Source organism: Rhinolophus sinicus, linkage group LG07, assembly GCF_036562045.2.
Source record: "Rhinolophus sinicus isolate RSC01 linkage group LG07, ASM3656204v1, whole genome shotgun sequence".
Lineage (NCBI taxonomy): Eukaryota > Metazoa > Chordata > Mammalia > Chiroptera > Rhinolophidae > Rhinolophus > Rhinolophus sinicus.
Window position 1 is genome coordinate 50,213,549 of NC_133757.1, and position 219,202 is coordinate 50,432,750.

The 219,202-nt window shown below is 37.5% G+C and overlaps 7 protein-coding genes and 2 pseudogenes across 18 annotated transcripts; 3 read left to right on the top strand and 6 right to left on the bottom strand.

Moving 5' to 3' along the window:
• The first annotated feature begins 5,647 nt into the window (after positions 1-5,647).
• NUDT13 (nudix hydrolase 13) lies at positions 5,648-20,669 on the top strand. 2 transcript variants are annotated; one of them, XM_019745876.2, is made up of 9 exons: positions 5,648-5,797; positions 11,165-11,256; positions 14,031-14,170; positions 15,410-15,538; positions 16,368-16,474; positions 17,263-17,388; positions 17,551-17,662; positions 18,374-18,528; positions 19,591-20,669. In XM_019745876.2, exons 2-9 carry the CDS (start codon positions 11,174-11,176, stop codon positions 19,789-19,791), a joined length of 1,053 nt encoding a protein of 350 aa, XP_019601435.2. In that variant the 5' UTR covers positions 5,648-5,797; positions 11,165-11,173; the 3' UTR covers positions 19,792-20,669. The 2 variants fall into 2 exon arrangements, with proteins under 2 accessions (XP_019601435.2, XP_019601436.1); XM_019745877.2 differs by lacking the exons at positions 5,648-5,797; positions 11,165-11,256; positions 14,031-14,170; positions 15,410-15,538 and adding an exon at positions 16,065-16,215.
• On the bottom strand, positions 20,300-44,589 carry ECD (ecdysoneless cell cycle regulator). The gene is made up of 14 exons (XM_019745866.2): positions 44,378-44,589; positions 42,932-43,149; positions 39,428-39,545; positions 37,220-37,307; positions 36,926-37,104; positions 35,866-36,058; positions 35,183-35,311; positions 33,382-33,510; positions 32,198-32,283; positions 27,179-27,285; positions 26,871-27,048; positions 25,560-25,627; positions 23,748-23,962; positions 20,300-22,324 (listed from the first exon to the last, which is right to left on the bottom strand). Exons 2-14 carry the CDS (start codon positions 43,134-43,136, stop codon positions 22,094-22,096), a joined length of 1,926 nt encoding a protein of 641 aa, XP_019601425.2. The 5' UTR covers positions 43,137-43,149; positions 44,378-44,589; the 3' UTR covers positions 20,300-22,093.
• Positions 39,767-41,146, top strand: LOC109454842 (selenoprotein K; annotated as a pseudogene).
• A 57-nt stretch (positions 44,590-44,646) lies between the features above and the next one.
• On the top strand, positions 44,647-91,584 carry FAM149B1 (family with sequence similarity 149 member B1). 6 transcript variants are annotated; one of them, XM_019745874.2, is made up of 14 exons: positions 44,648-44,875; positions 49,005-49,109; positions 50,075-50,198; positions 59,879-60,021; positions 61,001-61,117; positions 68,658-68,741; positions 72,505-72,692; positions 81,714-81,838; positions 83,435-83,541; positions 85,676-85,897; positions 87,176-87,299; positions 87,536-87,661; positions 90,028-90,103; positions 91,217-91,584. In XM_019745874.2, exons 1-14 carry the CDS (start codon positions 44,829-44,831, stop codon positions 91,288-91,290), a joined length of 1,662 nt encoding a protein of 553 aa, XP_019601433.2. In that variant the 5' UTR covers positions 44,648-44,828; the 3' UTR covers positions 91,291-91,584. The 6 variants fall into 6 exon arrangements, with proteins under 6 accessions (XP_074195680.1, XP_019601433.2, XP_019601429.2 ...); XM_019745870.2 differs by having other exon boundaries at positions 44,649-44,875; positions 68,583-68,741; XM_019745872.2 differs by having other exon boundaries at positions 44,649-44,875; positions 68,583-68,741; positions 90,028-90,082.
• An 852-nt stretch (positions 91,585-92,436) lies between these two features.
• On the bottom strand, positions 92,437-97,847 carry DNAJC9 (DnaJ heat shock protein family (Hsp40) member C9). Its single transcript, XM_019745878.2, has 5 exons — positions 97,172-97,847; positions 96,860-97,000; positions 96,030-96,284; positions 94,090-94,173; positions 92,437-93,719 (listed from the first exon to the last, which is right to left on the bottom strand). Exons 1-5 carry the CDS (start codon positions 97,349-97,351, stop codon positions 93,600-93,602), a joined length of 780 nt encoding a protein of 259 aa, XP_019601437.1. The 5' UTR covers positions 97,352-97,847; the 3' UTR covers positions 92,437-93,599.
• Positions 97,848-97,997: 150 nt separating this feature from the next.
• MRPS16 (mitochondrial ribosomal protein S16) lies at positions 97,998-101,339 on the bottom strand. Its single transcript, XM_019745879.2, has 3 exons — positions 101,136-101,339; positions 100,398-100,658; positions 97,998-99,906 (listed from the first exon to the last, which is right to left on the bottom strand). Exons 1-3 carry the CDS (start codon positions 101,146-101,148, stop codon positions 99,773-99,775), a joined length of 408 nt encoding a protein of 135 aa, XP_019601438.2. The 5' UTR covers positions 101,149-101,339; the 3' UTR covers positions 97,998-99,772.
• Positions 101,340-101,831: 492 nt separating this feature from the next.
• On the bottom strand, positions 101,832-171,609 carry CFAP70 (cilia and flagella associated protein 70). 5 transcript variants are annotated; one of them, XM_019746009.2, is made up of 28 exons: positions 171,495-171,609; positions 169,396-169,498; positions 168,048-168,234; positions 159,239-159,337; positions 158,989-159,068; positions 155,493-155,672; positions 152,711-152,893; positions 151,576-151,670; positions 148,232-148,331; positions 146,454-146,588; positions 143,300-143,425; positions 142,990-143,067; positions 141,319-141,410; positions 137,629-137,689; positions 137,114-137,308; positions 135,635-135,766; positions 133,290-133,415; positions 128,543-128,676; positions 128,307-128,422; positions 127,885-128,106; positions 122,366-122,524; positions 121,698-121,819; positions 120,075-120,227; positions 119,408-119,569; positions 116,098-116,187; positions 108,324-108,425; positions 104,215-104,262; positions 101,832-102,787 (listed from the first exon to the last, which is right to left on the bottom strand). In XM_019746009.2, the coding sequence occupies exons 2-28, from the start codon at positions 169,456-169,458 to the stop codon at positions 102,707-102,709; spliced, it is 3,321 nt and encodes a 1,106-aa protein (XP_019601568.2). In that variant the 5' UTR covers positions 169,459-169,498; positions 171,495-171,609; the 3' UTR covers positions 101,832-102,706. The 5 variants fall into 5 exon arrangements, with proteins under 5 accessions (XP_019601568.2, XP_019601567.2, XP_019601570.2 ...); XM_019746008.2 differs by having other exon boundaries at positions 142,990-143,070; XM_019746011.2 differs by lacking the exon at positions 155,493-155,672 and having other exon boundaries at positions 142,990-143,070.
• LOC141572803 (UPF0729 protein C18orf32 homolog pseudogene) lies at positions 104,731-107,969 on the bottom strand (annotated as a pseudogene).
• A 6,523-nt stretch (positions 171,610-178,132) lies between the features above and the next one.
• On the bottom strand, positions 178,133-212,094 carry ANXA7 (annexin A7). 2 transcript variants are annotated; one of them, XM_074339582.1, is made up of 14 exons: positions 211,956-212,094; positions 197,940-197,994; positions 195,492-195,696; positions 192,486-192,587; positions 191,660-191,724; positions 191,178-191,243; positions 187,370-187,472; positions 187,057-187,151; positions 184,305-184,418; positions 183,900-184,070; positions 181,652-181,822; positions 181,499-181,574; positions 180,316-180,428; positions 178,133-178,569 (listed from the first exon to the last, which is right to left on the bottom strand). In XM_074339582.1, exons 2-14 carry the CDS (start codon positions 197,991-197,993, stop codon positions 178,447-178,449), a joined length of 1,458 nt encoding a protein of 485 aa, XP_074195683.1. In that variant the 5' UTR covers position 197,994; positions 211,956-212,094; the 3' UTR covers positions 178,133-178,446. The 2 variants fall into 2 exon arrangements, with proteins under 2 accessions (XP_074195683.1, XP_074195681.1); XM_074339580.1 differs by lacking the exon at positions 191,178-191,243 and having other exon boundaries at positions 211,956-212,083.
• Between the last annotated feature and the right edge of the window lie 7,108 nt (positions 212,095-219,202).

Sequence of the window (219,202 nt, forward strand, 5' to 3'; positions counted from 1 at the left end):
GGGGAAAGAACAACGGAAGCTCCACATTTAGTATTTCCCTAGACTCCACCTATGTGCTTCTCCCCATGGCTGATTCTAACCTGTACCTTTCCCCTGTAATAAGCCATAACCATGAGTATAATAGCTTTCAGTGAGGTCCGTGAGTCCTTCTATTGACAGTGGTTTTGGGAACCCCTTGAACATGCAGTTGGTATCAGAAGTGAGGGTGGTCTCTTGTGGGGACTGTTCCCTCTAACTTTGTAGTCAGCCTAAACCCCTTACAACACCCTTCGCTACATTACCTTATAATACTCTCCCATTTAACTCTGGGCCTGACCGTATGCTATGCTTTGACAGTGATGTGCAAGCAGACTCGCATGTGTCCACTTGTGCTTTTGCCCTCTGCCATCATCATCAAACGATGTGCACATGCTAGCTTGCTAGGAAATGAGAGACACATGGGGCAGAGCCCACTCATACCCAGTGTCCTAGCCAAGACCATGTTAGATTATCAATAGTGCAGTATTCCTAGTCATGTAAAGATCAGCAGACTCACCTAGCCAGGCATGTGAGTAATAAACCCTTGTACTCTGTGAGTGTGTGGTTGCATTATTCTGACAACACATAACAGATAATCTTTATATTATAAAATATTAGAGATTTAGGACTATTTCCAACTGAGGCCTAGAGAAGTGAAATAATCACCAGATTAAGTAACAGAAAAAAATTACATTTGCTTTGGAAATATAACCACATACAGCGTACACTTTGTCTATACTCAGAACTCCTCTGGATATTGGGATAAAGATGAAACTATACAAGACACTAGAGAACTGAAATTTAGCTCTAGTTACAACTCATTATAGAAAGCCTTTTGCCAGACCTTTTAACTGATAATGAAACTGACAATTTTATATCTTTTTCTTTTTTATCTTCTGCCAACTTTCTGATGGAATTACTAGTGACTACAATGAAATGGCCCACGGGTAATCATATTTTAAAAAGGAGGGGACCAGGAAAAGCAGAGTTCAATGAACAGGAGACAGAAACTGTCCTCAGTCTAGTGAATGCATCATACTGTCAAAATCATGTATTCAAATTCATTTTGACCTTGGTTTATACCCTGATTGTTCTGTTTCATCTTGTCTTCCAACTGAGCATGGTGTTTAGTTTTGGTTCTATTCACTGCTGCGTGCTAAGTGTTATTCCATATTTGAGAAGATGGAGGAAGAACCCTACTGTACTTTGCTCTTGAAGAGAAACATAAGGACCTCCCTGTGTTTATGGTACCACTGGCTATGTAAACAGACAGGGCTCTTTGCCTGTGGCTTATTATTTAAAGGGCCCTCATGTAAACCCCTTCCCACCCGTCTGCTAAGATCAATTTCTTTTTCCACATGAAGTGAGACAATATCCAACTATAAGCCTGCTTACAGAGTGAACTTGTAATTTCTATCCAAGTTTGCTCAGGTATGCCCTACACCCTAATGTCGACTCCTGTAATTGGTCAAAGACTACTCTGAGTAAATGGGCTGTTGCCTCACATGCTTGCATGCTCATGCACTCGCACACACACACACCCGACACACGTGCATGCATCATTAATTATTATGGCAGAGACAATATGTTATTCACCACCGTCTCCCCAATTCTGACATGATACTTGCCACATCACAGGCTTGCACTATGTTCAATGAATTAATAAACACATATCTTTAAATACATTATTACTTTCACCACCTAAAGCTAGACTGGGATTCAATGGTTTGAGGCTCAATTTGTGCCTTTAAAAGAATATACAGGATTGATCTATTACATGATTAACACATGCCAATGCTTAGAACTTAAGCATGTCTGAGGAAAGATGATTGTTACCTCATGACCAAAAAAAAAAAAAAAAAAAAAACCTGAGGATTATAGTTATTTATGCCATACTTGTTATATTTACTAATCATGCACTATAATTGTTTAATACAGTTAATGATTTGGTTAAATATTTTCAACAGCTTTATTGAGCTATAATTAAAATAACACACCACTTACCCATTTAAAGTGTGCAATTCAATATTCGTTAGTAAGTTCACAGAATTGTACAATCAGCACCATAATCAATTTTACAACGTTTTCATCACTTAAAAAAAGAAAACATTCAAAAACATCAGTTCCCATTAGCAGTCACTCCCCCTTCTCCTCAATACTTCCCCCACTCCCTCCCCTAGGCCACCACTAATCTACTCTCTGTCTCTATAGATTTGCCTATTCTGAACATTTTTATATAAATGCAATGTATCATCTTTGTGAATGGATTCTTTCACTTAGCATAATGTTTTCATGCTTTATCCATGTTGTGGCATGTGTCAGTACTTCATTCCTTTATATTGCCAAACAAAATACCATTGTATGGATATACCAACATTTTGTTTATCTATTCATCAGTTGATGGACACTTGAATTGTTTCTACTTTTTGGCTATTTTGAATGATGCTATGAAAATTTGTGTACAAGTTCTTATGTAGACATATGTTTTCAATTCTCTTGGACATAAACCCAGGACTGGAATTGCTGGGTCAATGGTAACTCTATGTTTAACTTCTGAGGAACTGCCAGACTGTTTTCCAAAGCAGCTACACCATTTACAATCCCACAAGCAGTATATAAGGATTCCATTTTCTCCACATCCTCACCACTCTTTGTCATTATCTACCTTTTTCATGTGGCCGTCCTAGTCGGTATGCAGCAGTATCTCATTGTGGTTTAGATTTGCATTACCCTAATGGAGAATGAAGTTCAACATCTTTTCATGTACTTATTGGTCATTTTTCTATCTTCTTTGAAGAAATGTCCTTTGTTTATTTTAAATTCAGTTATTTATACTTTTATTACTGAGTTTTAAATGTTCTTTATATATTCAAAATACAAGTCCCTTATCAAATATATGACTAGCAATAATTTTTTCTATTCTGTGGGTTGCCTTTTCAAGTTCTTGATGATATTGTTTGTAGCATAAAAGTTATTTTAATTTTGATGAAGTCTAATTTTTCAGTTTGTTACTTGTGCAAAAAAAAAGGTAGCTGGGATTTTGACCAGGATGCATTGAATCTGTAGATCAACTTGGGGAATACTGCCCTCTTCACAAAATTAAGTCTTTCAATCTATAAACATGAGATTATCACCATCATTCCAATATATTTCAATATATTGGTTATATCTCTGCCTCACAAATCCAGTCAGAGATATAACCATGTCTACAGTACATTATGGTAGTCGAAGTATAGGTTCTTTCTGGAGTAAGACAGGCTTGGATTAAAATCCCAGTACTGAGTAGCAGTGTAAATATGGACAAATTATTTTACTTTTTAAGCCTCTGTGTTCTCATCTGTAAAGTGCAAATAATAATACATATCTCATAGGATGTAAAGATTAATGATAAATATGTGGAACATTTTGCATAGTGCCTAGAACACTGTAAATACTCAGTTAATCTTAGCTATTTGTCTTAGTCTGTTTGGGCTGCTGTAACAAAATACCACAGACTGGGGTGGCTGATAAACAACAAAAATGTATTTCTCACAATTGTGAAGGCTCGATGGTTGGGTTCTGGTGAAGGCCCTCTCCCAGGTTGCAGCCTGCAGACCTCTCCCTGTATCCTCAATTGGTGAAAGGTCCAAGGGAGTTGCCTCAGGCCTCTTTAATAAGGACATTAATCTCATACATTAGGGCTCCACCCACGTGACTTAATCACCCCCCAAAGCCTCACCTCCTAATAGTATTGCACTGGGCATTAGGGTTTCAACATACGAATTTTGGGAGGATTCGTACCATTCTGACCATAGTGCTATTTTTTATTATTATAACACTTAACACTTAGTTGCTCAAGAATACAGTTATTTTGATTAAAAAAAAATTATTATAGCCCTAATTTTCTCTAAGTATACTTCCCCATCTCTTTGAAATTCATTGACTTTATATCATGTTATCCTCAAATTTTCTCTGCCTTCATTAAGGATTGTCAAAAGTATGCTTCTGGGGAGCCAGCCCGGTGGCTCAGGCGGTTAGAGCTCCATGCTCCTAACTCCAAAGGCTGCTGGTTCGATTCCCACATGGGCCACTAGGCTCTCAACCACAAGGTTGCCCGGCAGTTCAATTCCTCCAGTCCCACAAAGGATGTGGGCTGCGCCCCCTACAACTAGCAACAGCAACTGGACCTGGAGCTGAGCTGTGCCCTCCACAACTAAGATTGAAAGGACAACAACTTGACTTGGAAAAAAGTCCTAGAAGTACACACTGTTCCCCAATAAAGTCCTGTTCCCCTTCCCCAATACAATCTTTAAAAAAAAAAGAAAAAGTATGCTTCTGTCACACTTCCCAGAATTCTCCTATAGATGCACTCTGATAAAAAGCTTGGGTGTTAATGCATAGGTACAACGACACTCAGGATTTAGTAACTCTTACCTCCTACAGTCTAATCTCCACACCCAGAGTGATTCTTTTAAAATGTAAGTCAAATAATCTCACTTTCCTGTTCAAACTCTTCTGTAACATCCTATCCCTCTCAGAGTAAAAACCAAAAGCATTACAATGGCTCTGTAACAATTGTAAGACTTGTAAGTCTTATTTGTAAGGCCCTACGTAATGTGGCGCTTGGCTACTTTTTGACCTCATGTCTGACACCCATGCTTTGTCCTAGCCTTTCCTCAAACCTGCCAGGCTCACTTCTCCATCCCAGAGCCCTCGCATTTGCTGATTTTTTTCTGCCTACAAATCTTTTCCCATAGATATCCACTTGTCTTTCTTCCTCAGTTCCTTCATGGTCTTTGCTCAAATATCACCTTATCAATGAGGCTGACCACCCTACATAAAAGAGCAAAATCCTCCCTCCTGTTATCTTGCTTTATTTTTCTCCCTAACACTTATAACCACCTGACACATTGCATATTTACTTGTTTGCTTGTTTGTTTCCTACTCTAGAATGTAAGTTGCACAAGGACAGGAAATTTCATGTTTTGTTTGCTGCTATATCCTATGCCTATAACAGTCCCAGAGACATTTGCTATTCATTAAATATATGTTGACTGAATGGTCTTCAACACAGTCTAATTGTATAAGCAAGTAACTTTAGTAGTAAGAAGAGAGCAATACCAAAGCAGTTTTGCTGGGACAGTGCTTTCAGTCAAATGGAATCCTCTTGCCCTGGTTGATAAAGGGATGCAATCTATCACAAGTTTAAACACATCTAGACACGGTGTTGTCCATTTAAATCGGCAGAATTTCATGAAACGTTAGAGCTAGTTCTAAAGTGGGCAGTCAGAGAACTAGAGATACAAAAAGGTTGAAAGGTATGGGATTTCCTACCCCAAACTCCTCCTCTCGCATCACAAAATATGTTTTCTGTGTATTATGATGTGTTTAACGACTTTATCCTTTTGTTATGCAAAATGCTACTCTATCTTTTCCAAAGACACAGTAGTTCTCCTGGTAATGTTTTTAGAAGATCTTAGAAGTTCATGCTTTTGACAACCACAGTTAACTTTGCAGTTGGAGGGCATAGCAGCACACCTACAGATTGAACTATAATTCCCAGAGTGCAGCTCTAGGAGGATTCTGGGAAGTGTGGCAGAAGCATGCTTTTGACAAGTGTGGTTAACTTTGAAGGGCTTAGCAGAGACGTAAAGCTTAAACTACATTTCCCAGAGTGCATCTCTGGGAAGATTCTGGGAAGTGTGGCAGAGGCAACAATGGGAAAGGGCAGCCTAACTTCCTAGGAGTTTCTGGTTTCTGCTGATTATTGAGGCCTAGGACGGCACCCCCAACAAATTCAGTGAGTACAGGGGACAGAAACCTGTCCAGGTTCTAAGTGCAGGAGGGATTATGGGGAGGCATAAACAAAACTTCAAAGAAAACTCTCGGTTACAGCATTTTGCGATTTTTGCTTAGTCCCTCTCCCTTTTGCATCATAACTTGTGGAACTATCTTATTCACTACAGCTAATAATTTTCTGATATTTTTTGGAGAGTTGTTTAAAAGTGGAATTTGCTAACTTCTCTACATTGTGCCAGAATTATTTTTTGAATTAGGGAGGAAAAATTAGTTTTTAGAAAGTAAATCATAAAGCTTGTCAGTGAGACCCTAAAATCTGTATCCCAGTGACTCCTCAGGTTTGCGTATTTCCCCTCCCACTCTGGTTCACAGTAATGAAAAGACAAACTCTCTGTAAATGACTCTCTCAAACGTTACCGAACTTGGCCTCTTGGTAAAAGTACCACGGAGATTCAAGGTGGGCCTTTTTTGTCAAGCTGTATTGCTTTATAAATTAATCTTCTGTTAAGATGACTAGGATGAGAAACGTATGAATCATTCATCACAGGGGATTCAGAGAAATTGTTAATCTTAAGGGACTTGTCTCATCATTTAATAGTTTTCAGTAAACATTACCTTTCATCTCTGTCAGTCTTTGTACTTTTTAGAAACATAAATAATAAATGAATGTTGGAAAATGCTTTCTCATATATTTCTTACCAAAACATAAACTTTGGAGCCAGAGAGCCCTGAGTTTGACTTTGTTGCTCCCTAGATTGTGATCTCAGATTGGTTAACTTCTCAAAGCTTTATCTTACTGTAAATGGGATAAATTCATTCATTGATTCATTGATTCATTCATTCATGTATATTGTGTTTCACACTGACAGGGACTGTGCTAGATACTGTAGATAGGGAAGATGCAATCCTAAACTTTAAGGATTTTACAGTCTAACAGCTCTGAGAATTAGGTATACAAAACCTGACATAGTTATAATATACTTTAGATCCATATTCTCTCCTCCTGTGAGAAGTGAAACAGAAACCAAGCTCTGGTGACAGCCCTAGGTCACACATTCAGTCAGTGGGAGAGCCAGTAATAAAAGTCCGAGTCTCTCCCAGCACTTTCTTCCCCATCCCTTCCTTGCTTTGGAGACATGCATTTGTACTGTAAACAAAATAGAAGGCAGTCCTGAGCTTGTCATCTAAAGCAAAATAATGGTGTTGGTATTTTCTGCCAAATTTATTTTGCGAATAGTGAACTTTTATCCTCAGTGTACCAGGCATAAAATGTAATAATAGTTGCCAATTCAAACAAAAACAACTATTCTGTTTGTAATGTGGCATGTGAGCAGCTGGATGTGACTATGCTTGTGTGTTTACCAGAATGCTTACCAAATGTGAGCCTTTGGCCCAATACACTTTGAATAATGCATCACACTGAAGATCACCAAAAGACAGTGAAAAATTACAAACCATTTCAGAAAAAAAGTAGCAAATTTTCCCTGCACTAGATTTCTAAGTAGTACAGGGCTATAAGAAATTATATTTTCACTCTAAAAGTAATCTCACTTATCCTGTTGACTGTTAAAAGAGCCTCTTTTTTGTACTAAGGAGATTCTATCTGAATGACTGCGTCCCAGAGAAAAGCAACACATGTAGCAGTTGTTTGTAAAATACGTTTTGGTGATCAAATTGTGGAGAATACTATAAGTGTACTATAATATTTAAAAAATTAGAGTGGTCGAAAGTAAAGTAAAATCACAATTAATAAATGAGCACAGAACATCAGACATTTTACAAAAGGGGAATAAAGATATTAAATCTGAAAACACTTTCAATTTCTATAGTGATCAAAGAAATATAAAAGTTTGTGGGTTTTTTTTTAAACCAAATACTATGGAATCTTGTAAGTTTAGCAATGTGTAGAAAGAGCCATGTGACTTTAAAATACATTTTGTCCTAATAATTTTACTTTGGGGTAACTTATCTTAAAGAAGTAACTTAAAAATATTAGCACAGAGGTATTGAGGTGGTATTTTATTTCTGGTAATTTAAAATCAGAGCAACCTAAATGTCTAAAATCAGGGAATGTTTAGCAAAATCAGGAGACTCTGCTTGAATGTAATAATTATGTAGCCAAAAAAATTATGAAACTTCTATAAAAACATAGAAAACTGCTAATAATATGTTTCACGAAGCAAGTTGAAAAATACATATCCTCTGACTATAAATATGTAACAGTTGTATGTTTAAAAAGACTAGAAAATATGTATTAAGTTACAAGTTATATTTATGTGGTGATATGGGCGTTCTCACAATACTATTTTCCAGATTCCCTGTAATATAGTTATATTAATTTTATAATTTAAATGATCTACTTAAAAGAGAAAAATACAGTGAAAGCTGAATTTTAAGGCAATTGTTTTCTCTCCTTTTGACTTTTAAACAGTCGTTATCCTACTTTTATATAAGATATATATAAAAAATATACAAGGGACCATTCAGAAAAGGAATTAGACTTAATCTTTATCTAGTAGGCTTATGACTACCAATGAAGGTACAATTCTCAGTTCAATTAAGTCTGTTTTCCTCTTGATTATTGATATTTTTCAAAGCTGTATTAAGAAATTTCCGGGCCGGCCCGGTGGCTCAGGCGGTTAGAGCTCCATGCTCCTAACTCCAAAGGCTGCCGGTTCGATTCCCACATGGGCTAGTGGGCTCTCAATCACAAGGTTGCCAGTTCAATTCCTCGAGTCCCGCAAGGGATGGTGGGCAGCGCCCCCTGCACTAAGATTGAACAGGGCACCTTGAGCTGAGCTGCCGCTGAGCTCCCCAATGGCTCAGTTGGTTGGAGCGCGTTCTCTCAACCACGAGGTTGCCGGTTCGACTCCGGCAAGGGATGGTGGGCTGTGCCCCCTGCAACTAGAAAACAGCAACTGGACCTGGAGCTGAGCTGCGCCCTCCACAACTAAGACTGAAAGGACAACAACTCGAAGCTGAACGGCACCCTCCACAACTAAGACTGAAAGGACAACTTGACTTGGAAAAAAGTCCCGAAAGTACACTATTCCCCCAATAAAGTCCTGTACCCCTTCCCCAATAAAAAAAAAGTAAAATTAAATAAAATTTAAAAAAAGAAGTTTTCTACAAGCTCTGTGACCACCATTCCGTGAGTCAGCAGGTCTTACTACTACACAGGGGGCGAGGTTAATTTAGTAGCAGAAAGCAGGCAGAGCATCAGGCAGCCAAGTGCAGTGGGCCATACAGATCAGCTGGTACTCATAACTACAACCAAACAGCTCGCACAGTTCTCAGGATCCAGGGAATTCACCTGAGGAATTCCTTTTGGCTCCTAGGAAATGTGGTGAGGTGCTACTGGGAACAGTGGCCTGGAAATAGCCTCGTTGTGCAGCTAGTCCCAGGAACTACGATTTATTGTACTTTATTGTAGTAGGAGTAGGGTCACATGGTTAAACATTTTTTAAGGACGGAAATGTATAAAATAAGGATTACAGGTACCCTTCTCAATCTCTATCTCCATCCCACTCTGGCAAATTAGTCCCTATTACAGTTTGGTATGTATACTTCTAGTCACTTTAAAAATACTAATAAATATGTATCTAATTTATTTGTTCTGGTATGTATATGTCCCTTTCTTTATAAATTAATTAGATCATGCTAAACCAACTAAATATTTTCTTACTTACTATCTTTCCCACTTACTACATATATATATTTTCTACTGTTACCTTATTTTCTATTTATTTTTAACAAATGTGTGTTGTTCCCTTTTATCATAATTTTCAGTTAACATTTCTGTACATATCCTTTCCTTCTTAGGATAAATTCCTAGTAGTGGAATTGCTAGGTGAAAGGAATGTTTACGTAACATTTTGATAGATATTCCCAAATTGCCTTCCAAAAATGTTGTACCAATTTGCGTTCTCAGAGCTGTAAAAGAGACAGAAATATTGACTTTAAATACATTTCTTCCAGTATATCACACAAGTCTTTGGGTTAGTAAAATAGTGATTATACTTTTAATACTCTCCAGGAATGCTTTGTAACCCACATACCACATATTGACTTCTGTGAAATTTGTTTGTTTTCTCTCTCCTGAGGTCCCTTGACGTCCCTTGAGGTCAGGATTTTCATCCTGTACATTTTTGTATTCCTTAAGGGCCCTTGTATAAAGTCAGTACTCAATAAATACTTTGTTGAATGTCATTTGCTAAATTTACCCTCGGCTAGGACAAAGGTAGCCAAAACTGTCCAAGGATTCGTCATCAGTGTTTCATAATTATGCAATTAAGAAGTAGGCCTAAACTTTAGACGTTCCTGGGTGGTTCAGTATCAAAGCTTGCTTTCCTTGGGCACAGTTAAAAGGGTGGTTTGTTATTTAACTGTTACTGCTTTTCTCGTTTCAGTGGAACTTCTTGACTTTTTTATTGCTAACATGAAATGTACTTTGCATGGAGAATAAAATACTTACTGATATACAATTTAAAATGAATCTCACTGTCTGCAGAATGTATTCTTAAGATATAGCATTTTTTTCTCTCACACTGAGATACAAAAAATAGGAAATACCTTAGATCCATGGAAATTTACAGAGCTGCTTTATGAAATATTTTCCTAATGGCCATGATTTTATATTTTTCTTTTCTACACGATTTCTCCTACTTCATATTCAGAGGGACTTTGGTTTTCATGTATTCTGAGAAACTTGGCTCCATTACTCTGGAGACAGGCCCAGGCTTACAGCAAACTTTGAAATTTTAGTGGATTAATATGGCAGAACTTTCTCACTCACAAATTGTCTTTGGTTAGTGGGTGGCATTTCTCCATGTAGTGAGTGATTCAAGTTTCCAGGCTTCTCCATCTAATGGCTCTGCCATTCCTATCTTCCAAGCAGAAAGGGAAAAGAGAATGGAAGAGGTATACCCACTTCTTTACTGCTTCAGCCTAGAAGAAATACACATCACTCCATTCACATTCCATCGTTAAAACTTAGTTTGGGCCCTACTTAGCTACAAGGGAGGAGAGAAATACAGGCAACTACCTCCCACCAATAAGTCCACAATAATAGAAAGACAAGCATGTATTTCTTTGGATAGTTAGCTGATTCTCACAATAACATTGGGTAGGCAGAACAGGTTTTAATTTTGTAGGTTAGGAAAGAGATATTGAAAAGTTAAAATCCCACAGCTAGTTAGTGGTAGAAATACAATTTAGAAGCCAGATCATCTGACTCCTATTCAGTTTTTCTTTCTTTAATATTAAAAAGTAATCTTGTGCTGGCTTAAAGGATAACCCTCTTGGTGATTCATTATTTAAATTGCACTCTGATTTTTTTTTGTTTTTTATAATTCCTCTTTCCTCTAAGGACCTGACAATGTCCCTGTATTGTGGAATTGCTTGCAGGAGAAAACCTTTTTGGTGTTACAGGCTGCTGTCAACCTATGTCACTAAGACCCGGTGAGTTTTGACCAACCTGAACTCTGATTTCTATCTTTGGCCCATTTAGTTATACAAATCTCAAAATCCTGTATTGAGGATTAAGGTTCTGTGATTAAGATTTACATATAAAGGATGGTCATTGAAAATTATAATTGGAAAAATTCTACACTACATTTCCAGTAGTATCTATTGGGGGGGGTTATCACTTTGTGAGGGGTGTAAAGGTCTAACTATGACATGGTTTTGTACACCTGAAACTTAAAAAAATAGGAACTTTGTCTTTTCCACTACGGTACACTTAGTGCATAAAACAGTACCTGGCAGATAGTAGGCACCAAAGTATTGTTGAATGGATGAACAAGAGAGAAATTAATTAAATTATAGTGCACCCATTATGACAAAATTAAATTCTGAATAATATTCATAAAGTTTCCCAAAAATAAGGTAGATAATTCCAATACCCCTACCCACCCCCACCAAACAACTAAACTTCTGTGAAAGGTAGACTAGAAAAAAGAAATCTACATCCATACAGGAAATTGATAAAGGACTTCTTTGTCTCAGCCTCAGCAAATTTGAAATCTGTGAATTTGAAATCACTAGCCTGCTCTCATACAGTTTTGGGGGTTATATTTGCAACATCTGTATGGTGTGGTCCAAAAGCCCCCTACCTAAGGAAAGAATTTAAGTAGTAGTTCTAGACTTACAATACCCTTGGGGCATCTTGCAGAAGCAAATGTAAAACTCCTCTGGAGGGATACATTCACCACGGCTTCCCATGTAGAAAGCTCTGCCAAACATGAGTGCCTTGTTCAAAATTTAAAGGCACATAAGCATACAATCTTACATGAGCAAGAATGATAACACAGCAAAATCGCAATATGATACTTGTTTGAGGTATTGTTTAGGTTATTTGCAGTTCTCAGGTTGAGATTCTGAGAACAGTAACAGAAATATTGAATAGTCTAAAAAATGAGTATGTTAAAGTAATTAACTATATTTAAAAAAATGAATAAAAAATCATGAGGAAAGAATAAAATTCTATTAATATGGAATATGGTGTGAAAAAAATGTTAATATGTCTAAGCAAAAAGGCTAAAAATTAGTAGGTATGATTCTAAAGAGACCTATATATGTGTAAATGCATAATATTGATAGTTTGGAGAATTCTAAGATGAAAATAGTGATCATCTCTGATTGGTGGGATTCTTGATGATTTCCCTTTTTTAAAAAATTGATAACTGTATTTTCTGATTTTTATAGAATGACTTTTCTACTTTTATAATAAGAAAAAAACATTTAAATTTGATCTGAGCTTTGTGGTTTCCATGCTATTATAACTAGAGGACAATAAATGAATTTTTTAAAATAGTGTGTCAGAAGAAGAATGTAAGAAATTTTTTGGATCTCAGTTCCAGTTCCAGTGAGGCCCGAGGTTTAAGACCTTAACCTGCGTGTTTTGCTTTTTAGGGTCATTAGGGCAAAGTACAGTTTGTACCACTCTTTTTGTTCTTTTACGAAGGCAGCTGTGTTTGTTCTATTATTTATATTTGGTAACTTCTGAGTGGCACATGTCTCTCTTTTGACATACATTGAGTCTTTGCCCTAGGAGGCTGCAGTCACTCAATAAGTTTAAAAACACCACAAGTATTACTATCTCAGGTTTCTTTTGTCTTCTGTTTATAAAGAGATCATTGTAACCCCTTTTATCACAGTCAAAAATAGGTTCCTAAAGATGCCACTGGGGTGTGTTTAGCACTTTGCTTTGTAGTTTCATGTTGAGCCAATTCTGCCTACTGGTGGTACAAAAGCTCCCTGGTCCTACAGAACATATCTGTCAATCGTGTTTCCACGTAAGTGACAACATATGCCATATACCCGAGAGTCTGTTTCAGGGCTAGGCAAAAATGGTTATTCCTAAGGCCCCAGAAGGAGAATCCACATTCAGACCCCCTGAAATGAGGCTCTTGAAAGGATAGTTTTACCATCCTTCATGAAGGTACCAGAAAAACCTAGAATGTGCCCCTCTACTATTTCTTTTAGAGAAGCTAATTATATAATGTTGTCCTTTCCACAGTTTTACTTTGAAAATATTATACTTGTTCAAAGTAAGTCAAGTAACGTCTTCGCTTTCCCATCAGTGGTCCATTCAGTAAAGATAAGGAGCAAATGGTGTCTACCTGGGGGACTAGATGTTTGAAACAGGGGTGCATTGAAGATAAAATTTGCTCTTTATCTTCCCTAGATTGAATGAGAGTTACTGAAGGTATAGTGTTTGCTCTTTGTCTGCAATAATAAAGTCCACTCCCATCTCTAGGTATTCTGTGGTTGATGTTTTATCACTGTACTTGTTTTCCTTTCAATCCACTGCATGTAAATTCTTGCCTCACAGTGTAATATTGGCAAAGTACCTTGAGGTTCAATTTAGTAAATATTTATTGCCCTTGAAGTTCAATTCAATAAATATTTATGAAATTGAGCCATCAATATTCTAATTACTGGCAATACAGAACTAAGGCAGACCCTACCCTTAAGGAGACCATAGTCTTTAGGGCAGAGAGACAAGTGAACAGATAATATAACTTATGTGTGCCCACAGAAGTATCGACAAGGTATCCAGTAAGACAAAGGAGGGAGAGATTGCCTACAGCCACCTCAAGTCCTTTATAGAGCAATTCAGGGTATAAAACAATAAAAGGAAATAACTGTGGGAGAGGGAACAAAATTCTGTAAGATGAATGCTGTACAAGTAACTAAAGTGGTTTTGTAATGCTTTATTTCCCAAAATACAGGTATTTATTTGAACTGAAGGAAGACAATGACGCATGTAAAAAAGCCCAGCAGACAGGAGCATTTTACCTCTTCCATGGCCTGGCTCCTTTGCTTCAGAAGTCTGAACATCAATACCTGGCCCCCAAGTATAACCTATCAGGTAAGCCCAGAGTGGACCAGGAGAGACCAGCCTGTGGCCACGAAGCCGAATTCAGTCCATACTGAATCCCTGAGAAGGATCCTTCAACCTTAGTCCAGACTTTTCAAACTGCTTCTGCCAATTAATTATTTAGTGTACAAACCTGTGTAGCCCAGTCATGTTATTTGGTGATGGTGTGAACCGCGACTGGCTTATACCGGGAGCGGGCAAAACTGCTTTCCTACTTTGAACCCCACCACGTTTTGTAAATAAATTCTTACCAGAACACAGCCACACTCATTCATTTACAGATTCTCTATGGCTGCTTTCGCACTATCATGGCAGAGCTGAGTACTTGTGACAGAGATCTTATGGCTCAAAAGCCTAAAAGATTTTGCCAACCCATGCCTTAGACGGCAGCCTCCATGGAGTCAAACATTTATATTGGCCAAGATTTGCATCATGACTATTTCTCCCAGAAAGGTCAAAATTAAAAGTGAATTAAGATGAATTTGTGTCTAGAACTCTTTTGGAGTATATCAGTAGAGATATCTAAACCACTGGGATTTGGCTTTCGAGATACTTTTAGTTTTATATAATGTCACTCACTATACACTAACTTCTGAATACATTGCCATGAATTTCCTCCAAGGGTCAGATGTTGGAGCACTTGGATAGGTAGTTTCTAGCAGCGCAGAAGAATATAAGGAAGCCCACTAAACATCCAGAGATTTAGCAATGTTATGTTGTATTATGAACAAATAAATATGAGCCTGTCAGGCCCAGGATGACAGGTTTTCTCCCTATACAGCACTTGTCTTATACAGACTGGGATCTCAGATGAGTATTCTACTCTGGCCCACAAAAGCAGCACGATCTGGAGACTAAATTATATTATAGAACTGATTTGGTCTCTACCATTTTAAGCGTGACACATCTTTTTTCAGTGCCATAACAAACTGTCACGTATCTTTTGAGCTAGGGGATATGTTCCTTTCGTGATCCAACCATTGAGTAATACAGCGTTACCCAGAAAGAATTCCTTCTTTAGTCTAAACTCAGATTGTTGATGAGAAAATGGAGGCCTAGAGAAGTTAAGTGATTACACCAAGATGATATAGCTATTTAGCTGCAGGCCAGTGACTGGAAGCAGGTGTACCTACTTCGAGTTTAAGTACATTATTTCCTATACATTTAATATAGATCTGGTGGTTCAATTAAAGCCCTTGTTTTTCTCCCTTCTCCTTTTCTGTCTCTTAGAGTTGGAAAGACTCCTGGGTAAGTTTGGACAGGACACACAAAGAATAGAAGATTCTGTGCTGATTGGATGCTCCGAACAGCAGGAAGCATGGTTTGCCCTGAACCTAAATAGCTCCTCTTCCACAAATGGTACATAGCATCATTCCTAATGGGTACTTCCCAGGGGTTCTCAGACTTCGGGATTTCACATGACAGTAAAATTTCAAAGACAATGTTGGGAATACATGAAGGTTATCAACTTTCTATTATTTTAAAGTTAGGACGGAAAAAATGTTACCATCTATTATCATCATCATTTAAAAGAACATAGAGGACATTTTAACGCTTCTTTCTAAGCTAGGTGGTGGGTACACAGATGTTTACTGTATTATTCTCTGTACCTTTATACATTTTTTTATGTCTTCAGTATTTCATAAGAAATGTTTAAAAATTCGTGACATCATTCTTATTTCTCCTATCCATGCAAGTGAATAAGCTTGTTACCTTGGCATAGCTCTGGGTCTTCAGACCTGCATTTGGGAACCAGCTTGCTATAGGCTCATGGCTCCTATCAGGCTTTTCTTCAGGATGTGGGTGCAAATGTAATGATGCTGAATGAGGTTCAGAAAGCTTAGCGGTCCCATTTCGTCTCTTTTCCAGGGTTAGAGTGTGGCTAGTGCCAATGTTCTTATTGCCCCGAAGAGGATCTTGTGAAATAGTACTATGCTCTAATGTTTCCTAACTTTGCCCGAATATAAGAATCACCTGGTGCTTGTTAAAAAATAAAGATTTCTGGGCCTCACTCACCTGCTGTTCAGAATCTCCAGGTAGGGGCTTCAGAACCTGTTTTTTTAATTTTCCCTAGTTGAGTCTTACTAGGTGAGTCTGGGAAACACTGTTGTAACAGGATACACTTGAGAGGGGCCCCGAAGCAAAGTTTGGCATTTGTTTCATTTCATTCTCTTTTCTAATTTTCCAGCTTCCTTACAGAAACTGGAAATGGAGAGAGAGCTCCAGGGGTCTTTCACTGAGTTGAGGAAGGCTCTGTTTCGGCTGAATATGAAGGACGCCTCCTTGCTATCCACGGTAGAGTCCGATTTCTCAGCTCTGTAGGAAATTTAGCAAAGCAGCGTGTAAGGGCAAATGCATGCGTAAGAAGGCCAGAGCTACACTTGATTTCTTCTTTTGCAAATTATAGTTCTTCCTACAAACTTTGGCAGAAGAACAACGTGCTGTAGGGAGATGGCTTCTTCTTCTTCTTTCTTTGGCCCTTGTTTTCGGCAGGATCGCTGTCAGAACCGTTTTCTCCTAAGGACATGCAGATCGATGGCGATGGAATCTATGGGCCTCATAAACAATGTTAATGGCCCACAGCATGACAGACACAGCAGCATGTCCTTCTTCTGAGAAATCAGTTTTTATTGCTTTAATGACTCGTCCTCACAGCTTTATCTTTCACTTGCTAAAGTGCTTTCGATTGTCCATTTAAAGAGATATCTTCAACCATTTTTCATTTGCAAAAAAATTCCAGTTTTACTGGGGAGGAGTCCATGTTGGGGTGTTCAACTATATTGGAAGCTGGATCATAAGTACTTGGATGTTCATTATAATACTTTATATGTTACATAAATTTTAAATAATTCCTAATACATTTAAAAATATGCTTTCTTTTATTCCTATTTCAGAGGCTGGAGGAATATGTTCAGATAGTTTCCTTATTTTAAAGTTCAAATAGTTAATAACTATTCAAAGCAGGTGAACTGGGAAAGGACTGGCATTTCCCTTTGAGTTGCTCTGAATACTAGGCCCAGCACTGTGACAGATGAGCTCCACGTTCCCTGCAAAAGAACCCTAGCCTGTCTTTGTATTCCTAGGCTCAGGCTCTCCTCCGTTGGCATGATGCTCATCAGTTCTGCAGCAGATGTGGGCAGCCCACCAAGAAGAACGTGGCTGGCAGCAAGCGTGTGTGTCCTGCCAGTAAGAGCATCTATTACCCACAGGTGTGTCCTGCTTGAAAAGGACAGTAATCCAAGAAGGCTGTGCACTGCTCTGTCCTGGGAATGGAAGCCTGTACAGCTAAAAGGCTTTCTCAGTCCCTCGCTCCCTCATCCCATGAACAGACCCTGAAGCCTGGTCTGTAAGTGTCCGTCTCTTTTTCCTAGATGGCTCCGGTGGTGATCACTCTGGTGTCGGACGGGACCCGATGCCTGCTTGCCCGCCAAAGTTCCTTTCCCAAGGGAATGTATTCTGCCTTGGCAGGTTTTTGTGATATAGGTAAGGAGTTTAGAGCATGTACACATAACACAAGAGGGCACGAAAGCTTATCAATAGTACTGATTTTTTGTCTTGTTGTCCTAGTACTTGGAGTCTCAAGCACCTTCTTCCCTGTAGTGCCAAGAAAACGGCCTTCTGGAACTGTATTTTTCCAATACTTTACAGGCCAACTTTCAAACATACAGCATATTTGAAAGAACTATACAGTGAAAACACCACCTAGATTCTATAATTTTTTACACTTACTTTCTCATGTACCTGTCTATCCATTCCTCCATCCATCCAGCAATCGTCTTATTTTTTTGATACAGATTGCAGAAATTAGTACTCTTCTCCCTAAATATTTCAGCATGCATCATATTTACTAGGATTTAATATATACAGTTTTGGGATTTTCTTCTTTTTCTTCTGTGTATCTGGATAAAAATTGCAAATGGTGGCATTAGAATTTTATTAAAGCTGAGGGCAGCAGTAACCTCTCCCACTGTCACTCGTATTTTGTGTTATGATTAACCTAGTAGGTTTAAGTACTGTAATTCAACACCCAACTCCAGACTTGATTCCTGCTGTGGTGGAGATGCAGAGATTTAAGGCTCTCCCAAGAGTAGTTCATGGAAACTTTGGAGCCAGTTTCACACTCCTTTCACAAATGGGCATTTGTATCACCCTTCCTGCTGCAGGGCTGTCCTGAATTAATCTGAGTGCTTGTAGGTGAAAGTCTGGAAGAGGCTGTCCGGCGAGAAGTTGCAGAAGAGGTGGGACTGGAGATAGAAAGACTGCAGTACTCTGCATCCCAGCACTGGCCCTTTCCGAATAGCTCACTCATGATTGCTTGTCATGCAACTGTGAAACCAGGACAGACAGAGGTAAGTGCTGAAGCTTGCCTCCTGCTGTGATATTTCCTTTGCCTCATCCAAGCTCCACAGTAGGTACTTACTCACTAAGCCTGTCTCAGTCAGCATTGTCTAGATTATACAAGGATGTGTAAGATATGACTTATACCCTTAAGGAATTTGCAATCTTGTAAAGGAAACAAATAATCACCATGAAAATTGGGAGTGCCATCATGATCACCATTCTTCTTTGTATATATCTCAATCCTGAGACAATTTATCTTTCATCATCAGGACTAAACAGAGCGTCTCGCATAGAGCAGGCACACAATAAATTACATCAAATTTAATGACTGATAGCAGGATTGATCTTACTGCTCAAGTCAGTCAGGATGTTGTAGACTAGTAATTATTCTTAATAATTATTATCAATTACATAATAACGATTATAGGAACTTCTGCTTGAAAGGGACTTAGCCGTTGTATTATCCGACCTCATCTTGCTTTTCTGTGGCCTCCCTGACAGATGCCATTGTGGTCCCTATCTGCCAGTCTGTCCATTGTCTGTTTTGGTTTCTATAGAAGGATTAATATCTAATCTGTCTTAGCTTCCGGTGGATGCAGTTGTATTACTTTGCTTCTTGCAAAGACGATACTATGATTTTGATTATCATTAATTAACCTTTATCCTTTAAAGAAGAGTAGCATTTGTATGTTCTTTTTAAATTGAAAATTATGCAATCAATAGAGGCACAGAAAAAATAAGTATTAGTCATAATTTACCCCTCAATGTTTGTTTAACCACTCTTAATATTGTAGTATTTGTACTTCCAGGATTTTTTAAATGGGGTATTTTTTTAACTATTAAAAAAAAAAATATATATATATATAAAATGTCTAACTCTCATGTTTTAATTATGCCTCTTTTGTTCTGGGCAATATACTCATGTAGAACTGATTATCTACTAGCCTGTGGATCCCAGGTATTATCTTGTAAGATTGTTCAGTTCTGGAACCATTTTCTCACCTTTGGCCATGTTATTCTAAATACTGTAGCTCTTAACCTGACATTCTGTTTTTCCTTATGGCTTTCAGATCCAGGTGAATTTGAGAGAACTAGAAGCAGCTGCCTGGTTTAGTCATGATGAGGTGGTCACAGCCCTGAGGATAAAGGACCCATATACTCAGCAACAGAATGGGACTGTCCCATTCTGGTTGCCCCCCAAGTTAGCCATCGCCCACCACCTGATTAAGGAGTGGGTGGAAAAACCGACCTGTTCTGCAGTGCCTGCTTAGCGCAATCAGGCCACGAAGATCCCTCCTCAGTACCCCAGAAGCACATATCAGCCATCAGTTGATAAAGGGGAGGTGACAAAAGGCCATCTCCAGGCAGAAGATGAGCGAGCCTACAGCAAGACACCTCTACCAGCAATGTTAATGAAAGAAGTGCCGACTCACAGGCAATCGAAAATGCCAGTGTGAGAAGAAAAACTGATGAAATGACAATTGTCAAAATCAGAGGGAGAGCTGAGCATTAGTTTGGATGTAGGCTCTTGTTTGCCCATTTTCTCCTAGGCCTGGGAAGCAAACATCTTTTGGCATGTGGCCTGTTAATGCCGGGTTTATACTAACTGCTAAAATGTGCCTGGTACCATTTTGGTTAAAACTTTTATCTTAGTACCGAAAATATGTAGCAAATCTCAAACCACTGAGTTACTTTTTATCCCCATAGAATTAAGAAAAATAGCACACCATAACATTTTGAATTCATGTACAGGTAATTATTTTGTACATGGTGGTTAAATAAGTCATCTGAAAGGATGAAAAGTGGGAGCTACAGTAGTCTTCAGTTGCAGTGATGGTCTTTTGAGGTAATTGCATCCCACTAGGGCCCAAGATGGTCAGTCTTTTTAGTTGTTACTTGCTCGATTTGTAAATCAAGGAAAAGATGATCACTTTGCCATTCTTGTTTTCCTGAATGTAAAATGGTTGCTGCCATTGGCACATCCAGTAAATGTTGTAACTTCAACTAAAGAATTCGTGAGGATGAACCATTTCTTGAGTTTTATGGGTTACACTAAATTTAGTATTTCTTATCATTTATACATGTCATTCTGTACCTTGTCATAAGGGAAAATTTATCTGAACGAAATAAATTTGCACACCTTTGTTCAGATGTGTTTTTCTGTCTTATGAAGTGAGGAAACAGCAGAAAGTGAGAATTTGGAGGGGGAGGCAAGAAAAAAAATCTATTGGTGTGACAAACGTTTAAGTCCAGGTGCCAAGTCTGAGAACAACTGAAACAATGTGCAGAAGAAATACTGTTAGAGGTCAGTTTGAAAAGACGAATGGCTGGGGAAAGTTGTATCGTCAGATAATTTAGGCACTAACTTGTGATGAAAAACACAAATGCTAGAGAGCCTAAGATTATTCACACATCAAGGTCCTATAGGACTAAGCAAAAGAGATTCTAGAACTAGAAAAGTTGAAGCACTGAATTTCCTTTTGATCCCAAAAGGTCACTGCTCTTTCTTGCCAGCAAACCATCATTGCTTTGGGGGAAATCGAAGTGCCTTCATCAGGAAATGTTGAGGGATAAGTAGTATGTGATGGGACTTGACTGTCCTGTTAGATTGGCAGCTTGCCCTGGCCTGAGCTGAACCCAGCACGTAGAAGGGAAAAGCACTCTCGAAATAGAGGTCCTGAGATTTCTTCATATCTTGCAGTTAGAAGAAAACAGTTCAGGGTCCATGTGTATTACCATCTCCCAATCTTTTCTATCTCTATGTGGGTGTGTTTGTGAGCACATGTGTACACATCCCCAATCTGAAAATACAGATAGAAAGGAGTGTGTGGGATTCCTGGTTATGAGTTTCTCAAATTTACCATGGAGTAATTGTTTGTTTTTGGATTAATGTGTTGTTTTAGAAAAGAAAAGATGAGAGTGGCTTACGGGAGGACCTGTGACACTGAACTTTGTTTTGCAGCAGTGAGTGGGAAGAGGGCTTTGTTTTTTAGAACTCCAAGGATATTTGAAAGCTGAGGCAAAAGAGGACATGATTGGGGTGCTGAAAATGGCAGATAAATAAAAAAAAACTTTGGTACAGGGCTTACCTTGCTGGAGAATATTTATGTAGCAATGAGTTATGAAGGTGCTAAGGATAAAAAGAACCCACTGGGTCCATGAAGTAGAATAGTAAAAACAGATAAAACATTAAAACAAATGTATTTGTCACTAGAGTGAGCCTGGCTCAAGGTCATTGCTGGTACCGGGAATAAAACAGCAACTCATTCATTCCTTATTTTTGACTACCTTCCTTTTCTCTACCCCATGTTTAATCCTCAGTAAAAAACACTTAATATTCTAAATATAGAGTGTGTAAATCTCATCTTGGGAGCTCTCTTCTTTGTGTGCACTCCTGGGAGATCACAAAGACTTTTGCAGAAAGGGCAACATTTGGGGCTCACAGAGGAAAAGTCTCTGTGAAACTTGGAACAAAGAAACTTTACTAAATGAGTACTCTAAACTAGAAAGGAGCACAATCAGACTCAATATTTATTTGAAAAGAAAAAAAAAAAGAGAGGCTAGGTTTGCTGGCTAATCTTTCCCTGGCTTACTTGTGGGCCTGTGCTCCGCGTCGTCAGGCAGCCACACACCCATGCTCTGTAAAAGGTTGGAGGCAGGTCCTGCCAGGCCAGCTTGGCAACTATATGATTCCAATATATTTGAAACCAGGTTCAGGTCTACATCCACGGGTGTCATAACAGATCCTCCTGCACCGGAATCTTCCTCATCTGAATTGCTTTTGGTAGTCTGGGATAGAGGTTCCTTATTCATGGAGGAAAAAAGAAAATCATGGGATGATACCGTTAAGTTAGATGGTAGTTAACAATAAAAAGCTAACTTAAGCAACAATGTAAAATTGAATTCCAAATTAAAAAGAAAATATCTTATCCTTGTTGATAGAAAGTAAAAATAAAGTCTAGTAAACTACATAATTTAACACACAGTAAAATTTGGTTCCCAAGATTAGAACACACTTCTTCCTAGGAAAAGTTTCTACAAATTGAGTGGGTTTCTTCCCTATTTTGAAATAGCCCAATGGAGATAACCAGGGTTAAGGAGGTACACTTACAGGTTGCCTAAAAGTTTTTAAAGAAATAAACATAAAGATGAACATAACAAAAAAGAATCAATTTTTTTCTAAATGAAAGATGCTAGGTTCCCCTTGCCCCCACCCCAAAGAAAAATCTTAAAGTAAAAACCTGAAGCTTTTTGAGGTCAAACCACAAAGACTCTGAATTGTTAACTTGAGCCTCTGAGTTTCGTGGTTTGGGAAGGATTTGAAAAGCTGCCGCCTGATATATAGACCTTTGTATCTTTGCTACTCTAAGTGTGGTCCATGGACCAGCAGCTTGTGCATCTTTTAGGAGCTTGTCAGAGATGGAAAAATCTCAGGCCACACCCCTGAATCTCTATTTTAAGGTCTTTATTTGGCTCATATTCACATTAAAAGTTAAGAAACACTGCTTTAGATAAATCTAATGTATGGTTTCTATCAGGTTTTGGTAATACTGGAAATGACTATAGTTTTAAATGTGGTTTAGGTGATGAAAGCAAGGGAGTAACATTAATTAAAGGCCCATTATTGGTTTCACCGTTATTCCATTTGGTTCTCATGTTAATTCTATGACATGAGGATTATTAGTTAATGGATACATTCACAGTGGACAGCTGAGATGGATTTCAAACCCTAACCCATGAGACTCCAGGGTCCATTCTCTTTCCGTAATTTCTCTATCCAGAATTAGACAGTGCTGGTATAAAAAGTAGGATTAAAAACATGAGTGGAAGATGAATTCTAAATTTGGCCCTAAATTAGGGAAACACACAAAACAAACACTATTAGCACTTGAAAGTTATTAGGATATTTAAGATCCTTTTTAAAAAATCGACTTAAGCTGTTAGTAGTAGTATACAACCATATATGAATTTCAACACATCACATGCCTTTTTATTTTAAATCCTGATGGATAACATAGAGCAAGCAATATAATTAAGGCTTATGTTTAGCAAAATAAAGTTAATAATCCTTCATCTTATCAGAATCAGGAAAAATCAGCATTCTTATGTATTTCAAATCAAATTCATTACAAAAACATTTATCATAAATCACGAAAAAAAGATAAAATATGGTTTTAGCTATCCTTCATTATAGACTCAGAAAGGGAAAGAGGTTAAACACACATACCATTTGCTTCTGGGTGGTGAAACTTTTGCCAATGCTGGTATGTGCCAGTTCCTGGTCCATCTGGGCCATATATGACTTGAGATCATCAAGAGTTCCTTTTACAGATGCTTCTCCCCCGTGTTCCTGGGTTTCAAGATCCACGTTATCATCACTATCTAAACTTTCAAAGTCTTCTTCATCCAGGTCGTCGGAGTCCGATTCTTGAGGCCCTGGCCCTACAGCCCAACACAGAAAAAGCCACTTGGTAAATTTTTTTGAGTGATTAAACTTCTCAAAAGAATTCGAATTATTATCTGCAGGAAAGGACCGATATACATAAGGAAACTACTTCACAAAAATCACTTCCAGAAAATGGTACTGCTGGAAGATATTTGCAGAAACGTACACAGATTGAACTGAAAGATTCCTCCTTTATTCTATTAACTATGAATTAAAAGTTTGTACTTAAAAAAATAAAAAAATCTACATAATACATGAATACATTTTGATGTAAACATTCAAGCCACATGGAATTACTGTCTCACATTTCACTTTCTTCCCAGAGGTAAGCACCTTCGAACAGTATGGTGGGTACCCAGACCTTTATCTATGCAGTTCTGTACATATATATAAACATACAGTTGATTTTTCTTTTTTACAGATACACATATTGAACTATGGTTGCTTTTCACTTATTTATATGTCTTGGAGGTCCTTCTCTGCCAAAACATATAGATTCTTTATTAAGACATTCTTAATTATTTCATAATATAGGTGTACAGTTGACCCCTGAACAATGCAGAGGTTGGGATGCAACCCCTGTGTAGTCAAAAACCCACGTATAGCTTTTGACTCCCCCAAAACTTTACTAATAGCTCACTGTTGACCAGAAGCCTACCAATAATATAGTTGATTAACACATATTTGGTATGTTCTATGTACTATATACTATATTCTTACACTAAAGTAAGCTGGAGAAAATGACATGTTATTAACAAAATTACACAAAAGAGAACATACATTTACAGTATTTATTGAAAAACATCCACATATAAGTGGACCCACACAGTTCAAACCCATGTAAGGGTCAATTGTACAATGATGTATTTAACCATTTCCTTTTTGGTAGACATTTAGAATATTCCAATTTTTCACTACTACAAAGCTGCAATCACTATCTTAGCATACATATCTTTTTCAAAGATTCCTGGAAGTGACATTGCTAAGTCAAAGGTTATAAACATTCTAGAGTACCAAACTGCCCTGTGAAAAGATGATTTACACTTCTCACCTCCAATTTGAACAGTGCTCATTTCTCCGACCCTTGAGAAAACTGGTTATTATCAATCTTTTAAGTCTTTGCCAATATGATGGGCAAAAAAGTAACTTTTTACTTTTATTGTGTATTTACTTGCTTATAGTTAACTATTTTCAAATATTTATTGACTATATTTCTTCTTCAAGGCACTGCCTGTTTATATCCTTGGTTGACTTTTTCAACTGGGCTAGCTGTCTTTTTATTATTAGCATGTAAGTCTAAACAAGAAAAAACAATGTAATATGGGAGCCAAGGTAAACCCTGTCTAAACACACAGCATTCACTCATTCAACAAATATTTAATGAACAGCTACTACGTCAAATACTGAGCTAACCATCCTCTGCAAAATCATTCAATAGGGCAATAATTCATGGTTGAAAGTAACTCAAAATCATGAAGAGAAAGCAAATATTTTGTCTTCCAAGAGATCCAATGCTCCAATGCTCCAATGCTCTAGCAACAACCATACTACTTACAGTTTCAAAATGAAAATAAACATCACACTATAACTTACCTAAAATCTTATCAAAATAATTAAGAAAAGAATCTGCATCAAAAGTGATTGGAGCCTCAGAAGGTTCTCTGCAAGATTAAAGGAAAAAGACAGTTTATCCCAAACACAGCTTTTTGAAACTTTTCCTAAAGTGGTGCCACTGTGAGGACCACCACCAGAAATAGAATCTCAAATGAGGTGCAGCAAGCAGAGTTACAGTTTATATTTTAAAAATCCTTATAACTACTGGTCTTGCAGGGTAACAGAAATGGGAGGAAGACTGATAAAATAAAAGTAACAATTATACTTTGTTTATGCACATTTAACTTATGCTGATTTAGAGCTCGACCCACCCTCCATCTCCCACAAGATATATCTAATATTAGCAAAAGGAGTTATTTATCCAAGTTAATTTAAATATAGTCTATCTCTTTAAGAATCAAATCTTTAAAAATTAAGACCAAACCGTCCCTTATCTGTTTTCTTAAAGAGAGAATATTGAACATAAATTTTAATTTTCACATGAGCTCAAGAGCATCAACAATAAAGATATATTTGTTGGGCAAGTAACAATTCCATCTACTTTTTCCCTCATTACTTGCCAAATGTAACTTTCCCCTTCTTCTGTTATTATTTCTTCCTCTGATGAACCCTTTTATCCCACTCTTTTGAGTTTGAAGCTTCCAATTTGCTTGCGGGTGGGAGATCAGAAGTCTGAGCTTGCAGAGAGCTAGATGTTAAGAGCCCACAAGGTACTGAGTAAAAGTCTAAAGAGTAAATAATGCCTGACCAATGTGATATATGCCTGAAGCTGAAGTAGAATAATATTGAATGTCAACTATAACTAAATATATAGGTATGTATAGTCACGGGATGTGGAGTACAACATAGGGAAGATAGTCGATGGTATTGTAACAGCTGTATAAGATGTCAGAGGGGTAGTAGGGTGGGGGGTGCGTTATCACTTTATGAGGGGTTTAAATGTAATTATGCTGCTTTGTACACCTGAAACTAATTAAAAGAATGGAAAAAAATAAAAATAAAGAGTAAATAAAGTACATAGTTGCCCTGCATAGCTCTGGGATGGTGGCATTGAGATCTGCTGAGTGGTCTCTCTAGCTTACTTCAATGATAGCGAAGGATAAGGTGACCAGAAATCTGCCACCAGATAAGTAAGTTATCATGGTAATAGGCACCAAAAGAGGGAAACAAAGCAGTACAAATAAAGCAGTATGAATCATTAACTAAAAAAAAGTGTGGAACTGGCAGTGATCAATGACTTCAACATCTGGGTTATAACTATTTAAATATTTATACTTTAACACAAATTACCGAGGCAGCTCTGCTCCTTTGTGGGTTGAGACTTTGGATATGAAAGCTTTCATGCTCTTTGAGACTTGAGTTAAGTCATAGCTCTCCTCCTTGGAAACAGACTCTGGTTCTTTTTTGCCAGCAGCTTCCTCCAGTAGCTGGTCCAGCTGATCTGGTGAGAGATCTAACCACTGGTCATCTAAAAGAGAAAGCATGATACTGCCATACTACATTCACACGACAGGCATCTTACGAAAGGACCCTGTGAGACTTAATGGAATGTTTTCATTTTTTCTAACCCTTCTGCTCTATCCTGGTCCATTACTTACCATCTTCTGGGGGAAGATCAGCTTCTTCCTTCTTAAGCATTTCAATATCAAATGGTATTGTCTGTAATAAGGTTAAGATTTCTTCACCTGGGCTCATAGTAAGAGAGCTATGAAAAAAGACATAAGTATTTTTTATAAGAGTGCTCAGAATAATAATCACAAAAATATAGTATTTTGAAGTCAAAAGGAATTATCTAATTTGTTTGTAAACATTTGTTTTAGGATACAGATCCCTTTCCTCAAATAAAATTTTACCAGGAACTGTAAAATTTAAGAGCTCAAAGAAAAACTGCTGGGGCCGGCCGGTGGCTCAGGTGGTTAGAACTCCATGCTCCTAACTCCAAAGGCTGTTGGTTCGATTCCCACATGGGCCAGTGGGCTCTCAACCACAAGGTTGCCGGGTCAACACCTCGAGTCCCGCAAGGGATGGTGGGCTCCGCCCCCTGCAACTAAGATTGAACACGGCACCTTGAGCTGAGCTGCCGCTGAGCTCCCAGATGGTTCAGTTGGTTGGAGCGTGTCCTCCTGAACGGCACCCTCCACAACTAAGACTGAAAGGACAACAACTTGACTTGGAAAAAAGTCCTGGAAGTAGACACTGTTCCCCAACAAAGTCCTGTTCCCCTTCCCCAATAAAATCTTTAAAAAAAGAAAAAAGGAAGAAAAACTGCTTTGCACAGCAAAGGAAACCACCAACAAAATGAAAAGGCAACCTATTGAATGGGAGAAAATATTTGCAAACCATGTATCTGACAAGGGGTTAATATACACAATATATAAAGAACTCATGTAACTCAAAGGCAAAAAAAATCTGATTAAAAAACAGACAGAGGACCTGAACAGACATTTTCCCAAAGATACAAACGGTAAATAGGTATATGAAAAGATGCCCAACATCATTAATCATCACAGAAATGCCAATCAAAACAACAATGAGGTATCACCTCACATCTGTTAGAATGGCTATTATCAAAAAGACAAGAAATCAGAAGTGTTGGTGAGGATGTGGAGAAAAGGGAACCCGTGTGCACTGTTGATGGGAATGTAAATTGATGCAGCCACTATGGAAAACAGTATGGAGGTTCCTCAAAAATTAAAAATGGAGTTACCATATTGATCCAGTAACCCACTTCTGGGTATGTATCCAAAGGAAATGAAAATAGGATATTGAAGAGATATCTGCCCTCCCATGTTCACTGCAGCATTATTCACAATAGCTAAGATATAAAAACAACTTTAAGTGTCCATAAACAGATAAATGAAGAAAGAAGATGTGGCATATATACTCATTAGAATATTATTTAGCAAGAAAGCAGCAAATCCTGCCGTTTGCGACAACATGGATGGAACCTGAGGGTGTTATGCTAAGTAAAATATGCCAGACAAAGAAAGACAAATACTGTATGGTATCACTTATATGTGGAATCTGAAAAAAAAAAAGTCAAACTCATAGAAACAGAGCAGAAAAGTGACTGCCAGGGACTAGTGGGTGAGGGAAATAGGGAGAGGTTGGTAACAGCATAGAAACTTTCTGCTATAAGATGAATAGTCTGAGGTTCTAATGTAAACCATGGTGATATAGTTGTTAACACTGTATTACGTAATTGAAATTTGCTAAGATAGTAGAACTTAAATGTTCTCAACACAACAAAAATATAAATATGAGGTGATGGACATGTTAATTAACTAGATAGTAGGAATCCTTTCACAATGTATACATATAGCAAACCACCACAATGTACACTTTAAATATCTTACAATTTTGTCAGTTATATCTCAGTAAAGTGGAAAAAAAAAAAGAAAAACTGCTTTTATTGAAATGGAGGCTGGTGGCTCAGAGACCTACCCTTTGGCACTGCAGCAGGCTCCATGGAACACTGTCATGAAGCTACTGGTCTAATATAATTCTTTCGATCTGTACGTATCTTACACAGAAGAAAAGAAAATCCAGAGGAAAGTATGAACAAAAATTAATCTGTTAGATTAATTTATATTAAATTATATGCTAAGCTAGCACTTGAAATACATTTTCTTATTTAGTCCTCTAATTACTATTATGAGGACGTATATTATTTATATGTAATAATCCTGTTTTAAAGATGAGAAAACCAGTACCCAGTAAAGTTCTACAATTTTTGTAAGGTCATTTAGTTAGACTGAGCAAAGGCTTGAGATCAATTCTTCTGATACTATTTTGTGCTCTTCCTATTATAAACTGATGAGGAAATATACAGAGATCATTTATATGATGAGTGAGTTATTTTATGATGGTGATGTGACTTGTTATATAAATTGATGAAACTCTGTCTGAACTAGTTAGAAAGGAGCAAATCAAGTCATATAATGAGCTTGCATTCATGTAATAAACATTTGCATACCTTGCGAAATCATGTAGGTGATAAAAAAAAATTGTCCCTACTCCATATTAGTAGGAGAGAGAAATTAGTAGGAAGGAAGAAAGAAATATACAAATAATCATAATAAATTACAAATTATAAAGTTGTATAGGAATACCAAATACTACAGCGAGTCATAGGAAAAGGTAATTACATTCATTGGGGGCAGAGTAGTTGAGAGACAGAGAGAGAGAGAGAGAATATGGAAGAGCAGATTAGGCCTTAAAGAACACGGAGGATTCTGACAGGTAAGGCATGGTAGAGAAACTTTAGGCGGGGGAAATGAGCAGTTGCATAGAGGCAGGGCAGTGAGGAACATGTTCAGAGAGAGAATGGCGTTCAGTTTGGCTGAAGCGTGGAAGCTGAGGCTGAACAGAGGACTGGGATGAGAGCACCGTGAGCCTAAGAGGGCTGAGAAGTTTGGGTTCCATGAAACAAGCAGTGGGTGACCACTGATGACTGCTTTGCTATTTTTAATTTTTGTTTTAAGAGATTTAAACAATATAGAGAAGTTCTAAAGCTAATACAACAAAACCATATACTTACCACCCAGAATAATATTGTTATATAAACTTCTCATCAAAATATATGATTACATTTATACTTTGAACATAAAAAATTAAACTAGTAACATGTGCATGTACTTTAAAAAACATATTCTAGATAAAGCTAATGATTCCTGTGATGATCAGCACTAGCAGTTCCAATCCATTCTCCTGCTGCCCAGAGGTGACTGCTCTCACAAGTATCATTCTGGGCATGTGCGTGCATGTATGTGTGTGCGTGTGTGCGTGCATGCGTGTGTGTGTGTGTTTCTATGTTGTATTTGCAGTTTGTTTTCTTTACCTGGAATGTTATTCCCCCAAATACCTGATACCTGTACACCTCATTCCCTCACTTCATTCAGGTCTCTTCTCACTGGAACTACTATTATCATATATGTTTTCCTTCTTACATCTTTCTGTATTTGCTATAATGAATGAATATGTTAACTGTATAACAAACTTTATTATTTAAAAAGAACTACCTAACCACCAATCTATCTAATTTTTGGGAGAAGACCTAACTCTCCTACATATGACTCAAATTTCTTAATTTCTCTTCAACCCAAGACTGTAAGGTAACAGTTCTCAACAGGAGTGGCCTCCTAGATGCAGAGAGGAATCATCCCGGGGAGATTCCCCTAATCTGAGGGCTATCTCCCTTACTCTCCTGACTCCATTTCCCAAGTTTTCTTAAATGATACCCTAAAAAGGCATCCTCTTTTCCATCAATTACTGACATAACACTGATGGTAATGGGACAAAGCTGCCCCTACATACTTGGGGAAGAGTAAAGACTGCTCTAAAGTCATTACCACCTCACAGACAACTGATCTCTCAGCATCAACTTGGCTTCACAGTCTTCAAAGAACGTTCTATTACACAAATACGTGGTGTTTAAAGTGTTGACAATGTGGTTCAAAACCAGATCAGTTTGACTAAAAAAAAAAAAAAATAGAGCCCACAACAAAACAAAAACCACAAACACACAACTTGGGACCTTTTTATCCATAACATACACAAAGCTATTTCTTTCATTTTATCTTTAAGTATCTCAAATTCAATTTTGCAAACATAAATTATAATTTTTTTCCACTATTCGAATTCTGACCTTTGATTCCTCCATGCAATAGACTTCTTGCTTGAGCTGTATTTTCCTTGTGCCACACTGACAAGGAAGTGTCCTCAGCGGACAAAGATAAAGCAGACCTCACCAAATGCGATTTTCTTCTTTCAAGGGTACTATTCCCTCCAATTTTTGCCTGATTTTTGTTGTCTTCAAATTATTATTTTTTATATTCTGCCCAGGGTTTGTAATTGAAATCAGCAGGGGATAGTCCAATATGTTACTTCAATACTACCAGAACTAAAACTCTACTAAATTTTAAAGGGGTACCATTTCCTTCCAACCCTGTGTTTGTTTCTTTCCTTCCCTAGGAAATGTGTGGTAGGTTAGAATGAGATTTGATTTGGAAGCTGAATGTCTGCTTCATCCTGTGCTTCAGAACCACTTAAAATAGCTAAACACAGCCTAGAACTCCTATAGGAATTAAGCGCTTGGCTCAATACCAGGATTGCCTGAGTTTGAATCCTAGGTCTGTCATTTATTTGCTGTGTGACCTTTGGCAGATTACTTACTCTCTCTTGGCCTCAGCTTCTCAGCTGTAAATAGGGAACAATAACAATTGTACTTATTTCACAGGGCTGTCATGGGGGACTAAACAAGTTTAAAGTGGCCTCTGCTTTCTAAGTACTCAATAAATGTTAGCCATTATACAGTGGTGGTGGTGGTGGTGCTGGTGGTACTGGTGGTACTGGTGGTGCTGGTGGTGCTGGTGGTGCTGGTGATAAGTGCTGCTGCTGCTGATGTGCCGATGATGATGATGATAGATGCCAGTGCCAAAGATCTTCTGTCACAACACCTCTCCCCCAACCCCAACCCTGTCAGTAGTCGTGACCCTTGCCATTAACTGTTTAAACATGTAAACTCCAACTTCTGCAACTATCCTTAAGAGTAAGTAACTCCTTAACTTCTGGCCAGTTACCACTCCGCTGCCATGATTAAGTAGTGCTAAACTCACCTTTCCGGCTGGTTTACCGAGAGTTGGAAGTAGTTCTTTGCCATTTCTACTCTTTCCTGGTACTGTGCAGAACCTTCTATGAGTCCCTAAAAAATAAATAATGGCCTATCAGAGCATTATTTACATGCTGTTATTAAAATAACATGCTCACCAGCAACTTTCAGGGAGGTGGTGTATGGTATACAATATATTGTTCAGGAATCATGAGGCCTGAGTCCTAGTACCAGTTTTGTCATTAATATATCTGTTTGGGCCTCCATTTCTTCAAATAAGAGGACTAGGTTAGATGTAATGATTCCTAATCCTTTTCACCGTTAAGGGCCTCTTTTCAATTTGGAAGATTTTCTATTATTTAATTAGTTATTAAGAAACAATTGATTAACCAGTATTAATTTATAAAACAAAGTACAAATAGAGCCAAAAAATAGCATAATCCCACCTTAACTATGATTTGTTTTTCACATGCATATTTATAGTGGCATTCGTACTTAATATTTTACACTCTTTAAAAAATATACTACATAAATACTTTTCCATATTGCTACACACAGTCTTTATAATCCTCATATCCTTACAGACTTTTCTACTTCTTGGATGTTTCCTTAAAATAGATTATTGAAAGTAAAGGTTCTGAGTTTGACTCTTTCTATAGCTCTTGGGACACACTACTACGTTACTTTCCAGGTGAGGTTCTACCAGTTTACAATGTTATCAGCAATGAATAGAAGTATTAATTTCACCATACTCCCAACAGCACTGAATAACGTTCACATCCTTTTTTACATGCATGAGAAACAGTCTTTATTATTGTGTTCATATGCATATCTTTACTACTTGTGACAGTGAATATTTTAAGGGAAATTTACTAGCGATCATTCTGTAGTATTTTAAATCCCCGTCTTTGCTAATTTTGCTATTTGGAGTCTTCACATTTGCTTTATAGATTTGTGAAAGTTGTTCACCTGACACAAATAATAACTTTTATCATTTTATAAAAATGTTATGTCTTTCTAACACTGGAAACAGTTCATAGACACCTCCTCATCACCACTCAGCTAGAACAGTTCCTTTAAATTCTAGCTCCTATAATTATGTTACATGTTAAAAATGGACCATAGGACTTTAAATCATTGGCTTGATTATCCCTGGATAGTACAATTTTAAAAATGCATTGCAAGTCCTACCTTAAAGTAATCATTCTTTTTTAGACTTTCAAGAAAGCCAGCCCAGAGTGGTGAGGTAGTCACAGCGGATTTTTTGGAGTCAGAAAAATGTGGGCTACATTTGGAGCATAGAATCTCAAATCCGTGAGCCTAGAGGGAATAGATAAAAGTTTTATTATTAGGTTACTTTCTTTCCATTTAGTCACACTCAAGAATTAGGTGACTGGATACATGGGCATGTGGACATTTATAACACTTTGAATTTTATAAAAAATATGACTTTATTTCTAAGCTTCTTAATCTCTGTAGATCACTAAAAATTATAAAGAGAAAGCAAATAATACAAAACAAGGATTCTTGTTCTCTTCAGAGAGATTTATTTTCTCGCTGATTATAAAACCAGAAATTTAAACTTATTTCTTATTTACTTAAAAAAGGCTTGTAGAAGGTTTCTTGTCTGTCTAACAGAAATTATAAATTAATTGAGGGTGGTCTCAGACATATTAAAGGGAGAGAATCACTTCATTTTAAGAGTCCTTTGATTAAAAAATATAATAAATGCACGTGGCAAAATAATTCCAACAGGAAGCTTCCCTGATCACTCCAGAGGAAATGACTTTTACTGATTTCTTCCATATCCCTTTAGAAGTAATCTGTGCACTCAAGCAGATATGTGTGTGTGTCTGTATAGTCTCTTACTCCATACCTTTTATTACTAAATGGCAACATACATAGTTCTGAACCTTGCTTTTTCACTTAGTCATATGCTTTGAAGATCATTTCATATGAGCACACATAAATTTAACTATCTCATTTCATAAACAGACCATAATTTAACTATTTCCCTACTATTTATTAGACATTTAGGTAGTTTTCAGTCTTTTGCTACTACAAACACTGCTGTCATGAGTATTGTCATATATCTTTGTGCACATGTAAACTACATGGAGGATAAATTTCTGAAAGTGAAGATGCTGACCAGAAGGGTCTGGCATTTTAAATGCTGAAGAATATTGACAAATTTTGTTCTAAGAGATTGAATCAATTATATTCCTATCAATAATGTTTGTGAGTACTATCTCTTTCTCTACATATTTTCACCAAGCCAGTATATATTAACATACTTTTTAATACTTGCCTATCAAATAGTAAAAATACTATTTTGTAGCTTTAAATCACATTTGTTTTATTATATGAGCAAAGGTCAACATATTGCATATGTTTAGATTAAAAATCAGTTGTATTTCCTGTTCTATGGACTATCTTTTCATGGTTTCTGAACATTTTTTTATTAATGGATTAGTATTTTTTTCATATTAACTTGTAGAAACTCTATATATTAGAGAAAGCAGCTCTTTGCTACTTAAATTGAAAATAACAATACTTTCTCCATGTTTATGTTCTTTAGACTGTATTTATGGGGTTTTTCTTTCCCACACAAAAATGTTTAATTTTTATATAATCAGACTTATCAATCTTTTCTTTTAGAGCTTCTGGTTTCAAGTCATGCTTAAAAGGCCTCTTTCATGCTCAATTATCAAAAGTTGTTCCGTGTTTTCTTTCAAATTTTATGGTTTCAATTTTTTTTTATTTAAATATTTGTTCCAACTGGAATTTATTTTGGTTTAGGTGTGAAGGAATTAATTTTAATATTTAAATGGCTTCACATTGTTCTGTCATTTATCCTTCTTATTTGAAATGTCACATTTTACTATTTTCACATAAATAGGGTATATTTCTAGACTTTCTATGCCATGCCATTATTCTGTTAAAAGTCCTTTTATATAAAGGAAGAAAATAAAATTTCCTGGTTCAACATTACCAACTTCATGCCCAATTCATGGGCTCGGTATTGGGGATGAGATGGAGCAGGCAGCTTGTATCCACTCCGCCGGTCTGGCATAAACTTTTGTTGCATCAACTGTGCATATAGACATTTAGTGAAGGTGACCTGGACATTGGGACACAAAAGAAATGAGTCTTTTCCCGAAATTAAAAATTTGAATATCACTTCATAGTCAATAACAATAACTTCATTTGAGCTTCACATTCATATGAAATGTAAAGAAGATCCAACCTATTCACTGCCTGCATTTCTTAGTCACGGCTTTATTGCAATATAACTCATATGCCATAAAATTTACCTTCACAGTCTACTTTTTAGTTATCACTAATGGAATTCTTATCATTAGTTACATAAATGACAATTTTTATGGGTAGAACATAAAAAATAATTCTTATTTCTCTGAAAGAAATGAAATGTTAGGAAGGAAATTATTCAAATAAGGAAAATATGGTCAGAAATAGCTAGAAAACATTGAGATATAAAATAGGGAGTCAGGTCTCTTGAAATCATCCTCTACTGGATGGGAGAAAAAAGGGGAAAAAAATGTATTAACTTACTGTGAGGAAACAGAATATTTCCAATTTTTTTTCTAATGAACAATTAAAATAACGTTCAACTCTTCAGTCAGAGAAATTAAATGACCAAGGGGGATATCTTACCGACGTCATTATTCGTGTCTCAGGCAAGAATGTCTTAAAAATACGACAGGCACGCAGGTCAATGGGGTCCCTTAGGTAAAATGCCTGGACTCCTGCAGCCACCAGTCTGGGCTGCTGCTTTAGCACTGCTGCAATGCCAGCTGGAAGGAAGCAGTGTGCTCGATGAAGGGAGGCTTGAATTTTGTCTGGGTATCTGTGACAGATAGCATAATTACTTTTATTTTATGATACGATATGTAAAAAAATTTAGAATGCTTATACCATTTACTTCCCCCTTAATAGCTATCTTGTCTTGGTTCATCAAGAGATGTAGAGAATGACAACAGTGGTGAAGATAAAGATACTGTATATACTAAAGACTACAGGAAAGAATAGAGGAAAAGAAAAAGTGGGAACAAATGGAAAATTTTAAAAAGGGTTAACATGGTTCAATAAAAACACAACAAAAACTCTATTATACTTTGGAAGAAGTTTATTCTTCTAAACTCGGATAAATCAGAGTTTATTCTTCTAAAAAAAGTGCTACAAAGTATACTGAAACAAAGCTAAAAGAGATTTTTAATATTATTAAGAACTGAATGGTGCTAAACATTTAACAGGTACTCAAATTTGAATGGGTGAACCAATATGTTATTAGGCTAAGGCCTTCTCTTCTGAATAGAGGCTAAAGTACTTCACATAGTCCAAAGAATCCCATAAGTAGCACCAGAACCACAGGAAAAAAAAACCTGAGCATTGTGCTGCTGCCTTAAGTTTTCATTTCTAAACGTCTCAAAATTTTTATCTATATATATAGATGATATTCTGCCACAATATCTAAGGTAAATAAATGCAAAAATATTGGGACTGGATTATAATACTTTTAAATGAGAATTATAAGACATACATTTTCTTGATTTTAAAATATATAAGTATTATTTGTTAGTCAATTTCATGAAGGATGAATACAGAATGAAAATTAGCATTAACCTAGGTGAAAGAAATTCTACATTCAATGAAAGATTTGAGCTGCACTAAAGCAAAAGGTTCCTCAACTAGCAATGAAAGGTGTTTTTTTTACCCTCTGATGCGCCTATTCACAGCAGCTCGGATAGATTCTGAAGCCAAAACCTTTTCAGGGTGTGTTGAGATTATATTCAATGCTTGTGGGATTGTTGGGGGTGTGGTGGGTAACCAGGATACTGCTCCAGGTTTCCTTGGTGCAGGAATAATGCACAACTCCCCATGGCAGAAAAACACCTGGAAAATGATACACTTTACTTTTCATACTAGGCACTGACGTATTCTAGGTACTATGAAAAATGCTGCAACGTGATTTCATCTCAGTAAATTTTCGAAACTTGGGAATACTTACTCTATTGGTACTATTATCAGGATCCAACCATTTAGGGAGAAAGTCAGCAGCTTCTATTAACAAAAATTCACCATCATTGTCTTCAATCCTAATGAAAAATAAATTCTAATTTTGCATTCTGCTGATAATCAAAACATGTTGTTTGCAATATACATTTTCATTCATCTTAGTAAATATCTGAGTATGTACCATGTATAGATTGCTATAATAAAGCAAATGTTTAAGATACCATTAAGTACGGAAGAAGACAGTAAGACTGTATGGAGGAGGTGAAGAGAAAATAAGCACACAAATAAATAAGAGTAGGCAAAAACATGAAAAAAATACAAAGTACTATAGGATTTCAAAAGAAAAAAAACAATCACATACAGCCAAGATTAAGAAAGCCTTTGGGGAGGAGGTGTTATTTGGGCTTTGAAAGATAATTTTGTTTTGCATCATGTTTTTTAAATTTAAATTTCTGAATAGATAATAAAGTCAAATGGCTAAAACTTAAAAAAAAAAAGATACATAAAAAGTTACACAATGAAAAATCTTCCTACTTTTGTAGCTATATGCCCAACTCCTACCCCTCCACCACTGTTATTTCTTATTTACCCTTCTAGAGTTTGCTTATGCATAATCTGGCTAATAGGAATATAAATTCTTATTTTCTCCTCTTGTCACACAAAAGGGAATATATTATATACACTGTTCTAGGTTTTTTCACTTTTAATGGAGAGAGATGTAGGGAGAAAAGGAGAGACGTTCTTGGGAGAGGGAACAACATAAGCAAAGCTATGGAGAGGGCAACTGAAGCTGGATATTTGGAACGACAACTAGTAAAGAACAAGATTAGAGAATCGCAGTTACATCATTTTGTGAAGAGCTTTAAATGTTGATAGAATCAATGAGAAGGAGCTCAGTTTCAAAGACAAAAACAATAAAAGGTTTTAGAGTATGGTAGTAAAAGGGTGAGGGCTCTACCTTAGGAAGATTAATGCAGAGACATAGAGGAACAACTTCTTCCTTCTTCTAAACTTTTTTTTTAAACTTCCAAGACAGTAGATGTCTATTATTTAAAGAGCTTTTACAGGCCTGGTGTGTCGGCATGCACCATCACTATATAAACATCAAAATCTGCATACAAAAGGTATTGCCCTCTCCTTATTATACTTGTAAAGACAGAAACTGATATTTTTGCATTTGTTCATTTAAAATTCTATCATTTATTAAGAAAATATTGCTAATTATTTTAGGTATGGTAACACTAGTGTTTAAAATAAAGAGTTCTTACTGCTTAGATTTACATCCTGAAGTATTTAAAGATCAAATGGCATAGTACTGGAGATTTGCTTTAAAATAATCTTGCAGTGTAATGGGGAAGTAAGGGGAGGGTACACGAGTAGATAAATAAGAATGACCATGAGTTGATAATTGTTGAAGCTGGGTGATGGGTTCACGTGGATTAATTATCTCTACTTTTATGTGTGTTTGAATTTCTATATATTAATAAGTTTTCAAAGCTGTTGTTGTTGTTTTTCTTTTTGCTCTTCTGAGAAAGAGGTTGGGTGGGTAGAAAAAGATGAGAATTCGGGGGCTGACTGGGAAGGAAAACTAGGGCATGTGCAAATGGGTGGAATGCCCTCTGCTGGCAAAATTTGGTAATTACAAAGAACTATCAGTTCACATTTTAAAAACGGAATTAGAATTTATTTTCCTCCTATACAATTGTTCACTGATTTCTCTTTAAATTTTTCTGTATACGACTTATCAAAAAATATAGATATGGCCTAGTAGAGGAAAATATGGTTAAAAAAATCTGTGTAATATGTAATATGTATGTATATGTATACATATGTATGTATTTTTAAATCCACAAGAAATTTGATGATGGATTCTAAGAAGTCAGAGCAGTACACCCTTTGTATTGTTTGGATTTTGTTTACCATATGTATTTGTTCTTTCATAATGAGAGTTACAAGAAAGAAAACCTAAAACAAGCAGGGTTTTGAAATTTTTTAGAAGTTGAACTCTCCAATGATACTTTCATTTTTCCTCAAGAAAGTCACAAGAGAAAAGGAAGAAAACACAGAAGTCATTTTAAAAATCTATGTCCCAAATTTGTGCAATTTCTACTAGACTACAGAAAAAAATTACTAAATGGATAAAAATGTTATCCTTTTCAGGAACAGAATTCCTTTAGAATTATTAAAATAATTATAATACCTTGCTACCAATTCTGGAAATTCCTTTGTAATTTGCTTTACTATATAAACAATAAACCATTCATCCTCAATGTTATCCCCAAACTTTGTCATGCCAAACAGATGAGCAGGAACACCTCCTAGAAACAAGAGAAAAGCAATCATATAAACATAAATTTGTCACTACAAATAAAAATACAAGTTAATCATTCAATTAAACACACATTCACTGATTATGCTCTAGTTTCTATCCTGGGAGCTGGGGTTGCAATCCTGAACAAGATACAAGAAGCCTAATCTTGAGTAGCTGAGGAGCTAGACAGAAGGAGATAGACAAACAACTAAGTCATCTCAAAACAAGATGATGAACAGAGGTATGCACTGAGGACTATGGAAACACGAAGGGTATGGTATATATTCCTCTGGAAGATTGACCAGTAGTATGCTTTCCACAAAGAGAATAGTATGTGCAACGGCACAGAGGTATGACAGACAATTGAGTGTTCTGGGAATATGAGGAAGTAAGATTAGATGGAGTAGAATTTTCAAACACATGCATTATCCAAAAATATGTAGAAATTAAACAACATACTCTTACACAGCCAATGATCAAAGAACTCACAAGGGAAATTACAAAATATCTTGAGACAAATAAAAACAAAAATGCAATATACCAAAATGTATGGGATGCAATGAAGCAGTGGTAAGAGTTTATAGTAACGAAAGATCTCAAATCAACAACCTAACTTTACACCTTAAGGAACTAGAAAAAGAATAAACGAAATTCAAAGCTAGCAGAAGGAAGGAAACAATAAAGACTAGAGCAAAGATAAAAGAAATAGAGAACAGAGAAAAAGAACAAAATCAACTAAACTGAGTTGGTTTGTTGAAAAGGTCACTGAAATTGACAAAACATTAGTTAGATTAAGAAAAAAGAGCAAAAACTCAAATAAAATCAGAAATGAAAGACAACACTGTGAACAACTGTATACCAATAAATTGGATAACCTAGAAGAAATGGATAAATTCCTCAAAACATACGACCTATCAAGACTGGATCGAAAGGAAATAGAAAATCTGAACAGACCTATAACAAGTAAGGAAATTGAATCACTAATCAAAGTTTCCCAACAACAACAAAAAAGCCCAGGACTAGATAACTTCACTGGAGATTCTACCAACCATTTAAAGAATTAACATCAATATTCCTCAAACTCTTACAAAAAATTGAAGAGGAGGAAACACTCCCAAACTCATTTTATGAGGTCAGTACTGCCCTAATACTAAAGCCAGACAAAGTCAATACAAGAAAACCAGGACCAATATCCCTGATGAGAAATCCTCAACAAAATACTTGCAAACTGAAGTTCCAGAGGCGGGAATAAGATGCAAGACGGTTTACATCGCAAATGGACAAGTTTTGGACAGCTGGCGTTAATCCCCAGGGAGATTATCTTTGATCATAGATTTCTTCTGGAATAGCTGAGTTCGTGGTGAAAAAGAGAAAAGGCTACAGACACTCATCTGATTGCAGATACGATGATGGAAGAGGGTCCCCAGGAAGCCCCTCCCCTCCCCCGGAAGAATGAGTCCAATTAATCATCTGCATGGTCCTAATCCTCCTCCGATGGCTGGTGATGAGGAAGGTAAATGTGCTGTAAGAAGCAGACAACTGGACATGCACATTCAGAGCAGAAGGAAGCCATCAAGCAGAGGAGGGCTGCCCAGGCTGGACAAGTAGATGAATGTGTACGTCTAAACAAGGATTGCTCTGTGTCTCCACACACGAATGAGGTCGTGTGGGGAATTCCTTCACAGGGATCTATCTGGCATGCCTCACAGGCAGTTCTATAAATGCACACGTCTGTCTCATTCTCTTTCTGTATAGTTTATGAAAGTAGTAATATAGTTTTAATAAGTAAATATTTTTAGGTTACAAAACTGACTTCTCATCTTTATATAATTAAACAAAGGCAAAAACTCTGAATTTGAAGAAAAATAAGTCTGGGTATTTAGTAAAAAAACAAACAAACAAACAAACAAACAACAACCAGCAAACTGAATTCAGTAACACAGTAAAAGGACTGTACACCATGACCATGTGGGATTTATTCCTAAAATGAAAGGACAGTTCGATTATGAAAATCAATCAATGCAATATACCAACACTAACAGAATGAAGGTCAAACAGTGCATTGTAAAGTGTCTCAAGGGCTGCTGTGGCAAGAAAAAAGGAAGAAGAGCCCAACCACCTCTTCTTTTCCCCACCCCAGATCTCCCAAGTTTCTTAAACTAGAGAAACTCCAATTAGAGTATCTATTTCTATTTATCTTATATATTAAACTTCAATTTGAATTTCATCTGGAAGCAATGGACACCTGTTCAAGTATGTTAGGCAAAGGAGTGCCATGATCAAATTTGTGTTTCTCAAAGATAAATTTAATAGTGTGAGCAAATGGATTCTCTAGAACCAGAAAGGTTAGGTGGCTGTTATAATCTTCCAGGTGAAGAGCTAAAGAGAGGGCCTAGACTGCAGCCAAACACATGTAGAGAATGAGTCACATTTTAGAAGAAAATCACACTAGGATTTAATGCCTGACCGAACATGGTGAAGTGAAGAGTTGAGTATACTTTTCAATTACTAGCTAGTTTGGATATAACTATGTAGATGGCGATGCTATTAAGCAAGATTAGAAAACACTGGGTAAAAATTATTTTCCAGAAAAAAGAGAAGTTGTTTTTGGATGTGCTGCACTAATGTGACAGTGCTCTTACCAATAAATATCACATGTATTTTATTGAACAGGAGTTCAATAAAATTATAGCAGGGAAGACATGTGGCAACTGTTAGCCAGAAGGTAACAGATAAGCACTAGATTGAAAGCCAGACTAATGGTATCATAAGATGCCTCATGATGAAACAAGACCTCACATAAGACTCTACATGAGTGGAGCCTTGGTCACCAAGCCACGTTTATTTCTTTAGTAAAGCTAAAGAAATTATAGGACAAAATGCCGTATTTGGCCAGAGGTCAGATCTCAACAACCAACAACACAGAGAAGACAGTGAAGGAACCTCAAAATGCTTCTGAGCAGCAAATAATGGTCATAAAGCCCAGTTACTTCTTGTTATAAGCCAGGCAGAGCCACTCTTAGATCCCGACCAAAACAACTTTGTAAAAAAAGGCAGCCTACTAAACACATCATCAATAGAGAGGAATGCAGAGTAATAGCTAAAGATACATTATAGCACAGAAAAGTTCAAAAGAATAGCCACGAGTTTAATAATGTTGTATATGTTAGCTCCTAAGGTAATGACTATTAGAAAGTTTTCATCAATAGGAATAAAAAATAAAATTTAAGGGCTTAACTGAATATAAGGAAGCATCACTAATCTGAAAAGCATCACTAATCTGAAAATCTCCTGATAACACTGAATAAACTATGGGCTATTATACATCACTGTTGTCAGAATGACATTAAAGGCCACACAGATCAAATCAAAATAAGTAAAAGTCTTCCTAACCTTTTCCAGGTTTGTATTTGAGATTGAAAGGCTGATTCTGCCAGATATAAGGAAACAGCATAGGTGCAAACTGGGTCATTATTCTCTCAATATACTTTTGAAGAATCTGTTTGTGTTTTTCTGGGTCCCTTGGTTCATCTGGTATCAGGAACAGGCGGTACTCCACAGTGTCTTCCACTGTAGCGAGCTTCATATTTTCCTCCATTCTTCTTTGAAAACTACATTTAAAGTTTCAACAATATAAACCACACAGTACAATGAAGAAGTAATATCCCATTCCCTGAACTATTCTAGGTGATTCCATTAACAGTTTTCCAAAATTCAGTTATCCACATATCATCATCATGATTTTTGCCTTGACCACGTACCAACTATGGTAATTTATTAAAGTTCTTTTAATAACATTTTTGTACTTAAAATTGCTCTTTATACTTAAAATTACATTGAATTTTTAATATAATACAACGAATGGAAATCTAGTATCACATTCCCAAATTAACTAATAATTATGTAAGAAAAAATAAAAAATTGCCTTTGTAGATGCAGTGGTATGTGTAACACACTTTGAGAACACTGCACTAACATATTCTATTTAGTCCCAGTTCTGCCGCTAATTAGTTGTGTCATTTGGGCACTTCGCTTTCTCTTTCTGGGGCTTTTTCTTTAATTGTAGAATTAGAGTGTTATTCTACCATCTCTAGAATCCTTCCCCGGTTTTAATGTTTATTATTTAAATACTCTTAAGAGCAATCTCCCTTACTCTGCAGAATTTCAATCTCTCCCTTTTATAAACATTATAAGGCATAGGGGAATTCAAAACTATGAAACATTCATGTCCTGTCATCTCATCCCAAAACAATTAGCCCATGGCTCTTGATCCTCCAGCTCTGTCCTAAATTTGCCCCTTTTTCAGGTCTCGGGGAGGGGGGCACAGCTCTGAAATACTAAGAAGTGGTAGATATCTCTTTATTTTCTAAGGGTTTCCCTTACAAACAAAAGTACTACAGCAGTTTATTATCGCTGCCAGGTGATGCTTGATAAAGAAAGGCATGGCACTAGATGGTCCACTCTAAGGCAGTGAGTGATTCGATTGTCTCGGCTTTCTAACGGACTAGTAAGACAAAGTCGAGAGGAACCTGCCATCCAGGCAGCCATTCACCGCAGGCTGTCCAAATCATTATCTGGCCTTTCAACCCAGAGGGACAGACGAGAATTCTACCCACTCACCCACCCCCATAATACCAAGCACACCTTATTGTGAAGAATTTAGTGTTAGAACTGAAAGGAAGTCTGAGGTCAGTCAGGCTAACTCTTCACTGTACAAATGAGAAAATCGGGGGCACTCAGAGACGCGCCCTAGCCCCGAGGCCTGACTTGGAGTCTGGTGCTCTTCACTCACACAGGCTCTCTCCTTCCATCTGACAAAATGAAGCCAATTCCGCTTACGGTTCTAGGGCCTCTCCAACGCTTCTCTGCAGCAGCACCTCTCCTCAGTCGCTCCTCCCACCACGTGCGGTAGTCGGGAGCTGCTTTAGCAGCCGCCAAAGCCTTTCCCAAACTCGGTCCAGTCGCCTGTCTGGAACCTGAAGCTCTTGAGAAAAAGTCGGAACCTGCTCAGCGCCGGAACCCCCGGCGTAGTCACTGCTGCGCGTCGGCGGGATCATTAGGCTGGTGCGTGGATGCCTTCGTCACTTCCGCCCCCGCCGGGAAGCAGGGAGGGCGGAAGACTGGAGAAGTGGCAAGTCTAGGGAAGTGGTGGTCGGGAGTCTAGGTGACAGGGCGAGACGGAGCTGGAAGGTGGTGGGAGGCGGCCGGGCAGGAGCCAGCGGGAGGGCCAGGCCTGGAGGCCCCCACCCTGGCGTGCCCGCTCCGGCCGCGATTCAGGAGGAAGAGGAGGATGATTTCCAGATACACTCGGAAGGCGGTGCCACAGAGCTTGGAGCTGTGAGTGGACTGCTCAACCATCCCAGCCGCGGCCAGGGGAGGCCGAGGTGGGGTGCGGGCGCTCTGGGACTCTCCGTGACCAGTCCCTTGCTCCTTTCTTTTCCCAGGGAGGGAGAAAGAAAATTTTCTTCGGAATTCTCTCCTCCCTGCCTTGCCGGACGCTGTCCCTTCCACCTACACCTCCAGCTGAGGGTGTTGTCATCTGTGCTATACCAGGACTTGGTCCTCCTGAGCTGCACTTCCCGAACTCAGGGACTGGGTCTCCTAAGGCATCTGTAGTTTTTGCAGTGCTTCATGCCCCACTGTAATGGCCACTGACGACTCAAAAAGTTATTAACAGCTGACTGGGTGCTACAATAAAGTTGACGATATCTAGTGCCAGACACCATGCAAAACTGCTTACATGTATTAGCTCATTTAAACCTATCAACAAGGATAGCAGATGCGGACTATTATTTTGCTTTTACTATAGATAAAGAGCCCAGATTTAAAGACTGTAGCATGCGAAAGATTACGTAGCCAGAAAGTGGAGCTGAAGTACAAACCTGGTGTCAATCTGATTCTGAAGCCTGTGGTCATAAGCATTACACATACGTACTGCATCTCCACCTCTGCAGTTAAGCATCAGAATCCTTAAGGATCAGTTTTGTTTTGAGACCTAACAGCAAATATTTCTGCCTAAAAGACACACCTCCTACCCCAGTGAAGTGTTGTAATTTAGCAAGTAATGATAATGTTGCACATTTAATAATGCTTTACACTTTCAAAAAGAATTTCACATATTGATTCTTGTAACTCAGTAAGACGGGTCTGATTATCTTCAGTTTTTCAGAAGAAAAAATACCAGAAAAGAGACACATCTTAAGATTATATAACCAATAGGTTTTTGAGGTTGGGCTTTTTAAACACCAAATCCCACCCACCCCTTATTTTCTCTACTGAGCTATGTAATTTTAGCAACCACATATTAATAAATATTAACTATACATGGTAATTACAAAGCTTGTTATTTTTCAGTTACACCTGGCTAGGGTTTTTTCCTAGCTGTGTGACTTCTAGGCTAATTACTAACTTTGATCCTTCAAATTCTATAATATAGGAATAAGACCTTATCTACAAGCATATGTAAAGTGATGGCACAGAGCTTGACACGTAGTTGGTCCTCAGAAAATGGTAATTTCTTTGTCCCTTCCCACCTTTACTTGGTATAATAGCCATACAAAGTTCAGTCTGTGATCCCATCTTGCCTTTCAGAAGCTTATCTACTAAGTACTAGTATATCTACACAGTAGCAATTCAGATAAGCTTTTTAGGAATTAGGAAGAAGAAAGTTATTTCCTAATAAAGCAAACAGGGCTTAGCTAGAAATCTTTTATAATAAATTCTGATCACTTTGATAGTAAAAAAAATCATCTTTTATGGAAAAAATTGTTGATAGGCCAGAATTATTGACCCAACATAGATATGTTACTTGTTCTCTATTGTTAATTTGATACTCTTAAAGAACTCTCCCAAAGATGATTCTCTAGGGGAGCCAGGATGATGGGAATAATGAAGATAACGAAGATTATATCTAAAAGACTGTAAATTAAAAGCAATTTTTAAGTGTTATAATGGTAATTTGCTTTGAAGCAGTAGCTTTAGTTTTCTCCCTTACACTTCCAAATTATAGATGTTGAAAAGAGTGGAAAAAGAGTGATTTTCAACATACAGCTTAACATGTTTTAATGATAAACTTTAAACATAAATATATAGTAATATAATGAATCACCCACATTCAACAGTTACCAAAATTTTAATGTATTTGCTTTATCTTTTTTTTTCAGCCTCACTGTTCCTCATCTGTAAAATAAGGAAGCAAAACTGCAGACACTATCATTTTACCCTTATATACTTCAGTATGCATCTTTAAAAATTATACACATTTTCTATGTAACCACCGTGCTGTTATCAAATTTAATATTTCTTCATTATTATCTAATTGTTTCTTCGTAATTCAGTTTCTCTGACAAACTGAAAAATGTCTTAAGTTTCTGTTTCATAGCTGGAATCCACATGTTTCATCCTACCACTTCCTCACAGACAAGTTTTTGGTTGTAGGATCATTAAATGAGAGAAGTACAGATAGCTCTATACAAGTCCATCCCCACGGTTTGAGAAATAATTTAAAGTACAAGCTCTACTGACTGGGCCCCTAGCTTTATATTTGTATACAAAAATGGTTCACTGAAATTTCAAACTATTTGTTTGCTCTGCAAAGCTTCAGAGCCAGACTACTTAAGATTTGACTCCTGGCTCCAGCACTTACCAGCCATATGACCTTAAGCAGATTAATCTCCCTGTGCCTCAGTTTCCTCTCCTAGAAATAGAGTATTAGAGATTTATAATATACATTTGCATATTAAAGGCCCCGGGAAGACCTCTTGTAAAGAAACCTGTATAACCTTGTTTAACCTATCATGCTTTCTAAATTTATTTCAGTACAGGATTTTGTGGGGAAGGAAAGTCTATAGATGATCAGGACTAGAACATATAATAATTGATCCCATAGTTTATTCTCATGCACATATTGAGCTTTCTATAGCAGCATTGTCCAATAGAAATATAAGCCACATCTATAATTTTAAAATTTCAGGTAGTCACATTTAAGAAAAAAAGTAGAAACAGGGTGGCTGGATGGCTCAGTTGGTTAGAGCACGAACTCTCAACAACAAGGTTGCAGGTTCCCTCATGGGATGGTGGGCTGCACCCCCTGCAACTAAGATTGAAAATGGGCGACTGGACTTGTTGCTGAGCTGTGCCCTACACAACTAGATTGAAGGACAGTGACTTGGAGCTGATGGGCCCTGGAGAAACACACTGTTCCCCAATAAAATTAAAAAATATATATATATTATTTGAAAAAAATAGAAACTGGTGAAATTAATCTTTTTACCTTTTTATTTTGAAATATAGACTAACATGAAGTTATAAAAATATACATCGAATCCCATGAACCCTTCCCCCAGCTTCCCCCAATGAAGACATCTTATGTAATTGTAGTAGTATTTCAAAGCCAGGAAACTGACATTGGTACAATACTGTAAACTATAGACCTTATTCAGTTTTCACCAGTTTTTATATCCACTCTTTTTTGTATGTGAGTACATAGTTCTGTGCAATTTGATCACATTTACAGATTTGTGGAACCACCAATACAATCAATATAGAGAGCTGTTTCATCGCCACCAAGGAATGTTCTTGTATACCCTTTTCTATTCATACCTTTTTCCATCTCCTGACAACCAATGATCTTTTCTCTACCTCTATAGTTTTGTCATTTGTGGATGTTATATAAATGGAATCATATAGTGGATAACCTTTTGAGATTGGCTTTTTTCACTAAGCGTGATATCGTTGAAATCCATCCAAGTAGTTGCATATATCAGTAGTTCACTCCCTTTTAATTGCTGGATCATATTCCATTGTGTGGATATACCAGACTTTAACCATTCACTCATCAAAGGACATTTCAGTTGTTTCTAGGTTTTTTTAAATTATAAATAAAGCTGCTGTGAACATTTGTATATGGATTTTTGTGTGAACATAAGTTCTCTGGGATCAATGCCCAAGAGTGCAATGGCGAGGTCATATGGTAAATGCATGTTTAAGTCTATAAAAAACCGAAATTATTCCAGAGTAGCTGTACTATTTTACATTCCCACCAGCAGTATATGAGACATCCAGTTTCTCCATATCCTCGCCTGCATTGTGTTATCACCATATTTTATTTTAGCTGTTCTAATAGGTGTGTGGTTATACTTTATTATATTTTCAATTTGCAGTGAAATTTTAAGAATATTTTAATTCAATATATTAAAACATTTCACTTTACAATATAATCAAGGTAAAATAATTAATGAGATCCTGTATATTCTTGTACTAAGAGTTCAAAATCCTGTGTTTTACACTTAAAGTGCATCCGTGCATCTCATTTCTGACTAATCACATTTTAATTGCTAGTAGCTAGTGTACTTGACAGTGTAGTCCCAGAGCAGCAAGAAGTAGGTGACTAACTTCTAGATCAAGTTTCTGAAAAGTATCTATGTTTTGTTTATAGGAAATGTACCTTTCTTTTTATCTTTCACAGGAAAGGAATAACAAAATATGCTCTTAATCATCATCCTCTTCCAGAGCAGCTGGATGAACTGTCTTCTACCAATGGCAGCCATGAAAAAGATACAAGTTCCCAAAGGTAATAACACAAAGTGTACTTGTTTGCTTATTATACTTGATAATGGCAAAAGTTTTGTTTTTTGGTTTAGGATTGGTATCAGGCCTTGTAGTAATGAAAGAAAACAAATTTCTTTTTATCACATTTTCAGTACCATTCAATTTCATTCTGGAATAGCTAATGGAAACACATCATACTTATTTTCATAACCTTTGCAAAGTAGTATTATAAAGCAGTTAAAAGCATAGACTCAGGAGGAGTCCAACAGATCTAATTTTTAATCCTGGTTCTGCCATTTATTAACTGAGTAAAATTGGGCAAGTTACTTACCTGATAATAGTCTCTCTTAAAGAGTGTTGTGAATATAAATGAGATAAAGTATGCAAAATTTGGCACAATGCTTGGCATATGGTAAATGCTGAGTAAATATTAGATGCATGTATTATTTTAAGAAATAGAACATAGGGGACTATAACTTCAAAGAGGGTTCTGAGAAGCAATGTGTTTGTCACAGGAAAAATTATAGTCATAAAACTTAGTTTCAAAACCTACAACTAAACCTCAAATTCTGTGTTTTGAAAATGAGGTTAATTGAGTTCTGCATCACCAGGTTGTGAGGATAAAATGGGATTAATATTTGCAAAAGTTCTTGGTAAACTGTGCAAGTGCCATACAAGTTCAGATACTGCTAATATTTTTGAAATGTCTTTAGTTGTCAAGGGTATATGTTATAGGTGGAATGTTACAGTATTCATTATAAACTGTGACTAGAATTATGTACAATGACTGCCATCAGTTCTATAGAAATAAGGTAGGACTTTTCCATGATGCTTAAATTTCAAGCATCTGTGGATGTTTTATTTTTGCTTCTGTGGATATATTTGTGCACATGCTTATCATCTACTAAATTGCTGAGTAGCTAATGCAGAAACTTGAGGAAATATAAGACTTTTTCTGTTTTCTCTCCTTCTACATTGTGCATTTAGTGAGTCTGACATCACACAAGAATCACCTTTTACATCAGCTGACACTGGGAACTCAAGGTCTGCTTTTCCAAGTTATACAGGGATCTCTACTGAAGGCAGCTCGGACTTCTCCTGGGGATATGGTGTGAGTTGTATGTTACTGGTCTGATGGAGCATGTGGGAGACATTCTGGGAGTTTGGATTTGTCTGTGTTGTCAGTATTTTTCATTCCTTCACTCTCCTGCATTGTTTCTTTACATTTTACTACTTGAATTTGTCACACTTTATAAGTTACAAAGAAGCATCAGTCTTCACCCTCTCAGTGTTTGCTTTGTCTTATAGTAGCTAATTTGTAGAGCTGCTCACTTAGTGTTTGACTTAAGCAATTGCAGATGAGTATGGATCTGGGCCCTGGCTGTACTGCTTTTGCTGTGCTCAGTCCACTGATGTGTCTCTTTACCAATGTAACACTCACGTGACCTTGCATAAAATATTTTTGAGGGGTCGGCCCGGTGGCTCAGGTGGTTAGAGCTCCATGCTCCTAACTCCAAAGGCTGCCGGTTCGATTCCCACATGGGCCAATGGGCTCTCAACCACAAGGTTGCCAGTTCAATTCCTCGAGTCCCGCAAGGGATGGTGGGCAGCGCCCCCTGCAACTAAGATTGAACACGGCACCTTGAGCTGAGCTGCCGCTGAGCTCCTGGATGGCTCAGTTGGTTGGAGTGCGTCCTCTCAACCACAAGGTTGCCGGTTCAACTCCCCCAAGGGATGGTGGGCTGCACCCCCTGCAACTAGCAACAGCAACTGGACCTGGAGCTGAGCTGCACCCTCCACAATAAGATTGAAAGGACAACAACTTGACTTGGAAAAAAAAGTCCTGGAAGTACACACTGTTCCCCAATAAAGTCCTGTTTAATATATATATATATATATAAAATTTTTTTTTTTTGAAAGTCTCTTATTAAGCCATCTACACTGGGAAAATGTACCCTAAAAATGTGATCTATTGTTAAATGGGAAAAAAGCAGGTTAAAAAGAATATGTATAGTGTGGTTCTAATTTTATTTTATATATATTTTTGCTTATATATGTTAGAAGAAAGGACTAAAGATATTTACCTGAAATCTTATTCAGTTCTTATTAATTGGGTGTTGAGACAGGTAGATTGATTCCTTCCTTCATTTATTTATTTATGGCTATCTCCCATTATAAAATACTATTTTTTAAAAACCAACAACTTGGGGCGGCCGGGTGGCTCAGTTGGTTAGAACGCAAGCTCTCAACAAGGTTGCTGGTTCAATTCCCACATAGGCCAATAAGCTGCGCCCTCCGCAACTAGATTGAAGGATAATGACTTGGAGCTGATGGGCCCTGGAGAAACACACTGTACCCTAATATTCCCCAATAAAATTTATTTTAAAAAAACAACTTAAATGAAAATTTTAAGCATGTCTATCACCTTGATGCAATAGGAATTTTTATTTCTGTATCCTCTTTCAATCTATGTTTAATTTGGCCTAGCTGTAATCATGGTATACATAGAATATTATGCTCCATTTTCCCACTTAATATTATTTTGTAAGCACTTTTCCAGAACACTGACTTTATACAATATTGTCGTTAGCAACCTGCTTTGTTTTCTTTATTTTTTTAAAGGTTTTATTGGGGAAGGGGAAGGACTTTATTGGGGAACAGTGTGTACTTCCAGGACTTTTTTCCAACTCAAGTTGTTTGTCTTTTCAATCTTAGTTGTGGAGGGTGCCGTTCAGCTTCAAGTTGTTGTCCTTTCAGTCTTAGTCGTGGAGGGCACAGCTCAGCTCCAGGTCTAGCTGCCGTTGCTAGTTGCAGGGGGCGCAGCCCACCATCCCCTGCGGGAGTGGAACCCACAACCTTGTGGTTGAGAGCGCACTGGCCCTTGTGGAATCGAACCGGCAGCCTTTGGAGTTAGGAGCACAGAGCTCCTACCGCCTGAGCCACCCAGCCGGCCCCAAGCAACTTGCTTTCTTTACGAAAAGTCTGCCAATTATTAAAACCAATTATTATCGCCATGAATTATTTTCCATATTTAAATTTGGATGTATGTATACTTCCCTTACATTGTATGTGCATCCTATTTTGTGGTCTGATTTTCATTCACTGTTATTTCATATAGACATTTTCTTTTACTACTTTCATACCTGTCAGTTGAATAGTTATATGTAGTTACATAACATTTCCTTGTTTTAATGTATCATAATTGATCTTTCTCTAATTATCTAATATTTAGGTTTTCAGTTTTTCTTCATTCATTCAACAAATATTTATTGTGCACATTTGTTTTTAGACACTGTGCTTGGGAATATGGGGGTGAGACTTATGTGATTCAACAGTCTAATAAGGGAGATTAACAAAAACAAATAAAACTACAAAAGGCGATAAGAGCTCTAAGGGTGCTGACATAGGACATTCTAAGAAGGATTCACTTTAGGTAGAGTCATCAGGTTGAGTAGACCTGAGACTTGAGGATTCAAATGTTAACCACGTGAAGAGTAAGGAAAAGAGTTTTCCAGACAGGTAACCAGCAGCAGATGCAAAAGCCCTAAGGAGGAAAAGAGCTTTATATTTTCAAGGGAAAGTGTTTGATATGTTATTGGAACTAAAAAAAGGTTAGGGTGATGGGAGAATAGTGTACAGGGGGAGAAAAGCACAAATGAGATTGGAGAGGTAGGCAGTTCTAGATCACATTAACCACTGTAGGCCATGGTAAAGAATTTAAATTTTATCCAAAGGGAATGAATGAATGAATGTGATCACTTATTGTGAGGTTTGAGTGTACTAATTATGTATTTCCATCAATTGTCTCTATATTAGAATTAGTAGATGCCAGACACTGTGCTAAACACTTTCTCTACTAAGTCAAAATCTCTTTATACGTCATGAATGTATCACAAATGTTTCCTATTCTCTTGTTTTCCTTTTCTTTGGAATTTATTGTGTAACAGATTTTTCAAAAATATTCAAATATAACCTTCTCACTATTGACCCTCATTTCTTTACTAGTCAGGATTTTATCTTTAGAAAGATATAATATGTTCTTCATACCTTTTTAATAGAATTTTACATGTTTTAGTTTTTAACACACCAGACCTTTTTTATAATATATGGTGTGAAGTATGAATTGTTCTTATGCTGTTGAATATTTTATTTGACTCATTTTTCTATATTTGACTAAATGTCATGTAGTCTTCATGATATTTTTTAAATCTTTAGGGATAATCTACTAGTGTTCATTAAACAACATATAACATTAAGTATTTGCATCCTCTTTACTCTTCCAGATAAATTTTATTTTCATTTCTATCAAATTTTATAAAATATTCATCAGGGATTTAATTGGTATTGCATTATAACTTTATATTAAATTAGGGAAGGTGTAGAGAGAACTAACATTTATTGAGTATTTAGTAGATGCCAGGCACTGTGCTAAGTACTTGGTATACACATTTCAATCATTTGTCATCTTAACTGAACTTAGTATTCTAGCCAGAAATATAGTTATTTTATTTAGACCTTCCTTTAGTCTTGTTTAATTATTTCCTTTGAGTAAATCTCCTGTTGTAAGTTACAAGTGATATTAAAATTGAATTTAGAATTTAATTCTACATTTTACTTACTTTTGAACTATAATATCTTAGTGTTTTTTAACTATCTCTGGTCTATAGGGATATAGTTTCCTGTCCCAATGTAATGGCCTACTACTTTGCTAAATATATTTATTATTTATAATCATTCTGGAGGTTATATTCTTAGGTTTATTTCTTTTGAAATAGTGTTTTAAAATTCAAAGTTAATATATAATGATATGAAGGAAGACATTCCTTTTTTTATTCTAATTATATCTATTATTTAAAATTTTATAGCCAACAGTCATAAAAATAGCTAACCAAATTCTGTTCTATTTTAGTTTTATATGCTTTGGGTTGATTTTTTTTTTTTACATAATCAAGTAAGGTTTATTCTAGGAATACAAAGATGGGTCAGTATCTGCAAATGTATTGGTATGTTTTTGTTGTTTTTTTATTTTTATTTTTTATTAAAGTTTATTGGGATGACAATGGTTACACAGGTTTCATGTGTACAATTCTGTAATACATCTATATATCACATTGTGTGTTCACCACCCAGTCAGTTCTCCTTCCATCACCATATATTTGATCCTGTTTAATAACATCAGTGATTCAAAGGAAAAAATATGATCAAACCAATCGCTGCTGAAAAAGTATCTGGTAAATTTCAAACACATTCCTTAAAAAATTCTCAATAAGATGGGAGAAGGAAACCCTTAAGACCCGATAATGACTATTTGCCAACTGAATAGCAAATATCAGTTTAAATGACAAAAACAATAAAGTTATTTCAATTAAAATAAGGAACTAGACAGGAATTCTTTATTAACACATTTAATTGATTCCTTTGCTAACTCTGTACATTTTAATTATTTTTATTTTTACATAGTTTGTCATTATACACTGTTCAGTGCCATTTATTTTTTCACTTAACAATATATTTTGAAGAATTCTATATTTAAAAAATTCTTTGTTCTTTAATGGCTGCACAGCCATTGCTATTACCAAAAAATGCTGCATTTATATACCCTGTACATATGATGTTTTACATAAATGTGAATATATCTGAGGATAAATTTCTACAGGTGGAACTGCTGTTCAAAAGGCATGTGCTTTTGTAATTTTGAAAGCTGTTGCCAAATTGACCGCTATAGAAATTATTCCAATCTGCAGCCTCACCAGCAACATACTCGTATGGAAGGGCCTGTTCTCCTACACTCTTGACCAGAACAGTGAATTATCAAAGTTTTTCATCTTTGCCAGACACTGAGTTTTCAAAATAGGCTATTCTGACTTCTATCACCAGTTTTGCTTTTCCTTCTTCGTGTAAGTGGAATCATACAGTATATAATCTTTGTATCTGGTTTTTTTTGCTCAGCATTATGTTTGGAGAGTTCATACATGATGTTGCACATATTTGTAGTCTGTGAATTGCCTGTTTATATTTCGTTCTCATTTATTCTTTGATTTGTTTATTTCATGTTAATTAGTAGGAGTTCTTTATCTTTTAGATTAGTAGGTGTTCTTTCCCTGTAAAGACAGTAAATATTTTAGGCTCTGTCAGGACCCGCAACTCTGTCACTGTAATGAAAAGGCAGCAATAGACGATGCAAAAATAAATGGGTATGACTGTGTTGCAATAAAACTTTATTCAAATTCAATACATAAACTATTATATTTATGACACCTGATTTCGGGATATAAAATGAGAGTCCTCTCATCCCATTATAAATAACTAAATACAGATTTTTTTTTAATCTTTTATTGGGGAATATTGTGGAACAGTATGTTTTTCCAGGACCCATCAACTTCAAGTCAAGTCGTTTTTCAGTCTAGTTGTGGAGGGTGCAGCTCAGCTTCAAGTCAAGTCGTTTTCAATCTAGTTGTGGAGGGTGCAGCTCACTGAGCCATATGGGAATCGAACTGGCGAAAATGAGCCAACTGGCCACCCCTAAATACAGATTATTTTTTAAGATTTTATTAGGGAAAGGGAACAGGACTTTATTGGGGGACAGTGTATATTTCCAGGACTTTGTTGGGGAACAGTGTGTTTTTTCCCAGGACCCATCAGCTCCAAGTCAAGTTGTTGTCCTTTCAGTCTTAGTTGCGGAGGGTGCAGCTCAGCTCCAAGTCCAGTTGCTGTTTTCAATCTGGTTGCAAAGGCGCAGCCCACCATGCGGGAGTCGAACCGGCAACCTTGTTGTTGAGAGCACGCACTCTAACCATCTGAGCCATCCGGCCGCCCTTCCAGCAGCTCAGTGGCAGGTCGTTGTCTTCAATCTAGTTGTGGAGGGTGCAGCTCACTGGCCCATGTGGGAATTGAACTGGCAACTTTGTTGCTCGGAGCTCGCGCTCTAACCAACTGAGCCATCTGACCGCCCCTAAATACAGATTACGTTTCAATTGTGAAGAATACTTTTTGTTACTGTGTTTTTTATTCATTGAATAAAAATGTAATTCTAGTTAGCCTCAAAAACAAAAAACGGTGAGAGGGGAGTTAGAGAAGAGGAAAAACATTAATCCTTGGAAAGTGGTGTTTTATTTTTAGATGAAAAGACAATTTGCCAAGCGAAATAAGTCAGACAGAAAAAGTCGAAAAACCGTATGATTTCACACATATGTGGGACATAAAACTGAAAGCAACAAGTGAACAAAACAAACATACAAAAACTCATGGACACAGATAACAGTTTAGTGGTTACCAGAGGATAAAGGGGGAGAGTGGGTGGTAGAAGAGGGTAAAAGGGGTAAAATACAGAGGGTGCCAAAAAAATGTATACACCTTTTAAGAAAAGAAAAAACTATTAAAATTGTAATACTCAATATGTACCAATAGCAAAAGATGAATACAAGTCACGTTTGACTTCTGCAATTACAAGAGGTGCTCAAAGTGGTTACCATCAGCGTACAGACACTTTTGATTACAGCAAACTACTGCTTGAGCAATGCTGACCAAAGTGTCCACTTGTGTACATTTTTTTTTGGCACCCCTGGTATAGATACAAGTGTATATGTGTGTATATATAGTCACAGGATGTAAAATACAGCATAGGGAATATAAGTCAATGGTATTGTAACAGCTATATACAATGTCAGAGGGGTAGTAGACTTGGTGGGGGGTTTTCACTTTGTGAGGGGTGTAAATGTCTAATCATTACGTTGTTTGGTACACCTGAAACTAAGATAATAAAAAAAAATGTTTTATATAATTGGATTCTCGTTCATTGTCAAAGTGATGAAAGATGCCTCAAGCCACTACATCCCTTTCTGTTCCTGTCAATACTCTTAATCCTGTAAACTGGAGAAGGGAGGGTTTAGACTAGAAAGATGGCTTGTTGGGCATTGTCCTTGTTAGTGGCTTTCAAACTTTTTAAACTGCAACTCACATTAAAACATGTAGTTGACAGTGTGACCCAGTGTGTGTACGTAAAACAAAAGACAAAATTCCACAAAGTAATAACCTTTATATGAGTGATCACTGTGATGTTTTACATTCTGTTCTGCTTGATTCTATTTCACTTTTCTTGGTATTATTTCATAACATTTTAAATTGATTTCATGATCCACATGATCCTAAAGCTTGAAAAACACTGGTAAGAATGTTTCCTGAGAAGTCCTAAGTGTTTATCTCTCCTGCTTTAACAATTGATATGGTATGATACTAAGTCTAAAATTAGGTCAAAATACAAAGTTAAATGAAAAAAGATATGACAGAGATAGGTTAGTTAGTATAAGGACCTTTGAGAACTTCTCTGTTAAGAATATTTTATTTGATGAATGTCCACTATTATTACGAGTATCTTCCTTTCTATCACCCAGAATAGAGGGCTTGGATTTCATTTTCACAACCACCTCTCTTATAGAATAAGTCATCAGGTTCTGTGGATTCTATCCTCACAGTGTGTCTCATATCTTTGTTCTCCTTTTCTATTTTCCTTTCTTAAAATTGGAATATAATTTGCATATAACATTGTATTAGTTTAAGGTGTACAATATAATGATTTTATATGTATATATTACAAAATGATCAAAGTTCTTGCTTTGTTTCAGTGGAGGACTGAAATACTGACAATCTTCAGACTTTGTTAGAAAAATAAGAGAGTATGGATGTTAAAATTTTAAGTATAACTACTAAAAGACTATAAACTTAATGAATAACTTCCAATTGATAGGGGAATAAGGAAAATTCAGTGTAGCAGAAGGAAAACAGGATAATAAAACAAGAAAAACAAAGTCAAGTAGAAAACACAAAATAAATGGTAGAAATAAGTCCAAATGTTGCACATTACAATAATTATAAGTGGATAAAATTTACATAATAATAACAGATAGACTCTGAAATTGGATTTTAAAAATCCAACTACATGCTATTTAAAGAAACATGTCAAAAATGGAAAGACACCCAAATGTTGAAAATTAAGGGATGTGAAAAGTTATAAGGCAAATACTAGCAAAATAAAGCTGACATAAGTAGAATTTAAGTAGATAAATATTTAACAGTAAAGAATAACAAAGTTCACTGATACTATGAAATTCTCGTCACACACACATGCACCCCGAGGAGCTTAAAAACATAAGAAATTTAAAAATATATATTTGTATTGTTTTTACAGTTAACCTTCATATCTACCTAGCAAGCCCTTTTTATTCTGTAGAAGCTGACTTTCATTCTTAGAGTGAAAATGTGTATTTTTCATCTTATACTTTTAAAAGAAAGTATAACATTTCTTACACTGGAATGTAAAAGGGTGCATAAACAGGTGAAGTAGAGAGCAAGCAGAGCATCAGGTAACATGATCACCTGTCAGAGTCACACTTTACAGCCATCCCTTTGGCTGCTGCTAAAAGATAGATTACACAGGACAAAGATATAACCTAAATTGTAAAGTGAAAAAGTGCAGGCTACAAAGTAATACACACACACACACACACACACACACACACACACACACACAACTGATTGTCTACCCTAAGCTTTAAAAAATACTGGCATGACACCAAGAAACTATACTAAAATTAGCAATCATTATCTTAGAATGGTAGAATTATTGGTAGTTTTTATTTTTTTAATACTTTTCTGGATTTTTCAAAATGATTACAATACTGTATTTTTATTATGAAGAAAATGTTACTTTAGAAAAGTAATATTTCTATACATTTTCTTTAAATAGAAATAGGGAGCACATCTGAATGTTCTAAGATATGAAAACACTAACTTAACTTTTTTTAAAATTTATTGGGGTGACAATTGTTAATAAAATTACATAGATTTCAGGTGTACAATTCTGTATTACATCATCTATAAATCCCATTATGTGTTCACCACCCAGAGTCAGTTCTCCTTCCATCACCATATATTTGATCCCCCTTACCCTCATCTCCCACCCCCCACTCCCCTTACCCTCTGGTAACCACTAAACTATTGTCTGTGTCTATGAGCTTTTGTTTCTCATTTGTTTGTCTTGTTCTTTTGTTGTTTTTGGTTTATATACCACATATCAATGAAATCATATGGTTCTCTGCTTTTTCTGTCTGACTTATTTCGCTTAGCATCATACTCGCAAGATCCATCCATGTTGTCACAAATGTTCCTATATCACCTTTTCTTACCGCCGAATAGTATTCCATTGTGTATATATACCACAACTTCTTTATCCATTCATCTATCGAAGGACATTTTGGTTGTTTCCATGTCTTGGTCACCGTAAACAAAGCTGCAGTGAACATTGGAGCACACGTGTCTTTATGTATAAATGTTTTCAGATTTTTTGGGTAGATACCCAAGAGAGGGATTGCTGGGTCATATGGTAATTCTGTTTGTAATTATCTGAGGAACCTCCACACTGACTTCCATAACGGCTGCACCAGTCTGCATTCCCACCAACAGTGTATGAGGGTTCCTTTTTCTCCACACTTGTTGGAGAAAACTTGTTACTATTTGTCCTGTTGATGATAGCCATTCTGACTGGGGTGAAGTGATATCTCATTGTGGTTTTGATTTGCATTTCTCTGATGATTAGTGATGTTGAGCATTTTTTCATGTCTATTTGCCATTTGTATGTCCTCTTTAACTTAACTTTTCTTTCATGGACATTCAACAATATTTCAAATGGACCAAATATTGAAAACGAAACAAAATCTTATTGCTTTCAACCTTTATGATTTTTAACAGATACTGAAGTTCACCTAAATATTTTGGGGTGTTATTTTTTTTTTCTAGGAACTTGATCAAAATGCCACTGAAAAAGTCCAGGCAATGTTTACAGCCATTGATGAGCTCTTGTATGAGCAGAAGTTGAGTGTACATACCAAGTGTCTACAAGAAGAGTGCCAACAGTGGACATGTAGTTTTCCTCACCTCAGGTATTGAAGCCCTAGAGTTAACCTGTATTCATGGCTAATACTAAAATTTGAAAAGCAGATTTCCAGAAAAGCTTGTATTCTGAATATTTACAGGCATGGTTTTGATGAATGGAAATAAGGCCATACAGTATAAAGCCTCAGTTGAGAGTAAACTCAAGTTGATGGAAGTTTCTTGGAATTTTCATAACTACCAACATGTCATCCTAATCCAGTAAAATAATTTCTATACTAGCAGCAGATATCTGTGTATTATGGCTGTCCAGAGTCCTTCTTTTGAACAAGAGGGTCAGAAAATATATTTGTTCACACTCTTATTTACAGGTAAATTCTTATGTATAGTTGAAAGCAGACATAAGTTGTTAGGAATCTTCTCTTCAATAGAAATTGTATTAGTGCACTTACTACACATACATAAAATTTATAAAGCTTCATGTTCTTAAGAATATAATTCATGGTTTTCACTAATTTGGCCTGGCTTTCACCCATTTTGGCAGATTTAATGAAGATTATTATAGAAGATGGAGGGCAAATTACAAATGTTTGCTCAACTTCCTTGAATTTTTTTTTTTGGGGGGAGGAGGGGTGGAGACTATAGCTTTCTCTTTTCCATGTCTATTCTATGGAAGAGAGATATAACTGTGATAAGGCTCTATATTTCTGTATTCACATTTTCTCCTAAAAATCTTTTTTTGGTTTTTTTCTTAAACAACAGAAATTTATTTCTCACAGTCTGATATCAGAATGCCAGTAGTCAGGTTCTGTTGAGGGATCTCTTCCTGGCTTGCAGATGGCCACCTTCTTATTGTGTCCTCACATGACAGAGAAAACTCTTGTGTTAAGAACCATTCTTAGTCAATATCAGACTATGTGTGTATTGGACTTCTATGTAGAGCCATCAAATTTGTTCCAAAAATATCTACATTTTTGTATGTATGCCCAGTGAAGGTGCTTAATAATCTTTTTTATGTTCACTCTGAAGGATTCTGGGTAAGCAGATAATCACTCCAAGTGAAGGTTATGAACTGTATCCTAGATCCCCTTCTGGCATTTTAGCTTCACATGAGGCAACACTGTCTCAAGAAAGAGAGTCTACCATGTAAGTATTTATGTATCCGAATGCCCAAGTATTATAGTCTACCAGTTATACAAAGGGATTAAAATATTTCTTCCTACTTATTGGTATTTAATAAAACACAGCAAATTCTTTAAGACTGACCATAGTCTTTTTGCATATTCAATTTTGTTATAAAATTTTTTGTTCAATAAGTAAGATATTACTTTGGGTTTAAGGATGTTTTTGTTATTTACACACACACACACACACACACACTCACACACAGGCGCTTCCCTCTTGGAATAAATGTGTACGTAGACTGGTTTAAAGAAATCTAGGGTCTAAGAAACAGACCTTAAAATTTTTTTTTAAAAAGTGATTTTGTTTAAACATGTAATAATAATTACATCTTAATTTCTCTACAGAAGTTAAACTATTAGTTTTTTAGCTTAAAAAGGGTAGTATAGTATGGGTAATTATTTTGAGCAACTCAAACTCTTTAAATAGCAACAAAATATTCACAAATAGAATTATTTCAAAACCTATGCTTACCTTTATTTAAATCTATTGTAAAATATCATATTTTTAATTGATTTTTTTACTTATTCCTATACTTTTTCCTAAGACTACAGTTTTACTTATTTGATACCATCTAAGAGTTGTGGTAATACTTGCTTTTGATGCCTTTTTCACTTGTAGTGATTTGACCAGACCAAAAAGTAAAACAAATACCTATCTATACTTTATACCCAGATATATACTTACATGAAACAAATTACCCAGCTATATCAACATACCACTACTTATGGAAAGCAGTAACAAATTAAACATAATCCATGATATTTACTTTCATGTAACTACTACTTTGTGCATACTTGATATTTTCTCTCTTGAGTACCATTATGAACTCGTAGCATTTCAAAATCTTTACATGTTTTAATTAACCATGATTATTATTGATGCTTCAATTGTTACAACTTGGCCATATCAAGCTAGTTCCTTTGTTTTGACTGTATTCTTGCTTCCAAGATACAGTAGGATGTTCCAGGCCCATCCTAAATTTTTCTTCAAGAATCAGCTGAAATTCAAGGAGATCTAATTCCTTTGAGAGGCTAATAGTATTTGAGAACCAAATTTGGGTAGTGAGGGTACATAAGTTGGTGGTGCTGATGCTATCTTGCCATTTTTTGTAGTAAGAAGTGTGGGAAAATGTGTCATGAATTCATTTTTATTTTTTCAGTTTAACAAACTAGGTTGCCATAAAATATGAGGTTTATTAAATACTGAGACTTTCTACAAAAATAACATTTCAAACTATATCCATTCTTGCCCCTCCACATTACATCATATTTTCCTTTTAAAATTCAAGGTTGATCCTTTCTGTCTCCCATTTAAAAATATTCAGTAGCTTCCCATTGAATTTAAGATAAAAATCTAAAATTAGGTTGGTGCAAAGGTAATTGCGGTTATTGCATTTATTTTTAACCTTTTAAACTGCAATTACTTTTGCACCAACCTAATATATCATAAGCTGGCCCCAGAGTACATCTCTATCTTGATCTCTCTCATTCACTAATCCTCCTACACTGGCTTTCTTTCAGATCTCAAACGTACTAAGCAAGGTATTTGGTCCAGTTTCTATTCTTGAGGCATTCTTGGGCCAGAGGCAAGTGGTACAATGAACACAAAATACAGTATCTTCTTTTTATCTCGAACACCTAGCACATTGCCTAGAACATGGTTTTCCTTTTTTTTTTTCACTAAATTAAAACAGATCATATTTATATGATAACAAACTACATGAAAATGAATTAATGTATAAATTGTTATTTTGGTTTCAAAACAATGCTATCAATTAAAACAAATATTAGTGTCTATGTCAAAATGGAATTCCAGGAATCGTAAACAATAGAAGGTGGTGGCAGCATAAGGAGAAAACACAGGCCAAAAAAAGGACTCTGAAAAGATGAGTTTGAGGACATTTCCACTTGAAAAACAACCATGCATTCTATTGCTTCAAGTTAGCTTGAAGGGCTTGTCTATCCCTAGCTTAAATACATACCTCAACAAAGATTAACTATAATATCTAATAAGTAGCTAAAGTGTATGACTATATGCAGAATTATAACCTTTAAAAAAATCATTAAAAGAATAGAGTCCAGAAATAAACTATTGCATATATGGCTAAATGATTTTCAACAAGGATGCCAAGACTACACCATGGGGGAAAGGACAGTCTCTTCAACAAATAGTGTTGGGAAAACTAGGTATCCACATGCAAAAGAATGAAGTTGGGCCCTTACCTTACACCATATATAGAAATTAACTGAAAATGGATTAAATGCCTAAAAAGACCTAAAACTATAAAACTCCTAGAATAAAACATAGGGGGAAAGCTTCAGGATGCTGGATTTGGCAATGATTTATTGGATATGACACCAAAAATGTAGGTAACAAAAGCGAAAACAGATAAATGGGACTATATCAAACTTAAAAATATCTGTGCAGCTGAAGAAATAATCAAGAGTGAAAAGGGAACCTATGGAATAGGGGAGAATATTTGTAAATCACATATCTGATAAGGGGTTAATATCCAGAATATATTAGGAACTTCTACAACTCAACAATAAAAAAACAAATAACCCAATTAAAAAATGGACAAAAGACTAGAATAGACAATTCTCCAAAGATATACAAATGGCCAACAAACCATGAAAAGATGCTCAACATATCTAATCATAAGAGGAATGAAAATCAAAACGACATCACTTCACACCAATCGGGATATCCACTATCAAAAGAACAGAAAATAATAAGTGTTGGAAAAGTAGAGAGAAATTGGAAACTTTGTGCACTATTGTTGGGAATGTAAAATGGTGAAGCCATTATGGAAAACAGGATGGAAGTTCCTTAAAAAATTAAAAATAGAATTACCATATGATCCAGCAGTCCCACTCCTGGATATATCTATATATCTGTATCTATATCTATAAAATTGAAAGCAGGATCTCAAAGAGATATTTGCACATTCATGTTTACTGCAGCATTATTCACAATAACCAAGAGGTGGAAGACACCCAAATATTCATCAGCAGATGAATGGGTAAAGAAAATTTGGTATATACATACAATTAAATATTATGCAGCCTTAAAAAAAGAAGGAAATCCTGTCACATGCTACGATAATATGAATGAATCTCAAAGAGATTATTCTAAGGAAAATAAGCTTGTCACAAAAGAACAAATGTACTGTGATTTCACTCATATTAAATGCAGTAGCCCACCCCACCCCCCCTTATCTGCAGGGGATACATTCCAAGACTAGTGATGCCTGAAACCACCAAAAAAACCAAACTCCATATATACTGTTTTTTCCTATACGTATATACCTATGATAAAGTTTAATTTCTAAATTAGGCATAGTAAGAGATTAACAACAATAATAATAAAATAAAACAATTCTAACAATATACGTAATAAAAGTTACGTGAATGTGGTCTCTCATGCAACGTCTTACTGTACTGTCATCCTTGTGATGATGTGAGATAAAATGGCTACATGATGAGATAAAATGAGGTGAATGACAGGCATTGTGACATAGTGTTAGGCTACTATTGACCTTCTGACGATACATAACAAACATTTTACAGCTTCTCTTTGGCATATCTGAATTGGCAGCATCACTACTCTTGCTCTTTGGGGCTATTATTAAGTAACGTAAGGATTACTTGAACACAAGCACTACAATACCACAACAGTTGATCTGACAATAGAGAAGGCTACTAAGTGACTAACTGGGGGGTAGCGTGCACAGCATGGGTAAGCTGGCCAAGGGGATGATTCAGGTCCCGGGAGGGACGGAGCAGGAGGCTGAGAGAGTTCATCATGTTACTCAGAACCGCGTGCAATGTAAAACTTATGAATTGTTTATTTTTGGAATTTTCCATTTAATATTGTTGGACCATGGTTGACCCGGGTAACTGAAACCATGGAAAGTGAGACCATGGATAAGGAGGGTCTGCTATATCTAAAGTAGTCAAGATCATGGAAATAAAAGTAGGGTAGTTGCCAAGAGAGGGGGCGGGGAAGAGGGAGGTATAATTAGTGTTTAATGGGTATGTCAGTTTTGCAAAATGAAAAAGTTCTAGAGATCTGTTGCACAATAATGGGAATAACTTAACACTACTGAACCGTACAGTTTAAAATGGTTAAAATGGTAAATTTACCATGTTTCCCCCAAAATAAGACCTAGCCGGACAATCAGTGCTAATGAGTCTTTTGGAGCAAAAATTAATATAAGTCCCGGTCTTATTTTACTATAATATAAGACCGGGTCTTACACATAATATCATATTTTTTACCACAATTTAAAAAAATCATTAAAGTAATATGGTATGGCTGCTGTTTGTCCTAAGCACACCTCCTCATGTCACTCATTACACGTTACAGTTTTTCCTTTCATTTCCTTTTTTTTTTAAACCATTATCCTAAATGCAAGAGCCAGTCAAGCTAAATACAAATCAGATTTTTTTTCTGAAGCTCTCAAAAGCCATGGAAAGAGCCTCTTTCAGTTCTCCTAGTAGGGCCATCCACATTTGTATTTCCTTTCTATTGCACAGTACTACATTATGTTTTCTTTCTTTGGGCATCATGAGATCACATCTCCGTGTAAATTTCCTCTATTCCAGTCATTTCTGGGTACACTGGGAGATAAAGTGGGTCCGAAATGGAGCTGAGAGTGGTTAACTGTACTTTTCAGCTCCTAGTCCGGAAGGTGACCTCTTGGCCACGTATTCCTCCCAACCGCCCAGGAGGGCCTTGCAGCGACATCTCCGTGAAGGCTACAAAATTCCACCTTCTACAGTCTCCACCCGGATGAGCTGACTCTAGATTAAACTCTGTTTAAATAAGAAACCTAGCAAAGTCATTTTATCCTCCATGGATCTGGGGGAAGGAAAAAGTGCCAATGATTTTTTTCCTCTCAAAAAAAAAACGTATCTCAAGTATTACTACCAGGGCAATACATTATTAGGTAAGACCACTGTTATTCTTTCAGTAAGTAAAAGAATTATGAACACTTTAGAAGTTAAAGGTTATTTTTCAGACACAGTAATCTCTGAAGTCTGATAATTTAAGATTCCTTTGTTAGAAATAACATTTGCAAAGACAGTTTTTTGATGTAGAATACTGTTTTTTTTGCTGCAGCATTAGGGAAACTGGAACATTTCCCCTCTCACCTAACTGAAGTTTTTTTTTAACTAAGAGAAAGACCTGTACTTTGTCAGAAAAGCCTTTTTTTTTCAAAGCAAATAATTCCATTAATTACCACTGACAACAGAAATGACTGGCTAACAATACAAATGGAATGACGCCATAGCACAGTAACATATGGAATACTGAATATGCAGTGTTTGACAGCTTTTAATTTTGTCATGTTTCGGTTTAAAAAAACTACTAACACCAGTATTTTATAAAAGAAAATACATTTTAACACAAAAGAGCATGAAGTACATAATCTCAAAATAAGGACAGTTCTTTTCAAGAAAGGATATTTGGCAGTCTTACTGGGCATTTGTCCTTACTTGGCTCATTTTGGTGTAGATCAATAAAAATGTTGTCATGGACTATCATAAACTTGTTGACTACAATTTGGGAATCACTATTTTAGAATTTCAGAACAGAGACTTAAAAAATACCTTAAGTCTCAAACTTAGAGACTTTTTTAAACAATAATGCCAGCCGGTTTAGATGTGTTGGTACTCTAAACTGTTTCTCTCCTGTCTTACCATCTCTCCATCCCCATACCTCCTGCCACACGTGGTCCAGGCTCTCTCATCAGCTTACCAGCTCTTTCTTCTGTTTTTGCTCTAGCCTCTTAACCTCATTATCCTCTTCATCACCACCACAGTGATCTTCTAAAGCAAGGATCTCGTCATTCCATCTTAAAAAATTTAATTACTTTTCAATGCTATGAATTAGCCCAAGTTAATACACAAAGTACTTAACAGTCTGCCTTCATCATACCTTCCCAATCACTTCCTATGAAACCTACACTTTATTTAATGGCTTACATAACAGAGAAGTTTATTTCTATTTTAAAAGAAGTCTGGAGAAAAGGTATCTAAAGATAGAATAATGGTGGCATAGTATTTTCTGGGTCCTAGGCTCCTTTCATCTTTCTACTACACCATACTAGCTGACGATGCTTTTCCTGAAGCTGTTTTCACAGTCCAAGATGGCTGACAGAGTTCCAAACATGACATTCACTTTCCAGGTAGTGAAAAGGAGGACAGGCAGAAGGGTAAAAGGGCACCCCTATAGCCAAGGCAGTTCTCTTTAAACAGACTTCCCAGAGTCCCACATAACAATTCTGCTATCTTACTGGCCACATCTGGCTGCACGGTAGTGGGAAATGTAGTTTTTGAGGTGGGTGTATTGCGCTCCTGAATTAAACTGAAGTGATATACTAGGAAGGAGAGAATGGCTATTGGGCATCCAGCATTCTCTGCCACATATGTATATAATTTTTTGAAATTACATATTTTGTATTCTTTTTATATTTACCATTTTATTGTGGGCATCTTCCATTTTCTCCCACATTCATTTAATGACCTCATACTATTCCATTGCATTAGTATACCATTAATTAAACAACCAATTCCCAATTCTGTATTTTGAAACAGTTGGGCTTGTTTTAATTTTTGGAAATTATAAACAATTCTGTGACAATAATTTATTTTTGTAGCTAAACCTTGCAGGAAATATCCTTGGAGGAAATCCCTACAAATGAAACTACTGAATCAACAAGTATATTATTTTAAGACTTCTAATACATTATTTCCAAAATGTCTTCCAGTAAGCTTTTCCCACAAGCCTTGCTGAAAAGTGCCATAGGGTTATTTTTTCTTCCCCATTAAAAAAAAAATACTTAAGGTACAAAAAAAGTATAAATAACACAAAGCATACATTGGTTATATGTGATACTTAGTTAAACTAAGAGCCATTTTAAGAAATTGTATTGCTCAGATTGGACTGACTTTGTCCAAAGTAAACCAACTGATATGAGTGAGTCATCCCATATTCACTGAATACCTGGGTTGGAAGAGAAATTTAAATATAAATAAGAGAAGATCTTTGTCTTTAAGGAGCCTGCATTTTGAACAATGATGGATTGAAATAAGTATATAACCTCCTGAGGTACCTTTAAAGATGCAATTATGAATGTAAATATTCTTAGATTTTTATTTTTTTAAATTTTTAGCCATAGCTGTTGCATCTGAAAAGATAGCAAGCAGAATTCGATACTGCATAATACACCTAAGGAGAGTAGGTCTGTGGGTAGTATTTACACTCCCTATTCTGAGAACGAAGAGGCACTGAAGCTTAGAGTAGTCCAGGAAGGTGTCGACACACCAGGGCGAGGCACTTTGAGCTGGAACTCGCCTGACCGAGTTGCTGTGAGAACTGTTTACATTGTACATAATGTTTGCTTTTTTTTCTCTCCCAGATTTGGTATTAGGGGAAAGAAGTTACATTTCTCTTCTTATGTTCATAAAGCATCTTCCATTGCCAAATCCCCTAGCTTGGGTTCTATGGAAGAGGAAGATTGTGTAATCTTCTCTGAAGGAATAATAGAGGAATACCTAGCATTCGACCACACAGATATGTGAGTATTATGTCTTTTATGCTTTTTACTCCTCTACTTAAGTATTAATATCTATTTTTTTCTGAAGAACACTACCAATATCACCTATAATTAGATTACGTCACTTTCTGCTACTATGTATTTTCTATTACTTCTCAGGCATCAGAGTTCATGTGCTTAGTTGATATAAATTCCTATTGCTTCCACATTCCAGACTTCCCTGCGTATTTTCTTCCTGTACATGTCATTTGCCTCTTCCTGAGAGTAAACATTTTAAAATGAGTTGTTTTCTCCACATAATTTGATTTTATCCTTTGTAAATCTCACCAGTAACTCATGGAAACACTGAAACTTTTTTTTTAACACTGAAACTTTTTATACAAGCAGTTGAAGAGGTGTGAACTTCATATACATAAATCCTGTTTGAAAAAGGTGTATACAATTTATATAAAAGCCTTATATTCAGCACAGACTTTATAATTAATAATGCTTACTTAGACCTATTCTTACTGTATCCCGACAATAGTCCTGTGACATAGGTATTTACCCCCTTTACAGGACAGGTGAGAATTAGAGTAGTGAAAAGATGTCTGAGGTAAAGCTAAAACTAAAACTTTATCTGATTCTAAATCTAGTCTCTCTTCTCTGTTCCATGCTACCTTTTTGAAACATTAACCTCTTAAACTATTGAATTGATAATCACAGCAGCACATCTGAAAGTGAGTGAGAATTCCATTTTAGGCTATGACGGTGTGCTTAGGTCTAGTTATTATTGTGTCAAGTGATTCTGAACTTCTCTTCTTTCCATCATATTTCCTGCTGAGCCATGTTTACTCATGTGCTCAATGTACATATCATAGCGTCAGCTAAACATAATTCAGATTTCTGTACATACCACCACTGAGCTAGCTCTATTGTTGCAAGAAAATCATAATTAGGTTCTTTTGGTTTTCCAGAGACTGCCCCCTTTCTCTTTACTTTATCTGCCCTTTTCCTCAAATCAGTCTTCCCCCTTGGTTTTAGCTTATGAAAATAAAGCTGATTTAACTAATTTAAAATGAGATGTAGTTTTGGCCTGGTGGCTCAGGTGGTTGGAGTGCCGTGCTCCTAACGCCAAGGTCACTGGTTCGATTTCCACATGGGCCAGTAGCTGCGCCCTCTATAGCTAAGATTGTGAACAACAGCTCTCCCTGGAGCTGGGCTGCCCTGAGCAGCCGAAGGTTGGCGGTGAGCTGCCATGAGCTCCTGCGGCCTGCTGTGTGCTGCGTGGGCTTGAACCGGAGTGTGTGGGGGGAGGCGGAAGACAGGGGGAAAAATAAAAAGAGATATAAATGGCTTATATGTGTTCCCTAGGGCATTTCTTTCCCTTTTCCTGATAGTAAACACAAATGAATTTTCAGGTAATGCAGGGAAGAGTTACAGAAAGGCAGCATTCACTTTAGAGATACCACTGAGATATTGACTGAAAAATGACAGAGTAGTTGAAACTTTAGAATGTTCCTAATTTAAGATATTGATGGCCCTGAAATAAACCAAAACACCTATAAGAAATTAATATATACAACAATTTCAGCAAATGATTTTGGTGCAACATGGAAAAACCATTTAGAAAAAAATAAGTTTCCTAACTTATTCTTTACAGAAAACAAATTTCACACATAAAATATTTAAAGGTGACAGATTAAATCATGTAAATTTAGAAGACAACAAATTATGAAAGATTATTTAAAAAATAATTCAGAAATGGGGAAGGCCTTTCTAATCATAGCACAAAATCTACAAATCATTTAAGAAATTCTTAAAAATAACTACATAAAATGAAATTTCTATATAAAAAAACTCAAAGTCAAAACACAGGTGACAAACTGGCAAAAACATTTGCAGTTCACACATACACAAAGACTTAATTTCCTTAATATGTACATCAATAAGGAAAACAGTAAGGACAAAACAGGCAAAGAACATGAATAGTTCACATAAAAAGAAAATGGATTTTAAATATATGAAATGAAATTCAATCCCATTCAGAATTAGAGATATAAATTACAACTATAATGAGATACTATTTTATCTGTCAGATTGGCAGAGAACAAAAGATAATTTGATAATTCCTTCAATAAGAAAACAGACATATTCTTTCACCATTGGAGAATTATACTACAGGAAAGTGGGCATTATCTTTCAGATTGAAATGCATATACCTTTTGACTTAATAATTCTATTTATAGGAATTTAGCCTACAGATATAATCTCATGTAGCTAAAGACCTATGTACATAGAAAGATATTAACTACAGTATTGACAATAAGAGCAAAAGGTTGGTTGATCGATTACTGACTAGTTAGATATATTACAGTATATCCAATGGAATACTCTGCAGCTATTTTTAAAAAGAATCAAATTTACATGCACTGATTGGAATCCAGGGCCAAGATACATTGTTAAGTAAAAGAGCAAGGTGCAGTACAGTGTATAATGTAACTATTTCTCCAGACTTATACATAATGTCTACTTCTGGGAGTGGGCACCGGGAAGAGAGATATAGGAGACTTATTTTTCATTATATAAATACATTTCATTCTGTACCATCTGATTTTTTTCATCATATGAATGGATTATCTCCTCTAAAAAGAAATATAAATTTAAATACAGTTAATACTAATCAGCCTTCCTTCCCCCACTTAATGCCAGGCCAACTCTCCCTCAGGAAAGGAGCAGGAAAAAATCTTTGGCACCCTGCATAAACCTCTCAGCATCCTTCTTTCCTGCCTACAGTTCCTATTTAGTTCTTGAGACCTCTGCTGCCCTAGGCGTAACTGTCACTCGAAATTGGGAGGTATTTCTCCCCACCCCAAGCCAGTGCCAGAATTTGCTTGTTCTTAGTTTATAATACATCTATCAGCTACCATGTTTCCCCGAAAATAAGACCTAGCCCGACAATCAGCTTTAATGAGTCTTTTGGAGCAAAAACTAATATAAGACCCAGTCTTATATAAGACTGGGTATAATATAATTAATATAATATATAATACAATATAATGTAGTATAATACCAGGTCTTATATTAGTTTTTGCTCCAAAAGACGCATTAGAGCTGATTGTCCTGCTAGGTCTTATTTTCAGGGAAACAGGGTAGGTTTCCCCCATAGAATTCTGGGGCTGCTGGCACTCCCTGCCAGAGAAGAGACAGACTTGGCCAATTGGGAGTTTCTGGGTTATAGATACACAGTCTCCAGGAGAGCGTCAGAGTAGCTTCCTATGCTGCTGTGCTCCCCTCCTTTTCCTTTCCAACCAATTACCAAATGTTTATTTGGATTAGTAAAAGTATTTTCATAATCTACATGGACTATTTTCCTAATGAATCATTGCCTTAAATAATTATAACATTTCATGATGCACAGTTACATGCACATCATGAAATGTGTCACATTAATATTAGTCTAAATGTTATCCAGTTACAACAAAAAGCTTACTTCTGTATGCGTTACTGCTGTTCAACTGACAATGCCCACTGAGTAAGGTAAAAAATTACAATGATTCTCTCTCTTCTTTTTCTTGTTCTATTTTTTGGCAGAGTAGTGGGGTGGGTTAGGGGTAAACAGGGAAATGCAGTCTCCTCTGTTGAGAATTCCCTTAGTTCACAAGGCAGCTTAATCCATGTGCTCCATATGCTGGGGAGGAGAGGGGAACTGGGCACATAGCACACGCCTAAGAAGCACAAAGGACAGTGGTGAACACTCAGTTTAGAATAACCATGAAATCTTTCCTTCTTGCTTCTGTTACAGAGACGAGGGGTTTCCTGGAAAGAAATCAGAAGCAGCTCCAGAGAAACAGAACTTAGGGTACCCTCCCATTGCTCCATTTTACTGCATGAAAGAGGATGTCCTTGCTTACGTGTTTGATGACGTGTGGAGCAGGGTCCTGAGCTGTATGGAGCAGTTGACACGTAGCCACTGGGAGGGATTTGCTTCTGGTAAGGATCTTTGTAAAAACGGCAATATAAAAAATAATTGTCTAGGATTCCCAAACCCTAACCAGTCTATTAGATTAGATGCTTCATGAGTGCAAAAGATTCATATTTATGTTTCCCACAGAAACAGAAAAATTTAGAAAATACTTGAGAGTGAGTGGATGAGGAACCAGGCCTAGTGTATGATGACTACACAGAGATTGTGCTTCCTCTTTGAATATAATCATCTGTGAGAAACAACCCTGTACAACTGGCAAATACATTTTTAAACTGCTTTATTAAAAATATTTGATAAACAATAAACCATATATACTTGACGTGTACAATTTGGTAAGTTAACCAGTGTATATATCCTTCGCCCCAAAATTACTTTTGTAATCCCTCCCTCTTGCCCCTGCCTGACCCACCATTCCCAAGTGACACCTAATGTGCTTTCTCTCACTATTGGTTAGATTATATTTTGCAGAATTTCGTATACATAGAATCATATAGTATCGATCTTTTATCAGCTTCTTTCACTCAGCATGATCATTTTGAGATTCATCCATGTCTGTGTGTGTGTCAATAATTTATTCCTTTTTATCACTGAGTAGTATTCCTTTGTTCCACAATTTGTTAATCCATTTATCTGTTGATGGACATTTGGGTTGTTCTCAATTTTGGACTATTACATGTAAAGATGTTATGAACACTAGTGTACAAGAATTTGTGGGACATACATTTCCTTTTCTCTTGGAGTGGAATGGTTGGATTACATGGTTAAATGTATATTTAACTTTTTAAGAATTGTTTGTATTAGTTTTCTATGTTGCACAAAAAAATTATCACAAACTTAGCAGCTTCAAAAAATATGTGTTTATTATCTCACAGATTTGTGGGTCAGAAGTCCAGGAATGGCTTAGCTAGTCCTCTACTTACAATCTCAACAGGCTTTAATCAGGGTTGGCCAGGGCTGGGTTCTCATGTAGAGGCTCAACTAGGAAAGAATCCACTTCCCCTTCTGTGTATTCTTGGAAGCATCCACTTTCTTATAGCTGTAGTAGTCATGGCAATTTTTTTCTGCCATGGGTCCATATCAACTCTGAAACCCAGGTGGAAAAATACTGGGAGTTCCTTTATAAGTTTCAAGGCCTGGAAAAAAATCCTCTTAGCTATCTGTTCCACCCTCTGGGCTCTTGGTTTCATCTTCTGAGTGATCCTTCCTTTATCATGAAAGGTAGCACATGTCTGCAGCTAAGTAGTTTTATCATGCTGCTTCCTGCCAGTAGAATTTTAGGGGTCTGACAGCCTTCTTTCATTTAGAATCTTTTGCCATCTAGAGAGACTGAGGATTTTCAGAATTGTCAAATCCTGGTTTCTTTATGTTTAATAGTTTTCCCCTAAATTTATCTTTCTCATCTCATGTTTTATTATAAGCAGCTTGAAAAAAAAATCAGGCCTCACCTTCAACACTTTGGAAATCTCCTTAGCTAAATAACCAAGATCGTCACTTAAAAGTTCTGCTTTTCATATGACCCCAGGAGACCATTTCACTACCTTTCTGCCACCAAATAACAAGTAGCTCCCTTCTTCCACTTTCTTATAAAATGAGCCCTCCCCTACATCATCCTCCAAATCCAGATTTCTACTAAGTCTGTTCAAGGCAAGAGATGCCTTCTCTATCATGCTTCTCAAAATTCTTCCAGCCGCTATCAATGAAAATTGAAAATAAAATTAAGAAAGTAATCCATTAACAACATCATCAAAAAGAATAAAATATTTAGGAATAAACTTAACCAAAGAAGTATTAGACTTGAACACTGAAAACTATAAAACATTATTAAACTTAGGGGAGACCTAAAGAAATGAAAAGACATCTGTGTTTATGGATTGAAAGACTTAATATTGTTTAGATGGCAATATTCCCCAAATAGATCTACAGGTTGAGTGCAATCCTTATCAAAATTCCAACTGACTTTTTTTGCAGAAATGGACAAGCTGATCCTGAAATTCGTATGGAAATGCAAGGTACCCTGAATATTCAAAACAGTATTGAAAAAGAACAAAGTTGAAGGAGTCATACTTCATGAATTTAAATTTAATACAAAGCTACAGTAATAGAAACAGTGTAGTACTGGCATAGGACAGAAAGATCAATGGAATACAATCAATAAAAAATAATAAACCCACACATCTATGACCAATTGATTTTTAACAAGGGTTCCAAGACCATTCGATGGGGGAAGAAGAGTCTCTTCAACAATCGGTACAGGAACAACTGGATAGCCACATGGAAAAGAATGAAGTTGGAACCTTACTTGACATTGTATACAAAATATCAACTTAAAATGGAAACAAGACAGATATTTAAGAACTAAAATTATAAAACTCTTAAAAGAAAACATGGGAGTAAATCTTCATGAGCTTGGCATGAGCTTGTGCCTTGATGTAATTTTTCTCATGTTACTTCTGCTTGGAGTTTGTTGAGCTATTTAGATTATTGTTTTGTTTGGCAGTGGATTCTTAGATATGACACCAAGTCCACAAACAACAAAAGAAAAAATAGATAAATTGGACTTCATCAAAATAATAAACTTTGTGTATCAAAAGACATTATCAAGAAAGTGAAAAAAAAAACACCTACAGAATGAAAGCAAATATGTGCAAATCATACACCTCATAAGAATCTAGTATCCACAATATATGAAGAAATACAACTCAACAACAAAAGGACAAACACCCAATTAAAAAATAGGCAAATAACTTGAATATGTGTTTCATCAAAGAAGACATACAAATGACCAATAAGCACAAGAAAAAGATGTTCAACATCATTATTCATTAGGGAAATGCAAATCAAAACCAAAACCACAATGAGATACCACTTCATACTTGCTAAGATGGGGAGATAGATAGATGATAGATAGATAGATAGATAGATAGATAGATAGATAGATAGATAGATATGTGTGTATATATATGTATATGCATACATATACATATATATATACACACACACATATATGTGTATATATATATATATATACACACTTTTTTATTAAAGGACAGTAACAAGTGTTGGTGAGGATATGGAGATACTTCATACACTGCTAGTGAGAATATAAAGTTGTACAGCCATTGCTGCACTGGAAACAGTTTGGCAGTCCCCAAAAGATTAAACATAAAATTACCATACAACCCAGCAATTCCACTCAGAGGTATACAACCAAAAGAACTGAAAACATATGTCCATAAAAAAAGCCTATGCATGAATGTTCATAGCAGCATTATTCATAATAATCAAAAAGTAGAACCAACCCAAATGCCTACCAACTGATGCATGAATGAAGAAAGTTTGGTATACCCATGTGTTATGGACTGAATTGTGACCCCCTCAAAATTCATATATTGAAGCCCTAACCCCCAATGTGAATGTGTTTGGAGATTGGGCCTTCAGGGTGGTAATTAAGGTCAAATGAGATCATAAGGCTGGGGTCTTAAGCCTATAGGGTTACTATCATTATAAGAGGAGAGATATCAGAGCTCTCTTCCTGTGCACACAAGGACACAACAAAAAGGTAGCTGCCCACAAACCAGGAAGAGAGGTCTCACCACAAACTAACCCTGACAGGACCTTCATCTTGGACTGCTAGCATACATAACTGTGAGAAAATGGACTTCTGTTGTTTAAGCTATCCAGTCTGTGGTATTTTGTTATGGCAGCCTGAGTAACTAATAGACCATGCAATGGAATATTATTCATCCATAAAAAAGGAATTAAGTAGTGATGCATGCTACAACATGAATGACACTTGAAAATATTATGCTAAGTGAAAGAGGCCAGACACAAAAGGACATATATGATTCCATTAAAATGAAATGTCCAGAACAGGCGGGTCCATAGAGACAGAAAGTAGTTTAGTGATTTTAGAGTGATGGAAATTTTCTGAATTAAATAGTGGTGGTGGTTGCACAACATTGTAAATATAATTCTTTTAAAAAAAACTAATTGTATACTATAAAATAGTTAAAAATGGTGAATTTTTTATGTGAATTTTCTCTCATTAAAAACATTTTTTTTTTTAATTTTTCCAACTTGAAGGATGTCCTCTAACATTTCTTGTATGTGGGTCTGTTGGGGATGAATTCTTCCTTTTGTAGATATGAAACTTTCTTTATTTTGCTTTTTTTTCAAGATAATTTTGCAGGGTATGGAATTTTCTCTCAGTACTTTAAAGATGTTTTCCACTATATTCTAACTTGCATTTTCTGACAAGAAATCTGATGTCATCCTTTTCTTTGTTCCTGTGTACATGTCTTTTTGTTCTCTGGCTGCTTTTATGATTTTATCACTGGTTTTGAGCAATCTTAATATGATGTGCCTTGATGCAATTTTCTTCATGTTACTTCTTGGAGTTTGTTATTTGGAGATGCACATTTATTGTTTTGTTTGAAAAGTTTTCAGCCATTATGTCTTCAGGTATTTTTCCGTCCCCCCACCAATCCGCAGAACTCCAGTTACTCATACAATAGTCCATTTGACCACTTGTCCCCCAGATACTCTAATTTTTTTCGATTTTTGTCTCTGTGTATTTCATTTTGGATAGTTTCTATTGTTGTGCCTTTGAGTTCATTCATTCATCTTTTCTTCTGCAATGTTGACTCCACTGTTAAGCTCATCCAATGTATATTTCTACTCATTGTTTTCTATGAAATACAATTTGGGTGACTTGCTATCTCCCATGTTGCTAATTTTTTGAAAACGTGGAATAACTCAAACATCTGTGTGAATTCTGAGTTGGTTTCAATGATTGATATTCTTCTCATTGTGAGTTATGTTTTCCTGCCTGGTAATCTTTGGGTGCTAGACATTGTGAATTTTATCCTACTGGGGGTTGAATATTTTTTTTATTCACATATATTTTCTAGGTCTTTTTCTGGGATGCAGTTACTTGGAAAATATCTGATCCTTTCAGGTCTTGCTTTTATGACTTGTTAGGCAGGCTGGAGCAATATTCAGTCTAGAGCGAATTATTTACCAGCTACTAAGGCAAGATCTTCCTGAGTATGCTGTTCAATGCCCCAGGAATTATGAGTTTTTCTAGTATGGCTAGTGGGAGCAGGCACTATTCTTGGTCTCGTGTAAGCAGCAGGCATTGTTCCTTCTTTCTTTCAGTTGGTTCTCTTTCCTAGCTTTAGGTATGTTCGAGTCAACTGCTTTGTTTGTAATGGTAATTTATTTTCATTGTTACAGTTTTCTATTGTATGACTATATCACATTCTACTGTTGGTGGACATTTGGGTAATTTCCGGTTTGGGTTTTCCTGTGTATAGTGCTATTATGAACATTCTTGTATATGTCTTTTGGTGAACGTATGTACTGGTTACAGAATAGTAGCATTGCTGGGTACTGTGATATGCTATTCCAGCTTTGGTGTATACTGCCATAATTTTTTCCAAACTGGCTGCACCTATTTACACTTTCTCTACTATCATATGGGAGTTCCAGTTGCCTTACGTTTGCCACAGTTGATAATGTCTACATGGTTTTGTTTTAAGCCACTCTGTTGTATGCATGTTCTCTTTTAAAGCTGGTATTGGAGAATAGGACTAAAACCCTTTAAAAACTAACTGATTTATATTAAGTGAGGTTAAGGTTTTGGAGATAGAGGACAAATGGTAAAGTCCAGAATCATCCAAACTCCCACAATAAACCCTGGTGATAAAGGAACTCCCTCAGTTTTCAGTATCATCCACTGAGGTATCAGAGAAAACTTCAATTTCACCTTTCACAATTTACCAATGTTGCGCTGTGAATTAACATCCTTCTAGTTTATTTTTCTGTGCATACATAAATTTAGGTTATTTCATTATATTGTAATTGTGATTTAGTCTAAAACCAAAAACATTGATCTTGAAATGGAGCTGGAGAATCTCTAACTAACTGGTTTAGTGTGTTCACCGAAATGCATCAAAACAGCAAACTTGGTGCATAAAGAGCCAGGCAGCAAATATTTTAGTCTTTGCCAGCCATCCAGTCTCTGTTGCAATGACTTGATTCTGCCCTTGAAAGCAGCCATAAGCAATACGTGAGTAGCTGTGGACACGCCCATGAACTCAGTATGTATGTTCCCCAAAAGACATACATAAGAAGGTCCATAATAACACTAGGTGCTGGAAAACAAACTGGAAACTACCCAGATAGTCAGCTGTAGAATGTGATATATTCATACAATGGAGGACTATACAACAATGAGAATATACAAACGACTGTTACAAAAACAGATGGTGGTAATGGGCATGAGGGTTCCCTTTGGGGTGATGAAAAAGTTATGAAACTGGACAGAGGTGATAGTTGCGTAACACCACGCATGTACTTAGTGCCACTGAATATACACTTTAAAATGGATAAAATAGTAAATTTTATGTTATATATATTTTGCTACAATAAGATATTTTTTAAAAAGTAATGGGTCCTATTTGGCCCACGGGCCACAGTTTGCCAACCAGTTCTAAAATGTCATCCCCATGACAAGCCATGTAGTGTGATGGTTAAAAGCAGTTTGTTACCAGACAACCTGGGTTCAACCACTGGCTCTGACACAAACTTTATATCCTATGCAAGTTGCTTAACCTCACGGTGCCTCAGTTTCTTTATAAAATAAGTATAATACTAATACCTATCTCAAATGGTTAAGGTATAAATGAGTTACATGGAAATAAAAGTAGTTCCCAGAATATATAAGAACACAATAAATGTTCGCTATTACCATTACTTTTTAAAAATAACACCTTATGGAAAAAGAACTCTTGAATTTTTGGCTTTGGTGTGGACCAGTTGGGTAGTTGTTTGTTGTTAGGGCCAACCTGCAGGTGCTGGTACAAACCTATCTCTACTATCACAACAACTTTTTCTACCCCTAAGGGAGGGAAAAAGCCAACCTGTATGCTAGTCACATATACAATAGGACCATGTGACAACTTGTGGTATTTTAAGATTTGTTAACTATAACCCAAAAGTATATAAAAGTCTGAGTATATGTAATCACTTATTTTTATAATTTATTTTTACAATCATTTTAACTTTTATTCAGACCAGTTTAAAAATCTAAATTATGGAGGAATATTTATCTCAAAATTATTTTTAATCCTTATTTGCTAATGGGCAAACAAGCTTCACTGGACATTTTTGTTGAGAAAAGAAATACCTTCAATGAAAGAAACAACAATAAACAAAATGATGATGGAAGTGATTTAGAAACAATGATGACCAAGAGTTATTAGTTTTACTCAGAAACATGATTCCTTGAGTTCAGTTTTGGAGCCAAAATTGCTGGTGAGGAGTGCTAAAATCCCAGTGTTTTAGAAATGCCAAAATCCATTTGTTTTGCGATTATGATTAATGAAGCTATGAACATTCTTGAACAGTCCTCCTGGTATCCATGTGCAAGAGTTCCTCTAGGGCTCACAGGGAAATGCATCTTCAGTTTCACTAGATAATGCCAAATTGCCCAAGTGATTGTACCAGTTATATATATCCACTAACAGTACACAAGTCCCTGTGCTTACAACCTCAATAGTTACTGATCAATTTTTTGTCAACGTGTAAAAGAATGTTTTCCGTGTGGTTTTACTTCTCCATTTTAAAAAGTAAGGTATAATTTACATATAGCAAAATTCACCTTGTTTAGTGTATAGTTCATATTTCCCAACTCTGTTCCTCTGGACCAAATTCAGGATAATTTCTTCAGCCCTTTTCTTCAAGTTCATTAAGTGTCTTCAGCAGGATCTAATCTACTAATTTTTGCTCTCTTTCATAGGTTTTTTTTTTCCCCCAAGTCATGTTGGTGTCCTTTCAATCTTAATTCAGCTTTAAGTTGTTGTCCTTTCAGTCTTAGTTGTGGAAGGTGCAGCTCAGCTCCAGGTCCAGTTGCCGTTGCTAGTTGCAACATCCCTTGCAGGACTCAAACCAGCAACCTTTGTGGTTGAGAGGATGCGCTCCAACCAACTGAGCCATCTGGGAGCTCAGTGGTAGCTCAGCTCAAGGTGCCATCTTCAATCTTTAGTTGCAGGGGGTGCTACCCACCATCCCTTGTGGGATTTGAGGAATCGAACTGGCAACCTTGTGGTTGAGATCCCGGCTCCAACCAACTGAGCCATCTGGGAGGCAGCTTAGCTCAAGGTGCTGTGTTCAATCTTACTTGCAGGGGGCACTGCCCACCATCCCTTGCGGGACTCGAGGAATTGAACTGGCAACCTTGTGATTGAGAGCCTACTGGCCCATGTGGGAATCGAACCGGCAGCCTTCGGAGTTAGGACCGTGGAGCTCTAACTGCCTGAACCACCGGCTGGCCCTGTAGTTTTGTTTTTACAAATCTACTTATTTTTGTCTTACTCTTTACTCATATTTTCAACTGTAGCATTTGTTTACATTTTGAACCTGATTAATTCCACTTTCTTTAGTCTTTGCTGACCTAATTATGTTGTTTCTGCTTGTTCTTTCTCATTGTTTCCTTGTAGCATCATGTGATTTTTAACAGTGGGTTTGGATCTTGGAATTTTACGCATGGGAATTCTTTGAGGCCTGGATTAACAATCTGAAGGTCCCCCCTAGAGCTACATTGTCCATTATAGTAGTCACATGTGGCTATTTATTAAAATTAAATTAAAAATTCTGTTCCTCAGTCAGACTAACCAAATTTTAAGTGTTCTAGAGCCACGTGGCGAGAGGCCACTATACTGGACAACGCATATGTAGAACATTTCCATAAACTGCAGATATTCTGTTGCACAGCTTCTCTCTAGAGATCCTTGCTTTTCCTCCTGTCAGCTATCAACAGGCACTGCCGACCTGGGAAACCGCTTTAAATAAAATTCTTGGTTTCTGGGGTATTTTTGAACCATGCATATGGTATGAAACTGGGCTGCAAAGATGACTGAAGCCTTGCTTGAGACGATGAATTCTCAGGGGAGATTTTCTGTCACAATACTGTTGCTGTGGGTCTGGAGATATTCATGGGTAACAGATTCTGTTCCTTTGCTCAGATGATGAGAGTAATGTTGAAATCACCAGATCAGCTTCAGGAAGCCCCTGTGTGCCGAGTGAACCACAACCTTTGATCTTACCTCGAGTGCCACAGTCTAAGGTGCTGTCCATCACCTCAAATCCGGTAAGGCCCACAGGGGAATATATGGGAGGACCTAGGGCTGTTCTTGCCAAAGGAAATTTGCTCACTATTATTTCTCTTACTTGTATTATTTGACTGTATTTTGTTGTTGTTATGTGTTTTGTCACAAAAAGCCTGTTACTCTATGTATTGACATATTTAAAAAATTAATAGCAAATTAGGTTTGGTCAGTTCTTCTCAGTGAGCTCTTTTGAAAAGGCATCTATAAGCTGTGTAATCTAGAATCAACTATGTGGTCAGCCTAATTCTATTCTGGGAAGAATGAAGGATATGATGAAAAGAGGGACCAAATCTCAGATTTTTTATGGTCTTGACATTCCGTCCTTTAAATTTCTTTTTGACTCCTTCCTTCTTTTTTCTTTTATCTCTGCCTCCCTGGTTTTTGTTTTTTTAATATTTGAATCTGTTGACATTTTTGCCTTTTGGATGTTCAGTACTCATAACCCAGGTGTAAAAGGCAATTTTACAGGACAGAGGAGAAACGGTCTCAATTAATCTATGGACAAGCATAAAGCTGGTTATTTTTTGCAGAAGACTGATGAGCCTGGTCTCATCCCTGTGTAATGACTTATGTAGTACCAGTTCCTACATGATAGTTTCCCAGTATTACCTGTGACAAGACTTGGGGGTTGGAGTGTAGTGGGGAGGGAGAAAAAGAAAAGGGACTCTAATCCTTGGGTCATGCTCATCATCTGAGTTTTACTACCAGACCTAGTATTTGCTTTGTTGGTACACTGGCCAGATAGCGTACAGCTGGATTTATACAAAGGTTTTCTAAAAATACAATCAGCAAGGCCCATACCTTATCATATTAAAGGATGAACTAGGTGAACTAATGTTCCTTTGGTTGTAATAAAAAACTTGACATGTTGAACTGGTTTGGCTATGATGTACAAAACCTAGGCCCTGAACAGTTAGTTAACTTAAATGGTTCTGGTTGTTAATGATAAAAGGAAGAAGTATTAATCCAAACATTTCTTCAGAGAAAGTCAGAGGAAAATGCATGGTAAAGGAGATGGCCAAAATGATGATCTGAGAGAGAAAAGAAACAGGACTCTGAGGTAGTATGTCAGTGCAAGTAAGATGAAATCCTGCTAACATTAGAACAAAATTAACTCCTTCTAATAAACAGTATTCGGAAGTTAGGTTACCACTGAGAGCTGACTACTCCAGCGGTAGTGAAGGAGAAAGGATTAGTTTGTGTAGAATGTAGGACTGTGTGATGGTAAAAGAGATTAATTTTTGTTGTTGTTGTTGTTTTTAGGGTTTCTTTTCTAATGCAAACAATAATAAAGGTCCTGTCTCCCCTATGACAGTGGCTAAGTGCTTTCATCTAGGTTGATCAGGCTTCCCCCACCTGCTGTCATTTAGGAAAGGAGAGGAAAGGACTATGACCCTGTCATCTTGACACTGAACTTGAGGCCCCAGCTGAGCTATTGGCCAAGATACTACAAAAGTTAAGGCATAGGAGAAAAATGTATAAATGACTTAATTTGGAAATAATGACTTTTGGCAAAGTTGGGAAACTAAGCAGGTATCACCAAGCAATAATGAATAACGTCTTCTTTTAACATGTAGATGAGTTTCTGTCAAGCAGCAAGTGGTCATCAGCCAAATATGAATGGTCTCTTGGTTCATGGGATGCCTCTACAGCCAAGAAATCTCTCCCTAATGGACAAACTCCTGTAAGAAGTATAAAATTTTAATCGAATAAATGAAGTAGATCACTGAGAAATAAAAGGAAAGTCAATTAATATGCATGTATTGAGTAGCTACCAAGCAATCACAGACATGTAGGGAGTGAAAACATCTAAGGAGAAGAGCAGCAAGGCTACTCTAGGTAGGAGAAATGGTGTGGGAAACGGTTTGGAGACAGGAAAATGCAAAGTATTTAGAAGAGAAAGACCTGTTTTGCTGTGGTAGGATAGGAGATAGGTCAGAACTTTAATGCTTCCAACTAAAGATTATTGACAATCTTTTAGAATTAAAATAGACCATGGTCTGATTAGTGGGAAAGAGACTATGAAATTAATGAAGGTTGGGACCAGACTGTGGAGGGTACTGAATGCCATGTTTCTGAGATCCATTCATGTTGTTGCATGTTACCTTCTCTTATTGCCAAGTAGCATTCTATTCTAAGCATATACAATTTGTTTACCCATTCTTCTGTTAATGAACACTTAGTCTGCTTCCAGGCTAGGGCAGTTATGCATAAAGCCATGATACATATTTTTGCACAGGTCTTTTTTGTGGACCAATGGTCTCATTTTCTTGGATCATTATCTAGATGTGAAACTGCCATCCAGTTTTCCAAAGTAATTGTACCATTTTACATTCCCACCAGCAACATGAGTTTCAGCTGGGGAGCACATATATTTAGATCAGGAAGTTGAAAGACGGATTTCACAGCAGTAGAGCATAGATTGGAATGAAACAGGAGGAACTGAAGGTGAGGAATCTAATGCAGGAATTCAAGCATGAGCTTCTAAGGATCTGCACTCAAGTTGTAGCACAGGATGAGAAAGGAATGAAATATATTAGGAGATATAAAATAAATCAAATTCTATAAAAATGGAGGAATAACAGTCAACTCTGAGATTTCAAACTCAAGGGAAGCGTTTTGGGGCAGGGGGAAGATGAGCTTGGTTTGGGGTGTGTTGCGTTTACAATGATGGGCCATCTTGTGGGAAATATGGAAGAGGTCAGATTTGGCAGTTGATCTAGAAGTTATTTGGCTAGGGGTGAATCCAGAATTATGAATGAGTAGTCCAGAGGGCAAAATAAAGATTAGCATAGAGTAGCTAAGGCCAAAACCTTCTATAAGTAAAGAAAATGCGTAAGTGAATGAGGCGGGAAGACCAGAAAGATCTCGTAATGCTCAAGGCATAACCCTGTTCCTTGATGGGCACTTTCCCTTCCAAGTTCTCCAAACACTGACGTATATTTTGCACCCAAGGACACCAACCTGTCCTGAAAGGTTGAGGAACTTGCTGAAAGCCAAAGAGCCCATGGCAGAGCTTTATGCTTTCATTTTCCCTCCATTTCATGGTGCAAATACTGCCTCTTAGGTGCCTTACAATAGAGCCAGACATTCTCTCATTCTGCTTAAAAAACAAAACCAAGAAAACCCCTGAAGCTGTAGGGTAGAGTTTAAGCTACTGTTTGGGCAAGGTGGTTGATTTATCAGAGTGCGCACATCAATTCTATTTCACAGCTGTTTACGCAAATGAGGACCTCCTGTGATCCTACTGCCCCAGCAGCCCAGGGTTCGAGACTCTTTGCTGCTCCCAGTTTTCCAGGGAACCCAAACCTCTACCCCTGCAGGGTCCAAAGAGCTCAGCATTTTAATCTTTGGAATGGGAGCCACGCTGGGGCCACACTCCTCCCACTGAGCAATATTTGCCTTTCAACTAGGTCTTTCTGGCGACATTCCTTCAGCACAAAAGAATGCCTCAAATATGGTAGGAATCTCAGTCTGAGGCAAACTTTTGGGAAGTACTTCAGAGAAGGTACCCTTCAGCTTAGCCTTCACTGGTAACTGAAGAAGTGACTGGGATGGCAGGTGAATGAGGGACTTGATTTATCACATCTCCATTCTAGTAAATTATGTGTATGACTGAGATGTCCTTTTAAGGACACGTTCCCATGCCTGAGCTAGATTACATAACTTCTGGAAAGCAGGTTACTTACTGAATGGTTTTTACTTTTGTTTTCTACCTTGAATATATTTTATAGTCTAAGGCTTTTTACCCTTTTGAGGCCTGTCTCCCGGTACAGAGCAATCTTGATTTCACTATGGGTTTCTGATTTGGACACTAGAGATCTTGATGACAAGCTACTAAGGCCTGGGTCCAGTTCCATCCTTTCAACCCGAAATTGGTCACATCGAGCCCTGGAGCTTTGTACATCATCTCTGTCATATACAGTGCAGCCCACCAGGAGACGCAACCCCCCACCACGTACCCTCCATCCCATCAGCACAAGCCATTCACGCTCCGGAACGCCAAGACCTATGGAAGAAATTTTCAGAGGATCCCGACCGTAGGTTTCAAAAGTAGAATTTCTAGAAACTGTGTTAAAGCTAATTAAGAATTTTACATAGAAAATGAATTTAAATATAACATTGAAATATATGCCTAGAAATTAATCATTACATATTCTTATGATGGATTGCACACTGGTTTAAATCCAATACAGAAAAAAAATGAATTTAAATTTCAATTAAATACAGATACTGTTGGCTAGAATACTTCAGTGACACCAAAGGAATAAAAGAGCTATGCATTTTATTAAACATTTTCCTTAGTGGGAACATGCTCAGTGAAATTCATCCCAAAATAAGTTAATTCTCCTTGAATATTTTTCCGTACCATTGGGAACTGTTTATTCCATTGACAATGAAAACTTCGTAAACCTCAGAGAAGTTGTTTATATACCAGAAAAAATATCCCTTAGCACTTCTTAGGAAATAAGACAACACATAATCTTCCTTTTTCCCCACCCTTCATTCACTAGACACTCTGAGCCCCACTGTACAATAACCCAGAAGCCAATTTTTTAAGTAAAGTTCTTTTACTAGTTGATTTACAAAACATCTTAGGATGACAAACTAGTCACAAGGATGTAAAGTACAGCACAGGGAATATAGTCAATAATGTTGCAACAACTATATATATAGTGCCAGGTGGGTACTAGACTTATCAGGGGAATCACTGCATAAATTATATAAATGTCTAACCACTATTCTGTACACCTGAAACTAATATAAAATAATATTGAATGGCAACTGTAACTGAAAAAAAATAATTAAGAAAATCTTAGGATGGTTGATATCTAAAACTATGATCAAGGGTATAAGGCTGTAACTGTTTTCAGTTCAGCTTCTAAATTAAGCACATGTCACTATACTTCTCTCTCAGCATGTTATTTCTTGACTTTGATTTTTCAATTTCTTGTTATAATGTATCCCAAGAGATATCCATTGAATTTATGCAGTGATTCCCCTGATAAGTCTAGTACCAGATCTTATAATATTATAGTAAAATAAAACCGGGTCTTATATTAATGTTTGCTCCAAATGACGCATTAGAGCTGACTGCCCGGCTAGGTCTTATTTTCAGGGAAACACAGTACTATGAAAACACCAGAAACTCTAGTTTTCCAAAATCCTTTGAGAGCTCTTTACTTAAAAACTTAGGCAGCTTTAGGCTTTCTGTGCATGACATTAAGCTCACCTGCTTCATTTATTTGATTCTAATCAGTTTGCTTGTATTCTTGTAACTATTCTCATGGCTTGGTGTTCACCTGTGGGATCTGCAGCCTGGTGGCGGCCGACTCGCTCTCTTCTCCCTCGCCAATGCCCCTGAGTCGAAATAACCTGCTGCCACCTATTGGCACAGCTGCAGTGGAACACCTGAGCCCCGTGAGGCCACAAAGACAAACGGTATGTCTTCCCTATGGCCTTCCCACATGCTTATAAAACTTCCCGGACAGTAACTCTGCAGGATCTGTGCTCGGGTCTTCATTTATACTTTGTCACAATTATGTACTGAATTCTATTTCTGAGAATGGAATTGGAGGTGCTTGGCCTGCAGTTACCATACCTGCAAGCGGTGATATAGGACACGCACGGCTCCCAGTACAAATTGTTTTACCTGTTCTGTAACCCTGTCTCCACAGAAAAGCCATGGCAATACCAATCGAGCTCGAAGTGCGGTGGTAGATGAGCCTACCCATCAGCAGCCCCAGGAGAGGCTCCTTTTACCCGACTTCTTCTCCAGGCCCAACACAACTCAGTCATTTTTGGTAGAGTGACATATTTCCTCTATTCTGACAGTTGGGGGGCAGAGGGAAGAGTGGGAAGGGAAAGAAAAAAACTAGTTTGGTAGACTTAGACTTTACATAGTGGCTTAATGAACTTTAAATTTAAAAATTGAGGTTCTAACAATAAAAATAGTGTTTTAAGTACATTTTGTTGAAATGCTAACTGGTCTCTGCTATTCATTCTTTTAATGTGTAGAAAGAATAAGGTAAAATGCAAATTAAGCCTGAAACGTCCCTGGAGGCAAAAATGACAAAGCTGAAGCTGTCCTACTTCGGGCACATCATATGGCAGGGTTCTTTGGAAAAGACAGTAATGCTGGGAAAAATGGAAGGCAGCAGGAAAGAGGAAGACCACATATAAGATGGACTGACTCCATAAAAGGAGCATAGGCGTGAGACTACAGGAGCTGAGCAGGCTGCAGAGGACAGGGCATGGCGGACAGCACTCATTCACAGGGTCCCCAGGAGTTGGAGCTGACTCAGCAGCACATAACACACACAAAATGCCTTATACATAAATTACAAATTCTAAACAATGTAAAGTTTAGATCTTTCTGAGACTAAGAAAACAAAACAAAACGTTAAACCCCAGTGCATATCAGATCAGCATAACTTCATTCTCTAATGCTGCTCTCATGGAGTTATACCAACAGTAGTATCCGATTATGATGTGGACTGCTTGGTGGATGGGCGAGTCAGGAATTTCATTTTGTTGTTGTCTGAGATGCTGACATTGCCTTACCATTTCATGTACATTTACTAGCCCCTTTACTTTTAACCAAGTGATAGAAAAAACCTGGTTGGGAGATTCAAGGTCCTGCACTGACCTTGCTCAATTGTAGGCCAGGAGCTCAGCCCAACCTCATTTTGCTTTGTGGCAACAGGGCTTGGAGAGCCTGGAAAGTGAATGGGGCCACACTTAGTGCCCAGGAATTGGGCTGCACAATCTCTACCAGTTTTCAGGGTGGTGGTGTTTGCAGCCCACTTAGCCCAACTCCTAAATAACTCTTGACCTGTTACAGCCTAAAGCACCATAGGATCTTTCCCCACTAGAATAGTGAGAATAATAAATGAATAGGTCACTGTATTGGTTTCCTAGGCTGCCGTAAAAAATTACCACAAACTGGGCAGCTTAAAACAATAGAAATTTATTCTGTTCCAGAGCTTAGAAGTCCAAAATCAAGGTGTCAAGCAGAGCCAGGTTCCCTCTACAGACCCTAGGGAAGAATCCTTTCTTGCCTCTTCCTAGCTTCTGGTGGTTGCCAGCAATTCCTTGGCTTGCAGCTGCATCACTCTAATTCTGCCTCTATCTTTACATGACCTTCTTCCCTGTGTGTCTGAATCCCTCTTATAAAGATACCAGTCACTGAATTTAGAACTCACCTTAATCCAGTATGAGTTATCTTAACTTGATTACATCTGCACAGATGCTATTTCCAAATAAAGCCGCATTCACATGATCCAGGCGGACATAAATTTAGGGGGTACACTAACCCAACAGACCTCAAGAGGCCTAGTTTAAGGCAAGATTCACCCAAAACATGGGCAAAAAACAACAACAAACATTTCAGTTTCTTTTTTCACAGTTCATAACAGTAAGTAAACATGTCTTACCTTAGCCATTTCTCTTCAATTTGCTGTCATGAAAAGGGAGATGAGCTAGTAGCTCAATGTAACTAAGAGCGCTAGAGCTGGGGCCTGGGCTGGCACTGCCAGACTAGCACTCTGTTCCTTGGTGTTCTCATCTATAGTAGGACTCAGCAAACTATGGTTCACGGACCACTTGGCTTACTACCTGTTTTTGTAAATAAAGTTTTATTAGGGCAGAGCCAGCACACTCATTTTTGTGCCGTCTGCTTTTCACTACAATAGCAGAGTCGAGTAGTTCCAACAATGGCAATATGTACCACAAAACATAAAACACTTACTATCCTGCTCTTTACAAGTAGTGCTGACCCTGATCAAAAACATGGGGCTTCACCAGAAAAAAATTCCTGAAATCTCAATTCTAGTGCTCTGACAGGGAACTGAGTGGTTTTTATTCCAGAAGCACCAGCGAGATGACGATAGCTCTATTATTGATATTCTCCATTTTAATATTTTAGGCATATCTTAAAATTTTTTAAATTTCTTGAGGTGATTTTGAAATGTCTGAGTTTCATATTGAGAGTTACAGTTCAATTATGGTAGTCACAGGTGTTTCAATACTGCTGAAAAAGCTGGATTGGCAGGTGATGCCATATACAGTGTTGTCCAATTTCAAGTATTTTTCTCCCTTGTAAACTTAACATATTATCCTTTGGGAGACACTGCATTGTAAGAAGTGTCTCATCTTTTCTGTTTTTCAGCCAGACAGCCAGTATTGTCATTCATGCGCTGAGTATCCACATCAGGCCCGACCCGGTAGGGGACCTACAGGGACAGGTGGGGCCATGGCTCTTTATTTTACTATATGTGGCTATGTTAAGATTCTACCTTTGTTTTATTTTTCATTTCTGTGCTTAGTTTTCCCTCCTCCACGTTTTATTTTGTTTTCCTACATCTTTGTAAATCACCTCAAATTCATTTTGGAAGTTGGGATATAATAGAACTCTACTACTCAGAGCCAAAAACTTCCACAAGTTTTCTCATATGTAAATTAACTTCTGACCACTATGGCAAAGTAAATAGTACTTTTTTAAAATCTAAAAAATTTCAGCCAACTAAGTCATTTTCATAACATTCAAACACTGCATTAGTGTTATTATGTAGGCAAAATCCACATGGCTTTAAACTGCTTTGGTCAGTTAACCTGCTAGGCCAAGGCAAGACAAAAGAAATTCTAAAATGTTAAGATATGTCAAGTCTGATTCTATCCCACTTAATTTTTTGATTTTTAAGTTATATTCTATAGCTTCTATTTTTGTAAGAGCGATAAGAGACAATTTAATTTTAAAGGATATCTTAACTCTTCCTATAATGGTCTCCTCACCATCATCAGGGTCATTCTTATTAGGTTATAGGTGAAATTTAGTACAAGTACCGGGCAATTGACATGTTTCCTGTAAACAGGATTAATCAGCAAGTACATAGGAAATTAATCTGCCTCCAACCCTACTCTGTAGTCCAAGTGAATTATTTTATTTAGTTCCTACTTACAGTTTGGAAGTTTTTGAACACTTTCAGTGGATTCTGCTCTTGGATCGGTCCTCATAGAGAAGTCCTGACTCTGAGCTAGTTATTACTTTCAGCCATGTTTGATGGTCAGGTATAACTAGTGCAACATTAAGTGAAACAGACATTTCAGTCCTTTTCAAGTTATAGAGTGGGCTCTTCTCTATAACTAGGTTACTGCTTTCATATCTTATTTTTGTTTTTACTTAAAACATGCAATATTTTTACTGCCTCGGTAAATATATACTTTACTACTTAGTTCCCCTCTCCAAATGTAAAGTCCAACTGATTATTAGAGCGAAAAAGCCTTTAGATATGAATTTGAGATTACCAAATCTAGAATGTCTACTAATGTTACCCTATGATGTCATTTTTGTTGGACAGGTCCTCAGTTACATGCATCTACAAAATCTCAAAGCAGAAGTGGACCAGTCTCTAGAACCAGGCAGGGACCATAGACAAAAGAGAGGAACCTGCTTTAGGCTGCAGGGAACACGTGGGAAGATTTTATGAATCAGTGTTCACTCATTCTGTGATGCAGAGCTTGTATACGAGAAACAACTTGAAACTATCTTCATGAAGAGTTATATTGGTACAACTGATGGAGAAAACAAGAGAGTATCTGCCAAAGACTACATGGGTACTGTTTCTATCTCCACTTACTGTTTTCTTTCAGCATAAGTTAACCTATTCCATTGGACAGTAAAGTTTGTACCCAGAGATGTAACAAATGAATAATTACCCCCAAATCACTGCTCTCGTTGTCTGTTAGCAATGATCAGTTCATTATAGGATTCTATGAGACTGTACATAACACAAAAAGCAGCAAATGATTAATAACATTAAGTCATCACTGGTTTTGGAATACTTATTAATACTTGTATTAATTTATGTAGTTATACTCAGCTTTAAGTCACTTTTTAGGAGATAGTACTGTCAAAACTCTGAGCTACTCATCAAATAGGTATCATTCCTAAAGCTTTCTCTGCAGATGTCCAATCCCAAAGACAAATATGAAGGGCTGAGCAACTGAAGACATAAATGTTGAACACTGGTGTAAAGTAACATATGTAATAAATCGTAATGGATATTTTTTTCAGGTAGGACAGCTCAACTTCACAATGCCTGCTTGATATCAGGTTATGCTGCTTTTCTTCTTCAAGTACTTTTCTTCTTAAAGTACTTTACTTTTCCAAATAAACTCAGCTTGCCAGGTTTTCTCCTGCAGTTCTAACAAAGTCAATTAAAACCTTTATAGATTTTTTCTATTAGTGAGCCAGCAAGATGCAATTCCTTAAAATTTCAGAAACCCTGGCTATTAGTCCATTATGAACATATCCTAAGAGCAGAAGAGAACTTTGACATTTTTCTGATTTTACCATGGATCTTTTTCTGAGTGCACTCATAAATGCAGCAATGGTTTTAACTACGGCTTAAATTTATTTAAATTTCATTGAACTTTAATTTTGATGATCATACTGGTTTTAGATCTTACTGTTAACCCTGAGAATGGATAAATGCAAATGATCGTAAATTGAGGTAATTTTTTATTACAGGAAAGTATTCTAATGCTATCAATATGAAGACAGATGCTTCAAACAACCTGCATTAAATTATATTTTTAATAATTAAAGAGCATATTTTAACCTGTTTACAATCAGAAACTGAAAACGTGTCATGTGCTTACCTCAGATAAATTATGATACATACAACTCAGTAACAGGTTTATTTTATGCACGCGGAACTGAATGTATTAGTCTACAAATCAAAGATTTTAAGTTGAACAGTCCTTAAAAACTCCTATATATTCTAATGCATACCAATTCAACTAAATACAAGTGAAAACCTCTACACTGTTCTCACATATGCGAGTGCATGATGATAAACCACTGGATCAAGATGGCTTGCCTTTTAAAGTGAGAGTTAAGAGTCACAAGGAGCCACTAAGAAGTCATTTACCCAAACTCCCAGATAAGAAGACAAGTTCCCACAAACTCAGTGACCTGCCTAATGACATTCAGCAGTTACAGGCAAGACTACAACACCCCTTTATGCTACTTAACCCAGGCTATCTGCTACAACACTGACTAGGACTTTTCTTCGCTCTTCTCTATCTTAACACCATATTTTTTCTAGATCACATTTTAAATGATCATTTAAAACTTAGCAGTCATTTTTTTACTTGTTTATTTCATCATGTAGAAGTCTTATAAAGATGCTTGAAGTAAAAGAACGCCTGTTTGTCCTATACTTCAAGCAAAGAGTAGAAAACCTGGTTGAGTAAAAACAAAAAGAACATTAAGACCAAGAATAAAGTATCAAGTATTTGGAAGACGTCCAGCAAGAGTTCTGAAGGCATTCTAGCTAGGAAGAGTAACTGTTCTAATAAACACGAGTATACTCTGTAGCTCACTCCTGTGTGGCAAAATGACAACTGGTAAAGGAAGTATGGACAGACCAGCACTCTAAATAGTTTCTTGTACAGAATATCTTACAGAGGCAAGTGCTGTCAGGAAGGAAGTATACCAACCTCCTCTTCCCTCAACAGTCACCACCAAATTCCTTCAAATGGGGACTTCATAGAATGTCAGGGAATTTCTAGGCTATACTAAGATCAGGTTGAAAGATTCTGGTTTAGTCAATCTGAGTGATTTAGGCAGGAAAGACAACTTAAGAGTTGGATCAACTTTTGTCTTCAAATCTTGACTGTACCTTGCCTACAATGACACCAATTAACACCTAAGGACTTTTGAAGAGAAAAATCCCATTATTTCTTTTCTTTCTTGAGAGCTGTTTTTTTCCCTCCTCGACTGGAACGTTTGCAGTACTTTGCTTCCATCTGAGCCAGAAAACTGTCCATTTCCTTTTGCCGATCCTTTTGTCTGCTCTGTTTGAGAGTTAAAACACAAGCTTTCAAAACACAAGACTATCCACAGAGACAAAAGTACTCAGTGATTGCCAGGGGCTGGTGGGAATGGAGAATGGGGAGTGAATGCTAATGGGTAAGGGGTTTTTTTCTTAAGGGTGATGAAATGTTCTGGAATTAGATAGTGCTGATGGTTGTACAACTTGATGTATACTAAAAACCACTGAATTGCACTTTAAAAAGATGAATACATGGTGTGTGAATTGTCTTAAAAGAAAACCAAAATACCGACAATGCTATTCATATACTCACTCCAAAGAAAATATTAGCAGTAGGAATCAGAACATGAAAGAAATGGCAGCAACCTTCTCAGACAGCCTATCAAGTTTACCTGAATGACTGCTTTCAAGTTATCCACTCCTTCAAGTCCCAACTCCTTCCTGCTCATTTCTGCTTCTTTAGCCTCTTCCTGAGCCTAAAAAAGAAACTCAAATGAGACTCCATGACAAGCGAGCAAATGCTAAAAGTACACCCTTTTCCCAAACCAACTCTATGCTAAGACCCTTTCAATTTGAGGATTATATCTAGGATAAAATTACATAAGGTCATTCATTAAAAGGCAAAAATGCTGAGAGCAAGCAATATATCCTCTGATTCCAATAGGCATTTCTGAGTTTTCCCCGTTTCTCCTTGCTAGGGGTAGCAAGTAGTTTGGTATTAATAAACCACATGGTGATAGAAAGGAAAACAAAATGCTAGAAGAGTTAAGAAAGGCCAGTTAACTAAGAATGCTCTCAAAAATATTGCCAGAATACAGGTACCTCAGATTCCTCCTCTGGAAACCCAATTTACTGCATGTGACTAGTGGCAGCCTTGAAAGCAACCCTGGTTTAAAATTCCCCAAGCCAGAATAAACGCTAATAAATTCAGTTTTAACTTTTCTTTATTGATTTCGAAGCCACCTTCTTTTGCCAAATTTTCCTAGGGCACTGATGCCAAAATACCAGAAGAATACTTTGGGAAAGGTTATTAAGTTTTTTTTTTCTCCCTCAGGGCAACAACTAACACTATTAAGAGGCCCCAATCCCCAGTGAATCTTCTAAATAGCAATAAATACTATTAATACTGAAAATTATGACACATTAGGACCTCGTTATTACAATAAAAACACAGTTTCCATTGTCTACTTTCAGTCCTTAAATCCCATTTCTCTCTTTTAATACTGTATCCCTCTCCCCTAGCTTGCTGGGTGGAGTCTCTCTCAAAACTATGCCAGCCACCCACCCCCATTCTCTAGGGAAGCTTCTCAAGCTAACAGCCTATTACTGGATACAGCTGTGCTCAGTTTCACCTGAGAAAATCATTACTAACAAACTTAGACTCAGCTTGAGTTTAAGCAGAACCAAAACGATGATAATACACACTCCACTTCTCTCAACTCAATACATATGTCAGCTTTCCCTTATGTGTATCTTGCATCTAAAAGCTGCAGACCTACCTCCACTTCCAATTCAGCCATGTAAGGTAAGGTATTCAGCTCAGGTACCCAGCAAAGATCTAAACTCTTACACTGTCAGCTCTCCATGGAACTCCCATTATAAAAGCCAGGCTGAGGCAATGGCTACTTCAGTACCTGTCTGTCCCAAAAGATCAGAGGTGCAGATATTTGCTTCTTGGAATTTATTCCCTCCCAGAACCCCAGCTGTCCTTAAGCTCCTTTCCCTTGCCACCATCCCTACCTCCACCAATTCCACAGTTTAATATGGGTGTAAAGGACACACAGGCCTCAATCCTTGATTCTCCATAAAAGTGCTCCTCAAAGTGTGTTTGGAAAGACACCATCAAAAGAAACTAAATAGTTTGTTTAAAAAATGTATATTCGGGGCCCAACTCAATCAATTTGGGCAAAAGCAAAGGAATCTGTATTAACAGGACATTATTTTTTTTAAAAAAGTCTCTGTCGCCCTCTCCCCACACTTTAACCAAGTGAGAACCACTGTCTAGCGTGTGTATCTGGACTCCAATACTTTCTCTCCCAAGAAATGCCTGAAGAAGCGACAAGAATTGGCCCATATGAAGAGTATTTCACTGTTACTTTAAGATGACATTATTCAAATAACCTACAAATGCTCTTGAGCACAACGTACTAGGGAAAAAAGTTTCCCTTGGTGAGCTGGTATGCTCATTTTATCAGATGAGAACTACACAGCAAGTTAATCCTTATCCTTAGTATTTTAGCAGTCTCGTCTGTATTTCCATTTTTGTCAATATCCTCAAATTCTTTCTGGAAGCAGTCAAGATATAAATAATAAATAGCGTTCACAATCTTACCCTCCTTTTCCTTGCATTCATCTTTTGTTTTGATTCTTTGACAAACGCATTATAGGATGGGACCTCTCCGGCATCAATGGCTTGTTGAATAATGTTCCTTATCCTGGGTTCTTCTGTGTACTGCACACACAGCACAGACTCCATGATCCGACCTATGTCCCCCTTGAAGTCCAGATAGGCTTGTTTAATATCAGCCAGCTCTTCTTCAGAACCTTTGTATGTCTTTTCAAAAGCTTGAATGTCTTCTAGAGATATCTACACAAGAGACATACGTTTAACTTGGACAATTTTATTTTAAATAAGAGATACTCTAGTAAAATTAAATTCAGGTGTTGAAATGTTTCTCCCCAAATACAACGGCTTCTTGAATTGAAATTGTTGCAAAAAAAAATATTTCTATGCCAAAAACTTTTCCAGAGTTCTCCCTAGTCCAACCTTCATAACTGCTAAACTACAGACCAGTAAAATTTAAGTGAAGTTTCCAAAGGTGGGAAGGGACCAGAAAAACACTCAGGACTTACATTTAGATGTGTAAGATAAAGCAAATCTTGTAATAAATTAAACCCCCCTTTTCAGTACAATCACTCTACATCAACAGATAATTGAAGACCCATTTCACTGTGTGTACACACATGGTTCAACTTAAGGGTTAAATACATTTGTTTTTCAAGATTACAGTACACGTCTCCTGAGGAATGCCTGTGTATTTACATTACGAGGCCAAAGAGAAACTGGTCATTCCTAAACAACACAAAATGCAAAGCGTTAGAGGCATTCGATAAACACTTATTGATGAATAATGAGAAGTCCAAGCCTCCGGAGTCCTCTACCTTTTTAAAGAGTAACCTCCAGTACGTTTCCCAGTCCCGATCTTGGTTGAGCACATCGGAATCCTCGTCCACGGTTCCCTGCTCATCGTACACCGCTCTCTGCTCTTTGTCACTCAGAACGGAATAGACTTTCCCAAGGATCTGCGGAAAGAGCATCCAAAAGTCACCCCGGCCTCTCACTGAAACCGCGAAGCGAAAAATAAAAATTAGAGAGCGTGCCAGGCCGGGTTCTGACAACTCCACCCGGGCGGGGCCAATCGGCCAAGAGACCCTGAGAAGCCCGGGCGGCCGGTGGAGCAGGGACGTGCGTACCTGGAAGCGGCGGGTGGCGTCCTCCTTGTCGCCCTCGCCCACCCGGTCCGGGTGCACCTGCAGGGACACCTTGTGGTAGCCGCGTCGGACCTCGCCGTCGGAGGCCTCACGCCGCACGCCCAACACTCGGTAAAGGTCGGCGGTGCCGAACACTTCCTCACACAGCTCCAGCAGCCCCATGGCTGGCAGAGGTGCAGAGCGAAAGGCGGCCTCTAGAAAAACAGGTCCCAGCGATGCCGACTAGGGCTCCGAACTGCTTCCTTTTCCCGCGCAAAAAGCCCAGGGCGCCTGCGTCACAAGAAGAGCGGAAGGGGCGTGGCCACGCCGCCGCACTTTACGGCGGCTGCAAACCCGGGCGTGGAAAGGCTGTCATCCACCGGGAGCGAAGTGTAGAGCAGGTGTGCCATCTCGCCCAGCGCGGGAACCTCTTTCCGCGGGATGATATAAGCCCGGTAGCCACCACCCCTCTCCTGGCTGTACTCTGGAAATCTGGCGCCTATCTTCTCCCCAATATCCCGGCAGAAAATTTTTCAATGTTACATGGAATGTCCATATTAGGTTGAACCTATACATTGCTGGTTTTTTAAAGTAAACAACAGCATAACATCAGTATTTGGCAATTTCACATGGTTCCTAAACATGTTTTTTCCCCAGAGAACAATGGTTAAAGAGATTTATTCTTTTTCAGAGATGATCCTGACAAGTACCTCCAGCTCTTAAAGCCCAAATAATTTTGCAACCTACAGGGTGGGTCTGCTGGATAGGTACTTGCCCTTGAGCCCTGCAAGAAAAAAGCCTACTTTAAACAAAAAGCACAATACCAGTCTTTCAAAATTTCTTATTTGACATTTATTACAGAATCATTCCCATTCTCCTCTGAATCACCTTCTACTTTGGTGGAAACGACATGACCCAAACCTTCATCTTAATAAAAATACAAGCTGCTGAAGCAAAGGCCTTTTTGTTGTTATTGTTAACGCTTTCGAAAGTGCAGAGCTGAATTTTTAGCACCTTAGATTTGAAGGTGGTAACAAGACAGGCTGATACAATCATCTAAGACATGATGACAAATCCTGTGCCTGGAGATCCAAAGGCTAAGGCTAGAGAAATCTCTGGAAATCAGGGAGAAGCGCTCACACAGGAAATATGTGTATACAAATTTTAGACAAAGGACAGATAAGGGCCCAAAGTAAATACTTGAGTTGGCAAACTCAGTAGCTCAAAATACTTTACCTTAACCCATTTCACATCAGTTCCTCTCACTGATCAATATTTTTCAGAATCACATTCTCCCCTGCTGTACCAATTAAAGCTTTTCCCAAGACCTCAAACTCTCCAGGGTAGTATCTTTTAAACTTGCAGAGTTCCTACCATTTTCAAAGCATTTCTCTTTCCTATACCCAAGCTCAAACTCAGGTAAAGTTATTTCCTCTCTGCCTGCCTGCCTTCAAAATCTCCTCCAAGCAAGTGGAGGCCAACTAGTAATAACCCTTGGGGAGCCTTGATGACACCAGAATTTGAGGTGGTTAATTGTTCTCAGACTATATAACCCAGAGAATAAGTTAGTATATTGATAGGGCTTTAGAATCTCCTCTACAAATCTCCTATATGCTAGTCTTAAGACAGAATTTGAAATCTGTATTATCCAGAGTGCACTAAAACCATCTAATCCACACTTGTGCTTGTAGACTCCTGAGTGAAGCAGATAATGTGGTATTTTGTGGGGATTTTTGGCATAGCCAGTCATTTATATTACCAAACTCACAATATCTAAACCTGAGTCTATCACTGACTTTTTAAGTGGACATTTGAAAAGCCCCTCATCCTTGCTCATTCCCCACTCCCTACTACAGACAATACATGTTGGAAAGGGCTCTCCAGGTAGGCACATCGGGGTCTGAATCTTAGCTCTACCAATATTAAAACTGTGGCCTTGGGCAAGTTTCTACCTCTGAGCCTCAACTTATCCATTTATAAAATGGCGATAATCCTACCTACTTTCATACCTTATTATTCTCACAAATAACCTTGCATATAAAGGGCCTAGAATGTATGTAGGTACTTTACAATATTAGATCTCGTCCAGTTTCTCACTCTTAAAAGTAGACTATTACAGCCTAAAAACTTGTAACAAATCTACCTTTGTAAATTTGAGATTGTGTTAAGCAATACAAACCTACAGTTATAACAACAATAAGCAAAGTAACTGTGTCTTGAACTGGTGAGACGACAATAAATTAAGAAAAGAATTACTTGAACGGGCCATGGACATCCTGATTTGGGGCTTTGAAACAGGAAAGTCTGGAAGGCAGCAGACTGTAAAGTTGTCTAAGAGACCCAGGGCCCAACCCAAAAGTCAAACCCATCTCACAGCCACTGTGTTTCGCCACAAGAAGGCTGAAAAAGCTAGTAAGTTCCCAGACCTAGCTCTCTATCAGACAAGAACAAATCTCTCCCTGGGCCCTGCTCAGGCCAGGCCAGAAGAGCATGGGTGACACAGAAAACTCCATTTATTGACCCCTAACTCTAACAAAACCAGGAACTCTGCACAAGCGTTTTAAGAGAACTTTGACCTTGTTCCTACTACTATGCTCACTGGAGTCAGTTCGCTTTTGTTTCTGTAGCCTCTGTTTCTGTTTCCTGAGATGCTAAGAGGACTTCACGTGTCCGTTTCCGTCGCAGCCTCTCAGCATTTGTGATCATCATGGGATGCAGAGGGAAAAAGCCAGAGAGACCTAAAAGCAACAGGATTTTCATTCATTATAACAAAGTACAAGCAAACGTTTCCTTGGGAACTCAGCCTCACAGAACTGAGGTCTAACAGAGACTTGACCTAGAGGATGGATATAAAACATGCCATGCTCTTAACTTGCCAAACTGTCTTACCTCTTCCCCCAATTCCCTCCCCTCCATTCACTGCAAGGAGACAACAGATGTTGTCAACTTCCTAACACTATTTTCCTTACTTGAAATAAAGATAAAGTGACAGATGGCCATTCAAGACACACTATTCCCATTTTTAGTATGAAATCTTAGTCACCCAAAAAGTCTCATAAAGAAGTCCTCAAAAGGGGTCTCCAGATTTAAAATGACAATTAGATCACAACTTCACTTCTCACTCCAGTTCTGAGCAGCCTGGAGGCAATGAAAATCATTCATTCTCAACACCCTGGAACTGCCTTCAATTTAAAATTCCCTCAATGAAGTATGGCTACAGCCGAGTTACCCAGAAGCTTTTCCACAGGTTTAGAGAGGTGGGCTCCACAGCCGATCCAATGTCGGATCCGGTCCAGGTTGAGAGCAACGAGTTTCTCTCCATGACTGTTGGGCAGTGGATCATAGGAGCCCAGCTGCTCCACGAAACGACCATCCCTGGGAAACTTGTTATGAGCAGCCACGATGCGATAGAAAGGCCGGTTGGTACAGCCTCCCAGGGCAAGACGAATGGTTAAGTGGCCTCCACGGTAGGCCTTGCAGAGGACAGTAGCTGTAGAAAAACAGTGGTTAAGACACAAGAACCGAGGGCACAAAATGGGCAAAATGAGGTCGATGAAACAATCTCCTTCCTCCAGTGAAATGTCCTTATTTCCAATTAATTCTTGTCAATCTGGTTGAGATATCATCTTTGCAAAGACGAGTCTTTGCGAAACTCCTCTTATGCACTCCATTCAGAGAAATAACTTCCTCCTGATTCCCGAGTGCACTCAGCACAGGCTTGACATTTACTAGCTGTGACCAAATGAGAGCCTCAGCTGCTTCATCTATCCAATGAATGCCACTAACCTCATTGGGTTTCAGGGAGGATTAAGTGAGAAACACTGAGGGGACACTCAACGTAAGGCAGTGTGGCTGTGTCAAGTTGGGGTAGCCTCCAGCTGGCCTAGGTACTCCCTGCTCCACACGGTCCCACACGCCCCACAGCCCCGGCGACCTCCTGGGTGGTCTCTCGGGGCCCCTCACTCACTGAGCTGGACCATGGTGCAGCCGGCGTGCGCTGAGGCCCATGCGCAACTTGCGGCGCCTCGGAGCTTCCCGCCGCCCGCAAGGATCAGCTCTACCTCCTCGGGCGGGGCGGAGGACGGACGCGCGGGTCAACCCTCCCGAAAAGCCGGCCTCACCCCGACGCAAGCCAACCTCAAGCGCCTCATTGCCGGAAGCGAACGGTCCACTCGCCCCGCCCTTTCCGCCCCTGCAATCCCGTAACGCAACACGGCGAAACTTAACGTACTTTACTTAAACTGCAGCAATAAAGGCGCGCTGCAATTTGCGTATAAAGGAGGAGGCAGTGCATGCAGAATCATGTGGGTGTTCCGGTCCCTACTGGCCTGTGAGCTCCTGGTGGAGTGAGAAGTATTTAGAGTATCCCGGGAGCGGCTAAGAGAAGCGCTAAAGTGCTCCACAAATCCATCCTTACAGCAAACGTTTTTTGAGTACTTGTTAGGGCTAAGGTGCAGTGCTGAGAACGCAGAGGTGAAAGGGATCTGTCCCTTCCTGCAGGAAGTTCACAGTCTAGTGGGGAGACTGAGAGGTTACACCAGAATAACTGGGGGAGGGGGGGTCATTACACAGTCCTGGGGAAGAAGAAAAGACAAGCCTGGTAACTTACTTAGTGTAGCAGGAAGACTTCATAAAAGGGGTATAGTTAAGGACCGAGACTAGAAAAGGCCTATAAATGATGTAGAGTTTATTTTATTCTTCTGTGTTTACTAATATGCCTCTCACCTTCCTTCCTATTCTCTCCACATCCTCTTTTAAAAAATACAGGGGGAGCCTTTATTCCTGGTTTTACTGTGCAGTGATCCAGGAGGACAGGAGTCAAGTATGGTTCCTTTGTCATCTTTAGCCGTAAAATAACATACTCAGTTGTGAGTTTTGCATCTGTTACAGGGTGATGGGCTCTTCATGGAGCCCTTGTGCTTTAGATCCCCGTGGGTAAGATACCCGTGGTTAGAGGGAATCAGTACCTCCACCTTCAGCAAAGACCTCTCTGTGTAGCTTCTCTGTTCACCACTGGATCCAAAGGGCCTGGCCACAATTAACATGCTCTTTATCCTAATACAGGGACCCCGCATAGCTTTCTTCCTTTAGTTCCACCTTAGAAAACGATGCCTTAACTCCCATGTTCCAGTGAGTGAACCTGGCCACGGACCTTAGCAGTTGGCTTCCTCCAGGAGTGATCCTGATTAGCTTTCTCCAGAAACCCTAATAATGAACCCACTATATCTTAATTATAAATATACATATATGTACATATATTTATATTCTTATCTTTCCCTCAGTATACCTTAGCCCCAGAACCACACTGATGAATTTTGAATCTCTTGTTTCCATTTTGTATTGTCATCCACTTTACTGTCAACCAGTAAAACAACCAGCAACATAGCCATCCAGTAAGACAGCCAATGGAAATAAATGAATGGGTTTCTGTTTATGGTAAAGACTTTTTTGTTCTCCATCGCCAGCTCTCATATGGTGAAGCATCCACAGTTTAATTTCTCAGAATCCCAAACAGAAGATTCTTCAGCTGGAAGGATGTTAGAAAGATGGATTGCCAAAGCCAACGGTCTCCTGTAACATGTGGATCTCTGCAAGCAGAGCCTCATCTTTCAATTTCAGCTGCAAGAGAGGAAGGAAGGGGACATGTCATACCTGATATATCTATGTAGAGACCCTTCATTTGTGGGGCCACAGCTAAAGAACATAGTTCCTTGGAATGGAATTGTCTATATTCCCTACTGCATGGTAACTCCATTAAAAGACCTCCACATTGTGCTGGTTACATTGATATGTTCACTTTATGAAAATATATCAAGTGGTCTGAACATTCACAATTTGTGCATTTTCTAATAAAGTAACTTTAATAAAGTAACATTTTTAATAAAGTTTATTTTTGAAAGATTCACATTATCACCCAATGTATCTTGAGTAATATATACTATTCCCATTTGGCAAATGACAGAAGTGAATCAAAGATACTAGATTGAACTTAATTGTAGAATCTAGCTGTGTAGTAGAGACATCTAGTTGCCTACTGAATACCCTCTCTCTCCTTTAAAACTAAGTAAATCTTCATTTCTTTTCAGCACCGCAATGCAGCCAGCTAAAAAGCCACATTTCCTGCTTCGCTTGCAATTAGGGGCAGTCTTATGACCAGGTGGCCAATGATATGCAAGTAAAAGTCACTGCTCTTTAAAGGGAGGTGATATAGCTAGCATGACCCTTTTGTCCTTTCCCCCCTTTTGTTCCTTATTGTGCTTGAAACATGGATATGATGGCTGGAACTAAAATGGCTGTCCTTAACTATGAGGGATGGGAAACTATGCTATGGTTGTTGAAGCAGAAAGATAGAGGTTGTATCTCTGATGACATTGTGGAGTGGTAATACATTAGATGAGAAAAATAAAACTCATCACTGTCTTTCTAGTCAGATTACTTACAATTCATAACAGATAGAATAGACTAGGGATTGGCAAACCACAGCTCAACAGCCAAATACAGCACTCTGTCTTGTTTCCGTAAGCAAAGTTTTATTTGAAACACAACCACCACATTCATTTGTTTATGTACTGTCTATGGCTGCTTTTTTCACTACAAGGGCAGAGTGTAGTAGTTGCAATAGAGACTGTTTGGCCCACAAAGGCCTAAAATATTTCCTGTTTTTCCCTTTAAGAAAAAGTTTGTTGACTCCTGGACTAGACCAACACCTTCATTTCACACATGAGGAAAATGAGGCCCAGAGAGGTTAATACAGTAAGTTAATGGCAAACCTAGGACCATAATTCAGTTCTACTGACTCCCAGGCCATCTGTCTTTCTATTAAGCCATATTCTCTAAAGAGGTATAAAAAAGATCCCCCATGGCACTATGTGGGTTAGTATTCCAAACCCAGCAGCCCCATGATAATGGCACAATGGTAAGAAAAGCCTCTAGAAAAATATTCACATCATGAAATGCTATACAGTCCTGAATTAAGCCAGCACCTTGTTCCTAGTTTCCCAGCCCCAGTACAGTGCAGACAAACAGCAGAGGCAACTGCATCATACCTTCATTGTGTATTTGTAGGCTTGCTCAGCTTCCAGTTGCCGTCCAGCCTGAAAAAAAGAGCAGCAGCTGGTGATGATATAAACATTATGGTGGGAAAGTACTTTTCCTGCTTCACCTTTGAATTCAAAGTTTCTTAACTAAGAAGGTTATATATATGGTATGATAAAAAAAATATGGTGACTGTTTAATAAAAAAATTATTACAGGAAAAGACATATTATCTTTAATCCCACTCAAAATACTCTCTATTGCTTCAAACACACTTATCCCATTGTTCTTGTCATTTTCTGAAGCAGTTCTGGAAGTCCTCTTTTGTGAGTCTTTAGTTGTGCTGTTGTGGCTGCCTCATTTGATGTTCTGAATCAATTCAAAACATTTACCTTTCATGGTCATTTTGACTTTGGAGAAGAGCCAGAAGTTCATAGTACCAGATCCAGTGAATAAGCTGGATGAGGACACACCATAATGTTTTTATTTGACAGAAATTACCATATATGAGAAGCAATGTGTGACACGGAGCCTTTCCGTTGTGATAAAAAAAAGTACCAGGAATGCTGCTGCCGAGTGCCATCCAACAGAAAGGCAGGGAACTTCAATATGGGAAGTGGCACATCGAACCTTAAAAACAGCGTGTGACAACTTTCAACTTGTTGGGTGCAACCAGTCGGGTGTGAGCTACAGTTGAGAGATGGTGTGTTTTACAATTTGCTGTAAATCATCTTCCATCATGACAAAGCTCCATGTCACACATCACTTCTGGTATATGGCAATTTGTCAAATAAAAACATTATGGTGTGTCCTCATCCACCTTATTCACCAGATCTAGTACCATGTGACTTCTGGCTCTTCCCCAAAGTCAAAATGATTCAGGACATCGAGGCAGAAGTGACAGCACAACTAAAGACACTCACGAAAGAGGACTTCCAGAACTGCTTCAGAAAGTGGCAAGAACGATGGGATAAGTGTGTTCAAAGCAAGGGGAGGTATTTGGAGGGGGAGTAATGGCAATGTGTCTTTTACTTTAATACATTTTTTAAATTTAAACATTCACCATATTGTTTGATCACACCTCATATACTCCTCTTTTTGATTATCCTTTCTTTCGGTTTCCTTGTTTTCTCTTTACTATTTTCATAATTTAAATGCTTAATTCATTGATTTTTCCACACTCTTTTCTAATATATGTGTTTAAGGCTATAAATTACCCTCTCTATATTGCTTTAATTGTATCCCATAGTTCCAATATATAATAGCTTTCTTTTTATTCAGTCCCATTTCAATTACCTACTAAAGTGTAACAAACCACTCCAAAATGTAATGGTTTAACAGACAATTTATTATTTTTCATAATTCTATGGGCAATCAGAGCCATTCTTCTTTTTCCTGGGATCACTCATGTCCTCTATTTGGTTAGGGCTGGAGGAGCCAAGATGGCCTCACTCAAAGAGTAAGGTTAGCTGTTGGCTGGGGTGCTTCAGTTCTCCTCCAAGTGGACTTTGAGCCTCTTATAGGCTAAACTGGGCTTTTAACCCATGGTGTTTCCAGAGTTTTAAGAGAGAAGAGCAGTAGCTGCAAGACTGTTAAAGGCCTTGTTTCTAAGAACTCACATAATGTCACTTCCATCATAGTCTACTGATCAAAGTAAGTCACCAATACAGCTTAGATTGCAGGGTAGAGAGAAACGAGAAGGAGACTCCATATCTTGAGTGATAATACCACATTGCAAAGGGTGTGGACATGAAAGCATAATCAAATGGGGGCTATTATTGTAAAAATCTACCAAATGGCCTGTTTTCGTCTTCTACTGCTGTGTAACAAATTACCACAAACTTCGTGGCTTAAAACAAAACCCATTTATCATCTGACAGTTTCCACTGGTCAGAAGTTGGCATGGCTCAACTGGGTCTCTGCTTAGGATCTCACAAAGCCAAAATCAAGGTGTTAGCAGGGCTGGGTTCTTATCTGGAATCTACTTGCAAGCTCATCCAGGTTGTTGGCAGAATTCAGTTGCTTGTATTTGTAGGATGGAGGTCTCCATTTTCTGGATGGCTGTGATTCTGAGAAGGGAGTGCTTTCAGCTTCTACAGCCTTCCCACATTCTTTGACATCTGGTCCCTCTCCATCTTTAAGCCACCAATTGTGTGTTGAATCTTTCTTGTGCTTTGAATCTCTCTTACTTCCCTTCATAGCAGTACCTATATTAGTGTCTGATGGAATTATCTTGGGAGGTCATCTTCAGAATTCTACCTACCACAAAAAATTGTCTTATGATTTTCTCTTTGATCCATGAATGAATTACAAGCATGTTTTTAAGTTTACAAATATATGAGTCTTGGGGCCTATCTTTCCTTTGTCAATTTGTAATTTTATTGCGGTGTCATCTATATATATTTGTGGAATCTCTCTGTGTTTAGCATATGGTCAACTCTTATGACTAACTCATTTGTGCTTGAAAAGAATATGTATTCTTCAATTGTTAAGTGCAGAGTTCTATATTGGTATTTGAGCTCAACCTTGTTTTATTCAAATCTTACATATGCTTAATTATTTTTCTATTAGAGCTATCAGTTTCTAAGGGAAGTGTATTAAAATCTTCCATTTTCACACTTTTAGTTTAAAGAAAAAAGTAAGGCCCAGCAAGTTTAAGTGACTTACCCAGGATCCCACAGCTAGTTGTGACAGAGCTGGCGTAAGAACATAGGTATGTCTTGTATTGATATTCAAGAGAAAATTCAGTAATTTTTATTTTGTTCATTTCTCTTACATTCACAATATCTCCTGTCAGCTTGGTGTCATATTGGCCAATCGAAAATGGAGGGCCAATCTCATTATTCCCAATCTTATTTTAGGCTGATGTGCGTTATTTAAGCAAGTTATTTAATTATGGGATAGTTATTTTCTATAGGTAAAGCAGTTATCACAAGCTTCTACAATACCCCCCACCTAATTTCCCATCTATATCAAGGATAAGCACCCTTCACCAGCAGTTCAATAGGAAGGAAGTATTCAGAAAACCTAGTATATCATCTCCTTCACTAGTCTTTGACCTTGTTTTATATTCTGATACAATAGCACTTCCATTAAAAAAAAGTTATCCATTTGAAATGAAAAAGGAACTCAGGAATGAGGTCGTTAAATATAACTAAATACATTTTAAATGTAAATACCATGTATTTCCTGATTAGTATCAGGTAAATATCTAAACTATCGATCCCAAATTCTGGTCTCAGAAAAAAGTCAGAGACAATTACAAAGAAGATGCTTCATAGTATCAGGTCCATTTTTAAAACAATAGTATCTTTTGGGAAAATTGCTTTAGTCTATCAGAGATATCTGTTGGTCCTTTTGTTTGTAATCCATTTATATCTGTACCCTTATAGGCTACTTTCCCTTTATTTTTATACCTGGAGTCTTATATAGCTTTTCTAGGCCATATACGACTTACAAAGGGGGTAATTAGAGGCTCCAGGAATTTTTTGTAGATCCAGAGCAGAATTGGAATGACCATACAAGGAACGTTTACCATTGTCCCAGGCAGGAATTATTGTCCTAAACATGAGAGCACAGGCAGGTGGGGAGAGGTATCCAGGAGGGCAGAAGGAAAACTGCTCACTGCCCACAAGTCTAATCTGCCATCCCACTGCACGGTCAGTCACTGCCCTTACACAGCTCCCCATTAAGTGTTTATAACCCCAACCCTAGACCAGGTTCTGATCCCTACATCCTCCTTCATCTTGAGGCAAGCCACCATTGGGCTGGGCCTGTGGAGTATAGCAGGGAGTCTACCCACCCACCCCAGAACCCCCCGGCCAGCAGTTAGCCCTGGCTTACCCCACTCCCACTCACCCATGACCAATAAGGCCAAATGTCTCACTGCCATTTTTAGAATCTCCTTTCCAGATAAACACACCTGAGTATATGATTTGTAAGCACATTCCAAGTAGAGGCTTCTCAGACTCGGCCGCTCCTTTGTCATTTATATAACCAAATCTGAAGCTCATCAAACCTCAACTATCATGCGTTAATGGCCATGCCGCTATCTTTTGCTTTACTTGGTCCTTCACCTGGTTTCCCTAAAAAAGCATTGTGCAAGGATAGTAAACACTCACTTTCAGGCTGACCAGAGCCAGATATGCCCATACTTCAGCATTGTAGTTGTTCAATGCATTGGCTTCAGAGAGAGCATCCTCTGCTTCCGAGATCTCCTCCAGCTTGACAAAAAAGAAGACGTGTGAGTTGTTAAATCAATACAGTTGTCACATAAGCCAGCTGGAGTCATCTTCACTGAAAACACCATGTCCAAATAACATTAGTGTATATGACCATACTAATAGCTCCCAACTTTATTATTATTATTATTTTATTTTTTTAGCAGAACTCTTTCTTCAAACAAAATCTTATGTGGTGGCCCAATATCTGAACCAGTTAAAAGTGGAACTACTCTGATTAAAAAGCCAGGTAGGGGAATCTGGAATCCTGCCTGCTGGGCTCTCTTCCTCCTTCTCTCTACAGTAGTCCCAAAGGCATCCACAAACCACCAAGCTGCAGGTGCCAGGCTTGGAAGGTCAGAAGCATCACTGTCATGTGTACGTCATCCAGTGATTTTCCCATACGCACTAGACTATCAGATACATTTGTAGTTTCTTCCTTTACATTGTGCATCCCTTTCTTAAGGTTAAAGTCCTATGAACATGTCAAAATACTATTGCTCAGAAAATTTCCTTTCCCCTAAAATTAGTTATTAACAGCATAATCTTGAGCAATCAATATAATATTCAGAGACTCCAGGGTGCTCCCTAAGCTCTGGTAACATGGATATCATTGCTGCTTTCTAAAACTGTGAGTTTACTTTGTAAAATCTTCCAAAGGCCACCTAAGAATAAGGCACTCCTCTTCCAATAAAGGAGCTCTTCATTTTTTCTCTTTTAGAAAATCGTAGGTTTCTAGGCTCGAGGCAATATGAAGAATGGCTTTTCAGCAATGCCCATACCTTGACCTATGCTTTAAATGTCTCTGAGATATTGATTCATTATTCAGCCTATATTTGGTAAGGATTACTCTGTGTCAGGCAGTATGCAAGATACTGGGAATAAAAAGATAAAACAGAACAGGTTCCCTCAAAGAGTTCACTGACAGATATGTTTTTTAAAACAAAAGGAAAAAACCCTCAAACACATAAATAGTTCCAATACAGACTAAACATTTCTATAATGAAAGCATATGTGTGATCTAGTGGAGAAACAAAGGAAAATAATAAAAATTCTACCCTGAAATTAAAGGATGGCCTCTGAGAAGCAACATTGCTAAAGTAAATCTTGAAAGAAAAATAGGAGTTTGTTATCTGTACAAAGTGAAGAAAAATAAAAGCAATTATACAAAGGCATGGAGGCATAAGATAGCATGACATGATCCAGAAACTCTTATGTTTGCCTGTGTGGCTGAAGAAAAGAAAGAGAGAGAGAGAAGGGAAAACAAACAAAGTAATAAGAGACCAGATCATATATATCCACTCAAAGGAATCCGGATTTTATTCTGAAGCAAGGGGTAGTCATTGAGGGTTTAAATAGGGGAATAACATTGCATTTGCATATTTTAAAGACCATGTTGATAACAATGTGGGAAATGAATTGGGAGAGGACAGGAGACCATCCTAGCAGATAAAGAGGGGATGAGACTTGAATTAGAGCAGTAACAATAGGTATGGAGAGTAGACAATAGCCTCAAGAGACATTTAGAAGAGTAAATCAATAGGATATTTGATGCCTAGATAAAAAGTAACAGAAGTAGATTAAAGTGATTGATTGAGATCATCATAACCCCATTCACCAAGACAGGAAATACAGGAGAAGGTATAAGCTTAAGGAATGTGAGAATCCTTCAGAGATAAGTTAGGTTATATTTTGGATATATACATTTTGAGGTGTCTAGGGAACCACCAAATGGAGCTGTCCATTATACTGTTTGATATAAGGGTCAGGACAAGAAAAGTATTACGAACTCAAGCTTTAAGATCCCTTAGGGCACAAGTGGTAGTTAAGATCACTGGGGTAGAAGATATTTTTAGGGAGAATAAATAAGGTGACAGGAGAATAAGGCTGACCACCGAACCCAGGGGACCCAACAATTATGGTGGTGAAAGACTAGGAGCCAGCAAAAAAGGCTAAGAATGAGATATCAGAGAGTAAGGTGCAGAACTGGAAGAATGTGAATGCGTTATTGTGGAAGTCAAGGGAAAAGAAGGCTTCAGTCAACAGGTTCCATCCATGTTGTTGCAAATGGCAAGATTTCATTCTTTTTTATGGCAGAGTAATACTCCATTGTACTAATGTACCACAATTTCTTTATCCAATCATCTATTAATGGATATTTCGGTTGTTTCCATATCTCTGACTTCTGTCAAAGAAGCTTCAGCAAAGTGAAATTCACCTAATTTCAATGAAGGGAAGGGTAAATGGGACCTGCAGAATTAACAGATAATTCACAAATAAAGAAATATGTTGGAGAGAGGGTCCAAGATGGCAGATTAGGTAAACACTATGCCTACTGCACCCCGGGATCACACCAAAACTACAAATAAATTATAGAACAATCAGCCTCAAGAATCATCTGAAGACTAGCTGAAAAGAACCCGTATAACTAAGGATATAAAGAAGAGGCCACATCAAGACTGGTAGGAGGGGCAGAGATGCGAAATGGGCTGACCCCAAGCCCACAGATAGTGGTTGAACCCCAAGAGAGACACCTCGGTGGCAGAGGTCCCCCAGAAGAGGGAAGAGTCCCAGCCCCACGCTAGGCTCCCCAGTCCAGGGGTCCTGTGCTGGGAAGAGGAGTTCCCACAACATCTGGTAGTGAGAATCAGCAAGGACTCTCTCTGCCCATCCCAGTGAGACAGAAGGCACCCTCTTAAAGGGCTCGCACAAAGACTCACTCACTTGCAAACACTCACCTGGTATCTGGTGGAGAGGTGGCAACTGGCAAGGTGCTGGAGACATACAGAGAAAGACTGAGTTGTGCGGCAGCAAGGTGAGGGCTGGAGGCGAGGCAGAGGAGCCATTATCCCTATGTGGAGCCTATCTCACGTACAGCCTATCTTTTCTATGTTGAGCCTTCTCCCGAAGGGCCAAATCTAAGACTGCATTAGTCTGGTAAAATTCATGAATGCGCACCACCTTGGTGATACACTGGGTTCCCATCCCACACAGCTATTACTGCATCGCCCAGGACACTCTCGACTCCTGAGTGGCCAGCCCACTACAGAAGCCTTTTACAGCAGGGGAAGGCCTACGGTAGCCCAGCGAATTTTTGGTGGTGGGAAGTGACCCAAAATCTGGGACCCTGCCCCACCCAGCTAGAGCTGCATTGCCAAAGGCACTCTCAACACCATATCAACTAGCCCAGCCCACGCAGCTAAGTAGGCTCTTTCAACAGCTGAGCCTTACAGGAAGTCGGCAGATGGCAACAGGCCTCTCTTAGGCGGCTCTCAGGGAACTGCAGGCCTAAGTGAGTGGTGGCTGGCCATAGTGTTCTCAGAGTGTTTTTGTGAAGTGGTCATGGGCCCAGCACTGGTGCAATAACCAAAACTGTATTAACTTTGTAAAAACTACCGCCACACCCCACAGCTCCCTGGAACCCCACCCTGCACACCTAGAGCTGCATTGACAGGGGCACTCTCAGTGCCTGGGTGGCCAGACCTGCCCCACAAGCCATGGAAGCCTTTTACAGAACTGGAGCACCTGCAGCAGCCTGGGGAACTTTTGGTGGTGAGCAGTGACCTAAAACCTGTACTGCAGCCCCTCTCGGGCAGCTCTCAGGGATTTGTGAACCTGAGGTGAACAGTGGCTTGCTGTGGTGTTCAGAGCATTTTGTGAAGTGGTCACAGGTGTGGCACTGGCTCAAGAACTGAATCTGCATTAACCTTGGAAAAACCACTGGCCATGCCTCATGACTCCCTGGGACCCCACCCCACCCAGCTAGGACTGCAACGCCAAAGGCCCTCTCAAAACCAGGTCAATTAGCCTGGCCCTCGAAGCTAAGGAGGCTTTTTCAATGGCTGAGCCTTATGGGCAGCTGGCAGGTGGTATCAGAGAAATGCAAATAAAACCACAGTCAGATACCACCTCACTCCTGTCAGAATGGCCATCATCAATAAATCAACAAATAACAAGTGTTAGCGAGGATGTGGAGAAAAGGGAACCTTTTTGCACTGTTGGTGGCATTGCAAACTAGTGCAGCCACTATGAAAATCAGTATGGAGCTTCCTCAGAAAATTAAAAATAGAACTCCCTTATGACCCAGCAATTCTATTCCTCAGAAAGAAATCCAAAACACTAATTTGAAAAAATATATGCAACCCTATAATTACCACAGCGCTATTCACAATAGCCAAGATATGGAAACAACCAAAATGCCCATTAATAGACGATTAGATAAAGAAATTGTGGTACATTTATACAATCGAGTATTACTCTGCCATAAAAAAGAATGAAATCTTACCATTTGCAACATGGATGAACCTAGAGGATATTATGCTAAGTGAAATAGGTCAGACTGAAAAAAGACAAATACTGTATGATCTCATTTACATGTGTAATCTACCGTGTTTCCCAAAAATAAAACCTAGCCGGACAATCAGCTCTAATGCATCCTTTGTAGCAAAAATTAATGTAAGACCGGGTCTTATTTTACTACAAGACCCGGTATAATATAATATAATATAATATAATATAATATAATATAATATAATATAATATAATATAATATAATATAATGTAATATAATACCCGGCCTTATATTAACTTTTGCTCCAAAAGATGCATTAAAGCTGATTGTCTGGCTAGGTCTTATTTTCAGGGAATCACGCTAAAGACCAGAATAAATGAACAAACAAAACAGAAACAGACTCATGGATACAGAGAGCAAATTGATGGTTGTTAGATTGCAGTGTCCTGCGCGATGAGGGTTGTGGGGAGGGAGAAGGGTGGCACAGGGTTAAGAAAAGACAGTAGCCATGAATAGAGTGAAGCGAATCCAAGGTGCTGCAGCCTCAAGGACTGGCACTAAATGCCTACACATAGTTTTTATTAGTTAGGTGAGGATAAAGCTTGTCAATCTCAAGATCTGTGAATCCTATACATTATAATAGGAAACTGATTCAAGCCAATCACCCTTGCCTGCAGGCAGCTGAACCTTAAGTCTCAGGATGTATGTACTTCCCCAAGGGACAAAACCTATATGCATATGAATAGATGGAGAGCACATCACTGAATCACTCCCCTTGCAGGTTGTGAGAAGGAATACAGCCACAGAGGCAGAGGCTCTCCTTAGCCGGGGAAGGTGGGGGGCTGTGCCCACCTCTGTGAACCCCATGGGTTCTCCTGTCAGTCTCCACTCGACTGCGCCTGGCTTGAGTTGTCCCCCCCATGGGGAATCTTACTCGTCATTGGCTGACAAGCCATCTTTCTGGGGCCAAACAGGGAGACATAAGGTACAAGCACAAAGGTGAAGCCAAGTCCCTGAAAGGATCCATCTCACAGACTCTCCTTTCTTTAGGGGCAGGTACAAGGAGACAGACGGGTAGGCTGCCGCGTGGCAAAACTAGATGGCAGGGGGGTTAGGGAGATGGGTGAGAAAAGTAAAGGGATTAGGAAGTACAAATTGGTAGTCACAAAATAGTCATGGGGATGTGAAATACAGTATGGGGAATATAGTCAATAATGTTGTAAAAACTATACGGTGTCAGATGGATACCAGACTTATTGAGGGATCATTTCATAAATTATATAAATGCCTAACCACTACGCTGTACTCCTCAAACTAATATAAAATAATATTGAATGTCAACTATAACTAATATATATGTATAAATATATAAATATAAATATAAATATAAATATAAATATAAAGTCACAAGATGTAAAGTACAGCATAGGGAATATAGTCAGTGGTATTGTAATAACTATATACGGTGTCAGATGGGTAGTAGAGTTACTGGGTTACCACTTTGTAAGGTGTATAAATGTCTAAGCATTATGTTTTGTACACCTGAAACCAATTTAAGAAAGAAATATGTCTATCACATGATTTCAACCTCATTAGTGATAAAATGCAAATTAAGACACCTAACAAATGCAGATTAAAAAAATTTTTTTAAGATACCTATAAAATTAGCAAGTGATAATGCCCATTTTTGATCAGGTAACATGAAAATGACTCATACCTGCTGGAAGAGTATAAATCAGTATACAGCCTTTCTAGAAGGCAAATTGACATTATAAAGACTTTTAGAATTTTCTACATTCTATAAGAATGTATCCTAAGGAAATAATAAGAATTAAGCACAGAGATTTATGTCCAAGAATGTTTATCTCAGCTTTATTTGTAATAGTATACTTCTAAAAAGTAAGGACATATCTAATAATAAAAGATTAGTCAAATAAATTATGGTATATCCACAGACAGGTATAGTATGACTAAAACATTGATGGGGGCAGACATTACTTGGACATCTTAGCAGTAGGGCTTAACTCAAGTTTTTTTGGTTCTGGTTTTTTTGTTTTTTGTTTTTTTTTAGTTTCTATCTCAACGAGACTTTTTTACACTACTCAAAACAAATAGAAACATGACTTATCTGAATAGTTTGTGTAGTTTTTTGTACTTTCGACAGTACTGCCAAGTTTCTAACAGCTACAAATGTTTTACATCCTTTCTGGGAAGGTGGAACAGGGGGGCACATGGCTTATGTATAAGGGATCGTACGTCACAATTGGCCTGGGACAGTCTCTGTGTCCCAGTGCAATTATTAATAGCACTGTTTTTATTCTCAGAAGCGTCCTGGTTTGCATGATAAATTACACAATCACCTTATTTATGCATCCAAACTAGGGAACACCATGCAGCCATCAAAACTCATGTTTTAGACTATTTAGTGATGTGAGAAGACACCAATGCTATACTGTTAGGTAGAAAAGATTAAAAAGCAGTAAATACATTATTTTTAGTTTTATACATTAAAATTGTTTTCATATATGTATGAAAAAAGACTGGAGAAAAATGCATTAAAAAATAAGTGATGGGATTATGGATACTTGCATGTTTTCTTCATATTTTGTATCTTCTAAATCTTCTATAATGAACACATTATCACCTTATGGTTAAAAAAACAGCAATGAGGAAGAGGAGACAAGACATGTAGCCAACTATTTTGCGTAAAGGGTAGCAACCAGGAAGGTGGTTGTTGTTATCACTGTTGTTCAATAAGATGGGGAAAATGTACGGGGAAAGAGATGATTGAGAAGGAAAGGTTAAAATTTTTAATCATAGAGAAAGAAAAAACTAAGAAAGTAGTAAGGTATTAGGAGAAAAAGTGAGAGATGGAATCAAGAATACCCATGAAAAAAATAGATAAGAACAGCAGGATGCATGTCTCCGTCAAAGATTAGAGGAAAGGTGGGAAGGATGACTAGAGTTTTTATGGCTGGTAGAGCAAAAGGTCTACAGAAGCTGTAGCATCTCCTCCTGAATACAGTCTGCCCACAGAGATTAATAAATATCAATCATTTACTTTAATTAAATTGAGTGGATTCTTCATATCCCATATCACTTTTTTCTTATAGCTCACAAAATTATGAGCTTATGTACCAAATAACATGAACATTTTTGTTTATTATATAGCTTCCTGGTTCAAGTTTTTGTGAGATTTTTAAAGAATGTTTTGTTTTTCTAGTTCAGATTGACCTTCAGTTTACTAAACAACTTTGAAGAGCAACTTTTCATTAGAGAAGACTGCCCTGATTGTTATCCCACTGTCATCACAAACTCCCAGGGTGCTCGGAAGACCAAGGCACCAAGGTCAGCTGTCTTAGTCTCAAGCCCTCATCTTCTTACCCGATAGCAGGCAATTCCCAGTCCGAGCCAAGTGAGGCATGAAGGTGATCGCTTACAGGCTTGCAGGTAGGTTCTCTTTGCCTTTTCATACTGTAGAAAGAAAGCACCACTAAGCTTTTGTTCTTTTGGCAATTTCAAACACTGCATTGCTAGGATAATCATGGGGCTTCTGCAGTTATACTACAGACCAATGTACATTAAATGAGTCCTAGGAGGTAGCTGGTTAGCTCAGTTGGTTAGAGCGTGGTGCTAATAACACCAAGGTTGCCGGTTCAATCCCCGCATGGGCCACTGTGAGCTGCACCCTCCTTAAATAAATAAATAAATAAATAAATAAATAAATAAATAAATAAATAAAATAATTAGTCCTAGAGTTATATGTGATATTAAAACTTAATTTTGGGGGAGCAGTTTTAGGTTCACAGTAATATTGGGAGGCAAGTACAGAGATTTCCCATATACTCCCTGCCCCCACACATGCATAGCTTCTACCATTAGCAACATCCCCACCCAAGTGGTAACTGTTACAACTGATGAACCGACATTGACACTTCACCATCACCCAAAGTCCATAGTAGGGTTCACTCTTGGCATTGTACATTCTGTGGGTTTAGACAAATGTATAATGAGATCTATCCTTCAGAGTATTTCACTGTCTTAAAAATTCTCTTCGCTCCATCTATTCATCACTTCCCTTACCCAACATCTTGAAACCACTGATCTCTTTACTGTCTCCATAGTTGTGCCTTTTTCAGAATGTCATACAGTTGGAATCATGTAGTATGTAGCCCTCTCAGATTGGCTTCTTTCACTTAGTAATACGCTTTTAAAATTCCTTTGTGTTTTTTCATGATTTGACAGCTTATTTCCTTTTAGTGCTGAGTAATATTCCACTGTCTGCATGGACCACAGATTATTTATCCACTCATCTACTGAAGGACATCTTTGTTGCTTCCAAGTTTTGGCCATTATGAATAAAGCTGTTATAAACATCTGTGTGCAGTTTTTTTGTGTGGATGTAAGTTTTCAACTCCTTTGGGTAAATGTTAAGAAGCACAATCACTGCATCATATGGTACGAATATTTCAGTTTTGTGAGAAATTGCCAAACCGTCATTTAAAGTAACTGTACCATTTTGCATTCCCACCAGCAAGAAATGAGAGTTCCTGTTACTCCACATCCTTGTCAGGATTTGATGTGGTCTGTGTTCTGGATTTTGGCCATATTTTGGTATGTAGTGGTATCTCATTGTTAACTTAATTTGCATTTCCCTGATGACACGTAACATGGAGCATCTTTTCATATGCTTATTTGCTATCTATATATCTTCTTTGGTGAGGCATCTGTTAAAGTCTCTGGCCTATTTTAAAATCAGATTGCTTTCTTATTGTTGAGTTTTAAGAGTTCTTTGTATATTTTACATAACAGTCCTTTTAGACACGTCTTTTGCAAATATTTTCTCCCAGTTTGTAGCTTGTCTCATTCTCTTCACATTGTCTTTTGTAGAGCATAAGTTTTTCATTTCAATGAAGTCTAACTCATCAATTCTTTTTTTCATGGATCATGTCTTTAGTATTGTATCTAAAATGTCATCACCATACCCACTGTCATATAGGTTTTCTTCTACATTATCTTATAGGAATTTTATAGTTTTGCATTTTACATTTAATTCTACGATCCATTTTGAGTTAATTTTTGAATGTGTCTAGATTTTTTTTTTTTTGCATATGGATATCCAGTTGTCCCACCACCATTTGTGAAAAGATTTTCTTTGCCCTATTGTATTGCTTTTGCTCCTTTGTCAAAGATTAGTTGACTATATTTATATGGTCTATTTCTGGGCTCGCTATTCTGTTCCATTCATCTATTTGCCTATTCTTTAACCAATATCACACTGTCTTGACTATTGTTGTAGTTTTATAGTCAGGTAGGGGGTCAGTCCTCCACCTTTGCTCTTCTCTTTCAATATGGTGTTGGTTATTCTGGGCTTGGACTGTATTTTATGTCTATCTTCAGGGAGCTATTGCAAGAAAACTGGTGAGAAGAGAAGGACAGACCAAATTAAAGGGCAGACTTTGACATGAAAGCAGTTTCAAAGATATCTGTAGTTTCTTTAAAAGTTGAGGCAAGGAGTTACACCGAAAGTTCTGGGTGGCCACAATGATTATCTGAATTCCACCTAGACTTAATCGTTTACCCCTTTCACTTAAAAGTGACATTATGTCACTTTTGGTAGGATGACAGGTAGAGAATCTGTGAACTAAGGGATACACTTGACAGAGCTGCATTATTCTGAGAGTCTGTTCCCTTGTTGCCAAAGGTCTTAGAAGCTCTCAGCAGTACAGGAGACATTTAGAAAAACTCAAAAAACAAAGTTCCAAAAGAAGCATTCCATGAAGGACCACTTCTTGTCTTGTATCTCCAGTGTGAGAGACAGAACTACAACTGAACCTCAGTAAATAGCCTATGAACTCCTTAACTAGTGACTGCACAAGCCAGAAGCTCTGTGAAGATGCAGTTTGCAATAACATCAGATAGAAAACTTTTTCTTATTTACTTCACTGTAATAGGATGGTGATTTTTCCTTTCAAGCCTATATGAGCTTTCTTACTTGCATTATAGGCATTGTAACTTCTTGTTGCTGCTGTTTTGTTTTATATAGAAAGAAAACTGGGTGTTCTGCGGGGAGAAATGGAATTAAGTCAAAACAAAAGCACAGAGTCAACAAAGCTTTTGGGAGAAAGTTGGTAATTGTTGAAGTGGGATGATGGGTCCATGTTGGTTCATGCTACTATTCTGTTTACTTTGCATGTACTTGAGATTTTCCATAAGAGAAAGTTTCTTTTAGAAGGCTTTGGGGTGTTTCCTAAAATATGGAGAGGAATTGTTAAAGACTCAGGTCAGAGTGCTCTGTGGAATGGGGTTGGCCTCAGCTGAATTAAATATAATCCCTTGTGCTGAGGAGGAAGTTTGGAGAATTTATTTTGAAGTCCATGACACTTTCCATTAATTAAGGCAAGCTAAGAATATTTCTACTACTCCTAATAATAAAAGAAAATGACTAAAATAAAATGTATTGAGTTCTTAATGACTTTTCAGTATCATAATGGTGAAAACCACAGACTCTAATATGAAATTGCCTGGATTTAAATCCTGCTTCTATTAATTACTAGTTACCTGATGTTAGGCAAGTTACTTTATCTTTGGATGTAAAAGCATCATTATGTTACCATTTTTAGTCCACTTGACTATGATCAGGTCCTAGACAATGACCTGACTTATATGGTTAGACCCCAACCTTACCCCTCACCTGTTTCTCTTCCAGATATATGTGTCCCAGTCGCAGAAAGATGAAATGCATCTCAGAAGCATCCACTACAAAACTAATGGTTCGTTCATAGCATGCCTTGGCCTCAGCATGATTTCCACTCAAAAAATACAGATGGCCCTTCACACCCCAGACGTTAGGGTTCTGAGAAAGTAAAGAACAAGTAGTGTATGAAATGAGGTGGTGTTTAAAAGTACATTAATGATCTTTGTTTATCATTCAAATTTAAATTGCTTTCTTTTTCTAACTCTGAAAGAGGGTCATTCGGTTGCACTGAGAGATATTCTTCTAGGTCTGCCCTCTCATTTCTTTCTTGCATTCTTCAAAGTCATTTTGTCTTTGGGGTAAATATTAAGAAAAACATTCAAGATAACCATGATAGTATTCACAGTGAGAAAAATAGAAGAAGCCAGAAAACTTGAAATGGATAAACTATTTACTGAAGGGCTGTCCTTATCCTTTTCTCTGCCCTTTGCAAAACTCATGAATGCCTAAGAAAAACAAGTGGAAGGGATGAGTTAACTGAGAGCTGACGACTCGCACCTCTGGTAACCAGAAATCTACCTGTGATATGGCATCACCACCTTTAAGAAAGCCTGTTCGCCCCTTATCCAAACTAAACTCAAGAGGCTCCGGCAGATTTCATTACCAGATAGTCCATTTGGGCAGCCTGTTGGAGGTATTCCTCTGCCTTGGCAAAGTCCTTCTTGAGAAGGTGTGTCTGGGCCAGCACCAAGTAATACTCACAGCTGGGGCCTCCTTGAGGGCACAACAGCTCATGTGCAAGCACTCGGTGCACATACTGCAAGGAAAAATCAGATTACGAGGAACATGTAAATAACTGCATTATGTCAGTTCCATAGCTCTTATGGTTGAAGATTCTGTCTCTGATAATAAATAATAAGGACCATATTCTAGAGTGAAATGATTATCAACTTCAAAAGGTTAGAGGTGAATTATAAACATTCAGCACCTAGTCATGGTTCCATTACCACCTATTCACTTAGTCACCAAATGCAGACATTTCCTAGAACATAATCTGCAGTATTGCACAATTCTGGTCTTGCTGGTCATCATATTAGATGGGTTTTAGCATGTATTTGTTAAGCAGCAGACAAAGGAACTTTATTTATACTGACACATGAGATAACCTTTTCAGGCAGCTATAATTGTAAAGAAACTTACAGCGAGACAAAACCTCCCTTTCTAAAATTCTAGACTTGGGATCTTAGAAATAGTGCATCTGTTTCTGACCCACTCTCAAATATTTCTTATGTTCACCAGTTTAACACTTCGGGCTATTCTTTACTTTTAATACTATGCAAGGCTTGCAGATTGGACAGTCACATGTACTTGCTAAGCAGAGAGGTAAACCCTTCTTTTTGCTCTTCCCTCTGTTCCCATCTCAGCCCACAATGCAGAAACTTCCACTAACACTTATACCTTCTTAGGAAAACAACTCTGCAGCTGTTCCCTCTACCTTCATTCTGGCTCTTTGACATGGAGGCATAGTGACTTATGTAATCAGGGAAACAGAGAGCCTGTTTCTCTATTGGGAAAGGTTTAATGTCGCCCACTCGCACCCAGTTCATAATTCTTGCCCTTTCTTGAGCTTGCCCACCCTCACGTGGAGCATGCACAATGCAGAATCGGGGCCAACTCTCCTGGCTCCTGGATCTCACTCTCTCTCCTACTGCTTGCTTCCTGGGTACATTTCTTGTTTCCCATGGGGCAGGTAGACCTCATAGGATGCTCTTCTTCTCTGGGAGGGGGCTGTAATTCTCCAACTGTTCTACATGTGGCAGCATGGGTAAGTCAAACCTGGGTCCCATCACATCTCCAGCCTAGTTTTACCAATAAAAAAATTTAATATTTTTATCCCCCATAAAGCACTGTGTGTGTGTGTGTCTGTTCCAATTGGTTCAGAACCTGAAAGGGAAGAAGGGTATTATTAGGCTCCTGTGAACTCCCAAAACTCACATAATATGAGCTCCCATAATAAAGTGACATCAGGCTACATATGTCTTTATTGAATCTGAATTTGCTCTGCTGGTATTCTACAGGGAGCAGACGTTCAGTGAGGTCTCCTAATGCGCTCTGCAGAGAGTGCTTCATGTTTGGATGCTCAGCCCATTGGGCTTTTGATGTGTTCTCAAAAGCATACCTGATTTCTGCATCAGACATAGTTAAGCTTGCAGAGATGCCATTATGAATAGAATAAGTAGGTCATTAAAATCTTTCCATCTACTTTCCTTTTTCCAAATATTCTGACCTGCATAGCATTGACCTTCATTAAAAAGCGTATGGTCTCCATGAAGATGGTGGTAGGAGTCTGGGAAACACCATAAGGGGTGGGATGAAGAAAAGTTGATGAATCTTGATATTTTGATACTTCTGAAAACATATTAAAAGAATAGATGATTGGATGTAAAGGAAAAAAATGTACAGACTTCAGACACTGTAATGTAGCAGGGAGAATATTCTAATCTAATATATGAGAGAGATTATAATCTGGAAAACAATAGTTTGCTCTATAGCAATGGTCCCCAAAGAGGAGGTCTCAAAGGTTCTCAAGGTTAGTCTTCTGGTGGTACTAAATGCAAATCACAACCAAATGAATGGGTTTTTAAAAGTGTTCAGATCGTCCTGAATATGAAACACAATGTATAGATATTTAAAAAATGAAGAATCATTGTTAGAAAATCATACGTCTATAGTTGCCTACTTTTCTGAGCTAAATATAAATCCTTGTTGATTGAAAGAGTTGTATTTCTGAGTTTGGATTTCAGAGCCTAGCCTCATCTGAAGGCCCTTAAGCAAAATGACAGGTAAACTAATCAACTTCAGATAAGATCACCATTTTGGTAATCACAGCAGTTTTCATCCTTGTCTACTTGGTTTATGCCCCTCTTTCAATTGGAAATCTTTACTCCTACTTACCTCTTTTTACTGGAATCTCCTTGACAAATACATTGGATGGCTTTTGGCTGCTAGCTGGGTCCTGAGATTGTACAGGCAAAATGGGTTCTTGGGAATCAGACCGCGGTTTGGAGGATTCTTCAACAAATCCATCTAGAACGGATAATGGAGCTCCTGGTTCTAAATAGATTAAATTTTAATGAGGAAAAAATACCTTCCCACATTGAATATCCAAAGGTTATTACAGAAAATAAAATACAATTCATTTTTAAAGCATAAGGAACACATTCCAGAAATATTGCATGGACAGATTTGTTTTGCAGACTTTTTATATTTCTGAATAATTTAAAGAGTACAACCTAAACTGAGAGAAGGCTAGCACAGCTTCTGTCACTGTAACCCCTAGTCCAACCCTGCTGCTTACCCAAGGCATGAAAATACCAAACAGTACCTATTATAAAAGTTATTTGCTAGACCCAGAACCTCAAGAATCCAGATGGGAAGATTAATATATTTTTAGATAAGATTAAAACCACCGAAGGACAGAAATTCTAATCATCTCAGTGTTTAATAATAATAATAATAATAATAGTAATAAGTAGCTATATTTGAGCAGGACTATATGTCAAGTATTATACTAAGGACTTAAATGTATAATCTCATTTATTATTCACAATATTATATTTTATTTATGGTGCTCCTTTAAACTAAGTGAATCAGAGAAGTTACATAATTTGCTGACGCTGTTAAATATGCCAGGCTGCTTCTCAAAAAGATGTTTGATGAATAAAAAGAAAAAGCAATTTCAGGCAGGAAATCATCAGTGCCAGCTGGCTCCGAATCAGAATAGGTCACTCAGCTAGAACAAAAGATATGCTCTTTTGGAAATATTTGAAAATAGGTAGAAATTGGATAGGTAGATAGGGAGGGGCATTCAAGGCTGGGGGTGTGCCATTGGCAAAAGCATGGAAGTAGTGAGCTAATTTATTTTACTGGGTATTGAGGATTGCATAGAGAAAATTAAGAGAAAGGTAGGTTGGGGCTACACTTTATTGATATTTGAATGCTAGGATTTTTCTTCTATAGGCAAAAGAAGAGGGCTACAATAAAGAGTATTGAGCAGAAAAATTAGAAGATGACAGTGGTATTTTATGAAGATTATTCTAACAGTGCTTTGTAGCCAGGATGAAAAATGTGAATGGAGACAAAGGGGTCTGTAATAAGGCTATTACAACAGTCTGGATATTTGGTAATGGAGAGTAGTGGAAATCTAAAGGGAAGATACAAAGAGCATTTTGAAAGATAATCAACTGGTCTTGGGAATTAACCTGATATAGGGGTGATGGAAGTTCAAGCAAAAAAGGAAGAGGAAGCAGAGATGACTCTCCGATCATTAGCTTGGGTGCCTAATATAATGATACATAGTGAATTTGGGAGATAAGGAGTTGACTTTACTAGTAGAATAGTACAGCTGCTGGATCCTGGAGGAATGTCAGGGTTAAAGATACATAGTTGAGTTATCAGTAGTGAAATAAACTCCGAGAATAGGTGAGCTCTTAGAAAGTAAAACTATATTAGTGGGAACTGATTGCATTTAATGAGTTTGACAAGAAAGAGAAGCAAATAAAGGAAACCCAAACTGTTGGAGATGCAGAAGGCAATCCAACATGGATTTCAGGAAGGAAAGTCGTTAAGTACTACAGACTGATCAATGAGGAGTAAATTATGATCTTAATGAAAAAAACTGTTAATATTCAGCTTTTCTGAGGTATAATTTACATATTATAAAGTGTTTGCTTTGAAGTATATGGTTCAATGCATTTTAATAAAAACTTATGTAATCACTATCGCAATCAATATATAAAAGATTTCTAATACCCCCAAAAGCTCCCTTCTGCTCTTTGCAGTTAATCCCCAACTCCCAGCCCAAGGCAACCACTGATCTGCTTTCTGTCAATATAGATTAGTTTTGCCTTTTCTAGAATTTAATTTAAATGTAATCATATAGTATGTACTGTTTGGCATCTGGCTTATTCACTTAGCATAATGTTTTTGAGATTCATCCATATTGTATATGTCATTAATTTGTTTCTTTTTATTGCTGAGTGGTTTTTGATTGTGTGGTTATAAGAAAATTTATTAACCATTAATATAGATATTAACCCATCTAGAGGTTTTTTTGCCTACTATTAATAAATCTGATATGAACATTTATGTACAAATCCTTGCAAGCACATATGCTTCTATTTCTATTTGGTAAATACCTAGCAGTGAAATTGCTAGCATATGTATGTTTAACTTTATTTGAAAACTGCCTGTTTTTCCAAGTGGTTATACCATTTGGTATTTCCACCAGAAATGTTGGAGAGTTCTAGTTACTCCACATCCTTTCCATAACTTGGTATCGTCAATCTTAACTTTAGCTGTTCTGTGGTAAATTGCACTGATTTTCAAATGTGAAACCAAACTTACAACCCCTACTTGGATTGGATATATTATCGTTTTTATATGTTACTGAAATTGATTGGCTAACATTTGTTAAGAATTTTTGTGCCTAGGTTCATGAAAGTTATTGGTATGTACTCTTCTTTTTTGGGGATGGATTGTCTGGTTTTGATATCACAGTAATAACTATTCTTCAACTTCAATACTGCCTGTTCTGTTTTCTGAGTTTGTGGTAGGAAGAGGGTAGGCTGGGAGTATTCTTTGTGAGAGGTTTTTAATTACACATTTAACTTCCTTAGGAGACATAGTACTATTCAGATTTCTCTTTCTTCCTAAGTTTTGTATGTCTGTCAAAGTATTTACATTTCATCTAAGTTGTTGAATTTGTTGACATTAAGTTGCTAATAATTTTCCCTTGTTATCTTTCTAATATCTATAAGATTTGTAGTAGTGTCCCCTTTCATTCCTGATATTGGTACAACATATCTTCTTTTTGTCCTAGTCAAATTTATCAATATAATTAATCCTTTCAAATAATCTGCTATTTGTCTCATTAATTCTCTCTATTCTTAGCTGTTCTCGACACGTCAGTGGCTGATTGATTGGGATGTAATCTGCACCAAAAATCGAGGTGCTGTGAGTGATAAGGAATCTATTGCCAAGCCCCACAGATATTGCTCCTGTCAAAGAAAGAAAAAATACTCCTGAACCACACATCCTTCCATTACAGGAAAAGTGAGCTCCACTTTAATCACTTACAGGAAAGTGAGCTCCACTATAATCTATGGGACAACTATCATATATGTAGTCTTCACTGACCAAAACATCGTTATGCAGCACATGACTATATAACATATTATTGAAGATAATAAAAAGACATGACTAGTATGAGTATTGAGATGGAAAAGATAACACTATCAGTATTGACAGATGATAATTATATTCTAGAAAAAAATAGAAAAATCTATTAGAATCAATAAGTCAAACAAGACTGTCATACACAAGTTCAATCTAAAAAACATTAGTATTCAGTAAAACCTATAATGTAGAAAATCAATAGCATACACTAAAATATATCAGTGATAACCAACTAGAAAATATAATTAAAATAATATTCTATTATGATAGCAATGGAATCTATATATGTATCTATGAATTACTTAAACAGGGACTCATTTGAAAAAAATGCTAAAACTTTAATAAAGGACACAAAAAGATAATCTAAGTAAATGAAGAGATCTTAACACACTTGTATAGAATGGTTTAAATAATACACAGATGTTAATTATCCCTAAATTCATCTGTAAGTTCTATACAGTCTAAATAAAATTTTCAACTGGATTTTTTATATACTTCATAAATTCACTATAAAATCCATATAGATGAATAATGGTTCATGAATAGGTAAGTCAGGTATAAAAAAAAGCAAGTAAATTAGAGAACTGGTATACCAGATGTTAAGGCATACTACAGCAACACAGCAATAAAAACAGTGTGATATTGTTTTAAGATCAGAAAAAAAAGACAGAATAGAGAGCTCAGAGACATATATACCTTAAACCTAAGGGGAAAAGATGATTGTTTAATTAATGATTTTGGAGAAAACTAAATCCCTATATGGAGAAAAATAAAACTGGATGTCTACCTAGCATCATACTCAAATACAGAATCCTGATAAAAGATCTAAATATAAAGCTAACATTATAAAGTTAATTGAAGAAAATGTGACTTGAGGCAGTAAGTGCTAGTAATAAGAAATATTAAAGGCACAAAGAATAAAGAAAAGTTGATCAAAATCAACTAATTAACCCTAATTGTTATCTATAGAACATTCCATTCAACAACAGCAGAATACACATTCTTTTCAAGATAAATCATATGCTCGAGCATAAAACAAGTCAAAGTAAATTTAAAAGAATTCAAATCATACAAAGTATGTTTTCTAACCACAATGAAATTATATTAGAAATAAAAACACTAAGATATATGAAAAAATCCCCAACTATTTGAAAAATAAAAAAAAGTAAAGAACCCATGGTCCCAGCCATTCCAAGACAAATGAAAGTATATGTCCATACAGAGACTTGCAGATAAATATCCATAGCAGCTTTATTTTAATAGTCTCAAATTGAAAACAAACCAAAAATCTATCAACAGGTGAATAGATAAACATATTTTGGTATCTTCATATAATGGGATACTATTTAGCAATATAAAGGGATGAAATACTGATATAGACAAAAACATATTTGAATCCAAAATAGTTACACGTAGTGAAAAAGCCAGACAAAAAAGAGTACATACTGTGAAATTCTACTTAATTCTAGAAATTCTAGAAAATTCTAGAAATTTTCTAGGATTCCAAAATTCTAGAACATGTGAACTAATCTATAGTGACAGAAAACTAATTGGTAGTTCTCTGGAAATGAGAAATAGAAAAAGAGTACAAATGGACACAAGAAAAGTTTTGGGGATTTTGGATATGTTCATTATCTTGATTGAGGTAACATTTTCATGAATGTGTTTATATGTTATAACTTATCAAATTGTACATGTGCAATTTATGAAATGTCAATTATACCTCAGACAAACAGGTGAAAATATATGCACACAAAATAACAATATGCAATAACATAAAATAACAGATGTAAGAAACATATATTAAACACAGTAGCATGACTGATTTCCTCAAATAGAGGAAAGAAGAATGGCAATGAAAAAAAAAGGGAGTACACAAAAAAATAAATAAATTTAAGAATCACATGAGAGGGACCTTCCCTGTTCGGAAAAGGAGTGAGGGTTAAAAAAGAAATTTACTCTGCTAGAATGATACCCCTTTTAGGGGTACACAGGGACAGTAAATTCTTTAAGATTCAAAAAAACTGAATGTCAACAATAGAAGCTGCACACTTTCAATCATACTAATGAGGAAATATTTGAGATGTGTCTTTCCTGGTATCCCTTGAACAATTCAAAACTCCATCTATTCATTCATTTAACAAATATTTACTGAGTAGCTATTATTTGCCTGGTCCTACTAGTAAGGCCAGTAATTTTCCCTCTAGCCACTCATCATTTCCATTCCCTGGTCCTACCTGCTGAGGCTTCCACCTTGATTGCTGTTGTAGAACCACTAGTGATTCTGCAAGGGCCCAAACTGGATTCTACTTTCCCTCCTTCTTCAGCGTACTCCACAGCACCAGTGCTCTTCTCCTTCGTTATTTGTGCCTGAAGAACTAGTGCCTGAAGCTGTTTGAAGGCCTCATGAAATGCCATTTCCATTCGAATATCATTGTTTTGAATTTCATAGTACAAACCTAAAGGAAGAAAGATGCTGAAATAAATGTGAATAATTTCCGATCATCACATACTGAAGAAATGCAATATTTCACTTAAACATTTCCCACACGTTTACCAAAGTTTAAGAATTATGTGAGGAGCCATTAAAGAATGGAAAGAGAAAGGGAGAATCTTATAATGGAAAAAAACACATTCAGATTACAGGAAAATACCATACCAAGTAAAGTCCAGGCTACAACATTAGTTGGTTCCAAGCAAGTAGCATCCTCAAAGAAAATTTCTGCCTGCTCATAGTTCTCCATCAGGACAGCCATGACACCACACAGCAACAAACTGAGAAGATACCACCAACATGATTCACAATATGGTCCCATGTCACAGTCATGGAATCAAGACAACTTTATACAGAAGTTTATCTGCTCCTACTCATTCCCCATCTCCCTTCACCCCTACCTGTGGATATGATTCTGATTGAGGGAAAGGGCTTTCCGAAAACACTTCTGTGCTTTGATGTTGTCCTCAGTTAGGAGGCAAAAGGCACCATAGTCCAGCCAATGTTCCAGGTTCTGGGGCTCACGGACCAACCTCTACCACATGAAGCATCAGGAGAACCAAGGTTATTGTTACACTATGTCATATTTTTTATGCACATAACATCATGCAGAAGCACCCCATAAATACTATAAGATCTATGAAAGCTGAAACTATGTCTTCTTTTTTGCTCACCTCTGAATTCTGAATGCCTAGCATAGTCAATGTTCTGGCTTGTAGTAAAATAAATAAATATTTATTGAAATAATCTAAAAATTGGTTGTGTCCTAGTGTTAGTTTTCTGGTCACCATAAGCTCATCCAATTACTTAGGAACCCAAAACATTCATTTTTTATGGTTTATTTTAAAGATTCATATATAATAGTTTCTGTCACAGTCTTGAGATGGCAAATATAAATTTATCTACAAGTACCATGTTTCCCCAAAAATAAGACTTAGCTGGACCATCAGCTCTAAATTAATATAAGACGGGGTCTTACTAAGACTTGGTCTTATTTTACTATAATATAAGACCGGGTATAATATAATATAATATAATATAATATAATATAATATAATACCCGGTCTTATATTAATTTTTGCTCCAAAAGATGCATTAGAGTTGACTGTCTTGCTAGGTCTTATTTTGGGGGAAACATGGTATACAAAAACAGCACCTCATAATGAGTGAAAACTACAAAGCATTGTGAAAGAAATTTAAAAGGACATAAATAACTGGAAACACATCCCATGTTCATGGATTGGAAGACAATATGCTAAGATTTCAAAACTACCCAAAGCAATTTACAGATTCAATGCAATCGCTATCGAAATCCCAATGTCTTTTGCAGAAATAGAAAAACCCATTCTAAAATACATATGGAATGTCAAGGTAACCTGAAGAGCCAAAACAAGCTTTAAAAAGAACAAAACTGAAGGACTCAGCACTTCCTGATTTCAAAACTTACAAATCTACAGTAATCAGTGCAGTACTGGTATAAAGACAGACATACAGACCAATGGAATAGAGGGTCCAGAAATAAACCCTTGCATATATGGCCAAATGATTTTTGACAAATGTGCCAAGCCCATTCAATAGGGAAAGGATAGTCTTTTCAACAAATGGTGCCAGGGAAAGTGGATATTCACTTGCAAAAGAATGAAGTTGGACCCTTACCTAACACTATATACAAAAAATAACTCAAAATGGATCAAAGACCTAAATGTAAGGTATAAAACTATAAAACTCTGAGAAGAAAACATAGGGCAATAGCTTCATGACACTGGACTAGGCAATGATTTTTTGGATATGATACCAAAGGCACAGGCCACAATAGAAAAAATAGACAAACTGGACTTTGTAAAAATTAAAAACTCTCATACATCAAAAGAAATTATCCACAGAGTAAAAATGTAATTAACAGTTGTTTTGGCAGAAAATATTTGCAAATCATATATCTGGTAATGGGTTAATATTCAGAATACTGTATATAAAGAACTCCTAAAACTCAACAACAAAATAATAAACAACCTGACTCAAATAGGGGCAAAGAACTTGAATAGATATTTCCCCATAGATCTACAAATGGCCAAAAAGCATAGAAAGAGATGCTCACCATAACAAATCACTAGGGAACGAAACCATAATGCAATATTATCTCCAACTTAGGATAGCAACTATCAACAAAACAGAAAATAACAACTGTTGAGGAGGATATGAAGAAATTAGAACTCTTGTACAATGTGGGAATGTAAAATGGTGCAACCACTTTGGAAAATAGTAAGGTGGTTCCTCAAAAAAATTAAAAATAGAATTACCATATGATACAGCAATCCTACTTCTGTGTATATACCCACAGAAATTGAAAGCAGAGCTTCAAAAAGTTATTTATTTATACATCCATGTCCATAGCAGCTTTATTCATAATAGCTAAAAAGTACAAGAAACCCAAGTGCCCAATGACAGATGAATGGCTAAGCAAAATGTGGTATACACATACAGGAATATTATTTGGTCTTAAAGAGCAAGGAAATTCTGACATACCTCGTACACTACAACATGGATGAACCTTGAGGACCTATGCTAAGTGAAATAAGCCAGTCACAAAGGGACCTAACGATTTATATAGACCGATATTTTGAACATGTTGTAGTTTAACTGTTCTTCTGTCAATTAATTTAGAATTTGGAACATATTTTCCTCTTGAAAAAATTATAAATGTGAAAAGATGTTCAAAATTACTAGTCATTAGAAAAACGCAAAACAAACCACAGTGAGACCATATCAACCTTTAGAACGGCTACAATAATTTTTTTTAAAGATGGACAATATCAAGCCTTAGTAAGAATATGGAGAAAATGGAAACTTCGTCCATCGCTGGTGGGGATGTAAAATATTAGTACAGCCTTTTGGAAAACAGTTTGGCAGTTCTTCAAAAAGTTAAGCATAGAGTTACCATATGACCCAGCAATTCCACTCCTGAGTACATACACAAGAGAACTGAAACCATATTTCTATACATTTTATACATGAATGTTCATAGCAGCCTTATTCATAATAGCCAAAAAGTGGAAAACAGTTAAATACCCATCAATAATGTGTAAATAAACAAAATGTGGTATATCTATACATACGACAACATGAATGATCCTCAAAAGCATAATGCTAGGTGAAAGAAGGTAGTTACAAAAGACCTGGTATTGCATGATTCCATTTATATAAGCTGTCTACAATAGGCCAATCTATATACAGAGAAAGTAAATTAGTGGATGCCTCAGGCTGGGGGTGAAGAGGAAGGGGGAGAGACTGTTAATGGGCACAGATTTTCTTTCTGGGGGGATGCAAATGCTCTAAAATTAGATCGTGGTAGCTGTGAACCGAAAACTGCTCTTTAAAAAAATCTATTAAAAAATTAGAGGGGCGACCGGATAGCTAAGTTGGTTAGAGCACGTGCTCTTAACAACAAGGTGCCAGTTCGATTCCCACATGGGAGGGTGGGCTGCGCCCCCTGCAACAAGATTGAAATGGCAACTGGACTTGGAGCTGATGGGTCCTGGAAAAAACACACTATTACAAAACAAAACATAACAAAAAATTAGATTGTTGCACAACTAATTGGTTGTACAATTGGTGATGGTTGCACAACTCTGTAAATACAGTATACTAAATATCACTGTATACTTTAAATGGGTGAATTACATGGCAGGTGAACTTTATCTCAATAATTAAATAAATGTAAATGAAGGTTCAGGCCATTCTTCGTGTAAGTTTATTCAGCCCATGATACATGTGGTAGGTGGTACTAACAGAACTAGAGAACTCGACTATCATTCATTATACACTGTAAAGACTCAGGAAGAGGCTGCTGAATTTGCTGAATACAGGTTTCATTTTTTTAATTATTTACAATAAACAAACATTTTTTTCTTTTGGTATACTGTCCTACGAATTTTAACACGTGTACTTTCATGTTACCATCACCAATACTGAAATACAGAACAGATCCACCCCCCCAACAACGTCCTCATGCTATCGTTTTATAGTCATCTCTTCCTCCCACCCATAACATCCAGCAACCAGTGAACTGTTAGCCATCATTGTAGTTTTTTCTTTTCAAGAATGTCATATAAGTGGAACCATATAGTATGTAACTTTGATGCTGGCTTCTTTCACTCAGTATAATACCTTAGAGATTCATCCAAGTTGTTGCGTGTGTCAGTCACTCATTTCTTTTATTGCTGAGTAGTATTTTATTATATGGATAGACCATAGTTTGTCTATTCATCGTTTGAAGAACATTTGAGTTGCTTCTGGTTTGGGCAGTTATGCATAGAGCTGCTATAAGCATTCGTGTACATAAGATTTCATTTCTTTAAGGTAAATACCCTGGTGTGGTTCATATGGTAAATGTATAAGAAACTGCGAAACTATTCTAGAGTGGCTATATCAATAGGCCAATAGGACTGTGCATTTTCTCCAGCAATGTGTGAGGGTTCCAGTTGCTTTGTATCCTCACCAGCACCTGGTATTGTCAGCATTTTTCATTTTAGTTATTCTAATAAGTATACAGTAGCATCTCATTCTGGTTTTAACTTGCCTTCCCTAATGCCTACAAATCCTTTGGCAGATATATGTTTTACTGATATTTTCTCCTATTCTGTACTTTTTCTTTTCTTTCTCTTAACAGTTCCATTCACAGAGCATACATTTTTAATTTTGATGACGTTCCATTTTTCATATTTTTCTTTGATGGATCATGCTTTGGTGTCATGTCTAAGAACTCTTTATTCAACTCTAGGTCATGAAGATGTTCTCCTCTGTTTTCTTCTAAAAGTTTTACAGTTTTACATTCAGATCTATGATCCATTTTCAGTTGATATTTATGCAGCATTTGAGGTTTATGTCAAGGTTCATTTTTTGCATACGATAACCAATAGTTCTAACACCATTCTTTGAAAAGACTATCCCTTCTCCATTGAATTTCTTTTACATCTTTGTCAAAAAATATAATCGCCTTATTGGTGTGGACCTATTTTTGGACTCTGTTTTATTGATCTATGTGTATATCCTTGTACTAATCAGGTTGGATTTTGATCAAAAACTACTATTTATTACACCCGTATTGTACAAATAACAGTCAAAACCACCACTGGGGAGATATTTAATTACCTCTTCATAATACACTGCTGCCATGTCAAAGTTCTCATTGACTTCTGCTTCAAATGCAAAGAATCGAAGCTGTTCACTGCTTGTATGAATGGTTGAGGCAGCACCTTGGACGTCATCTGGCATGGTCTTGTCAATGGCAAGATGTGAGGCAGACGAAACGAAAAGAACAAAGAACAGAGGCTTTAATCAACGATCAGCAGCTTTCTTTGGCCCATCTCAAACTTAGCTTTACTTAGCAGCTCTATTTGTTAAAGTCATCGATATTATTTTTACTTCTAATTAAAGAATTTTTTTTTTTTTTGGGGGGGGTTCTTCCTTGGCCATAGCTTCTGACCTAGGAGATTACTTATTACACCAGACTTGCTTTCCTAGCTGGGGGTATAGGACCTATTACTTCCTTCTCTTTCTTCAAGCTTTTCATTCAACACTTATCCCCTTCACTCTCAGTAAAGACATTACTTCACAGAGGAAATAGAAATCTATTTCCAAACTGTCACAAATGTGATGGATAGAAAAATAGATACAATCGGCTAGGTAAATTGTGGAACAAAAATTATTCTGTTTGTTCTGTGAATGTGTGCAATTCTCAATTTTCTTCTTCAAGACTGACAATCAAAACAAAGAAAAACTATGAGTTTTCAGATATTACACCTGAACGACAATGACACTTCCAATGTGCATTTTCTATTTGAGGGTAGTCTGCTTTCCTCTCACTTGTCTGTTAATATCTATTTTCTGCACCGGTTGGTTCTTGCCTTCATTTCCTCATTTTTTAATTGTATGTAGTTGTGGTTTATTTGAAAACAATGACAAAATCAGTTATTTTGTCCCCCCCACCCCATAGTCTGTCTCTAACCAGCTATGCCTTCTCAATGCCTTTATTCTATTTGCTCTTTTCTTCACTGTTTTTTTCCTTCACTGCCACCATCACTTTTCCTTTCACCTTGTTCAGCCTTCCTGAGAGGTAGGAGAGGAGTTTTCGGTATCATAGGAGTAACAGCACAATCCTGCCTTGGGCACAGGTGATTTGGATGATTTGATTAGGAAAGCAATTGAGCATGAGATGGTAATCACTATTGCCTCATGTTCTCAAAGAGCCTCTGGCTAGTAGAGGAGAAAGGTACAAAATACAAATATAGAGGGAGGTAAGTTCTGTGATAAAGATGTGTCCATGGCAGAGCAGGTTAGGGGATGCCTGACGAAAATGTGATAAACTTCACTCTAAGACCTTTGAGGGAGGGATTCACAGAGGAGCTGTGACTTGAGTTGGACCTAGAAGGCTAAAAATAAGTTCTCCAGGTGAATATTTCAGAGCATTTGAGTCATAGGGAATATCCCAAAGGCTTGGAAGCTTGGAAGAATATGGCATGTACAGAAACTGCATATAGTCCAGGAGCAGAGGTTGAAGCAGTTGAGGGACAAAGAAGCAGGAAATGAAGTCAGTTCCTGGTGGGGGAGTTGGGAATGTGGAGGGTTTTGTACAAAAAACACTCCGATCGTAGTATGTACGATGGGTTAGAGGTGGTGAAACTGGTGATGTCAGCTGGTTCTTACATAGCACAGATGAAAAGAAGTCAAAGATTCTTAAGTTTAAGGCTTAATGACTGGGTAGCTGGTAGTACCATTTTTTAGGTTCCATGACAGGTCAAATACCAAGAAAACAGGAAACTCAGGCTAAAGCTTTGGAAGCTACATCTAAACTTTCTGTGGGATATATAGACAGACAGACCCTACAAAGGAGACATAAAAATAGTCAGAAAGGTAGGAGGACACACAGAAGGTGGACGATGAAGGGAAGAAGTGGGAAAGGTGTAGCTAGAAATTACAGATATTTTCTTTTTTGGGATGAAAAAGCCTTTTGCATGTCCACAATTTTGGGAAAAGAAGTCAGCAGACCGGGAGAATATGAAAATAGAGGGAAAGAAGGGGTAATTGATGGCAAGCCCAGGGTATACAAGTGGGAAAGGATTAAGAATTTAGATGGAAGGATCTGCCTTGAAACACAGAAGGATGTGATGCCTCTTCCTCTGAGACTGAAAGGAAAAAGATCGAATGGATGCAGAAGTAAATAACTTAGGTGTGGGGTTCAAAAGTTGAGGGATTCCTTGCCTAATGATTTTTCTAGGAAATTAAAAGAGCATACACCCTATTTCCCCCAAAATTAGTCTTAGAACTTAGGTAGTTTCTTATTCATCTTTGCGTTGTCAGCGCCTAGCATAGAGCCCACGCCTCAATAAATGTTTGCATAACTAAGGAAGAAAGGAAGCAAGGAAGGAAGGAATCATTCAGAGGAAACCCTGATGTCCTACAGAAAAAATAAGGGCTATTAGTCATTGAGCACCCACCTGACTTAAGGCCACATGCATCTGATCCACCAAGAACACATAGAGTTCACTAATGAATGTCTGAAGTTCCTCCTGGCTCTCAAATGGTGTTGTCTTCAAGTACTTCTCTCTCACAATCTTCACCACAGCGTGCTGCAGGAGACACACATCACCATCTGATAACACAGTCTAGAGCCAGCACCATGCTGACAGCACAGGCCTCCCCTGAGCGTCTGGTCTAAGACTTATCAGAACTTCAGAAGGTGGTTGATTGCTCCATGGGTGACTGCTAAACTGTTGGCATTCTAACTTTCCCCAATCAACATACTCTGTATGACTTCTTTTCTTGATGGCACCATCCTCACTAACATGGTCAACACAAGACTCATACTGTATTAAAAAAAATCATAGAGACGAAGAAAACCTTAGCAATAGGTTTACGCATTACGTTTCTCACGGTGGCCACATGATTCATGGAAGAAAGGCCTGATTTGAGAGTCTGGGGAATGGAATTCTGGTTCTAATCCTGCCACTGTACAAGCTTTTATACGTGGTACCTCGGTTTTCTCATTTGTTAAATGGATTATGCACTATCTTACTTCAGATGATTGAGAAGCCAAAGAGAAATAATAGGAGAAATTATCCCTCATTGTTAGGCAAATAAATTGAGGCTCTGAGCAGTAAAGTCAATTGACTAAGGTCATCCAGCCAGTAATGGTAGAACCAGGAATAAAACTGAGATTTGACTAGGCCACCTACAGAGAATAGCCTCTTGCCTCTTTTATCAGTTGTTTTTCACTTTATTACTTCTACACGCTTTCTTTTATCTGTTTAGTACAGTACAGGGCACATAGTAAATATGCACAGAAATGCAATGCAGTATAGCAGTTAAAAACATGAGTTCTGGAGCCAGGCTGTCTGAATTTGAGTCTCATCTTTGACCTTCACTAGCTCTGTGACCCTGGGCAAATTATTTAACCAACCAATGCTGCATTTCTCCATCTGTCAAATGGGAAGGATCTACCTCGTAGGGTTGTTGTGAGAATTAGTAAGATACGAAGCATGTTAAAGTTTGACATACAACAAACAATAAATGTTAGCCATTATTATTAAGTAAATAGTTCTCAAATCTTGGCGATGCTTAGGACTGGAGAGAGGTTTGTAATGGGAGACAGAGATAATTAGTCATGGAATCAGTACTGGGTACAGAGCTAATGCCTGCTAGATGAACATGCAATCTGGACCCACATCTGGCCTATCCTGAAGCGAAGAAGTAGTTTCTTCAAAGCTCCCACCCACTCAGAGTGGACACTGAGCCATTCCAAGGCTCTGCCGGAGTGGAGCTTCTCCTAACACTGTATCATGGAGCGCATAGCCCTTGGCACCCACAGCAAGAAAGATGGGAGCACAGCCAAACACAGCCAGAGAAAAATGATAACTAGACATGTAGAGAAGATGCTTCATAAAACCTACGGAGTAATTAAATAAATGAATATGTACCTTGAGTTGTTCTTTGAAAGCAAAGTATTTTCCAGAGCAATTAAGTTCATAGTTGAGCTGGCACTTCTGCTCCTCCAGCGTTTCACTATCCATATCACTCCCCAGCCTGGCCACCTGTTTTCCAAACATCCTGTAATACTCATCCAGAATGGCTCTGGAAATGTTCTTGATCTGCATGTGGTAGCCACTCACCGCCTAGGAAAATACACAATGTCTGAGAAAGAGGCCTCCGAGAGTCCAAGATGTGGAACAGAAGTCTGAACCTGGATTGGGTTTCACAGTCAATAATACGTTCGGTATAAATTGCTCTTTTATTCCCAGCTCAGAGACCACCAGCCAAAGATTAAAATTGAATTCAATTCACTGTAAGTCACTGGTCACAAATAGACACAGGCAGGAAAATATGTGAAACTACAATTTCTCACCCCTTCATAGGGAAGAATCCCTGCCTTATTTTCAAATGAGTGCACTCAACTCCGGATTACTTATAGTTTCACCTTGGCTTTGGCACTTGCCTTCTGAGCTCCTCCTGTCTGACGAGTAAGAGGTGGCCTTGGAGGAATCATTTCCTTGACCCTGTTGTCAGGAAAAAAAAAAAGCAGCAACAACTTTTTTCTCTGCAGATTTATGCTCTCCTATTGCCCACTTCCAAAGACTCTGGGTAGGGGAGATCTCAGATCTGTTCCCCCATCATACTTGATATAAGAGCACTGTACTGTTCTCTCAGATAAAAGCCTAGACGTGAGTGCCACAACAGTATACAGCTGTGGACTCGATAGACAGGAAGCGAAGAAGCCCCTTCTCAGAGAGTAGCTGGGTTGTACTTCTGGCTAATTTGAGCCTTGGATTTACACTTACACACTTTTTAAAACCATTGCTGAGTATTCTTTCTAACTCAGGAGTTAGAAAGAAATGGGTGTTATGCTTTTAGGTGCATGCACTAGAGTCTCTGAAAGCGTTAAGTTTTGCAAATTTAAATGGTACAGGCAAGGGAAAGCTTTTCTTTCCTCTCCCTTTAGGTCATAATTTATAGAATTGCTTTAAATTACAATAATGATATCAGACTTTATGGTGAGTAAGAAAATACATTTTCCACTGTCAAACTATTTATGCCAAAACGTCTAACCTTCCATTTTCAGGACAACTGACAAAAACCTAGAAGGATTTAAGTGATAGCTTTTCCTCCTTATATAATAATTTCAGATTCCTTCTGAAGTATATTGTACTGCCTTGAAGTTTACAATCAAATTCACATATTCAATTTTTCTCTAATATATCCTATGTGATTGTATGCCTCTGCTTGTAATTTCTAATTTTAATTCTATTTATTTTAATAGTTAATATATTCATATGATTCAAAGCTTAAGAGATATAAAATGATATATAATAATCTCCTTCCAACCTTATTTTCCAGCTACCCAGCTTCCACTCCAGAGACAATGTTATTTATTCATTCATTCTTTCAAAATATATACTGATTGCCTCCTATCCATGAGGCACTTTTCTAGATTCTGGGGATAGGGCATTAAACAAAACAGATAAAAATGCTTGCCTCATGGCGCTTGCAGTCTAGTGGGGAAAGAAAGACAATAAATAAGTTAAATAATTAAGATAACTATGTCAGTGATATGTGCCATGGAAAATAATACAGGAAGGCAGATAGACTATGTTGGGGGCTGGGGTGGTGAAGTGGGGGAGCATATTTCACTAGAGAAAGCCTTACTCACTAAAATGATAACATTTAAGTAAAGACCTGAGGGAAATGAGGGAAAAGCAAGTCATATAGATATCAGGGGCAAGGAAGTCACAGGAAAAAGGACAGAAAGTGTAAAGCCCTTGCTGCAAGACTGTGCCTGGCATGTGTGAAGAATAGCAGGGAGGCCAGTGTGGCTGGACTGGAAAAGTGACGGCAAAGTACATGCAGAACATGTAGGCCCTTGTAGGTCACTGTAAGGACTCTGACTTTTACTCAGTGTGATGGGGAGTCACTGGTAGTTTTTGGGCAGAGGAGTTACATGAGTTGACTTGACTTCCATTTTAATACAATTATTATAGAATGCTATATTAAGAATAACCTGCCCAAATGTCCATCACCTGAAGAATGGAAAAACAAAATGTGATATATCAATATAATGAAATAATATTCAGCAATAAAGAAATGAACTACTAATATATGCCACAGTGTGGATGAACCTTGATAACACTGTTAAATGAAACAGGCCAGTCACAAAAAAAACCTACATATTATATGATTCCATTTATATGAAACACCCAGAGTTGGTAAATGTATATACCAACTATATCCCTTGGTTTCCAGGTTGACATGAGTGTTGGGTTCAAACTAGGTTGTTACAGGTTTAAGATGATTGTTATAATCCCCAAGGTAGCCACTAAGAAAATAACTTAAAAATATAAAGAAAAGGAAAGAAGAAGAGAGTTTAAACTGTACATTGTAAAAAAATCAATTAAATATTTAAAAGGCAGTAATGAAAGAATTCAAGAACAGAAAACATATAAGACATGCAGATTACACATAGATATATGGCAGAAGTAAATTCTTCTTTATCAGTAATCACATTAAATATAAATGGATTAAACTTTCCTGTTAAAAGGCAGCAATTGGCAGAGTGAATAAAAATACACACCCAGAATCCATCTCTCTACTGTCTAAAAGATACTCCCTTTAGATACAAAGACATAAGGAAGTTGAAAGGAGGATAGAAAAAGATATTCTGTGCAAATAATAACCAACACAGAGCTGAAGTCGCTATATTACCATCAGAGAAAACTGACTTTAAATCAGATAAGATAACATAAGACAAAGAAGAAATATATATAGTTCCAGACAGCAATAAAATATAATAATCATAAACACATATGTACCTAACAACAGAGCCCTAAAATATATATAAAGCAAAAATTGAGACAATTGAAGGGAGAAATGGACAATTCTTCAATCATAGAGACGTTAATACCCCACTTTCAATAATGGATAGAACAACCAGACAGAAGATTAATAAGGAAACAGAGGACTTAAACAACAGTATAAACCAATTTAACCTACAGACATGTACAGAACACTCTACCCAACAACACAGAATACACAGTCTTCTCAAGTGCACATGGAACATTCTGCAGGATAGACCATATGTTAGGCCACAAAACAAATCTCAATAAATTTTGAAAGACTGAAATCATACAAAGTATCTTTTCTGATCACAATGGAATGAAACTAGCAATCAATAACTGGAAGGAAACTGGAAAAGTGGAACATTCTCAAATACATAGAAATTAAGCAACACACTTTTAAACAGCTAATAGGTCAAAGAAGAAATCACAGGGAAATCAGAAAATAACTTGAGATGAATGAAAACAAAAAACACAACATATCAAAACGTATGGGATGTAGTGAAAGAAGTGTTCAGAGGGAAATTTACAGATATAACTGATACATTAAAAAGAAGAAAGCTTGCAAATCAATAAACTAACTATAAACCTTAATGAACTAGGAAAGGAGAGCAAACTAAACCCAAAGCTAGCAGAAGGAAGAAAACAAAGATCAGAGTGGAAATATATAAAATAGAGAAAACCAACAAAACAAAAAGCCTGGTTTTTTCAAAAGATCAACAAAAATGGATGAATCTTTAGGTAGATGGACTAAGAAAAAAAGAACAAAGACTCAAATTACTAAAATTAGAAATGGAAAGTGAAACATTACTCCTCATTTTACAAAGATAAAAAGGATAATAAGAGAATACCATGAACAACTGTACATCAACAAATTGGATAACCTAGATGAAATGGACAATTCCCTAGAAATAACAATCAAGGCACAATATATATAAAATAGTTTTAAAAAATTACATATATTTATATGTGACACGGTGTGAGTTTGTATAAGGGCTTCATAATAACTCCAAACGGATCAATACCAAAGTGTTAAAAGTAGTTATCATTGCATAAGTAGAAATCTGAGTGTTTTTATATACTTTCTTGCTAATCTTGATTGCCTCAAAATTTTTGTAATAGGCATATACTGCTTTTGTAATAAGAAAACAGCAGTAACATAAGAAACTCATCTGGGGAAAAAACAGAAAATTGATGCTTAGCCCAGGTGAAATTACACTTATGAAGACAAACTGACTTCCTTTTATTTATACTTAACTTGTTTTTGCAAAACAAGTATGAGAACCATTGCTACACACCGTCTGGCTAGCTCCTCTGGCATTCGCTTTGGAACCAAGGCTTTGTTCAGCTGAATCTCCAACACGATGTAAGTTCCTGCATCTACATATTGCTGTAAAGACAATTTTGTCTAATTTATTCTCTTCAGAAAAAGATATTTATGAAAATATTTTAGTAACGTCAGATAATGCTATCAATAAGTGAGAAACATGCATATACAACCATATATATGCCTATAGTGTGATCTTGACTGTTAAAATATTTTTCACATAGAAAAAATAACTGTAAAGAAAAATAGCAACAGTGGTAATCTCTTGCAGAAAAGGATTTTCAATTTTATTCTTGGAGCCTTCTACCCCAGCTGAAGCCTTATTTATCTTGTTTAATACTTTTCTTGGAACTGTTTTAAGTGAATACAATTATTTCTCCCACTAAACATCTTTCTTGAGTCCTGCGGAAATATTCTGCTCATAACCTTCTGATATTCCCACTCATGGCATCCTCACCACCAGCTACCAACTGCGACCTGATGGACATTTCTACCCAGATTTTTGCTCGCATCCTAAATACACCATGTCCAAAATCGAACTTATCACTTCCTCTGTATTAATCTCTCTTTTGACTTTTCTCTTAATGATTTTTTTCATCCTTCCAGAAAGTAAAGCTTGAAACCTGAGTTATCTTTAACTCTTCTTCCTTGACACCCCCCAAAGCTTCCCAGTTCCACACCTTGCCTCTGCAGGTTTCTGACTTTCTTTACTACAACCGCTTCCCAAAGTCAAACTGTCAACAATACTCTTATGTATTAAAAGAAAAACCTGTAAACTGGCATCTGAAGCCCCTACTTCAACTTCAATCTCTCTTTTTCACATCCTTGCAAGAGTTCTGCCCTGAAACACACGAGTCTTATTTCTACATAACTTAAAAACCTTTAATATGAGTCCCTAATGCGAGGCTTGTGTCCCCTTGTCACCTATAGAATGATGCCCAAACTTTTTAGCAAAACTTTCAGTCTTCCTATAACCCATCTCAGCCTCGCTCTTCTTTCTCACCTCCTTCTAGACTCTCTCCTTTCTTTTCATTTCTCTATACCATACACTGAATCAATTGATGTACCCCCAAATTCTGCTACCTTCTTTGTGCTTTGACTCAAGCTGTTCCCTGGCCCTGAAATCATTCTCCCATCTTTATCTGGCAAAGGATTACCTTTAACTTTCACTGCTTAGCTCATACGCCACCTCTTCCGCGAAGCCTCTGAGACTGCCCAGTAGCAATTAATCTGCTTCCTCTGAGCCTACACAGCACTTTTATTTGTACCTCTACTATAGCATTCATCAAAATTCTGTATTTCAGCTTAGTTATGTACCAGTCTGTTTTACCCACCACTCTTGAGTGTCCTGAGGGCTGCAGATGATGTATCTTTGTATCCCTCATAGTGCCTAACATAGTATAATTAATAAAAGACATAAAATTTTAATGCTGAAAAGGACCTTGAAGTTGATCTGGTAGCCCCCTCATTTAAGAAAGTCTTAACAAGACAAGGAAATTTACCCAAAGTCATAAGCTAGTCATAGAAAATCCGGGGTAGTAACTCAAATAATGAGCATTTTTCTGAGCATTTTCCACTATATCATACTACCTTGCTCAGTAAGAACATAAACTTCATTTTCCAACTATTTAGGCATAGTTACCTGTCCTTCTAGATTGTGGTTTAGAGAGGGTTCCGTTTCCAAAGGTGTATCTGAGCTCTGAGATTTTATACTAGATGCCTGCTGAAAGAAAATGAACACACCTCAAAAATGGAATTCTGACATGGTCTTCACAATGGCAGGAACAATGATCATTATGTTGCATCAAAATACAAATTAAATTGAGGCAATTCATCAACTGAGAAATCAGTATAAGCCTCTGGAATGTAACAAACCCAGCAAAATCATCACCTTCTCAACAACCTACCACCCCCCCCCAGGGGTAGGCCTTTCTTCCATATCTATTTCTTACTATTTTATCTTCTTTCAGGTTCTTAGAAGTAACTGTTTTGGACAATGGGGAATTAATTCCTCCGATCCTGTTATTCTGAATCAAATGGTGGCCAGTATCCCGGAACAAGCTAAATAAACACTTGGTCTGAAAAAAAAAAATGCAATGACTCACAGGCAAATAAAAGAAGCCCATGTTATTCTTTAACATTTAGTTTTCTAGATAATTTCAACAGTGTGGAATCAGAGAGAGATAGGGAAAGTGAAAAACTTCATTGCAATGCCATACTAGTTGAACAAATCTCAATAAAATATTGGAGAGGAAATTGTCTGGCTATGTCTCAGCAAGGAAGTTGCCAAATATACATTCCATATATTTTTAAAATTATAAATATATATATTTAGAAAGTTGTGACCATATTGAATGTAGTTTTAGATCCTGGTTTTTCATTTAACAGACTATCACATCCATCCTCTCATGTTTTTAAATTTTTCATAAGAATAATTTTTAATGCATGCACAGTATTCTCCTATCATATGTGTATAATAAAAGTAAAAGGTAAAAATGTCTGTGTGCCAACTATATCCCTAGTGCTTTATATATAGTTCAGTCAATTAATATGTAAAACAATTCTAGGAAGCAAGCATTGTCTCGATTTTACTGATGAATAAACTAAAGTTGAGAGAGATTTAGTTGCTTGCCTGAAGTCACCTAGCTAATAAATGGCAGTTCCAGAATTCCAACTAGAGGCTGCCTGATGTCAAAATCCATAACCTTTCAATTATGATATACTGTTTCCCTCAGATTCACTAAGAATATCTTCATGCAGTAAAGTCTGGATACAATTCTACTCATTCCCTTAGCTTCCTAGAAGTACAAGTAACATGAGAAAGGATATAAGTATTTTAAGCTTCTTAATACACACTGACAAAAACTTTTTGGCACACAGTTGGTACTAATTTACACTTCTACTAGTATCAGGGAATGAAAGTTGTTTTACCTTTGCCACCAATAGGTATTATCATGTTTTAAATAATTGTCTAATTTTACAGGTAAACTGATCTTTTACTGTTATTTACATTTGCCTTCCTTTGATTATATTTAAAGCCAAATGTTTCTCCTTATATTTATTGGCCAGTGGTATTTCTTCTTTTGTATACTGCAGTTTTTGTTCATTTAAAAAATGGTGTGTTTTTCTTATTTATCTGATAAAGTGCTTTATATTTCAGGAATAGTAGCCATCTTCATGATATGTATTCAAATATTTTCCCCAGTTTTTCCATTATATTGTAATTTTGTTTATGATGTTTTTTCTTACATATAGAGGTTTTTCATTTTTGGTAATCTAAATCTTTTATATCTTTTATTACTTTCACTCCTACGAAGTCTTCCCTTATCATATATTTAATAGACACTTCTATTTCTATAGTCTTCACATTTAACATTTTTTAATAAATTCATTTGAAATTTATTTTAATATATGCCATTTGTAACATTTTTGCATTCTTTTTTTCCATTTAACTATCAGCAAAGCATTAATGATTATCTCTTTTTAATGATTTTTTTTAATGGATGCATACATAGTCCATTATTTTTATTTACAATAATTTACTAAGCCTGCCTCTGTTTTAGACATTTAATCTTATTCTTTGTTTTTGCTATTATAGACACCCACACATTTTCATAAATATAGGGGTTGTGATCCTATTAAATTATTTCCTTAAGATAAATCCCAGTAAGTGTGATTTCTGATTAAAAGGATACTTATATAAAAGAGTTCACTATTCAATTGGTTTGAAAATAGATGATGGGTCTTTCATGACTCTCTTATTGAAAAATAGCTGTTGTCATAATGATGAAATAGTATATGAAAACATATATGAAACATGTTTGTGCTATTATTATTGTTGTTGTATTTTACAAAGCCTCACTTTCACCTAGAAGCAACATGATAAAATTGACTTTTTGCTTGAATATATGTATAGCTATATTCTCTTTCTATACATAGACAGATGACTTTAACATTTTAACACCTGAAAATTGAAATAACCATATTATAACTCATCATCATGGATTGTAATTTTTGCATATTTAACACAATAGACTTCTTTAATTATCCTAAAGATTTTGTATCCAACTTTATTGAGGCAAAATTGTAATGTAATAAACTACATATTTAAAGTATACAATTTGATCAATTTTGGGCATATGTACACTGTGGGGAGCCATGGTTACAGGAAACTCTGAGCTTTGCAGAATGGCTCGGTTTATGCTACCTGTTTCCTCCCCCTGAGGCAATTGTCTGCCTGCACCTGAGGGGAGCTTAAGCTTGTAAGCTGCTGAGGAATTTGGTGGGAGCGGCCAGTTCCCGGACACAGAAGGCTGATGCCTATCAGGGCAATTGATAAGATAATTACTTGTGAGAGTTTCGGTGAATGTTGTATCCTCTATGTGAAAGTTAAAGAATTTACATTTGTTATGTTAATACATACTTGCACGTGCTCAAACTGCTTTTATGGGTGCAGTAAAATAAACTTAGTGTCTTCAGGATCACTGAAGTCCGCGATCGCCATCATATGTGAGAGTGTCTTTTATTCATTCCCACTCCCCCATTCGGGAACCCATCGACTCGTGGCGGCTGGCCCGTCACAGTACACATATGTGAAACCATCACCACAATCAAGATAACCAACATTTCCATCATCCTTCATTCCTTTGTGACCCCTCCCTCCCTCTATCCCTTTTCCCAAGCATCCACTGATCTGCTTTCTTTCACTATAGATTACTTTCCTAGAATTGTATTTGAATGGAATCATAAAGTATGTACTCTCTTGTGTCTACCTTCTTTCATTTAACATGATATATTTGAGACTCATCCATGTTGCATGCATCAATAGTTCATTCCTTTTACTGCTGAGCAGTATTTCATTGTATAGATATATGACACAATTTATTTTTCTGTTCACCTGTTGATGGAGATTTGGGTTGTTTCCAGTTTTTGGCCTAAAGTTTTTGAGGCTCAGTGGTAGAATGACAGCCAGGCTCTATATTTAACATCCCAGCATATCAACTGGTTTCAAACATCCATTATAAAGATGTATACATTAAAGATATAAGTAAACACACATATATATAAAGGATAAATCAGGATACATTCTATGCAATATTTTCTTACCTTTTCATAGACTACACTGTCTAGGTAAGGATAAACACGAAAAGCTCCCCGAATCCTCTTCACACCTGGATACAGCAATGGGACCATATTAACATAGGCCACACCATGAAATGAAAGCTGATTTTCATCTTCTGCCTAAAGGAATAAAACCAGAGAGCTATCAGTGCTATAGAGAAACATAGCAAAAGGTATGGAGCTGACTCAGCAGTTCGAAGACCTGCTTTAGGAACTAGATATGCTACTTAATTAAGTGACTTTGGGCCAATTAGTAACAGTAACATAGATATTTTGGGTCTTCATTTCCTTATCTTCAAAATGGGTTTAATAATAGCATGCTCACTGAGATGATACAATAAACAGTGTTAATGAACAGTAAAGGCAGTAGTGAAATCAACACATACTCAAATTAACTGATAATATATATTCGACCAAAAAGTCTATTTTACCATTTCACTTCTTAGGAAAAAGTGAAACTTGTACAAAACAATGTAATAACAACAATAATATCTTAAATCAGAAGCTATGGCTTTTAGCTTTAGTTCACAGGTTCATATGACTAAGAGGGGTTGTACAAATCATCTGGACTAGTGTTGACAAACAGGCTTTAACTGATGCCTACGTTCTAATCAACTGGTGAAGGTGCTTTAGAGCAGTGTGCTGAGAAAGATTCTGTATCTTTGTCTGGGTTCAGAAGAGAAGAATGCTTTGATTGATCAGTACTATCTGCCATGGATGAAGGAGGATAAATAACAGCCTGCTGTCATGTATTTGCCATCCCTAACCTCCTCTAAACTGTCATTACAAAGATGAAGAACATGTCAATCAACACATCTTAACATCATTTTTAACAGCCGTATGGTTTGCCATAGAAAACTTTCATAAGGAAAAATGTGAAAGAAAACATTTAATTCCCACAAGGTTAAATATAATCTCTTTGAGAAGGCCTATTAAAATAATAATTAGAAATTAAACTCCTATGTTCATATGATAACATTATGTTGTTTTGAAGTCTAAGGAAAGTTAGTCAATACATATTATATATCACAAAGGGAGAAGTGGTAAAACACAGTAGTGGTGTTTTTATTCTGCAAAAAGCCTATATTAAAAATCAATAAAATAATTTAGGTACTTGTTAAGTATCTGCTAAACGCCATGGATGAGGCTAGGTAGGTTCTATGGAGGATACAAAGCAGTCTACAAAAGGACCCCCACCCTCAGGGAGTTTATGAGCAAGCATAAAAGACCAGCCATGCACAAGTAAAACAACAGGGAACAGGTTCTAGGCTCATCAAAGCTAGCTTTTCAGAACAGCAGTACATCTGTGAACCTTATTACTCTAATTAGCAGGCTAAAACATTTTAAGTCAGTAAGTCAAAGAAATTCAAACAGATGTATTAGGTTCAACTATACTGTCAATATGTAACTACTTTTGACCGATAAAAATGGCTATTTTGTATGGTTTTACCTATGGTAAAACTGTAATGAAGGGCTACAGGGTAATAGGATGTCTGGAAATAAAGGCTAAATAATTTTTAGTGAACAATGAGGGCTAGAGTGACCAGTCATCCTAATCTGCCGGGGAGAGAGGAATTTCCTGCGACAGGAGACTTTTAGCGTTAAAACCAGGAAACTATTTGGCAAATCAGGATAAGTTGGCTACCCTAGGAAGCAGCCACATCAGTTCATATTTTCTGTTAATATTACAATTAGAAGCATAATAACAGGTCGGGTCTGACCCAGCATTTCTTATATAAATGTTTTTAAGTAAACAAATTTACCTTATCAAACCTGGCAGCTTTCCCTTTGGGTGCAGTAATCAGGGGGACTCTTGTGATCTCTACAGGCCATAACCGGCAATCAGCAATTCGCTTCTGAAAACTACGGATCAAGAAATTTGGAGAGACAGTCAAGTACAGAGAATTACAACTGAGATCAGCTTACAGGCTTACAGGCAGCAGAACTCACTGGCATCTGTAACAGGTAGAAACATTTTAATGGTAATTTTGACAAACTGCTGGAGGCTGAATGTGGAAGAGCCAGAGAGTTAAAAACTCCTGGGGGCCCAGTCATAGGGGTTCCCCATGCTTTTGGGGGTTTTAAATCAAAGAGCCCCAGCAGATTCTCACAGTGAAGATAGAATTATAATCCTTTTAGGCAGAGAGAAGGGAAAAGTAACCATTTTGAAATATGCCCAGAGTGTTCTCCATAACAAAGGCCTACTCTTTAAGGGAAATTACCAGAGCCTTATCTGACCCAGGGGAAGGGCAATTAGACACCCCCAGGCCCATCTAGCCTTCCTGTTACACTTAATAAAGGGAAAAAAAAGGCTTTTAAATGCTTCTGAAGGGCAAGGCCCAGGGACTTAAACCCATTAAAATAGTGAGATGTAATCACAATATTGTAGAACACTTCCCTTTCCCAACATCTTACCACTACATAAACAGTGTTCCAGTGTAATAACAGTGGATTGTAAGTGATAAACTGCAAAAAACAGACCTATATAAAAAAGAGTTCTTAGGCAAACCCAAGGACAACAAGGGAGGAGCAAAAAAAGGAAACTGAAGCCTTCAGCACCTAGAGCCACAGCAGAAATTAAACAGCCCAGCTCCCAGCCAGATAAACATAAAACCTCACACTAAAAATCCTAATTACCTCATTTCTTATTACCCAGTACATAATGTCCAGCTTTCAATAAAAAAAAAACACAAGGTTGAGTACTGTCATTAAATAATATTTCATATTCATGAACTTCAAATAAAATTCAAAAATTACAAGAAATGCTAAAAAGCAAAAAAATGCAGTCTGAAGAGACAAAGCTAACCTAAGAACTAGACTCACACAGATCTTGAAATGATCAAATAGGGAGTTTAAAATAACTATGATTTATATGTTAAATGCTCTAATGGAAAAAGCAGACAACATGCAAGAACAGATAGGTAATTTGAGCAGAGAGACGGGAACTCTAAGAGAGAATCAAAAGAAAATGCTAGAAATCTAAAACACTGAAACAAAAATGAACAATTCATTTGATGGGCTTATGGGTAGACTAGACATAGCTGAGGAAAGAATCAGAGAGCCTGAAGATATGTCAATAACCCCCCCACCCGCCGAACTAAAATGGGAAAGGGAAAAATATTAAAAAAAAATATATATATATATATATATATATATATATATATACACACACACACACACACACACACACACACACACAGAATATCCAAGAACTGTGGGACAATTACAAAAGATGTAACAGGAATGCCAGAAGGATAATAAAGAGAGAAAGAGCAAAAAATATATTTCAAGTCAGATGGCTGAGAATTTTATGAAATTGATGACAGAAGCCAAACCACAGATCCGGGAAGCTCAGAGAATACCAAACATAATAAGTACTGAAAAATGTATATCATATTCAAACTGCAGAAAACCAAAGAGAAAGCAAAAATCTTGAAAGAAGCCAGAGGGATAGGTGGCAGGGGGGATGGAAACTTTCCTATAGAGGAACAAGAATAAGAATTACATTAAACTTTTCTTCAGAAACCATGCAAAGTAGAAGTGAAGTGTAATATTTAATGTTTTGAGAAATAAACCACCAACCTAGAATTATGTATCCAGTGGAATTATCTTTCAAAAGTAAAGGAAAAATAAAGACTTTCTCAAACAAAACAGGAGGGAATTTGTGGCCAGTAGATCTGCCTTATAAAAAACCCACTAAAAGTCTTCAGAGAAAGGCAAAATGATATGGGTCAGAAACTTGAATCTACATAAAGAAAGGAAGAGAATCAGAAAATGAAATAAAGTCAAAAAATTTTTTAATGTTTCTTATTTTTAATTGACCAAATTGATAACGGTTTGTTCAAAGTAAGTAGCAACAATGTATCCTTAAAACATCAGCAAATCAAATCCAACAATGTATATGTATATTATACACCATGATCAAGTGGGGGACCAGAGGTATACAGGAACTCTCTGAAATACCTGCTCAATTTTTCTGTAATTCTGAAACTGTTCTAAAAACATAGTCTACTAACTGGAAAAAAAAAGAATAGTTCATTCAAATTATAACATATACTGATAATGTTCTATTTCTCATGTCTCCCTAGTAACCAGTTCACTGTGACAGAGCCTAGGACTTACCCAAACAATATCAAGTATCCTGTTCTTCTTTATTATCTAAATCCTCATTTAATCTGGGCAATAATGTGTCCAACAAAAACACTATTTCCTAGCTTTTTTTGCATCTAGAGATGACTGATGAGATATAAACAGAGATTGTCAGATTGCAGGTAGATTCTATAAAAGGGGCTAAGACAACCAGCATGTGTCCTTTTTTATCGGAAAGCACTCCCCTCTTCCAACTTTCTGCCAAGAATGTGAATGTGAAAGCTGGAGCTTCAACAACCATTTTGGACCATGAGAAAAACTTGTGGATGGAAGGCACATGTTAAAGAAGGAAGAGCAAAAAGAAAGATTGAGCCTGGATACCTCATAACACTGAGGAGCCACCATACATACCAGCTCCGAAATAAGAAACCACTTTGGTTAATTCACCATCACTAGAAGCCTCTGTTATTAGTGATGGTGAAAGAGTCTCAGATCAACTTAACTCAAATACAGATAAACTTAACAAAAGTAATATTTCTTCCCACCTACATTTTTGTTGTTTAGACATATGTGGGGGCGGAGCCCCAGAAAGAAGTTTCCAGGCTCTCGGCCTCACATAGAAAGGTGTTGGCTCAGGTAGTAAATGGCCAACTGTGATTGCATGGCCATCAGCTGTGGCTAGTTGGCCGTCAGCTGTAACCAGTGAGCCATTGGCCACTAATATAACTGCTGTGGCTACGCTAGGAGAGAGAAGGAGAAGGAGAGGAGGAAGAATGGGGCTAGCAAGGAGATGGCGGCTGGGCTGGCAAGCGTGGATGGCGGTTTGCGGACAGTGTGGATCCAGCCTCCAGTGAGAGTATAGTGCCGCCAGAGAGAATATAGTGGTATGACTCCCCTACCTATGTCTCCGTGGGTGTTCCTTTTTGGCCTCACCATATCCTGCGTTCTTGTATGGGGAGCGGGAGTAGAGACCCCGCGGGTCTCTCTGCACAACAACATATTCCCTTTCTCTTCCTACCTGACCACTGCAGTAGGATCAAGGTAGCGGCGACTTTCCAAATCCCAAATAATCCTTTTCTTTATGCACTCTGATTGGTTCCTAAATTCCCTGTCCTGCAAAATAAGATAGAGACTTTTGTTCTCTCAGGGTGCCGCGACTTCATCCTGCTCAACCTGTGGGGCATTTTTTTAATGGATTGGATCACAATACTTTTATTACTACTACTATTATTACTACAATAAGTATGACTTCTACTGTAAATACTACCATCATCTTAAATTTTAGGGTACTTAACTATTAATAAAGTATATAAATTACTTACATTATCCTTATACTGATCCAGTACTAACTGCCAAATATTCACTCATATAACCTCAATCAGTGATTCTCAAAGCTGGATGCATATCAGAATTATTTGGGAGCTTCTTAAAAAATAATCAACACCTGAACATTTGTATGATTTTAAAAGTAAATTCTTATGTAATTGATCTGGGTTAGGGCTTGGCCACTGCTATTCTTTTAAAATCTTTCCAGGTGATTCTAATGAGCAATTAGGGTTGAGACCTAACGATTTAAAATAACTATAACATAAAATCTATCTAAAATAAAATATCTGATCTAAATGAAAACATAAATCTAATAATTTTCACTAATTGCAATAAGAAAAAACACTGTACAATGTTTTTCAAATATTTTAGCATTATCTATACTATTTCAAATGCTTAGTGTCATATATATATATATAATAATTCAACCATTCCCATCTTACAAATTAGTTTACTGAAACTACAAGAAAGGATAACAAAGATGGCTACGAAGGTCATAATCTGGGAATGTATTAGGAGGAAGACACATAAAGTAAGAGGGAGACTTTAACGCATATCTCTTAATTTTTTATTTTGACCTGTGACTATATTATTACCCACTCAAAAATAAATTTAAAATAAAATAAATTGTAAATTTGAATTTATTATTTTGTTTGCTGGACTTAAGAAGTCGAGATCTCAATCAGAATTAGATAACTGTTTTATTTTGATTTGTAATTGTTTCATTTTAACAGATGACAGTGTATACAAATAACATAGATTCACAAAATATTTTATCATGTGTCAGTGTACTGATTTTAACAGAAAAATCTGCATAACTCTCTCACCTCTGGGTGGTTGAGTTCTCCTTCTTCTTCTTCATAGGGCCCACCAACAATGAACGCATCTGGAATGTTATTAGCTCCTGGAGCCACAATATTGGCAATAGGCCATTTTTTGGGCCGGGGAACAGGTTCTCTTTCCCCGCCAAGCTTCAGAGTTCCATTCTTGAAGAAAATGGGACAGTCTTTCTGCAAAAATAAATATCACCTATCAGGAAATTTTGTAAAAGCCCTTGAGATGAACGAAAGGATTACTGAAGTGTCTTTTCAATGGAATGCTAAGTACTGTCTAACAGACCCTTCTGTGATTGTCTTAATCTATAGCGGGGCTTGTGCCATTCATTGTCTTTGTGCTATTTTATAATTTTGTAATTTATAGAAAATTGATAATAATGCAAATTATTCTTGTCCATAGATATGCAAATTTATTATGTCCTGTGGAGATTAATTGATTCTTGCCCTGTGACTGATGACAAGTTTTGAATTATTAGCAAAATCATTTCAACATTCCTGATTGCTTACATATGGGTCATTTCTTCAGATTCTTCTTTGAATTGGTTTAAGCCGTTTTTGTCATTTTATATTTATATGAAGGTCAAGATGTAATTTTTTAATAATCATCTTTTAGAAAACAAACTTAAATTTGAATAAGGCCTAAAACTACAGGCTTCTCATATCTATAATTTATCTAAAATATATTTGCAATAGAAAGTTGGTAAAGATATAAATAAGAAATTTATACAAAGGGAAATTAGAAAATCCAACATTTAAATAAAAACATGCCAGATAGCATTAAAAATAAGTGAAATGCACATTAAAACAATGAGATACCATTTTAAACCATAGATTGGCAAAATCAAAGTGTGAAAACATCAGCGTTGTCAATATTGTGAAGGGAATGTTATTCTTATACATAGTTGATGGAAATGTAAATTGGTACAACTATGGAAAGCAATTTTGCAGTTTCTAGTAAAATTTAAAATTGGCATACCCTATGTAAAACTAAACTATTCCAGTTCCATGTGTTAAGTTTAAAAACTTCTGAGAAGGAGGGGCATTTCTGGAATGGCAGAGTAAGGACTTCTGAAAACTTGCTCCTCCATAAAACAACAAGAACACTGGGAAAATTTGTCAAAATGAAAGGTGCCAAGACCATTCAATGGGGACGGGACAGTCTTTTCAACAAATAGTGCTAGGAAAACTAGTCACCTATATGCAAAAAATGAAGATGGACCCTTACCTAACACCATACATAAAAATTAACTCCTGGAGCCACAATGTTGGCAATAGGCCATTTCTTCTAGCTCTTAAAGCTAAGAGCTAGAAGAAAACTTTTAGAAGAAAACAGAGTGGGAAAGCCTCATAACATTGGGTTTAGCAATAATTTCTCAGAACAAAAAAAGAAAACATGGACAAACTGTACTTCATCAAAATTAAATATTTTTGTGCATCAAAAGATACAACAGAGTAAAAAAAGGCAACCGATAGAATGGGAGAAAATATTTGCAAATCACATATCTAATAAGGGGTTAATAGCTGGAATATACAAAGAATTCCTAAAACTCAACAATAAAAACAAAAGGTTCAAAAATGGGCAAAGGACTTGAATAGACATTTCCCCAAATAAGATACACAAATGGCCAATAAACATATGAAACAAATGTTCAACATCACTAGTTATCAGGGAAGTGAAAATCAAAACAGCAAGGAAATGCCACTTCACACCTATTAGGGTGACTATTATCAAAAAACATAAAATAACAAGTGTTGGCATGTGGAGAAATTAGAATCCTTGTGCACTGCTGTTGGGAATGTAAAATGGTGAGGAGGAGAGTACTACACTGAAAATCTAAAATGGCAATAAAACAGATAGGAGTAGTAACTAATTACACCCTTTTAGCCAACAATTTGGAAATCTCTACCAAGAACCTCAAAAGACCGATACAAAATCATTCTACAGAAATTTGGACTAAGAAAATAATCTGGAATTAAGAGGAAGTTTTGTATAATAAAGCACATTATACAAAATCCACAAAACATATGCACAGGGGCCAGCCTGGTGGCTCAGGCGGTTAGGGCTCCATGCTCCTAACGCCAAAGGCTGCCGGTTCGATTCCCACATGGGCCAGTGGGCTCTCAACCACAAGGTTGCCGGTTCAACTCCTCAACTCCCGCAAGGGATGGTGGGCTCTGCCCCTGCAACTAAGATTGAACACGGCACCTTGAACTGAGCTGCCTCCCGAATGCCTCAGTTGGTTGGAGCACATCCTCTCAACCACAAGGTTGCCAGTTCAACTCCCATAAGGGATGGTGGGCTGTACCCCTTGCAACTAGAAAAACGGCAACTGGACCTGGAGCTGAGTTGCGCCCTCCACAACTAAGACTGAAAGGACAACAACTTGACTTGGAAAAAAAGGCCTGGAAGTACACACTGTTCCCCAATAAAGTCCTGTTCCCCTTCCCCAATAAAATAAAATAAAAACATAAAAAAAAAATGTTATACTTTAAAAAAAGAAAAAAAACCATGCATGTCAATTTTTAAATGTTTTAATATTTCCATAATCGATATGTATTTATTGATATAAATTACATGTAATCTATAATATGTGTAATACCTAAACTGTTAACATAAATATCTATTTATAAAACAGAAGTTCTTTTTTTTTTTAAGCCTAAAATAAATCTCAGCCATTGTCAGAGCTTGCTTTGCATGAAATTTTAGCAGGTGAGGACGAAACGCCCAGATATGTGTTTAAACCTATGTAAATATCTGGCTGTGGGGCTTTACCTCTCCAACTGATGGAACTTGCAGACCAACCATGTAGTTCTGCACGGGTCCTACTGGAATAAAGGATTCAGGCACAGAGTAGGCAGCCTCCAATGTGGCCTTCAGTAGATTGCTCCCTAAGATCTGGGCTGCGGTCAATAATGGCTCCACCACAGATATTTTAACTTGAAGACTGCATTGCTGGAAAAGAATAAAATGATGCAGCATTCTGAAAACGCCAGAGGCCTCTCCTTTTTTGCATATGAATATCATTTGAATATCCTATCGCTGTTCAAGGTAATAGGGTCAAGTTTATTTCCATGCAGAGGATTCAAATAACTTTCTCTAGGTCTCATGAGTTAGAGATAGAGCCAAGAAGAGAAACTTTCCCTAAGCTAGAGCCCTTACCCTCTACCATACTGACGTCAAGTATGTATACAAATACATATAGAAGAGAAATTGGAAGGTTCTACACTGATATGTTAATAGTGGTTGCACATGAGTGAGTGAGATTGGGGTGCTAGTCTATATTTTATGATTATTTTGTAATTTAAATATAGTTCTTTAAAAAAACTTTTAGATTCTTATTAAATATTTGAAAACAATATTCTTTAATATAGTTCTATTTTTCAAATATGAAAAGTATTTTTGGCAGCATGAGTAAGCCCTGGGAATGAATTTTTTAGAAGGGCTGCCAAAGATTTGATGTTAGAGATGTACCCAAGTAGGCAGCCAAGACAGCTAGTGTTTTCTTAAATTAGAGAGGAGACAAGAATTTGTTCATTTTCATTTTATTTCTCAGGAATCAACATTAATAAGAATGATTAATATTGCCCTTAGAGAATTAAATATCATGCTAATGGGAAATTCCCAAGTTATTTCTCCAATAAAAACTCTGATTTGGCAAATGTGGCGTTTTTTAATATGACATATTTTTTCAAGTACATTGAATCTACCCATATATATAGATATAGACATATACGAATATCTTTTAATACAGGATACAATAAAAAATAGTTTGAAAACGTGTAATGATATGCCAGGCACTTTACTATAGCACTAGGAATATGAAGATGAAGAAGACATGGCCCCTCATCATGGAATTCATATCATAATTCCATGATTTATGATAAATGCTATAATAGGGACCTGTACAAAATGCTCTAGTCCAGGCGCATCAAGGAGGAAGTGGATAATTAATTATTGGGGTAGAGGGAGGAGTAAGAGATGGTGACACCTGAACTAAGTTTTACAAGATGAATAGGAGTTCGGAATCTGCATAAACAGATAAGGAAAGAGAAAATAATTCTGTCCAGAAAATAATTCTGGACAAAAAAAAAGAGTTGTATGTAACAAGGTACTGAAACAGTCTGGTGTGTTTAGTTCAGGTGTAAGTAATTCGGGATTTTGGAACATAAAGTACAAGGAGGGGCGGGCTGAGAGACGAGATTGAACAAGCGGCCGGCTCCTGTTGTAAAGGCTGCTGCATGCCTCCTAAACAATCTGGCCCTTAAGAGGTAAGCAATGGGTGAACCTATGAACCACGCAGAACTAACCATGGGAAGAGGTGTGATCACATTGACTTTTAAGTTGCTCTGCAAGCAGTGGGAAGGCTGACCTGGAGGGAGGCAAGGGCAGTTACAAGGCGACTTCTGATGTCCCAGATGAGAATTACAAGTTAATAAAGAGTAGGAATGAAGCTAAGAAGAAAGAGTCCAAAGGCACTTAAATAGAACAGGCTGAATTTTATGAAAGGCAGATTTGGGATTTGGTTGTAGCCAGGGTCTGAAGGGGCCAGTCATACATGTAATGTAGGTCCTATGTATGTGCTATAATTGCACAAAAGGGTGATGCCTCTAGCCAAAATAACTAAGATAAAAAGAAGAGTAAGTTTGAGGGAGGATACTGAGTTTAGTTTTGGAATGTTAAATTTTAGGTGTCTATGGGATATCATTATAGAGCGAACCAGTGTAGGTGGTTGTAAAGTCTGGAATTCAGGAGAGCGGTCTGGGCTGGAGCTGTTGCATTTGAAGTCTTCAACACTGGTGACTGTTAAAATCATGGATAACCACCCCCTTGGAGTATGAACACAGACTAAGAAGAGAAGGTGGTCAAGAATAAAACTTTCATACTTAAGGGACAAGCAGAAGAGAGAGCAGGAACCTGAGAAGGTACAGTCAGTGAGTAGGAAATCAGAACACCAAAGGGAGGAAAGATTTTAAGAAAGAGGCACTGAAAAATGTGACATCTCTGGTCAATATATCTCTGAGAAGACAAGCAAATGTCCCTAAGGTTTCTAACTTGTATTGATCAAGACAGGGAACATTGGAAGATGAATTGGAATCTCCTTTCCAAGTACAGGTTTATATCGTTTTAGTCTCTGAGTCTTAAGAATAACTAATTTTAAATAAAAAATTAGTGAGAACTCTCAAGCAAATGCAAGTTAACTGTCATAATTTTTTTTCCTTGAGAATGTAAAACAAGTAAACACAGGAATATTATGAGCAAAGATCATGAGGACTGACAACTCATTTGACTGACTTTTTTCATGTATCTAAGGAAAGTCAACAGTACATATAGGCTGTGAGACTGGACCATGGGAGGCAGTCTGAGCTCAGATATATACCTCTTTCCAGCACAAGTCAGATGGAATGACAGAATGATATTGAATAATATCTTTATATCCAACTAAAGGATAATGCTATAATAACCCTGGAAAACAAGAAATGCCATTACTAAACTACACATTTTTAGGGATCTTTGAAAGATAGAAAGCAAATTAAATCAGATCTACAAAAAAACAAAACTAGAAGAAACCAACCACATCTTAAAATAAGAGGACCACAGGGGATGCAGGAGTGGATTGTGGCAGCTCCAAGGTCAGAATCAACAAAAAGCAGCAAGGCGTCTACAGCGATGGTCAATCAGGGCACTGCATTCAGAACAGTTGGGTCAGTTGGGCCCTCCTCTCTCCTTCACTTGTGCAAAACAGAAGGCAGCTGCAGGGATCTGCTGAGCTTGAGCACACTTGCACCAGAGTGGCAAACAGGTCTCCAAGAAGCTACTGATCCCCAGGAGGAATGGGAAACACAACCCAGAAGACAAACAGCCTGCTTCCCCTCCACCAGGAACCAGAGGCAGGCTACCATGCCAGAAAGTGTTAGGTGCATTCATATACTACTTAATTTAATTCATCCGGATATAGCTCAAGAGACATTTTCATGGTTAAGCCTTCCCTACATCTGCCCCTGGGCAAAGTAACTGATACCTACACTGTGCCCACAGGCCCTGCCCCACCATTTAATCACACTGAGTCAAAATCCATAATAGGTAGATTAGGGACTCCTGAAGTAGGTCTGTGCCTTATTTATCTTTGTTTCCCAGAAGCTAGCACTATGTGTGCCTATATAAAGAAGGTACCTGATAAACTGGACTCAATTAAATTGAACTTTGATATCAGACGGACTTGTTAGACTGAATGGCAGGCTGCAATATTGGGAGTTAAAACTCTGATTACCTTAACACCTGACTGAAGTGGCTCTAAGGGTGAGCCTGGCACAGGGTGCAGTGGGACCATCATTTCAAATGAACTCTCTCCTGCAAAAAGAAGGCCAAGTCAAGCCAAAAAAGGAAGGGTTAGGCAAAAATAAATGTGCTCTTTTCATCAAACTCCTCGAATTCAAGGAGGCTGAGTTTTTTTCATTTCACTGAAGTTAAAATTTTATGAGCCCTGTTATATCTGCTTTTGCGCAAATCACACATCTGACCTTCCACTAAAGGAAGAAGATCCACCACAGCTTGACCAAGCATTAAGGTCTTCTCATCTTTCTGTTTCTTTTCTTTTGGTAAAACTTCAGTCACAGTTACTAGAAAAATCAAAACAAAGAAAATGAGAACACATCTAGCTCAGCCATCAGATAACCAAGGTGCAACAAGCAAAGTATTATCAAAGAAATTTAAGTTAAGAGAAATAACTTGAAACCCAAAAAGGCACCATTATCAGTGACTTCTGGTGGAAAATACCTCAGAGATTTTTTTTCCTGTAACACCTCTGTAATTTAAAATATATATATAATGTTGGCATATTTCTAGAGATCACATGAAACTTACAGATAAATTTAGGGGAAATGACATCTTTGTAAGTTGGTCATTCCTATCTAAGAACATGGTATGCCTTTCCCTTTATTCAACCTCATGTCTCTCAAAAGTACTTTCTTTATAGTTTGTTTGTATCAGGACCCAAATAAGGTCCACATATTGTGATTAGTTGAGGCCTCTTAAGTCTCTGTTACTCTTTAGGTTCCCCTTCCATTTCTTTAGATTTTTCCCATTTTTATTTTTCTAAGAAATTCTCCATTTTATCTAAGTTTTCAAAAGTAATGGCGGAATATTCCTTACGTCTTTTTAAAATTGTGGTAAAATACACATTACATAAAATAACCATTTTAAATGTACAGTCCAGTGGTATTACATATATATTACCACCATCCATCTCCATAACTATTTTCATCTCCTAAAATTGAAACTCTGTACCCACTTAAACAATGACTCCCCATTCTCCCCCACCCCTGGCAATCACAAGCATACTTTCTCTCCCTATGTATGTGGCTACTCATATACCTCATATAAATGGAATCAGAAAATATTTATCTTTTTGTGATTGGCTTATTTGACTTAGCATAATGTCCTCAAAATTAATCCATGTTGTAACACATGTCAGAATTTCCTTCCTTTTTAAGGCTAAATAATATTCCATTGTATGTATATACCACATTTTGCTTGTCCATCCATCCATTGATGGACACATGGGTTGTTTCCATGATTTACTTTTTGCGAATAATGCTACTATGAATATGTGTACAAATCTCTCTTTGTGAGCTGCTTTTAATTATTTTGGATATATTGTATTCCCAGAAGTGGAACTGCTAGATCACATGGTAATTCAATTTCTAATTTTTTGAGGAACTACCAGTTTCCATGGTGACTGTACTGTTTTACGGTCCCACCAAAACTGCACAAGGGTTCCAACTTATCCAAATCCTTACCAACACTTGTTTTTTTTGTGTGTGTGTTTTTTTAAAGATTTTATTGGGGAAGGGGAACAGGACTTTATTGGGGAACAGTGTGTACTTCCAGAACTTTTTTCCAAGTCAAGTTGTCCTTTCAGTCTTAGTTGTGGAGGGCGCAGCTCAGCTCCAGGTCCAGTTGCCATTGCTAGTTGCAGGGGGCGCTGCCCACAATCCCTTGTGGGACTCAAGGAATTGAACTGGCAACCTTGTGGTTGAGAGCCCACTGGCCCATGTGGGAATCGAACCAGCAGCCTTCGGAGTTAGGAGCATGCAGTTCTAACTTCCTGAGCCACCGAGCCGGCCCCTTGTTCTGTTTTTTTTATGGAAGCCATCCTAATGGGTATGAGGTGGTATCTCACTACAGTGCAGGTTGGCATTTCCCTAACAATTAGTGAGTTGAGCATTTTATCAGCCATTTGTAGATCTTTGGAGAAATGTCTATTCAAGTACTTTGCCCATTTTTAAATCAGGTTGTTTGGTTTTGTTGCTGTTGTTGTTGCTGAGTTTTGGATTTCTCTACATATTCTGGATATTAATCCCTTATCAGATAAATTACTGGCAAATACGTTCTCCCATTCTGTGGGTTGCTTTTTTTACTCTGTGAATAGTGTCTTTTGATGCTCAATATTTTATTTTCAGTAAGTCTAATTTCTCGATTTTTTTTCTTTTGTTATCCTGTGCCTTTGGTATCATATCCAAGAAATGTTTGCCAAATCTAATATCATGAAAATTTGTGCTATATTTTCTTCTAAGAGACTTACTGTTTTAGGTTTCACATTTAGGTTTTTGATCCATTTTGAGTTAATTTTTAAAATATGCTGTTAAGTAAGGGTTCAACTTCAGTCTTCTGCATGTGGCTATCCAGTTTTTCTAGCACCATTTGCTGAAAAGACTGTCCTTTCCCTCATTGAATGGTTTTGGCACTCTTGTCAGAAAGGATGGCCATATACGAGAGTTTATTTCTGAGCTCTCTATTCTATTTTATTGTTCTGTATCTCTCGCTTTATGCCAATAGCCCACCATTTTGAATGATGTAGAATTGTAGTAAGTTTTGAAATCAGGAAGTGTAAGACCTCCAACTTTTACCAGATTGTTTTGGCTATTTGGGGGTCTCTTGAGATTCCATATGAATTTTAGGGTGCGTTTTTCAACAATTTCGGCAAAAAAATGTCATTGACATTTTAATAGGGATTGCATGGAATCTGTATATTTCTTTGGGTAATACTGACATTTTAACAATATTAAGTCTTCTGATCCATGAACATGGGATGTGTTTCCATTTATTTGTGTCTTCTTTAATTTCTTTCAGCAATGTTTCATAGTTTTCCTTGTATAAGTCTTTCAATACTAAATTTCTAAGTATTTTATTCCTTTTGATACTATTGTAAATGGAATTGATGCATTTTATTTTTCAGATTGTTCATTGTTACTATATATAAATGCAACTGATTTTTGTATACTGAATTTGTATCGTGCTACTTCAATGAATTCATTTATTCATACAGTTTTTTCTTGTGGAATCATTAAGGTTTTCTACATATAAAATCATATAATCTGCAAAAGAGATTATTTTGCTTCTGCCTTTCCAATTTGGATACCCTTTATTTCTTTATCTTGCCTATTGCTCTGGCTAGAACTTGTAGTATTATGTTGAAAAGAAGTAGTGAAAGCAAAAATCTGTGTCTTGTTCCTGATCTTAGAGGAAATGCTTTCAGTCTTTTCAATATAATGTTTGCTTTGGGTTTTTCATATGTTGAGGTAATTTCCTTTCATTCCTAGTTTTTTTAGTGTTTTTTGTTGTTGTTGTTTTCCATAAAGAGTGTTAAATTTTGTCAAATGCTTTTCTGCATCAAGTAAGATGGTCATGTGGGACTTTTTTCTTCATTCTGATGATCTGGTGTATTACCTTGATAGAGTCGTATGCTGAAGCATCTTTGCATTCCAAAAATAAATCCTAATTGGTCATAGTGTACAATGCTTTTAATATGCTGCTCAATTTGGTTTGCTAATTTATTTTCTTCGGATTTTTGCAATGATTTTCATAAGAGATACTGGTTTGTAGTTTTCTTGTAGTGTCCTGTTCAGCTCTGGTGTCAGGGTAATGCTGGCCTCATAGAGTGAGTTAGGATATATTCCCTCCTTTTTTGGAAGAGTTGGAGTAGTATTGGTATTAGTTCTTCTTTACGTGTTTGGTAGAATTCACAAGTGAAGTCATCATGTCCAGGACTTTTATTTATTGGGAGATTATTTATTACTGATTCAATCTCCTTATTAGTTATAGGTTTATTGAGATTTCCTTTTTTCATGACTTAGTCTGGTAGTCTTTGCGTTTCTAGGATTTTGTCCATTTCATCTAAGTTACCCAATTTGTTTATGGATAATTGTTCATAGTATTCTCTTACAATATTTTTAATTTCTATAGAATTGGTAGTGATTGTCCCACTTTATGACTTTAGTAATTTGAGTCATCTCCCTTAGTTTAATTAGCTAGAGGTTTGTCAATATTGTTGATCTTTTCAAAGAGCCAGCTTTTGGGTTTATTGATTTTCTCAATTGTTTTCCATTTTGTATTTTATTTATCTGTGCTCTAGTCATTATTATTTCCTTAATTCTTTGGGTTTAGTTTGTTTTTCTTTCTCTACTTCCCTAGGTTGAAAAGTTAGACTATTGATTTAAAATCTTTCTTCTCTCTTAATGTTAGCATTTTTAGCTATAATTTCCCTCTTAGACCACTTTCACTGCATCTCCCAAGTTCTGGCTTTTGTTCCTATTTTATAACTTCCCTCTTCTTTGATCCATTGATTATTTACAAGTGTGTTAATTGCCACAATTTTGTGAATTTTCCAGTTTTCCTTTGTTATTGATTTCTAACTTCATCCCATTGTATCTGTAGAAAACAATTTGTAAGATATCTTTTTAAATATATTGAGACTTAATGTGTAGCCTAATATATGGTCTATCCTGGAAATGTCCCATGTGCACTCGAGAAGAATGTGTATTCTATGGTTGTTGGGTAAAGTGTTCTGCATATGTTCATATTTTCAGTCTATTTCCTCTATATTACTCAGATTAGATAATTTCTGTTGTTTATATTCCAGTTCATTGATTCTTTCCTCCATTCTGCTGTGGAGCCCATTCACCGAGCTTTTCATAGTGGTTAATATATTTTTAGTTCTAAATTTTCTATTAGGTTCTTCTTTATATCTTCTATTTATTTCTGAGACTTTCTATTTCTATTCTGAATATTTCTGCTTTTTTTATTTGTTTCCAGCATGTTTTCAATTGCTTGTTGAAGCAGTTTTATCACGGCTTCTTTAAAATCTTTGTCTAATAAATCTAACATATCTGTCACCTTGGTGTTAACATACTAATTGTCTTTTTAAATTCAGTTTGAGATCTTCTGGTTCTTGGTATGATGAGTGATTTTTTTCAAGTGAAACTGGGCTTTTTGTACTGTTATGAAACACTGACCCTTACTTGAACCTTCTGTTTTACCTGGCTTTTTGGCATCACTCCAACAGTGCGCACCGCCTCATTGCCAGGTGAAGGTAGAAGTCTAGGATCCTTACTTAGCCTCCATTGCTACCTGAGGGGGACAGTTCCTCCTTACTGCTGAGAAAGAATGGAAGTTCTGGTTTCTTACTTGTTCTCCACTGATACCACAGTGAGTACAGACTCGTTACCATGAGGTGATAGTGAAAGACTTGACCCTATACTAGGCTTTGTCTGACACCACCCCACTGGGGAATAGACGGGCACGCTGTTACTGCCAGATTGGGGCAGAAGTATAGGCTCCCCATGTGGCTTCCACAAAAACCACCTGGTGAGGAAGGGGTCTCATTACCAGAGGGCATAAAAGTCCTGGCTCCCTCCCTAGTTGGTCTTCTCTGACTCCACCAAGTTAGGATGTTAGGGGCACCTAATTTCAGCTTTGTGAGAGTAGAAGTCTAGGTTCCCTCTTCAGCTTGGGTGTGGGTGGGGCTACAATTTCTTTTGGTGGTGTTTCGCTGGAATAGAACAGTTACTGTCTAAGTTTTCTGTCTTTCTAGGCCGCCCCTTTCCTGGTCTTTTGGTTAGAGAGAGCAGACTTTTTTGGGCTTTTTGGTTTGCACCCATTAGGGTTTCCAGGTTGCTGGCTTCTTCAGCATCAAGTCTGGAACATATGAGGCAAAAAACAAACAAACAAAAAACCCAAGGACCTCACTACTATGTTATTCCTCAGGTCTCAAGCTTCCTTCTCTCCACCTTTCAGTCTTTCATGCTTGTTTTATATATGATGTCCAAGGTTTGTAGGTATACTTACTGAGAGGAATAGGAAAAAGTATATCTACTCCATCTTCTTGGAGACAGAAGTTCTGTTTTAATCCTTCTTGATTTCTAATGACTGCATTTAAGGTTATACCATAGTCCCCCCCCTTATCCACAGTTTTGCTTTCCACGGTTTCAGTGACCTGAGGTCAACCATGGTCTGAAAACATTAAATGGAAAATTCCAGAGATGAACATTTCATAAGTTTTAAATTTCATGCCATTCTGAGTAGTGTGATGAAATCTCATGCCATCCTGCTCCATCCCACTCGGGATGTGAACCATCCCTTCGTCTGGTCCGGCATACCCACACTGTATATGCTACCTGCCTGTTAGGCACTTAGTAGCATCACCACAATCAGATTGACTGTCAAGATATCGCAGTGTTTGTGTTCAAGAAACCATTATGTCACATAACTTTATCACAGTATATTCTTAGAATTGTTCTATATTATTATTAGTTTTTGCTGTTAGTCTCTTACTGTGCCTAATTTATAAATTAAACTTTATCATAGGTATGTATGTACAGGAGAAAACATTGTACACATAGGGTTCAGTACCATCTGTGGTTTCAGGCATCCACTGGGGGTCTTGGAATGTACCCCCTGCAGATAAGGGCAGACTATTGTATCTCTTTATCTATATCTCACAAGTTTTGATATTTGGAGTTTACTGTTGATTGATTCTAAATGCTCTGCAGTTTTAATTATGATTTTTTCTTTGTCCCATGAAATATACGTGTGTCTTAAATTTTCCAAATGGATTCATTTTTTTTGCTATCTGTGTTATCGATTTCTAATTTTGTTGATTGCTATATTTTGAACAGAAAACTCTGTCTGTATGCTACTGATTCTTTGGTATATGCAGGACCTGCTTTATGGCCTAGTATGTTGTCAGTTTTTATTACATAAATTTTCTTTGTGTGTTTTAAGAAAATATATATTATTTAATGAATGGCATGAGAGCATGACTACTAATTCTTAGAGAAGACATTTTTTCCTCTACCCAGGGCCTAGACAGATATGATGGTGAATGGATTTTTTTTTTTCTAGTCCATTCCTTTTTTGCGTGAGTTGTGGCTTATGGTGAGAGGGGTGGTTTCAGTCTTACCTCCCATCTACGGCAGCCCCACGTCTCTGTCCCTGTAAGAGCATTAAAGCCCCCCACCCCAACACACACTAATGGCAGCTATTCATGAGCTCCAGCTTTCAGTTCTTGCTTTGCTTCTGCAACAAAGGGGTTGCCCTTTCTTTCTCATGAGTTTGTTGACACGTTTAAAAGAATGTTCTAGTTCTGCCTTTCCCATCAAACATGCTAGGAAAGAAGGCAATCAGGACACTCTTCTTATTTGGGGTGACCGAGAAACACACAGCAGAAAAGAAAGAAGTAAAATGGAGTGGTCAGAGACTGTGGGTCAGATGAATGCCTCCATGGGTGACCGATTCCCAGCTAGGCCTGAGCTAGGAATCACTCTTCTGGAACAGTGTTTCCCAGGAGTCAGCTGAGACTTCTGTTCCAAGGTGCAGCTCCCCTGGCAATTGTGAATTTACTGGTCTGGGGTGGGGCCTTGAAGACTATTTTCTCCCAGAGCTTCAGTGACTCTATGGAAAGAAAGATTTGGAAAGTATAGCTCTATAATACTGTATAGAATCCCAGGTCCCAGCTCTCTGGGTTTGGGATCTTGAAATCTATGCTTTTTGGCAAGCACCCCACGAGATGTGCCATTAAAAAAAATAATAACAAAAACAAAAAATAAAGAGTATGGGTAAAACAAAAAAAGCCTTAGACTAGTATATAGTGTAGGAACGAAGTATGTCAAAGATAATACTGTATAGTTAGAAACTGTAAAAGCATGGATATAGAAACCACCCATCCACTTATCCATTCATTCATTCAACAAACACTTTTTGAGCCCATTTATGTCCTAAATATTTCTAGGCAGCAGAAATTCTGAAATAAATACTGTAAGATATAGCCCATATTTCCAAACTGCCTCTTCTAGCAAGAGATGCAAATTAATAATTGCTATACAGTACGGTGAGTATACAGAACTACAGATAGGGTTGCCAAGTAAAATACAAGATGCAGATTTTAAGTCCGGTCCGGTGGCTCAGGCGGTTAGAGCTCCATGCTCCTAACTCCAAAGGCTGCCGGTTGGATTCCCACATGGGCCAGTGGGCTCTCAACCACAAGGTTGCCAGTTCAACTCCTCGAGTCCCGCAAGGGATGGTGGGCTCTGCCCCCCCTGCAACTAAGGTTGAACACGGCACCCTGAGCTGAGCTGACTCCTGGATGGCTCAGTTGGTAGGAGCGCGGGCTCTCAACCACAAAGTTGCCAGTTCAATTCCTCGACTCCCTCAAGGGATGGTGGGCTCCGCCCCCTGCAACTAAAATTGAACACGGCACCTGGAGCTGAGCTGCCTGCTGAGCTCCCAGATGGCTCAGTTGGTTGGAGTGCATTCTCTCAACCACAAGGTTGCCGGTTGGACCTCCCGCAAGGGATGGTGGGCTGTGCCCCTGCAACTAGCAAGGGCAACTGGACCTGGAGCTGAGCTGCACCCTCCACAACTGAGATTGAAAGGACAACAACTTGACTTGGAAAAAAGGCCTGGAAGTACACACTGTTCCCCAATAAAGTCCTGTTCCCCTTCCCCAATAAAATCTTTAAAAAAGAAAAAAAATATGGGTAAAAGACTTGGACATTTCTCCAAAGAAAATATACAAATTGCCAAAAAGCACATGAATGTTCCCCAATAAAGTCCTGTTCCCCTTCCCCAATAAAATCTTTTTTTTAAAAAAAAGATTGTTTTTAAAAAAAAAAAATGCAGATTTTAAAATTTGAATTTCAGATAAACAATGAATAATTTATTAGTATAAGTATATCTCAATTTTGTTAGTTTGTTTTTTGCTAAATCTGGCAACCCCTACAGGAATACAAAGGAAAACCTCCCAACTCAGCTTACGAGATAAAGGCTGCAAAGTTCAATCATATGTCAAAAGGCCTTTGATACAAACTGGTTAAAATTAGTAGGCCATGGCAACGGCTGCCAGAGCAGGGAAGACTCAAAGTAGACTATGTTATTTCTTAAGGTTAAGAAAGTAAGGTGTGTCCATCTGTCCTAACAACAGCTACAAAATACCTCAAAATCTCTTCATAACACACTCATATAATTAACATTTTTAGAACCACAAGGACTTACAGAACACAGGTTTGTGAGCGAGGTCATCTAAAGTGATTCCTCCCTCAGGATTTAACTCAAAACTGCTGGTGAAGTTGTATTTTGCAGTTCCTTCTGGAGAAACAGTAATCTTTGCAGAGTCTCCCAGAACCACCTGATTGAATTCTGCACGAATAAAGGTAACTGGAGAATCTCCTTTAAAACATTTCTGTTGACAGAAACATACTAGTTTACAATTATACTCAATGGAGAATTTTCCTACGCATCTGGCAACTCATGTTGACTTGCACTAAATAGCATTTTTCATGTTTTCCACACATACAAAAGGGGTCGGTAGAAAGTCTTTAAACAAATCTAGTTGCAGCTAAATGAAACATTGTATTTATTTTTAACCTAATGATTTGGATTTACTTAAAAATATTACTTGGTATCTTTTTAAAATTTTAAGCAGAAAGAGATTTAATGCAAAGAACTAGATGCTCAAGCAACACTGTATTTAAATGCCATTATGTTGGAGTTTTTAAAAATAAAATGTATTGTGTTTATAAAATCATATTGTGGAACAGTTGGAAAGTGAGAAAAGCACATATGAAAACAAATTACCTGTAATTTCTCTCTAATATGCAAGTACTATTAACATTTTAGAATATATTTCCAGTGTTTTTTTGTGAATACGGAGTATGCCAAAAAAATGTATACACATTTTTAAAAAGGAAAAAACTGTATTACAATTATAATAGTCAATTATGTACCGATAATAAAAGATGAATACAAGTCATGTGTGCACATTTTTTCCGGCACCCCTGGTATATATGTATATACTTATATATACTTTTTTAATGTATACCTTTCAAAGCAGAGATCATTTATTACGTCCTGCTTTGGAATGAGCTTTTTGACTTATATCGAACGTTTTTCCATTTCATTGTTCTTGTAATTTTTAATAGTTACATCTTATTATAGTTTTATTATTTAAATTCATCCAATAAAATTAATCACAAAAGGAAGTCTGGAAGAATTCAGATCCTTTTCAGGAAAAAGAAAGTGCTGTCTAGGAAAACGAAAATCACCTCTTGGTTTACCTGTTAAATTTAGTCTTTCAATTGCCAGGTATACGCATACAGTAACATGAGTAGCTGATTCTAGACTATCAATGAGGAGCACTGAGAAGGAAGAGCCATTGCTATGTAAAGCCAGCAGATTTGGTGGTACAGGATGATGCGACAGCCCATTCCTCCTGCTGGTGCTCCCAACACATCATGCCCCCACCCACAGGTAGATGTTTGACAGGGAGACCTGAGCTCAGCAAACATATTTTCAAGAAGTATGAATAAACTAGGGATTTCTCAGCTTTCCAAAATAACTTTACCAAGTCATATCCATCTGTCACAGTGATCTGCACAGGTTTGCCTGTTGGTGAGGCCTGCTCCATATTGGCACTTGGGCAAAGTCCGTCTGGTCTTCTTTGGTCTCTATAAACATAATGAATGAGCCTGTCCACTCATGTACCATAGCTGCACAAGGACTCACATTACATCATAACCAATACCAGCGGAGAACTGGGGAAATGCAATAGTCCAGCTCTGTTATGTGCCCTGTCCAAACTCTGCTGCTAGACAGGCAGGGTTTTAGGGAGCTGGTCACGAGGATGATACCACTCGTAGTGCTAAAAAGATCATTACACATGTAACTAACCCAGTAAGCACAAATTATCACGAGACAAAGAGGATAGAAATGTCATTCCCCAAAATCCCATTCCCCACATCCTTCATAGTGTTCTTTGGTAGCTTTGTTTGTTTGTTTTTATTTTTTGTGTGTATGCAAAGCTCCACTCAAGGATTATTTAATCTCCCAGTTAAGAAACAGACACAAAGAATAGTTTAGTCCACTGGAAAAAAGTCCTGACATATGTCTTATTTAGTCAAAGATATTTTCTAACTATTTTACAACACTAAGGACACAATTTCAAAAATAAATTGGATAGGGGTGGCCGGTTATCTCAGTTTGTTAGAGCGTGGTGCTGATAACACCAAGGTTTGATCCCCGCTGGGGCCACTGTGAGCTGCACCCTGCTTTAAAAAAAAAAATGCGGTTATAAAAATAAATAAATTGGATATGTTTTTAAAAAGGATCATGTTTTCTGACTCAATTCAAAGTAGAACTTAATGCAATTCAAACATTTACTTAGGACATACTATGCTAAATGTGTCTAGGAGTGGTGGTATAAAAAAGGAGGTATCTTGCTGCCCCCAGATTGTATAATTATATCGCCTCTTCCCAAATACCCCCTCATTTTCCCAGTCACCTGAAAGTCTCAGATCACTTGGTCAACACCAGATCTCTAGACTCATTCAGGCCCAAGTGGCCCTGACAACTTTTTTATCAAGTTTACATTTGAAATGACTTTTTGCAGTAGTTTCCTTCCTTCCTTTCCAATAGTACCACGTGAATTAGACCTTCACTAGCTTGACCCTAGACAAATGCCTAACTTCTCTGAGACTCAGTTTCACCTTCTGTAAAATGGACAAGAAAACTTCTGACCTGTTTCACATTTGTTGTGAATATCCACTGATAAAAACTGCAACTTTAAGCAAACATCATCAGTCTAGAGGGTCTACAGGAGGCGCTAGGGTTTATGAAAGTTCTATGTAATCACGCGAATTCTTCTGTGTTTATAATAAAACTCTATGATTCTAAATTCTCCTTCCCTTAATATCCTTTTCCCTTCTATAAATACTCCTCCATCTTGGCTTGCAGGCCAGTGTGCAAGTGACTTGCCACGTCTGCATGCACTGGTTTGTAACCCTTCCCCCCACCCCTGACCCCCACCCCCAAATAAATCCTTTCTGGTGACAAAACACCATTATTTTTCAGTCAACACCACTAAAATAGCAAAACTGCATAACCAATGAAGCAAAGCACAAATGGTATTATTAATATGTACTGCTTTTCGTGAATGCTCAATAACCCCCTTAAAGACAAGTAATTTGTCATTCACATTTACAGCCTCTGAGGGCCTGGCACCACGCCTTGTCTGCAAGAGGCATATTTGTTGAAGAACCAAATGCAAGAAATCTGGCTAACTACAAGGTATGGTCAGGGCAGTCAGGCGGGGGATCCTGCTGCCCCCAACAAGGCACACACTTCTTATCATCTGCTCAGCAGCTATAGGGTAAGAGTCAAATCAGAAATAGTTTAGATGAAGGAGACGATGGGGTGAGGCGTGGTCTGGGCTCAGTCTGTGCTTACAGCGGGGGCTGTCTGGCTTTGACTGGGAGGCCTGGGTGGGCGGGAGCGACGGCACCTAGCGGGGTGGTGGCGTTTAGTTGTGTAGGGAGTGCAGCCGTGGCGTCTGCGCGGTTCAGCCAGGCCGTACCTTAGGGAGCAGAGATTGAGGTAACGGGGTGTGGCTGCAGGGCCGGGTAGGGGGCCGGGAAGATAGGGTTTTCTGAGAGACAGCTGTCTTACCTGCGACAGCCGCAGAGATGTTTTCGCAACTATAGCAACCAATTACCTCTCGCGAGAACTTAGTTTCTGCAATCACCACAAGTTTATCCCAAGACTCGCGATAACGTTTTGGGCGAAGACTAGGAGCGGCCCGCAAGGTGAGCGTCTGCGCCTGCGCTCTGGGAACGGTGCGTGGGCGCGGCAGCTTTCCTACCTGAGGTTACTCCTGTTTCCGCGGGTGGCACAAGTTTTGGTTAAGTGCCAAGTTTTCCACCTTTACGTTTTGCTTTATCGACCCTTTTCTTTAAATGTCCTTCCATAAATAAGAGGAGAAAAACCAAAAAGAAATTCATATAAAGATAAAATAAAGCCTTTATTAAACGGGTTTGAAAACAGATCGATTAAATCTTTCTCCATGAAAAATTCAGATAAGAGTATTTTAAAAGTGAGCCTGATTCACACACTGTTGGTGAGATGGCAAAACAATGCTGCTTCCGGTGCCCAATATTTATATAATAAACAGACTTGTAGTAAATGATGTTAATGAAAAATGTGAATACATTTGAAATTCAGCATTAGAGTTGGAATAGCAAAATACAATTGCAAAAACCTGGAAACAAACCAAGTGCCCATCAATGGAAAAGTGGGTGAAGAAATCTGATAGATATTCACAAAATAGCATATTTCAAAATAGTCAAAATGAATGAACTACAGCTACTCAGAACATGGAGGAACCTTAGCAGTATGCCTACTCAACAATGTTGTATATTAAAAGCCAGCCTGAATGGGCTCCCACTGGCCAAATAGGAGACAACTAGAGCATCAAAATAAAGTGATAATAATGAATGACACGCCGTTGAATAAAATAGGAATACACAAGTTCACGGAAACTAAATGCAATATGTATTCCTGTATAGCATTTTGGAGCAGAAAGGAAAGGAGACATTGCTGAGACAGGGAAATTTGAATGGGCTTTGTGGACTAGGTGGTAGTACTGTACCAACATTTATTTCTTGATGTGTAAGGATGCTGGCTGTTATGTAGGCGAGTCACCCTGTTTGGGGGGAAATATGCACTGGAGTGATTAAGAGTGATGGGGCATCATGTCTGCAGTTTGCTCTTTCAAACCTCAAAAGGTCCTGGAAAAGACTAATAACAAGAGTGATATACACTACACATGCACACACATACAGTTGAGTAATGAAGCAATAAAATGTTTACTACTCAAAAATCTTGGTGAAGAGGACTTGGGAGTTCTTTGCTCTGTTTTGGCAACTTTTCTATATAGTCGAAATTATTTTAAAACAGAATTTTAAACTATATGCACATACGTACATACTGTTCTCCATGAAAACTCCATTCTTAAGATAGTTACTAGAGCCAAATTTTAAAAATGAATTTTATTTCTGCTAATAAACATATTGTGGATGAAAAAGGGGCCACATACTAAACCTGACAAGCTCAGGGGTGGACTGCATGGTGGGCCTGACAAACTCAGAGACAGAAAGTAAGGATGGTCTGAACATAAAAATTCCTAACTAAAAGCGAGTCATGGTGGGTAGTCATGTCCTAGGCCTGTAGCTTCCTTAATAAAAGTTTGGCTTTACCTTAAGTGAGACTGTCAATTGTCTTTTTGCATCTAAGACAACATACCTTTCAAATGTCTGAGTAATCTTTTCCAGACCCCGGGGCACAACCGCAGCTCCAGAACAGAGAGACCACAGAACCCCTCATTGTTATCTTGTTCCCCACACACCATCTGTACATACTGTAAATGTTAATAACTGTCCTCTACCCACCCATGTACAAAAAATGTCTCTCCCTTTTACTTTTTATCCAATCCCAGATTTCCCCGCTTTGCTTTCTCCCACCCCCTTAATCTACAACCAATGGATTTCATGTAACCCTCCTTACATCTCTTCCTTTTATCTTAATGTATAAAATAAGCCGCTAAACTTCCATTCTCTGGAGCATTTTTTCAATCCGTTGAGATTTTGGTTCCTGGCCATTGTCGTCAGTTTGGCTCAAATAAACTCATAAAAATTCTCTATAGGTTTGGACATTTCTTACCTCACCAATATTAATATTATAAAAATTAAGAAAAAAGATTTAAAACAAAATTGCAATGTTATAAGTAATAAAATGTTCTCAAAATAAAACTATGGAACTATTCAGGACAGCATTTCTCTCTGGATTTTTTTTCCAAAGTGAGGGCTGTGAGTGAATTTGCACCGAGATAGCCATCTTACCTTGAGTACAATATACTTTTTCTACATAATAAACTAGGATTAGGACCAAGTCTTTGCTAGGAACAGTTCTCATGATCTTGGTCTATTTCACATTTTGTTTCAAGGCCTCGGCAAACAAGGGTAAGTAACAGGTGTCACTTTTTTCAACATAATTAATCCTCATTAAACTGTAGGATACCTGAAAGCAAAACCGTGTTCAAGTTCTTTTATTCTCCTAGAGTGCTTAGTAGTAACCACTCTGAATTTCCTATAGTCCTTATGAGGACATGCATTCAAATATTTTTTGACTGATTTAAAACATCAACTTGCATATGGAAAACATAGAAAAGGCCCTCTTGTGTGCTATAGAAAACACAATGGTACTGAGAATCGGAATTAAATCATCTACATATACAAACCAATTGTGGGGGAAAGAAACTATAAAATCTAATAAAATTTAAATTTCTTAGTTTGGGTTTCCAAGACCTCTGCTAAATGACATACTATCTCAACAAACTTCTTTTTCATTACTCCAAGACTTATTTCTAATTAGCTAATCTGTTATTTCCAAAGCCAGTTTATTTCTGACAACATCAAATAATACAAATGTATTGTTCATCCTCAAATTGATCTACAGATTCAAAGCATTCACCATCAACATCCCAGATGGCTCTTTTGCAGAAATTGGTAAGCTGATTCTAAAATTAATATAGAAATGCAAAGGACCCAAAATAGCCAACACAATCTTGAAAAAGAACAGTTGAAGGACTCACATTAACCAGTTTCTAACTTATTACAAAGCAACTATTATCAAGTGATAAAGTATACTAATCAAGAAGGCATAAGGATAGATATATAGAAAAATGGAGTAGAATTGAGAGTTCAGAAATAAATATACTTACTCGTATGGTCGATTTTTGACAAGCGTGCCAAGACAATTCAATGTGGAAATTTTCAACAAATAATGCTGGGACAACTGGATATACAAATGCAAAAGAAAGAAGTGGAACACCTACCTACCTCACACCATATATAAAAATTAAAATGTCAAAGACCTAAATGTGAGAGCCAAAACTATATAAAAGGTTTAGAAGAAAACACAGGGGTAAATCGTCATGAGCTTGCATTGGGCAATGGTTTCTTAGACATGACCCCAAAAGCACAAACAACCAAAAAAAAAGAGAGGGAAATTGGATTTCATCAAAATTAAGAGTTTTGTGCATCAAAGGATACCATCAAGAAAGTTAAGACAACTCACAGAATGGGAGAAAATATTTGTAAATCTGTATTGTGTGCGTGTATATAATTTATTGTATATTATGTTGTTTTTTTAAGATTAAAAAAACTTTCTGGCTGGGAGAGACAACCCTCTCTGAGTAGCCAATTCTTAGAGATAGCAAAGGCCCAGCCAGGAGCCCACCTTTGATATGCAAACTAACAATCCAGAACCATACCTCCTGTATTTGGCCCTGCACCCCAGGAGGCAAGATTTCTCTGACTTATTTCTCTGACAGGTACCAGGCAATTATTATAACAATCACTCCAAATTATTCAAACTAGCCAATCCTAAACTGCTTCTGTACCCTGCCTTGCCTTTCCCTCAGAAACCCCAATAAAGGCCATGGCCTAAACACTCCCCCCAGCCTCCTGTCTTCTAGCTCTTGACCACATGGCCCTGTGTGTGCAGTGCCTCCTCTCTCTAGGACATTTGAGTATAACGAATTTTTTCCTGAGCCTCTATTGTCTCCTTTTGTGGCCACACCTGACTGTAAACGAAAATTAATTTTAGACCGTAGTAAGAATAAAAAGCATTTATTTGAGCAAAAGGAGCTGCAGCCTGGAGACACAGATTCAAGTAGCAACGTAAATTGTGTTCCACCAAGACAAAGGGGAGGCCGCCTTTTATAGCAAAAGGTCCCACCCAGGATTTTATGTAAATGAGGTATCCAAATTGTGCAGTTTTGATTGGATGGGGCAGGTCTCATCCCTTGGTTAAAAAAAACAAAACCAAGGTTTCCCTGCAGTCTGACTCACACGGTGTAAACAGGCAGGTCATAGGGCGGGAAGCCGAGAGTTCAGTATGAGGTTCTTTCAGGTATACAGAGTACAGGAGGGGTCCCTATCAGTAAATGGCTGGACTCTTAGTATTCATAGAATTTAGGCCCTCTGTTGACCATGCGGAGTCTATCTCAGCAAACAAATTTCTTCTCAGGGTTCACATCACATCAAATGAATCTTCTTGGGGTCCACATGACTGGTCATATCATTAAAAAAATACAAAACAAAATCCTATCTAATAAGGGTGTACTATCTAGAATACATAAAGAACCCTCACAACTCAACAATAAAGACAAATAACCCAATTTAAAAATGGGCAAAGTATTTGAATAGACATTTTTCCAAAAAACAGATACGCAAATTGTCAATCGGCACAAGAACATAAGCTCATTAGTCATTAGGAAAATGCAAGTCAAAACCACAGTGAGATGCCCCTTCACATCCACTAGGATGGCTATAATTAAACAGATACGATAGTGTTGGTGAGGATGAGGAGGAATTAGAAACCTCACCCACTGGTGGGAGGATTGCAAAATGGTGTCACTGCTTTGGAAAACAGTCTGGCAGATCCTCAAAAAGCTCAACATCAAGATATTATATGATCCTGCAATTCCTAGCGCCATAACAAAGAGAATTGAAAATGTGCCCACACAAACATTTTTCCATGAATGTTTATAGCAACATTATTCATAATAGACAAAAGGTGAAAACAACCCAAATGCCCATCAATTGATGAGTCGATAAATGAAATGTATATCCATACAACGGCTTATTCAGCCATAAAAACGAATGAAGCATTGATTCATGCTACAACAGATGAAACTTAAAAACAGTATGCTAATTGAAAGAAGCCAGATAGAAAGGGCTGCATGTTATATTTCATTCTAATGAAAAGCCCAAAATAGTCAAATCCATAGACACAGAAAGTAGATTAGTGACTGCCAGGGCCTGGGCAGAAGGAGGGGGAATGAGGAATAACTGCTAATGGGTATAAGGTTTCTTTTTGGGTGATGAAATGTTCAAAAGTTTATTGTGCTGATAGCTGTACAAATTCATAATTATGCTAAAAGCCACCACTGAATTGTATACTTTAAAAGGGTAAATGGTATATGAATTATATCTCAAGTTTTTAAAAGGTTAAAAATATAGTGCTCATATCTTTTCTTTAATACCCTACCCTCCTTTCTCATCTTTACCAAATCCCATCACTGTTATATACTTTTTCAAAAACTAGATCAAAACTGAACGTTTTCAATGAAACTTTTTAAAGTAATTACATCTATCTTAGCCCATTATCCTTCTACCCATGCTTTTGCCTTGTATTACAATTGTACAGAAGTCTATCTAAGAGTAAAGTTGTGTCTGACACCACCTGTATGCTCCTTGGTACTTACACAAATGTGCATTGAATTATACTTGATATTTACTATTCTTCCCCAGTTTTTAGCACATTCACCAAATCTATATTAAATATTTGCTTTATATGTAACTTTACTAACAATCATCACCCCAATAAACTTTAATTCAAAAGAAAATTACATATATATATATATATATATATATATATATATGCATGCTTTGTGCCAGGGAGCTCAGCACAAAGAACTAATAGGGTTCTTATCCTCAACAGAATTTATAATCTAATATTTACAATTTCTTTGCTTAGAACCCCCACTAGATTATAAATTTCCTTCCTTTGTATTTTCCCTACCTATTATAATGCTCAACATAATCAATAAGTGTTTGCTCAGTACTGGGGATAAACCTGTATTTTTTTTAAAGACTTTTATTAAAATACAGCTAACATACAATATTATATTAGTTTCAGGTGTACACCATAGTTATTCAAGAAACCTGTGTTTTTAAATCACCATGCTGTACCACTGAGCTCCTGAACTACTTCTCCAAAGAGCTAGCATTCATTCTGCCAGGGAGATGCTTTAAGCCTCATCTGCTCATTAATTGAGCACTTCTTATGTGTCCAATTTCACTTTCTGGAGTCACGAATAAATTGCACCTAATTTTAAAATCTTTCATAAATCAAGGGCCAATAAAGAGCTTTAGGGGGTGTTAGTACACATAAAAGTAGACTATGTATGTTAGAAACATAAACATCTAATCCCTTTTTTCAAAGTTGCTATAGGCAATACTAATCTATTTTCTATGTGGGAAGATTAGTGTTTATGAATACAGAATACCAATTTATGTGACATAAGATGTAAATTATTCTTCTAGGTTAAAAGAGCTGAATTTTTTTTTTAAGTAATATAGCTTTGATATACCACCAACTACAACCGTCCAATGGACCTAGTAGGACTTTCGAAGGCAGAGTTTTCAGTAACCATTTTTAAAATTCAATATTATTACACAGAATTAGAGATTGTTGTGATTTTTATTCAATTTGGTATCCTGATTAGGATAAGAGCAGTGAGAAAATTATGCTTTACAAACATTGCATTATTACTACACCATTATGATATGGCTTTACATTGATTGTATATAGAGGGAAAAAATAACATTGGAATTAAGGCAATAACCACATGTGCAAACCAAGCACAATACCCTGACACAGTCCCTAGTAAAAAGCTCTTTTGGTTAGGTGATGGTTGATATTGCTGCATGCAGGTCAGTCACTGCTTTGAAGGATAAGCTTTGAATAGCTTTGTTCATTTAAAAAAAAATCTCTCCTACTGGCCCACGATGGCCAGAAGAAGCCTTCGGTAATCTCCACTCGTGTCACTTGCAATCATTGTGCTCAGGGTCTTCTGATACATCTGATTGAACATCTGTTTTATTTGTACAAGATCGATCTGCATACAAGACATATTTTTGATGTTAGAAAAAAACTGTCAAAAGGAAACTGGTACTTATTAGAATTATTCTTTGATGGTGAAAAGATCCTAAATTACAATCAAAGCAGAGAGGGGTAAAACATCAAGTGACTGACTTTTATAGGTAGCATTCATACTAGTGTTGGCATCACACAATGAAGGTCTGCTTCACTGTTCTGTAAAAATATTGGATAAGAGAGGTGCTAGTTTCATCTATTATTCCAAAAATATTAGTCATTTAAAAACCATTTGATAAGATGGCTATTATCAAAAACACAGAAAATAAGTGTTGGCAAGGATGTGGAGAACTTGGAACCCTTGTGTATTGCTGGTAGGAATGTACAATGGTGCAGCCACTGTGGAAAATGGTATAGTGATTCCTCAAAACAAGAAAAGAAAATTACCATACAATACAGCAATTCCACTTCTCGATATACACACAAAAGTGAAAGCAGGGACGCAAACATTGTACACCCATGCTCAAAGCAGCCTTGTTCACAATAGCCAAAAGATGGAAGCAACCGAAGTGTTCATTGATGGATAAATAGATAAACGAAAAGTGGTGTATACATGCAATGGAAAGTTATTCTGTCTTAAAAATGAAGGAAATTATAACACAAGGTACAACATGGATGAATCTTAAAGACGTTATGCTAAGTGAAAACCAGTCACAAAAGGGTAAATACTGTGTGATTCCACTATATGAGGTACGCAGAACAGTGAAATACAGAGGGACAGAAAGTAGAATGGTGTTTGCCAAGGGTTGGGGAGAAAGAATGGTGAATTCTTGTTTAATGACTATGGATTTTTCAGCTTTGCAAGGTGAAAAGGTTCTGGTGGTTATGGTTGTACAACAATGTGAATGTACTGAATGCAACTGAACTATACTCTTAAAAATGGTTAAAATGGTAAGGTTTTATGCTATGTATATTTCATTGCAATTTGAAAAAAAGATCCTGCTTAGAAAATTTAGGTCTAAGAACAAGTATACTTACTAACAATTGTCGCCCCAATGAAAAAAACAAAACAAAACCCCACAAATACACGAAAAGGCTTTTTTTAAACACCATATTCTGGTTGTCTTTTAAGAAATAATTTACCTTCTTTAGTATAATTTAGTAATATGTTTTCTTTCAATTAAAAAATCCAATAAATATAAAAAAATCAAAAAGGAAACATTTGAGGCTATATTTAGGCAGAGATAAAGATGAATTTGTTAAAAAAACTGTTCTATGATTAACAAGGTATACTAAATTTCAAAAATTTTTATATCCAATAGGATTAATCTACATAGGTCATTCATACAATTTTTTACATAAACACAATGAAAACCAGAAGATAAACATCTCCCAACTGGCCATAAACTAGTCTTCTCCACAGACCTTCTCAAACAGGAAACTCTTTGGCACTGGGCTTCCCTGAAGTACAGTACAGTGGTCTGCGTCACTGCGGCAAGCCTATCTCAGGCATGAGGGAAGGGAACACGGTGCCTTATACAAACTACCAGCAGTGACAAAGACAGTTCTTTCTTAACAGCATTCCCTAGGGACTGAGAAACTTTTAAGAAATCAACATTCAGGGAGCATATGAGATCTTGCTCCTCAGCATAGGTCATCAGTGTAGCTCAAATAAACTCTTATAAAACTTAAAAAAAAGAAAAAGAAAAAAAGAAAAAAGAAATCAACATTCAAAATCAAGTAAAATCAGACAGAGAGAAAGCCTCACCTCACTGCGAGTGACCACAATCCTGACCAGGGTGGAGTCATCTGTGCCGGCACCTTTCATAGAATAGTAGAGCCTCTCAGCAAAGAAGGCAGGGCGGTTCAGGGCACACTGCACTGCAAGTCAGAGACGTCTCAGTTATGGAGTCATGACTTGACAAATGTCCATGTTCCTGCTTCATTTGCCATTTCTAACCTGCCTCTGATCATCTGTAATCATCTCAGAAATCTGAGGTGTGTTGAAAATACTCTCCCCCTGGATTTTTCTCAGCCTCCATATTTCTTTCTAGACGCATGAAACAGGCTATTTTCAATTCTAGAAGATTCCATCTGGCTCCCAAAAAACATATTCTCTCCATAGATGACGTAGCTTAGATGCTTTACATTTTTCCCCTTACAATGAGAAGAGCTGTAGCAACTGTGCCCTAGTAATATCTTACTTAAAAGGAATAATGAATAAAATCTGAATTCTAGAAGTTAAATATATCATTTGGCTGAGAGAAGGATATGAGATAACACTCCAATATAAAAAAGAAAACACATATTTGAGCAAAGATTTGAGAATGATAAGAAATCTGACACGTTTTCTCTTAGGAAAATTAACTTAGCAAAGTCTCTTCCTGCAGATGATAGAGATATACCAACTGTACATTATTAATTTAGCTACCATTACTATAGCACTTACTATTTGTAAGACATTCAGTTGCTAATACCAATGTGGTACTAATATTCTCTTTAGTCCTATATTCTCCATGAGAATGAAATTTTCATTTCGTTAGACATGAAATTGGGTTTTTAATTTCAAAAGGGAAATGGGTATCATTGGGCTGAATATTTGAAAACTGTTTTTGGGGGCTCGAAGTGACACTTTGTGTGGTGGCACTCATAGTTGCTTAGTGCTTTCCCATTCACCTTAATGGAAATGCCACAATCTATCATATATTCTTGCATAGTCCTCATGAAAGGCATATACAATAAGAATCAAATAATTCCCTAACAACTCTTATTGATCACGCCACCAACCATTCATAGGAAATTGCATGAAAAACCATAGGATTAGCTCAGCCTCTGCCTAAGCAGATTCCAGGGAGGCCATATTAACTATCATTACTTAATGGGAACAACTATTCAAAGCCTTACACATTTATAAACAAAACAAAACAAAACAAAATAGAAAAGTAGCTTACAAATGGCCTTCAAACCACTTTCAACATTTCCGGAGAACTCACGGCTGATACTGCTTAACAAATCTCGATTAGCCATCTGCAAACAAAAAGTATAAGAGTTAAAATATTTTCACACCTTGAAACAGAAGTTAGATCTTCAAAAAGAGCTCGTACCCTGGAATAAGCCTCCATGGTAGCTTTCAGCTGAGGAAAGCTTCTTATGGCAAGAATCATGTTAAAGCAAGATTCATCGGTCCCCAGTCTCCCCTCGCCAGCTTGATAGAGGCGCTGAGCATCTTCCTGAGCCATCTGGTGGTTAACATTCTGGTTCTCGTCACGATTTCCCTGCAGAAAAGGAAGGCAGGAATTGGAAGTGATACATGTTCTATCCAAAATGTTCTGTCCCATCTAGTCGCTTTTGGATTTAAGGGACAATTTATTAAAGATTAATAAATAAAGTTTGTCATGCATATCTTTTATTTCCAACGACACTACACTAGTGTAACTAGTATTTTATTACACCACCTACTTTGGATTTTATATGATCATAGTTTAATGAGGTTATGTTAAAATGGGAGCTTTTCAGGGCATTGAGAGCTACATTAAACCAGGAAAGGTTTCGTTTCCATAAAAAATTATATGCACATATACATGATTTATATACCCCTCCCCCACAAAAACAAAAATAGCTCTACTAGGAGATATACGCATAAACTACCACTCAGATGAAGAAATCATAACCCTCCTTAGCTGGGATCTAAGATCAATATGCATTATACTCAATTCCACTTTGTATTCATTCATGCAACTAAAAGGGAGACGGTATGGAGCACTTGCTTTGTGCCAGGCTGTATTAGTCAGGGTTCTCCAGAGAAACAGAACCAATAGGATGTGCTAGGTGGTAGAGACACAGGAAAGACAAGGTCTCTCCCTCAAGGAAGTTAAGTCAAGGGAGGGGGCATGTAATATGGAGGCTTCACGAACTTCCTTTTCTTCACCCAAGTGTAATCTTAATATGTATATAAGTATTTATGATGAATGCATAAATAAAAATTATGCAGGAGCTTTTTAGAAGAAGCTATATATAATTCAAGTTCTGCAGGACTATACCAATTGTATACCAAACTCTCTCCTGGCATAGGAGGGAAGTTGAGGAAGGGAGGAAGCTCTGAGCCTGAACAAGAGTAAAGTTTAGATGGGCAGCTGGTTTCTCTAAAAAACAGAAACACAAATCCAAACAAAGGAAAGGCTGTCCTGTAGAATCCCAGTGTCTGTCTAAGGAACAAAATGGGCAGGTATTCCTTGAAGGTGGGAAACTGTCTTCTGAAAAGTCCTGGGCACAAAGAATATGTAGAGACATATTCTAAACGGACGACTAAATACAGCACAGGAAAAGGTGCTCAGGAAAAACTTCCCATGTTATTGCCGTTAGATTCAAACACATAATACAGTCCCACTTTCCTAGGAAGCCATTGTTCTGCTCACTCCCTGGACGAGGTCCCTTTACTTTCTAAAATGGCTGGGCCTTGAACCCTGCATAAGGAGACACTCAGCAACAAATGTCAAGTCTCAACAACCATCTTTTAGTGTTAAATTTCTATTCCTGTTGATTTTCTACTTGTTCTTTTTAAATGCTAACCTACTCCCCCACTGTTACTCCGTTGTAGGCAAATTCAACTTCCTCCCACTCATTTGCTTCCTTTTCTCATTTCCACATCTACTCACTATACTGTATTATCTCTTCTGCAACTACCCTCCTTCGCTCTGAAGAGCCTCTCCCCACTTTGAGATCCCTCAAGACTGTCCAACTTGTATACTAGCAGAATAGCCAATAACTCCTGATACTGAATCAGTGTGCTAGCCTTTTGCATCTGTTTCAAATATACCCTCAACATCTCATTCTAAGTGGGTCTATAATATAATTCCAAATACCCTATTTGGAGAATTTTCTGTCACCTCTCCAGCACATTTGGGGAATCAGAATAAGGAAGTTGCTAATCACAATATTTCTGGGAATCCTGAAACATTTTTCTGTATTTCTAGCTCTCCGCACACAGTACTCATTTCCTATAGCACTTCCGCGGCTGTCCTGCATATTTTCAGTTAATGGTCCAGCTTAACTGGCAGTGCAATGCTAAGTATAAAAGTACAAATTAATCCTCATCCTAAGACACAGGTTGATTTCTGATTCCATACAACCTTAAAGCGGTTAATTTATGACTCCTTACAAAAGTCAGATCTGCTGAAATAAGTCTCAACAGTGACTACAAAGAAATTTATACACTGGGTTCTGTGTTGTCCTTCTTAAAGATGGCAAGATTCCAAGGGAGCTAAATATTAAAAGGAATAAAGAATACTCCCTGGTAATAGGCAATAAAGAATGTTCCCTCCACCAGGACACAAACATTCATGCTATACTCACCTGGCACATGGATACAAGTAAACGTTCAAAATGGCCGGATGTATCTGACCTAATGTCCTTTTCAAGGTCTCGTCCAAATTCTGATTGATAACACCTGACAATTTCTTGGATTTCCTGATTAGTTCTTGTGCATAAAATTTCAATCAATACACGTTCCTGAGTTCCGACTCCCTATGTGAAATGAAGAAAGACAAAAGAAAGTACAAAAGAAAGACAAACTGAAAGTGATTAAATTTTACTGTTATATCAAATATTTCTTTGGCTTCCATACCTCAAAAGCTCTGTATATTCAGATAATATGAAATAATGTATTGATTTAGCTGTCACTGTAAATTCGGAACTGCCATAATTTGTGGGAGGTTTTGAAATAGGATAAAATATCCAAAGTAAATGACATATATTTACCTGCATTGCATTCCGTAAACTCCAGGCATCGTAATATGTAGTTGGCATGAACAGGGCAAGGATCAATTCTTCCATATTTCCACTTAACTCTGATTTGAGATCTTTGATTAAATCCTGTTTAATTATAAGTACAAACTAAATATATGTGCCCTTCAAATTTTGTTGCTTAAATTTTTAAAGGAAAATACGGAACAATGTAATTGAACTGCCTTGTGAAAACCTAAATTTCAAATCTAAATATTATATGATAACAAATAAATATGTACATTTAAAGTTTGTCACACTCAAGCAGATATATTTTATTCATTCTATCAATAAACACAATAATAATTTCTTACTGTAGTTCCACCACTGTATGAAATACAAGATATACATGAATCAAAGAATAACTCAAGTGAACAAAATGATAAACAGATACTTCTTAGCATAGAAACTGTTCTTGTTCTATGAGGAAGTAGAACTCATCGTTTCTTATTTGGAAAGATAAGATAAACATCTAAAAAGAGATAACATAAGGTAGCCTGTACTCCAGCACCAGATGAGTAAGTAGCACAGAAATAAGTAACAGAAACAGTTGAAACAGAAGAAGTTAAAGGGGGCTACAGAAAGCAGAGAAAACTTTTAGTCCAGTTCTTGAAGAGTATATAAAAATCAGCAGGCAAAGAGAAAGAAGGAAGGTATTTCAGGGAAAAGGAATAATACAAACAAGGAACAGAAAAGTGGTTCCCAACCCTAGCTATGCATTAAAATCATCTGTGGAATTTTTCTAAAAAATAAACAAACAAATAAATAATGTTGGGGAAGAATAACACTGAAAGATTCTGTGTGCTTGTTTGAAGTTCTAAAGGAGACCATAATGATCAGGTAAGGTTGAGAATCACTAGTATAGAGGCAAGAATGAGTCCAGCTTGTTCAATGGAACAATAATAAGACAACCAATTTTGGTAGAGGGGAATGTTTTCACAGATAAGTGAAAAAAAAAAAAAAAGATGTAATTACCATATTTTGCTGTGTATAATGTGCACTTTTTTGCCCAAATTTGTGAGGGAAAAATAAGGATGTGCATTATACATGGGTGGTCCTAATTCCATTTCCCTGAAAGTTTGGGCCAAAAACATGGGTGCGCTTTATACACAGGAGTGCATCAGGCATGGCAAAATACAGTATATGCTTGGATTATTACCTTGAATACCAAGCTAAAGAATGTGAATTTGATTCTGCATACTGGGAGGAGCCATTGGAAACGTTTATGCAAGAACGTGTATTAATGTAGCAATGGCAGGCAGTAGGGACAGTGATGACCAAGACGCTATGGATGAGAATGTTTAGGCTACTGGAATATTTAGGTAAGTGAGAAAGGCTTGGACTTCCGTGGTGGGGATGGAAGTAGAAAGAAGACAGAAGACACATTTTTAAAGAGCCTTTTACAGATTAGATCAACAAGGCATAGTCAATAACCAGTTGCTAGAACAAAGCAGTGCCTGGCATAAAGCAAGCATTGAATAAATAGTCACTGACTGACTGATTGAGATAGAAGAACAGGAATCAGAGAAGACCAAGGCAGCCTAGGAGAACAGTATTTTTATTACTTAATAGGAATTTAAGAGAAAAGGTGGCTGGGGATAAGGAAAACAGGTTGTGAGTTTAGTTTTAATTCTAAAGTGATGTCTGACAAAAGGTAGGGCAGCATAGCACAGACTATGAACTAAAGAAATTCATAATATGGAATACACTTTTGTGAGAGAAGTGAGTCTGACATTAAGCCCTTAAGGAAATATACAATTTGTGTCATTTAATCAGTGTTAAGACTAAAGACATGGATCTGGGCTGGGCAGAGCAGAATAGGCAAGGTGGAACAAACGGATGGACCTCCATTCCCATTCTGAGAATGAATGCTACCCAGTTTTCCCTTTATAGCTGAGAAGCAGTGGCACTTTTTAGCCATAGAATCTTGCTGGGTTTAGTCACAGATCACCCATTCAACAAAAATTTACTAAGTGGATATTTGTTATTGTTCCTGTACTGAGTGCTACAAATACAAAGATGAATGTGACATGGTTTGCCTGAGGGGAGCTCACAGTTTTGGGGGTGGACAGTGAGATTAGTTATAGCAGAGGTTTTACAAAATGCTATGGGACCACGGTGGAAGCAGCAGCTAAATTCTGCCCAGAGCAATGAGAAAAACTTTACAGAGTAGCTATCTTAAGTCAAATCCTGGAGCAGTTGTTTGTCATGTATAAAAGGGAAAAAAGGTGTTCCAGGTCAAGAGAACGACATATACCAAGCACAGAAGTATAGGGTATAGAGCATGGTATGTGCAGGGAACGGCTAGATGTTTTATATAACCCTAAATATACGCTATGCTTAGTGGGAGGCAGAGCAGTGGGAGATGAAGCCAAGGACCGAGAATAAGCAGGCGCTGAAGAAGAAGGCCCTGAATCCCACTATCAGGAGACTAAGAACCAAGCTATTGATCGTGATTGTGGTCACAATCTACTGTCTACTGAACATCCATCACACACTAGACATAGTCTAAGGTATGACCATGAGATCAAGCACGACTCTAGAATTAGAAAGGCTTTTAAGAGAGGGAAAAAAAAGTAGTGACTACACCACTCCTGGGGTCTGTGGAGTGTAGCTGTCTCTACTTCGTTCCACCCGTACTGATACAAAGATAGTATCCAACCTGACACGAATGCAGGGTCTACAGGACACTCACTGTCCATGCTCACTCAAGAAAAATAAAAGATACCTTGCCATACATGGTCTTGAAAGCTGCTTTAATTTTTTGCCTTTGATCGTTGGAACGGTTGGCCACAACGTCCACAATTGCCTGCTCGTCTGTCCCTGCAAGAACCACACATGTTTAAAGTAAGAATAAGTCTGTGTTGGGTGCTCCTGGAAGACAACTCTTACATGCTTACAAGGTGCCTGGTGCCAGATTCAATTGAGTTATGTGCACACAAGCTGACATACAAACTTGGTTTACGATTTAAAGCTAATTTTTACTTTAGATTCAATAACTTGAACTTAGTATAAATAAGACGAAAATCTGTTTTCCTGACCAAAACCCTTCATTGCTTTACGAAGAATTTCTGCATCTCTCATAGCATCGAAGTTGGCAGCTGGTCGGATTGTTCCTTGCATTCCCTGAGTCATCGCAGCAGGCTGAAAACAAGAGGCATAAAATCCAAGTCAGTTATTGTGGTAATCATTTCACACTATATGCATATACCAAATCATCATGTTATACACATAAAACTAAATGTTATATGTCAATTGTATCTCGAAAACACTGGGGGAAAAAGAAATAAAATGAAAAAATGTTCAACTTCTTAAATATAAAAGAAATACAAATTAAAAAGAAAACATCCATCTCTGCTGACAAGATGACAACAACTCAATATTTCCCCAGTCAACTTTCTTAGGCAAAGAGGCCAGTGTTTGAGTTCTAGGACAAGGATATGAGCGTTTTATTATCAGGGCTCATTCTGGAACAGGTGGGAAAGACCTATCCTCCTGCTGCCAAGAGACAGCCAGACCCCAAACTTTCAGGAGACAAGACAGTCAAGCCTGTGAAATTAGTCACAACCTTCCTATGCCTTGAATCCCACTTGGTATTCCTTGGAATTCCTTGGTATATAGAAAATGTTTAGAGGGAGGGAGAGGAGTGGAAGCTGAGGCAAAGGACCAAGAATAAGCAGGGGCTATCTAAGTCCTTGAATCTCACAGTAAGGAGAACACTGAGGACCTTCAAATTCCAGTTGGAATTCCTTCTTGGTAGAATAGGAGGGGAAAAAAGAGATGATCCCTGGATAGCAGCAGTGTTTAATTTAAAGACAAGAATAGAATAATGGCTTTAGTAAAGTAGAACATTTTCTCTATGGGCCCTGATTATTAGACATGAAATAAAACATTTTATATTAAGAAAAGCACAAAATGAAAGTCATTAGAGATTCCGGAAGGTACAATATTCTTCATAGATTTTATAAGGAAATAAACCAGAAAGCAAATTAGGGGCTATATACTTAAAATACAAATCTATGAGGAAATTTTTTTTTTAAATTGCCATATGCTAAATCACAGTAAAAATTGTTTCAGGCAAGGATTATCAATAGATGTTAAAAATCAGTGGCTAAAACACAGATATATGAAATACAGTTTGGGGAATATAATCAATAATGTAAAGATTTTGTAGGGTGTCAAATGGGCACTTGTCTTATTAGGGAGACCACTTCATGGACCATGTAGATGTTTGACCACCGCGCTGCACACCTGAAGCTGAAGCTGAATAATACTGTATGTCAACTATAATTAAATATTTTGTTTATATATATATATATATATATATATATATATATATATACATATATACATATACACATACATATACATATACATATACATATACATATATATATATATATGGTCACAGGATGTGGAGTACAGCATAGGGCATAGAGTCAATGGTATTATAACAGCTTTATATGATGTCAGAGGGGTAGTAGATTGGGGGAGGGGGTTATCACTTTGTGAGGGGTGTAAATGTCTAACTATGACATTGTTTTGTACACCTGAAACTAATAAAAAAAAAAATTAGTGGGTAAAAGTATGATGAGAACCAAGATACTTGCATAGCTTATAATGTTATAACTGAAAACCTTCCATAGTTTATAATGTTACACCATCTTAAACAAATGGTTGAAATCAATTATCACCAGTAATAGAGTAAGTCAACAATAAATGCCTCCTGCTATGGTGCACTGAGGACGCAACATCATTACTGTGGTACTCCTGCCCAAATGGTGTAACTTAAATTTAATCACTGGGCAACATCAGACAAACCCAAATTAGGGAATAGTCTACAAAATAACCAGTAGCACTCTTTGAAAGTGTCATGGTCATGAACAAGACTAAAGATTGTTTCATTCTAAAGGAAACTTAAGAGACATGATGACAATAAATGCTGTACTTCATCCTGGATCTGATCCTGAACCAGAGGGGACATTACAGGGATAACCAGTGAAGTCTGAATAGGTCTACAGATTGGACAATCGTACTACATCAATGTAATTTTCTGATTTTGATCATTGCATTGAGTTTATGTAAGAAGTTAATATCTGGAGATTCTGAGTAAAGGGTAAACAAAAATTCTAGGTTCGTTTTTTACAACCTTTTTTGTAAGTGAAATTATTTCAAAATTAAAAGTTAAAAAAATTTTAAAATACAAAGCTATGAAACAATTCAATGCTTTTCTTAAAATATTCAAATCAAAGCTTAAGAGGGATGAAATGAAGCAAGATGATATCCCTACAACGTTTTTAAAAACTATAATAATTTATTTAATTTAACCCAATATTTCTCAAATATCATTTAAACATGCAATCAACATCATTTAAAAATATACAATGATTCAATTGCTTTTTAGGCAACTGAAACTGCACTTGGAGTTACACCCATTGAATACAGCAATATACCAGCATCTGTGGGGGTAAAATAAATGGAGAAAGGGAGTAGACCATCATTCTGTAAGTATTTTTATGGCCAATAGTTCCTCCCACTCATCTACATTCTTACACCAACATTTTCTTCTACCAGTGAGCTTCACCAACCAACCCTTCACTAGTTTCTAAGTGAGGAATGTAAGCAGAGAACTAGTAAGAAATGTTTGTGTAGTGGTTTTAAGGAAAAATTAAAATTATTCTTGTAGCAAATATTCAAGCATAAAATACTGAAAAACTAAACTGCCATCGTATTAGAATTGGGTCAATTAGGAGAGGTCACCTGGCCCAACTGCCCAACAAAGACAGAAATTTTCTTTACATCTACACACACACACACACACACACACACACACACACACACACACACATCAGCCTCTACAAGAAGATTTTCAGTTGACAGGGAGCTCATCCCTCACAAGGTAGCCTATTCCACTTCCCTCTAGAAGATCTTGCAAAACCTACCACTCTGTTAACTTCCACCTACTGGTTTTAGTTCTATCTGAAAGTGATAATTGTAACACAAAATAAGTTGCATATGTATGTGTGTTTTACTTTTAGTGTTTTATGTTTAAAAATCTTTTATATTGCGTCATAAAATGATGTCTCAAATCATATGCAGGCTTCAACTAAAATAAAGTCAAAATTCTCATAACAAATGATTAAAAATAGCTACAGATTTATAATATGACTAACAATCAACTTCAACAATAAAAAAAAAAAAATGGCTTGAAAGCAATTTACTATGTGCTTTGGAGGAATGTCATTTGCTACATCAGCAAACCAGCAGAGAGACCATTGGTCTGGGAGTCAGAAGAGCTAAAATCTAGTCTCAGCTTTGTCTTCCACTAGCTGTGTGACCATGGACAAGTTTCTTAATCTCTCTGGAGCTCAAATTTCTCAATTCCAGAAAATAGCTAAGGTATTTCTCTTTCAGTACTATAATCCTTCTCCCCCTCCAACTTTAAAAAAGCTTGAAAACTCCAGATCTTTATGAATAGACATTAAGGAAATAAGTGAGAAAATCAAGATAAAGGTAAGCATAAAAGTATACTGCTTATCTTCCTAGTAACTTGGATAGGATATAAAAGAATTAACAAGGCAATTACATAATAAAACAATATTAAAACAAGGAGCTATTCAGAGATGGGGCAAAGATTTGACATATGGGAGACCTTCTGGGGCTATTGAGAAATCAATTCAACAGACATTAATTGGCTACCATGTTAAAAGCCCTGCCACGCACATAAAGATAAAACAGATACAGTTGAGCCCTCAGGAAGTGATGAGAGACAAATACACAAGAAATCAGAAACAAGAAGGCATATGTAGGGGACCTAGTTTGTAGTGAACATTAGAAAACCTTACTCACTTCACTGCTATAATCCAAAGAAACAGGAGAGAAAACAGGATAGGAAGGAAAAGATTCTGTATTGATCTGAAAGAAGAGTGGAAAGTTACAAAGGTAAAAACGCAAAACAAAACACTTCATAAAACACTGCCAAAAATACCAATCACCCAAGCTCATGGTTATAACTACCAGCGAGGGAAGAGGAAAAGAACTAAAACCCATGCTAAGAGCCCAAGTGAATCTCTATGAAAAAGTGATGAGTATCATCCCCTGTGAGAAGGGACTTACACTTGTCTTATCAAAGTCATCAGGACACTACTTCAAGCAGATGGACCAGAGAGAGCAGGGAGTCCATCAGAAGCCAAGATTAAAGTCTTAAGAGTTGCCATAGACCATCTCCTCTGCTTCACAGACAACTCTAATGTTGGCAAAGGAGTGGTGCCTCTCCCCTTCGGCAGTATCCAGTTTCCCAGGCTAAATTCAAAAGGTAGGAGCAAAAATACCTGACTAGCGTAAGGAGCTTGTCCTCCAGAATACTGAGAAGGCATCTGTCCTCCAGGAAAGCCACCTACATGTTAAAAAATATACAGCAAACACGTCTTACATGTTTAATTTTTCAAAACAGCATTATTTATTACGAATATGGAAACATATTAAAAACATTCACACTATGTTATTCACTAGGATAACTTTTTAATATAATGTACTGAATCTAAAACCAACGTTAGTCATGGGAACCTTTTAAAATATTCCACATCTTACTTAATAGCCTAATTAATACTTTTTAATAATTGTTTTCTTTTTCTATTACAATTGATATACAATATTATGTTAGTTTCAGGTATACAACACAGTGATTTGACATTTATATAACTTACAAAGTGATCAATGTAGTACCCATCTGACATCATACATAGTTATTACAATATTATTGACTATATTCCTTATGCTATACTTTACAATACTTTTTTTTTTTTAACTCTTGAACCAGATTAAATTCTGATTCCATCTGGAAAGGACGTCAGGACATAGTTCTGGGGGTTGTTTCATTTGTGACATAAAAGCAAGCAGAGAAGTTCCTAAAGGCTTTGCTTTTTGACTTTGGGACATTATTTTTTTAATTGAAAAAGTGGGTCCTTATTTTGATCTTACTGATTAAACTTTCCCATCAAATTAATACATTTGATGAAACCACATATTTAAAATTATATATAGGAGTACTTAGCATATTTACTGCCATCTATCCCAAACATAAACTAAGTTCTCTCAATGGCAATTAAAAAATTCAAAATATGATGCTATTGTTTTCTCTGGACAGATGGTACGTACCAGGTAGTGCGACCTGTGCTGGGCCACCTCCGTAAGACTGGGAGGGTGGCTGTGGATAGCCAGGAAAGCCTGCTCCCCCTGGTGGGGCTCCAAACCCTTGGCCTGGAGGAACAAGAGAAAAGAATAATTAACTCTAGTGACGGTTCTCATGATTAAAGAGAAAACTTTAGAAACATGTCTACTATTAACAGTGAAAAAAATATACTATTAATGCTTTTGGTCTAATTCAACTTCTTTCATTTTTTATTTACCATGTTTCCCTGAAAATAAGACCTAGCCGGACCATCAGCTTAATGCATCTTTTGGAGAAAATATTAATACTATAAGACCCGGTCTTATTTTACTATTATATATTACTATATAAGACCGGGTCTTATATTAATTTTTGCTCCAAAAGACGCATTAGAGCTGATGGTCCAGCTAGGTCTTACTTTTGGGGAAACATGGTAGGATTAGTTTCAAGTGTATAGCGCAGTGGTCAGGCATCTACACAGTCCGTGAAGTGATCCCCCTGATAAGTCCAGACACCCTACAGTCTTTACATTATTGATGTTCCCCATATTGTATTTCACATCCCTGTGACTATTTTAGTGACTACCAATTTGTACTTAATCCCTTCACTTTCTAATCCCTTCACTTTCTAATCCCTTCACTTTCTCCCCTATTCCGCAACCGCCTCACATTTAGCAACCATCAGTTTGTTCTCTGTATCTATGAGTCTATTTGTTTTGTTTGCTTGTTTATTCTGTTCTTTAGATTCCATGTATAAGTGAGATCATTTGGTATTTGTCTTTCTCAGTCTGACTTATTTCACTTAGGAAAATATCCTCTAGGTCCAGCCATGTTGTTGCAAATGGTAAGATTTCATTCTTTTTTACGGCAGAGTAATACTCCATTGTATAAATCTACCACAATTTCTTTATCCAGTTATCCATTGATGGGCATCCTGGTTGTTTCTGTATCTTGGCTATTGTGAATAGTGCTGTGGTAAACATAGGGGTGCATATATTTTTTCAAATTAGTGTTTTGGATTTCTTTGGATAAATACCCATTAGTGGAACTGCTGGTTCAAAAGGGAGTTCTCTTTTTAATTTTTTGAGGACGCTCCATACTGTTTTCCATAGTGGCTGCACCAATTTGCAGTCCTACCAACAGTGTATAAGGGTTCCCTTTTCTCCACATCCTCGCCAACAGGTTTATTTATGATGACCATTCTGACAGGAGTGAGGTGGTATCTAATTGTGGTTTTATTAATTTGCATTTCTCTGATGATTAGTGACAATGAACATCTTTTCATATGTCTATTGACCATGTGTATGTCTTTTGGAGAAATGTCTGTTCAGGTCCTCAGCCCATTTTTTAATTGGATTTTTTGGTGTGTTGATTTATAGGCGTTATTTATAAATTTTGGATATTAACCCTTTATTGGATGTATCATTGGCAAATTTCTTATATTCAGTAGGTTGTCTTTTCGTTTTGTTGATGGTTTCCTTTGCTGTGTATAATAAAAACTTTTCAGTCTCATCTAGTCCCATTTGTCTGTTTTTTTCTTGTTTCCCTTTCCTAAGGAGCTATATCAGAAAAAAATTTACTAAGAGCTATGTCAGAGCGTCTATTGCCTATGTTTTCTTCCAGGAGTTTTATGGTTTTTGGGTCTTACATTTAAGTCTTTACTCCATTGAGTTTACTCTTGAATATGATATAGCATAAGAAGGTGGTCCGGTTTCATTTTTTTGTATGTATCTGTCCAATTTTCCCAGCATCATTTATTAAATAGACTGTCTTTACCTCAATGTAAATTCCTGCTTCATTTGTCATAGATTAAATGACACAGATTTATTAAATGACATAGATTATTTCTGGGCTCTCTATTCTGTTCCACTGATCTATGTGTCTGTTTTTATGCCAAAACCATGGTGTTTTGATTACTATAGCCTTGTAGTATAATTTGATATCAGGTAGCGTGATACGTCCAACTTTGTTCTTGTTTCTCAGGATTACTGTGGCTATTTGGTTGTTTCATGGTTCCATATAAACTTTAGAATTATTTGTTCTAGTTCTGTGAAAAATGCCATTGGTATTTTGATAGGGATTGTGTTGAATCTATATATTGCTTTGGATAGTATGGATATTTTTAACTATATTAATTCTTCCTATCCTTGAGCATGGTATATGTTTCCATTTATTTGTATCTTCTTTAATTTCTCTCTTCAAAGTCTTATAATTTTCTTAGTACAGGTCTTTTACTTCTTTGGTTAAATTTATTCCTAAATATTTTATTTTTTTTGATGCAATTGTGAATGGGATTGTTTTCTTTTTTTTCTTTTCTTTTCCTTTTTTTTTTTAGTTTCAGGTGTACAAAACAATGTAATAGTTAGACATTTCACCCCTTACAAAGTGATAACCCCTGTCCTCCAATCTATTGCCCCTCTGACATTATATATATCTATTACAATTCCACTAACTGCTTAATTTCTCTTTCTGATATTTCATTACTAGTGTATAAAAATGCAACTGATTTCTGTATATTAATATTATATCCTGCTACTTTACTAAGTTCATTTATCTAAATTCAATTTCTTACCAACTCTTTCCCCATTAAAACATAAATTTAAAAATTTTACTTCAATTATCTGCCTACTAACACTTAGTACACAGGTGCCAAGTGTTTTTGCTAACCTTTGGACAAAGCTATCCTATCACAATCAGGCTAATTGAAATGCCTTAATCATTTCTTAAGATAACAAATAATCAAATTGTTATTATTATCATGACATTTCTCCCAATTGCTTTCACAACAGAATTTTTGAGATTGCTCCCAGTTTTCAGGCCCCTGGGAACTTTATCCCTCTATCTTACCAGCTCTGTACTTGTCTTAAGGTATAAAGTAGGCTAAGCATTACTCTGACCTCATACAACACAAGCAGAATAAAGAGGATAAAGGAGAGGAGGAAAACATGCTGTAGCAACCCCAAATCATCACGAATTCCATGACCCATAACTCACCTCCAGGGTAGGATGGAGCTGCCCCTGGCTGTGGGGCACCAGGATAGCCTCCAGGGGCTGGATAACCTCCAGGGGCAGGGTAGCCTCCAGCTCCTGGGTAGCCACTACTTGGCCCTGGTGGGTAGGCACCTCCTCCCATTGGAGGGAAGCCACTAGGATAAGGATACTGACCCGGAGGGGGAAAAGATGACTCCTGACCCGCAGGCTGAAAAATCAGAAAGAATTTCAAATGAATGACATCAAAGAGAAATATGACCCATCTAAAAAAGGAACAATGGGCTGGCCCGGTGGCTCAGGCGGTTAGAGCTCCGTGCTCCTAACTCCGAAGGCTGCAGGTTCGATTCCCACATGGGCCAGTGGGCTCTCAACCACAAGGTTGCCAGTTCAATTCCTCGAGTCCCGCAAGGGATGGTGGGCAGTGCCCCCTGCAACTAAAATTGAACACGGCACCTTGAGCTGAGCTGCCGCTGAGCTCCCGGATGGCTCAGTTGGTTGGAGCCTGTCCTCTCAACCACAAGGTTGCCGGTTCGACTCCCGCAAGGGATGGTGGGCTGTGCCCCCTGCAACTAGCAACGGCAACTGGACCTGGAGCTGAGCTGCGCCCTCCACAACTAAGACTGAAAGAACAACAACTTGAAGCTGAACAGAACCCTCCACAACTAAGACTGAAAGGACAACAATTTGACCATTGTTCCCCAATAAAGTCCTGTTCCCCTTCCCCCAATAAAATCTTAAAAAAATAAAAAAATAAATAAAAATAATAAAAATAAAAATAAAAAAATAAAAAAGGAACAAATAGATAAATGTTAAGGTCTAGCTTATTCTTTTACATATTAAAAGCCCCATTAGAAGTCTTGGTATCTTATACTAGTTTATCAGTATATTACATTTGTCAGGACACTTGTTCGTCACAACTCAGTTAAATTTAATTCTACCTGTGTCAGGCAAGATGGATCTGTTTCTCTATTTGCAAGTAAGAACCATACTCTTACCAAACTTTCAGGAAGAATTAACAAAGCTCATTAATTCCTTCAATTTCCTAGCACCTAAAATATGAGAAAGATCTACTTCTCTAACCTAAAATAAGGAACTCATGGCTCTCTTGCAACACACCTGGACCTGTTGCATAATAGGAAAAAAACAAAGGGTGACCTGAGTCACACATGGGGTATGAAATTTTGGACATCAGTTCAGATTAGACAATGTCTAATGTGGCAGAAATTGTTATGTGTTCATTAAACTTTCCCCCTGGCCACAAAGCTAGACTACATTTCCCAGAGCCCCTTGCAGTTATGTGGGACCATATAGCTGAATACTGGTGAATGAATGTGGACAGAGTAATGTACACCACTTCCAACCTGGCCCCTAAAAACCTCCTGCCTAATCTTCTATGCTCTCTCTTTCTTTTTTCCTTCATCTGCCAGCTGGAATCAGAGGATCCAGGGGAGGACTCCAAGACATTAGAGGATGGCCAATACCTGGAAGGGACCTGGGAATATGAAAGACTACATGGAACAAAGCCTTGTCCCCACCCCCGCACTGACTTCCAGGAGACTGAAGAAATGAGTTTTTATTGTGTTCAGTCATTGGGATGTTTGGGATATCTGTTTCAGCAATTAGCCTACACTGACTGAAATGGTTGCCAGAGTCTAGTTTAGAACATAAGGACCTGGGAACATATTCATAATTCTCATCTCTCCTATGATTAAATTCAGAAGAACTATGTATTCACTTTACATAAGGATACACACATTATCATTAACCTGTAGGCCCCTCTTTCTATTCTCAGTTAGAAAGAAGCCCTCCATACTTATGAGTAGAAAATGGAAATGATTCTCACCTGTGCCTCAGCTATGTATGAGTTTAGCCCTCAGAGTAGTACAGACATCAACGAGGGAGAACGTGGTGGCACATTTGTGAAATGTGCTCCAAATATTAAAACTCTCAGAACTACAAATCCAGGGCCCACTAATCCATTGCAATTTGTTATCTCTGAGTCAAGCCCTTCTTAACTATTTTAAACGTTCTAACACAAAAGTCAAAAACCGGTAACTCATGGGATGAATTCAGCTTACACATGTTTTATTGACTCATGTAACATTTAACATTTAAAAAAATTAATTTCCCAATTTTAAAAATATGGGCAATTTCACATAAAATCCAGGTTTCTCCCTTTACTTAAAGAAATGGAGTATCTAGCAGCATTGGGTCTGCCTCCCTGCAGGGCCACATCAGGCTAAAGCTGAATAGCTACCAGTTTTCATAGGTGAAGCAAGTGCCCTCCAGTTCCCCCATGACACCCACCTTCGCTCATTCTATTAAGTACCGCGGGGCACTTCAGTTTATGACCCCTGCTCTAGCATATCTGCTTGCTGTCCTGGGCTAGTCCTATATAACACCTGTTCCAAGGACATAAGCTATTTTAGTATTATAAGTTGCAATACTCACAGGATATCCAGGGAAAGGTGGGTAGCCGGTCGGGGGATAGCCTGGGTATGACATTCTGTAACAACAATAAAAAATGTTCTCTTTAATTTCTTACAAGGGTTAAGGCCTGTGAAGATATCTATTGTCTTAGGGTTTTATACAAAATACACCTTCTTTCAAAGGAGTCTGGTTCACATTCAAATGTGGACATTAGGGATAAAAGGAAAGCTTATAAAATGCTTCTTCATTTCACCATTTGTAACAATGGAGTCAGTATACCATACTAATGTTCCAACTGTATTCTCCTTGTACCATACAATGTATTTCATATATGAGTACTACAGGTACTATTTATTTATGGAATATTTTCTTTAAGCCAATTAATTTTTCACTTAAACCAATTTTAAAAGTTTGCTTTATATCACTTCCATAAGTGGAAACTTGCGATAGTTTTCCTGCCACAAAGAGAAGGTAATATTACAACGAATAAATATTAAAATACTTTCTACATGCCATAGAAATTTCCTTATATGGTGATGTAACCACATTATGGCAAACAATGGCATAATGGTTAAGAGTTAACATTCTGTAGCCACACATACTTGGATTAAACCCTGGCTTTATTTTTATAAATTTCTGATAATGGAAAATTTCAAACTTATTCAAACGTAAAGATAATAGTATAAGAAACTCCCAGACTCATCACCCAGTTGCAGTAATTACCGATTCATGGTCAATCTTGTTTTTCAATACTCTCACTCACTCCCACAACTCCACTGGACTGTTTTGAAGCAAACCCCAGATATTCTATCATTTTAACCTATATATACTTCAGTATAGTGGGGATGCCAAAAAAAATGTATACACATGCCTTGTATCATCTTTTGTTATCAGTATATATTATTACAATTTTAATACAGGTTTTTCCTTTCTTAAAATGTGTATACATTTTTTGGCACCCCCCAAAAATACACCCCCTGTATATTAAAACATAACTTTTAAAAAAATTAACAGGGCCATTTAAAAAATATAACCGTAATCCCTATGTTTATTGCAGCGCTATTCACAATAGCCAGGACATGGCAACAACCAAAATGCCCACTGGTAGACGACTGCATTAAGAAACTGTGGTACATTTATACAATGGAGTATTACTCAGCTATAAAGAATGAAATCTTACCATTTGCAACAATACGGATGGACCTAGAGAACATTATGCTAAGTAAAATAAATCGGAGAAAGACAAATACCATATAATCTCACTTATATGTGGAATCTAAAGAACAGAATAAATGAGCAAAGTAAACAGAAATAGTCTCAGAAATATACAGGAAAAACTGATGGTTGCTAGATGGGAGGGGGGTGGGGATGAGAGAGAAGGGGAAGGGATTAGATAGCATAAATTGGTAACTACTATATTGCCAAGAGGAAATGAAAGACAGTTTGGGAAATATAATCAATAATGTTGTAAAGATTTTGTAGGATGTCAGATGAGCACATGTCTTATTAGGGAGACCAGTTCATGGATGGTGTAGATGTCTGATCACTGCATTGTACACCTGCAGCTGAAGCTGAATAATATTGCATGTCAACTATAACTTAATATATAGACAGTCACGGGATAGAGAATAGTCAACAGAATTGTAATAGATATATACGATGTCAGAGGGGCAATAGATTGGTGGACGGGGGCTATCACTTTGTGAGGGGTGAAATGTCTAACTATTACATTGTTTTGTACACCTGAAACTAATAATAATAAAAAAAGGATAACCACAACATCAATGTGTTAGTGTTAAAATTTCCAATTGTCTTTTAAATATTTTTATTTTTTTGTTTTTTATTTTGTACTTGTTTATTATAGAAAATTTCAAACATATAAAAGTAGAGAGAACAGTATTAGGTTGAACTACATGACATTACTAAAACTCAACTATTCTTAACATGCAAAAACATTTCTTGGGATTCAACCTAATATAATGAATGTCCATGTAACCTTCATGTTTAGTTTCAATAATTATCAAGTCATGGTTAATCCTATTTCATTTGTATCCCAAAGCCCCTTCCCTGGATTATCTTAAAGCAAATCCCCAGATATCATATTGCTTTACTTATAAGTACTTCAATATATTATCTGTAAAAAGACAAGAACTCTTTTAATCCATAGCCATTTACCAATACTGTAGTTTAAAAATTTGTTCATATATCTGTTAGGTCTCTTTTAGCCTAGAAGCCTCTTCTCTCTTTTTTCCTTGCAGTTTATTTGTTGAAGAAATCAGGCAGTTTGTCCTGAAATCTCACATTATCTGAATTTTGATGACTGAATATCCACAAATTCTTTACTAGTTATTTCCTATAAGTTAGTAGTCAGATCTATAAGCTTGATGAGATTCAGGTTACTCTTGTTGGCAAGAATACTGACTGCATAGGTGTTTTGTATACAGTATCGACATCAGGAAACACATAATAATCGGCTGTCTCTTTTTTGTGGTTGATGGTCAACCTAGATTTAAGTCTATCATTCATTCTTCAGCTATTATCTGATACTTCCTAAGAAATTTCCCCTTCTTAACTGCGTGGTTTTCCGTATAAGAAAAATATGATGTTTGATTTTTTTTCTCTCTTCATTTATCCATTTTTAAAATGAGTTGGTTTCATAGCATACAAGATAACTAATACAAATTTTGAAGTATCAATATGAATTCAAGGATTTAAACCTATTTGATATATTTCAATCCATTGGAGTTATTATTTTGATTAATACTCAATTTCTCCCATCTTTGGCCAAGGGGAGCCTCTTTATATTGCCCAATGAGTCATTTGACATAATCTCAGACATCTTATATAGTTTCCCTGCCATTTTTTCTAAGATATCCCAGAATCATCTTGTACTTTTCTTGTCTCAGACCTGGAATTAGTCTATCTCCAAGGAACCTTGATCACTCTTACTGGGAAATGATGGGAGTTTAGAAATGACATCTTGGGTAGTACTAATGGTGTTCATTGCTGCAAGTGGATTATTATTTCTAGGCCTTTTTCAGTGTGAGATGGAGCTAGTAATCTTTTTTTTTTTTTTAAAGAAAACATTCACTGATAGTTCCAATTCAAAATTAGAATTATAGGGACACCTGATCTGGCCAAGATGCCAGAATTGGTAAATGCTGTGCTCTCCTCTTATGACCACATCAAAATTACAACTAAACTAGAGATTACCCATCATTGAGAATTGCCTGAAGTCTAGCTGAATGCAAGCCTTACAATGGACATACAGAAGCAGCCACCTTGAGACTGGTAAAAGGGGTGGAGACACAAAAAGGGCTGGTCCCACACTGCGTGTGACCATTAAAAATCAGGAGGGAAATCTAGGCTTCAGAGGTCCCCCACCAGGAGGAGCGAGGGGTCGCAACCCCACACCAGGCTCCCCAGACCAGGTTTTCAGTACCGGGGAGAGAAGTAGCTGCGAAAACCAGCCGAGATTGTGGCTGAGCGAGATCAGAGTGACTGCAGTCCCAGGAGCTCCTCTTAAAGAGCCTGCACAAGGACTTATTCACTGTTGGACCCACTTGTTCTCAGGTCCAGTGCAGGGACAGCAGCTCAAAAGGCAGCAGGAACATACAGGGAGAAACTGAATTGTCTGGCTTCAGAGTAAGGGCTGGAGGGGCAGCCTTCTCTGGAAGGGAAAGCTGGCAGAAGCCACCGTTTCTTTGTTGAGCACTCTCCCTTCCCAGCATGCACACGCAGGTGGCCACCATATCTGAGTCTCCATCAACCTGGCTAACACTGTTCTTTCACCCTGATTCCCTGAGACCCTGCCCCACCCAACTTTTGGGCCAACCCAAGCCATGTCCAGTGGCTTTTACATATAAATGGCCTGCTTTGGCTCATGCTGCAGACTCTTCTAAACTCTCTCAAAGGTTCACAAAACTCAAACAAGTAGCATCTAGCTTTGGCATGTCCCAAACCTCTGGCTGAGCAGCCTTAAGTCCGGCATTGGCAACAGCCAATCTCAGTCCATGGCTTGGCCTCTTGAGGCACCTCCAAGGCAGCAGCCATCTGTGGATTGCTTTGTAGCTCATGCCAGGTGGTCCTGGGCAGGGCACAGGCTGTGGCTGAACTTGGCCTGCAGCGGGGCCCCTCCAAGGAGGCCCTGAGGCTGGCACAGCCAGGGGATAGCTTCAGACCCAGCCAGAGCAACACTCAGCTACCTGTGGGAATGACACACCCAAAGGGCACACCTGGCAGGCAACAGTGCCCTGCTAAAGCGAATCCTGCTCTGTAGGATCAGTCCCTGAATGACAGCTCTTCCACTGAAGTCACAGCCAGTCCTAACAACCAATGAGCCCAAGGATCAGTCTCTCCCATTTACATGCAAACCGCAACCAAGGCTCAACTACAACACGAAGGCACACACAACCCACACAAAGGCAAACATAAGAATTATCTGGCTCAGGTGAGCAGGAAGACTACACCACAGAGCCCCACACCAAACCTACTACATAAGGCCACTCTATCTGCTATGAGAAACATAGCAGTCCTACCTAATACATAGAAACAAACACAGAGAGGCAGCCAAAATAGGGAGACAAAGAAACATGTCTCAAATCAAAGAACAGAACAAAACTCCAGAAAAAGAACTAAGCAAAATGGAGACAAGCAATCTACCAGAAACAGAGTTCAAAACACTGGTTATAAGAATGCTCAATTATCTCAGGGAGAACTTCAACAGAGAGCTAGGAAGCATAAAAATGGAGATGATAACCATAAAAAAGAACCAGTCAGAAATAAAGGATACAATAATGGAAAGGAAGAATACATTATAGGGAATCAACAATAGATTAGATGAAGCAGAGGACTAAATCAGCAATTTTGAAGATAAAGTAGCATAAAATACCCAAACAGAACAGCAAAAAGAAAGAAACCAAAAAATGAGGATAGTTTAAGAGGCCCCTGGGAAAACAAGAAGCATACCAACATTAGCATCATAGGGGTACCGGAAGGAGAAGAGAGAGAGAGAGAGCAAGGAATTGAAAACCTATTTGAAGAAAGAATATTGGAAAACTTCCCTAACCTGGTGAAGGAAATAGATATGGGAGCCCAGGAAGTGCAGAGTCCCAAACAAGATGAACCCAAAGAGGCCAACTCCCAGACACATCATAACTACAATGCCAAAGGTTAAAGACAGAGAGAAAAATCTTAAAAGCAGCAAGAGAAAAGTAGTTAGTTACCTACAAGGGAGCTCCCATAAGACTGTCAGCTGATTTCTCAACAGAAACTTTGCAGGCCAGAAGGGCTTGGCATGAAATATTTAAAGTGATGAAAAGCAAGGACCTACAACCAAGATTACTCTATCCAGCAAAGCTATCATTTAGTATCAAAGGACAGATAAAAGAGTTTTCCAGATGGGGGGTGGGGAAGCTAAAGGAATTCACAAACACCAAACCAGAATTACAAGGAATCTCAGAGGGATTTCTTTAAGACAAAAAAATAAAACAAAATAAAATATGAATAACAACATGTCAATAACTACACGTCTATCAACAATTACTTCTTTTGTTGTTTTTTTTAACTTTTTTTTTTGAAGATTTTATTGGGGAAGGGGAACAGGACTTTACTGGGGAACAGTGTGTATTTCCAGGACTTTTTTCCAAGTCAAGTTGTTGTCCTTTCAATCTTAGTTGTGGAGGGTGCCATTCAGCTTTCAAGTTGTTGTCCTTTCAGTCTTAGTTATGGAGGGCGCAGCTCAGCTCCAGGTCCAGTTGCCGTTGCTAGTTGCAGAGGGCACATCCCACCATCGCTTGCGGGAGTCAAACTGGCAACCTTGTGGTTGAGAGCCCACGCTCCAACCAACAGCCATCTGGGAGGCAGCTCAGCTCAAGGTGCCGTGTTCAATCTTAGTTGCAGGGGGCGGAGCCCACCATCCCTTGCAGGACTTGAACCAGCAACCTTGTAGTTGAGAGCCCACTAGCCCATGTGGGATTTGAACCGGCAGCCTTCGGAGTTAGGAGCATGGAGCTCCAACTACCTGAGCCACCAGGCTGGCCCTTCAACAATTACTTTTGATTGGCCAGATGGCTCAGTTGGTTAGAGCGCAAGCTATGAACAACAGGGTTGCCGGTTCAATTCCCACATGGACCAGTGAGCTGCGCCCTCCACAACTAAACTGAAGACAACGAGCTGCCACTGAGCTTCCAGATGACTCAATTGGTTAGAGTGTGAGCTCTCAACAACAAGGCTGCTGGTTCAATTTCCACACGGGATGGTGGGCTACTAAAGACTGAAAACGGCGACTGGGCTTGGAGCTGAGATGTGTCCTCCATAACTAGACTACAGGACAATGACTTGAAGCTGATGGGCCCTGGAGAAACACACTGTTCCCAATTATTCCCCAATTAAAAAAAAAAGGTTTAAAAAGAACAACAACAAAAAAAAACAATTTTTTTTTTTAAATTTATTGGGGTGACAATTGTTAGTAAAATTACATAGATTTCAGGTGTACAATTCTGTATTACATCATCTATAAATCCCATTGTGTGTTCACCATCCAGAGTCAGTTCTCCTTCCATCACCATATATTTGATCCCCCTTACCCTCATCTCCCACCCCCCTTACCCTCTGGTAACCACTAAACTATTGTCTGTGTCTATGAGTAAAAAACAATTACTTTCAATGTAAATGGATTAAATGCTCCAATGAAAAAATAGAGTGGCTGATGGATAAGAAAACAAGACCCTTACATATGCTGCCTACATGAGATTCACTTCAGATTGAGAGACACACACAGACTGAAAGTAAAGGGATGGGAAAAATGTATTTCATGAAAAATCAGTATAAAACAAAAAGCTGGGATAGCAATACTTATACCAGACATAATAGACTTTAAAACAAAAGCTATAACAAGACATAAAGAAGGGCCCAATAATCCCACTTCTAGGTATTTATCTGAATAAACCCAAAATGCTACTTCGAGCAGACATGTGCATCCATATTGTTCATTGCAGCATTGTTTATAATAGCCAAAATGTGGAGGCAGCCTGGGTGTCTACTGATGAATGAATGGATAAAGAGGAGGTGGTACATATATACAATGGAATATTGTTCGGCCATGGAAAGGAATGGGTTCTTGCCATCTGCAGTGGCATGGATGGACCTGGAGGGTACTGTGCTGAGTGGAGTATGTCAGATGGAGAAAGACAGATGCAATGTGATTTCACTTATAGGTGGAATCTAAAGAACACAATAAACAAAACAGAAACAAACTCATAGATACAGAGAACATTTTGATGGTTGCCAGACGGGACTGGGGTTGGGGGGGTGGGGGTGAAAAAGGGGTAGGGATTAAGTACAAATGGGTTGTTACACAGTAGTCATGGGGATGTAGGGCATAGCATAAGGAATATAGTCAATAATTTTGTAATAACTATGTACGGTATCAGATGGGTACTAGATTTATCGGGGTGATAGATGGGAGGGGAGTTGGGGGGCAGGGTGAAAATGGTGAAGGCATTAAGAAGTACAAATTGGTCATTACAAAATAGTCATGGAGATGTAAAGCATAGGAAATATAGTCAATAATATGGTAAAAACTATGTATAGTGCCAGGGGAGTACTAGATTAGTCAAGGGGATCACTTCTTAGAAATGCTGTACACCTGAAATTAATATAAAATACTGAACATCAACTGTAATTGCAAATTTTAAAAAGCAGGGGAAAAGGTGAAGGGGAATAAAAGGTTCAAATTTCCAGGTACAAAACAAGTAAGTCATAGGGGCGCAATGTACAGCATGGGAATATAGTCAATACTGTGATAGTATGGTACGGTGTCAGATGGTTGCTGGGCTTATGGTGATCATTTCTTTAGGTATATAAACGCTGAATAACTATGATGTACACCTAAAACTAATAAAATACTGTATGTTAGCTATATTTTCATAAAAATCTTTAAAAAAATAAATAAAAATACACCAAAAAAATTAGGATTACAGGGTTTTTATTTAACTGATTTGATTTTGTATTTATATGTATTTTCCCATAGACTAAAATTCTTAGTTCCTAATGACATTAACATAACTACTTCCTTTATCCTGCTGTATTTGAGTTTCAGAAATATAATACTGCAATAGGCTGAATAACGGCCTCCCAATAGATATTCACATCCTAATCCCTGGAATCTATGAATATTACCATATCTTGCAAACATGATGTGATTAAAGATCCTGAGCTGGGAAGATTATCCAGGTGGGCCCTAAATGCAGTCATATGTATCCTACAAAAAAAAAAAAAGGAGGCAGAGGGAGATTCAGTAGAAGAGAAGGTAACATGGCCACGAAGGCAGATATTGGAGAATGCTGGCAGCCACCAGAAACTGGAAAAGGCAAGGGACAGATTCTCACCTAGAGCCTCCTAGGGAAATACAATCCTGTCAACACCTTGATTTCAGCCCAGTGATAGAGTGCGCATTTCTGACCTCCAGAACTGAGAGAGAATAAATTTCTGTTGTCTTGGGCCATCAAGTTTGTGATAATTTGTTATAGCGGCCATAGGAAATTAATACAAATACCTACATTGTTACTGACAACATGATTACTAAAAATAATTTAAAAATCTTTTTTGCAATTTTGTTTTTGGTCTCTTAGTCTATAAGGGCTGCTGTAACAAAATAACATAAACTGGCCCACTTATAAATAACAGAAATTTATTCTCACAGTTCTGGAGGCTGCGAAACCAAAATCAAGGTACCCACATGATCGAATTGTTTGGAGAGGGCCCTCTTCTTGGTTCATAGTTGGGGCCTTCTCTCTGTGTCCTCACATGGCAGAAGGGGAGGGATCCCTGTGGAGCCTCTTTTATATGGCACTAATCCGACTCATGAGGGCTCTGCCTCATGATCTTAGCACTTCCCCAAGTTCCCACCTCCTGAATCTATCATCTTTGGGGATTAGGATGTCACATATGAATTTGGGGGTGATACAAATATTCAGAACATTACACTGTGATACATCCCACTATAAATGCATGGTCGGATTACTATTTCAAAGACATCTAAATAATTCCTGTGTAGTTATGCTATCAACTTAATACCTATTTGGTCCATTTGTTTCATTTTGCTTTTGAGTTTTAAGAATTTTTGTTTTTTAATTTTAGTGTTGTTTTACAATTATGTAAAATATTTTCTTGGTCCAAAGTCAAATCTACAAAACAAGATATATTCAGAAAGATATTACCTTCTATGTTTGTCCATTCCCTCCTCCTATATGTAACCATTATTTTTATGGTTTATCCATCTATTGTTTTTTTAATATATAAGCTTAAGCTTATTTGTATATATTTGTATCCCCACTTCTTTCTTAGATAAAATGTAGCCAACATAGACACTGTTTCTTTATTTGGCTTTTTTCTCTTATTACAGAGACCATTCATAGCAGTATATAGTCTTCATTCCTTATTACAATTGTATAGTACTTCATTGTGTAGAGGTACCATAGTTTATTGAACAGCAGACATTTAAGTTATTTCCAGTCTTTTGCAGTGCTGCAGTAAATAGACTTGTGCAAATACCTCTCACCACATTTCACCAATATTTGCTAATGCACTTCAGTAGATTTACCTTTCCAATTTTATTAGACTAATTTTAAAATTAGTGTACTTTCTCTGATTGATGGCAAAAGAAGGTAAATGGGGTGGTACAATGCAGTCAGTCTGGGATTAAAGAGGCACTCATACATTGATTATACTGTAATAATATATGATCATCAAGATTTGATAGTGTTCTGAATGGCAAATATAACATCAGAAGTATCTTTTGGGAACTGCAGTCTGCACCAGCGAGTTTGAAAGTTATTTTCTTCAAAAAGAGCTCATTTCCATTTGGAAATGCAAACAATAACCTGGACATCTGATGATGTTAAAAAATTATTATGTTTTTAGGTGTGATAATGGTATTATGATTTTCTTAAAGCATCCTCATCTTTTAGAGATAAACACTGGATATTTAAAGATAAAAATGATACGATGTCTGGGAATCACTTCAAAATAATATGAGGGGGTTGTGTGGGCATATACGAGGCTAGATCAGTCCTGACTAGATACTGGTTTATGCTGGGCAATGAGTACGTGAGGATTCATTACACTTCTCTGTCCACTTTTGCATGTTTAAATTTTTCCATAAAGAAGTTGCTTAAAAAAAAAAAAAAAAAGACAGCTTAGATAAAACAAATGGAGCTAGAGTGAACCAAAAAAACACCAACAAATTTATATGCCTTTTGCACTTGATAAAAACACTAAACATTAATCTAAAACAAATGCAAATAAACAATAGAGAAAAAACACATTAAAAAGAATACCCTTTTTAAGTCTGATCCAATTTTTAAAACTTTTATCAGATATAATATACTGGCAAATATATCTATACAAAGTTAATAATCATTTATTTAGCATCTACTATAAAACACTGTATTAAGATTGAAGAGTAAATGAATTATCGAAGGTTTAAACTAGGTTTTAAAAGGTACTAGACACACTGGCAGTAAAGTAGAATAAAGTCATGTACAAGGCAAAAAGGTGGGGCATAACTGTAAGACAGACTATCATCAAAACAGAAATGAGAATGGGCAGATTAAGATAGAAGCCAGTTAGGCTTTCAGTATTGGTGTGGAATTAAATAGTCACCATTCCCCACCAGGTCACTTTTAATACTCCACATCCGTCAATAGTACCACTACTTAAATTACCTATTACTCCAGTGTAGTAAGTAACCCAATATATTTTTCTTCTTCCTTCAAAATGCCTCGCCTATTCTTTCAATCAATTCTATTCTCATGGCCATATCCTTAGACCAGGTTTTCATCACTTGATGACTATTTTACTAGAATTATTTTTCCATTTACATCCTTGCTTATACTCTCACATTTCCAATATTTCTGAGCACCATCACTAGATGAACATTGTGAAAATGCTGCTCTTTCAGCATATTACTGTTCAGGTCAAAACTTGTCAATGACTACTGCTGGAGTATCAAATGAAAATTCACCGTCCTGACATTTAGGTCTCCTTAATACTGGCTCCAATTTATCTATTCACGTTATCGCTTACCAACAGTGTGAAATCTCTACCACTTGAACTACTCTCAACATGCCTCTGCTTAAGCCAGATCAGTTAAGGATAACTCAAGCCTGGGCTCACTCACCTCTCCCCACCTACCTGCTCAAATCTTCTCTCTCCCTTCTTTGAACAACGCACTAGATAAAGCAGTACTTCTTAAACTTTAACTTGTGAATCACTTGGGACATCTTGTTAAAACGCAGGCTCTGATTCAGCAGTTCTGAGATGGGGCCTGAGATTCTGCATTTCTAACTAAGCTTCCAGATGATGTGATGATGCTGGCCTGTGAATCATATTTTGGTCCTAGCCTATTTTGGCATTTCTGGATCTACCATCTAATTTGCTAATTTTTTCAATATGTATTTTGGCTCTTCTCCCCATTATGGCTATGAATGATTTGTATTTCTTTTATATCAAGACCACAAACAAATCCAATTCAACATTTATGAAAACCCATTATGTAATAAGCTCTGTCCTAGGTGCTGACAGAAAGGTGGAGGAAAAAATATCCTGTCTTTTGAGTACAGAGTAAGGAGAAATGAGAGAATAAATTTGAGTTATTATAGTATCCCTTATGACATAAGCACAGAAGCTAAAAATTTGCTAAATTGAGAATGAATAGGCATATACTGAATCAAAATTATAAGTTAATAAGAAATGTAATAAGATATTAAGAAAACTGACCCAATCAGTTCTAAAATAATCATTTGAGACCCAAGGCCTGGATGTAAAAAGAGGAACAAGCAAAATCATTTTTTGCTTTCTTCTTCTCTAAGCCTGGTTGGTATAAGGAGTAAAGGAGGGACAGACAACAGCATCTAAGAACAGTCAGTTAGATCAAGGGCAAAAGAGGTCAGGGTCAAAAGGAAGGAGGAAAAAAAATCAGAAAATAATTTAGAGAAATTAATCATTTTAAAGGCAATTTAAATTTCTAAATCTCAGAAATAGTTCTAATGACAAAGTCCTATTTCTACATTCTTTAGCTACCACATTAAATCTTTCCTTGAAGAGCCTAGAGGAATTATGTCAACAAGAGTTGTAAAACAGAATGAAAATAAAGACTATCTGTATACAAGTATGAGAAAACTTAAAGCAATTTTAAGAAAGTGAATTTGGGTACATTTTGAAGAATGTAACTATATAAAGGACTAGAACGCAGTTCTATTTCCAGAAATGTATCTTATAGAAATACTTGCACAAATGCAACATATGTATGTACAAGGCTATTCATTACAGCACTGTTTGTAATGGAAAAAGGCTAAAAACAATCTAAAAGTCCATCAACAAGAGAAAGATTATAGATAGCCATACATTTAAGTGTTATGCAGTTATCAAAAATTAGTTTTAGTTTTGTTTTTTAACTCACGTGTGAAATCATCTCTAAGTCATAAGTGGGGGGAAAAAACAAGGTAGAAAACTGCATAGATAATTAGCAACCATATATGTAAAAAAATAATTTATTTGCTTGATTATGCACAGAATATTCCTGAAAGTATTCTCAAGGAAATAGAAAAACAGGGGCTGCCTCCAGGGAAGAGAGCTGCAGCATAATGAGACTTACTTTTCAATATACTGTCAACTCTTTTAGAATTGTGCATGTATCATCTATTGAAAAGGTAAATTTAAAAAGCTTTTGTGAAAAGCTTCAAGTCCAGGGTGACAACAAATTACTCAACTTTGGCCAACGCATAACAAGACTGTACTGGTGAACCAGAGCTTTTCTTTTTAACATTCTCCGTCAGCAACTACTTTTAAAAGACTAGAAAATCATTCTTGGTTCTCCAAATCATCTCCACCCAGTGAGTCATGTACTAAAAGGGGTGAGTCTCACTATGGGAGTCTCCTAGATGGCAGGAAGCCCAAGAATACAAGAGGCAAGTGTTGCAAATTTATGAAACAAATAGGAAACAGGAAGGGTGAATGAGGATGGCCAACAGCAGATACTACAATTTTCCAAAACCTGCCTCTTGGTTGGGAAGGACCGTTTAAATCAGTCCCCAAAAGCGCTCGTATAAAGACATGGAGGCATGTCTTCTGTATGGACAGGGCTGGCAGTCACCACGGGTGAGGGCTGAAAAGAGGCTTAAATTTGCAGTGGTCAAAATTAGTCTTGACCTGTACTAGTCTTGAAACTTCTTCCCTGCCTAAGAGTTAACTCATTACATTATCTAATTAGGACGGCCTTTACCAGATCAGGTCCCTATCAGCTGGCAAAATTGAGTTTAAAGACAGTTGGACGACTTCTTTCCCTGTGTCACCTTATGGTGGACATCAGCCATTTCCCGTAACAGCACACGTTTGCTGCTGTTCATGGAATAGGAATCAATCTGTAATGCTTTTTCCTAAAAGGGTTGCCAGGAATAATAAACCCGAACCAGTGTACAATTTTAGGCTTGTGCATTGTTATCTTAGGGGCTCACTAAGCGCATCACAAATTTCCCAAGTTTCCCTAAATTTGCTGTGTCACCGGAAAGTCTAGTCACCAGCCAGAATTAGCTCTCGGTGCGCTCGCTGGTTTCCCTACTCAGCCTTCCTGAGGTCGCTCCAGCAGGACCATCTTCCGGCCTCAGCCCCTCCACCTGCGGTCCACCTGCCTGTGCGCGGGGCCTCGCGGCTCCCTCTGATCTCGGGAAGGCCCAGCGGCACAGAACCCGCGCACAGCACTTCCCGTTTCCCGCCTGCCCGGCTGGCCGGCCGCCTTGCCTATCCCTCCCCAATGCGCCCCCGCCCGAAAGCCCCCACCGATCAGCCGGGGGCTCGAGACGCGCACATCTAGTCGCCCGCCCCGGGAGGCCCACAGTCCCCTCCACCGCCCCCTGGCGCGGGGACACACACTGGGGCCCCGCTAGCTCCCGGACGGCGGGGCGCAGAGCGGACCGGGCTGGATGGCCGAGGGGGACGAGGTGGGGGGTGGCAAGGGTAGGGGGCGCCGTTCCTCACCTGATTCCCGAGAGCAGCGTCACAGCCCAACCCGATCGCCCGCAAGATGGAGCCGGGGGCGGGCCCGGGGAGGGCGGGGCGCGGGGGCTGCTGCGCGAGCCCGTTAAGATCGCCAGCGCGGTGGGGAACGCCCCTGGGGCAGGAGGGTGCCGCCCCGGGACCGGGACTGGGGCTTTCCCTTGTCCCCGCCCTACAGCTCCACCTGTGGGGAAGATGGCCCTTCAGGTGGAGCAACCAGTTGTATCACATTTTTCGATCCCAAGGACCAAGCCCCAAAGCCGTTTGGGCTCTCAAGCAGGTCACTTGAGAAGTTGCAGCGGTTCTGAAGAATCCCGGAGCCCCTTCAGTGGTGGGTAGCAGATCAGGGCTCAGATTGGGAGGCCAGATGCAGCTTCTCAATCTCTTAGGAACTGACAATTAAGTTCGCGAACTCATCCTGGAAAAAGTGCTACAGACCTCATTGCTGAATATCACTATAGTCACCTTCCAAGTACTCCCATTGGGAACTATGCACTGAAGCCAGCGCCTAGTCCACTCTTCAAAGCAATTTTGGAACTCTTTTTCTGGAATGGCCTTCAGAGCTGTCGCAGTATTACCCTTGATGTCCTGAATGTCATCAAAATGTCTTCCTTTTGATATTTCCTTTATCTTCAAGTAAAGAAGTCATTGAGGGTCAAATCAGGTGAGTAGGGAGAGTGTTCTAATACAGTTTACTGGCTAAAAACTCCCTCACAGACAGTGCCGTGTGAGCTCGTGCAGTGTCGTGATGCAAGAGCCATGAATTGTTGGTGAAATGTTCAGGTCATCTAACTTTTTCACGCAGCCTTTTCAGCACTTCCAACTAGTAAGCTTGGTTAACTGTCTGTCCAGTTGGTACAAATTCATAATGAATAATCCCTCTGATATCAAAAAAGGTTAGCAACATCATTTTGACTCTCGATTTGGACTGACGGAATTTTTCTGGTCATGGAGAACTGACTTCCATTGTGCACTTTGACGTTTTGTTTCAGGGTCGTATTGGTACACCCATGTTGCATCACCAGTGACAACACGGCCCAAAACATTGTCTTGCCTCTCCAAAAGGTCTTGGCAAACTTCGACTCTCCTTTGCTTTTGTTCATCAGTGAGCTCCTTCAGGACCATTTTTGCACACACCTTTCTCATGCCAAGATTTTCAGTTAAGATTTTCCTGTTTCTCTATAGATGTTTACTTGGTCTGCTATGCTTCTCACAGTCAACCGATAATTTTGATGCACAATTCAATTAATTTTTGCAATGTTTTTGTCAGTTCTGCTCGTTACTGGCCACCCTGAACCTCTGTTCCTCAAGGAAGTGTTCTCTCCCCTAGGAAAAACATTTAATCCATTTGTACACTGCCGTTTTCTTCATGGCATTATCCCCATAAACTTGGACTAACATGTCCCTGATTTCACTTCCACTCTTCCCAAGTTTAACAAGAAATTTTAATGTTTGTTCGTTGCTCTAATTCAAGCTCAGACATTCTCAGAACAGCACACAAAAACATGCAACAGTAATGAATGCCACTCAGCAAGACACGGCCACATGTCAACACAAACACCGCTGTGAGACACTGATATACCAAGGTTAGGAAACCTTCCCGAGCTGTTTCTACAGTGCTGCCAATGTAAGCACACCGTGGCAAGTTCGCGGACTTAATGGTCAGACCTCGTATATGCCATCCTCCCTGGTATCTTCTAAGGACAAAGGAGGTGCCTTTTATTAGTCCTCTGTGAAATGGATTAATATTTATTGGAGTTCCTAGATAGCCGAAACTCGAGATATACTAATCAAAACCATGACAGAAGGGAGTTGTGTAGTGATTCTAGGCTCCCTTCACACTAGAGCCCCATCATCTGACACACACACACACTAGCGTTAAACATTTGAGGCATTTTCAAGGGCCCAGACCAATATCTTAAACCCATTAAGAAAGTTTGTATTTCAGAGCAAAATCTGGCTACCTTTTACAGTGGTTCTCAACATGTGGTCCCCAGACCACAAATCTGGAAACTTGACAGAAATGTAAATTATTGGGCTCCACCTTAGATCAACTGACTCAAACTCTAGCAGTTTTTTTTTGTTTTTTTTTAAAAGATTTTTTATTGGGGAAGGGGAACAGGACTTTATTGGGGAACTGTGTACTTCTAGGCCTTTTTTCCAAGTCAAGTTGTTGTCCTTTCAGTCTTAGTTGTGGAGGGCGCAGCTCAGCTCCAGGTCCAGTTGCCGTTGCTAGTTGCAGGGGACACTGCCCACCATCCCTTGCGGGACTTGGGGAGTTGAACCAGCAACTTGTGGTTGACAGCCCACTGGCCCATGTGGGAATCAAACCGGCAGCCTTCGGAGTTAAGAGCATGGAGCTCCAACCGCCTGAGCCACCGGGCTGGCCCCTCTAGCAGTTTTAACAAGCCCTCCGGGTGGTTCTTTCTTTCTTTTTTTGTATTTTACATCCCCGTGCCTATTTTTTTCATTGTTGATATTTATGTTATTATTATTTTTTTTTTTAGTTTCAGATGTACAGCATAGTGGTTAGACATTGTAAAATTTATGAAGACATTTGTATAATTTATGAAGTTATCCCCCCAATAATTTATGAAGTAGTACCCAGCTGACACTACAGTTTTTACAATATTGTGGACTATATTTGCTGTAGGGAGCTGGAGCATTAAGGGTTAAGAAAATGTAACTTCAAGCAGAGTTTGGGAGGATGGCTGAGGGGAACTCCGATAAGCATAAAGAACAAACAGACACCTGCTGTTCTGGGGATGAGAAATTACCAAAGAGATAAAGACAGTCAGGGTCAAACTTTGAGAAAACGTAACTAATCTGTACTTGCTGCCTCAGCCGCTTTATGTAACCTTCTTGTTTCTGTGTGTATAAAAGAAAGCTGAAAAATAAAGTAGGCGCTGCAGTCTAATTAGAACTGCTAGCCCTCCCGATCCCATCTTTGTCTCTTGTCTGTTTTTTCTCAATCCTCACTCCCCACTTCAGGAACCGTTTGTCTCCTCGGCAGGCTCATACCATACTTTACATCCCCATGAATATTTTGTAACTACCATTTGAGACCCATCAACCTATTACTCTATATGCTTTTCTACCCAAAAGCTTCTTCAAGGGAATGGGATAGGATAGATTAAAATTTTTAGTGGGAAGAGCAAGATATAAATATCCCCAAAAGAAGAGAGAAGTAGAAGGTACTTAAGGAGAGTCACAAATTTAAATAAAACTGCACAATACTTTGGGTACCCAGCATTCATTCCCCAGCTTCTACAAGTTTGTTTACCGGGCAAATACCGTTTCCCTGAAAATAAGCCCTAGCCGGACCATCAGCTCTAATGTGTCTTTTGGAGCAAAAATTAATATAAGAACCGATCCAGTTCTTATATTAATTGTCCAGCTAGGGCTTATTTTCAGGAAAACACGGTAACAGGCCTTTCTATCCAATCTGCCCCCAGAGACCTCCAGAATTTAAGCATTCTCTAAGAGACCTGTCTTTATTCTTGTTCACTCCCTTGGTGATCTCATCCCCACCTCTCCCTCTGCCTTAATTATCACCTTAAGAGGGTATTTTCCAACCTCTTATTTCCAGCCCACTTTCCTGAGCTATAGGTCCAAATATCCAATGGCCTCTTCAGACACTACCACTCGATTTCCCACTTCATCCTTTCAATTCACCCTTCTTTCCTGACATGCTGCCAGGAGCATCAGCTAGGCTCACAGACGGTGCTGAAGTCTCTTCCAGCAAGTCAGAAGGACAAACTGCCGAGATGCTCTCAGACCCCCAGGATCTACCTGGCACTGACTGAGGCCTCCGCGGTAGCTGTGGCTTCGAGCGAGAATTAAGGCAAACACACAGGTCTAGTGCCTTTCAATAAGCTCATTTATTCACACAGAAAATGCAGCGGGAGGAATAGCCTTCTTAACATCTATATCACAGCATAACATAATCATAGCAATATGGCCATCAACATAGCAATAACAATTTAATAAAGTATTTTGATAATGAACCAGTCCCAGAATCCATCAGAATCCGGTGTGCAGGGCGGCTGGCCCGGGAGGTCGCTCTGGCAGAGGTTCGGTCTGAGTCTGATGGAGCAAGCAGGTTTTTAGAGCACAGAAGAAGTGTGGTCATCTCTCAGTCGAGACTGGCTCCCTGAGCTGTCAAAGTCCTGGGTTCTTAAGGACTTCCGTAGAGCCATATGACGTCACCTTATCAGTCCTCACGGGACCTATCAGTCCATGCAGCTGCTGCACTGTCCATTAGGTGGTTGTTTATCTTCACAGGGAATTTCCACAGCACTCAAGTGTCCAGATGGAGCTACTCTTTCTCACACAAAATGGAGTCACTCTTGCTCATATAAAAACACACTTTTCAGGGGCTCTCTACACACATACAAGGCCCTCCAGGGTCAGAGGCCCTTTCTTCATGTTTCTTCTGCCTAGAAAGTATTATCCATCTACTAAGAAACTCAAAGATTGCCCATCTCCTTCCTGCTTCAAATACTTTCCACACCTCCTCCCACTTTTCCTTACCTTCCCTTGGGTAGACTTAACTACTCCCTTTTTGCCCCCAACTAAACCTTTTATAGATGTCTGCTATGGCACATTTAACAGTGGAGTCATAGCACATGAGCATTTAACTTATCTGTATTCAACCACATAAACTTAGCAAAACCGAAACAAGACACCTCTGAAGATCATCATGAGCTCCAGAATTCCTGTGAAACAGGAGCCATTATGCTTCTCCTAATGTGAACATTCCATTGTGTCAGTCTACTTTTTGTTGTAAGAGAGTAATTTTGTCCCCCAGGGGACATCTTGTAATGTCTGAAGATATTTTTTGTTGTCACAACGGGGGAATGTACCATTTGGAACCAGTACCAAATGGGCCAGGGATGCTACTTAACATTCTACAATGCATTGGACAGCCCCCTACAACAAAGAATTATTCAGCCCCAAATGTGAATAGTGCTGAGGTTAAAAAAAACAAACCACACCTGTGTAATCTAAAGAATAAATTGGATCATATCATTCCCTTGATTAAACTCGTCCAATAGCTTCCCACTGGAACCAGAATAAAATCCACACTCCCAGCTATTGTCTATTAAGCCCCATGTAACTGGCTCCCGCCTACCTCTGATCTCATCCCTCTTCACCTTTCTTTTCAATCACTAAATCTGGTCAAAGTGGCTTTCTGTCCAAACATACCAAGCTTATGCCCGAACACACCAGAGATTCTCTGGATCTTTGTACTTGTTATTGCTTCTGCTTGGAATGTTCTCCACTGTCATCTCAAATGCCATCCATCGCCTCAGAAAGGTAGTTATTCCCTAAACATTGTAGCATCACGAGTAGCCACTGCCATCAACATGACTGCCAGTTATACACACTCGTTACCCTGTTTGATTTTCTTTACAGCACTTTAAAGCATCTGAAATGCTGCATGCTTCCTGTTTGTTTCCCCCCTCTAGCATGTAAGCTCCTTGAGCACAGCAATATCTCTCGAGACTAGTAATAAATATTCAATAGATATTTGATTGACTACAACAGGGCCCCCAAAACGCAAGCCAACTATTTCATCTGGTGATACACTAAATAAACAGAGATTTGTTTCCAGTACTGGAAGAAAAACTGATAGACCTGTTGAGAGAAGGCTATGTTGAAATCCAATGTAGTGCTAAGGGATTTTCAATGTAGTTTTGAAAAAAAAAAATTTTTTTTCACATCATCTGCTGACTTTAGGAAATCTAACCCTATTATATTGCCCTTACTTATGTCAGTCTTCTCCTATTGAACTGTAAACACTTTAAAAGGGCAAAAGCCATCTTAGAACCCTCAGCATTTATTATGAAGCTAGGCATTTAGACTTTTACGTACTATCATTACCATTCTATTAAGTTGGAAATTTTTGTGTCATCTGTTAACTATATGCTGCCTCCTGATTAGACTCTAATAGATATATCCCATTTCATCCATCACAATCAGTAACCAAACCCAGTAGGTTTTACTTTCATGCTCTATCTACAAAATCACCATCTATTTATTCACTTGTCATAGCTAGAAATTACCTCTTCTTTCCCATGCCCACTACTATTACCTTAGCTGACACCTGCATTAAATCACCTGAACCATGACAATTGCATCCCAATTGGTTTTTTTCATCCTCAAACCATCTTACACAGTACTGCCAGTTCAATCTGTTTGTTGTTGAATAAAATTCAAAGTGTTATGGATTCAATAATGGCTACCATTTATTAAGATATGTGATTTACGAATATTTTCTCCCATTCTTTTTATTTTCTTGAAGGTATCCTCTGAAGCAGTTTTTAATTTTGATAAAGTCTAATTTATCTATTTTTATTTTAGTTACTTATGCTTTTGGTGTTATGTCTAAGACGTCATTACCCACCTAACTTCATGAAGATTTACCCGTTTTCTTCTAAGAGCTGTATAGTTTTAACTCTTTAGGTCTTTGATCCATTTTGAGTTTATTTTTTTATATTGTGTGAGGTGAAGGTCCAACTTCATTCTTTTGCATGTGGCTATCCAGTTGTCTCAGTACCATTTGTTGAAAAGTCTATTTTTTCCCCATTGAATTGTTTTGGCACCCCTATCAAAGATCAATTGACCATAAATGTAAGGACTTATTTCTTGATTCTCAATTCTATTCCATTGCTCTATGTCTATCCTACACCAGTAACACATTGTCTTGATTACTGTTGCTTGGTGGCAAGTTTTGAAATAGGGATGTGTGCGTCCTCCAACTTTGCAAACATGCTCATTTATCAAACTCTTAATGAAACTCTGGGTACTAGACATTATCTCCACTTTACAAATGAGGAAATTAAGGAAACAAAGAAGAAGTTTAGCTTTCCCACAGGCACAAAATTATTTGGTGGTTGCCCTAGGATTCACACTCAGACCAGCTGGCTATGCTCCTTCTGTAATCTGGTCACAGTCTACCTCCCAGACTGACATTATGCTAATCCACCAAAAATACCTTCTATGCTTTGGGGCCTCTAAGCTTTTGCTATTGTCCTATTGTCCTGAAATGCCCTGAAATGCCCATCTGGTTCATAAAATTCTAATTCACAAAACCTTCACTGTCACTTAGCAAACTGATCCCTCTTTTCATTCCATTTTCTTAGTACTACAGGCCTCTCTCATGGTTCCTATTCCACATTGCATCTTATAATAAGGGTATTTATGTATATCCATTATTTCCCTTC

Bases quoted from the DNA above. Each gene is read 5' to 3' on its own strand.
- NUDT13 (XM_019745876.2), top strand. From the start codon at position 11,174: ATGTCCCTGTATTGTGGAATTGCTTGCAGGAGAAAACCTTTTTGGTGT. The intron at 17,389-17,550 runs GTGTGTCCTGCT...TCTTTTTCCTAG, and splicing joins AGAGCATCTATTACCCACAG to ATGGCTCCGGTGGTGATCAC. The intron at 18,529-19,590 runs GTAAGTGCTGAA...TATGGCTTTCAG, and splicing joins TGAAACCAGGACAGACAGAG to ATCCAGGTGAATTTGAGAGA.
- ECD (XM_019745866.2), bottom strand. From the start codon at position 43,136: ATGGAGGAAAATATGAAGCTCGCTACAGTGGAAGACACTGTGGAGTAC. The intron at 32,284-33,381 runs GTAGGACTTGCA...TTTATTTTTTAG, and splicing joins AAAAGAATGATTACTTTAAG to GGACTCATAGAAGGTTCTGC. The intron at 23,963-25,559 runs GTAAGTTATAGT...GTTGGGCTGTAG, and splicing joins TTATTTTGATAAGATTTTAG to GGCCAGGGCCTCAAGAATCG.
- FAM149B1 (XM_019745870.2), top strand. From the start codon at position 44,829: ATGATTTCCAGATACACTCGGAAGGCGGTGCCACAGAGCTTGGAGCT. The intron at 50,199-59,878 runs GTGAGTTGTATG...TTTTTTTTCTAG, and splicing joins ACTTCTCCTGGGGATATGGT to GAACTTGATCAAAATGCCAC. The intron at 81,839-83,434 runs GTAAGGCCCACA...TTTAACATGTAG, and splicing joins TGTCCATCACCTCAAATCCG to ATGAGTTTCTGTCAAGCAGC.
- DNAJC9 (XM_019745878.2), bottom strand. From the start codon at position 97,351: ATGGGGCTGCTGGAGCTGTGTGAGGAAGTGTTCGGCACCGCCGACCTT. The intron at 97,001-97,171 runs GTACGCACGTCC...CTCTTTCCGCAG, and splicing joins ACGCCACCCGCCGCTTCCAG to ATCCTTGGGAAAGTCTATTC. The intron at 93,720-94,089 runs GTAAACTTGATA...ACTCTCAAACAG, and splicing joins ACTTGAAAGCAGTCATTCAG to AGCAGACAAAAGGATCGGCA.
- MRPS16 (XM_019745879.2), bottom strand. The intron at 99,907-100,397 runs GTAACTCGGCTG...TGTTGCTTTTAG, and splicing joins ACCTGTGGAAAAGCTTCTGG to GTCTCTCTGGCTTTTTCCCT.
- CFAP70 (XM_019746008.2), bottom strand. From the start codon at position 169,458: ATGGAGCAGGCCTCACCAACAGGCAAACCTGTGCAGATCACTGTGACA. The intron at 137,309-137,628 runs GCAAGTGCCAAA...GTATTTTCCTAG, and splicing joins AGACAGGAGGAGCTCAGAAG to GCGGTGAGTGGCTACCACAT. The intron at 120,228-121,697 runs GTCAGAATATTT...TTTTCCTTGCAG, and splicing joins TGAAGGTCAATGCTATGCAG to TATGTGCACCGAGTGCTTGC.
- ANXA7 (XM_074339582.1), bottom strand. From the start codon at position 197,993: ATGTCATACCCAGGCTATCCCCCGACCGGCTACCCACCTTTCCCTGGA. The intron at 192,588-195,491 runs GTGAGTTATGGG...TTGTTCCTCCAG, and splicing joins AGCTCCATCCTACCCTGGAG to GCCAAGGGTTTGGAGCCCCA. The intron at 191,725-192,485 runs GTACGTACCATC...TTTAACATGTAG, and splicing joins AGCACAGGTCGCACTACCTG to GTGGCTTTCCTGGAGGACAG.